A 275,233-nucleotide genomic window follows, 5' to 3' on the forward strand; every position below is an offset into this window, starting at 1 on the left:
CACCCGAGTCCTAGGCCTCCATCTACAGTCTAACGGCCGCGCTACGCACACAGTTCACCTCCTCAAAACCCAAATCATGCAAATCACGCATATGATCCATCTCATCTCCAACACACGCGCCGGCCTCAAAGAAGCAGACACCCTCCGCATAGTTCAGTCCCTACTCATCAGCCACCTTGCCTACCACGTCCCCTTCCACAATTTGCTGCGCTCCGAACTCCAGCGCCTCAACAATGCCTTACGGACAAGAATCAAAGCTGCCCTGGGACTTCCCCCCTACACTTCTACACAACGTCTCCTTCAATTGGGTGTCCACAACACGAAACACACAAAACACAAGTTACCCTGAATGGAAGTTTTTTTGGCTGGAATACGTCTTTTAAACTCCTTACGGCAGGCGGCCTGCTCCCACGTGTGGTAGTGTGATGGTGGAAAAACTGCCAGTTTACACCGGGGGCACAAGCCGCCGTAAATAGGCGCATTTACCACGATTGTACCTCTTCACAAAACGCAGTTTCTAGCTGTGAATAGTGCGTTTGTCCTAATGGGAGTATTAAAAACTCCCACGCCTCCACCATCTCCTTCTCATCCTCCTTCACCCCTTCCTCCTCTACGCCTCCTTACAAAATGGCTGCCAGTTGGTGTCATGTGTCGTGTGAGCTCCAGCGTCCCCGAAAATTTATTGTCGATGTGAACTTGCGGCTGCACGAACGGACGTGAAGTGCTTCCCGACAATCGAAGCTCGTTGCGAACATTGTGGAACCAGCCTACTCTGACGTGCGACACACTGCAACGTCGCCTCCGTGTCACCGACCTTCGAGCCGACGGAATACGCCAGCGAGCCGACGCGAGGCCTAAATGCAGTGGCTCGTTAAAAACAACGCGGTTCTGCCTCTGCGAGGTGGTTGAAGGTAAGATTCTCACGTTTTTTATTGTACCCAACATTTTGGGAGACTTGGGCACCTTCTAGTGTCAAATAAACTCAGCGTGTTTCCCGCGTCACTGCACGGGCGATTCTCCGCCACTGGAGGTGAGCGTTGTGCGTGAAAGACGGCGCCATGCCCGGAACGTCGTTGCGGAGGCCGAACAGTGTGAAAGCAATTCGTATTTGCGCGGGTCTAGAGCAGACCACTCACTCATTCATACTCCCGAAAAGAATGAAAACTGTCCGAACTGTGAACGCCTGTTAGGTGTTTTTGTTAGGCTGTGTGTGCGGCTTATTGGCAGGCAGAGGTGAAGTTGGCCGGTCAAACGTCGCAGGGCGGCCGCTTTTCTTGAGAAGCACGTGTGGTGCCACCCGCGCCTGCTACGAGGAGGGTTACTCCCGCGTGCCGCCGGCGAGTAATTGCTTTCACTGGAAAGGGAGACTTCAACGCTCCACACAAAGACTGGGGTTACCCTGAAACAACCGTCAAAGGCCGTAACTTTCTGGAGGACGCAACTGAGGCCGGGCTGCAGCTGCTCACGGACCCAGCGTACCCCACGCGTATCGGTACATCAGTCACCCGTGATACTACCACGGATCTCACCTTCATTAAGACAGAAGCTCCCACCCCGGAGGCGCGGTGGTAGAACACGGGCGAGGAACTCGGGAGCGACCACTACGTTCACGAAGTGCGCGTTCCCCTCCTGAACCCCAAGAGTGCTCAGAGCACCCGCACACACGAGCTCACGGACTGGAATAAGTTCAGACGATGTCTACCTGAGGAAAGTGCGAAATCGAAGACATAGAGGCGTGGACGGCAGCCGTCATGCAAGCCACGGCCGAGGCGACCCAAACGGTCGAGACTGACGAAAGCATTGGCCGAACGGACAGCCGCCTCGCCCACTTGCTCGAGGCCACGGTGTAAGATATATTATTAGGTGAGGACACAGCTTACAAAACGAACGTGTGCTCTTTGCTTTGATAAAGTCGCCAAACTGGCGCCGCTGAGACCGTTGATTGCAGCGCCCTCCAGCGGCAGAGAAAAGAAGCTGCCCGAGCGCCGCCTCCTAGGAGGTGTTCGGATCCCTTCGGCTCCTTGTCGGGCCTTCTCGGCAGCTTCCGTAACCGGTCGTCTGATCGATTTCTGCTCGCCGTAACTTGGCTGGTTCCGCCGGGGGGGGGGGGGGGGGGGGGTGCAGACGATAATTTGAAGAAAGCCGTGCGAAAGCCTTTGCGCTCACCCCAGTGTTTCAACGTGTTCTAAGCATGTGTTTTGAGACGGTAACCATCAAAAGAAGGTATAAAACACCAAACCGAAGGGAATGTGTGCCGCGGTAGCCGTTGAGAGCTCACACAAATGAGATTTTATGCTGAGCTGTTTATGCTTGCGCAAAGAAAAAATGGGGTGCAAATGTTTTATTGAATACGTACTGCAACGGATGGCAAGAAAACGTGACAGTGAATAACGTTACCTGTGATCCTAAATGAATGAATGCGTGCTCTGCAGCCATCTCCAGCAGAAAATGATGCTACTTGCGGTCAGCATTTTTCTGAGAGTGCGGTTGCGCCAAAGGGTTCTTTTTGGTGCTTGAGGGGATGTACTACGGAATGTAGAAGAGATGCGCACTCGCAAACGATGCAGTGCCGTCGACTTTACCGTTGGCTACAGCCCCCCAAGCTACTCCGTACAAGCAGCGGCAAAAGAAAGCGTCCGCTGCCGGAACAACGCCTCGACATATAAGGAAAGTAGGCAGTTTGTGAAATGGATTAAACTGGCGGCGAGTACGCTGGTAATTCTTCTTCGTAAATGACATTGCACGACTGGGATAAGTCCATGCACGAAGCAGCGGAGACGAATCGATGTTGTCAAACTCGCTGCCTGTGTCCAATGTTCTGAGGAGCTGCGCGCGCGTCTTAATGAACTTAGGACACCCGAAATCTCGCAGCTGTTTAGATAATGCAATAAATTACGCGTTGAGATCGCGTTGTGTGAGCTCACACGGTGAGCTCAAATAGTGTTGTTTTACACGCATGCCGCTGGTGCCTGCGAACCACCTGGCTTCGGATAGTCGTTGTTCAAGTCATTTGAAGCCTCAGTCGCTTCGAAGCTTAGTTAAGAGTTCTGCCACCAGATGTCCTTTCAATCGAAGGTCCACGCGCGGCGCTACGGCGCCACCAACTCTATTTGACAGATTTTTGGGCTGCTGTGTCCACACCTAAAAGTATATCTTACACCGTGCTCGAGGCCAAGCGCTCCATACAAACGCACTGGAGGAAGCAACACACTAACAGGCGCCTCTGCAAGAAAGTTGCCATCCTCAACCAACAGATCCAAGAGCACTGCAAAGTGCACAGCGCTCAACAATGGCACGAGGTATGCAACGAGGCCGATGGCCAACTCCACAAGGGCAGGACATGGCGGCTGCTCCGGCACCTGCTCGATGAGTACAAGACGAACGGCTATCAGCAGAACACCCTCGCTCGTATCCTTCACAAAGCCATCACGGAGCGGGGCGAACCTGAGGTGTGCAGGTGCCTCCAGGACAGCTATCTCCCCGATTCCCCCACTGACCAGCACACGGAATACTGAGGCGCGGCCAATGACGCCCTCGATCGGGATATCGAACTCTGGGAAGTGCGGGCAGCCCTGCAAGCACTCAACTGCAAATCGGCGGCGGGTCCTGACCGGGTGACAAACAAGGCCCTTAAGAACCTCGACGAACAGGCTGTTCCCGCATTAACGCGCTACTACAACAAGTGCCGACCCCGGGGGCCTATAAACAGTGTGAAACTGCTTAGACTTAACGCTATTCAAAATACGTAAGGCTTATTATTAGCTGCCATGCCGCCCCTCTCAACGAATTTCGCGGATGAGAGCGGAAAGCGTTCAGGTCGACTTCACTCCGCAACTTGTAATAGTTTCATTGACACCCAGACGAGGACGTTGCGTGTGCGTTTTGCCAGAAAACCAAGAACGCCACTCTACCACATCGTCGGAGTTGTTCCCGGATATAAGCTGTGCTGGGCCGTCAACTAAAAATTATTTGAAATCCAGAACATAGCGTTTCCATAATGCTCCCAGGCTGGGGGGGGGGGCTTCACTGCACAATTTATTATCGCAGGCTAGCTAGCTTCCCCAGTTTATCAAAGGTCGTCCTCAACCTGCAGTAAAGCTAGTTATGCAACGAGCCATACCTAGCAAATTACAGAAAATGCGCAAATTAATCAGCAAGCTAGAAGCTACTATTCGTGGCGATATTACAAAAACGCATGAAGATATAAAAAATAAGGAATACAAGCATCGCAAGGCCGAGACTCGCTTTTTTGGTTTCAGACGAGGCTTGTAGTCAGCTGAGATTTGTGCTTATTTACGACCACACAGATGGAAGTTGCCTAGTTTGCGACGCCCGCTGCTGAAAATGCGCGTGGGGGTCGCGTATCGCCAGGCTGGTCGAGCCTTGAAAACATTCCACAGCTCGCAGTGACACCTCTTGCCAGCAATCTTCACGGCTGCAGAATTCCGGTGCGCGTCGTAGAAAAAGACCGCGACTCGTTCTTGCTTCCCTGCATCAACCGTTCTGTTTGTGCGTAAAAGAAATGTGAACTTTTTTTTCCAGTGGCGCAGTATTTATTTTTGCCGTTCACAGCGGCCACTGGCAACGTCGACTCTCCTTGGGTGGCGGCAGCTTGTAAGTAGTAGACGACGCGCTGACGCCTGATGATGCTAGGCGCGCGACGAGATCTGTACTCGAGCTCCTTTTCCACGCAATGCGCATGCGCGCTGATTGCTCCAAGCGTGGTTAGGATGCTCTAGTAGCAGCTCGCGCCACGCGCTCCTGTGTTCCCACCAGAGGTCGGCGAACTCACTCATGAGTCCACTCACTCCGACTCATTTGGACTCAAACTCACGCGTGAGTTTGAGTTTGAGTGAGTGCGAGGCTAGTGTGGCATGGCGAGTTTTAGCTTGAATGAGTTTGAGCTGAGTGATCCCGGCTGTGTTTGAGTCCGATTGTGTTTGAATACGCCTGAGACCTAGTGAATTTTGAGTCCATTTTGAGTTCTAAGTACATTTTGAGTTTTAGTCCATTTTGAGTTCTGAGTACACTTTGAGTTTGAGTTCATTTTGAGTTTCAGTCCATTTTGAGTTCTGAGTACAATTTGAGTTTGAGTCCATTTTGAGTTCTGAGTACATTTTGAGTTTGAGTAAATTTTGAGTTCTGAGTACATTTTGAGTTTGAGTACATTTTGAGTTTGAGTACATATTGAGTGTTGAGTACATTTTGAGTTCTGAGTACATATGAGTTTTGAGTCCATTTTGAGTTTGAGTACATATGAGTAGCCTAGCAGGCAGGTATGGCTGGCTGGCAAGTTTCATGCGTCACTGTGGGCTCGGAATTCAGGTTACCTGCGGGTACGGCACCAATCGCGATCTGCATGATCGGTTGGGAGGGAGGGGGGGTCTGATTTGTTTTAGTTTCTTGTTGAATTTTCATGGCCATAAGCACTTGCTGTATACCTAATTTTCGCGGCTGGGCACGTGAGTGATAATTGACTGGTGAGGCCATAAAAAAGGGTTGTCTTAACTTTTCCTCCTGAAGGATCCACTAAGAGCGTGGGAAACGGTGGTGGGAAAGCACACGGCGGCGCTGGCGTGCTGGTTGTTCGCCTGTACTGTTAACGGCTTGATATACTAGGGGTCACAAAGGAAGAGGTTCGAGCCGGGGGGAAATGGGGGCGGGGGCTGTCCTTTCTGCTGTTTCAAATAAATTTGCTGAATTGACTGAGTAGCGCCCCTTAAGACAGAATAATGACCACATTAGATTGGGTGAAAAGTTTAACTGATGAGGCTAAGGCGTGTAAGGTATCAAATGAAAGGTCCGGATTAACGGAATCACGCGGGGTAAATAAAAAAATGCTTCCTGATTGTAGTCATCAGGCAGTGGTAATGAGTTATAAATTGGGTTAAAATTCAAAATTACGCTGCAAGGGCATGTGGGGAATCAAATTCAAGGTCTCGATGTGGGGAATCATTTAGGACGAAAATGAGCTATGGATATATCATGACGTAGTTATGGTAAGTCAAAGATTCGGTTAAAATTCAAGTTCATGACGCTAGGGCGTGTGGCGTATCAAATTAAAGGTCTCGATAAGGGTAATCACGTGTTTCCTGATTATTATCATGACATAGTCAAAATGGGTCATAAATTAGGTTAAAATTCAGAATGACGCCACTGGGTGTCCGGGGCATCAAATTGAACGTTCCGATAAGGGAAATCACGTGGGACAAAAATGTGGTTGCTATATTATGAGATAGTCATGGTTAGTGATTGATTGGTTTAACATTCAAATAGATTCCGCTAGGATGTGATGGGTATCGAACTAATGGTCTTGATGAGCGGAATCACGTGGGAGAAATACAAAAATGCTTACTGTTTATACCATAAGATTGTCATGCCGAGTCTTATATTGGGGTAAAATTCGAATTGACCCCGCTAGGGCGTGTAGGGTATCAAATTTACGGTCTTGACGAGGGGAATCACGTGATACAAATAAAAAAGGCTTCGTAGTTCGATCATGAGATAGTCATTATTAGTCATAGATTGGGTTAAATTCAAGGTGAGGCCGCTGAAGCATGTAGGGCGTGAAATTGAAGGTTCCAGTTAGGGGAATCACGTCGGACATTAAACAATGCGTCCTGGTTGCAGTCGTGAGAGTCATGGCTAGTTTGACTGGTATGAATTACATATGACCCTGCTAGGGTGTGTGGGGTATCAAATTAAAGGTCTCGTCGAGGGGGATCAGGTGGGACAAATATAAAAATGCTTTCTGGTTATAATTATGAGGATATAGCAAAAGGTATATAGCAAAAGGTAGACACTCACACCCACACTCACACGCTCACCCACTCACTCACTCACACTCACTCACACTCACACTCTCACTCACACTCACACTCAAATCACACTCTCACTCTCACTCACACTCTCACTCTCACTCTCACTCTCACTCCCACTCACACTCTCACTCACACTCATACTCACACTCTCACTGTCACTCACACTCACACTCTCACTCACGCTCACACTCACATCCTCATTCTCACTCTCAATATCACTCTCATTCATACTCTGACTCTCACTCTCACTCTCACTCACACTCACTCTCACTCTCACTCACAATCACGCTCACACTCACACTCACACTGTCACTCACACTGTCGCTCTCAGTCACACTCTCAGTCACACTCACACTCTCACTCTCACTCTCACTCACACTCACACTCACACACTCACACTCTCACTCACACTCACACTCACACTCTGACTCTCACTCTCACTCTCGCTCTCACTCACACTCACACTCACACTCACACGCTCACCCACTCACTCACTCACACTCACTCACACTCACACTCTCACTCACACACACTCAAATCACACTCTCACTCTCACTCACACTCACTCACACTCTCACTCTCACTCTCACTCCCACTCACACTCTCACTCACACTCACACTCACACTGTCACTCACACTGACGCTCTCAGTCACACTCTCAGTCACACTCACACTCTCACTCTCACTCACACTCACACTCACACACTCACACTCTCACTCTCACTGACACTCACACTCACACTCTGACTCTCACTCTCACTCTCGCTCTCACTCACACTCACACTCACACTCACACTGAAATCACACTCTCACTCTCACTCACACTCACACTCTCAATCTCACTCTCACTCACACTCTCAATCTCACTCTCACTCACACTCTCACTCTCACTCACACTCTCACTCACACTCACACTCACACTCTCACTCACACTGTCACTCTCAGTCACACTCTCAGTCACACTCTCACTCTCAATATCACTCTCACTCATACTCTGACTCTCACTGTCACTCACACTCACTCTCACTCTCACTCACAATCACGCTCACACTCTCACTCACACTCACACTCACACTCACACTCACACTCTCACTCTCACTCACTCTCACTCACACCCACACTCCCATTCTCACTCTCACACTCTCACTCTCACAATCTCACTCTCACACTCTCACTGTCTCAATCTCTCACTCTCACTATTTCACTCTCTCAATTTCACGCTCACTATCTCAATCTCGCACTCTAACACTCTCTCACTTTCTCACACTCTCACACTCTCACACTCACACTCAATTCTCACACTCTCGCTCTCACACTCTCACTCTCACACTCTCTATCATGCTCCATCTCACTCTCACTCTATCACTCACTCTCACTCTCTCACTCTCTCACTCTATCTCACACTCACTCTCTCACTCTCACTCTCTCACTCTCAATCTCTCTCACACTCTCTCTCTCTCACCCTCTCTCTTACTCCCACTCTCTCATTCTCTCACTCTCACACTCACTCTCACACTATCTCACTCTCTCACTCTCATACTCTCTCTCACACTCTCTCACTCTCACACTCTCTCACTCTCACACTCTCTTACTCTTACTCTCTCTCTCACTCACTCTCACTCTCTCTCACTCACTCACTCACTCTCTCTCTCTCTCTCTCTCTCTCACACACACACACACACGCGTGCATGCTGGAAGTTAACAGCTGGGTACAGTGGCGGTCATTGCTTACAGCGACAGCGTGATGTTTTTCCGAGCTACGAGAGCTCATCCCACCTAGCAAATGCTAATAAAAACTAATACAAGTGCCTCAGCAAACAAGGCACTATTTTGTTTGTCCCACGTGATTTCCCTCCTCGAGACCCTCAATTTGATACCCCACATTCTTTAGCGCTACACCTCTCTGCGTTTTCACCCAATCTGAGACGATATATGACTCCCGTGTTACACGGTTCGCCATTTTCGATATTTTTCTTATTTCTTTTTTAGATTTTTAACATTTAGTTTTATCAATTCTCTACATTGGAGCTTTTATAATGACTACAGGCTGAACTTCCGTGATATCTGCATTTTTGTGTATATGCAGGGCGTTACAAGATCATGGCGGGGATAGGGGGAGGGGTGTACTCGGCAAAGAATGCTACGCAACAAAACAGCAAAGGTATTTCCATGAACACCTCGCGCTTCAGAGATTCGCGGGGACAGTTCGCTTTGACACAAGGCGTTTTTTCAGGATGCAGAGAAAGAATGCGCGGAACCGTAACCCTGAACAGCTTCGACATAAATTAACGGAGCTGTGAGTGCACGCCCCCTCACCCAATCTTGCTTGTTTCGACCTGGGGACCCAGCACACCATCGAGCCTGGACCGCCTCTGTCATGAACACGAACACGGAGCCTACATCAAGAGTTTGGTATCCAATATATACGTACAATTGCTTCCAACCAACGCTACTCTTCATGGGCAGCAGGTACAGCTGTATTAAATCTGCAACGAAAATTGTTTCCGACCTCACAGGAGCTACGGTGTCATGTCGTGGCGAATGCAAGGGTTTGAGCTCACGAATTTGCACCCCTAATATTTTTACCACTCGTGAATTTGAAAACAGTGACTGCTGATGAAATCAGAGTCCATCTGACCCCGAGTAAATTCCTAGCATTAGAGAGTTTTGAGGCCATTTGAGTTCTGAATTAATTTTGAGTTCTCAGCCCATTTTGAGTTTTGAGTACATTTTGAGTTTTGAGTACATTTTGAGTTTGAGTACATTTTGAGTTTGAGTACATTTTGAGTTTGGAGTACATTTTGAGTTTTGAGTTCACTTTGAGTTTGAGTACATTTTGAGTTTTGAGTACATTTTGAGTTTTGAGTCCATTTTGAGTTCGAGTACATTTTGAGTTCTGAGTCCGTTTTGAGTGTCAGTACACTTTGAGTTTGAGTACATTTTGAGTTTTGAGTACATTTTGAGTTTGAGTACATTTTGAGTTTTGATTACATTTTGAGTTTGAGTACATTTTGAGTTCTTAGTACATTTTGAGTTTTGAGTTCGAGTGAGTTCTGAGTTTTGCACTCAATGTGAGTTTGAGTTTGAGTGAGCGCAGATGTGCTGCTCAGCATTGATAGTCTGAGTTTGAGTGACTGGTGATTCGAAAAAAAAATTGTGAGTGAGTTTGAGTGAGCCGCGCCAACTTTGCCGACGTATGGTTCCCACTAAGTGTGACCGCCATGGTACACTAAAATAAATGTTTCATTGCCATTTCTGAGCCTCACCCCGTTACGCAAATGCTTACAACTGCGAGAAACAGGCAAGCTGCTTCCCATAACCACGTTTGAAGGAGACATAAAAGAATTCAGAAGAAGAGAAAGAAAACGAAACGGATCGAGGTCACGGTCGACCGGACACGCAATAACTACGATTTGACTGTGAACATTGACAACAAACGCAGAGATGCGGCTCTGAAACGCGCTCAACTTGGCCCGCCTATATCCCAACAATCAGTCGTGCACACACACAGCCTCGCGTCTCACCTTTCGTCGTAGCAGGTTCTCAGCTGGATAGTTCCTACTGATGACATCCTCCATGCCAGAAACATCACCGTCCAGTGGACAGACGCACTCCGAAGTTGTAGCACAGTTGTGGCAGCAGGGTTTGCATAAGATGTGCCCACATAGAAGGGAAAACGTCAGCCTCGGAACGCTGCCACACGCATTGCCGACTAAGGCCGGAGGAATAGCATCCACAAATTTCAGGGTCCTCCTGTCCAGATATTCTGAATATCCAACTAGCACGATCTGGTGGCTACCATGGGCCATGTTGGGAGGTGTGCAGAGACGGAGGGCGTATACGGTACATGTAACGTACTCGTCATGATATCTGTGCACGCCAGTAATGTGTCTTGTTCCGAAGTCTGCAGCTGGCCAGAATTTGCGTTCAGAGATAAGCATCGCGATACGCTCCGATGGGTGCATCATGCGCCAGAAAGGCCTTATGGATAAGATGCCTTTGCAAAATGTTTGGACAATCGTTTTAAGCGCGTGGTTTTCCTTCATTTAGAAGGCGGGGAGTGTTACAACCGCAAAAGTTGAACAATCCAGCTAATTCCGTTATCCGACAACAGCGGCAGAAGAAGTGACAACTGGGCTAGTTGGTAATGCATATGGGACATCTTGAAGGTAGCGCACTTAAACGCGGACACTAGGGAAGAAATGACAAACCACAGCAGAACCCCAATTTGTAGCCAACGTATGTAGGAAGTGTGCACACCCCGACTAAATTTACGTCAATATGTAATGAAAAATTATAATTTGTCCGCTAACCGGTTCATCGTGAAATACCACGTGTAAACCAAATACCAGGGAAGATGAAATGGGCGATAGAACAGGAGAGTATAAAATACATTTTTAGCAGGGATTATAAATCTATATAATCTCTTAATTAACAACTAGGTTACTTTGCTGTGTTTGAAATCGTTATCTGTCAACGTTTTACATTTCGGCAAGAAGTCACCACAGGGTGCGTGCATTTTAGTTTACTCACTGGCAACACGTATCGATTTCCTTGCGCCCGCATTGGAAGTGATGAGTCTGAATAAAGTTAGTTCAAATGTGGCGACAACAGCAATAAACAAGGAAATTAGGCATGCGCGCACAATATATCTATATTGATTGATGTCCCCTCTGTAAGTATCTTATTGCATTATTTGTTAAGGACTTACCTCGATCACTTTCGCTTTATTTTATGTTTTAAAGGCCCGGTTGCACATGAGACGTAATTTCAGGAGCCCAACGGGTTGCCCGGGGTGGATAATTTTAAATACTTTTTTGTGCTTCCCACTCTCTCACACCAGGATGAAATGTATATTTTGCTGCTTCCGCTGTACAGAGGACAAAAAACAGCTGGGCCGGCAATTCATGACTTGTGGTCTAAGCGGTGAAGCTGGTTCGGTTTCATTTAGGTTACACAGAATGACGAACAAACGAAGACTGAGTGGGGTGCATTCCAAATGAGGGCATGACCGAAATTCTCGCGTTATGTAGCTCAGAAAGTCTACGTTCTGCTCCAACATTAATGACGACGCGAGTTGACTTACTCCTAAATTTATTTTTTTTTCTATCACAGCTTCACTGTCCGCCACACTCTTCGACCGCTTAGGCGTCTCCGTACACACTTTGGAAAGAGCCTTCGATATCCTGTCATGACCTAAAGATATTTCGAAGGAAGGAGGCAAACCTTATTAAGAAAAGAGGGCCTCAAGCCGCAGAGTAAAGATTTCTATAATTGAAGTTTTATGTTTAACGCACCGAAGCTAACCTGGGCTCTGAGGTGCGCCGTAGTGGAGGGCTCCGAAATAATCACGACCGTTTCGAAATCTCTGACGTGAGCCGCAATCTTGACACACAGGCGTTTTCGCTGTTCCCCCAATCTGAAATTTGCGTCTGTAAAATTTGCGTCCGTGATTGAAATGTTGCCCATTAAATCCCGTACCTCTTTTCCTCCTGCTTGTAATGCTTTCTTTCCTTGTCACATTACAACACCTCCGGGTCAACTATCGCGTTTACTTGATTTTGGAATTGGAGAAGTTTAACTTGATTTTCGCGGTCACTTCAGATGCACCGAAAAATTTAATCAGCGCTCCACAAAACTGTGTAAACGCAGATTTTGTGGGGTTTAACTCTGCAATATAAGTATTGGCTGCGGGTACCGATTTGCCGTAAAACACATTCCAAGCTAACCTCTTCTTGGCTGACGTGCGCCGTTGTGGGGGTGTACTCCCCAAACCCATGCGGCAAAGTCAACTTTAAGAGTGTTCAAATGACTAAGATGACGATGATGACGATGCCCTGGAAGTGTGTGGCGCGTACCCGCTAGGGGAGATATGCCAGGGTAAAATATTGACTGTACGACATTTGCAGCTTATAAATTGAACTTTTGACCGAAAATCTTACGGGACTGCCCTTTTCGGACGCCGCTCTCGCTCGCTGCTGGAGCGGGTGCTCACCCGCAAGAGTCGCGCTGTACCATGCCAGGATGGGTGCGAACCAGCGCCATCGTTCGGGTAAGCCACATTGCTCGCGTTATGGCAGGCTCTCCTAGGGAAATTCACCTTCTAGCGCGGCATGGGTAGGCCACGCGTGGCTCGCTCCGCGGAAGAGCGGGCACCCCTTCAAGAAAGAAACCGTTCTCGATAATCTCAGGAGAATCATCTACTGTGAGGTATACGAAACACTTGCGTTCGGGTAAAGCTCAGTTAAAATAAATGCTTTTGTCTTGGTAGATCGATAATTTTACGTCTTCATTTCAACCGTTGCGGCTTGATTTTGGCACAAGTCTTTTTCCTTTATATTTTGCGGTCATTGCGCTGGAATTTTAGTATTTTCGTCCTCACTGAAGTGACGCTTCACCTGGTCCCATTTTCGGAGAGAAGGGATTATAAATATTTTTATCTGGAAAAGAGTTAACTACAACGCTCTGCTTTTTGTAGCGCAACACTATACTTACTGTCAATATATGTAAGCGTCCATAAATTAGCTGACAAAAGCTTCTTTTTCTCTGCGAAAATGTGCAGCCACTTTTCTCTTCTATAAATCGTGGTTCTCTTTTATGTGAAAAGTTGGAAAGAACAAAGCAGTCCTATGCAGAAATAAAACTCAGCTTAGGGTTTCCATTTATTCTTTGACATTTTTTCGCGCCAGAACACCACTAGGCCCTTACACTGGTACACGTGTTGTAACAGCAGAAATTTTACTACTTGCACCATTACGGAGATTGCCTCCAAGAACATGTGCTGTCACGCCTCCAAGAACATGTGATGTGATGCCACGCGCAACGAGATCGAACACGACCGAGTGCCTGGGCGGCCGCATGTCCGCACCGCTCCCATTCCTGGTCGTGCCTACGCTCCCCAATAAAATGTAGGAGGCCACCGCACCCTACCGAGTCTGCTCTCCTCCAAGTCGCCATATATGGACTGACCACGCCCTATATGGCCCTATTTTCCGCCATATATGGCAACTGATAGCCATATATGAACACATATATAACTATAGATGGCCACATATAATTTATATGTTAACCATATATGGCGTTTTCGTAAGGATGAGGACGCCGGCGAATAAAAGATAAACGAGCATGTACGTCAGGAGCCCAAGACAGGTACTTTTTATATCGTGATAAAAAGCAGTGAAAGGCGTGGAGAATCTAGTCTTTAAAAATGGCATTGAACAAAATCTCGGTGCTGTAAGAGCGATTTGCCACCTAGGTGAGGCCGAATGAAGCATGGTGGCGTGCGTGTAAAGCATTTGAAAACATGCAAATAATGCTGTAAAATAATTCAGTTACATCGAGAGGGCCTTTCATGATTTTATAGATTTCTGTGGGTCTATGCTACATAACACTGCCATTGTATTAGTACCATTAGAAAGCATTCACCCCTCCGTCTAAAGACGACTATGGCTGAACGGCTAGCTCTCTTGTGAGCGATTCCTTGGATGTCGTCTAAGTCTGGACTTTGACTCGCAGACGGTTTAGAGACTGTCACTCGTTCTGCTGTGGCTGCGACTCGCACGTAGTTTGAACTGTAGATCAGAGTGGTTTTGATTTTAACACTATGCCATGTGATTTCGCAAGAAGAACGACTAGCGTTCACCCGTCGCTGTCCTTCGAACAGAGGGGTAAGTGATTTCTTTTTTATAATTTTGCACGTGTATGCATCCTTCTATGTAGAAGGGTGCATACACGTGCAAAAGTTGTACAAATACAAACAGTTTCCATGGTGTCGTAGTGGTGCAAGAGGATAGACGTCTTCATCGTAACGCGAGGTAGTCAAGTTCAATTCCGGCCAAGGTAAAGCATTTTTTCCTTAACTTCACCCACGGCTACGATGATCATCGTCAAATAAAGTTTCATTTCCTGCCATGCGTTTCCGACACTATATATCCAATCAGGGAGACATACCAAGATGTTCTATATTACAAAGTAGAAACCTAAATTACGGGGTAAAGGTATACCTTCACACCGGGCTATGTAGCCGTACTGGTCCGTGCAGACCTCGTTAGCCGAAAAGTCAATATGCCGGGCCTGAAGTCTACTCAGCATGAAGTCATGGACGCTTATGCTCGACTACCAAGTGCAAAAACCATAGTGGTTGCCTAAGCCTACTAAGGGCCAATTGCAGGATCCCTCCGTAATGTTAGTTTTAATTGGAAAAGTCAACCTACGTCTCAATTTCCCTTCACAAATATGATTACAGCATGCGAAATTAATGCAAAGAGCCACACATGTGCCTATAGCAATACAGACAAGAGAAGGGCGGCTCTTGAGAAAACTGCTGAACAATGCAATCTGCACCTCGTTAACAACCTCGCCTGCGCAACAAGGGTGGGGCTTTATTCATATCAACGAGACACCATCCCTGACGTAACTTGGACCACTGCAGGCCTCATCCGCATTTGGTCCACGTGCAGCACAACGTGGGGTAGTGACCACTATCCTATATCTATTACATTACGCGGCAAGCGACTACCCATGACGAACAGGATCACTTGAACAGACTGGTGTGCTTTTCGACAATATGTCGATGTACATGAGGACCAAGATCTCTCGGCATTAATTGCTGGCGTCCAACATGCCTTGCACACAGCTTCTGAACAAGTCACCTGTTATGAACACACCCCTACTATTGAAGGGCATTTTCCAATTTGGGGAAGCGAGTCAAGGAGCTCACCCACCGCAACCGCTATAGTGGTCATCATCATTTGGACCTGATGCAGATCTGGCATCAGTACAAACTGAATAATTCGTATCAGAAGCAATAATGAATGACCATTGAAATTCCTTGTGGTCCGTACTTAGCAAGAAATGTCGTCTCTCCAAGCTGTGGCGAATATACAGGGCCTCGCCGGGAAATCGAAGGTAGTGCAAGATACGGTTGAGTAGAACACTGTGTACGGGAAGGAGGCGGTCCTGTTCCGTGATGCCGTGGTGTTTGCGGGCGATCCGTTTATTGAGATGCGTGGTTCGGGTAACGTATTTCTTTACGTGCTGCAGGGTGAGGGCGGGTGACCTGTTGTGTGTTAGGGTGAGGCCTAAGACTCTAAGTTGCTGTGTGTGGGGTATTGGGTCAGAGTGTATAAAAAGTTGGATGGGGGGTTTGGATGAAGCTTGCTGCGAGGGGGCGTGAAAGTTAGGAGAGCAGATTCTTGTGGAGAGCTCTGGAGCGTTAAAGGTTCGATGTGGCCTAAGACTTGGTTGAGGCCGTGTTGTAGTGTTGTTTCAGTTGGTTTCAATGTGGAGACGAGTATCATTACACCTACGCTGGTTCCATACACGCCGCGTCTGTCCCCGCTACCTCCTTCCTTGAAGTTACTTCGATATAAATGCAACATCGCTGCCACCTCTCAAGGAGAATTAACCGACATACCTCCACTGCCACGAGCCGGTGAGGTATTTCTCAATAAGCTCCTAGCAAATGCCGCCTACTCCCCGCCATTATCCGAGAACTGCTCTCACCCAACCTTCTTCTCAAATTTACGTTCTACAATACACTCAGATATGCCTACGTCAAACCTCTCCTTTGGGATTACTCCTTCTGCTCACACCATCGCTCAGACATCATCCGTTTGTCCCAGGCGCCTGCAAGCACTCCAGCAGCACATTATACTATGGAGAAACCTCTACGGCACAAGATAGGGCTGTTTTACATCAAAAGTAGCCTAGCACGGACAGTGTAGCTGGGGTTGACCCTGGTCCTTGCAAACCTGCCCCGTACCTGTCAAAGACGATGCAATCCCCTCCATTCTCCACTTCCTCTCCCCCAAAGCGAACTTTGGCCCTCCTTATAAATACAAGTGCTAGTACTAGTACGATCATGAAAATGGTGCCAATTATTACCTAATTTACTGAAATGAATATCCATCTGTTGAGAAGCACAGGCTCCTTGGTGTACTCTGTGGCGACTGGGACTGGCCGCAGTGCCTGTAATCAGAAGAAGGTGCTTGCGTAGTTATGAGCAAAGAGGTATTTTCGAACAAAGGACAATGCGAGCAATGACACCATGACTGAGGGCTATTACACACGCGAGCCAATTACAAGTCAGAGTTCCACGAAACGAACCTAGAGCCAATACATACCAACTTTAAGGAAAACACAAAGAAAACGTTCACCGCGATGAGGCGGAGTGGTCAGGGCGTCGTGTGTTATTCGTGTGACGTCGAGGCGAAGTGCAACGGGGCAACGATGACGGCGTCTCGCGTATCAAAATGTCAGTGAGGTGCACACCGTTACCCTCGGAGGACATGCCTGTTGTACACCCGGTCACTACCGGGGGACAGGCTAATGCGGGCAGCACGCAACTGGCAACTGCCGGTAGACGACGGGCAGCAGAAAGCGGGTCGTACAGTGGCGGGGCACTCCAATGTTGGGCCGTCGGTACGGGTCAGGAGTGCGGCTGACCGGACCGAAGCCACAGGATGCCAAGTCACACTGTGTACCCCTCACTAGTTCGTGCCCCAAAAGACAGATGAGTTTCGGCGACGCACACAAGCCATGATAATGCTCTGCAAATTTGAAGTGTGAATAAATATTATTATTATTTTTGTACTGAAGTTCCGTCACAACAGCTTGAGTAGCTTTGTCCCTAAAAATTGAAAATAAAGGCACGTTTCCGCGTTCATTTTCCGCTGAATTGAAACGAGTTTGGGGAGGAACAATCGAGCCCACAAGCAAGCTAAGAAAACCGGGGAAAGAAAGGTGCCAGAATGAGTTTCGCCAACTCGGATGTTTTTGTAAAGACCTGGTTAAGCGCGATAGATCCAGTTACAATGCCGCGGATGAGGCTGACGCAGCACGCAATGCCAAAGCTTTCTGGGGTCCGTTCACAGATATCTAAAAATTCACCTGGAAACATAAACACCTCGATGAACAAGGAAGAAGCATATCGGGCGTTTAGAAATGCCTTTGCGCAACAGTTTCCTTTCGCATACGGCAAAAAACTGCAGCTGGCCACCTCAACTCTGTCTAGGTTGGGATAAATGTTCCGAAGTGCTGGGTTCCAGAAGTGTCATTTTGGAAGCTCTAAAACAATTAAAATCGTCATTTTTTTCGGCAATGACAGCATTCCCTCTGTAGTACTGAAATCGTTTGAAGATTTCCTTGTCACAGTGTCGACGCGCATATTTTAAACTTCTCTCATGACTTGCACGATTATCTCTTGTTGGAAAACTGCCAAATTTGTTCCGGTATTGAGGAAAGGGTCGAAATTGGAACCCTCAAAATACCGACCGATATCTATTCTATGTGCTGCTTCTAAACTGTTTGAATCCACACTACATAAACTACTCATGTTCAGTATAACAAAATTACACCACCTTCCCTTGGGGAACCCTGATAAGGATGCGAAGCATCATGGGTGCTCCGTGTGGTTCCATTTTGTTGCCGTTATGTTGAGTGATCTGGTGTTTAGTAGCGCCAGAGGGAATTCCGCGTCCGGGTCCACACCGGTGGCAAAGGCACGCAAGTACTGTTGTGTTACGGTGAGAAGGCGGTGGTTCTCGAGATGCCGAAACACGTCCATCATGTTCTTGTCGATGTTGTCGTCTCTGTGGTAGAATCGGTAGTCTCCGTCAGCGTTGGTGAGGTGAAAGTTGTTGACGTTGGTGCACCGGCTGAGAGCAACGTACACGCCCTCATCTTCGCAGCTTTGTCTTCTTCTCCTTCTTCTTCTTCAGCGGTTCCCCTGCGGGAACATGACGACGGTGGTTGAACGCGAAGCTATCTCGTGATGGATTCTTTGGTTGGCCAATCTCTAGGGGCATCCTGCCGCAATCATCATCAGAGGCGCTGCGGACGGGGCGAGAGCAACGTGCACGCACTCCTCCTCGCAGCTTTGTTTTCTTGTCCTTCTTCTTCTTCAGCGGTTCCCCTACGGGAAGATGACGACGGTGGTTGAACGCGAAGCTATCTCGTGATGGATTCTTTGGTTGGCCAATCCCTCGGGGCATCGTGCCACAATCATCATCAGAGGCGCTGCTGACGGGGCACCGAAAGCGGGACATCCCCCCGAAGCAAGAGGTGCTTTGCATCTAAAACCATATTAGTATCTTAACAGCATGGCTTTTTCGCGGGGCGATCCTCAACGCGATCCCCCTCGAACGGTTTAATCTCCGTTGTCCAACACGCCAAGACGCCAAGGATACATTTATACACTGCATGATTCGCCCTTCCCCATGTTTCACATAAGTGGAGATGGCCCGAACGTTTTTTCGAACCATCGCTTTGCCGACAGTAACAAATTTAACCGTGGACCACCTCCTCCATTGACGCTATTATGCGTAATCTTCAGGCGGAATAGGGCTCACCTTCTCTTCCTCTTTAAAAGTATTCACGGCACAGGGACTTGTGGTGAGCTGCTACAACATGTTCCTCTCCACGGGCCGCAAAACATGACCAGGAAACATGATACCTTTTGCAATCGCAATGGTGGCGCGACTTGTGCCATATGTTTCGATTACAATGCACGTATAATAAGTAATCTGATCACCTTGATATATTTAATGATTGCCCTACTGTGTTTCGTAAGCATGTCTAAGTTTGTCTTGGTGCAACTGTCTGGACTGGACTAGAAAGCACTTTATTGAAACAAACCCTGCAGTAGGCAGGAGCCGGGTTACGGCTCCGCCTCGACGTGGCCTGGCGTCGCGTCTTCTTCTGCGACCCTACTCGTCACAAGCCCGTTTTACGGAGCCCGTGCCTTTCGAGCGCAGCGAAGACCTGCTGGATGGACTGCTCTGTCTTGCTTGTAGATTCGATGGCTCTCTGGAGTTCCTCCGGATACTCTTCGAAGTGCGCGCCGTCTGGTCGGCGGCACAGTCCCACATGATGTGCCACCGGTTGGCCGGTCCTCTCTTACACACACTGCACTGATCACTCGGGTACTCGTCCGGGTACATTTGGTGTAAGGAGGCCGGCGACGTTGTCGACGCTGTTTGGAGTCTTCTTAGATGTATCGCCTCCTCGCGGCCCAGTTCCCGGTGGGGCGGCGGGTACGCTCGTCTGTCCAGACGTAGGGTCTTCAGTGTTTCTCCGTAGCCCCTGGCTCTGTCTTTGGTTTCCGTCCACCATTCCCACTCGGGACGAGTGCCCACGTTGGGAGCGCGGTGAGTGATAGCGCGCGCTTCCCTGTGGGCCGTCTCGTTGTGGTTCGGCGCGTACGGTGAGCAGTTTCCTGCGTGCGCAGGGATCCATCTGACCTCCACTCGTCTTCCGTCTCGAACTCCCGATCTTTCTATAATTCTAGCCGCCTTGCCGCTCACTCGACCTCTTTCCAGGTTGCGGACGGCCTCTTGCGAGTCGCTCAGGATTGTGTCGCAACCTCCCTGAATGCACGCACAGGACGGGTTTCCAAATCGGCGAGCGCGAATTGCGAGAACGCCACCGAGGCCGAGGAGATCGCCATAGCCCTGGCGCAACTGTCAAAGTTACTGTACTTCAATTGCGCAAAAAACTAACGAAGACAGGAGAGAGACGACACGAGACAGAGCGCACTACTTTCAACAAACTTTACTTGCGCAATTGAAGTACAGCATGGATTACCAACTAGCCCAATCCTACAGCCTACTACTATCCAAGTTACTTATTCTTTATTTGATTTTTACCCCTGTCTTCTTGATATTGACTTGCATTCTGTGGCTTCAGCATAAAACCCAAAACCATTTTGTTTCTTTTCTTTATTCACTTTTTTTTGTCTCGTCTTACTTGAGTCAGATATGCCTCACTGCTAGGTATTAAGTTTGCCTGTGTATGAGTGGGTGCTTCTAAGTGTGTGTGTTCGTGTGGGTTTATGTCAAAATGTGTAGTTTTCTTCGTGTGTAACCATTACTGTTATCCTTATATATTTTTTTGTGAGATATGCACATGTCTGGTGTGTCCTTCCGTGCGCCAGCACAAAAATCGCCCGGCTGTTCCTGGCATCAACGCGCAAATAAATAAATGATTGATTGATTGATTGATTGATTGATTGATTGATTGATTGATTGATTGATTGATTGATTGATTGATTGATTGATTGATTGATTGATTGATTGATTGATTGATTGATTGATTGATTGATTGATTGATTGATTGATTGATTGATTGATTGATTGATTGATTGATTGATTGATTGATTGATCGACCTGGCGCTAGCGTCTGTGCGGCTCACATCAAGGCTGTCTGCGTCGTCATGGACCGCCATTACATCATGCGCTCGCCTCAGTTTCATCATTGTTAGTGACCGCAAATTTAAACAAAGGAGCACAAAAACTGCCACTAAAATAGAACAGGCTGTTTTAAAACTAAGGAAAAAGAAAGTAAAGCGCATTTTTTTCGAAACGGTTGTGACTGCTATGCTGCAGGCGAAGGTGGTCGTTACAAAGATTGTTAATATTTGGGGGGGGGGAGCTAATTCGAGACTCTTATTTTAAAAATGTTACCATTATTTGAAATAATAAGTTGTTTCAAGAGTTTGCAAATTTTTTTGAGTGTGCCTATGAAAACGTCACCTTCGTGGTAAACCGGTGTACCGACCGTCTGGTACAGTTTAACAAGAAAAAGAAAACGTGGCGTTAAACAGTCGTGGGCGATGACAAGATAGGACGGATATAGGCGCCCGTATCTGTCGTATCTTGTCGTCGTCGATGTACGTTTTGTTTCTTTTTTTGTGGGCTACAAATTTTCGCCGCGGAATATTACCCGCTGAGTCATACGTCCGACTGCGGCATGACCAACGTCAGGTGCGATCACGCACTTCCTGCGGTTTCACCGAACACGCCTACCACAGAACAGGGAGGATTTTATTTATTGAAGGGTTTGACGCGCCGACGCAACGCAGGCGATGAGGCGCGCCATAGTGGAGGGCTCCGGATTAATTTTGTCCACCCGGGGATGTTTAACGTGGCCGAAACCTCGTAGACACGGGCGTTTTTGCTTTTCGCCTCCATCAGAAAAGCGGCCGCCGCTGCCGGGAATCGAACCCGCGAACAGGGAGGATTTCGGCTTCTTCGTAGCTCGTAGACGTGTTAATGCATATTGAAGACCGCAAATCCGCAAAACCACTTAAGAATCCAATTACATGCCAAGCCAAAGCCAAAAGGGGGGGGTTCTCCCCATAAACCCCCACGACGACATCGGTTACCAGGCGCAGTTTCCTCTCTACTATACTTGCTGAGAAACTCCATGGTTGCGGCGGCCGGCGCACGGCGGCCCGGCACGGCTGCCGCGGAAAGATGACGTCAGCAGCGCCCGCGACGTCACCAACCCCTTTCTCCCTCGCCACTCGTTGCCATGACCATTATTGCAGCGTTTTTCAGACACCACATGCCACCAGGGGAGGATTTGGCTCTGTTGGGGCGAATAACAAGGGACTATGGTCGATGCTAGAGTCCACCAAGTGATAGCGTGGCGGGGGGGACGGCCGGGAAGGTGATCACGCAAGATTGAAGCAAAGGGCTTAACTATGCGACAAAAAGCGATTGAGAGAAGTAAATAGATCGGGCAAAAAAGATTGCCTGATGTTCTTTAGCTTAACAGCCGCCTTTCGCTTGCTTTGGAATCAACGTTTTTTGATCGCCTTGTGTGTTGACGCCAAATGTGTTTCTCTTGCCAGCCTCAGATGCCGTCCAGATTTTTATAATACACGTCAAACTTTTTCGTATGTTTTATGAGCAATACTTAATACTTCATAGCTTGGTTGTGATCTTTATAAGCTAAGCGTCAAATTACACTGCATGTCGTCATAGCTATACGTGTATCACGTCACTAATTGTGTGCGTTTCGCTGACTTAAAAAATGCGAATTAAACGTAAACCTATAGAGTCAATAACAGGGCCCAATTAAGGACGCCGCATTGGCGGCCGTTCCACAGAGCTCAGATCAGCCGCCTGCATACGTGGCCGGTTCCCGTATAAAACTTTTGGCTCGACATCGCGGCAGATATTTGATCGCCGCTTGCTCTAGCGAATGACGATCCATAGCGCAATTTTTCTCCCCATTATGATCATCTGTCTCGCATGTGTGTCCTTGTTTTCACCATGAGTTTCATTTTTGGAGCCGCGGTAAACTGTATAGGGGCACCTGCCCGCGGCAATGCGGTTATGATACCCGTGCAGCGCCGTGACTAAATGCGTGCGCCGTGACGGGCAGTATGGGCAGGTGTGGGGGTGGCGGCCGCGTCTGGACAGCCAGTGTGCGCACGGATTTTCTTCTGCGTGCTGAAAACCCTTTGTTTTTGACTGCATCAATTTCTCCTCCTCAACGCGCGTTACCTGCAAGATCAGATAAGCGGATGTCACCGGCTGCAATGATAGTCAGAAAAGGAAGCAGTTCAGGATGTCGGAAGTTATTTTAGGTACAGCTTACCTTTCACATCCGAAATGCAGCAAGAAGACGCACTTTCAGCACCAGTTTTCCTCTTGGAACGCTTTAAAGAGGCGGAAGTTTTGGAAGGCAAAAATTATACGCGTATCTTTTTTAAAGGAGTACTGACACTAAATTCCTGGCTTTCGGTTCTTATGCTGTAAAGAATACCTTGTGGTCGAGCAATCACAAAAGTCGAACCAAAAGCGCTCATCCGCCAGCGCAGAATTAATTATAACGCATTTATTTCAATCAGTTTCAAATTCGGTCGCCGCGCGCCAAACGGCCGTTCAAATGGAGGTAGGAGAATGTGATGTCACGGGTTCCGTGACGTCAGAGACTTTTGCCGCATCGTCTGCTATGATTGCACATGGTCCGCACCCGCCCGCGCAGTCGACATGTCGTCTGAATCATCAGACTCGGATGAGTCGCTGCCACCCGACAGACAGACAGACAGAACAACTTTATTTGGCCAGGCGATTACGCCGACGACATCTTCGCCGTCGTCCGTTTTTTAATATCGCTGCGGCTCGAACCGGCACAGACCATGATAGCAACAGCTTTTCGCCAATCTTACAATCAATCTGACTGCGGAAAAGGAGTTCCACATGCGAAAAAGTAGATGCTAGTGTGGTGAAAAATTGTGCTTACGGTTGTTATCGCCGCTGAATTTAAAAGCGGCGATCAGATATTTGCCGCGATGGTACACTGACCGGCATCGGAGGTTCGGTGCTCCGACCCAGCACTGCCGGTACCGCGGTGCGGCCAGCGGCTGAAAGATGGCGCCACCTGTGCGGTAGAATCAAAACAGGCCACGGCAGATGTCTTGGTCACCGATCGCTCAAACGGCAATTATTGCGAAAATGAAGTTCAACATGCGAAAAAGGGGATGATAGTGTGGTGAAAAGTTGTGGAAGGGATGGTCATTCGCAGTTGTATAGACAGCGGTGATCAAATATTAGCCACGATGCGAAGCCTAAAGTTCCCAACACCAAAGCTGACCCGAGCAACACCGAGCCCGCTGGCTTGAGCGACAGTTCTTGCGGCCGTCGCATGAGCACAAACTCAGTCCACGTGTCGCGCTGCATGTCGTCGCGTGAAAAATAATGCATCTTGGCGTCGTCGTCGATTTGCTCGGACAGGCTTCCACTGAGCAGTACTAATATGAGCAATATGAAAGGGAACACAGGAACCCGTAAAAAACACACTCAGACCCAGCCATCAGTCATATGCAGCGGCCGCCGTCGGAAACAAAGTGGAAAGGGGTACGCTGTCCTACAAGCTGTTTCCCATTCCGCCGTGGGTCTTATCGGCTGTCGGACGATACCATATTATCGGCGAAATGACGTAAGCTGCTGCTTTTTAGAAATGCCAGCGGGGTGGGAGTGCCAACCGTTAGTGGAAGAGTGCCCTCCTTTCCCCCGTTGTTTTTCACAGCGCCATCCACGTATCGCCCCGAGTCTGTTTCGAGGCTGTTTGCCACGCGTTCCTGTGTTGCATTTCATATTGCTCATAATATTGTTTCGCATTCCGCGAGCTTGCCATAGCCCAACTTTGGCGAGCTCGCGACGCGCACAGGTCGCTCAGATACGACACCGCGCAGTTTTCGGCACCACTGCAAGGGTACTCTGCGCCGGCCACGAACCGAAGAGCAAAGACGTCGAATACGCAAAGTGCGCGAAGTTTGCAAGCATTGCTCACAGAGGTACACCTACGCCTCCTGCCGAAACGAAGACCACCGACAACAGCAGCGCAGGCTATAGTTTCCTGTTCTGAAAACGACTATACGACGTCACACTGAACCGGCCAGACACGCCGGACAATGTGTCGTCACGCCGATAGTAATTTCGCTAGTGCTGCCTGCCGATTTGTGGTAGCTGGTTCCCGGGAAAATAAAATCGATTTTCGGTGTGATTCCGGCCTCGGATCGCTGCACAAATTTCTGTGATGCATCTGTACAAAGTACTGAAGCCAATTATATCTTTTTGACGCGTCACGATTGGTGTCAATACTCCTTTAAACATTTTCTAGGCCAAGCCCAAAATTTCTGGCCACATAAACCTCAAAGGACAAGCGTTTAACTCTGACCAAATTAATTTATTAGAGTCAGGAAGAAATGTGCCTTCTCTTCATTCTTGGGGATAAATTATTTCGGCCCCACTGAAAGGGTAACCTTGCACTTTGATGCTTTTTGCTTCTTTGATGCTTTTGGCACGACGTAGAAAAATTTGACAAAGACTGCACATTAGGTTTGCAAATACAAAGTAAGTTAACACTTACTTCGAGATTTGCTTGCGATATTGATTTATTAATTGATTGTAGTATCCCCTTTGGGGCGGGGTAATGGCAATGTCATCTCACCAAAGAGTCCATCCATGTTTTACTACTTTTCAAAAATTATAGCCTTGCAGTTAAGGACAGGCTTAGAATAAATTTTATTTTTCACAGCTGGTGGTTGTCCTACGCGCTATTCCCCTCTCTGCACTTCTACTGTCGTAACAGTTTCCTTGTTAGTCACCTCTACAGCTTTGACGTTTAACGCCATAACGCCAGTAATCTCTCCGCTTTGTTACCGACATTCACAGATATGATTATGGGGAACCTTACAGGAGCAAAAGCTTAGGGCGTGTGTTTGCATATGCCGGCCATTTAGCAGCGTCCAGCGGGCAAACTTTCTCTTGAAGCTGTACCGTTGACCCGTCCCCGTTGGAGCAATGACAGGGGTTAATGCAAAGAATCCAACTAGACTGAGCGTGATTTTTACACTTTGTTTCCTACATAAGGAAGTCAGTAGCAACGATAAAGCTTCGCTTATTACATACGAAATTGCGGCCGTTTCGTAACCTGTCTTCACAATCAGAAATGCCATGTCGGAATCGTAATGTATGCAAGCATAAATGTGGGACTGTTGGTGCCGGCCCACGATACCTTCGTCTTTGTCTTAGGCTCCCGCGCTGCCAGACGCCCACCTGGTTACGAAATCAAAAATAATAATTGGTCTGCAAAAAGTGACATCATACTGAAAAAAAGTTTTGGATGACATCAACGTTTAGCTCCTAAAAGAACCATGAAGAGAAAACACAATTTTGGTTCATTCGAAAGATTGCCTCGTTGGAACACTACTGACACCACTTTTAACGCAAACTTCGCTTAGATAAGCTACGTAATTAGGAAAACAGGGAATGACCATGCGACCCACTGGCTGATTTCCCGTAACAGAACCTATGATGTCATACTAGAATGGTCTGCGATTCGCGGAGGCTGGCTAAAGCAAACGCAAGTTAGGCAGGGCTTACCAGTTTGCATAGTGAGCTATATGTCCATGAAACATGCTGCACATTTATTTTATGACCCTAAAAACGGTGGAGTAAACGGTCGAAGTTCCGAACGAACACGCAAACATGTACGCCAACGCGTACGAAACTACCGCCGGCCGAGCTACAGGGCACAGGTGACGAAGGGGGTGGCCGTCTGATGTACGGCTTTCGCCGAGCAGAGCGGCAAAATGAGTCAGAGCCTTGAACGAAAACAGCAAAAAGACTTATATTTAGACAGGAAAAACACTGCACAAGCACGATGTAAAGTAACGTTAATGAGAGTCGAATACAAATGCAAGAAACAATGCAAAATTAGACAAAATGATACAATCAGGAGCGTTAACAAATAGATATTTCGAAGTAGAGCAGTTAACTAAAAAAAATTCACAGCATATCCACGGGGTGAATGATGATGAGTGGGCGAAGCTCCTGAGGGGAAATCATCGGTAAAACCGTGACTCTTCAGTGAAAGTTCGCCCACTACATCTGTGTCCGAACGTAACGTCTAGAAAGTCTCGCTTAAACCGCGCGTCGGCACCTTGGGGCTGAGCTCGCCTGATGCGTTTTGCAGACGCCTCACGAGCTCTCACTGCATCGGGGTCTGCCTGCCGATACGCGCGCTTTCTCGCCGCTTCCCGTTCACTGACGTTTTGGCGATCCTCTTCGCGCCGCAGCCGTGCCGCTTCACGTACGGCAGGGTCCTCGCGCCGTTGCCGTGACGCTTGGGCCTCTCGTTCTCGAACGCTGGGATCTTGGCGGCGTCGTCGCGCAGCCAGACGACACGCTTCGGCCTCCCGCTCTCGTACGGCAGGATCTTGGCGGCGGCGTCGCGCAGCTTCACGGAGCGCTTCTGCCTCGCGGGCTCGCACATCTGCAGCCTTATCCATCGGGCGACTCCGAGCGCGCGCCAACAGCGAACGGATTTTATTACAACGCTCCCCGCCATCTAGTAAACAATCCAAGAACTAAACTAGAGGTAGCCACGCCATCTAGTAAACAATCCAAGCGCATCTTTTCATCATATACAACTACCGCCATCTAGTAAACAATCCAAGAACTAAACTTGAGGTGGCTACATACATACGTCGAGGATGGACAGACCCATGCCCTAAGGAGCTTCGCCCCCAAAAATAAAACGAACAGTTCGATGCATATGAGAAACAGAGTCCCACAATATTCACCAACCGGGCCGGACAATACACCGCTGTCGGAGGCGATTCGGCTACCTGGGAAGCGTGGCTTCGTTGTAGGCCAGGCCGTCCGAGACGATCACGGTGATTCGAGGCCCGGGAGTACGTTGGAGTCCTCCAGGGCACGGGTCACCGATGGTGTGGTGCACAAACTGGAAGAAGCCGTGTTTACATCACGACGTCCAAACGTAGCTGGTGTGCGTAGGCGCGGCTTCTCTTTTTATAACTGCCGGCGCGGAGAGAGAGGGCACAACACACAACGCGCCCGCCACCATCGACCGAACAGCTTCCCTCTTTCTCCCTTCTGGAATCATCGGCGAGCTTTAGCACTGGCAAGGCCACGTGCGCCCCCTCGAAAGAACTCGAAGCTTCAGTGAAAGCTGAGCGGTGGATCTTTTATTTTGGTATTTTCTTGCTGGCGAGTCGGCGAGAAATCGCGTTACACCCTCTTTGTTCGAGAGAGTTTCAGCATTTTCCGGGGCGAATAGAACCGAACTGAATGAATCGAACGACTTTAATACGAATTAGGTGCTCTACAATAAAATGAAAGAATTTTACGGTACTTTTAGGCGTCGTACCCTCGAGTTTGTGACATCTTTAATATGAACGATGAGTCATTTTGAATATTCGTCAATGCTTCTTCTTCTGTAAGATGTTTTGCTGGGCGAGTTGGTTCATGTTACAGAAATAAGACTTAGCGCAGCTAAAGACACGGACGGTGAAAATGACGGGACGGTCGGTAGCGCCCGTCCCGTCCTTTTTACTGTCCGTGTCTTTCGCTGCGCTAAGTCTTATTTCTTCTTCTTCTCTACTACACGAAGGTGTACTGCTGGAACAATGTCAACGGCTGCTGTGTCGTCCTTGCAATTTCCAAGGTCTCCGAGCACGTTCGCCATGGTTAGCAACATCACGTGACCAGCTGCCCCACGGGCTTTTCGGTGGTGCTGCAGCGTGACGTGTGCGCTCAACTGAAATCTCGATGTAGAGCACCTGTACTGTATGCTGCACCTAAAGCACAACAGGGACAGATAACCACGATAACGAAACAAACAGCTTGTAGCGGTCGAAAGACAGGTAAAGGAGCGAGTACGCCAACTAGATGCTAGGCTTCTTCGACTGCCCTTGGAGAGTGGCTTTAAGAACGACAAACTTATTGGGCTGTGCCACAACGTTAACAACGTTAACTTGAACGAAGCCCCAACACAACAATTTGAAGCACTAACAAGACAGTTCCAACGATCCTCAGTCCGAAGTATTGATCGTTTGAATCCGAAAGAGGCTGAGATGAAAGCCGTGGTGGCGCACGCATAAAGATAGTTCAGTTAGTAGGGGACCTAGATGCTTGGCTCGCTCAATTGTCCTAAAAGAGTGTCTCTCTGAGTGCCAAACTTACTGAAATTTGCCACAATACTCATTTGAAGGAAGCACTAACAGAACAGTTCGGGCCAGCCTTAGATCACAACCAATGTGAGATAAAATCCCTTTAGGATGAAAGAATTGACTCGTTGACGACCACCGTAACCTCACCATTGGCATCGGTCCCAACTGAACCCAAAACGCTTCAGCAGGTTATAACAGGATATGCGACACTTAAGAAACAGGCATTCAAAGATGGTTGGTCTTGGAGCTTGAGCGACAAAGTATATCTACGGCGCTACCATATGTCTTGGGGAAGTTACGTTCTCAAAGATTATGAAAGCGTGCATCGTAAGTTGTACCTTCAACTGCACGAGGCAAGAGAGGACGACTTCGTTGGCTGACCATTTACGAAAAAAATTCAAACTCAGCATCATTCACCCCGAGACGCGACAGGAACGGAATCTTGTCGTGAAACCAATGCCATCTGACGCTAATAATAAGCACTTTTCTAGACAAATACACAACAGTAATGTAGCCGCAAGGTTTGATAAAAGTAGGGTTGAATCAAGTGACATTGAAACATAGAACAATGCGGTTACGTTAAGGAAGATCCGCTGCTGCTAAGATTTGACACTCTGCTGTGATGTTTTCAAATATGTTTCCTTATCAGCTCATGATGAGCTATAACATTTGGTGCATACATAATAATTTTAGAAACAAAAAAGGTGCAGATGACATGCACGTTTAGGTGTTAATATGTACGATGCAATATCGTTACGTAGACGTCAACGAGGCGTTTTGAAACGGAGTTGCTGCCTTTACAACGTGTGCTACGAGAAGAGAGCGAAATTAGCGGCAACGAGTTTTATTTGCCGTTATCCCAGAAGGACAGCACACCAGCGCTTGTGTAGCCGAAGAAGCTGGCGTGAGAAGTTGCGTGTGGAGGTATACTTGTCCGAGAAGGCGATAGTGCCAGTGTTCGAAAGTTTTATTCTCTAGCGTCGTGAACAGCCTGAACTTTTTGGCATTTCTTCGTAAGCGGAAGGGAGGCACAGAGAAGTCTTTTCTTATGTATGATGTGGTTGGAGTTTCGGAAAAGGAGGTAAAGAGATGGTAAGGAGCTCACGGGTTGAGCCCGCATTGCAAGGCCCCAGACGCAACAGCTCTTTTCCTGGCTCTCTCTGAGTAAGCCCTTGCTGATATGGTCACGAGTTGGTCAGGGATGCTTCCCATGTTTCGATGGAAGGGGAACATGTGATGTTTCACTTGTTATTCGGTGTGCATATATTTAAATACCACGTTGTTGCGTGGAAGAAATTTCAAGTCTTCCCGTACACAGGAGTTTTATAGTACTGTCGGGCATTTCTTACAAAACATATCCGTGTATCTAGATTCCTCGATATATGTGTTGATTTATATCCTGCGCTCAGCTTGTGGTTCTTCGCCGATGACATCTTATTTGCCACCGGGAAGTATGATGTGTGTTCGCGTGTTTTTTTGTTGTTGTTTTTTTCAGCCGTGGCGTAACTTTCCAAACTGTCGTGTCCGGGTGTGATCTGAACTGTCAACCTTGTAGGCGGAAGAATGCTTTTCAAGCGTATGGGAATGCTGCCTGCAGAAACAAGTCTGAAGACCTTTTGAGAGTGCGCAGTGATGCTTAATCTGCCACGTGGTAGTTCTCATAGGTGGTTCGCAGACCTATTTGGTGATCGCGTGAAGTGGGAGTTTGAGAGTTGCCTTATATGGTGCCCCTATGATGGTGTTAATTTAGTTTCATTCAGTGCATGTAAATGTTTGCAACGGCAGGCATGATGAGTGTCTGCAAAGGTGTTGTCATTTCTTTTTTCTGTTTTTCTAGATCCTCTCTTGGTTACGTGCATTACAATGTGGTCGAAATGGGTATATATTTTTAATTTCTTCTTGATTGTGAGATCACCTCTGACGCTTTTCTGTAGTGCCATGCCGATTATTTTTACTTACCGGTCCTCTCGGACGGTATCCTGACCAATTTCTGGGGTGTTTTAGGTGCGGCGCACCTTAGGACCACACAATGTCCGTCCGCGTCTGTGGGCATAGCATTTAGAATCGAAAAAAAGCACACCGGCGCCGCCAGGATTCCAGCCTGCGTCTGGTAGACCAGACAGACTTGGTTTCAGTCGTCTTACCCACTGGGCTACGACAGTGAGTTAGTACCCGAGAGTCAAACGGCTTACTCCTTGGCCTGTAATGATACGGAGTACCTTAGGGCCTCCCAATGTCCGCGCGCGTCCATCCGTGCGCACACCACCATCAAGCAAAAATCAAGCGAAATTAGATTTGAACCGTGAGTTGCAGTTTTATTTAGAGAATAATTAAGGTGCAACTCACGGTTCAAATCGAATGACGGTCGGGGTGCAAATCGGATGTCACTCGGGGCGCAACTTGGATGTCATTTCGAGTTCCTGTACTCCGCACTCCTGCCATCATCCACGGAGTGGAGATGCTGCCGTTTTTACATTTCCCGCCTGGTGCCCTGCATTGTTTTCCGCACAGAGCTTGCACCAGTGACACGGCCGCAAGAAATTTCCAAATTAATCTAAAAATTACCCTATTATACGCCCTGTTCCCGGTTTCATTTCTCGTTACCAGATATTTTATTTAGTTTGTGGTCTTAAAATCGGCCTTCCTTGCTTTTTCAGAGGTTGGCGTTAATCTTCCTCCAAGATTCAAGATTGGCATTAATATTTTGCCACTCGTTCGCCAAGATTTCGCCATTTCATAGTCAGGTGACGCAATCTTGGCGCCGCGCAAGTTCCCTAGGCAAGGGAGCTTTGCGGTGATGAAGTAAGTTGCAACAGCGGCTGGGCACCGTATCTGCCGAGGATGCGACTACCGATACGGCGTATAACACTCCTTACTGCGCAGGCACGGCCCCCCCCCGCTGAAATTCGTATCGTTTCTTTCGTCCCCACTGTAGTAGTATCGTCCTGCTTTCCACATTCCAGTTGCCGATCTACCGTATTCAAGGTTCCGTTGAGAGCTCGTATCTTGCTGCACCAGTAGTAGTTTCCGATTGGCAGCGGGGATGTACAGCCTCCCAAATTTTTAATAATATAGCGGGAGCGACGACCGATCGGCATATCAGCGCCATATCACGGTGTTCAGCAGCAAAATAGACGAGAGTACGCGCACGCGCATAGGGCTATCGGCTGTATGAGTGTCATCGGCCGCGCTGTTTTCTTGAAAGTGGTACACCCCCCGCCACTGCATGTGAATAACTTTGCTCAGCACAAACCGTGGTTATTTGACGCGCATGCGCATATCAAGTGTGCGTGTGATTTTTTTTCGGGTCACTTGCCCCCTCCTAGAGTGAGGAATGTCACGGAAAAGATAAAACTACAACAGGACCGGTTTAATGGTCGGAATGGCCTTAGGCCGCTGTGAGATATAATGGGATGAATAACAAATCTGATAACAATAAAAACTTGTGCCCCACGGTGCTTAGTAACTTTTGCGGTAGCGAAATGAGCTTGCAAGATAAAAAAAAACAGGGGGTGTATTGTACCGAGGAGAAAAGCGGAGCAGACGACACTCCCACAACAGATAGTTTTATGCGCATGCGCGTACACTAACCTGTTTGGCCGGTGAACACCGTGATAAGGCACTGGCATGCCGATCGGTCGTCGCTTCTGCTATATTATTATAAATTCGGGAAGCTGTACTTCTGTGGGCGGTTGATGAGCATGGCTGATAATGGACGGCTAGCAGACACGGGGAAATTGAACAATGAGCCTAGTAACGCTGTTGCCTTATTAACACGTGTAAAAAGACCATGTTGCAAGCATACGTTCGTACGCAGACACCGAGCTGCGTAAATGGTGCACTGTGAGAATACAACGCATGCTCTCATGCAGAATAGAACTACTACGGACCAACGTGTTCAAAATTAAATTCGTAATAATATTCTGGTCTTGCTGGTATGCTTTCTTCTTTCACAAGGAAGCGGGAAACTCAGCAATGCGAAGAACAAATAAATACACAAATTAAGGCAGTTCGGGTTTTGTGTATCTGCAGAATGGCCTGAAATTTCAACGACTTGTATTGGCCTTGAAATCAGGGGCGTTTATAGTCGCCGGAACGAAGCTTTCGAGATTTTTAGGTGATGGTAATCCATTAACTTTTGGTAAGCGAAGAAATTCCGGTATATCTGTGCGTCTATTTATAACAGCAATCCTCCCTCCCTCCCTGACGATATGCGTGCGCGCTTATTTATTTTTGAGCAATTTGTGTATAGGAGGAAAACACTGGTTCACTAGAGAGTATTAGTGCATGTATTCGCGCACGTATACGTGAGTTTGTGTTGTTTTTCTTTGTCCAACGCAAGAGAGGTTTTCAGACTGTGCAGCTCTGTGTTCAAGGCATTGGAGGGTAGAGACTCTCATAGGCTAGCCTATAAAACTCTATTAGAAGCCGAAACTTGCTCCGCTATGTTCGCTGTTCTGACATTTGTAGACATAAGCGGAAGTTCAGCGGTCAGTGTTGACCTCGGCGGACCGTGATTGCAGGCAGCAACATAGCTGAACGGTTCTTAGTCTTATTACAGTAGTGAGCTGCAATATTGCCGTGGACCACTTGTATACGTATACGCCTCCAGCGCGGCTCCTGGCTCTTTTCAGAACAAATCGACTTGTGCGACTAAACGTTACTGAAAGCGCTGCACGGATGCCTATGAGAACTAAACCGTGTACTGTGCAGCGGTTATTTACAAGCGTAAAATAGCGCTGTGGCGCTGAGATTAACTGTGCTGAACTGAGAGGCAATGCTACGTAATCTGACGCAGTCGCCGTAATAGAGTGCGAATGGGCTGTGGGGCATTACGTAAATTTCCCCCTTTAGTGCGCTTGTTTTTGCCCGGAGGTACACTTCTTTCAACTGACGCCCAGCGGGCCACCCGAAGGAAGCAAGCAAGCAGGCAATACGTTATTTTGTCCTACGGGATTATGCATTGGGTGGAGGCCCGGGGGTGTGCCGTGACCGGCAAGGCCCGGAAGGTGGTCAGGACTTGGCCCGACTCTCCCGGATCGCGCAACATATGCTCCCAGATGTGAGGGGAGGGAACAAGTGGGGTATGGGTGTGCGGAGCATTCGCAGAGGGAATGGCAGTGAGTGTTGAGTGCCCCATTGATTGTACAGGTAGGGGCAGTAAGTAGGTGTGGGTGAGCGTAAAATCAAGTGTGTTCGGTGAGGGAGAGTGTGTGTTTGTGGGATGCGCAGCATGTGACCTGCCTCCGGTGAAGGGTGTAGGTGCGGGGGGGGGGGGGGGGTGTAATTCTGCGTCCGGATGAAGCGGTAGTTCAGGGCAATATGGCTGTATTGCAGGTGGGAGGTTTGCCTACCTGCAGGGGCATCGCGTGTAGGCGTAGTTAAAATGGCGACCCGGTCAATGAGTTCGCGAGCACGCAAATGCACCACTTAATTAGCCCCTACGACTGTGTAGGCTAGTGTCGACAGGCTCACTACATCGGATAGAGGATGTTTGGAGCGAATGTGCAAGGCCATGGGAGAGATGTTACCGCGAATAAAATTGCGGATGGCCTGCTAAAAGTCAGATATGCCAAATTCTGGGGTGGGGCGCTGGGTGGGTGCGAGGGCAATGACTGCCTCCTCCGCCGTGGTTGCGTTGGTAGTTAGGAATGTAGCCGCAGTGTCGATTGGTGATGTTGACTAACAACAGCTACACACTGTGCAGGTTTGTGAGGGCTGGGCGTGACATCAGTGTATAGTGTGATTGGTGGTGGTGATATAGTTTGGCGTGGGCGTTGACTGAGGCTAGTCGCCGGGCTGGATGGAAAGTTCTGTGCATGTGGCGAGGAATGCGGGGATTCTGCTGCTGTTGCGGATGCGGGTGGGAATGGGGGGGAGTGCAGGGATTGGGATGGGTTTTGGTAATCTGTATAAAGAGTTGAGAATGCAACGCCATGTAGGGGAGGACGCGAGGCGCGTGAGCCGAGAGATTTGGTGGGCGTCTAGGTGTTGGCGTACGGTGTTCCGTATGCCGAGGTCGAGTAAGCGATGCATTGGTGCGTACGTGGGAAGCCGGTGTGCATACCTCCCTTGATGCCGTCTTCCAGAGGAGGGCATCAAGGGAGTCGATTTGGGTGGATGTAAGGTTAAGGCAGGGTAGGTGGTACAAGATACGGGTGAGTAGAACACTGTGTACGAGACGGAAGCGGTCCTGTTCCGTGATGCCGTGGTGTTTGGTGGCGATCCGTCTACTGAGATGCGTGGTTTGGGTAACGAACAGTAATACCTCGTTAACTCGAAGTAGTAAAAACCGGGAAATATTTTTTGATAAGCGGATTTTTGAGATAAGCAAAGTTTCTCAAATTGGAATGAAATAGCGAGTTCTTCGCTAGAAAGGCGCTACTACTTACCAGCTCTTCAACAACGGCTTCCAATGTTGCTTTTCATAAAGGTTTGAAAGAGAAAAAAAACATGCAAGAGACGTTCATAAGCAGGGTTTTGTGACACTATAATTTCACTTAGCAGAAAAGAACAGCGTAATGCTGGTCTGCTTATCGGTCGCACTCTGGACTAGAAAGAAGTCCTGTAGCGGCTTAACGCATTTCCTGAGCCGATCTTCTTAGCCGCTGCACTCCACCGTATTTCGCCTGCGCGCCATACGATGGTTTTTGTCGCAAAAGGGACCCGCGCTCTCCATTTGGTCTCTGCCTTCACATGACGTGCCACAGCGTTGCGCGACAAAGTTGATATGCGTCTAGGCTCATACTTTACGTTCGGGGCCAACATCGACTTTATGGCAGGCGTGGCTAAACTAGAAAAAAATAGAGCGGCTTAGGAACGGCAGCATCGCGAAATTCTTGTGAAACAGTCTGCGGAGGCCAAATTGTCGTTCCACTCTCAGTCAAGATTTCAAGATATCCGCAGTTCGGCCCAAACATGCGTCAGAACAGAGGGCAGCAAATGTATGGGACGTATAAGAAATGGTTCGGCGCCGCAGAAAATCTCGATTTAGCCGGTTTTTCCAGATATGCGAGTTCGAGTTAACGAGGTGTTGCTGTATTTCATTACGTGCTGGAGGGTGGGTGCCGCTGATGTGTTGTGTGTGAAATTAAAAAAAAAGGTTGCAACTGATTAAGCGCGCACGTACGCTCTTTTTTTCTGGCTGGCTATAGATCTCTTAACTTCAGCGGAGTAACACGATCATCGAAGTTACTTCTTGATAATTGTGATCAGCGCCGATATGCAAATAACTTCAAAATTACGATGCTACGCATCTCCGCTGCTCCGATGTTTTTTTCTGCAATACGATTAGCTGACTATGGGCACCCTGCAATGCACAGAGGCCGCTGTGACCCCAGTACTTTTCCCAATAAAACCGTCTGTAGTGCCCGCTTAGCATCGATAAACAAGAGTCGATTTCTCAACCACTTATCGCATAGTTCTCCCATTGTGGCGTGCCAGCGGTCAACAGGAGAAACACTGTAGCAAGGCGTAAAAAAAGACGGCTTTGATGAATGTATTGGTTCCTGCTTGGGTTTTTGTATTATCCGCAGCCTCTCTGTTCGGCTACATCTGCGCCTCTTAACAATTGACATCTGCCTCACTTAGGCCCGCAACACTTCTTTCAGCTTTTTTGGAAATCTTAAATGCTTGCAGAACGTGGTCAACCAATGTATCCAGCGCTTGCTTTGGGGAGTAGCAAAGCACCTCAGCCAAACCATACTGCTCTACGCCCATCAGGTAACTTCGGCCTGCTGAAAAGATTTTTTCGCTCTTTCACGCTCTTCGCCTCCTTCTAGTCCTGTATTTACGTCATTACAGCGGCGCAGCGGCTGTTGACCGCCTTGCTTTCAGTTGCAGCATAGAATGAACGCATTAGATTCCCGCTTCAAAAAAAGCCGCAATAGCAAAGCAGAAACGCAAGGCGTATCTGCTGCGACGAGCACGTCATGCAGTGCCTCTTCGTGCTGGCGATGACAAATGCTTTCGCAGTGCTTTCTGACAGAAAGGAAAGAGTGGAAGTGCTTATCAGAAGGGTAGCATAGTCCCTTTCACCTGATAGTTTGTCTCAGATTTTGTTATGACGTTGCCAAATACGTCTTATTCAACGGTTCATTTGATTGATTGGATGTGGGGTTTAACGTGCCGACGCTTCACACGCGATGAGGCGCGCCGTAGTGGAGGGCACCGGATTAATTTGCACAATCTGGGTATCTTTAACGTGCGCCGAAACCTCCTACACAGGGGTGTTTTTGCTTTTTGCCTCCATCAGAAAAGCGGCTGCCCCGGCCGGGAATCGAATCCGCGTCCTCGTGCTCAGCAGCACCACATCTTAGCCAATCAGCCACCGCTGCATGTGCCTTATTCAACGGGTTAATCATGGCTGTCCGTGCTGTCAGGGCGCCGCAGCTTACGTAAATTGAATGCAACTAACGGAAGGCGGGATGAAGTTGCCATCTTTCGCAGTAGAAACAGGGCCCGAAATTACAGTGATATGACAAAATGCACTGCCGCTTTGGCGGAAAACATCGGAGCAACATGCATATAGAATTGCACATAGTTGTAAGGACGTTGTGAAACTATACCCATTTTCAATTGGAACGAAAGCAGTGTGCTGTATACGATTGTTCAGGTACTTTCCAGGGGCCTTCATTCTATCTAGCAGCGTTGGCCGTGCCCGGTGCAGCCATCTAGGCGTATCTACGTGCTTATCTCGGAAGGCAAACAGATCACGTAAGCAGGATACCTCGAAAAGCGACCGATTGTAGTGCTGATCAGACGCCCTTCAAAGCGTGCGGTGGCAGCATACGCCCTCTGACCCTGTCCGCCGTTGAACATGGCTCACGGCAGACAGCAGTTAGCACTCATTGGGTATTCGGAATACCTTGAAAGGAGGCCTCTGAAGTTCGTAGATCCAATTCCTGCGTCAAGAATCTGTGGGGCCTGTGGGACCATTCCGAGAGTGACCTACACCCTTATGTGTGGCCACACCTTCTGCGACCCGTGCTACGATAGCTGCGCGACCTCTTCGGAGCGCGTCTGTCCACTGGACGGGGATGTTTGTGACCGAGACGACGTCACCATGAAGGAGTACAAGGCCGAGCAGCTGCTGAGGCGAAAGGTGAGGCGGACGGTGCGGATCTGTAGCAGTGATTGTTATGGGGATAAGCATGGCCCTTTACAAAGGTGTGCAAGTTTTCGTAACTCTAATCTGGGCGTTCCTTTTGTGGCGTCAATAGCGAACGTATGAAGTATTTTGTGTGTCCTAGAACACGCTCATTCTGGTTGGTTTTCCTCAAACGTTGGTGCTTCTTTCGGAAGTTTTGAAGCGTGATTTGGGCTGGCATACGACACTTTTTAGAATTTCGGTAAATTCGGGAGCTATTTGCACAAACATTCCCATCCCCGTGTTATTCTTGCGAAAGGAGACGACTGGCATCCATTTTTCTTTTCAGTAAATAAGCTTCAAACTTTCCTTCGGTCATAAGCAAACGATAATTTCGCTCTGAATATCCTTCATTGATTTCTCAGCCGTTGGCATTTGCCGGGAGATGCGCTGCTGGAAATAAAGAACATCGGGAAGGCAAACGAATTTGATGCTTGAAGTCGTTCACGCGTACATGTGGATACAAAGATAAACGAACACAGGAGGCGCAGCGTGGAAACAAATAGGCGTGATCTGGCCTGAAAGTTCCAAAGATTTTCGTACGTGCTGCCGTTGTGGGGCCACGGCCATTCACGGGTTAGAAATTACGCCCTCATTTTAGACCATAGGACTGCTCAGTTCAGCGCTGCTGTATCCTTTTTCCATTGAGCATTTCAGCACCGCTGCTCAGCTTAGCAAGAAGCAAGCTGCGGGCCAACTAATCGTAACAGGGTAGTTTAACTTTGCTTTCGGAGTTCAATAGGAATGTTTTGAAGGACTGGGTCATCGTTGTACAAGATAACCGTGTACTCTTCTGAAGTAGTTTAGTTTAAAGGGATAGCGTTGTTTGGCGCGAGGCGTGGGTTGTTTTTTTTTCCTCTCTGGAATGCACATGACATTTGCGGGAACACGCAGAACAGCTTTGAAGTAACGCATGGTGTGGACTGAAATTAACTTCAGGGTTCAGCGGTGATAAATGCGCGGCTCAATAAATATGTGTCGTCATTCCGTTGTGCAGGTATTAAATTTAGCAACACACAGCATTCGTTCAACCTCCTCCTCCATATTCCTGACGTGGGCGGAAGTATTACAGGTGCGGACAATTGCTGTTTTTGTCTCAACGAAACAAACCCCTATCGAGGTCTGAGTAGCTGGTCATAATTCCAGAAATCCCGTCAACTTACCTTTCCGTCACACGCAAAGAACGTATGTGGACCCTAGGAGGAACAAGTGTCTGCACGTATTTATTGGCTTTAGCTGCAACTTTTAGCCTGGAAGCTTTCACTGGACATTTCCACAGTTATTCAGCGTGTTTTCAGCTTTCATAGGTGTTAATAAAAAAATAAAAAACGGACTAGATGCAGCATTTTATTGCCGCTACAAAATCCAACTTATCACTTAATTTTTTCACACCCGTTCCGCAATTCATGTTCAGGGAAAGAAATGCCATGACCACACCTCTGTTCACTTCGGTAGTCCTCTACGGAGATAACTTGTTACTCTCGGTCAAGAAGGCCAAAACACAGCCTACGCACGACCCTTGTAACTGAATCAGATGACCGCAATATGACCGCCCCGTCGGCGGGGAAGTTTGTGCCGCGCGCATTTGACCATTGGCGCCGAATCACGTAATATTCACCTTAACCTTGCAGTACATTGCTGCCAATAGCCTACCCGACAACGAACGAAAGGCCGCAAAAGTGACATGTGCAAAAAGAAATGTCCACATAGCTGCTCGCTTTCTGCAAATGTAGTCGAAAGTCGATAGCCTTTTTGCCGCGCGCATTTGACCCTTGGCGCCGAATCACGTAATATTCACCTTAACCTTGCAGTACATTGCTGCCAATAGCCTACCCGACAACGAACGAAAGGCCGCAAAAGTGACATGTGCAAAAAGAAATGTCCACATAGCTGCTCGCTTTCTGCAAATGTAGTCGAAAGTCGATAGCCTTTTTGCCGCGCGCATTTGACCCTTGGCGCCGAATCACGTAATATTCACCTTAACCTTGCAGTACATTGCTGCCAATAGCCTACCCGACAACGAACGAAAGGCCGCAAAAGTGACATGTGCAAAAAGAAATGTCCACATAGCTGCTCGCTTTCTGCAAATGTAGTCGAAAGTCGATAGCCTTTTTGCCGCGCGCATTTGACCCTTGGCGCCGAATCACGTAATATTCACCTTAACCTTGCAGTACATTGCTGCCAATAGCCTACCCGACAACGAACGAAAGGCCGCAAAAGTGACATGTGCAAAAAGAAATGTCCACATAGCTGCTCGCTTTCTGCAAATGTAGTCGAAAGTCGATAGCCTTTTTGCTGCCCTCGTCTATAGTGGCCTCTCGTCTCTCCTCCGGCCACCTCTCACGCTTCTCCCCTCCCGTGTCTCTTTCCTCCAATATTGAACGCAATGAATGTTTTCTTATTTCAATTTAATTTTCCCGCGTTGCACTGCTCGCGCGCAATGGGTTGGGACCTTCTCTCGCTGAAATCTGCACCATGTCATTTGCTTCTTTTCTCACTGTTTCCTTTTTATGTTTCACGTAGGTGCATTGCTGGAACGAAGTCAACGGCTGCCCTGTCGTTCTTCCAGCGTCGCAGATCATCGAACACCTTCACCGCGATTGCGGGCACCACGTGACCCGCTGCCCCAACTGCTCGGCTGCGGTGCTTAGCCGCGACATGTGCGCACACCTGAAATCCCGATGTACAGAGCATGTATTGCATACTGCACCAGAAGCGCCACAGGGGTGCGATATCAGTGAAAACGCACAGTTTGTAGCGTTTGAAAGGAAGGTGGAGCAGCGAGTAGGCGAACTAGACGCTAAGCTTGCTCAATTGTCGCTGGAGAGCGTCTCGCAGAGCGACAAACTCACTGAAGTTTGCCACAACATAAATCAGTTAACGGAAGCACTAACAGATCGCTTTGGGGCAGCCTCGATTCAAAGCCTCAATCGTTTCGATCGTACCGAAGCGGAGATGAAAGCCCTGGTAGCGCACGAAAAAACTATCGAACAACGAGTTGGCGACCTTGATGCGAAGCTTGGTCAACTCTCATTGAGGATTGAATCTCACAGCGCCAAATTAATTGAATTTTGCGACAAAAAATTCAATGGACTTACAGAGCAGTTTGGAACAGCTTCAGATCGCAACGCAGCTGAGATAAAATCCCTTTTCAGTGAAAAGTGCGAATCCTTGAGGACCAACGTAACCTCAGTGTTGAAATCGGCTCCAAGTGACCAAAAGATGCATCAGTGGGTGTTCAACGGGTATGCGGCACTCAAAGAGAACGCACTGAAAAATGGCGTGTCTTACAGCCTGAGCGACAAAGTCTATTTACGGCGTTACCTGATCTCTTGGGGAATTCTCTTCCTGAATGAGGGAAACATAGTGTACGTTGCTTTGTCCTTTGAACTGCATGAGGGTAGAGAGGACGACTTTCTGGACTGGCCATTTAAAAAAGAATTGAAGCTCAGCATCATTCACCCGGAGACGCGAAAAGAACTGCACCTTGGTGGGAAGCCATGTACCACCGCGGAGACTAGTAATAAATGTTATAGTAGACCAATTGGGGGCCGCAACAACCGCGGCTATTTTTCGAAACCGATAGTTGATTCAAGCGACATAGAACGCGATGGTTATGTTAAGGGGGATCAGCTTCTGCTAAGGTTCGAGGTGCTCGACTGATGGTATGTAAACACGCACATTGTCTTGTGAAATCATCGTCATACCGAAGAGCTCGCGGTTGGAGGATATTTATAGCAATAATCGCAAGTTTAATACGGCCATGCTTAAGCACACGTTTGCATAGGAAGTAAGGTACAAACATGTATTTGTGAAAATAATGTACATTAAACACACGAACCATGCTCTCCTTCAAAATAAACGCCCTTCAGACCGACTGGCTAAAAATAAACTTTGTGTTATTGAGCTTCTCTCGCTTATGTGATTTCTTGCTTCGCAAGGAAACGGAAACGTTAGCAATCCAGAAAGCAGAAAAATGGCAGGATGTCCACTACGTGGAAGATGGCGAGGGTGGGGAGTACGGGGTCTCAAAATGACATCCAAGTTGTTCCCCGACAGTGATTTGATTTGAGCCGTGAGTTGCACCTTGATTATTCCCTGAATAAAACCGAAACTCCAGGCTCAAATTGAATTTATCTTCATTTTCGCTTGATGGTGGGGTCCGCAAAGGTTAGCGCGGACGGACATTGGGAGGACCTAAGGTACTCCGCAACGTTACGGCCGAGGGAGTAAGCTATTTTATGGTCGGGTACTAACTCACGGTCGTAGCCCAATTGATCGAACATGTGTTTTTAGAGGGTTGGGATAAGGTATTTTTCCGGGACGTGCTTCAGCGCACATTATAGAAAGATTTCCCGCTAGACGCACATGAAATCCTGTTTTAAGTGCGAATGCACTTTATAAGCGACCCCAAACCATCCACCGCCGGCGGCGGCGGCGGCGGCGGCGTCCGCAGTGCTCCTCTATATTTAAAAAAGAAACAGCATCCGGCGCCAGGTTTCGATCCGAGGACTTTGCGGCCGCAGCGCGACGCTCTACCGACCAAGCCACGGACGCGCACTGATATCAGTGTTAGTGACGCGCCTTATATCTTTAATGCATTCAAACTACGTCGTCAGCGGTGTGCGTTGGCGACTCAGCGGCGTTATAGCGGCTTGATAACTGCGTGGTGTACACGTGATACTACAAACCCGATGGAAGAGATGGAAGAGAAGGCGGCGAGGCGGTGGGCTGCGGGGGCCGAGCGCAAGCGCCGCAAGCGGGCCGACAACCGTGCATTCGCACTTTCACATTCTCCCCCACGGGGAAATGCGGGGGAATTTTTTTCCTCATCGAAAGTGAGGACGGTGTACCGTACGACCTCGTCATGTTTCAGGCCCTGCAGGGCGTTCGGAAGTCGCGTATGGCTATACGCCATCGTGATTTTGATGCCAAAGGCTCTAAGGAATATTCGTCTGAGTCCATTCGGTTCGTTATTGAAGTATGCAGGGCTCAGCCTGAGCCTCCAGAATGGTTGCCTGTGACTGAAACATTAACAAGCATGAAACAATTTCAGCTGGCTTTCTGCTACCCAAGCGTCGGTTAGCAGTTTTATCAATGCAGTGTTTTGTTGTGGTTGTTTGCATTGTCAAAGTAAGGCAATAAAAAAACCGATCCTAGCCCAGTGGGTAAGTTGACTGACACTGACTCTGTCTGGTCTAACCACACACAGGCTCGAATCCTGCCGGTGCCTGTGTGTCTTTTTTGCGATTGTAAATGCTATGCACACGGACGCGGACGGACATTGTGCGGTGCTAAGGTGCTCCGCACCTAAAATGCACAAATTAGGCGCTCTCTGGTGGTGCGGATGCGTAGAAAAAACTGAAATTTCAAGGGCTTGTAACGGCATTGAGAGTAGGGAGGATTTTATACGGCGAAAGGAGGCTCCTATATTGGCTACGTTCGAAACACAATGCTGTTTCATGGGCTAGGTAAAATTTCGCTCTACCTCTGCGTCTATTTTTTACCGATATCCACTCATAGAATTTCATCATGAATCCTTTTTAGTAATTGCCAAATACAAAGTTGTGCCAATAAAAAGAATTGCTGCAAGTAATGCGTGGACATGTTCTTGTACGTGTGTGAATTGCGTTTCTACGCAAGCAACAGCTGTTAAACGTATTCGGGGAACTATGGTGTATTCTACCGATGGGAGGGCAGAAAGCCGCATAAGCAGCTCTATAAAGCGTTATTAGCAGATCAAAAATGTTCCCCCAAAAAGGGAAGTTTCTTTATTATGTTCTATTTGCCCGGAAATATTGAATGTGTTGAATAGTGTTAACATCGAGGCAGCATGTGGCGATGTCAACATACTGGTTAACATCGATGTTAACATGTTGGTTGCTAGCCTGACTGTAAAAATGCGTAGTGCAGTGGGCTGCGGTAGTGCCATAGATCATTCCACAGGGACGTCACCCTAACGATTCGTCCCAGTTTTCACAGTGAACGGATTAGTTCAACTAAATAAGCGACCGAAATCGTTTTACGGGTGGTTTCCGATTGCCTTTGAGAACTAAACCATACGGCATGCCTAAATTAATAGGAAGACTAGGGCATATCTATTGAGCGATGAAGGTGTCACACCGAGTGGGGTTATTACACGCTTTTTGTAATATTTCGCACACGAGTCACCAGGATAACAAAGTAACCACCCTTACACTCCGATCCGTTCGAAACAAAAGCGGCAAAAACAATAATGACGGAATTTGTCAGAGCAGCTCCCGGGCGTGCGTGTTTAGACGGCGCTATTGGATTTTTTACTTTGCATTTTTGTCAGGAAACCCGCTATGTTCGTTCTAATCATTTTACACTCCTCTTTTATAGTATTTCAGAGCACCTTTTTACCAAATTAGAACCTCGTAGCAGCAATATATTTACAGTTACAAACGTTTTCTTGTTGTCGGCGCGAGGGCGGCCGCGCGCGTCGAGTCACATGCAAGTAAAGTCAACCTAGCTAACTTCCATGACAGGCTGACACAATAAAGGACATACTCCCGTTTTCGCGTTGGTGTTCCGGTAGTTTCAGAAGTTAAGCCAGCTCGCTAGTCACATTTTTGTTAACGCTAAAGCTGAAAGCCGAAATGTAAACAAACAGTTCCCGTAGCCCTGTTTGGCGAAGCAGCCTTATAAAATTGCAACCTAAGCACCTAATTCACCCGGCGGAGCCTTTCAGCGAACTTACTTTGGTGCTTACTTTGGTGCTTACTTTCGTGCAGCCAACGAACTGTAAGTTCGTTGGCTGCACGGAGGGAGTGGTTTACTTGCCTCCGCTTCCCTGCAAAAAAGTATATATCGGCCAAACTGGTAGATGTAATAACGATAGGCTCAGTGAGCAGAAAAATATTGTTAGTTACGCGATAAGCGGGCATCTTCGCATTCATTGCGGTGGCTGTAAGTTTGGTTCATTTTTTGAAAAAAAAAAAAAAAAAGGTGCTCGCTAGAAGCCCTGACTCGCTCACGCGGGAAATAATAGAGGCGTGCGCGGGGGATGTTTGCATTAGTGTTGCTTTAATATCGTTATTTGGCAAAGAAATCGCGTTTCTTGATGGTGTCTAATCTGGTTGAGCCGGCATGTGCCATGGTGAAGGTGTGTGTTTTAAATTTTTATTTTGCATTTTTGTGTGTTAGTTTAGTTCTGTATTTTAAACTGCACTTGGTTCCACGTGTCAACTGATAGTAGTATATATGCGCGTCGAAATGAAATCAGTTTGTTAGTCGGCGCTCTGTGGTGTCTTCTTCTGTTTTCCTGTCCTTATAGAGCAATTTTATTTCCGTCATGTCAGACCAACTAGGCCGTCAGAATGCGTTGGTGGGCCTAATGTTTACAGGGTTTAGAGCACACGGTTGCCTACCTTTTGCCTAACGCCTAACGCAAGCGAACCGACCCGACCCGCCAGCAGGTCGCCGCTCGCCAAGCACATTCAAAAGACTGCTGCCGACCCGCAAATCATGCTCCTGTCTCTTTAGCGGACCGTGACTTCACCAAACGATTCTCAGACAACCCATTCGGTTTCGTTCGCACGGTTTGCGAGCGCGTGTGTTTTCAATCGGATTTGCGCAATGCTCCGGCGCATGTAATCCAGCGTGTAATTTTGATGCGTCTAACGGTGCCATACCGACGAAATATAAGTAGCGATGTTCAAGTTCATATCGATGCACAATAGACATTCAACTAGTTCTGTGAAAGCACAATTCACTTTTGTGTTTTACCGATTCCTACGAAAGGAGGATCAACCACATTTTGTACGTAGCTGTACACTTGAGCATGGCTGTGGCTTATCCTTGCAATGGCCAGACGTCAGTGAATCTCTTAAGTAAGCCAGCACGACAGCTTATCCGTGCAGAATAGCGAGAATAAATAGAAAAATTGACAAACGCCGGCTCAATATCACTACTGGCGTGCGGGGCAATGTCGTCTGCGGAAAACCTCTCTCGCTCTCTTTCGTCTTGTTCTCTATGCCCAACCCATGGATATATAGAGTGCTGAATGTCCTGGAAGTAACCATCATCCCGGGTGCCTAAGAGGCTACTCTAGAAACATTTATTCACGCTAGGAAGGCTCATAGGACACAAAAAGCCCTCCCTCACCTGAGAAAGATCTGCCCACCCTCGGGAAGTAGTTGGCCCCACCTCCCATGACTAACCAACTCAATTCTCGGCCCTAAGTCCTCAGCAGCAGAATAGCACCGGTGCAGGGCGGCGCTCATAACAGTGATACAGCAGAGGGTGCTAGGAATATCTGGGTGCGGACAGGCCGCGTTGTTATATTCACCCCGACAAAGTTCAACGCACGGACCTTGTCTTGTGATGAAAGCTTAGCTGTGCTACTAGGGGAGCTCTCTGACAATAAATGGGATATTATAGGGTTACGTGAAGATAGGACAGCGCAAGGCTCATGGAGCTTAGTATGGTAAGCTACATGAAGAATATTCTATGCTACAGTGGACCCCAAGAGAAGAAAGAATACGGGGTGGGATTTTCAATCTGCCTAGCAATAGCAGGAAACGTGGAGGGGCTTTTCAGCATTAACAAGAGAGTCGCGGCTGATGTGATCATGCTAAATAAACAAGCGGTACAGAATAAAGATAGTACAGGCCTATGCGCCAGCAACCAGCTATGATGATGAAGCTGTAGATAGCCTCTACGAGCAATTCGAGTCGGCAATGAAGAAGGCAAAAACGCAGTTCACGATTGCAATGGGCGACTTTAACGCAAAGGATAGTGAGAAGCACATGAGAGAAAGGTAGGTGGGAAACTTCGGTAGAGACAATCTCAGCAATAGAGCAGATACAGTCGTAGGATTTGCGGAGAGAAACAACGTGATGATGAACATATTTTTATAGAAACGAAATAATAGAAAATAAACATGCAAAAGTCCGGATGCTACAACGAAAAACGCGATTGACTTCATTCAAAGTGACAACCGGGGTATCGTGCAAGACGTAGGGGTGCTACGTGAGATTTCGAGCAGCGATCGCAGTATGGTCAGATCCAAGCTAAGGGTGAAACTCAGAAGAGAAAGAAGTAAATTCGGGAAAACTAAGAAACCCGCTTGGAGGCAAAGCAAGATCGCAGGAGTCTAATATTCCTCTTCCAAACAAAACCTCGCTTCTGAACAAGAAGAGTGACGTAAGCGTAGACAGGCTCAATGACAACCTAACATCAGCACTCAGTGACTTATTAGCTGCTGTGGGAGAGGCAACATATAGGGAATGAACTGGAAAAGTAATTAAGAAAGCGAAAGAATGAATTACCAAGCGTAAGAACAAGACAGTGTCAAGTACGGCGGATCGGATTGAATTAGACGAGCTATCGGAACTGATTAACAGAATTAAAAAAACGGCATTCGTCCATATAACATGGCAGTGATCGAGGAAACGCTGCAAATAGGGGGAAGCTCGAAAGCAACTAAGCGAAAGTTAGTCATCGGCAATATCAGGACGTACGCGCTGAGCGATGAGCACGGCAACATTACGCACAACATGGACGACATAATAAAGGTATCAGAACTATTCTACACCCGGCTGTATCCCAGTGACGTTAGACCTAGGGAAAGTACTGAGAGTTGGCAAGCTTAACTTGCGATGCACCACTAGTAACTAAAGCGCCGGTAGAAAAGATTGTGGAAGGCAGGAAAACAGGAATAGCTGCAGGTGACGACGGCATATGCGGAGATTGTTTGAAGGTTGGAGCAGATATTGTACTGGAAAAGCTTGCTGTACTATTTTCAGAATGCTTCAAGACCCAAAAAGTGCCTATAGCCGGGAAGAACGCCAACATTATTCTGATTTAGAAGACGCGAGATTCCAAGGAGCTCAAGAATTGCAGACCCGTCAGCCTATTCCCCGTTGTTTACAAGCTGTTTAAAAAACATACAGTTAGCCGCATAGGTGACATCCTGGATTCACGACAACCCAGAGAGCCGGCTTGGGTTAGGAAGGGCTGTTCAACCATGAATCACATCGATATCGTCAATCAAGGAATCTTAAAATCCGCAGAGTACACTAAACCCCTTTAAGAGGCATTTATACATTACGAAACAGTGTTTGATTCCGTACTTACCGCAGCCGTTGTAGAAGCACTAAAAGACCACGGATGAATGGAAGCTTGCGTAAGACTTCTAGGAGACATATATAATGAATACATGGGGATAATAACCATTCCCAGATGAAGGGATAAATTTCCGATACAAAAGACAGTAATAGAGGGAGATACCATTCCTCCAAAACTATTAGCAGCATGTCTTGAAAGGGCAATAAAAAAGCTGGACCGGCAAAACATAGTATTAAGGATGAACGGGGAATAATTGAGCCATTTGAGGTTTGTGGACGACATAGTCTTGCTGAGTAAGACTGCAGAACACATCCAAACAATACGTGAGAAACTACAATCTCAAATCATGGCCGTGGAGGTAAAAAATAAATATGAATAAATATAAAGTAATCAGGAATGAGCATGACGAAAACGTTCCCTTTAGCTTATGGAAGAAAATGCTAGAGAAAGTAAGAGACTATAACTACCTCGCATGGATGGATAGTTCTGACCCCAAACACGAGACAGAAATCCGGTGTAGAATAGGTATGGGCTGGGAAGCACTCGGCAAGCACTCCCAAATAATGAAATGTAAGCTACTCCTGTCACTCAAACGAAAGGTCTAGAACCAGTGCGTACTACCGGTGATTACATACGGAGCTGAAACTTGGCGCCTTACTAAGCAACCAGGAACCAAACTTAGGTCGGCTCAACGGGACATGGAACGAAGGGTCTTAGAAGTAACACTCAGGAATAAAAAACAAGCTACCTGGATCAAAGAACAGACTAGAGTAGAAGATATCATAGTTGAAATAAAGAAAAAGAGATGGACTTGGGCTGGCCATGTAGGGAGACCAACCGACATCCGGTGGACAATTAGGGTAACAGAGTCGATGCCAAGAGATGAGTATAGAAGAAGGTTAATGCCAGTAACACGATGGATGCATGAAATATGGAACTTCGGGGGTACTGTGGACTCAAGCAGTACAAGACAGGACCGATCGGAGGTCAATGGGAGAGGCCTTTGTCCTGCAGGGGACCTAAGTAGGGCTATGATGATGATGATGATGATAGTAAGAAGAGTAATAATCAATCAATCAATCATGTTTATTTACGTGCCCAGGAACAGCCAGAGGGCTGAGTGCTGGCGCACGGATAGTTACATAGAAACAAAATACAAGAAACATATAGCAAGAAACAAACAAGCGACAAGACACACACTAATTGAAGTATTGAAAATGACAGAAATACAGCACAGGCGGAGCCTGGGTACAGGTAAAAAATAAAAAAAGAAGATGCGTATGTTGCTCTGCCTGTCGTAAAGACCACACGACAGGCAGAGTAACAAAGGTTGACAGTAATACAACAAAAACAACGGCAAGAGTGTAGAGACAAATGATAAGACGAACAAATGACAGTAAACAGTTTCAAAAATAGGGAACTATGAGTTGGATAGACACAACCGCAGAGAAACCAAATTCCAGAAGAAAAAAAGAACGACAGACACATCATAGATGTTTAACATACTGTATTCAACAGCGCTGTACGGTAAATTGTAAAGGATTTCTGAAAGATGTCAAGGCGTTCAAAGAAGCGGTTGTAACAATTCTCTATTCTGCGCACAGGAGAATGATTGGAGTTGCGCGCAGCGGTCAAGAACGGGCGATGCGATCTGGTGGGCCTTTGTGGTACACTAAACTCTAAACACTAGTTAAGCAGGTCTGCGCAAGAAAGGTCATCATGAACAATTTTGTGAAGAAATGTAAGGTCTGCACGCATACGTCTGCAGTTCAAGGAAGGGATGGAAGGGACTATGGGTAAGTCAGAATCAGGATGAAAACTGTGATTGTGATGACGGTGCTTAAATATGATAAAAACTTCTTCTGCACACGTTCTATTAATTCACTACTAGATTTGGAGATGCCGTTCCAGGCAACAGAAGCATATTCTAACTGTGGCATACATATTGCATTGTTTAGCATTAGAAATGGATCTAGAGAAGAGAATTCCTTTGTAATCCGACACACACTTCCAAGACTTCGGAGCGCTCGCCGGGTGATGAGCCTAATATGAGGAGAAAAAGAGAGGGTACTGTCGAAAAGCACCCCTAGGTCCCTAATCTCCTCAACCCTTTGCAGAGGAGCTCCCTCAATACTGTAGGAAAACAGCAGACGGTGGGTTTTCCGGCTGTAGGTGACAACCTTTGTTTTAGCGGGGTTTAAAATTAGGCCGTTTTTCCTGCACCAGACCGATAATTCCGACACATCCCTCTGCAAGGCACAGCAGTCCTGAACACCGCTATTGTGCCTAAATAGTTTGATATGATCAGCATAGAAGAAGAGAAGAGTTAACACTGTTGACACATCATTGATAAATATAGAAAACAATAATGGACCCAGCACGGAACCCTGATGTACACCACTTGTTGCAGGGTAAACACTAGACTTTTCATAGTTAACATCTACATAAAAGGACCGATCAAGGAGATAGTTGGACAACAAGGCAACAAGGCTTGCGTCTACAACGGACTTAGCAAGCTTGTTAATTAATAACTGATGGTTCACCAAATCAAACGCCTTACTGAGGTCAAAATAAATAACGTCCAACTGGCCGTTTTCACAAACTGCAGCCGAAGCCTGTGTCATAAAGCTTGCAAGATTTGTGACCGTCGATCGACCAGAGAAAAAGCCGTGCTGATTTGGTATCACAACGTTCTTGACGCAGGCAGCAAGAACTTTGTGCAGAGCTGACTCAAAGAGTTTTGATGCGACACAAAGGAGTGAGATCGGGCGATAGTTAGAAACGGCTTACTTATCACCATACTTAAATATTGGAAAAATTCGAGCGATCTTCCGTGCACGAGGAAATTTACCTAAAAGTAAGCAGTTATTATAAATGGAAGTTAAGACAGGCACAAAAATGTTGCCGTAAGCCTTTATGAGGGCTGCTGGAATTCCATCTGCACCACAGGAAAATGATGGTTTCATCCGTTGAAGGCTATCATTGACAATTTTTTCATCGAACATAAGTGTGTTAAAATTAGAGTTATTAAACGATAGGCGTTCGTCGTTGCCATCTCGCAGGTGAAACACAGAATGAAAGTACTGAGCAAAACTGGTGGCAACATCCTCAACCTCTTCACCATCGGAATTAAGCAGGCTAACGTGTTCTTTAGACGCCTTAGAACGGCCGCGTACATACCTCCAGAATTCAGCCGTTCCTCAGACGCAGCAGCCTCTAACGATTCTATATAGAGCTGGTGGTCACGCCGGTAGAGGATTTTACAAAGTGAGCGATACCGACTAAACTCCGCTTTCCACTTGTCAAGCCCAGAACGCTTGGCCTTTTTGTGGGCGCTACCCTTAAGTTTAAGCGAACTTCGAAGTTCTTTAGAAAACCATTGGGGAAATTTGGAAGGAACAGGCTTATAACAGGGAATATACTTTTCCATGCCACTTCTGACTATTTCGGTAAAACGTCGAACCTGTTCGTCAACATCATTGACATCCAAAACACTAGACCATTCAGCAGATGAATAAAAGTGATACAGCCCAGCATAATCTCCACGCTTGAAAGCATATCGCGGGACTGAACAATTGTCAACACCGCCAGAGCGATGCTGGGTCGCGACCGAGACAGAGACAATAAGAGGGGGGTGAAACTTGTCAGGGTGCACAAGGGATATTTCGGAGGAACACACTTGTACGTTTTTTAAGTTTGAGAAGCACACATCTAGAACATTACCACAAGAGTTTTCTATGCGGCAAAACTGCTGCATGGAGGTGAACGACTGAAAATCTAATAGCATGCTGCATTTCTGCGCTGCATAATGGTTTTTGGCTCAAAGGAAAGACTGTTCCAGCGAATACCTGGGGTGTTGAAGTCTCCAAGTATGATGAGCTTATGGTTGGAGTGTGCATTTGAGACATTTTCTATGGATGTGAGTGTTCGATTAAATTCAGAAGGTAATACATCCGGGGATATATAGAATGCACCGATGAGTAGCTTCTCGCCCTTCGTGAGGCCTACCTCAAGCCAGACTGATTCGTCTAGGGTCTCGAGGTCAGCACGCCGCATGCACTGCACTGAATGATCAACGGCAACGAGAACCCCGCCACCTTTTTGTTTAGGTCCAGTTAATTTTCTGTCGCTTCTAAAGATCTGATAGTTAGAAGGGAAATAGTCGGAAGACGAGATATCATCGGAAAGCCAGGTTTCAGTAATGACAACAGCAGAAAATTTAGAGCATACAATATTTCTAATAAATTCCGAGGACTTAGTTCGTAGACCTCGAGTGTTTTGATAGTATATGTCGAAACTCTCGTACTTACTGATCATTTTCAGTTATTTCAGAGCTGTGCAGCATACCAGGGTGGACCTTGCCTTGAAACGGCTTGAAAAGGCAGCCTTTTGGCCACATAGACGGGTCGCTCAGGCGCCTAAAACACTCCTCGTTAACAGTTACGCAAAAAGAAGAATAGGAGTCGTACTTAGTCCTAAGGCGTTTGCACGACAATGGCGTAACTTGCACAGTTGACAAGTGGGCCAACAGTTGAGCAGATGTGGTGTTAGCGGACAGTTTTGAAACAAAGATGGCCCTGGAGCTGGGTGGTCGGTGTGCCACAACCAACTGAGAAGCTTCCGACGCACCCACGCGAGGAGGGCTCCTTTTCTTCTGCAAGTTCGTCGGCGGGCCATTAAACGCAGTGTCGGACCTAGGAGGCGGGGGCAGAGGGTGGACCGAAGGGGAAACCAAAGTGCTCAAGGCCGTAGCAGGTTGACTGCTGGGGCGGTCAACGAACGGCGAAGCGGTGGTAGAGGACAGGAAGGGGGCACATTCACCAGCTGCACCGGCGGCGGCTTCGGCGAACGACGACCTCGTAGGGATACCAGACTGCGGTGACGTCACCGGCGGCATGAAAGGATTAGCAGGCTTCGGGGAAGCAGGCGGAGAAGGCGGGGGACGCGCGAGCTCCCCTCGCAGGCAGCGAACCTCCTCGCGCAGGGAAGCGACGATTGCAGCCTGCTGGGCAAGCCCAGCCACATTATCCCGTCGAAGAAGCCGGTTTTCCTCGCGCAGCTCGGTGACAACATCCCCGAGAAAAGAGAGGCTGGCGCAGGCTTCGAACAGGAGATTCTTCAACGCAGCTACCTCTGCGCGTAGGTCCGCCGAAGGGTTGAAGCTTGCTCCGACAGGGGACGCCACTCGTTTGGCCGGGATGTTCGCTGGCTCACCGTATTCGCTGGCTTGGTCACCGGGGTCGCTAGGCCTAGCGGGTGACGCCGCAGCCACACACAGATTGCAGACGAACGGCTGCTCACCGGAGATCAAACGCTGCAGTTCCTCGTCCGGAAGAACAATGCACTTTCCGTGCGCACGGCGTTTACACGCAGAACATCGAAAAAACTCCTGCCTGCCGAAGAAAGCGAGGCAGCAGAGGAGGCACTTGTCCTTACTGGGCGCCATCATGTGGCCATGCGGGCGCCATCATGCGGCCAATAATAATAATAATAATAATAATAATAATAATAATAATAATAATAATAATAATAATAATAATAATAATAAAATTAATAATAATAATTAAAATAATAATAATAATAATCAATCAATCATTTATTTGCGTGCCCAGGAACAGCCGGGGGGACCTTTGTGCTGGCGCACGGAAACAGAAACACACGAAACATAATGTACACATCTCTCAAATACAAAATAAAATACGAAAAAAAACGAAAGGATAGCTTATGTTGAAGTTACGGAATGAAAGTCATTTAAGTGCATGAACTCAAGGATAAAAGACAAATGCCGAATAAGAAAAGTTGGCAGTTACGCCAATACAAACTCACAGACATGTTTGCGAAACAGAGTAGGACAATCATTAAATATATCAAGGTAATCCGAGTACCGATTGTACGTGCATTGCAGTCGGCACACAGGGCACAAGACACGCAGACAATTGGAGTTGCAAAAGGTATCATGTTTCCTGGTCCAGTTTTGCGGCACATAAAGACGAACATGTTGTAGCAGCTCACCACAAGACACTATGCCGTGCATAATTTTAAAGAGGAAGAGAATATCAGCCTTGTTCCGCCTGGAAGTTAAGCATGATAGCGTCAATGAAGAGGGCGATCCAGGGTTATAATTACTACTATCGCCAAAGCGATGGTTGAAGATAGATATGAACTTATTTTGGACTCTTTCTACGAGCTTACGGTTTGTTTTACTCGTGCTGTTCCAGACAACAGATGCATATTCAAGCTGAGGACGACATATAGTTGTGTAGAGCTTGAGAAGAGAAATCGGCTCTTTGAACTCCTTGGACACGCGACAGACAACGCCAAGCGATCGAAGAGCTCTACGAGTAATTACCTGAATATGTGGAGAGAAGCTCAGTTTACTGTCGAAAGTGACGCCTAGGTCATTAACCTCTACCACACGTGGGAGTAATTCACCGTTGATGTTATAGGGAAAAAAGATGTTGTCAGTCTTTCTTGTGTATGTCATTACCTTAGTTTTAGATGTATTAATGAGGAGTTTGTTGCATGAGCACCAATGCGAGAAGGACGAGATTGCTCTCTGGAGAGCGGAACAGCTGGCAGAGTTGGAAACAGATTTAAATATTTTTACATCATCGGCATATAAAAGAAAATTACAATCATTAAATATTGTCGCGACATCATTTATAAAGATTGAGAAGAGAAGTGGCCCGAGAACTGAGCCCTGAGGGACACCACTGGTGACCTCATAGGAAAGAGAAGACTGTCCATTTACATGCACGAAACATGACCTATCACATAGATAATTGCATATAAGAGATATCAGGGATGGTTGTATATCAAGCTCAGATAGTTGTTTGGCTAAGAGCTCTTGGCAGACGACATCAAAAGCCTTGCTTAAATCAAAGTAGACTACATCAAGTTGACCTCTCCCTTGCACAGCTTCCGAAGCATGCAGCATGAAGTTGACCAGATTAGTGGTGGTCGATCTCCCAGCGAGAAAGCCGTGTTGCTGAGGTAATAATATAGTTTTTACGCTGAAAGAGAGTACTGTATGTAGTACAGTCTCAAAGAGTTTTGAAGCAGCGCAGAGAATAGAAATCGGGCGGTAGTTTGTGGGGTCTAACTTTGACCCTGACTTAAATATAGGAACAACCCGCGCAGTCTTCCAACGAGTAGGGAACTTGCCGGTATTGAGTGACGTTCGAAATAATCGCGCCAAGACCGGAACAAGAAGATCCCCAAACGCCTTCAGTACCACCGAAGGAATGCCATCAGGGCCGCACGAAAATGAGGGCTTAACTCGCTTTAGAGCTCTTGATACAAGACTTTCCGAAATAAAACATTCTGAGCTTTTATCATACCCCGGAAACACTTGAAGGGGGCAGGCTGCACTTTTCTTGCCGAATACTGAACTGAATTGTTGAGCAAAAGCATTAGGAACGTCAGGAATGCTGTCACCCCTCTTGTCAATGAGGTTAATATCTCCAGGGTTGTTTTTGGAAGTTTGTGCACGGACATGACCCCAGAAAGCTTTAGCATTGCGCGGAGCATCGACTTCAACCGCGGCTATATAACTGGACCTATCGCGCTTAAGCAGATTTTTACAATGCGACCTGAGTTGACGAAATCGCTCTGCCACCTCTCTTGGCCAGTTTTTTTTTGCTTGTTTGTGAGCTGGATTCTTTGGGCCTTTCTTAGTTCAGATGAAAACCAGTACGGATAATTGCTACTTTTTTTAGTTTTTTTTGGGTACAAATCTGCTTAAGCCATCGTGAAGTACTTCGGTGAAAAAATCAGTCATTTCGTCTACGTCATTGAGAGTGTCCAATGGTGAACAATCCATCTCAGCAAGGAAGTGAAACAAGCCAATATAGTCCCCACGAGCGAAGTTGTAACCACGGACGCCTGGTGGGTTGACGGGAGGACTGTGGTGGGCAAGGGATACGTTAGAAATTGAAATGAGTAATGGGGGGTGAAACCTGTCTGGTTTTACGAGGTTAATATAACTACGCGACACCTGAACGTGTTCCATGTTAGTAAAAGACAAGTCCAAAACGTTTCCACACCGATTCCTAATGAAGTTGCATTGCTGTAACGAAGTGAAAGAAATGAAATCTAGCAAAATTTCACACTTCTGTGATATCGGATGGGACGCCCGATCAACCAACTGAGTTTCCCATGTAATGCCGGGTGCGTTAAAGTCACCAGTTATTTGAAAATCGTGATCACTGTGAGAGGTTACAACATTCTCTATTGAATTTAGGACATGTTTGAAGTCAGTGGCATTTGTCTCGGGTGGTATGTAGTAAGTACATAGTAAGAGGCGTTTGCCCCGACAGCAAAGCACCTCTAACCAGATAGACTCAGTTTCCAATTCAAGGTCCAGGCGCCGTTTACATTTAATCGAATCGTGTAGGGCAACCAAAACGCCACCTCCCCGTTGTTTGCCGCACGAAGGGTCGCGGTCATGCCGAAAGACTTGGTAGTTTGGGGGAAAGAAGGAATTAGAGCTAATTTCCGGGCACAGCCAGGTTTCTGTAAGAATTATTACTGGAAAGCAAGAAGAAACTACATTAGAAAAAAATTCGGCAGATTTAGTACGTAGCCCACGGCCATTTTGGTAGAAAAAATCAAAACTGCAGTTACTCGCCATCGAAACGGTGTTCCTCGACATAGATCATTTGTTCACACAACTCACCGCGGAAGGGTTTAAACAGGCAGTGCCGCGGCCTAAGCGCAGGGTCTCTCAGTTTCTCGAAACGCACGTCGTCCACGGCGACGTAGAAGGAAGCGTACGAGTCATGCCTCGTTTTCAGTCGCTTGCACATGATCGGCACAGCACCCACAGAGCACAAGTGCTTGGCTACTTGCGCCGATGTTGTAGAAGGACGCAGCTTGGTTAGAAACATAGCTTTAGGGGGCCTGGGACGACCGACCGCTGCAAGTACAGTCCCGTCAGAAACGCCAACTGTCAGCGGACGCGGATTGTGCCTTGCACGGCGTTGCTGCTGCTGCGTCGGTGGCGATACGTTCTGGAGAGGCGGAGAAGCCGAATTCACCGGCGTCGGGCTTGGAGGGGCAGAGGCAGGCAGCACGGGATTCTGCGAAGAGTCGGGCGTCCGCGGGGCAGGGGGTTTTGTTTCCGCGACCGTCCTGGTTGGCAGCGGCGGGAAATCGGCCAGCCGGAGCGCACCCCTCAGCCGGGCCAAATCGCTGCGCAGGGAATGTACCTCTTGGCGCAGCGATCTCACGGCATCGGCGTGAGCCTCTGCCTTTGTTGCGCCCTCACGGTGGAGCTGCTCGTTGTCCTCCCCCAGCTTAACAACCTGGTCGGAGAGAAAAGAGATTCTCTCCAGGGCGTCCACGAGAAGGGCACGGAGGGAAACCAGCTCGGCGGCGAGGTCAACGGGGTGCGTGGTGGCGGCTGCGAGGGAAGGGCTGGATGAAAGAGCCGGCAACGCTGCCGCTTGCGAAGAAATGCCGGGGTCGATGTTAGGACTAACCGGCGGCGAAGCAGTCTTGCACGGATTGCAGACGAAGCGCCTTGCACCTGACTTGAGTAACTGGAGGTCGTCGTCCGGCAACGTGATACATTTCGCGTGAGCGCGTTTGTTGCACTCGCCGCAACGCAGAAATTTCTGTTTTCCGAAGAAAACACAGGAAGAGTAGGCAAGCGTCCTTGCTTGGCGCCATCTTGGAAGGAAAAAAACAGTAATAATAATAATAATAATAATAAAAATATGATGATGATGATGATGATGATGATTCCCAAGAGCTGCTAGCATGTGGAAGGCGCGTAGAGCCTTTGCCCGCTGCCGAGGGAATTCGCGTTATGCCGGAGCGCACAAATCTGGATAAGATGTTAGGCATATTAAAGGCCATTTGAAGCGAAGCATTCAATGCTTGGGACGCATGTTTTGTGCTGGCCCGGAGCAACTATATATTCTGGGCAGAGATAAACTACGGAGGTGACTGGGGACATGCGGGGGTGGTTGCACGCCTGAAAGTTTGGACAGGGAGGCTAAAGAAACGTTTGACGGGAAATATTAGTCCACGCAAGTCTCCGCCCAAAAAAATGCTGTTTCTGGACCTTCATGCATTGTTTGGCCGACTGTCTTCTATGAATGACACGCCATTCACCAGAGTCGAATAGTAAGCGACTGTCATCTCTTACGGCACTTGGAACAACTTACCCATGCAGCTAGTCGATGCGATATATGCGTGCATTATGCGTTGCTCCATGATGCAGAAAACGTAGATTTGCAAGGTATGGTGCGCTATTGTGTGTGATTTTTGAGCGATGTGTGAGGTGCGGCACTAAATTTTACCTTTCAGTGGAAACGACAATGCCAATGTTTCAACGCGTTATGTAAGCTTTGTTGCCATATTTTATCGATATCCGAGGATAAGTACACCCACCCTACTTTGTATGTGGACTGAATAGAGAGTGGAATTCGGCGCTGATGTGTGGTGAAGTTTCAGCTTTGTAGATAATCTTTTCAGTTTCAAGTTGCCGGTTCACTCGTGTAGGAGATATTAGATGTATTACGATTACTTTTTTTGTGCGGCCAGTGATGAACTCGGTTTGTCTCGGTTCGGGGAAAAGAGCAGAGCCAAAGGGAACGAAGAAGTATGTTACTCTAACGTGTTTAACTCCGGAGAATCGCCATTTGAAGGTTGTTGTGATCGTTAAACTCAAAAGCAATCCCCTGTATTTAACTAACGGTGTCCCTCAGGATTCCATTCCGGCTCCATTCATTTCAATACTTATGTTGATGATTTGTGCAATTTATCCTCTTACTGTCGCGTATGTCTATACGCAGACAATACGTTGTAACTGGCTCGACTACTTCATTTTAAAACGGCAGTCGCAATGCTTGCAGCATGACAGTGAGCAATTATGGTCAGTTCACCGTCTGTGTCTCTAATGAGCCCCGAGACCGTGTCTCTTGACAGAACTCTAGAACCATTGGGGGGGAGTTTTAGGGCCCTTGGACTACCACCACCCTTGCCTTCTTTATTTTGTTTGTTTAAGCGATCGTGCATGCCTAGTGTGAAGTTCCTTGCTCACCGTGTTGCGCTCTGTCTTTTGGCCATGTTTTGGGGTTTTTTGGTTGTTTCGCTTAGTTCTGTGCCCTGAGTCATCGCACATGCATAGAACGCAAATAATTTCATAACGTATTTCTTTACTCAAATAAAACAGGGGCCGTATTCTCGACTGCACGAATTCACGGGAAGTTCGCCATGGATTTTGCGTATGCACAACGTAAGCAAACAGTGACGTGCTGCACCTATAGCTATGACGACATGCAGTGTAATCTGACGCTTCACTCATAAAGATCACACCCAAGGTATCAAATATTGCGCATAAAAGATATAAAAACACTTGAAATCTACTATAAAAATTAAGACGGTAGCTGAGGCTTGCAAGAGAAACACATTTGTGTAGGTCAAAATTGGCGTCAACACCACAATGCGATCGAGTAACGTTGATCCAAAAGCGAGCAAAAGGCGGGTGTCGAGCTGAAGAACAACACAAAATTTTTTACCGTATCTATTTATTTCTCTCAATTACTTTTAGTAACATAGCTGGGCTCTCTGCTCCAATGCAAGCTTTGTTGCGTGATCACCTTCCCTGCCGCCACCGCCGCCACGCCATCGTCTGCTGCTATGTTACAAGTTTATGGCGTGATCACAGAAAAAGACGGCCACGGCCACGACCATCGCTTGTATGACACAAAAGAGCAGCGAAGCGCTCCACCTGATAACCGCGGAGCGCACCGATGTCGCCGATTCACTCATTCGTCAATCTCGACTTCAATCAGCTCTGTAATGAACCAATGAATCACTTTTCTTCGTTATTTTTCCCTTGAGTTCGATCATGTGATCCAGCAGCTTACTAGAACGAGTGTGGACAAATACCATGCATTGGGTTGTCTTTGTCATCGAGAGGCTTCTGTGCTCTTATGGTGCGGTTACACCAAAAAAACAATTTTTATTTTATTGCCAAACATAAAAGCAAAATGCTGCAGGTTATTTGTATGCTCCGTGATCACTGACTTGGAAGCAGTTGAGACTATAATTTGGTTCGGTATGAAACATGCATGCGAAACTGCGCCTGCTTACGAAACATGCATACGAAACAGCGTGCATGCGAAACTGCGCCTGCTGCGAATTCGTGGTCATTTTGCGGCGCCGAAAGCCGGACAAACTTTTTCCCCAATTTTGCGACAAAATCAGCGGTCATTTTGAAGCTGTTACGTAACATTACGTCAATTTTACGCAGGCCTAAGTTGCCAAAACTTGACGTGTCAGTCCCGCCAACTGTTTAAATTACGTCACACCTTCTCAGCCAATCACAGAAAGGACGTGTATTACGAGCAATATTGTTGTTGAATAGCAAAGACAGGCTTAAGTTGTCATGTCCGGTGTAGTTAGTGTAGTTTTTTATTGCAGGCCAAGAATTGTGCACTTCACTTAGGGAGAAATAAGGCAAACTGTAAAACTGTTGACAGTAAACGTCATGAAACGTCAAAACGATGACAGCACTCGCAACTGCTTTGTCATTCGGAAGCACGTAACCAAAATTGAAAGCCAAGCAGAAAAGTCTTCTGGAAAATTCCCAGCTATCTGGGAAATTTGTCCAGTCGTGAATATGGCCCCATGAAAATTTTTTGCATTTTTTGCGACAAAAGCAGCCTCCATTTTCAAGCTGTTACGTAACATAACGTCACTTTTACGCAGGCTGAAGTTTCCCATACATGACGTGATCGTCCCCGCATACTGTTTAAATTACGTCATGCCTTCTCAGTAAATCATACACAGGGCGTGTGTTACAGGCATTATTGTTGTTGAATAGCAAAGAGTGCTTTTATTCTGGTTTTTCGTTTGCGGCCATGAATTATGCGCTTTCAGTACAGAGAAACAAGGTAAACATTAGAACGGGTGCCCGTAAACGTCATAAAACGTCAAAATGACGACAGCACACACAACCGCTTTGTCAACCGGAAGCACGTGACCAAAATGGAAAGACAGTCTGGAAAGACTTCCGGCAAATTGCCACATTTCGCCGGAATTTGTGCAGTCGAGAATAGGGCAGTAGTTGCTATTCTGCGCCCTGTTTGTCTAGTCGTCTTCTCTTGTGTCCTCGTTTTGCGCGCAGTTTTCCATTTTCAAAATTACGGATTCGTTCAGTAACAATGCAATCACGGTCATTGTCACAAGGAAACAGTGGATTTATTTTCACAATCCACCTAAACTGTTACAACATGATTACACTTTTTTGCTTGGCTCGAACGTCGAAGACTCTGCCTACTCCCCCGTGGTACCTGCATCAACTGTGACTACTTAGGCGTACTTCTTTACTGCGATCTATTTTCGAACAGGCACGCTGCATTTGATTTGGCGCAGTTTCGAAAAGTATCCTGTTTGTTATACTACTTGAAATCCCCTGTGAGTACAGCCCGGCGGCGACGCTTAAGTAAATTCAAAATTAGGCCGGGTTCGCACTGTTGTCGCAACTGTCGTGATATCTTTTAATAATGACGCCATTTGACGTCTCAGTCAACCGAACTGCGTGAACTGCCGTATTTTTACGCACATAACGCGCGATATGGCTGTTACGTCGGTAGTCTGAAGAAGGCATTACGAGAGGTCGCGATGAGCACGGTTTCTGTCACGATGGCGCTGCTGCTCGAGTGGAAAACATAATTGCAACATGCGTATACACCTTTTCATGGTCATGGTGATGTTTTAGTGAGTGGCACCGTTTCCTTACTAAGGTGCGCTGCTAGAAGGTGAGCGGAGTCGACTCAAGCGATTAAACAACCCCACCGAATCTACAGGGCACAGGTGACGAAGGGGGTGGCCGTCTGATGCGCGGCTTTCGCCGACCAGAGCTGGTAAGAATGAGTCAGGGACTTGAACGAACAACAAAAGAAAGACATATTTGGACAGGCAAAACACTATACAAGCACGAGAATATATAACGTAACCGAGAGGTAACTTAGAAGGAATACAACTGCGAGAAACAGTTCAACATTAGGCAAAATTATACAATCACGAGCGTTAACAAATAGATGTTATAAATAGAGCAGTTAACTAAAAAGAAAACGAACAGATCGATGCATATGAGATCAGAGACCCACAATATTCACCGACCGGGCCGGACAATGCACCGCTGTTGGAGGCGATACGGCTACCTGTGAAGCGTGGCTTCGTCGTAGGCCAGGCCATCCGAGACGATCACGGGGATTCGAGGACCGGGAGTACGTTGGAGTCTTTCAGGGTGCGGGTCACTGATGGTGTGGTGCACACACTGGCAGATGCCGTTGTCATATCACGACGTCCAAATGTACCTGATTATCTTATGCGCCGAATCTCGTTTTATAACTGCGCCGGCGCGGAGAGAGAGGGCACAACACACAACGCGTCCGCCGCTGTCGAGCGCACAACTTCCCTCTTTCCCCCTTCTGGAATCATCGGTGCGCCTTAGCACTGGTAAAGCTACACTCGCCCCCTCGAAAGAACTCGAAGCTTCGGTGAAAGCTGAGCGGCGCAGCTTTTATTTTGGTATTTTCTTGCCGGCGAGCGGGCGAGTGGTCGCGTTTCCACCGCTTCGTTCGAGAGAGTTCTAGTGTTTTCTCGGGGCGAATACAATCGAAGTGAATAAATCGGACGACTATAACAAGAATTTGGCGCTGTACAAAAAACTGAAAAATTTAAACGGTACTTTTAGGCGTCGTACGCTCGAGTTTGTGACACAGCCCCCAGTTTCAGAATATTATACAGTAATATTCCCAAAACTCTAAGTCGTGCGTACGCGTCGTTCACACTTAGCCAACAAAGTTGCTGTCGTACAAACAGAAAATCTAGTACAGTACAATATCTTAAATAACGATAATGACACGTATATATCTCGCGTACAGTCCAAGGGGTTGCCACAGATTTCTCAACAAATACACATCCTAGAGACAACTGATCAGTTTAAGAACTATACAGTTCTGAGTACGCGAATAAGCTAGTACTAATAATAAATGTCTGGACAGTAGCCATTACCAGTGCGAAACTCAAGAAAATACAGGGTGCGCTCCAGTGCGAAAGTCTCGTAGGCTCAAATACAATGAGTGTGCGTCAGCACCCAGAAATACCTACAATGGACTGGTACAATTAATCTTATAAGAACCATAACTAGTATGCTGTTCACAAACGATAACATGAAACCGCAAAGTTCACGAATGCCACCAGTAGTAATGACAATAATACATAGCAAGTGTATTGTACAATAGGTAATACGCATAATTACAAACCTCACGTTCGGTACAATACAGAAGCAGCGAACGTAAAGGTCAGGCACCACCTACTGAAGATACAATCTACAGATTCTACTCGCGGTACACAATTACAGGTATACCTGGGTTTGAAACATTTTCCCCGTAACATTATGTTCGACTGTGAACTGCTATCCTTGTAAAAGCAGACTCCAGCTGAGCACTGTACTGTTCAGCTGTTTTGCTTGCTGAATGTAACGGAGTGGCTAGTGGTCAGTTTGCACGAGAAACGGCCGACCGTACAAGTACGCGTTGAACTTTTGGACTCCCCAAACCAGGGCGAGACATTGTTTTTCAATGGTGCTATAAGAGACCTCTCGGGGCACATGTTTGCTGCTTGCGTATGCTATAGGGTCAAGCGTGCCCTCGTAGCGTTGCATGAGCACGGCGCCGAGGCTGGTTTGAGAGGCGCTAGTGCGGAGCACGAATGTCTTAGTGAAATCTGGGAGTCTAAGTATAGGAGGGCTAGAGATGCGCCGTTTGACGCCTTTGAAGGCTCCTTCTTGAGTGGTAGTCCACTGGAGGATGTTGTTTTCCCCTTTTTTGGTGAGTTTGGTTAGCGGTGCGCTGATCTCGGCATAGTTCGGAATAAATTCGCGATAATAGCGTGTTAGGCCGAGGAATGCACGAACTTGCCGTTTTGTTTTCGGTGCCGGCGCTGTCTGTATCTTTTCCAGGTTCTTTTCCAGCGGTACTTGTTCTCCTTGTCAAATTCGATGGCCGAGGAAGTCGATCTCTGTTGCCCCGAACTCACACTTGCTTGGGCGTACGGTCAGTCCAGCCGCTTCAATTCTGCTAAAAAGTTCTCGGAGTGATGCAACGTGCGCTTCCCACGTACTGCTGGCAGTTAACACGTCGTAGTAATGATTAACACCGAGGACACCGTTGACGATTCGTCGCATCAGCTTGGCGAAGACGACGGGAGCGGTCTTGATTTCGAACGGCATGTAACAGAACTGCTAAAGTACCGACGTTGTGGAAACAGCAGTCTTGGGTTTGTACTCCTCCTAAAGAGGACTTTGCTAGTACCCCTTATAAAGTCTAATTTGGAAAAGTTCTTTTTGCCGCCTGCGGCCGCAAATACGGCATGGGCTCGGGGCATTGGTTCTGAATCGGCGACTAGTATGTTGTTGAGTTTTCGGTAGTGTACAACAAACCGATTGGTGTGGCCAGGATTTTCCCCGATTCTTCTATGATTTCCAGGGCCTTCATGTCCTGTACTTTCTTCTCCATGTTCTGCATCGTAGTGAACGGCAGTGGGTATTGTTTTATGTGAACCGGGGTGTTCGTGGTGAGCTCCAGGTGACATTCCACCAGATTAGTTTTTTCCCGGAACGATCGTGAAAATCTTGGAATGTTGGTTCAGTTCTGCCTCAATTTCGGCCTTTTGCTTTGTTGTAAGATGTGGCGAAAGTTTGACGTCAGCGATGCCTTTCGTATTAACAAAGTCCGGAACCGGTATGCCACTCTCTTCACTCGGTTGAGATACGCCGCATATCGCGTTGCACACTGTCTTTTCGGGGTTGGGATTCCTTTCTTCGTACTTCTTTAACAGGTTAGGGTGAAAGATTCTGGGCTCACTGGGTGTCGCGATGACGTAGTCAGCTTCCCCGTTTCTTTCTTTCACCTCGAATCGTCCTTTTCAGTGGAGAATGAGCTTGTTGTTATTTGTCGTGAGCAGGACTAAGACCTTGTCTCCGGTCTCAAATCGTCGATTTCTCGTTTTATGGTTGTACAACTTCGCATAACGGGCTCCTGCCTTCTGGAGTTCTTCATGCGCTACGCGATAGGTTTCTTCCAGTCTGTTACAAAGGTCGTGAATATGTTGATACGTAGTTTTGGTCTCCTCATCAAGACTTTCATTACTCCATATCTCCTTAAGGATGGACAGGGGACCTCGGATGTGGCGGCCGTACACTAGCTCGAAGGGAGAGAATCCGAGGCTTGCTTGGGGCACTTCTCTGTACGGGAAGAACAGTGGATCTAGGTAGCGATCCCAGTCCCGGGGTTTCTCTGCACAAAGGCCCTTCAACACGAATTTTAAGGTTCCATTGAACTTTTCAACCATCCCGTTTGCCATCGGGTGGTATGGGCTAGTTTGGAGTTGGCGTACTGAGAGCAGCTGCGCCGCTTCCTTCATAAGTTCGGATGTGAAGTTGGTCCCCTGTCACTCAACACCTCTTTAGGCACTCACGCGAGAAAACATCTCGACCAGCGCTTCGGCGATGCGTTCCGTCTTGATGCTTGGCAATACAATGGCATCCGAGTAACGGGTTGCACAGTCCATCAGCGTGAGGATGAATCGGTTCCCAACCTTCGACGGTGGGTGGATCGGACCGATGATGTCAATCGCCACTCGGTGGAACGGCATTTCTATAACCTGCGTCCTTTCCAGACGTACTCGCGGCACTCTTCCCTTGGGGATCTTTCGTTTGCAAATGTCACACGAAGCGACGAACCACTTCACGTCTGCTGTGATACCAGGCCAGAAAAAGTCTTCCAGTATCCCGTTCTTCGTTTTCTCCACACCCAAGTGTCCAGCCATGATGCCGCAGTGGGCCGTTTTCAGGACGGTCTGATGGCGGCCTATGGGGAAGACTAGTTGCTGCACTTCCCAACCGGTCTTCTCGGTGAATCGCGTGTAAAGGAGGTTATCTTCCAGCTTGAACTCAATCTTATTCTTATTCTTCGAGTTTTTCGTCTCCTTGCCAATTTGTGCGAAGCAGGATTTCAAAGAGTGGTCCTTTTCTTGTTCTTCGGCATAACTGCACTCTTGAGGTGGTTCGGGCGTCGGCGCAGGAGTCTTTACCGGCTGAAAGCGTCGCGCTTTCTTTTTTGACTGTGCTCGTGTTACCACGGCCGCGACTTCCCATTCTGCCGAGACATCAAGGTGTGGCTTGTCCATAGCTTGCTGTTTGATCGTGTCAGGGGGTATTTCTTCCTGGGTCTGTGAAGCTATGGGGTCGTCTGGGGCTCTCACTCCTTTGATGTTGCCGAGAATGAGGTCGTACAGCGGCGTCTTCATGCCGAGGGCGTTTACCCTTCCCCTGTAGTATGTAGTCTCTACCTCGATCTGAGTCCCGGGCAACTTCCGGATGGTGCCGCAACTTTTTACACAGGTAACACTTGGGTGGGGGCTTCTGACTGGCCGTTTCCTTGTCCGGCTCAATGCGTCCAGAGTCTTCTCGTTTCTCCCTTTTTGCTCTTCCTAGATTGGTGCTTTTCTGCGCCTCAAGGTACTGGTCGGCCAGTTCCATCATTTCGGCAAGATACTTCCCTCTTCTTTCTTTCTGGTACAGAGAAAGACTTGGGTGACACCCATTCAGAAATTGCTCCTTTATGAGCAGCTCCTGTAGTGATGCATACTCCTTTTCTATTTCGGCTAGCTCTGTCCAGCGGTCAAAATAGTGGCTCAGGCGAGCAGCAAATTGTGTGGCGGTTTCGCCATCTGCGGGCGTTTCAATTCTGAACTTCTCTCGGAAGCCATCCACTGTGAAGCGAAAGCTTCTCAACAGCGCGGCCGTGATCTTGCTGTAATCAGCGACGTCCTCTGGGGTCAATCTCCCAAACACGCTGAGTGCTTCGCCGCTTAAGCGGGTGCTTAGAGCAGTAGATCATTGGTCTTCCGGCCAAATTTGGCTTCGGGCTATTCCTTCGAACCGACGAATGCAAGCGTCGAGAGCATCCTTTTTTTCGTCAAATGCCACAAGGAGCTTACTTGGGGTTAGGCGCACGCCGAATTATTTTCTTCTCTTATGCTCCGATCGCCTAACGTAGAGTCTCTCTCCAAACGCAGTGCCTCAATTTCTATTTTTAATTTCTCAATCTCATCATTGCGTGCTTTCTCCTCTCGCTCCTCTTTCGCTAGCTCCCTTTCGGCCTCTGCATGGCGGGCTTTCTCTCCTCGCTCTGCATTCTCTCGCTCCCTTTCGGCCTCTGCCTGGAGGGCTTTCTCTTATCGCTCCGCTTTGTCTCGCTCCAACTGAAGTTGTCTCTGAAATTCTGTCTCTCTTTCTTTTCGGCCCTCTCAGCCTCTTCTCGTGCTGCCTGTCTTGCTGTCTCAGCTTTCTCGTTTTCTTCTTTTTCTTTCTGCGTGACCCACTTTAGTAGTTCGGCCCCTGACAGGCCCAGCTGGCAGCCCAATGCTACGATGTTCTCTAAATCCATGATTGCAAATGTATCGCAATCTAGTCACAATACTCTAGCCTCTGGTTAGGTATATCTACACAGAGAAATTTAACAACAAGAGCACTAACTCATAAAGACAGCAGCAATCTATGCCGCGAAATTTCCAGGCTCTTCTCTTCCTCAACGCTCACATCAGACGTCCTGTCGCGGACGCCAGAAGTTTTCACTGTTTCCTTACTCGGGTGCGCTGATAGAAGGTGTGGGGAGTCGACGCAAGCGATCAAACAACCCCACCGAATCTACAGGGCACAGGTGACGAAGGGGGTGGTCGTCTGATGTGCGGCTTTCGCCGACCAGAGCGGTAAGAATGAGTCAGAGCCTTGAACGAACAACAAAAAAAAAACTTATATTTGGACAGGCAAAACACTATACAAGCACGAGGACATAGAACGTAACCGAGCGGTAGCTTAGAAGGAATACAAATGTGAGAAGCAGTTCAAAAAATAGTCAATATTATGCAATCAGGAGCGTTAACAAATATATATTACGAAATAGAGCAGTTCACTAAAAAGAAAACGCACAGTTCGATGCATCTGAGAGACAGAGTCCCACTATATTAACCGACCGGGCCGGAGGATGCACCGCTGTCGGTGGCGATACGCGGCTACGTGTGAAGCGTAGCTTCGTTGTAGGCCTTCCGTCCGAGATGATCACGGTGACTCGAGGACCGGGAGTACGTTGGAGTCCTCCAGGGCGCGGGTCGCCCATGGTGTGGTGCACAAACTGGCAGAAGCCGTTGTCACATCACGACGTCGAAACGTAGCTGATTATCTTCGGCGCGAATTCTCTTTTTATAACTGCGCCAGCGCGGAGAGAGAGGGCACAACACACAACGCGCCCGCCGCTGTCGAGCGCACAACTTCCCTATTTCTCCCTTTTGGAATCATTGGCGCGCCTTAGCACTGATAAAGCTACACTTGCCCCCTCGAAAGAACTAAGTTTCGGGGAAAGCTGAGCGGCGGAGCTTTTATTTTGGTATTTTCTTGCCGGCGAGCTGGCGAGTGGTCGCATTACCGCTGCTTCGTTCGAGAGTTCCAGTGTTTTCGCGGGGCGAATAGAACCGAACTGAATTAATCGGACTACTATAACAAGAATTAGGCGCTGTGCAAAAAATGAAAAATTTATGCGGTACTTTTAGGCGTCGTACGCTCGAGTTTGCGACAGTGATCAACACCGCCATTTCCTAGCGCGTGAGCGAAAAATTGCAGAACAGCCACTCTTGTGTCGCTCTCTCCTACCCTTTCCCGCTCCGTAGTCTTCCTGCGTGCTTTCCTGTCCGCCGGCTAGCGCCGCTTCTTGGAAACTATGCACAATAGTTGACAGTTTGTATAGCGTTCCCCAGGCGGCGCTCCTACACCTTCTTCTTTTTCACCATGCCTATCTGTCTTGGTCTGTTGCTGATAAGACTGCCTCTGCCTCGTAGCAAAATCACTTCTGCTGCCGCGGGCTGATGCCAGCTTTGCGCGCTTATCTGCTTGGATCACGTGCGGGCCCCGACATTTTCTGAGGGGGGCATTCCCTTAGTGTTTCTTAGTACGTATAATATAGATGAAACTGCGCCTTGTAATCCATGTCATCAGGGGGGTTTTATGATAACGCCCGCCTTTTTGGTTTAGTCATGATATGACAATTGGATTCTTAAGCAGTTTTGTGGATTTTCTCTCTTCACTATGCATTACCACGTATACGAGCTACGAGGACGCCGAAATCCTGCCTCGTCTACGGCAGCCGTGTTCGGTGAAACGGCAGGCAGTGCGTGTTAGCACCTGACGATTGTCATGCTGCAGTCGAAGGACGTATGACTGAGCGGGTAATATGCCGGCGCGAAATTTGTTGTCGACGAAAAAAATTATCAAAAGGTACTTCGAGGAAGATCAGATACCTCAGATACGGGCTCCTGAATCCGTCATATCTTGTCATAGTCCACGATTGTTTAACGCCACGTTTTCTTTTTTCTTCTTAAACTGCAGCTGATGGTCGGTGTACCGGTTCACCACGAAGGTGACGTTTTCATAGGCAGGCTGCCAGACCTTTCCAAATCTTCAAACGACTTGTTATTTGAAATAATGGTAAAATAATTAAATAGGAGTCTGTAATAAGTTTTCTTCCCAAACACTAACATTGTTCGTAACTACCACCTTGGCCTGCAAAAAATCAACACCAAACGTTCCCGCCAAAATACACTTTATCTCCTTTTTCTTAGTTTTAAAACAGCCTGTTATATTTTTCGCTTACATAATTGCACACTATTTTTCGCCTTTTTTTGGAAGTTTGTTTAAATTTGCGGTCACTAAAATGTTTCAATCCAGGCCAATGAAGAAACTAAGGCAAGCGCATGATATATGGCGGTCCATGACGACACAGACGGCCTTGATGTGAGCCGCATAGACGCTAGCGCCAGATTCCTCTCTAGTGTATATTGTTAGAAACTCTATGGGGCATCCCCACTCTGTCCCCTCTGCATTTAGGTCTTGTTTTGTCCCCGCTGTTCGCACTCCGCATCCAAACGCACTTTTTATAATGAGGACTGTACTGTAGAAGCGCCCGGACCGCGTGGCGGGACCCTCAGCTGCTTATCCTGTTTTCTATAACTTTCTGAAATTTACAACCACATGACATTTTTGCAAAGTAAAGGTAAAACCAAGCGCCTGAACAAAAAATGTGTACGCAATTTTTTCTTCCCTAAATACTCCAGAGAGAAAAACGTCAGTAAAATAATGGCAGCACCATCCAAAAATATAGTTTTGTTTGTTCGTATTCGTCGACCCAGCAAGTAATATGTTGTTACAGTATTATTTCAGTTCCACCTCAGTCAGTTATCTTGAAAAAAATGCAGCAAGTATGAAGAGAGCAACACGTTGATCGAGATTCCTAGTGCGCCCCAGAGCTATCGCCCCGTTGCGGCTAATATGTGAGCCAAACGGCTCTTGAAACCCAACATCCGAGCTAACAGACACACGTCGTAGAAGCAGTAGAAGTGGGTGCAGCGTTCGCAACTCGCGAGCAGTGACGTAAGGCGAGATGCCCGCCTGCTCCAGCCACATAGCAGATGAGTGCCTGAACTAAGCGTCCCAACTTCTTCCATTTAAAAGCGCGCGACGCGTTAGGCAATGTTTATGAGGCCGCGTTGGTGTGAGCCAAACCAGCATAAATTATTAGATTGTTCAAGCGCTTTGCTGAGGCCTTCATGTTATCTTGCAGGCGTTGGCCGTCCACGGCGCAGCTATCGGAGTTTATCAACGCGCTTATCGCGAAAGCCAGACAGCTCGCTTCCGCTGCAGAGCTCGAAAGGAAACTGATTGCAGTCGTGCTTTGCAGACGCCCTTGCAACGAGTAGGGTGATAGAATACGCCCTCCGTCTTTGTTCGCACTTGAACATGGCTCACGGCAGACAGACGTTCGCACTGGTTGGGTATTCGGAAGACCTAGAAAAGAGGCCACTGAAGTTTGCGGATCCGATTCCTCCGTCCAGGATCTGCAGTGCATGCGGCAACATTCCGAGAATGACCAATACTCTTATGTGTGGCCACACCTTCTGCGATTCGTGCTACGAAAGCTGCACCACCGCTTCAGAGTGCGTCTGTCCCCTGGATGGAGATGTTTGCGACAGAGACGGCGTCGTCAGGATCGAGTACCCGGCTGAACAGCTACTCAGACGAAAGGTGAGGCGGAGTGGGTGTGTTTGTACTACTGATTGTTATGGTGTTACGCATGGCTCTCTGACAAAAGAGACCAAATTTTGGTGGTATAAATAGCGAAAGTATTGGCTGTTTTGTTTGTCAGTAAAACACGCTCATTCTCGTTTATCGACCTTATAAATCAATGCGTCTTTCGGATGTGTCGAAGGGGGCACCAGCCGCGCATCCGGAAAATTCCAAGAATTTGGGGAAGTTATCGAGTAGTTTGCACAAAACTCGGTGTTAGTGTTGCACAATTAATCGACTGTCATAAATATATATTTCTTATAAATGAGGTGTAAACTGCCCTTCGGTCATCAGGAAACCCGATTTTGTTGTCGAAGACTTTGTTTTGCTTACTAGCGGTTGCTATTTGCCGAAAGATGCGCTGCTTACACGACACAAGGAGAGCGAATAAATTCGATGCTGCAAGGATTTCATAAATTAGGTGGGAAGACACGAAAAACAGACAACTGAGGACCAAGCATCCAAAAAATAGGCGTCATCTACCTCGAAGGTTTCATAGGTTTGCGTATGTGTTGGCCTTTCCACTGTCACGGCCACTCGCCGGTTAGAGCCTACGGCCTGATCTTAGACCGTCGGACTGCTCAGTGCGACCTACGCTTTAATTTTTTAATCGCGCACTTTATCTCAACTGCGCAGCTTAGCGAGAACCCAGCTCCGGGCCAAACCATTCGTACACAAGGCCCATTCAGATAACGGTGCTAGATGGACTGGCTTGACGTTTCAATAAGGTCTGTGCACTCTGGGGTTGCTGTATATTGAAGCGCGCGCATTGTGATGCTAAGCGTGAGGCTTGATGTGGTTCTTTTTTTTTCTGCATAAAATACACACGACATTTGCTGCAATACAAAGGGTAGGTTTAAGTACTTCATCCTGTGGACCGAAAATAACTTGCGGCCAAAGCGGTGATAAAATGAGCAGCAAAATAAGCATGCAGGGTTATTGCGTTGAATAGGTATTAGATTTAGCACTAGGTCGTATTCCCAAGAAGCCTGAGACACATGAGCATGCGGGGACCTCGTGAATCCATCAACCTGACAGTGCACCATGCGTAGAAAGCTCTGGGCAGCGTTTTTGTAATAGGTGCGGAGTACCTTAGGACCACACAATGTCCATCCGTGCGCACACCACCATCAAGCGAAATTTGATTTGAGCAGTGAGTTGCAGTTTCAGTTAGGGAATAATCAAGGTGAAACTTACGGCTCAAATCCAATGACGGTCGGGGCGCAAAGCGGATGTCAATCGGGGCGCAACTTTGATGTCATTTCGAGACCCCGTACTTCGCACCCTCGCCATCATACATGGAGTGGAGATGCTGCCATTTTTTTTCATGTATCCCTTTGTACAGGCGACTAGTTCTGCAGCAGTACCCGACCCGCCGCGGTGGCTCAGTGGCTAAGGCTTTACGCTGCTGAGCTCGATGTCGCGGAGGCCGTTTTTCTGATGGAGACGAAAAGCAGGAACGCCCATGTGCACGAGATTCCGGCTCACGTTAAAGACCCTCAGGTGTTCAATTAATCCGGAGCCCTCCACTGCGGCGCGCCGCATCGTTTGCGCTGCGTCGGCGCGTTAAATCCTTACAATCAATTAATCAATGCAGCTGTACCCGAGCTAAACAGAAAAGCGTACCGCTCAATCTTCTGCAGTGCTTCAAAATAAATAAATGGCATCACTGAATGAATGAAGGAATGAATGAATGCAGCAATCATTTAGGGAGTTACCCCAATGAATGAAGGAATGAATGAATGCAGCAATCATTTAGGGAGTTACCCCACTGACCTGTTGGACCAATGGGGTAACACCCATTACATCTGGCTCTGGGTTCATGGGCAGTAGAAAACTGATCAAGGTAGGACTGGTAAATCTGGTGGGCTTCGAACTCTCGTAATCATGGACCGCTGTATGATGTAAAAGGGTGTGGTAGTTTGATCGAGAGGAGCTTCACAATCTGACCAATTAGTTGGACAGGAAAGTTGACGGTGGATTCTGTACCTCGTGAAAAGTTGCGTGTACATATTTGATTTTTATATAGTCTTGGTTTTATGAGGAGCCACAAAATCAAAGCACCGCGCAATATTATGCTATCTATTCTTGCTCGGAACGTTAATGTCGCGGACGTATCCTGTTCTGTGCTTGGAAGTCTTTACAGTAAGCCAAAGAAAAGTGCGGATGTGTGTCGCGGCGTCTTTTTTAAGATTATGTCTGGTTTCAGAGCAGGAATGGCCGTATGAGGGGTCTGCTTTTAAATCGTAAAGTCTGAAAAGGCGGTAACCGCACAGTATGTATACGTGATTGTCCCCGTTTTTAAAACTCTCGACACCAACGACAAGAGAACTTTCACTAGTTAGACAGTTTCATATAAATTTGCGCCAAAGGTCTAGGATTCTGGACTGTCTTACCGCCAGAAAAATCTCGGCAAGGGGGTAAAAGAAAGTGACATTAAGCAGTGTTGCGTGTATGACATATGAAAGACAATAAGAAGACCGTTTTTTTAACATCGTTTAACCAGGCGAATTCGCGTTTAATTAAGGGGGACCGCAGATGAGTTGCCGTTATCGCGTTAAGATTCTACTCGGTACTATATTTACAATAGGCTCGGCGAGCGACAAAAAAGGGATACCGGGGTACCTATTTGCATGAGCGCTGTGTGTTATATCTAGGGTTCTGGGTTTTCGGAGTTTATTTTTGAGCAAATTCGGAGAGCCTTTTTCGGAGTTTATTTATTTTTGCGAATTCGGAGTTTTTCGGAGCGTCCTTTCAGAGTACAGAGAATTAGGAGTTTTTTGGAATATTAGGATCCTAGAGTATTCATCTTTAACAAATGTTATGCACAATAAAAAAAATTCGCGCCAATCCACCACGTGAACGTGGTTGGGAAGCAAAGCTGTAAACGGCACACGCAACGATTACGCATGCGACGTCACTTAAATTCCCTGACTTCGCTCTAGAAAAAAATTCCCGCGCCTTCCTGCGAGGGGAACACGAGTAAATGCAGAGCATTAGGGGTCGTTAACGCCGCGTAAAGTCGCGTTAGGGTGGGTAGTTTGGTCGTAGTTGCGTTGGTGTTGGTTTGGGGTAGAGAGAGGAGACTAAAGTCGCGTTAGGGTGGAGCGAGCGTCAACCAAGGAAGAAAGGAGCAACGCAGTGACGGAAGCACGAGCGACCGCTAGCCGCTTCATATTTGCAGCGCGCGCAGTAGAGGGAGAGCAGTACGGGGGCGAGAGCACGCATGCGCAAGCAGCGCGCGCCCTTCTACGCCCCACCGCGCTGCTATCACATTCCTGTTACGCCGAGACTGCGACGGAGCGAACGGGCTGACTACGACGCATGCGCGCGCCAGCTGCTGTTAAGAGAGAGGAGGGAAGGAGAGGCGCACCTGCTGCGGACGCGGAGCTGGGGACGCCGTCCGGCGCAGGAAGAGGCGAGGCTAAGAAATGCTCTGCATTTAAAATAGTGAAACCAGAGCGAAGTGAAATGCGCTTAACCACACCCTTTATTACTTCGGAGAAATATTCTTGGTAAGCTTAAATCAGTGCATGGTGCATGGACGATGGATGGTTCAGCTGTATCGGTGTTGCACATGAGTGGAAACTCTTTTTTATAAACCTAAAGGAAGCTCAAATCCGGTCTTCGGTGATCTCATTTCACCGTCTCTGCCGCCACGGACGGAGGTGACGAGATCGACGAGATCGGCCCATACAATCCGGCTCCTCCCAACACCCGACGCGTCTTCACCTAATGCACCCGAAACGCTACGAAGCCGAATGTAAATTTGGCTCACAAGTAGGAACACTCCGCCACATAATCGGGGTGTGCAACTTTAGCCCTGAGCACCCTCCGCTCTTTCAGTCAACTACCCAACAAGAGCAATGGGAGATGCTGCTGTACAGCCCCTCTCTGTCTACCCAGCTTCAGCAGGTCGACAGAGCACAGGCGGCGCAGACTGCGTATCGGCTCCAGGGAGGAATGAACCACTTGCCTGGGTCTCACTTTGGGCCGTTCAGAAAAGTAGGGAATATTTCTATTAAAATTTCTGAACGGCCGAGAGTGAGACTCACGGGAGTGGTTCATTCTTCCCTAGAGCCGATACGCTGTCCGCGCCGCCTGTGCTCTGTCGACCTGCTGAAGCTGGGTAGACAGAGAGGGGCTGTAGAGCAGCATCTCCCATTGCTCTTGTTGGGTAGTTTTTCCAATCAAATTTTTCCAATCAAATTAACGATGTAGTTCTTAAATCAGTTGGCGAATATAAATACTTAGGTGTAATAATTTCGTCTAATCTTAGCTGGAATGCACATGTGAAGCACGTTACATCTAAAGCCTACAACAAGCTTTTCTTTTTGAAGCGTACTTAGAAAGAAGCCACGTACAAACCAAAGCTTCTCGCGTATACTACTTTCATACGCCGAATTCTGGAGTACGCTAGTGCTGCCTGGTTCCCGGCTTCAAAGGCGAGCATTGCTTTATTGGAAAGCGTTCAACGTAAGGCGGTGCGCTTTATCTTTAAACGGTACAGGCATAGTGACTCTCCAACTGAAATGTTACAGCATGCGGGCCTTAGTGAACTGGAAAAGCGCGCCAAAGTGAACCGCTTGAAGCTTTTGTATTTACTCTTTCACAATTCGTTAAAGACAAACTCCGATACCTAAATTCTAACCAATAAAACCCGTCCTACGCGATACAAACATTCACACACACTCGAAGAATATGATTGTAAAAACGACACGTTCTACTTTTCTTTCTTTCCCCGCGCCGTCAGAGAGTGGAATTTATTAGATCGCTCCATCACTCAACAAACAACAGTAGACAAATTCACTTCTCTTTCTGAAATTGCTGTCCTTTCTCGATAACGGGTTTTCCATGTTACGCTATTTATGTGCGCCGATATGTGTGCTTTCGTAACCTTTTTGAGCAAGCGCTTACTTTTCTTCGCCGTTTACCTTTCTTGCCTTCATTGTATTGTATAACTTCTGTGTTGATTTCGATACCTTTTGAGAAAGCGCTATGTTTTCTTCGCCGTTTATCTTTCTTGCCTCTATTGTATTGTATAATTTCTCTGCTACTGCAAGCTCTGTACTTCGTGTCAACCTTCGTTATACTTCTTCGTTAACAAATGTAAAAAACAATCTGTTCGACATGTGTTCTTTGACAATGCCTGCTCCTGTAAAAATCCCAGAAGGGACTGGCAGTATCAATAAATAAAGAAATAAATGCGTTAGCACAACTTCCATAACACTGACAAAGAACTGAAATTCTTATCCAATCACTAATTTTTCCCTCCCTAAAGTGCCTTTTTTAACGCGGGTGTTTGAACTGTAGTCCTCCCCTTTTTAGTTTCTATTTTTTATTGTATTTGCTCGTGCTCCTCTCCTTTCCCTCTTTTCCTTCGTTCGCAGTGTACCGTGCCGTATAAAATTGGGTGCCACAGTGAAAATAAACGACTTGAGAGTAGTGCCCTGTCCCGTCCAGGTCGTTCGTCCTTGTTCCTTTGCAATTACTGAAACGTTCAATTTAGCGAAATGAGGTTAGAAGGGCGAATGAAATTCTAGTAAAAGAGCATATTCGGGAAAAAGGCTCGCAGTGGAGTGGCAGGGAAGGTGAGAAGTGTTTGACATCGGTTCGACTATTGTTGTGGGGAGAGGTCGTTTTTCATGGTAAGGGTCAAAAGCGACTCCCGTTGTGAAGCTTGGGAACGCAAGTGGAACGAAAAAAAAGTGGAAACATGAAAATAGAATAGGAAAAGATGTTCGAGGATGCCAGGGAAAGCATAAATTATAGTCTGGTTTTCACAGGCGGCGATCCGTGAATTCGGAGTTTTTCGGATAAATTCGAATTATCAAATTTTTACAGGCGAGTGTTTTTCGGATTTTATCGACTTTATCCGAAAACGCAGAACCTTAGTTACATCTAGGGCTGGGGGTTTTTGGAGTTTATTTGTTATGAAACTCGGCGGGTGTTTTTCGTAAACTATTTTTAGCTATATTTCGGCGTTTCTCGGAGTCTATATCTGCTACATATCGAATTATCCGAAATTCCGACTTTGTTGTAGTCTCATTTAGCTACTAATCATAGGTGAAACTATATCTGAAAACGGGAACTTCAGAGATTCGCCGCGGTGGATCACTGGCTAAGACCCTTTGCTGCTGAGCTCGTGGGGGCAGGTTAAATTCCCAGATGCCGTGACCGCTTTTCTAATACAGATGAAAATCGAAAACGCCCATCTGTTCGAGAGAGTTCGGTGGGCATTAAAGATCCCAAGGTGGTCAGAGTTATTCTGAAGCCTTCTACTACGAGGCGCCTCATCGTCTGCGTAGCGTCGGTGTATTAAACCTCATAATCAGTAACACCTAAGAACGTTCGGAGCAAATTTTTCTCTCAATGGTTTCAATGGCAGACACGCATATACGAACACGAGCACGAATAGTTGGACAAAGCATGTACGTTTCTGTTTTTACAACCACGAAGCTTGTTGCAATATACACACAAGAATATTTTACGAGATTTTTGTCGCTGATGGAAGTTTGTTTTTCGTTGTACCTTCTTTACTTTTCCAAATTCATTTCATGTTCTTTAGTTGGTAGAAGAGTGTGGTCGCCAACCTCAGGTTGTTTCTCTCAGCAAATCCCACCTCGATCGTGGCGATTGTCTATTTTGAATATCCCACTGACCTTACTCCCATTTGCTTCTCACCGACCTTTGCGTTAAGGTCGCCCATCACAATGGCGAACTGTGTTGTTGAGTTCTTCATTGCTGATCTGATAGCTCGTAGGAGCGGTCTACGACTTCATGATCATAGCTGGTTGTTGGCGCATAGGCCTGTACTATCTTTAACATGTATAGCTTGTCCAGCTTGATCACACCAGCTGCGACTCTCTCGCTAATGCTGAAAAACTCCTCCACGTTTACCGCTATTTCTCTGTGGATTTAAAACCCCAACCCTATTCTTTATTCCCTTGTGGTCCACAGTAGCACAGAATATGCCCGCTTGAGAGCTCCGTGAAGCCTTCTCCTGCCCCTCTCACTTCGCTTAACCCTGAAGTATTCCACTTTATGCCCGAGAGCTCTTCAAATTATACAGCTAAGCTCCCTCGCTAGACAGAGTGCGCACGTTGAAGGTTCCCAGGGTAGAGTACCAAAGGCGGCTTGTCCGGACCAAGCGGTTCTTAGCACCTTATGCCGTAACGCTGTTCTTACCGCCACCGTGGACCCGCTATGGTGTCTGAGGGGTTAAGGCGTTGCGCTGCTGAGCACGAGGTCGCCGGTTCGATTCCCGGCCGCGGCGGCCGCTTTTCTGATGGAGGCGAAAAGCAAAAACTCACGTGTGTACGAGATTTTAAATACGACGAAGCTGAAGAGGAACCAAAAAGAAACTAGCTGTTGGCAAAGACAGGATGTACGCACTCGGATACGAGCTGGTTAGCATTACGTAGAACATGGGCGATATAATAAAAGTACCAGAACCACTCTACACCAGGCTACACGTCAGTGACGTAAGACCAGGAGTGGAGGATAAACATCTTTCTTGTTAGCAAACTAAACGTGGACTCTTCAGTAGGTGAAGTCCTCAGTCCATGACCCCACATGCCTTGCCAGCCGCTACAGCCCGCTCCAACAGCCGAAGCTCGTCACACAAGCATGGTGAGCTGGACAAGGCGCACCTCCATAGATCAGGAGAGTTAAATGGATTTGTTTGGGGAGAGGGTGGGAGGGGCAACCAGCAACCATGCGGAAAGGGTGCAGTCTGCTCCACCTAAGGGGCAGCTAGGGGACGGAATTTATTCGGAGTAGTGGCAGACTCGTTTTGGGTGAGTAAAAGTGTTTGTTTGCAAGGCACGGTAGTGGCGTCTCCGCTCGATAGATAGGTGTCGGCGGGGGGGTGGAAGGGTACGTCTGGCCAGACGTAGATGTTGGGTAATTCCCGTGTATGTCAGGAGGGGAGCAAATGTCTCCGAGGTGGCGTTTTCTTCTCTCCTCGTGCGCCGTGTTATTTCTCGCACGCAGTGGTGCGCCATCTCGTCCCCTTTCACTCCCAGATGGGCTGGAGTCCATATGATCTGGATCTGTCGCTGCGGGGGCTGGCGGAGTAGCATTGCGCGTGCCGCAGCGGGAACAATTCCGGCCTGGAAGTTCTGGAAGGCCTTTCGGCGGGCTGTTCGTCACTACAGTAGCAGCCTGGGTAGAGGGGATGACAAGTGCGGTTACCACCTCTTGAGCTTCAGCCAGTGAGAGTGTTTTGACAGAGGCAGTGATAGCCTATCCTCCTTGGGCGGGGCTCATTGCCAAGGTGAACACTGTATAGGAGGGGTATGCGGCGGCGTCTGTGAAGACCGCGTCAGCATCGTGACTGTACTGTCGTGAGATGGCCTCCGACGAGCCTTACGCTGCCCACTGTGGTGTTCAGGTTGGTTGTTATGCGGCAAGGGTTGTACTCTAATGAGTTCTTGGGTGGGTTGATGGGGAGGCGTTGCAGCCTTGTGTATTTATTCCTAGTGCTGGGAGAACCTGGCGGCCCGCACTGGTAGCAGAAAGACCAGAAGAAACTACTGGGCATACAATCCTAGCTTATGGTGTCCCACTAATATCTAAGGAGCATTAAGAAGGGCTTACAAGATCATGAGAAGAGGACAAGCTACAGGTGTCGACGGTATAACATTGTATATTTTAAAACAGGGAAAAGAGATTGGGCTTGAAAAGCTTCCTGAACTTTATAGAATGCTTAAGGGCTTCACAAATTCCCATAGCCTGCAAACGCGTAAAAATTATTTTCATCAAAAAGTAGGGCAATTTTAAGGACAGTAAGGATTAACGACCAATTAACCTCCTCTGTTGTATAGGAGCGGAGGACCAAAGTAATACTTACTCGCGTGACTGAGAGCCCACATTCCCAACAACCCAGAGAGCAGGCTCTATTTAAGAAAATATACTCAACGCTGCGCGTAGCGATGGCGTAGAGGTAGAACACCCGCCTCGCGTGCAGAGGGACCGTGGCTCCAATCCCGGTGCCGGACAATTCTCACCGGATTAGAAAAAAAAAACAAGAAAGAAATCCGCGTATTGATGGAATTGCACAAAGGGGCTTGGGGTGCGGCCTGACCCCGGCGACCATTGCCGGCAATGCACTCCCTCACCAGAGCAGGATTGGCCACCCTGGTGTAGTAACGCCCACAACCTCCCATGAATATGCCAATTACCCTCGGCCCTCAGTCCCCAGCGGCTGCGAAGCAACTGACCACGGCGGCGGTCAGACCTGTGACGCAGCAGAGGGTGCTAAGAATCCCTCGATCCGGACAGGCCACCAATGGAATCTGAACCTGGCAACGTTTAACGCGCGAACCTTATCCAGCGAAGCAAGTCTCGAGGTGTTGTTCGAGGAATTAGAGGGCATTAAATGGGATGTAATAGGGCTTATCGAGGTTAGGAGGGCAGGCGAAGCCCTTACGGTGCTGAAAAATGGACACGTCCTATTTTACCGTGGTCTAGAGGACAGAAGAGTACTGGGAGTGGGATGTCTAGTCAATAAAAGCATAGCTGGCAACATAGACGAATACTATAGCATTAACGAAAGGGCAGCAGGTCTTGTAATTAGGCTCAATAAGAGGTACAGGCTCAAGGTGGTGCAGGGCTACGCGCCCACATCCACCCACGACGACCAAGTAGTGGAACGCTTCTATGAAGATGTGGAATCGGCATTGGCTAAAGTAAAAACACAGTATACCGTAGTGATGGGAGACCTCAATGCTAAAGTAGTTAAGAATCAGGCTGGAGACAAGACAGTTGGGAACTATGGTCTGGACTGTAGAGATAGCAGGGGGGACCTACTAGTTGAGTTTGCAGAACGGAGTAGCCTACGCATAATGAATACCTTCTTCTGTAAACGGGAGAGTCGGAAGTGGGCCTGGAGGAGCCCGAATGGGGAGCACAAAAATGAAATAGACTTCATATTATGCGATAACCCTGGCGTCGTACAGGATTTTGGAAGTGCTCGGAAGGGTAAGGTGTAGTGACTACAGTATGGTAAGATCTCGAATTAGGATAGATATGAGGAGGGACCGGAACAAGCTAGTACGAAAGAAGCCGATAAATGAGCTAACAGTAAGACGTAAAGTAGAAGAATTCAGGATCGCGCTGCAGAACCGATATTCCGCCCTTAACGAGGAAGCCGAGCCTACGACACAGGAAGCCAGCGACAACCTTACATGCATTATCACGGAGTGTGCAGTAGAAGTCGATGGCACTATGACTAGACAGGATACTAGTAAACTTACACAGGAGACAAAAGATCTAATCAGGGAACGGAAAACCATGAGAATCTCTACCGCAGCTGACAGAATAGAACTAGCCGAGTTCTCTAAGTTAATCAATAAGCGTAAGACAGCTGACATACGGAAGTATAATATGGAGAGGAACGAATACGCTGTAACGAACGGAGGTAGCCTGAAAGCAGTGAAGAGACGTCTTGGCGTGGGGAAAAATCAAATGTATGCACTTAAGGATAAGCAAGGCAATGTCATCACAAATAGGGATAAAATAGTCACAGTGGACTACGAGTTCCATTCGGATCTGTACAGTAGCCGGGACATACAGGATAATGGCGAACGAGACAGTAGTTCAGAGGAGAAAGACATCCCACCAGCAACGACCGAAGAAGTAAGGAAGGCTTTGAAAGAAATGAAAGGTGGCAAAGCACCTGGTGATGATCAGATAACCGCAGACCTCTTGAAGGATGGCGGAGAAAGTGTACTTGAAAAACTGGCAAACGTGTATACCCAATACCTCATGACCGCAATGGTACCGGAATCTTGGAAGAACGCGAACATTATCCTAATCCATAAGAAAGGTGACATGAAGGACTTGAAAAATTACAGGCCGATCAGCTTACTGTCAGTCGTCTACAAGGTATTTACCGAGGTAATCGCTAACCGAATCTGTACAACCTTACATTTCAGTCAACCTAAAGAACAAGCAGGGTTCCGTAAAGCTTATTCAACAATGGACCATATTCACACGATCAATCAGGTGATAGAGAAGTGCGCTGTGTATACGGAACCCCTATATATTGCCTTCATAGATTATGAGAAAGCATTTGACTCGGTCAAAAGCCAAGCAGTCATTCAGGCATTACAGAACCAGGGGGTAGATGAGCATTATGTAAGAATACTAGAGGATATCTACAATAGGTCTACAGCTACCATCATCCTCCATAGGGAGAGCAGTAAAATACCTATAAGGAAGGGTGTCAGTCAAGGAGACACAATCTCTCCAATGTTATTCACAGCATGCCTGCAAGAAGTATTCAGAACGTTGGGTTGGGAACAGGTGGGAGTAAGGGTTAATGAAGAACACCTCAGTAACCTCAGATTCGCTGATGACGTTGCCTTACTAAGTAACTCGGGGGACGAATTGCAAAGCATGCTTTCCGCACTTGGCGAACAGAGTAGAACCGTGGGCCTGAAAATTAATCTGCAGAAAACTTAAGTAATTATCAATAACCTCGGGACAACGCAGCAGTTTGAGATAGTTGGCGAGGCAGTGAAAGTTGTAAGCGAATATATATACTTAGGCCAAGTTGTGAACCCAGATCCCAACCATGAGGCAGAGATAATTAGAAGGATCAGAATGGGGTGGGGTGTATATGGCAGACATTTTCAGATAATGAATAGCAGCCTACCATTGTCGCTGAAGAAGAAAGTGTATGACAGCTGCATTTTACCGGTACTCACCTACGGGACACAAACTTGGAGGCTCACTAAGAGGGTTCAACTTAAATTGAGAACGACTCAGCGGGCAATGGAGCGGAAAATGATAGGTGTAACATTAAGGGACAAGAAGAGAGCGGAGTGGGTGAGGGAGGAAACTGGTGTTAAAGACATATTAGTAGAAATTAAGAAGAAGAAATGGACGTGGGCAGGGCATGTAATGCGAAGGCAAGATAACCGCTGGTCATTAAGGGTAACAGAGTGGATCCCTAGAGAAGGCAAGCGTTGCAGGGGGCGGCAGAAAGTTAGATGGGCAGATGAGATCAAGAAGTTTGCGGGTATAAATTGGTCACAGTTGGCACAGGACCGAGGTAATTGGAGAATAATGGGAGAGGCGTTTGCCCTGCAGTGGGCGTAGATAGGCTGGTGATGATGATGATGATGACTCAACGCTGCACCCCAACCACGCCGTCCAGCAAGTAATAGAACAAAAAAAATCGATTCCCGGCCGCGGCGACCGCTTTTCTGATGGAGGCGAAAAGCAAAAACGCCCGTGTTTACGAGCTTTCCGCGCACGTTAAACATCTCCAGGTGGTCACAATTAATCCGGAGCCTTCCACTACGGCGCGCCTAATCATCCGGGTTGCGTCGGCGCGTTAAACCGTACAATCAAACAATAAATAGAAAAAATCGCAGTGTACACTAAACCCATTTACATTGCGTTTATGGGCTATTCCAAAACGTTTGCCTCTGTACACACCGTATCAGTGCTGGAAACATTAAAGAACCATGGAATAGAGGAGATCTACATAGACGATATATATATATATAAGGAATGTGTGGACAGGATGAGCCTTCAAGAGCGAAGCGATGAATTCCTGATCTGAAAGGGTGTACAGCAAGGAGACTATCTCGCCAAACCGGTTTACACTGTTTGCGAGGGGTATTCAAGATGATTGACTGGGGAAACCAGGATTACGGATAAAAGGAGAATACTCGAGTATGTGAGGTTCCCAGACTGAAGGAGACTGCAGAACACCTGCAAACAACACTTGAGGAGCTACAATCAGAGAGCAGGGCCGCAGAACAAAATCTAGATATGAATAAATCTAATGTAATGATAATTAAGCATACCGAAAGCGCCCTCTTCAGCATGGGAAACGAAACTCTAAAACAAGTTGAAAAATAGAACCACATCGGACGGGTGGTCAGTGCTAAACCCAACAACCAGAGCGAAATCCAGCGCAGGATTGCATGGGCTGGGGCGCTTTCGGCAGGCACTCCCAAATATTAAAAAAGTAACCTACCTATATCAATAAAAAGGAGAATACGCAACCAATGCATTCTGCCGGGGATGACATATGTAGCGGAATCCTGGCGGCTTAGTAACAACTGAAAAGCGAACTTAGGTCGGCTCAACGGCCGATGAAACTTACAATGATAGGATTACACGTAGTGACAGGAAACCACCTTCCTTGACCAGGGAACAAACCGGGTGAATGATGTAATAGTTGAAATAAAAAAAATGGCCTCGGGCGGGCCATGTAGTGAGGCGTGAGGACAACTGACGGACCACCTGGGTAACAAAATGAATGCCTAGAGATGGGTCTAGAAGAAGGGAAAGTCTATTAACTCTATGGAGCTACTCAAAAGGGAAATTGGGAGGATATGAATGGACTCGAGCAGCGCCATAAAAGAGTAGTTAGCTGGAGGTCAATAGGCGAGGCATTCTTCTTGTAGTGAACCTTATTAGGCTGTTGATGAGGGTGATTGGTTTTGCAAAGCCTTCGAATGAAGGTAAGGCGTATGGAGCTCCTGAACGTGCGCTCAAAGTTTGCACACACAGGCAGTATTTTCTGCTTCGATGAAGGAATATCGTGCGAGCGTACTTGTGATAGCAGGCCATGAAGCCAACTGTACAGCCAGCTTACCTCAGCAGTATAAACAAAATGCGGCTTTTTTTACAGGAACGTACTTCTGGGGAGTGTGCGCATGCATTTTCGTGGCATTGAGAAGCTTTGAACCAGCAAGCTTTCAATTGAAACGTTACGTTTGATCCGTCCCACTTCCAGCATTCATAATGGTTAACGCAAAAAAGCAAACTACATTTAACATATTTGCGCAGTGTTTCTCAGTACGGAAACCAGTTACAACAATCAAATATGAAGGCAGTAAAGTGCAGCACACAAGTGTTCCAATATTTCTAGGCCAGTGGCGTGAAGGCAACATGCCACTCGCAGCGGAAGTTATTGAATTATGACACACCAAGGACCACGAGTGTGAAAAGAGGTATTCGCGGCACGTGCTCTTTTCCGCACAAGTTTGTGGCATCAAAAATATTGAATGCACGGTGAAATAGCTTTAGCGGAGCTTGTCGACGTGTTTTTGGAAAAAATAACACTGGTGTAGGGGTATGTAAGGGCACAATAAGTGCATTCTGAAGCTCTTCGCAGAATGGGGTCCAGCCACCACGACGCCGAGGCCAGAAACATAATTTGCTGCCAATTTCTCGTGTGTAACGTAATCCTTCCATCATGAGGCAGCACACCATTTTAAGCCTCTCGGGTAGAAGTATACAGAAAGAGAGCTTGATGACACTTTTTCTTGACCCGCCATAACCTGTTGGCATCAAAAAAATTTTTTGATCGGCGGCAAATTTTTGGTCTTACCATAGCTCCGATGAGAACAGACCTTCAAATAGATGACTGCGGTCGAGCTAGTCAGGCATCGGCTCGCTCTGTGCCCTTTTCGACGTATTTGTGGTAAAGTAAGAAGAAAATAAAAAAGAAACGTTGGAGAAAAAATGCAAAATCCAAACTCTATTTTTTTTATTTCTCCGCAACCGAGGTTCTGCTGGCGCCATTTAGAAACGGTGACAAAGGTGCGAAACGCGTAATGTTACATTTGAGATAAAAAGATTATGCGTCCTCGTGGGTATCTTTCACTCGGTTTTCGCACTCTACCTCTCCTCTAGTACATCCTCGCAAAAGATGCCATAACCACTAGAGTATAAAATTCGGTGTGCGGTATGCCGATCACTTGTCACACTCAGCAAAAGAAATAAACAACGTACGGTGCCCGCGTAGCGCTTGTATATTCACCGCCGGACCAAAAAATACCCGCCACCCGAGCACAGAAACCTAACGCAGGCAAAACATCGCCACTCTCGCCGCCTATTCGCGTGAGCTGTTCGGGTTTGTTATGCTTCCCTTTGCTGCCAATACTGGTTATATAGTGAACACGAGCGATGTCATCATCATCATCACCTGCCTACTACGCCCACTGCAGGGCAAAGGCCTCTCCCATTAATCTCCAATTACCCCGGTACTGCACTAACTGCGACCAATTTATCCCCGCAAACTTCTGGATCTCATCTGGCCATCTAACTTTCTGCCGCCCCCTGCCACGCTGGCCTTTTCTAGGGATCCACTAGAGAACAGTCAGGGTTTCATAAAGGCTACTCAACAATGGACCATATTTACGCGATCAATGAAGTGATGGAGAAGTGCGCAGAGTGTACTGAACCCCTATTTATAGCCTTCATAGAATGTGAGAAAGCATTTGGCTCAGTCGAAACGTCGGCAGTCACTCAGGCATTACGGAACCACGGCGTAGATGAGAATTATCGATCAATACTAGAGGATATCTACAATGTATTCACCATCATCCTCCATAAGAACAGCAGTAAAATGCCTATAAGGAAGGGCGTCACACAAGGAGACACAATCTCTCCAATGTTATTCAAAGCATGTCTACAAGAAGTATTCAGAACGTTGGATTGGGAACAGGTGGGAGTAAGGGTTAATGGAGAATACCTGAGTAAACTCAGATTTGCTGATGACGTTGCCTTGTTAAGTAACTCGGGGGACGAATTTCAAGGCATGCCTTCCGCACTAGACGAACAGAGTAGAACCCTGTGCCTGAAATTATATGCAGAAAACTAAAGTAATGATCAATAACCTCTTGACAGCACAGCGGTTTGAGATAGGTGGCGTGGCAGTGGAAGTGGTAAGCGAATATATCTACTTAGGCCAAGTTGTGACCCTAGATCCCAACCATGAGGCAGAGATAATTAGAAGGATCAGAATGGGGTGTGGTGCATATGGCAGACATTCTCAGATAATGAATAGCAGACTACCATTGTCGCAGAAGAAGAAAGTGTATGACAGCTGCATCTGACCGGTACTCACATACGGGGCAGAAACTTGGAGGCTCACTTAGAGGGTTCAACTTAAATTGAGGACGGCTCAGCGAGAAATGGAACTGAAGATGATAACTTTAACAGTAAGGACAAGAAGAGGGGGGAGTGCGTCAGGGGAAAAACGCGGGTTAAGGACATGTGTATTAGTAGAAATTAAGAAGAAGAAATGGACTTGGGCAGCGCGTGTAATGCGAAGGCAAGATAACCATTGGTCATTAACGGTAATAGAGTGGAGCCGAGTGATGTAATAAAGACAAAAAATAGGCGTAGCGTCCACAAACAGTGCAAGGCTGGAGAAAAGCAGGGCTCGTTCTTCGTGGGAGACCAGGCTGTTGCATCTTACATGAATTTTCGAACTTTCCCCTGAAATGTGTTCATGACTGGCAGGGCGGGATCGTGTTGTCCGAAGCTTTCACATCTCTCACAGAGTGGACCCCGTTAGCATGCGCTGTAACCCGCTTTGGCTTCGCCAACTTGGCGTGAACTAGCGAAGAGAAAAGCACGTGTGATATCATGCAACGAACGCTAGGCAGAAGGCGTTCGAAGGTGGAGTTTGACGATTCCGGGCGCTCGTCACGAGGCGGACTCATCTATATATATATATATATATATATATATATATATATATATATATATATATATATATATATATATATGTATATATATATATATATATATATATGTATATATATGTATGTATACAGGGTGTCCCAGCTATCATGCACCAAGATTTAAAAAAAGAGTAAAGGCGTAACTCGAAGAAAACCTAGTGCATAATGTTTGCAGTACTGTGAAGAAGCGGAGAGTAATTTTTTCGTTAATGAGACTTAATTAACTAATTGTAATTAATTATCTAACTCGGGAAATACTGTCCTAATCACTAAAGTGTCAATGAGGCACTTGTAGGTAACCACGAGGGGCATCTAACTGCGCTATTTTCAGCGATGAACTAATTGCGTACACATTTATTCTGACTGATAAAGGAAACCCGCGAAATATGAAAAATACCACGTGACGGCGCCTCCGCGCGCACCGTAAAGTAACGCCCTCAAACAGGCTGCCTCTGAGTTAGCCAGAATGAAATAGACGAAAGAAAGAAAGAAGAAATCGCGACCGAGTTTGTTCCTTATCTGCACACGCGTCCCGCGAATCTTGCTGCTGCTGCTCCTTCCATGCATGCTATTATCAAGGTGATGCGCTGTCTCTTCGGGCGGGTAACACGCGAAGCAGTTGCTTTCAATCAGCTTTGTTTGGGGACGCTGCTTTACAATGCGCGCGTAAGCGTCGTCACGTGGTATTTTTCATATTTCGCGGGTTTCCTTTATCAGTCAGAATTAATGAGTACGCAATTAGTTCGTCGCTGAAAATAGCGCAGTTAGATGCCCCTCGTGGTTACCTACAAGTGCCTCATTGACACTTTAGTGATTAGGGCAGTATTTCTCGAGTTAGATAATTAATTACAATTAGTTAATTAAGTCTCATTAACGAAAAAATTACTCTCCGCTTCTTCACAGTACTGCAAACATTATGCACTAGGTTTTCTTCGAGTTACGCCTTTACTTTTTTTTAAAATCTTGGTGCATGATAGGTGGGACACCCTGTATATATATGTATATATATATGTATATATATATGTATATATATATGTATATATATATATGTATATATATGTGTATATATATGTGTATATATATGTGTATATATGTATATGTATATATATATATGTATATGTATATGTATATATGTATATATATATGTATATGTATATATGTATATATGTATATATATATGTATATATGTATATATATATATATGTATATGTATATATATATATATATATAATATTTGTTTTGGCAGCCTCTAACGTGGCGGAAGCACGGACGTGCCATGTGCTTCTCACGAGACGCACGCTTACATATTCTCGTGAGCTTTGTTCACTGACAAAGCAGCCCAAAGGTTAAACACCCCTGCTCCTATTATCGGCAACGCATCGGCTCACAGCATTTAAAATGGACCAAAGGAAGATACTCTTCTGCCGGCCGTGTAATGCAAATGCCTCTCTTCCGTTTGCCGCCCAGCTCTTGTACACTTCTCCTCGCTTGTCGCTCTCCCCATAATAAACACGGTGGAGCGTTGCTCCCGTCCGTGCAACTTTTCTCTCTTCCACTACTCGCGCACAGTATAATAGAACCTTCCGTCTCTGCTGGGATCCTTATATTTCGGGCGCGAGCTGTTTTCGCCCTTTTGAGACAGAACAATGTTTTCATTGCGTATTTTTAATGCTGTCGCATTACTAACGCAGCCAACTGTTCGAATTCAAATATAGCGAATGTTTTTTTTTTGTGTTGAATAATGTTGACAAGGATGGGGTGTGTTTTAGAATTAGGTCCAATATAAACTTCTCATTACAAAATTCATTTAATCTTTTGGCCGGGCCCTTGAGTCGACGAACCGACAGACCGATACATACATACATACATACATACATACATACATACATACATACATATATACATACATACGCGCATACATACATACATACATACATATATACATACACACATACATAAATACATACATACAGAAAGGAAAAGTAATATACACACACATACATGCACACATACCTACATACATGCTTACTACATGCATGGATACATACATACATAAATGAATACTACATGCATGCATATATACATACATGCATACATCTATACGTGCATACATGCATACATACATGCATACATGCCTACACACATGCATACAGACAGACAGACAAAGGCGGATCAAAATTTTCGTGTTCAGGCAGCATAAGCAGTACTATCATCTATAAATCAATCCCGCAACGTTGTTTGTTATCTCAGTGCTGCCTTCTCTCTCCTTCACGCAGGCACACTGTTGGAACGAGGTCAACGGCTGCGGTGTCGTGCTTCCAGCTTCACAGATCGCCGACCATGTTGGCGCCGATTGCGAGCACCACGTGACCCACTGCCCCATGTGCTCGGCGGTGGTGCTGTGCCGCGACGTGTGCGCACACCTGAAATCCCGATGTGCAGCGCTAGCATTGCGTGTGGCGCCTGAACCACAACAGGGAACAGATGGCAATGAAATCCCATATTTGTTGGCGTTTGAAAGACGCGTAGAGCAGCGAGTAGGCGAAATGGACGCTAAGCTTGCGCAACTGTCCCTGGAGAGTGGCTTGCAGAGTGACAAACTTGCTGAAATTTGCCACAACATTAATCACTTGAACGAAACACTACAACAGCAATCATCACCAGCCGTGGTTCAAACTCTACATCAGTTGGTTCAGAACGAAGCTAAGATGAAAGCCCTGATAGCAAACGACGAAACGATACAACAAAAAGTAGGCGACCTAGATGCAAAGATTGCCCAGCTGTCCTTGAACTGTGCCTCTATGAGCGACAAACTCGTTCAAGTTTGCAGCAGCAATATCCATTTGAAGGAAGCACTAACAGAACAGTTTGGGGCTGCCTTAGATCGCAAAGCAGCGGATCTAAAAGCCCTTTGCGATGAAAAAATTGAATATCTGAGGACCACCTTCAACTCACAATTGGCAATGGTTCGAAGGGAGTCGACGACGGATCAGCGGGTTATGACGGGATATGCGGCAATCAAAGAAAAGGCAGCGAAAGATGGATACTCTTATAGTCAGACCGACAGAGTATACCTACGTCGCTACCTAATGTCTTGGGGATTTCAATTCATAAAGGAGGGTGAAAGCGTTTTCATTGCTTTGGAGATTCAACTGCACGAGGGCATAGAGGACGAATTTTGTGAATGGCCGTTTAGGAAGGAACTGAAGCTCAGCATCATTCACCCTGAGACACGACAAGAACGGCTGCTCCACGGGAAGCCAAGTACGCACGAGTCTAAGATGAGGTATTATCGCAGACCAATAGAAGTCAGCAATCCAGCCGTGTTTTTTCCTAACACCAAGGTTAACACAATTGATATTGAACGTGATGGGTACGTTAAGCAAGATCAGCTGCTGCTAAGGTTTGAAGTGCTCTAGTGAAGGTATTTAAAACTATTACACTTGCTTATCAAGCCCTTGTGACACAAAAAAAAAAAAAACACGTGCAGACAAGATAATATGAAAAACAAGGCCACGTTTAAAATGAGTGTTGTAATCACACGTTTTCTTCATATGTGTCGTACAAACATCAAGCTGTGCAAATAAAATACCCCAAAGAAAAATTGTGTACTTAATGCGACTAGATGTACTTCAAACGGGATTGCTCAAAAAATTGTAATAATTATTTGTTCTCTCTCGTGTGATTTCTTCCGCAAGCAATCAGAAAACTTGGCTATCAAAATACGGAAGAAATACAAAATATAAGCGTTACCTGGCATACCGCCTGGTTTAGCGGGCACGATTCTTTGCGAGAACTCCACTTGCCTCCCCCCCTCCTCCCTGCACGGTACTGTGTAACTCCATAAAATTTGAGAACTGGCGGAAGTAATGTAATAAATCGTTATGATAGCGCGAAACAACAAGAAGAAAAGATTATTCAGACAAGCTGACAAAAGTAAATTAGCTGTTTCCTGGCAACGGTATAAGGAATGTGATAGAGAATATCAAAAATTGCTCAAAACCACGCGCTTAGTTTTTTCAACGTGATTTATCATCCATGCTAACAAATAATCCTCGGCGTTTCTGGCGTGTCATCAATCCCAAGCATAATCCAGACATCGTCTTTACTGATCAGAACGGCGTAATAATAACTGGCAGTGACTGTTCGGAACTACTGAACAAAACATTTTCCTTGGTATTTACAGTCGAATCTTCCCTCCCACAGGCAACCATACGCAGTAGCACTAATGCATTTATGCCTGAAATAACCATAACCGATGCTGGCATATTTTCTCTTCTGACTAATCTCAAGACTTCTTCTTCGACTGACAACACTGGTTTAAATAAAACTATTCTAAAAAATATAGCACAAAGCATATTCCCAATATTATCCGCTCTATTCCAACAGTCTCTAACCACCGGCGTTATACCCCATGACTGGAAGGTGGCGAAGGTTGTTCCGTTTTTCAAATCTGGTGATCGTACCACACCCCTAAACTATCGCCCTATTTCACTAACCAGTATCATATGCAAACTCATGGAGCATATTATTCACTCCCAGATCATTAACTACCTCGAAAAACATAACCTTATTTTTCGGCATCAGCACGGTTTCCGTAAAGGCTATTCATGTGACACCCAACTAGCTGGCTTCATTCACGAAATACATTCATCCGTAGACGCTGGAATTATAGTCGACGCAATTTTCCTAGACTTTTCAAAAGCATTTGATCGTGTTCCTCACCATCGACTTTTTCACAAGCTTAGGCTACTGAACATCGACTCTGCTGTTATAACATGGATAAAAGACTTTCTTTCTAACAGGATGCAATTTACATCAGTTAACAATCACAACTACTCTCTAGTCCCCGTAACATCTGGTGTTCCTCAGGGAAGTGTACTCGGGCCCTTGCTTTTTCTAGTTTATATTAATGATCTACCAGACTGCGTTAAATCTAACATAAGGTTATTTGCGGATGACTGCGTATTATACCGTAAAATTCAATCTAACCATGACCACGATATTCTACAATCTGACCTTAATGCTATAAACACGTGGTGCTCAACCTGGCTAATGCCTCTAAACCTTGCTAAAACAAAACTAGTGTCCTTTACTAATAACGCCTCCCAAAATTCAGCATCCTACATATTAAACGACAGCCTTGTGGACAGAACTTCCAGCTATAAATACCTTGGTGTACATCTAACCAGTAACTTGACATGGAATAATCACATTAACCATATCCTCGCGTCTGCTAACCGTTCGCTTGGTTTCCTTAAACGTAACCTCAGACATGCACCCGCGCGTTTACGAAAGTTAGCATATATTACACTAATACGCCCTAAACTAGAATACGCGTCAGCCATTTGGGACCCTCATCAGGCATATCTAATAAATGACTTAGAAGCTTTACAAAACCGTGCTGTCCGCTTCATCTTTTCTGATTACTCACCCTATACCAGCGTAACCGAATTAAAAAATCGTGCTGAACTTGTAACCTTATCGCATCGTCGCAACATATCTCGCTTAACTTTATTTCATAAACTGTACTACCATGCATGCCTTCATAATGAATTTATGTGTGAACCCGCCGCCATTTTTCCGCGTCGAGATCACTCATGCAAAATCAAACGCATCACATGTCATACCGTTGCTTTTGCCGAATCATTTGCTCCTCGTACCACAATAGACTGGAATAATCTACCATCAAACATTGTTACTGAACCTAATACCACGAAATTTACTAATGCTTTGAGCAAAAATATCAATGTATGATATGTATCATTTCATGCGTCATTTCATTCAGTTCTTGCCTTGTCAGATGACATGTTGTAATATACCATGTGGTTATAATCGGTGTAGTTTGTTCTAGTTCCTGTACCAATAGCTGTTCTTATTATTCTACCTAATTTTTGTATTTGTTTTCACTCTAGCAATGTTAATGATTTGTACCATTTTTTAGTTCTTGTGTTTATTTTTGTTCTTGTTCTAGTTTATGTGACACTTTGTAACCCCCCTACCCTATGTAATGCCCTCCCCAGAGGGCCTTTAGGGTTTTTTTGAAATAAAAAAATAAATAGAATGCTGATAATTCGCTGCACATAATTTTGAAACCCAGAAAAATAGAAAAAATAGAAAAAAATACACTAGCTAAAAAAAAACGAAGACACGAATAAAAACCCTTAAAAGAATCGTGAAAACGCTAATAAAAACATCGTAAAAACAGACCAACTTTTCACTATGCCATGCATCTGCAGAAATAAAAATTGGCTCCAATCCACGCTGTGAAGTTGGTTGGAAAGCAAAGCTTTAAGCGGCACCCATGGCAAATACTCATGCGACGTCTAATTCACTTACGTGGCTCAAGAAAGAGTGAAACCAGACATTCTGCAAGCCGTTACCTCTAATTCGTTGGGGCGGTATCCCCAACGCAGCAGCAGCGCTGGCCACAGCCATGCTAGAGCGGCGGGCGGTGCCGCTGTAGCACCCCCCCTCCTCCCTCGCCCACGTGAGTCGGAAAAATGAAAATGGCGAGGAGGTCTTTCGAAGGGTGAGACAGAGGAACCTAGCCATTCTAACGTGTTATCTTAGGCCTACACCACCACGCGACACAATCGCAGACACCAAAACAATTCGGCATGAGGGCTCAAGGATTCCCATTTATATTGAGTTGAACTAGTTGAGTAAGTTTAAGAATGGCGAGAATGCTTAGGGAACTTTTATGATCGGTATATATCAGAACCAGTCGCTACTGTCGCCTTTTGTAATACCTCTTAAAACACAACCGAAATGGTATTCCCCAATTTAGAAAACGGAGTCCCATTCCTGGCAAGCAGTGCTCAAAAGGTAGCGTTTCTCTTGCGGCCCGGTGTCTATGTGGTTTGTACATTTTGTTTTCCCGGCCTCCAAACCAATCCGTAACGTACGTTTGCTGTACGGCCACTTAATTCCGTCAGGTGCAGGTTACCGTGGAGGTGCTGTCAAAAAGTTAAATAAGCCATGTGAAGGCAGCGCGCAATGAACACGAAGCGGCGCCAAAACAGACTAAAAAACAACCGTCGCTAAAGCAGACGACACACCCGTACCGTCGACGCCGCCACCGTATAGCAGACACTTGCGCGCGGGGAACGCTGGGTACATTCGCCGCGCCATCTCCAATGTGCTCCGTGAGTGAACGACCCTCCCCCCCTCCCCCCTCCCCGCCCCTCATCGCCGCCTCCGCCGCGTTGGGAGTTTGTTGTCCCGTACGCCACGAAAGAACCGTTGGCTAGTAGAGGTACAAGGATTAGCTTTAAAAATATTGGCGCAGCTTCCACAAGTGGTTCAAAGCTGGAGAATCAGTAGTGGTGGAGGCCCGTCTTCCTTCGTCGGAGACGCAGTTGTTCCATTTCTCACGGATTTACGAACTTGGTGCTGATTGACTAGCTCACCAGGATAGATTTGTCCACAGCCTTTCATATCTCCTACCATGTTCACGCGTTAGCACGCGCTAGAACCCGGGGCAACTGGCTTCGCGAGCTCGGCGTCTCCGCTCTCTACTTCAAGCGGGACCGCGCGTGAAATGGCAAGGAGAACAGCAGGGGAGAAATGACGGCAAACACGCTGGACAGAGTGTGCTCGAAGGTGGAGCTGGCGGATGGCGGGTTCTCCTTTGGAGGCGTGGGCATATGTGTGGTCAGTATTTTTTTCTTTGTATTTTTTTTTCCTGAGCCCCTCTTATCGCGCAAGCACACATGGAAGTCTGGCCGACGCAGTCCGCTCCTCACGGGGCGCTCACTCGCGTGCAGGCTGTTTTCTTCCCATTTTTTCGGCTAACGCTTAACGGCGGAAGTCAAAGCTTAAGCAGCTCTGCTACTAAAACATTGGCCGCGTAACTGCTCCTTTCTCCGGAAATATCGACAGAAGACGATAGTGGTTGTCGACATTTTCCAAGTAAATGCCTCCGTTCGCTTTCCCGCTCACCCCTTGTGTTGTCCCTTTTGCGTCGCCCTCCACCGTAGGTTCGCTAAATGTTGTCTCATGTCAGTTTAAATTTACGGCTCTCCACTGCTCTAGGCCGGGTGCCTCAATGCCAACGCAGCATGACGGCGGAGGCGCGCGTGAATCGAGCTGCCCTATTTCAACGTGTGTAGAACCTGGTTGCCCTAGTCCACGAGCGTTCAGAGCAGAATGTGGAACCTATCTAGTGGAACCTTTCGAAACTGTTGCCGCTTGAATTCTTAAAATTCCGCCAGAAGCTATAGGGGCGCGGGCGACATCAGGCGACACTGTGATCTTTTTTTTCTGCAGTAGATGTAGTATTCCATTTGGCAAAAATCAAGGGTCTATAATGTTTTTATAAAAAAACACTGTAAACACCACTTGTGTATTATTTTCTGCCTTATATTTGCGTAATGTCTTGTTCTTGTACAGAAATCTTGACAGGTATAAACATATAAACCGGACTTAGACGTTTATATTTCGCTTTGAGTATATAAGACTATTGCGCAGACTTTGTTTCACTTTCGCCGGCTGGCGGATTAGAGTCACAGACAGACAGACCAAAATTTCTTGGTTCAAGTGGCCTAAGAAAGACTATCGTCTTTAAAATAAGAACAGGTCTAAGGGGGTCAGTAGTTTGATACAACGGAATACATTCCTCCTAAAAATGGCTTCCCAGCAATGTATTTCTGTTCAGATGTGGTGCCGACTTTGTTCCTTGTAAGCTGGCTTTCCGACATTCTTTGTTCAGCAGCGAAGCATGACCATTTACAAACTCCGTTTGGTTGCAGCCCGACTTTATCCTTCTGTGCACCGCCACCGCCGCTCTCTCGAGTTTGCAGGAAGGCACGTCAGGAAAAGAGAAACAAGGCTCTCATGCTAAGAATCAAGGTTACCACCCATTAATTCTGCATATAAACGGAACAACGACTTCACTCAGATGGACCAGGTAGAGGCGATGACAGCAGCCACCATAAGCACAAAACAGATTCCCCAGTTCCCATTTGACTGCGACGTCAATCTACCCACCTAAAGTTGACGCATAACAACCAAAAGAGATGGGGAATGATGTGAGTGGTCGTGAGAAGCTCACGGCTAGTTCACAACTTCCAGTTTGCCAGCGACATGACCGTTCAACTTTTGATTTTGCCTTAACTCAAGGAGAGTAGCCACTGATGACGGAAGCTGCCGTATGGGTCACACGGCCGATTCCCACATTCCGAGCGGCAGGTACGTCAGCATACCTATTCATACAATGCTTTCCTTTAAAATTTTAAAAAGTTGAACGAAAATAAAATTTGAAAGGCACACAAATCTCGAAGGTTAACGTCATATCGTCTGACGAAATTAAAATATTAGAGCCTATTATTAATTAAAATATTTATAAAATATGTAATAATACATATTAAGGAAGATATTAAAATAATAAAATTAAACTTAACAAACGTAGAATACCAGACGCTTAGATTATGAGTACGGCGCTTAAAAAGCGGGTCCTTCGGCGCGGGGCAATTTGCACGGGGCAATTTGCACGGGGAAAATGAGATGGGGCAGAAGAGACGGGGAAAATGTGTCCGGGGCTTATGAGTACGGGCTTTCGAAAACGGGGCAGAAGCCCCGGGGCTTCCGGCGTAGGGCAAATGAGACAGGGCTTTTGAAATCGTGGGCTTTCGTGCACCGCCCCTCTATTTTAGGGGCCACAATCCCTGTTGGCTGTTTTGCCATTCTTATGCAGATTCAATGCATAAAGACGCAAATGGCTCCAATATAATAGCCCAGTGGGTGTACGTTTACCATACGAGAAACTAACACGGTCGGAGGAGGTTGTAGCTAATAATATTCATGCTAACACAGCACTAACCCCTCATTTAGCACACAAATAGACCTACGGAGCCAGCTCGCACAAGAAACACTGCTCGTATTGTGACTATACTTGCATTCCTAGTCTATATCATTTGATATGAGGCTGGGCCTATTTAACAGCTGTTGGATGGCCACTAGTGAAACTCGGTTCCTCACCTGCAGATAAAGGAGAGCATTTGCAATGCGTTCTAGCAGACTTCCAACGCCAGACAAAACAATTGACTTTTCACTAACCAGTGGTCTCTACTATCTGGTGTGATAACCTAGGCTGACTCCTGTCACAAACATTATTGAAAACGTGCATCTTCAAGACATCTACGGAATATATCTTCACAGAACCCTAAATTTCAGAGTGATCTTCACCAATCCAAGTGATTGAACCTTGTACTGTGATATCTTTTGGATCACGTTCTCCCTCCATGCCCCTCTCCTTCCCCACCAGGGCATTCCTGCCCCCTCATACAATAAAGCTATTCGTTCCCTCCTTCAGATGCCCATTTTGGTGGGTACTATGGCGTAGTGCTTAATAGCTTGGCTAAATGCTTAATAGCTTGGAACTTTAGGGTTGAGGGAAATGTTAAATTATTTGTTTAGATTTTGTTCTTCTTAATGCAGCACACTTAACCCAGTTGAGGCAGCAGACATTACAAGCCGACGACAATTTATTCGTTAAAAGGAAGTTTGCGTTGGCTTTTTTAGGAGTGAGGTTGTCGTTGTTTGTTGGCCTGGTAGGGCGCCTAGCCGATCAATCCATCCGCTGAGTACTAATCACGAAAGCGTCAAGAGAACAATGTGATACAAATGAGTCCTTAGAAATGAAAGAGTGTCGAACGTATGCTTGTAAAAAATCCTTGACGTGTTGGTGCTTATAATCTCGCCTATAAGGCACGCGACCTGTGCACAGGCAGTATAAACTAGCATTGTTAGTGAGGGTTAAGTTGTATGGGAATGTCCTTGGAGATAAATTCCAATTGAACATGGCGTAATTGCTGTGATAATTCATGTGAACAGGGGCTCTAACGGAAGGAGAAACATCGATAATGTTACGCACACATTATCGAACCGTTATCTCTTCATAGATGCAAACATGGGCGTTTAGTCTTGGAGTTCCTTTCACAAGAACGCTCAAATTTTGATGATACAAAACGCCGATGTTAAAACTTTGTTTTGAGACGTCCCACACTGGAGTGGTATGGGCCAACTAAGTCCGCTTGGGTATGATTCCCATGCGCCAAAGTTCTACGCACTGGCGTTATCTGTTTCCGCCTAACTAGAAAAACCTCTGCCGCAGCCAGATTCACGAAGACGCCAGTAGGTTACGCAGCACAACGCTTAGCCACTGAGCTAGCACAATCGGGCACCTCATAACAACCACTCTCGTCGCATTCCTAAAACATTGGAAAACATCACATGCTGCTTATACAGTGGTCAATTACCACCGTAAGCACACTTACATACTGAATTTCTTTTCCGCAGCAGACTAACCACGCTTAGACATTTCCCTTGCTCGTGTCAACCAGGTTTCGTAGTTAGTAGCCGTGCGTCATTCTAGAAAATTCTTAGCGAGAATTTAAGGGGGTGCACCCAAATGCGTCATGCGGTCCTACAAAAAAGGTGCATTAAGACGGTATCTGACGGAGATGAGCACGACTAAAATGCTCGATTTGTATGGCTTTGCTGACCCAAGATTTTTGCATGTCAGAAAGGCTATGCAAATACCTGCTCGAACAAACTTGGCCAAGGCGTTTATGGCCATGTTTTCCACCAAGTCTTTAGAATCGGCATGCAAAACGGTTCGGAGAGATTTGGCACATTGCCATTGCTTGTGACCTTTGAAAATACGTGTAACTATATCTTGGTCTGCACGGCCTGGAAGACTTTATTTGCAGGCGTTTGTCAGCTCCTCTTCGCCTGGTGACATGAACGGTGCAGGCTTGTCACTGCTCTTTGCCACAATACTGTCCGATCACCACCACAATCGGTTGTCTTTCATCATCGGAACCCGCTGTGGCTGTTTCCGTTCCCAAACAATCAATACAAAGAATATGTGCCTCGATGGCTGTACCGTGCGATTCCAACATTTACTGATAATGCGAATCCTTCAAGGAAGCATTTTAACAATCGTGTAACTAATGCGCTGTTCGCTCATTTTGAAGGTCGGGAATAGGAACAGTCACTATGGCAACGTGTATTTAGATAATTCCGTAACCTCACAAAAGCAGCGCAACGGCCAAGCGGAAGCGGTCTTATGCAGGTTCTTTGCAGAAGAATGACGTACAGTGAATTAAAGCAAACATTTTTGCTCGGATAAACCTCAGTAAAATGAAATGGTTTTTTTAGATCGATCGATGATTTTGCGTTTTAACTTGGGCCACTGTGTTTTGATTTTGGCAGAATTGTTGTTGTTTTCGTGTTGCGGTTATTGTGTTTCAAATTTGGCCGTTTTCATTTCCACGGAGGTCACGCTCCTCCTGCATCTCTTTTTTCATATGGGATTGTTTGAGTAATTTTTGTGTATATATTTTATTATTCTCCATTATTGCCTATTTGCCGCGCAATTAAAAACTTACGGAGGCACTTAACTTTTTTTTTCTTCTGTTGGGAAAATGTGCAAGTATCTCGTCTCGTCGAAGTGTAAAAGCTCTTATGGGTAAGTATGCGGACGACACTGCCGATGAGAGTGTGGCAATCCTGTGTAAGACAACGGCGGCTGCTCTCCTCGTCACAGGCCGATTACCTTGAGTTGTGGGAATAAATGGGGTGGGTAATTTGACATCGAAGCCGAAGTGGAAGTTCTGAATTTACCGCGACCTGTTCACCGGAGCGCTCATGATTTGCCTATCTCGTTTATTGGGAATGTGTTTACTGGAGCAGCGTAGTTAACGCCGCAATCAAGCGGAAACAGTTGAATAGGTTCTGTCCTAATGACTAGGGACCGCAAAGGTAGGCCCTTTTTTCATTCAGCCCGTATCAAATCTGTTTATCATACAAGAATTAACTAAGGTAGAAGAAACATGGTAAGCAAATATTTACTTTGCCTTTAGAGCCTATCTTGAGGTTTCAGCTTTTATAGGCTTTTTTAGCGTATAAAAATGCCTTTTTATGTTACATATATCTTTGTATGTTTTTGGGCCTGTGTTCTGCTAGGAGTTATCTCCCTTCAGAAACCTGCAACTCGCAGTTCGTCGCCCGCTCTTTGGAAGTACAACTCGCGGCGCGTGCCAAACGCGCTGAGGGTCTGAAACCGTGAAGAAGCCTCCGAGAACTTGACGCAACGTTGTCCTACCAGGCAACCAAAGGCCTGTACGCAGGGACGCCGCAAGCGACCTCGGTGCCGGTTGGGATTCAAGTCACCGCTGCCCGCGCCAGCTCTTTTGTTCTATGTCCTTCTGTTGGGCTGTGTCCGGGCATAAACCGCTAAAACTTTTGCCGGCATGCCTTGTTCATTGATAACGCAATAAATACAAGCAAAGAAAAAAAATTGACGTGACTACACGGCGCATGTGCAGCTCTAGGTCAAAGACGCGTCCCGGTACATAATTAATTGAACAGCTCACACACGAAAGTTTCATGGTGACGTCACGAATACGTGCACAGCAAGTCGTCAGTCACAGGTATACCGCCTTTCGGCAAGATTGAGTACGAGTAGCACATATAATGAGTGAGGAACAGAGGTTCTAGAATGAGCACCTCGGTACTTTTCGAATAATCTGGTTGTGACCGCCGTCAGCTGGCCTGCGTTTGCAAAATACCTTTACAGATTCGCTGATTGTATACTTTAATCTGTATGTAGTGCATACCGCTGAATGAGGGTATCCTCGGCAGCCTCGCGGGTCATGCACTTCCAGACAGGATGAATCAGTAATTTATTCCAAATTACTATAATCCACTGTACAACCAATGGGATTCCGCGGTGCTGTGAAGAGCTCAGGGCGCCGTTCCTGTCTGTCAACAAATAAATAGCTGCATTCCAGGTAGCCTATTTCAACGCGTGTACGTTCCTTCAAGGATCAGTTACCGATTGTGCCTTTCTAGCAGAGCCCGTTCCTACGCCTTATGGGAACTCGGGTAAGAACGAAAAACTGCTACGACAAACACTTCCGTGTTATCAACAGTTTTGCAGTCAACAAAAACGCCGCAGCCAGAACTATTCTCCAGGGCGCTACACTTAACGTAACTGGGCACATTCTTGTGCTTATTTTACATTCTTAACAGCAATTATTCAGCAGCTAAGAGCTTATGCGCCACAGTGTGACTCAGAATGCTGAGCTCAATTTTATGTCCAGGAGAAGTTCGCCGCCGCCATCTCAGCCAGGAGCGGTTGCTTATAGCACCATTTTAAAACTGAAATCTGTCTCTCACGTAAACTTCTTTGACTTCCTTTGCTAAAAAAAGTAATAAAGGTCCTGAGCGCCAAACGTTCAGACACTCCAAAATGGAATTACACCCCTAAGATTTTCGAAGTACAAGCACGCTCCGCAAACGTCTGCAGGCGCTGGGCGTTCTGTTCTGGCACAAGTATCGACTGACATGAAGTGCAACTTCAAGCCGTAAAACTTGAGAGTAATTGGTTTATGGTGGTATCACAACTTTGTTAGAGTGCCGAATAACCCTTAATTTTACGTAAATATGTAGGAAGAACGACCCTTCTGTGGCCTATAATCTCTGGGAGAAAAAAATAAAATTCCAACAGTGCATGGTTTGTCCGCTATTTTCTTGCAAAGTCAAGCATTTGCCCTAAAACACGCTGTTAAAGTAAATGCGAATTAATCCTATACAGGCCTAAGGTAGCGTTTCACGCCAATATATGCCTGAATGACTCATTTCAGTTCTTATTACAGGCGCCTAAAACGTCGAGTTTTTGTGCCTAAAGTTCTGGTCTGTACTTATGACGGCTGCTGTCATCGCCACTTGCCGATCGACCTGGAGGAATATCTTCATTGATAAATGCAGCGTGACTTGGGCCATGACAAAAAAAGAACGACGGGACAAGTGCTTGTCCCGTCGTCGTTCTTTTTTGTGTCGTTGTCCAAGTCGCGCTCTAATCTTCAATCACAATGCACCAACTTCCCCAACAGCTGCATTCAGTGAACATCTTGTTACCCTTGTGCAGCCCTAATGTGCGGTGACCGTAATGTTGAACACAAGAGGCTTCATGGTTTATTCCTCACATGCCATGCAACGAGCTCATTAAAGAGGCGGTGACCCAGCAAGTAGGCAGCGTGGGTTGATTGGAAGGTAAAGCGGTGCTGTAACCACATTCCGCCGTAGACGGTCATGCTTCACAGTGCAAAACGAAATGTAGAAAAGCGCGCTTACCAAAGGCGAAAATTAAACTAATCTGCATAAAGACGGCTTTACCTATATGCACAAATGCGTTGCTGGAGTTTCATTTTTTCAATGGCCTTATCAGACTTAGCGAAATATGGGCGACCTTTTGTTATCTCTTTGCATTAATTGCACGCTGAAAATTCTTGCTCGAAGCTGGGCGTGACGCTTGGCAAAATACGCTATCTTAACTACCCGCTTCCTATCTTGTTAGCAAAAGCGCACTATGGGTACCCCACAAACCTACAAAACAGAATCTTGGCGCCGAATCCCTTTCAACATCGTTCTTGGTTTATTTATTGATTTACGGATTGATTGATTGATTGATTGATTGATTGATTGATTGATTGATTGATTGATTGATTGATTGATTGATTGATTGATTGATTGATTGATTGATTGATTGATTGATTGATTGATTGATTGATTGTAGTGTTTAACGCGCTGACACATCAAAGGCGATGAGGGGCGCCGTAGTGGAGGGCTCCGGATTAATTTTGACCGCCGGGTGATCTTTAAGGTGAGCCTATATCTCGTACACAATGGCGTTTTTGATTTCGTCTCCATCAGAAAAGCGGCCGCCGCGGCCAGCAATCGAACCCGTGACATCGTGCTCAACATCGCCCTTACAAAATATAGATTACAAAATTACACAGAATTTTGAAAATATGAAATTGAACAATTGTGCCACACATCTTTGATTCCAACATAAACGTGCTGAAACTTGGCCTGTGTGGGGAAGGAACAAAGGAAGAAAGAAAGAAAGGCTTGCGGTGTGTTTATTTTGTTTTCTTGTGTGGCTTCCGTTTCGTTTTTTTGTGTTGTCTGGACATTGCGCGCTCTTGTTTTCATTCTTACTACGCCTTACATATTCGCCCCACTCTCTCACAATGCAACGTGAAACTCGCCAATAATTACTCCACGGGCCCATAGATAGGGGGAACAAACTTTATTCTGGATACGTTGAGTCAACGACGAGGGGTGACCAGCGCTTGGAAGGCGCCGGTGACCTGGGCTTTTCGTTCAGCGAGTCTTTGCTGGACCCGCGGATCCCAGATAGCCACCCAACGCCGCCTCCGAGTGTTCCGCAGAAGAGATGAGAGGGAATGATTTGTGAGGAAATTGCCAAGTGATATGAGAGACTGTTTCATAGACTCCACAGTCGGGGCATTGGGGAGGGGGAAATATGGATGGATAATTTGCGGGAAGCCTGGCGCGACAAGGGAGGGTATTGGTTTGGAGAAGGCACCAGCATCGTTGCTCCATGATAGAGAGTGACCAATGGGTTGGAGGGTAGCGCCGGCGATAGAGGCGGTAATGACAAGTTATTTCGTGGTAAGTCAAAAGGCTGTCGAAGGTTGATTGGTCTACATGGGAAGGGGTGCGTCCTGGCCCGGCTCGGTCGGTTAGCCCTCAATATGCAAGGTTAGCCGCTTCGTTTCCTTCCAGCCCCGCATGGGCAGCAGTCCAAATAAGCTCCGCGTGGGATATGGTTGGATATTGAAGGAAGATTTTGAGAGCCTCCGGGGAAAAAATCCCCCTGGCAAAATTTCGAATGGCCGTTTTCGAATCAGAGATAATATTCGTTGGGGTAGGCCGATGATTGAGAGCTATCGCAATAGCCGCCTCTTCCGCACTGGCAGGGGAGCGCGTTCGGATAGTCAGTGAGCGGTAAGGGGTTGCTTAAACAGCGGTGACTGCGTTGGCGTTGTGACAGCTATAACTAGCGGCATCCACACAGGCGGTGGTCTCTCTCATGGGGTACTTTCGGGCTTGAACGCGCCCGCGATGTTCACGGTGTTTATTATTGTGCTCCGTGTGCATGTTACGGGGAATCGCCCGCACGACCAGGAAATTGTGCAAGTCAGGAGGAATGTATACTCTGGGGTCAGTAACAATCCGTGCATGCAGCCGGAGTGATTCTAGGATGTATCTGCCAGTATATGGAGCAGAAAGGCGAGAACGTTGCCTGACAGAATCGGCTTCCATATGCTCTTCAGCCGTGCTGTAAATGCCTAGGAGTTCCAGTTTGGCAGTGGAAGTCCTTTTCGGGATTAAAAGCGCCATTTTGTTTTTTTTCTTATGAGATAGTTGAATTTATATAGCCCCGTTTTCGTTGGGTTAAGGTACGGGAGGGCGAATGTCAGGCGACTGAGCACGAATGCTTGAACCAGCCGGAGACGCTCGAATTCCGCCATTCCCTCGTTTCGGGCTGTTATGTGACGCATGAGGCCAATAGTTTGGTTGACATGTGAGGTGAATTCAGAGATATATCTCATACTGGCTGTGTGGCGCTGCATGATCAAAGCTAAGACTTTAAGCATAGCGACACATGGTACGGAATTATTCTGTATCCGTATTGCTACTTCTGGAGTGGAGCGTGACCGGCTTTTAAAAGAGACGTAACGTTTTTCTTCTTCTCGCCGCAGGCTGTGGTACACCCGCATTTAAATTGTTGCCGTACTTTTCCCACGCATAAAATGGCCACCATACCATGGAAATTTAAATTTCGTGGCTTATCGAACACTCCATAAAAATGTAGTGAAACGCTTTCAAAACGTTCAATTACTTTCTACGGCGGCTGTAATTAACCCAGACACTTAAAACTTTCTTAGCAAATAAAAACAACTGCGACTCACCCCCTCTGCATATTTGATTTCTGAATTGCGTTTGGTCCTTACATCACAATGACAAGCATTAACGTGCTTGGTACAGAAAGGTAACTTGAAGTGAAGATGAACACTGGCTAATATCACCCGCCACAAACTAAACTAGCGTTCAAAACTGCAAGTAAGGCTATGTAAAAAGTCCCACATGTTCACAATTGGCTCTGAAGTTTTACTCTGCACAGGTTGCTTGGTTGTTCTAGGACCGCAGAAAAAAACGCAAAAACGCGCTCGAAGTTGGGCTGCCGCACCATCAGTAGTATGCCCTGCATTTCGTGGAAATTAGTATACTCTTTGCGAAAATGTATTTTTACAAGACTGCGCTCAAGTCGTTCACGCTCTTGTTTTGCTGTCTGCAGCTACGCCCTAAGTTCCTTTCAATCCATTCCTCAACAAAAACTAATTACTCACGTGCGCGGCACCTTTGCCGCCATAATCAATAATAATGTAAACTTGCTTTAGGGTTCAGTTCGCAAACGCCACTCGAAAACATCCGTGTAGCGATTTACACCACTTCTTATCTCCCAAACAGATACTTTCTGAAAGAGGAAAAAGCCGCGCACGTATATTGGCCCATGGCACCGTACTCCAGATTACTAAGCAGTGGGAAGATTCAACCAATGTTAATCTCAACTGCAGTGCGCTGAAGTTAACGAGTGATCAAGACGTTAAGTGTTTGCGGGCCTATATAGCAGGAGGACGATAATGGCGCAGTATTGTTTCGCGGCATTTTCTTTCGCTGCTAGTAATGTTACGTAGGCCAACCGGTCTGGTTTTCTGACCTTCCAATGCTGGAATACATCACACTTCGCCCCAAAAAGTTATAGCAGCGTTTATTTGCGCGAACAGTTACTTAACACGCAAACGCCCATGCCGACGTACAACTCGCTGTGATTCTTTCCAGCGAAACAACGTATTGACCAAGAGACAAAAACTAAAAAAAAAAATTACTGTGTAGAACCGAAAAAACACCGGTTCGGCGACGGTTCGGGTTCGAGAGAAATAATTTCGTTCCGGTTCATTTCCGGTTCGGAAACATTACACACCAAAAAGGTTCTTGAACCAGTTCTGAAGGCGGAGCCGTTTCACGAACCAAGTCCGGAAAGATTAATTATAACTACTTAATTGCGAAAGAAATTTTAGTTTGTAGTTCAAAAACATTGTGACCAAAAAATACAGGTTTGGTTCATTCAAAAGATGCCTTTGTTCCAATGGCAATGATGTCGACCTTAAAAGCCACTTTAAACCATAAGGCTAGATCAAATTATATGCATAATAAATCTGTTTTCCCACTCTACGTCACCGCTGACGTTGGGTATGGTCAAACGTGAAGGTTTAAATGCCTATTTTTGTTTTTGGTTAATACAATAACCTGTGGCACCGGAATAGCGAAGAGTGAGTAACCAAAGGCTATTACATACAAATAAAATAAGATAGAGGTTTATTTTGCTCTCATGGTTGCTTTGAACTCTTATGCTTAGCATGTAAGTAGATGAAGCAGGGCATCGGGCCGACCACGAACCTACGCCACTTCGACATGGAGCTGCCTTTGACGCCAAGAAAAAGAAAATTCGGCCTGCATTTTTACACCACTAATAATCTACAAAAAAATCGCGCCAATCCACCCCGTGAATGTGGTTGGAAAGCAAAGCTGTAAACGGAAGCCATAACGATTACCCATGCGACGTCACCTAAATTCACTCACATCGCTCTACAAATAGAAAAACCAGAGAGAAGTGAAATGCACTTAACCACACCATTCATTGCTTCAAAGAGATATTCTAGTTCAGGTTAAATCAATGCACGAAGCATGAACGGTGTTTGGGTAAGTTGTATTGGTGTAGCACAAGAGTGGAAACTTTTTTTATAAAATTAAAGTAGGCTCCAACCCGGTGTCAGACAATCTGTCTTCTCTGTCTGTGCGCCGCGGGCGGAGGCGACGAGATTTGCGGCAGAAAAGGAGGAGGACGAAAAAATACTTCTGTTCAGATTTCTGAACGGCCCAGAGTGCAGCCCTGGGGAGTGATTCCGTCTTCTATGGGGCCCATATGCAGTGTGCGCGGCCTGTGTTCTGTCCACCCGCTGAAACTGGGTAGGTAAAGAGGGCCTGGACAGCAGCATCTCGCATTGCTCTTGTTGGGTAGTTGACGGAAAGAGAGGAGGGTGGTCAGGGTTAGTCGCACACCCCGATTATGGTGCAGATTGTTCCTACTTCTGACCAAAATTTACATTCAGCGTCGTAGCGATACGGATACATTAAGTGAAGACCCGTAGGCTGTGGGAAGGAGCCCGGATTGTATGAGCCGTAGGGACGTTTGTTGTTCTCTGGATAGGTCAGGGTAAAGCGAAGGTACGGGCTGTCTCAGAAGGCGATAATCCTGGGTTATCTCCCCGAACGTGACAAGCGGGTGACTGTCCTCTTGCAGCTCCATAGCACGGGAGGTAAAAGGGCAGGCTTGTTGGGTAGGCGTATTTGTTGCCCTCTATTAAAGCGTGAGGGGGTGTCCAGATGAGCAGAATGGAACCTTTTGGGGAGTGGTTTTTTAGCACGTGCAGTGCAGGTCAGGACACCCAACCATACTGGTAATTCCAGTAGGCTTGCTGGGAGTCGATGTCTACCCTCCGAACCCTTGGTTGAGCGAGAGCCAAGGTGATGGCTGCCTCTTCTGCTGCCGTCATTTCTTGGGTCCTAAGTGAGGTACACGCAAGAATGTTGCTTCCGGAGGTGGTCACGATGATGGCGTATTACTGCCCTCGATGATTGGAGGCGTCTGTGTAGATAACTGCATGATCCCCACCGAGGGTGGTGTTTAGCGCTCGAGCCCGTGCTTTTCGGTGACCCTCGTCATGTGAGTGGTTCATATTTGTAAGCAAGGGAGTATCTTTAGTTTTAGTCGCCAAGAGTGTGGGAGTACATCAAGCGGAGTGACATTCTGGGCTGCCCAGCCAATCTGGTGAAGCATGCGGTTACCCATCGCAGTTATGAGAAGGATCTTCTGGTTAGAAAGATGGCCTTCTATCAGCTCTTCCACCGTGTTGTGGAGCCCCGTGCTAAGCAGCCTCTGTGTGGACGCACTCATGAGAAGACCAATGGTCTGCTTGACCGCCTGTCTAACCATTATATAAGCATCTGTATGTCTACCTTGTTGTGAAGAAGACGGTGTTGATGTAAGTGACTCTCGAGAGGACAAAAGCTTCAATTAATCGAAAGGTACTGGATTCCTTTAGGCCTCGCTTCTTGGTGGCAACTCGCCTTATCATGTGTATGATTGATTAATGCTGTTTTTGAGGCGCTGCAAGGAGACGTCACTCTTGGTGTTAGCCTCGAGATATAGGCCCAGGATCTTGATGCTGGGGCTTGGAATGATGGGCTGGCCATCAAGGAGTATTTGAATGTATTCCTTGGTTTGGCGTGAGGGCGGACGACAAGGAGCTGTGATTGTTGATGTGAACACTGGAGGCCACAAACTGTAGCACGTTGACGTACTAGAAGTGAGATGCCATGCATTGGTGTGAGCTTGTTTTAGTTTTTGTAACTCTTAGCACATAAGCAAGGTGCGCACAGGGCCGCTAGACGGGCGTGAGTGGTCGCGTGGCACTTTCACGTGACATTCAGCGAGAACGCAGGCGGTAAACCCGTAGATGTGCTTGTTGAGTACACCACCTGTCTTCCTAGTATTCGCGTGGGCTCGTAGCTAAGTCAGTAAGACAACGGGATCTCGCTTTGTTAGTCGATTAGTTCCAGGTTCGATTCCCGGCGGTGCCAGTTAATTATTTTATTGTTCGCTGGAGTTTTCTGGTGACACCAACGGGCGCGAAAGAACCCTTGGGGGGTAGAGGTAAAAAGCTTTGCTTTAAAAATGGTACAAAAATTCTCGCAGACTTCCACTGCGCAAACGTCCTTCCCAGCCCCTTTTTTATGCGACGAGCCTCTGCAGAGCCGGCTTCACCTCTATACAGAAGGAAACTGGTGGGACGACGTATAACCAGGAGTAATATTGCCGCAATCATTACTATTAATTGACACGGCGGATGGTCAATCCCCCACTATCATCATCGACGGACGGCCAGAGGAAGACGACGTTGTTGGCGCTCGGCAAGCGCGCTGTCGCTGTTCTTAGGAACCAACGAGTTCGTGGCAATAAAGCCAATTCCTTCAATCCTAAACCACCAAGGTCCATCGTCCTATCGGTGACATTCTGGTGGAGGAGCTGGGTACGTTCACCCGATGTCCAGCGGCTCTCGGCGACCCCGCGAGGCGAGTCCAATTCTAAGCCCAGGCTGGCGCGCCTTCTTGGAGAACGAGGCTCGCACGAGCAGGCGGCTGCAAGGCCGTACTCCGGAGTTCGGACTGCTACCCGACAGCCCAAGGACCACTGTATCTTCCAGGATGACGTCACAGGCACAGCAAACCGATGCACCTTTCTTCCCCCTTGTGCACTAGCCCATTATCCCAAGAAAACCTGCCCCAATCCACGGCGATGCCTTTGAGGACGTCGATGACTGGATAGACAAGTACGAACGGGTGGCTCGTCACAACGGATGGACCTCAGATCATTGCCGGCAAAGCTTCTATTTCTCATTGGAAAATACTGCCCGGATATGGTACGAAAACAATGAACGATCGCTAACCTCGTGGGAAGTTTGCAAGGAGAGACTGAGGCGAGCCTTCGGCAACCAATACCGACAGCAAAAGGCTAAAGACCTCCTTCAACGCCGAATCCAGGGCCCTAACGAAAGTCTGATCAGCTTTGTCGAAGACATCCTCCGGCTGAGTACCCGCGCCGACCCACAAGCTACTGAAGAAAAGAAGTTACGCGCATTGATGAGGGGCGTGAGAAGTGACATCTTTGGTGGCCTTGTTCGCAATCCACCAACAACAGTCGAGGGATTTGTGACGGAGGCAACGAACATTGAGAAAGCTTTGACAGCCAGGAACGATCACTACCACCGATTGACAAATGCCCCGACGATTTCAGCTTTTGCATCGGCCCACTTCTCGAACCATGCATCCGAGGGATACATCCGGGAGCTCATCCGGGACGTTGTTTGAGAAGAGCTCCAAAAGCTGCTGCCGGTTTCGAAGTCGCCAGCTTCTATTTCTCGCGTTCAGGCTGTCCAGGAGGAGGTGCAACGAGCTCTTGTTCCTGGTGGCCCAGTTGATGTACCCCCCCAGCGCTCGGCCGCAACCTACGCTGCCGTTACCAGCCAACCGCAGTTGCTTACTGCTCGGCCCGACATGAGCACGCCGCGACGAGAGAGATTTGCCCAAACAGGCTACCAGCAACCTAGGCAGCAGCAGCGTGGACCCCGAAAGACGGATTTGTGGAGGACGGCCGACAACCGCCCACTCTGCTTCCACTGTGGTGAAGCCGATCACGTGTACTGCCGGTGCCCCTACCGTGAGCTTGGGCTTCGAGGGTACCGTCCCAACGACCCACGCCCGAAGTATGGCCAGCAGCCTCGAGAAATCGAAGACTACCTTCGACGCTCGTCCCCGCCGCGCGAGGACTCCTTTCGTCGTCTGCCCTCGCCGCTACCCCCTACTGTTCGAGGAGCTCGCTCGCCGTCCCCTCATCGCCCCGCCTCACCTCTTCGACGATCTCGCCGTGAGAGTCAGTCTCCCGTCCCTCACCGGGAAAACTTACCCCGGCAACCCCTGGAGGTGGTGTTGCCGATGTCGCAAATGGCGAAGAGCCTCCACGAACGTCGCGACGCCAGGACAATAACGCCGACAATGCGCACGCCGTGTCAAATAAACTTGACATCATTATCGACGGACGCGACGTGACGGCGCTCGTGGACACAGGGGCAGACTATTCCGTCTTGAGTGGGAAGTTGTGTCGTAACCTGAAAAAAGTAACAACGCAGTGGGACGGTCCCGACATGCGCACCGCCGGAGGTCATACTGTTGCGCCGATAGGACGTTGCACCGCCCGCGTCGAAATCAATAGTGAAGTGCGCCCGGTGAAGTTCCTCGTACTGGAGAACTGCTCCAGGGACGTTATCCTTGGGATAGACTTTTTGACCGAATATGGCGCCGTCATCGACCTAGGAACGAACAGGCTTACGCTTCGGACACCTGCACCTACTCAAGAGATCCCTTCGTTGACGGCAGCACCGGTACGTGTCGTAGCCGATCACGTGAAGCTGCCCCCGCGCTCCAGCGTATTCTTGTCTGTACAGACAGATATGGCCACTAGCGGAGAGGCTCTGATCGAGGGCAGTCTCCAACTTCTTCTATAAAAGGGGATCGGCATTTCTCGAGGCATAGCACACCTTCATCAAGGACACGCGAATGTCCTTGTTACGAACTTCCGGAACGAGCCACAGCATTTGACGAGAGCAATGGCCGTAGCTTACCTGGAAGGAATGGCCGACTCCATTGACGATCCTTTGCTGTCCGAACTGACTACACGATCTGCAGCCCGGAAACCAGGCATGAATGCGTCCATCGATTTAGACATGAATCCGAAGCTTTCACTCTCAGAGCGGCACGAGCTATCCCAACTGCTCGACGACTTTCGGAACTGTTTCGCTGTAGAAACCGGTGTTGGCCAGACAAGTGTAGCCAAGCACAGAATTATTACTGACGACGTAACACATCCTGTCCGTCAACCACCCTATCGCGTTTCTCTAAAAGAAAGGGAAGTTATCCAGGAGCAGGTTCGAAACATGCTCGAGGACGACGTTATTCAACGGTCGACAAGCCCCTGGGCCGCGCCGGTTGTGCTTGTAAAAAAGAAAGACGGAACATTGCGGTTTTGTGTGGATTATCGGCGATTGAACAAAGTGACTAAGAAGGACGTATACCCCCTTCCACGCATTGATGACACGCTTGATCGGCTCCGTCATGCTCGTAACTTCTCGTCTATCGACTTAAAAAGTGGCTATTGGCAAATCGAGGTTGATGAGCGGGACAGGGAGAAGACTGCATTTATTACACCAGACGGCCTGTACGAATTTAAAGTTATGCCGTTTGGGCTATGTACAGCACCGGCAACATTTCAGCGCGTCAAGGACACGGTCCTCGCAGGCCTGAAATGGCAGACCTGTCTTGTTTACCTTGATGACGTCGTCATTTTTGCTTGCACTTTCAAGGAGCACTTACGTCGGCTGAGAGCCGTGCTTGAAGCTCTGAAACCGCCGGCTTGACACTAAATCCCAAAAAATGCCGATTTGCTTACTACCAGCTCAAATTTCTTGGCCATGTCGTCAGCAATGAAGCAGTACGCGCTGACCCAGAGAAGACTGCTGCAGGGAGCACTTTCCCGAGACCATCAGACAAAAAGGCGATCAGAAGGTTCCTGGGCCTTTGCGCCTACTACCGACGTTTCATTCGGACCTTTTCCCACATTGCCGCCCCACTGACCCACCTCACGAAAGATGTTCCGTTTGAATGGAAGCGTGAGCAACAACAGGCTTTGGAAGGACTCAAAGAAGCGCTACAAAGAACACCTGTTTTGGGGCACTTTGACCGGGAGGCGACGACAGAAATTCACACTGAGGCTGGCAACAAGGGGCCTGGTGCGGTACTTATTCAAAACCAGGATGGCGCTGACCGAGTCATTGCATATGCGAGCCGCATGCTCTCTAGGGCGGAGAGCAATTACTCCACTACTGAGAAGGAGTGCCTCGCCGTCATTTGGGCTGTCACTAAGTTCCGCCGTTATCTTTATGGGCACCCGTTCCGCGTGGTCACTGACCGCCACTCCCTATGCTGGCTGGCTAACCTCAAGGACCCGTCTGGCCGTCTAGCACGGTGGAGCCTGAGGCTACAAGAATTCGACGTCACTATAGCGTACAAGTCTGGGCGCAGGCACAGTGACGCCGACTGCCTCTCTCGGGCTCCCATGGGGTGTGGGCAGGCTGTTACCGACGACGATGACGACGCCTTCTTGGGAGCAGTCAGTAGTGCGGACATGGTGACACGCCAACGGAGCGACCCTGAGCTCAGGCAGGTGATCGCCTACTTGGACGACCAATTGAGTACTGTCCCTAGAGCCTTCAAACGTGTTGTGCACGCGCTCACTCTTCGGGACAATGTCCTTTACAAGAAGAACTTTGCGGCTGGCGGTCGCTCGTGGCTCCTGGTCGTGCTGGACAATCTACGCACGGAGATTATTGAAAGTTGTCACGATGATCCGACTTCGGGACACCTTGGTTACACCCGTACGCTAGCGTGACTAAGGGAAAAGTATTATTGGCCTCATCTTCCCAAAGCTGTGCGTCATTACACCACAACATGCCGAGAATGCCAGCGGCGAAAGAGGCCCCCAACACGCCCTGCCGGACTTCTTCAACCGATTGATCCGCCGACGACCCCGTTCCAGCAAGTTGGAATGGATCTGCTAGGTCCTTTTCCTTTGTCGATCGCACGCAACCGCTGGATAGTTGTGGCAACGGATTATCTGACCCGATACGCCGAAACCAAAGCCCTTCCATTCGCAACCACATCGGAAGTAGCTGCTTTCTTTATCCGGCACATTGTTCTACGACATGGTGCACCAGAGGTTCTCATCACCGACCGCGGTTCCGCGTTTACAGCTCAACTAACGCAAGACATTCTGCGCCTAAGTCACACCAGTCATCGCAGAACTACTGCATACCACCCTCAAACCAATGGACTGACAGAGCGCCTCAACAAGACTATTACAGACATGATGGCGATGTACGTCGACGTGGAGCATCGAACATGGGACGAGATTTTACCTTTTCTTACCTTCGCGAACAATACTGCCGTCCAGGAGACAACAGGGTTTTAAGTGCGAATGCACTTCTTAAGCGACCCTGAACCTGCGTCCACCGGCGATGTCCGCGCTCGTGCGAATGCATGGCACATACCCACGTGAAGGATTGGCCAGGAATCTCCTCGTCTTCCTTGGCAACGGGGGGAGATGGGCGCGCGCTGCCTGGCCGCTGACATGGCACATACCCACGTGGGGGATTGGCCAAGAATCGGGCGTGAGAAGGGCTAATGCACCTGCTTAAAGGAGTACTGAATGTGTAGGCGGCCGATGAGGCGATGCGGCCGAGCCTACGTTTATTGTGGTCGAGTTGGCTGTGCCATGGTCGGACGAGGCGCGTAGAGCCAGGGTGCCATACCTCATGTGTACCGGGTGCCGAGTGTGTTCCGTGCCAGCTGGCTAGACTCCGATGATGATGGTGGCGCTGAAGACGATGATGATATTGGCGCTACAGGGCTCCCCCCCTAGCGCGTAGCGCGTTATGAGAAATGTGTGAAAACTATGTACAGTTATGTACAACACCGGTGATCAGTAATATTTGTCCGCGGTCAAATTTACACTGTCCTAGTCGGTCCAGGGAGGGCGTTCAGTGTGTGCATGTCTCTCGGGGGGCCTTGCCTGGGAATGGCGCAAAGGTCGCCGGCAGCAACGGGCGTCCGGCGGTGCGTAAATTGCCAGGGGCGGCCAGAGGTACAAGAGATGTCCCATGCATCTTGAGTGCGCTGTCTTCTCCATGAAGCAAGCCAAGGAGCCGGGAGAACACTGCGTACAAGCGTAGGATGGCTCCATCGCGTAGGCAGCTTTGTCGTTGCACGGAGCACGATAACGTGTGCGGCGGAAGCGGCGCACTTCACGTCGCTGTCCGGCACGTGCAGGGTGGTGCAGAGACTGCGTTCGCGACCCATGTCGATGGCACCAGTCTCGCGCGAGTCGCTTGTGGGTCCGACGGTGGCTGGGAATCGGAAGGGTAGTCAAACGTGCGCGCTGAGCATACTGGCTAGGTCGGCGTGTACGTATCCTTGTTGGGCGTCGTCCGAGTGCCGACGAGGAAAGGCGTTTGCGCGGTGATTGTTTTTGGCGTCGCCTACGACGTCGCCTGCGGTGGCGAAGCTGGACTGCAGGAATGAGTGCTAAATCCAAGCTCGAGCCGGCGAAAAGGGCGTCTTGGGCACATGTGCTGAGGTGCCGCCCTTGCGATAGTGTGCCGACGTCCGTACGTGGCGCTGTTGGGAACGCCCTTGTCTCAAGGTCACTTGAGGTAGTGGTGCCTGTGCCGGCAAGCGAATGTGCCGCTGGAGGTGAAACCCCGTTGCAGTCTACACCGGCTGTAGATGGCGGTTGTGTAGGCGACTGAGGCGGAACGGAGGTCGCCGCCACGGTAGTGGGTGACTCACCGGTGCCTGCGCGTAGGGTGGTAGCAGCGGGCGTGGCGGGCGGTGGTCGGGGGGCGCCTGTGAGGTCGTTGGCCACCAGTCGTCTCGTGGAAGGTGAGGCTGGGAGTTCGAGATACGCGCCCATGATCGCAGACCCGTCACCTAGTGAGGGTTCTGGTACATGGGCTGAGGGCGGTGTCGAAGGAGGATTGATGGTGTTAGCGGCACCAGGTTCTGCCGCGATTGTCGTCGGCCGGGTTTTCATTCCGTAGTGGCTGAGCACAGTGCCTTTTAAGTTGTCATACGCACTGGGTCCTGGGGTCGGCAGCTGAATCTGCTCAAGGAGGTCGGCAGGTAGCTTCTGTAGTGCCACGAGGTAACTTATTTCTGAGGACCAGATGTCATTTACATAGAAATGGCTCTCTAGGATGACGAACCATGCGGCGTGGTTTGAGATGGAGTCAAACGGAATAAGCCCGGGTAGCTCTGGAAGGGCGATGGACGTTCGTCGCGTGCCGTTGTCCGCATTGTAGCTGGGGAAGCAGCGGTGCGATTCCATGGCGAAGCCGCTAGTCCGGGTCACCAAATTGTAGGCGGCCGATGAGGCGATGCGGCCGAGCCTACGTTTATTGTGGTCGAGTTGGCTGTGCCATGGTAGGACGAGGCGCGTAGAGCCAGGGTGCCATACCTCATGTGTGCCGGGTGCCGAGTGTGTTCCGTGCCAGCTGGCTAGACTCCGATGATGATGGTGGCGCTGAAGACGATGATGATAGTGGCGCTACAAATGCACTTCTTAAGCGACCCTGAACCTGCGTCCACCGGCGATGTCCGCGCTCGTGCGAATGCATGGCACATACCCACGTGGGGGATTGGCCAGGAATCTCCTCGTCTTCCTTTGCAACCGGGGGGAGATGGGCGCGCGCTGCCTAGCCGCTGACATGGCACATACCCACGTGGGGGATTGGCCAGGAATCGGGCGTGAGAAGGGCTAATGCACCCGCTTAAAGGAGTACTGACACTAAATTTCAAAGCTGAGATCCGCTCTAGCAATCAAGTACAACGACAACACAAATAGGTGTCTGTGAATAAATGCATCTTTCTTTCTTTGTAGTTGTGTGTGTGTGTGTGATCTCTCTTTCGCGAACGTTACCGAACCGCGCAAATTCAACTCGTGCATTCGCACTTTCACATTCTTCCCCTCGGGGAAATGCGGGGAATTTTCTCCGTTTCACCTGGTTCACGGCCGGCAAGCAACCACAATGCTGGATGCTATGTTGCCCCTCCTGCCCGATGATGATGCCCACGAGGACGCTCGACTAGTCTCTCAGCGCGCAGAGGAGGCCCGGCAATTAGCCAGAATCCGAATTTCCACTCAACAGTCAGTCGACGCTGCTCGCTACAATCTTCGTAGACGTGACGTACACTTTAGTCCTGGAGATAAGGTGTGGGTTTGGACACCCGTTCGACGCCGTGGTCTTAGCGAAAAGCTCCTTAAGCGTTATTTCGGGCCGTATACAATACTGCGCCGTATCAGCGACGTTAACTACGAGGAACTACCGGACGCAGTGCGTTCTTCATCCCGACAACGTTTACATCCGGACGTTGTACATGTTGTGCGCCTCAAACCCTACTTTGTTCGCTAGCATTCCAGCCGTCACTTCCAGAGTAGCGCATTGCAGTTTACGTATCCACTCGCATCGAGACGATGCGTTCTTGAAGAGGGGGGGAATGCCGCAATCATTACTATTAATTGACACGGCGGATGGTCAATCCCCCACTATCATCATCGACGGACGGCCAGAGGAAGACGACGTCGTTGGCGCTCGGCAAGCGCGCTGTCGCTGTTCTTAGGAACCAACGAGTTCGTGGCAATAAAGCCAATTCCTTCAACCCTAAACCACCAAGGTCCATCGTCCTATCGGTGGCAATATAACCAGTTTTATACTCCAGTATAAAAGCACCATGAAGCCCTCTGCATCCCCTTGAATTTTAACATGCGACACGTAGGTACTCTTAGGGTGTGGTTGACTATTTCTCGGTGCAGCTATCTGGTGAACTGCCTGTCACTGCACATTCTTCTATTACACGGGCTTTTTTGTTAGCCGGGCTGTGGACCACTCGTGCCCCTGATCGGTCAGACAACGAGTGAAAACGTACCACGACATAGTTATGCACTACTGGCTGGGCATGCATAAATATCCTCCACCTCATAATTTTCTCAACAATATTCAGTAAAGCACCTAAAGCCAGCTCCAAACTAATAAATTCCATGCCTCCAGTAAATGATCTTTCACTTATCCAGGAGCTTTCCGACCTTAGTGCTCCCTATGTAAAACCAATAAGGAGATTTATTTCATATTTTGTATGGCTGTCCTGTGCCCCCCACCCTACCTGCGGTCTGTAATTACTTAATTAACTCAGAGCAGTGAGCAGGCGCCATGCAGGGAACCGACCAGTCGACGCAATTTTGGGCCGTGACAAGAGCTCTGGAGGTTGCTGGAAGGCATGGTCTTGTCTCCATCCCCTATAACCAATCACCCCCATACATTTCCCCTTTCTTGACTAAACTTTTTTTATTTTTCCTTCCATTAAGCGGGCCAATACACAGGACACCATTGACCTGCCAACGAAGTACAGGAGGTTAGGAAAAATCAAATGTTTAAATTTTTATTTGGTGAAATGTGGAATTTTTACGCAAAGTAATTATCAAAAACTTATTCTTTCATTATTTTAGGGTTTATTTTGTAAGTCGCAGCGAGTCCTGTGCCTGAAAGGGCAGAGCAAAGGGCGCCTCCACGTGCGCAGTTATGGCATATTGTGCGCGCAGCCAACAGAAACATACACTTTCAATTTTTGGTGGGCATTTCTTTGCTACGAATTGGGAGGGCATTGGTAATGTTGTGATTGACCTACGGGGTAAAAGTCGGTAGATAATCACTAAGCTGTTGGTACATAAAAAATAACACCATCTCACCGAAGGGAGCTATGTGGTTATGCAAAGCATGGGGGTTCCGTGTAGCTTCCACACCGTAGCAGAACCAGCGCAGGCGGTGTTTCGGAGCAGACTGAACGCCGCGCAGCGCGCGCACCTGCTCTTATACAGCTGGAGGAGAGAAGAATGGAGGAGAGACGCGCATGCGCAAGGGGGGTGTGGACGGCGCAACAACAAGGGAGGGACATAGCCCCGACCATGAGATGGCTCCTGGAGCGACAGTGTCGCCGGTGTCTTCCTGGGCCGGCGCGAGACGAGCACGCTTCCCCTTTAAGGGCTCCTGGAGCGACAGTGTTGCCGGTGTCTTCCTGAGCCGGCACGAGACGAGAGGAGCGGGAGGAGGAGCGGCAAGGAGGAGAGCGGCGTTATCACAGCTGGTTAGGGCTCCTGGAGCGATAGTGCTGCCGGTGTCTCCCTGAGCCGGCACGAGACGAAGCGAGCGGCGAAGAGGAGAGCGGCGTTATCACAGCTGGCGTGGAGAGGGGGACGAAGAGGAGAGGTGCGGACGCCGGACGCCGAGCGACGACATAGGGTCGACAAATAGATGCTTTGTATCTAAAAGAAAAATCGTTGAGTTACACTAACAGCGCTATATAACACCGCATGGTCGAACCGTTTTGTCATGAACCGGTAACCGTCATTTATTTTTGCGGTTCAGTTCCGCTTTGGGTTTAGCGGGCTAAAAAATAGCGGTTTGGGTTCGGCTTTTGTTCCGGAGAAATATCGGTTCGGTTCGAGTTTGCGGTTGGGTTCGGTTTTGTTTTGATACCGTGAAAAAAACTGAGTACGCGTTTCTTTGTTTGAGACAATTCTTATGAAAAATATAGGCATAGATAGGCCGAAAGTTTACTCTTACCTTAAGTCGTGACACAGCACTGTATTCAAGCGTGGCCAAACATGAGCCTAGTTTCGGCGTCTCCAATTACCCTTGCCTTTAAGGCCGAACTAATCCGTGATCAACGGCTTAGTTTGGGTATTTCGTGTTCGCATTCCCAAGTTTCCCGCCTGTTTCTGAAAGAAAAATTCACACCTTGTAGAAGACACCAATATTGCGAGATTTATGTTGATCAAGTCGGTTCGAAATGTATTTATTCTGTTTTTAGTGTACATAGTTTACCCAGATTGGTGTATTTACACTACTTCCCATGAATACGTAATCTTAACACATAGGCTTAATGATTGTACCATTATTTGCAAAACGATTCTTCTACATTCGCAAGGGGTTCCGTTTCAGCAGGATTTTTACGCTACAGTTACTGTTGAAATTTCATCACAAGGCCACCTCGAGCCTTACAAGCAGCTGATCATTCTCAACATAACCATCACGTTCGATGTCGATCGAGTCTAACCGGGTTACCCCAAAACATAACCATTCATTGCTTCCTCCTATTGGTCTTCGAAAACGCCCTCTATTTTCACCAGACACGTCCGGTGTCACGCAGAGCAGCCTTTCCTCTCGTGTCGCAGGGTGGATGACGCTGAGCTTCAGTTTTTTCGTAAACGGCCAGTCAAGAAAGTCGTCATCTTTTCCCTCGTGCAATTGAATGCACAAATAAAGGCACACGCTGTCATCCTCTTGTTCGAATTGTATACTCCAAGATAATAAATACCGGCGGAGATATACTTTGTCGCTTATGCTTTCGGACCAACTATCTCGCACTGCCTCTTCTTTGAGTGCGGCATATCCCGATATGGTTCGTTGATGCGTTTTGCGGTTACGTCGAACCGGTGGCAACGCTGAGGTTATGGCGCTCATCAAGCATTCGGTTTTTTCACAGTAAAGGGATTTCATTTCCGCTGCGTTCCGATCCAAGAGATATGAAGTTTGAACCGAGGCTGTCCCAAACTGTTGCTTCAGCGTTTGAGTCAGACCAACATGGTTATGGCAAAGTTCATCCAGTTTGTCTTTCTGTGAGGCACTCTCCAAGGACAATTGAGAAAGCTTAGCATCGAGTTCGAGTACTCGCTGCCCAACCTGTTTTTCGAACGATTTTTCATGGTTATCCGTCCCAAGTTCTGCTTCAGGCGCAGCGTGCATTACAAGCGCTGTACATCGGGACTTGAGGTGAGCACACACGTTGAGGCTCAGCACCGCCGCCGTGCACTTGGGGCAGCAGGTCACGTGGTTCTGGCAATCGTTGCGAACGTGCTCGGCTACCTGGGAAGCCGGGAGGACGACGCGGCAGCCATTGACTTCATTCCAGCAGTGCACCTGTGTGATGAAAGAAAATGGAATCACTGAGAAAACAACAAAACGACATGGCGTCAGCTTTTTAATGTACAGCACTTAAGGGCGCACTCCTGTGGTTCCCCGGGGCCGTGGTCCCTGGTTGTCCTCGAGCGAAGTAAAGGGTAACCGAAAGCAGAGTAGATAGACCGCGCAGGACAGCGAAGGAGAGAAGTATGGCGAAGCTGTGAGGGGAGGGCCGTTTAACGACATGGCGCCAGGCATGTCCTCAGGCGGCGACAATATAGGATATAACCGAGAGAACGAAGAGACCACCGAAGATAGAGCGAGCAGGAAAACGGAGGATAAATGTATGGCGAAGTCCCCCGCGGCAACGCGTTAGCCCTCATTCACACAGCCGTTTATCACCCCGCCACGTCACCGTTATCGTGCTTCGTCATGGGCGACGGTTTCTCGGGTAATTTCTTGCCCAAAAAGGTGCGACGGTGACGGGAAGCCGTGCTCTACGGTTCCGTTCCGTCAACGCGACGGGGACCATGCCCTGTGGTAAACCAGCCAATCAGAAAAATTTTTTTTACAGCAATAATTAGCGAAAAGTGAGCACACGTAGAAACATAAGCCATTTTCTTTACTTTTAAGATTAAGCACTCTCAATTCTAGGCTAAACTGATCACTAGGCAGATGACCCTGTACTCTCACGGAGAGCTCCAGTACTAACGCTACTCCGCTACTTTTCAGTCACGGTTTTTTGACGTGACGGTGCCGTTACGGAGAAGGTGACGGCCGTGTGACTGAGGGCTCACGAGACAACGCGCTCGTCACTTCGTGGGACGCAGCAGGTATGCGCAGTCACTTTAATGACTGCATTTCGCCTGGCGCACAAATTTTGCATTACGAAATATCGTAATCGTCACCAATTTTGTTATTTGTTCGAACCTATCCAGTACTATACGGACCACATCTGTGGACTGCTCGCAATCCATTAGTGGCCACTAAATCTACGAAGACGAAGGGCCTCTCAAACACTCAACTGTTTTATCGCCAGTGCTGTTGATGCTGACTGTGAAATCGGTTTTTCGGAAATGTAGGTTCTACTGCGGTACTTAGGATGCGGGTAATAAAAGGTAGTGAGCTGATGTCATGGAATTGTTTTTGTGGTGCCAAATTTTATCACGCGGCCTGTTGTGGTTTACTCCCGCCTAATTGCTATGTCGGCCGAGTTACGCCAGCGTTTGTTTTTTTCCCGATATTTCCTTCCGCTCATTTGTAGCCGGAAGCGGCATTGGCACCGCAGAGCCGGATAGAAAAAATAAGCATACATGACTCTGCGAAAACAATAACAAGTTCTTACCCACAGAAATGTTGGTTCCGAGGTGGCCATAAAAACCCGGTCCTGCGATAAAGTAACCGTGTTCTTCGGGCACCATACCTTGTGTTGTTTGGCTGTGTGCGACAAGTACTCACCGTAAAGGTAGACTGAATGTTATAAAGGGGATCATCGAGTTCCGGCGGACGTGGACGTACAGAGTGAGTTATGTTTGAAAGAAACAATTGAGGCTGAGACGACCATGCGCCGCGTAGCTTTCCCGGTTTTTTCTGCCACTAAAAATGCTGTCTTTTGTTTGCGGGTAAATTAATATTTTTTATTTATAATTTTTGTCTGGAATTGTCTGCCTGTTTTTTTGCGACACTGATGCGCGTTTTACAAAGCCACCAGAGCGAGTCGGGGCCCGACTTTACTGGATCATTGCCGTCTTCTCGAAAGCCTGTTTTACTTTCGTTTGAAACCAAGCAGAAATTGAATTTCTAAAGCCATCTTTTTTTTGTCGCCGTTTGAACTTTTTTGCTGTTCCGGTTTTTTGCATTGCGAAATTAGGCTGAATGAAAACGCCGACCTTCGTGTGCCTGTTTGCACAAACATTTAAAGCAAAGAGTTATATGACTATGGGAAAGAAAAATCTCGCGCTCCCTGCGAAAAAAAAGTACCAGGTTGGAAAGCAGTTACAAATACAGTGAAGGGAGCAGTAAAAATAATATTTCTTGCAGCAGAGCGCGCGCGCAGCGAGCCTCTGCATGAAGCGCAGCTTAGGAGCCTACAGCGGGCGGGAGCGATGGCGATGCGGGTGGAACAGCGTCAATGCGGCCATGGCAACACCGTCCGAAAGTTTCTTAAAAATGGGTAGGCCACGTATCACGCGCAAAGCACCAGCCTCACTTTCCAGCTAAGCTGGTTCTTTATCTTTAAACGGAGTGCTAGGGCGCATTCTAACGCTAATTATCTTCCTCAACCGATCAGGCCATGTCGACGGCACGGTGTATGTAGAATTTCCAGAAGCTCTTCCCTTTATAAGCTTGCGCTAACGCAGTACTCTTGTTTTACAGTGAAGGTTTTACGCAAGCCACCAAAGAAAAAAACTTACTCTCTCTTCTTAATGAAACATGAGACAAGCGGGAAGGCTCTCTCACGTGAAAACTGCGTCAAAATCTGCGCTATAAGTGCTTAAAACCGCCGCTGAAATTGCGTCAAATCGACCGTCAAACATTCCGAAACCCAAATCGCAAACGAACAACAAACCCATGCGAGGGTATTTCGTGCCCTAACTGAATGCATCTACGAACGATTTAAATGTGTACACATTCGTGGTTTATGTAATAAAGGTATACGTTTGTAACCCTTCTTCATTATCGATGCCTGGATTGCCGTATATAGAAGCGTTCCTTTTCGTGACTTTCAAGTACACGTTTGGAAACAATGGAAGCCTGATTTCACGCACGCGCCCTGGGCCCATAGATCTCTTCACAGCTTCTCGGTTGACCCACCGGTCTATGGAGCAATGTACGCTTTCTTGCAGAACATCTAAGTCCCAATAAGAAAGCTCTCGCATTAAAAAAGTTTTTTTGCCCGCCAAACAAAAGATAACCGGGATAAATTATTAATTAATCTTGCAAAGACTAATTTTCTACGTGTAATGGGCCAATTCTACCACAGTAGCGGGCAAGTCCCAACTCATTACAGGATCAGCGCCTGATGGCGACGGAGTCGCGAAACGGTTGAGGATAGCCACGTATCCACATTCCGGTCGGCAGCACTATTATTTTCTGCGCAGTTGTGTTTCTAGGCGATACATCCATCGGGCACCAATGATGTGTCAACACGCGGGCCTGACTGTTTAGCCGATTACTGATATGAAATAGGCAGGCTATATTGTCGACCAGCATAATAAAGCGAAAGGTGAAGATCGTGCATATTTGTGATTTTAACGACGATCCTGCGAGCTGTGCTTTGGCACATATCCCATGTAAGTGTAGACGGCATGCCCACCGGTGCGCCCAAAGGTTATGTGCCATGCATAGTGAGCCTCGAGAGGCGTTACTAAATGAAAACCTTCACGGCCCGTTGGTCGCGTTTTACTGCCATCGAGCTTCACTTATTGGACGTCCTACAACAAACACATAGTATTATATACGATGTTTCGGGTTCATTTGTGAACAGCCCCATTACCCACATTCCGACAACTGCCCGAAAGCTACAGGCTGCTTCCCTTAAGCTCAATCGAAGGTAGCGCCAATGTAGAAGGAGAGAAGAGAACAAGGGGCTTCAGGGCTCGGCTGAGCAAACACTAAATAACTAAGGGTTGAACGCAAGGAACGAACGCTTAGATGCGCCTCAAAAACCTTTCTACTTTGTAAGTGAGGCACGCTTATCTCTAACAACCACTCGTACAACCGTCCACCGTGAAGTCGCGTTTCACCTTTCGTCGCAGCATGTTCTCGACTGGATACTTCTTACTGCTGACGTCCTCTATGGCAGAATCATCACCGTCCAGTGGGCAGATGCACTTTGATGTGGTAGCGCAGCTCAGGCAGCATGGTTCGCAAAAGACATGCCCACATAGAAGAGAAAACGTCAGCCTTGGAACGTTGCCGCACGCACTGCAAATTAAGGTCGCCGGAATTGGATCCACAAACTTCAGGGGCCTCCTTTCGAGGCATTCCGAATATCCGACTAGTACGAACTCTTGGCTGCATTGGGCCATCTTTGAAGGCGTGCAGGAATGGGGGCGTATACTGCCACCCTACTCGTTGTGAATGCTTGTGACGAGCACAACAATAATCGGATGCCTTTTTAAGTCTCCAGCTGACCTGAGCTATTTGCATCGCGATATAAGTTATCCGATATGCTCCGATTGCACTGCCGTGTGCGTTCAAGGCCTGCTATATCGGACAAATCTATCCGCAGGGTGTCAGACAAGTCGTATGAACAGTGCGGTTTTCCGTGCCCACGTCCGCAGGGAGTTTCACTGCAGCAATGTTGAGCTTTCGGGCTATGTATATATCAGTGTGTGAGAAAAAGTAACCGAACGGCAACGCGGCGGCCATCGTAAGTAGGGCATTTGTACACACGATGGGAATTTACGTCAATCCATGGCGAAAAATTCTAATGTTTCCGTGAATCGGTTGATCGTGAAATACGGCTTGTAAAACAAGAAATCTTGAAAGAAGGAATAGGGGACACAAGTACGGACGATTAACGTCATTTTATTAAATAAATTAAAATACATATGCCATGTTATACAAAGTTGCTGAGTTTGTGGTTCTCGAAGAGTAGTCAGTTAACGTTGTACGATACAGCAAGCAGTCTCAACAGAGAACGCGCGTTCGAGGTAACGCAGTGCCAACGGTTGTCGATACCTTTGCAGCCGGATTCATTGAGATGAGTTTGCCGAAAGAAAGCTCAGAGTGTAGACAAAAGCAATACCAGACGAATTCTGGCATTCGCATTCAGGTTGTTCTTATTTTTTATGTTAGGTTGTAAGGGACTCATTGTATTGCTTGCTTGTCTGCGAAGTACTTACAAAACCTTTGCTTCACTTGCTGTTAGAAAAAACGGGTGGTCATGGAGCCTTCTTTTCGGGAGCCAAATCTTCTCACATCACTTGCGCTGTACTACAAAGAAATAAAAGCAAAACAGGAAGGCGGTGCTATTAGTGATGTTGCGGGTGAACTGGAGAAGTTGTGCTTTTATTGGACTGCACACAGTCACGAAAAAAAACACGTTTCACCGGCGTGCAGTCAAGAAATGCCTTACGAAAAGTGCAGCCCAAGAAAGACCGTCCTCTTTAAGAAAAAATGAACAGCAGTTGCTTCAGGCTCCGCCTCAAGACTAATCACACGCGGGTGGACGTACCTCTGACAACTTTATCCTCTGTCAAACACATCCTCAACAACGGCTGTGCTCATCGGGCGCCTCGGTGTCCGCGCAAGCGCCACGCATTCAGAGTTCTCCTGATCCACTCGTGACTGAATTCCAACTTAAAAATAGCTTAAAAGCTACACTGGGGCTATGAAGTGAGCCACAGCGAAGGGCTTAGGAATAGTTTTGACCACCTGGAAATATTTAGGCCATCCGACATCTCCGAAGACAAGTTTTCGGTTTTAGCCTCCTTCTAAAAAGGAGCCAAGCCGCGCCAGTGCCCTTATCCGCGTCTGTGACGTAATTTCATTCCACTAAACGTCGGTCCTCATTCTTTCCAGTTAGTAATGCTTTTCTGCTCATTCCCGACCCCACCTTCCAACATTGTAAGGCTTGCCTGGCCAGCTCAGACCCGGATGCCCAGCTAAACCTGCAGACTCAAAGACGGACAGCCAGTCGAAGTCAAGAAATCCCGGGCTAGGGATGCCTTTCACGGGGCGAGGCCCATACATCAGTCCCTGCTCACCGAATAAAAATCTCTCCGTCTCTCTCTCTCCATATCCCTTCTCTCTCTCTCTCTCTCTCTCTCTCTCTCTCTCTCTCTCTCTCTCTCTCTCTCTTTGTGTGTGTGTGTATATCTCTCTGTATCTCTCTCGTTCGTGTCGTCACATGTCTGGTAGAACTATTGCGTTACAACATATTTCGGAATTGCCGAAGTGTAAGGTGATTCCAGTGGTCTACAAGTTCTTCTGCATTCTCGTTTGCTTGAGCTAAACTGCGTATGAATGTCAATGTGAACAATTTTCTTGGTTGATACATGGCTATTCATGGCTATTCTTGTTTGATACATGGTTTATACATGGCTATTTGTGAGCGCTCGACAGTGAAATTTAAATATCTGGATATGCCGGTGGGCGCCCGCTCTCTCGTCCAAAATTTTAGTTCTAGCCGCGTAGTCTCCAAACGAAGGGTCTGTTTTACTCCAACGAGACAAATGTTAACAAGCACTTAAACACAGAAGAGCAAAAATCATGATAAAGCAGTTCTTCTCGTCTGTAGATGGGCAGGTTAATAAGTGAACCCTATTACTCCAGGTTTAAACCCAGGAAACGCCTGTTGACGTCCATGTTCCCTTGAAGCTCAGATGAAGTCAAGGGGGCGCCTAATGCGGATTAGCGTCACCGACGCAAGCGCCACCAGTGAAGCAAAAATGAAGACAGCCCATGAAGCTGTCGTGTATGCTGGCTAAGTATGCGACGCCATCAGCGACGAACCTTCTGGTAAGCCCTACTACCTTAAAAGCAAATAAGAACGTCACGGGACCTTTTGAGAGGAACTAGAATTTCTTTTTGTCAAAGGTTGAAGATTCTGCGTCAAGCACTTTGGGAGAGGTGCATTCGAAACGTTATGCAGTCGAAGCCCCGTTTGGGGTCTATTTCCACCAATGTACGGGGTTCATTATTGTTTCTGATTATCCCAATTGAGTTATTCACCGCATTTTCGGTTGATCACCGTAAAGCATAACGAATGAACAAGAACGTAAAAACACATACAACGAGCTTTTTGTGCATGTCGGCTATGGGACCAATTGTAGAACAATCAAAGTGGTTAACATTATTAATCGATCAATGGCTGAAAAGCAAACTCCCCCAACACATTGTTACGGGAATGGTCGAGAAATCAATCAAAGTTACCGGTAGCGATCAGATGGCTATATCCTGAAAAGTTACTTTTACACTACGTCCCTTAACTGTAGCTTCGTGCTGGCAGCTGCCCCAGTAATAAATCCGGCGGCAACATTCGGGTTGTACCCAGAGAACGCCAAGCTAACTCAAAGCTAAAAAACGTTTCTCCAGTGCACGTTTACACGAAGATGCTCGGTGCGACTCCAAAATAAGCGAAAATCTCGGAATGTACATTAGTATTAGTCGGCTCCTCGACATGTCGAAAAATCACGAGCACTTGATAGAATTTGGCTTCTTTTTTGGCATCGGCATCCGGTTCACTGTCAGCCTCTTCCGTCTCCTCCTATTCTGGGTTCTCATTCGAACTACGGTGTGGACGGTGTTGGACAAAGGCGAGCATTGGAAGCAGTAAACAGTTCAGGCCTCCTCTGGCGGTACGTGCCTCTCTCGACCGCAGACTCACCTAACAATTTCCCGTCGTTTCTGCACACGTGGATTCCCAAATCGGCTCGTGCAAATATCAGTGCGTCGATGTCCGCACTAAACAGCAGAGAACCATAACGGTGGAGTGCCGTGGAGCTTGACGGGCGAAAAATTAATGAAAGGATCGGTTGAACTTGAGGTGCAGAACTGCACAGTTGTCGTGAAGGAGGGTGCGTAAATTTTCAAAGCCTGCAAACAAAAAAAAATGTTACTTTAATAGTTGTAGACAAGCATGTATATATGATTAGCAAAAAGGTAGAACACTTGTCAGAAGCAATAATGTGTCCTAGGGTTTCATCAAGTTTCATCAACTAGACAGGCCTGCGTCAGAGTAAGATGCAATATAATAGTCGGAACTCGATCAAACAAAATACAATCTTAGGAATTTCCCGATCTAAAAACAAACTCACATTCTCCCACAAGTGTATATACGGCTCAATGCTTTTATGAGTCAGAAAAAACGAAACAGATTCAGCGCCACTCCCGATTTAACGAAGGACTTCGAGAAACAAGTACATTTAAAAAAGAACAATTTCTAAAGTGTTTCCTCAGAGCGAAACGGAAGTTATTTGGCCATGCCAGGAAACAAAAACAAGACATCTAGTTTGCTTTTCAAGGGGCTCTACAAGATAAAATCAGCAGTCCCCTGGCTGCAGATTACGGCAACCCGGCCAGCTCGCTTTCCCTACTTTTGAAGTGAAACCACGTCACCGTCCATCCCCTACTTTCTCTAGACTTACGTTGACGAAAAAGAACTTCAAAGCCACTCCGCACGAGATGTTGGAGGAAACCCTGATTACGCGGATCAAAAATATGAGAACCAAAAACGTTCCACTCAGCGCGGAAGAGGCACAAGAATTCTTGCTCCGTGGTCAAAACAAAGCGCACTACATTTCGCGCGTCTGTTGGGGTGTGATGGCTGCAGAGAAAGCCCCGGCTGGCTTATTATTTTTTAAAGACGATAGTCTTTCTTGGGCTACTTAAACCCAGAAATTTTGGTCTGTCTGTATGTCTGTGTGTCTGTATGTCTGTCCGTCTGTCTGTCTGCGACTCGATTCAGCCACCCGGCCAAAGCAAAACAATGCCTGCGCAGTAGTCTTATATAGTCACAGCTAAATCTACCCGTCTTGGTCCGGTGTAATGTTCAGACTTGTCGGCATTGTTGAAGAAGAACAAGACATTACGCAAATATGAGACAACAAATCAATACAGAAGTGATATTTGCAGTGTTCTTTTATAAAAATTCAAACATGCTTGACTTTTGCGAAATTAAATACTTCATCAACTGCAGAAAAAGAATTCACTCCAGCGTCGCCTGCTGTCGCCAGCGCCACTATAGCTTCTGGCGCCATTTGAAGAAATCAACCGGCAACAGTAACGCAAGGTTCCACTAGATAGTTTCCACGTTCTGCTTGCAACGCACGGGGAGTAAGGAAACGCGGTTCTATAAACGTTGAAGTAGGGTGCCCCGATTAACGCGCGTCTTCGCCGTACGGCAGCGTTCGCCTCGAGACACCCGGTTTGGAGCAGTGGAACGCGGGAAATTTAAAATAATTTAAGCAAACATTTGGCGTCTTTCCCTTGGGAGGAGCGCGACGCAAGAGGAACAACATGAGAGGTGAGCGGTAAAGCGAAGGGAGGAATTTACTTGGCAAAAGTCGATAAAGACTATCGTCTTTTGACGACATTTGCAACGAAAGAAGCAGATACGCGGCCAATTTTTTTCACCGCGGACGTTTAGCGCATTGCTAAATTATTCGCGGGTGAGCGCCGCGGCCGCCGCAATAACGATGTCGTGGTAGCTGCTGGGATTCGCCTCTCTAGAGGCATCAAATTTATGAAATGAACTGCCTCTAAAATGACAGTCCACATTTTACGATTCTATGTCCCGAAATATTTTGCGGTATTCGGTGACATCATTAGATCGGGTTTTAACTATATCGGATATATAAAGCTACAGAGAGGGAGAGCACGAGAGCGGTGATTTAATTTTACATAAAAAAAAGAAAAAGAAACTTCGCCACCTATATCCTACATTGGCTGCAATGGTATTGGCCGTATTTTGAGCAGTGGTATTGTTTTTGTCCCCTGCCAGAGAAAAGGACTTGTGAATTACTGACAGATGGTTGCCCATCTGGACAACAGGCCCAGCGTAAAGGATGAGACGGCAGGACTAGCACCAAGCTACGAGGGGGCCTGATTCTTGGCAGAAAAGCAACCTTAAAACAGCGAGGTAACGTAGCCAGGTCTCGCGAAAAGATGGTGCGGCCTCTTACTGTCCTTTTTAGTGTTGGCAATGCGGCTGCCGCTGATTGCTGTCTTCTCGCAGGGGTAGTAGAGTATGTAACACGTGTGTGGCCTAGAAAAATTCAGGGTGTATGCCTACGCATGGATGGGTACGTCTCGATGGTCTATAGTAGACACGACAATGACGCAGCCGAGGGAATTCTTTAAAAATACCGCGTTATGCGGCGACAAAAACCGATCTACCGCTGTTGCGCTGCTAGTAGTTCTAGTATGTCTGTAGGAGAAGAATAAATTTATGTTTCTTCCATAATATGTGGTAACAATACTACGTTACATTACAATCAAACCTTCGTTTACCAGCGTAATTACCAGAGGATGCGAATCTCCGTGCCTAAGATGATTGCCTTTCTGTATCACGATCCAAATCATGTGCTCTTGGAAGGCGCATGCTTGCCTCGCAAGAATTGGAGTGCATACAATCGAGTCGAAGAAGACGTGTTGAATTGTTTCTGCGAATTTTCAGAGCATGGATAATCCTCATTTTAAGGTGCACTGCCTTCACAGTGACCTCCTCTAGCTTCAAAAATCAAAGGGCTGCTCTTGAAGATATGCCAGCAATTCTATTTCCTGTTACCACACTTGGCCGCCCTGTACTTATGTCACTACATTTTCGATTTATATTCTCTCTCATTTGGATAGCTTCATTCTGCTCTGCCAAATTTTATGTTATTTTTGCTCAATATATTTTTACCCTTGCCTTGACATGCTGCATTGCTCGCTATCTAATGTTTTTAGACCAGTGCGATCTCATATCGGCCGTGAGTCATGTTCAACGGCGTGCAGGGACGAGGGGCGTATGCTGTCACCCTACTAGTTGAAAGGGCGTTTGATGCGCGCGTCAACAATCGGCCGTATTTTGAGGCCCGCAGCTGAAAATAGTCGTTTGTGTTTCGAGGTGAGTGACCGGACATGGTAAGATATCTCTGCCCACGTGCCGTCAACTCCTGATAGTGTAAATTTCCCCGCACAGTTTCTTAATCATCGTCTAAACGAGGGGCTTTTAGCTCATTTCCAAGTGAGGGAATGTAAAAAACAGGTGCCACTCTACTCCGCGAAGGTGCATCACCAGGAAAGCTGCATACAATTGAGATCTCGCCTGGTTTGAAAACGCACATGTATTTATGTTTGCTGTCGGTTGGTAAGGTTACTGACTACTGTTTTGCGATTGCGTAATTAAATTTCGAAGGAATAGAGTTTTAACCTGGCCAACAAACATCGGGATTACCATTTCCCTCCCGTTGAAGCCCACAGGAATATCGAATCCGTGACACTTCACTGTAAATTTCCCGATCAAGTATAGTAAATTAAACGTGCTTCAATGAAGGAACAAGAGAAACCGCTGTTTTTTGTAAACTTACTCGTGTCTCAGATGCCGAGGGATTAGCAGCAGACCATAATTCTGTAACGTTTGTCTTTGTATTTGAACTTGTCTTCGAAGTAAATAAATGACAGGAAGGAATGATAAAGTCGTCCTAGCGGCCAACTATCATATGATTGTTTACGAAAGGTGTGATACAACCACACCGACGGCCGTTCTCTGTAACCAAACTTTTCGCGGAGATGTTTACGTATTGACAGCAGGCGATACATTTCTGCAACTTCCATTTAAACAAATTAAATATGTCAGATAAACTAACGTAGCAGGAATGACAGTCGCCTGACCGGCAATTGGTCATGCCATTTTTGGGAGATATAGTTGAGGTAAAATCAGTGTTTCCACCACTTTCTGCTAAGCATTCTCAATACTTGGCTTTACCGCAAGGCCCCATTTTCTTTTTTGTTGGACAGAGTGCCCTGTGGTGTTGTCTATCACCGATGTTTAGTGACGGCATCTGGCTCTGGGAAAGCAGAGAAAGGAAAGGCACCCGTAACAACCGCGTGTTATGGGGGGGTGAGAAGGGGTCACTGCTGGGTACAAGGCCTCCCCAAGTGCGAGCCTTCACAGCAAGAACTACCATAGGGAGCGTGCCCACTCGGGTGGTTAGCTCATCGCGGTGGAAGTACAGCGCGTGTGGAGTGGTGGAGGTTATCGTTTTCCACCACCAGATTTTTAGGGTGGGCACCTGTAGATGGGGATGGAGCCAGTGGAGGACCCCATGGTAACAGGCACTATCTGCCGTATTGTGGGCAGAAAGCCAGTCCCGGCAAGTCCGCTATGTATGAAATTTTCACCGACATGGCCTTGTGTCCACTATCGCTACAAGATATTCAGAGACACTTGTGCTTGGCGCGACGATACATAAATCACATACCGCCATCCTCGCCTCGGTATAGATGTTAACCTTCCACCAAGTATTCACTGTAGATTCAGGCGCATGGAGGTCATTACGGATGGCATGAGGTTCCAGCAACACCCCCGGTTCAGGACGGAGAGCCTCGTAGGATCAGCACTGCTTTAGTTTCGAGTGACGGGGACATATCAACGCCGTAGCAAGGTATCAGTCAAATGCCCAACCGTCCACAAAATTGCGCATAACTCGTGGTGCGTAGTATGCATTCGATCATGGACCTGAAAAAGGGCTGCGTTCATGTGCTGTTGTAGCCAGAACTTTGCACATGTAGCTTTTCCAGAGGCTTGTTGGCTGTCACCTCATGGTAGAATTGGAGTGGCTGAAAAGCACAAAAGACTCACATTGTTTACGGCTGGTTACCCACGTACGAGGCGACTGCTCCGGCTGAGGAACAAGTCCATGCGTAAGTACACAAGCGAAACGACGCTGGGGAATGATTTGGCCAGGCTTGTGTGGCATTGGTTCAGTTTGTAGCGTTGGAAATGACATTATGAGGTGAGGTCACTAATGTTGGGCACAGCGGCGTTGTTGATCACCCAAAGCGGAGCCCAGTTGGCTTCCGCCCTGTGCTGGAGTTGTGTCTGGTGCAAACAATTTGTGTACGGGTACGAAAACTCCAGGAAACTCTAGCCGTAAGCAGCTTCGCTGTAAGAATGTTCAAGTGGAACACCTGTATGAAATTATCCCATTGTCCACAAGCGATATAGATGCCTTTGTTACGGGTTAAAATCACTAGCCTAGCTACGAGTCATATTCAAGCCCACCTGCTATTACATATATTCTTTTCAAAAACCATTACTTGTTGAAACTCAATGTATCGAGGCGACTAATCTGCTCTGAGTATTTTAGTTAATAAATAAAGTGGTTTAAAAATGGTACCAAATAAACCTTTGTTTAGCAGCTAATGATAATATAATGGTTAATATTGCGAACGTTCACTTAGGCGTCTTAAAGGAAAAAAGGGCTGCCCTCGTCTTGCGGACGTCAGATACTATAAAACAGTTAGCAATTCAACAAATAAAAGCAGGCTAAAACAAATCGCAAATATAAAATATTTGTAGCAATCACATACATTTATTATGGGTACAGTCCAACAACTCGCTATAGCACTATCCTTTCAAACTGCATGGGCCATGGCCCTTCGGAAATAAGAGACCGCCGCAAGCATATGCCCTCTCCAAATTACGAACAAAAGAAAGAACCAAGAACATTTAAAGATCAGCCTAGTGCCATCACAGCTGCTCTTGCAATTGTACACACAAAACTGTCATTTGCAGCGGCTTACGAAACATCAAAAACATCCCCCTCGCGAGGGGCACGATCAAATGCAGAGCATTTCCGCGGGGGGCGCGCCTGCAAGTCGTATGGATTACGTATTGGTTGTTGTTGTGATTGTTGTCTTCCAGCGTAGACATTGTCGATGAAGTCGATGGTGAAACGTGAAACGTGCCGTGAACCCTCTGCCGCGGCTATCACGCAACGTGGAGCGGCTATGACGCAACGTGGCGCGGCTATGACGCAACACAATCCAACACAATCCACTTTAATCCAATCCGATCCAAATCCAAACCAATCAAATCCAAGCCAAGACAAGACAAGCCAAGCCAAGCCAAGCCAATCCAATCCAATCGAATCCAATCCAATGCCCCTCGCGAGAGTGTTATAGCGCCGAAATCGCGCCACCACACGAACGCGTGATGTTGACGTCACGATCACGCCACAGATGTTAGCGACCGGAGCGCGCGCGAACGACATATGTGGTTTAAGCGCGAACCGACCGCGGCGAGAGAGCGCGATGCGAGCGCCCCCACCTGTTCTTGCGCGCGAACCGACTTCCTCAGCGCGAACCCAATGCGGCTAGAGGGTGTTGCGCACGTCCCCACCTGTTGTGCGCCCGAACCGAACGCGGCGAGAGAGGGTGTTGCCAGCGGAGAGAAGGCGAGGAGGACGCGGGGGAGGACGCACCTGTGGCCGACGGTTGAATGAGTCAAGGATATAAGGCGCGTTCGTAACGTTCCGTTCTGTGTCGGCTTTGTGGCGCAGTGGGTACAGCACCATGTACCTTGCGTTCCGCCCGCAGGGTCGTGGGATCGAAACCTGGCGCCGGTAAGTATTATTTTTTTATATAGTGTAGGGGCAGCGATGGGGACTACGGACGTCAACGCGGGTGACATCTTGAGTTACTGAAATGCTCTGCATTTAAACGTAGAATTAGCATTAATGGTGTAATTGACCCTCTAACTCTTACTTCTTCATGTTGAACATTACCTTCTGGTAGTTTACTCCAGTGAGTCCTAATTGGTCTTAATCATTCATAGTTAAACTTACGTGGCTGTGATTGTAAATTATCCGTGGGTAGTCACCGTAAAAGGTTGCATTGCAACTCTAATCATTAGTAATCCTAGGGTGCTATAAAAGACATCGTGGACCTACTTACTATTTATGACTGTTAATTAAGAGATGGTGTGCTCAAAATACTGTATCATAGGTGCCAGTAGTCATTCACAGTAGTCAGGAATTCCCTCATTACTAACTACATAAAGCCCCACGCATCCCTTCGGAGCACTTTGCGTTATATTGCAGATTGGGTTACGATTTTTCTCCGAAGCCTGGCATACAATTCCTACGCATAAAAACGTCTTTACGGCAATATAGAGATAGCTACCTAAGTCTACTATCGGGGAACAATAGCACTGTGGAGATACGAAAGCGCTCCTATTATCTGAAGTGTAGCACATCCTGGCTGGAAATACGCGGCGAAAAGATACTGCAGTATTGCTGTTCGTCCATCATCGCTACCCGATTCGGCAGCCAGTCAAATCAAGGAACTTGCCTAGAGAATGACTCATTGTTGTGTTGTCTCCTACGATCTGTTGGTGGCTTTCTTGTGAGATCAACGGAAGATCGATCAACAGTGCCACTACCACAGTACAAAGAAAATCTATTGTGCACGTCTTGACAGCTTATCCTCGTTGCTTCATTGTAGCGGTGTAATTAGGTTTCGTTGCATTATCTGTTTGCGTATCCCTTAAGCTCACTGCGTTTTCCCGATTTATGCTTTAATACACAGGATTCATATCAGGGTGTCAATTCCAACGCCGACGCAGCTACTTGAGATAAGTGAGTTACCGTAGCCCCAAGAGTTTTCGCTATATCTAAGGCAGAGATGAAAGTTGGTCAATTCAGCCCTGCAGTACAAAACGTGCACTGCTCCGGCATAGATCATATTTCGGTACACTCACCAATTTAGAGTGAGCTCTGGGGATCACGTGCAGTTATAATGGAAAGTGGTCAAGCAATCAATAATGGCATTTCATTCCCAGGAATGCGTGTGGGACTAAAAAATAATGTTATATCTTCGTATTAGCTGTCAGGAGGAGCTCTAAGGCTTCTCAAAGAAATATTGGATTCTAAAGTTCCACAAGTGTACCTAGTGCTACACATGCCTTAAAAACAAAATTTGATGCAGCGGCCACACCATAAAATGTTTTTCCTGATTTTGTTGCAACCGCATTGGTCACAAGTTTCTGGTCGTGGCAGTTATTTTACGAACTACATTGGCAACTACACGACGTCAGGAATGTGGCGGACGGGGTGGAAAACTGAAGGGCAAACAAACAGGACGTGTGGAAAGTGATGAGGACTGGTATATAGGCTTAAATACAAGCGCAGAGGTGCATGTGCATTGAAAACAGTATAACGTACACGTGTTTATGGATATTTCAAGCAATACGACGGCTACACATGAACAGAAATTACAAAACCTTCAAAATGCTTCCTTCATGTTTTAAAGATCTCCAGCGAGCGCCAGAGAAAGATATAAGGCGCGTTCGTAGGCCTACTTGTACTTGAATTCGTAGCGCAGTGAGCCGAGCGCTCTGAACCTCCCGTTGCAGCGAGAGAGTTCGTGGCTCATATCCGGGCGCTGCCGCGTCCATGCAACTTTTTCTGGCGACGTGACAGAAATGACGCTGATGAGATCTTAGTGCATCCGGGCATAAAAAAACTTTCGTGTTAAAGAGGCCGATTACATATGGTACTCCCTACGTCAACCTCAAACCAAAGGAACATGCTAAATTAGACGCCCTTATTAGGAAATCATACAAAATCGCCCTCGGCCTCCCTGCCTTCACGCCTACTGTCCGCCTTCTGCAATTAGGTATCCACAATTCCCTTTCTGAGCTCCTCGAAGCACAGCGGGTCCAGCTACTCACTCGCCTTGCCCTCACCCCTACGGGTCGCACGGTACTGCATAAACTAGGCTACCCCACTCCTCTTCCTTTAGACACCCCCCAGCGTATCCCTCCGTCACTCCGCGCTCATATCTTCGTGTCTCCCATCCCCAAACATATGCATCCTTCCTTCAATCAAGGCAGAAGACAGGCCCGCGTCACCCGCCTCCGGGCCGAATACCACAACAAACCGGACACCCGATACACGGACGTCGCTCAGTATACATCCCGCCCTGCTCACGCACTGGTTGTCGTCGACTCCAAATCTGTCAATGTTACCTCCCTCAGCATTCTCCACGCAAGCACCACGACGGCTGAAGAGACAGCCATCGCTCTAGCAGCGACCACGGCTTCCTCTAACTACGTGGCAATCCTCACAGATTCGCAACAGGCTTGCCGCAACTACTGTACAGGCCGCATCTCTCCCTCAGCGCTGAAGATACTATCATCAATCAAGGATCCACCCCACATCCAGATTGTATGGACACCAGGCCATTCTTCCCTCGAGGGAAACGAGGCGGCACACGCCGCTGCCCGCGCTCTTACATTCCGGGCGTTTTCGTCGACGAAAGAGGACCTTTCCGAACCCTCCATCTATCCCCCGGTCCCTCCCCGATACACTGAAATCCTATATCATTATCGCCAACTGCGGCTTCAATACCCTCCTCCTCACCCATCCCTCAGCACACAGGCGGCTCGCATCTGGCGTCGACTGCAGACCAACACATTCTACAACACCACGATACTCCACCACATATCTCCCTCCACTTACCCCTACAACTGCCCTTCTTGCTCCGTCCCAAACACTACCTACCACCTAGTCTGGGAATGCCCCTACGCGCCAAACCCCCCCCCCCCCCCTTCCCCATCCCCTGAGCAGTGGGAGCGCGAGCTGGCCAGCTCACGGTGCGAGGACCAAGAACGCCTCATCACTCGCGCCCAAGCAGCTGCGCTAGCTCGCGGCTATCTGGACTGAGAAAGCCACCCACTTTTATGCTCATTAAATGTTTTCCAATCCAATCCAATCCAATGTTAAAGAGGCTGTTAAGTTCGGGCTCCGCATGTAATCAATGTAGGCCGCCGGTGGCTCATGTATTGGCGTCGCCTCCGCTGGTAGCTACGATCCTGTGTCCCTTTCATGTAGCCGCATGGACGCCAAGTTCGGAGACGCGGAGAGCGTGTGTTGTGCCCGTCCTTTTGTGTGTCAAAGGACGGGGGTGATTAGCCTGAGTATCTCTGTCGCGTCGGAGGTGGCTGGGTCATTCGGCATAACAAGCTGACGGGAAGCCAGATTATCGTATCTCTTAGTGTCGAAAGCGCGCGCGGGGTAAGTTTGGAAAATCTTCGACTCCGGCGGCGGCGTTGGTCGTTGACGGGTCAATCGCCTCGGAGACCACCGAGTGGGCCTGAAGCGCGTCTTCCGGTGGGACTGGCGGCAGGCGGCGGCGCCCTTCGTCTGGGAGGGAATTAGCAACCCTCATTGTCCCGCCGCGCACGCAGACGCACGGCGTCGCGGGAGGCGCCGCGCGGAGGGAGGTCAGCCGCGCGAGGACCGCTCCGGGCCCTCGGCTTGGCTTTTGTGCAGATGACGCCCGCTGAACGTAATGTGTGTCCACTTACCCCACAGATGTCCTGTATTTGCTTGTCGGGTGCTATGGCGTTCGTGGGAAACGCACTATGAGTGTGTAAGAGAGAGTGCTAGGTCACGTGACCGCAGGTGAGGACATGTGTGTGATTGGCTGGTTCCTGTGGCCAATCAATGGTTTCTAATAATTGTTTTGAAAGGTTTTTCTCTCTTTCTTGAACGCCCCCTTTTTTGTAGGCGAGGTTTTTGCTATCAAAACCGGAGTGTTGGGTTTTGTCGAGGGTCGGTCGAGAGGGGATCTAGTTCAGTATAGATCTCGGCCGAACAGGCTGCTGCTGTCAGAGTGACAATGTAACCGTCACTCTGACCTGATGTAAACTTGGAGTAATGTAAATAGTGTAAATAAACCTAATATCCAGCAAGGAAGGCAGTCCTCATCCCTCACCCGCTCCAAGCATCGGTCGTCGGTCATCAGAGCGAGTCGAGATCGTCCTCTCGGCTTGCGCATCAAAAGAACATCACTATTTCGTCTCCATCAGTTCGCCAAGAAGATGGAGAGGCGAAATTTAACTGGCGCAGTCGACAGGATGACCACGACCATCGGCTGGAGCTCGTGGGGCATTGCGGAGAGACTCCTTCAACGCAAGGTTCGGCTCCGACCAACAACGAGCCCAACTCCAAGCATCGACGGGGCGGCATCTCAGCGGGAGGCCTCGTGAGTTCCGGCTCAGTGCGGCAGCAGCCGCGATTCAACGGGAACGGGGCGATACCTCAGCGGGAGGCCTCGTGGGCTCTGGCCCAGGGCGGCGTAAGCCGCGGTTGAACGAGGCGACACCTCAGCGGGAGGCCTCGTGGGCTCGAGCCCAGGGCGGCGGAAGCCGCGGTTCAACGGGGCGACACCTCAGCGGGAGGCCACGTGGGCTCCGGCCCAGTGCGGCGAAAGCCACGGTTCAACGGGGCGACACCTCAGCGGGAGGCCTCGTGGGCTCTGGCGCAGGGCGGCGAAAGCCGTGGTTCAACGGGGCGACACCTCAGCGGGAGGCCTCGTAAGCTCCGGCCCAGGCCGGCGAAAGCCACGGTTCGACGGGGCGACACCTCAGCGGGAGGCCTCGTGGGCTCCGGCCCAGGGAGCATGGCCCCATCCCAGCGGCGAGAGCGGCGCATCGGGTCCACGAGCTGCTGCATCAGTGACACTGCGACCCGGCCGAACCCGGAGCGAGCACAGGTGGGCCTTGACTTGTTTTCTCCGGGTTCACCATGGCCACTATGCTAACGGGATGTCGCGGCACCGACCGAAAGGTTAGTGCCATTGTGCTCGAAATTGAGGAGTTGATAGCTGGATTAGCTCTCAAAAATGCCCAGCACGCTTTGGAAAAAGCAAGGCTAGCGGGTAGCAGGGGCGCGGGTAGCCCGTCCGTGTGGACGGCTGTGGAGCTCAGTGCTCAATTAGCCCAAGGAAGAGCGGAGATCGCTTACGAAAAAGCGAAGCTCCGTAGGATTGGTAAACTCGAAGAGGACACCAATGTTTTCACGGTGTTTGTTCCCTCGTGGGCGCTTCGAGCGCCACGGGATAAGGAGAGTGGGAATGCAGTTGAGGCGGCCGAAGCCACCCCCGTTGTTGAGCAACACCGTAGCGTTCCCACTGCTACAGGTGAGATCGTGGAATCTCGCGAGGCAGATGTCTTAGCTGCCGAACTTCTTTCTGTGGAGGTGGACAATGAGCAGCCGTCTGTCGCCGAGGCAGCACAAGGGGCATGCAAGGGCAGCGGATCGGCGCGCCTAATCGTTGAGCTTCCGTGCGCAAAGCAGGAAAGTGCAGGCGGCCCGCGGCGTCTTGCGCGTAGAGCGATTCCGACGGGCCCAAGAGCGCGGAAGGCGGAGGCAGGTGTTGCGACGCAGGTGCGACATCGTCGTACGCGTTACCGCCGGGTAGGGTGTTCCTTCTCTCCCGGGAGCACAGGACACCGCGAGCCGAACCAGGGTTCGTGTAGAATCAGCTGGTTGCGCATGAAACGGAATCAGCTTCCGTGCGACGGTCGGTGTGTGCCGCCGTGGAAAGGGGTGTTAGCGCTGAATAGTGAGCAGTGCTAGACAGGAACGGGTCAGTGTTGTTTGGCGCACACTTAGTTGTTTTTTTGTCTGTGTTTTACTTAGTGTGTGTAGGGATCGCTCAGATGAGGATTATTGTTAGTTTTACCGCTACTGCCGTTCTTCCCCTTTTTGTTATTTGTTTCTGTGTGCAAGGGTTGGGTGCGTTCAGCTGTCGTAAGTCGTGTGATTTGCGAGTAGCCCAGCTTGGCAGATTTAACGGTCTTCTTGAGGACTAGAGCCGCTGTTACAGCACGGTAGGGAGTTTACCTCTGGGTACAATGGCGAGTGCCTTTCTTTATTTGCGCTCGTTGGCATGTGGTCATGGTGGGCCATGGAATGTACAAGTAGGGCCCCCTTGTGGCGCTTGTGTGCGAACTAGTGTCTGAAGTACTGGAAAATGAACTTTCAGTACATCGAATGTGGACAGCAAGTGAACCGCAACAGGGACGAACAATCTGTGTCGCATCCCGAAAGAACCGGCGTCCGCGAGTGCGTGAAGAGAACTTTCTTTTAACGTTTTGTTATTGGTACAAGAGTAGCCTCATTTGGTACGTTTGGGTTTGTTCGGGTGTTTTTTTTTCTTTCCTTAGAGTGAAAGAATGTTCCTGCATGTGCTTAACGTTTAAGAGTGGATGATGTCATTCATTCAGTGGTCAAGTTTGAACATTTACACCCTTCGTGGGGTTGGTTGCCTTTAATGGTAGAGGGTTTCACGAGTTTGTTCTCACGGGCCCGGTAGTTGAGCGCTTTTGTTTATTGTTTGAGGTTGCGGAAGGCACGGCCAGGCCAGGGCAGTAAGCATGCCGTGTTGTATCCGCTTCTGGTGCAGTTGGCCGGCGCGTTGTGCTGGTTAGGTTGGTGTGTACCGGGTTAATTTTGTATTGTTGTACTGTATTGTACTTTGTATTGTACTCGCGTAACGGGTTGAGTGTTTTTTTTTTAGTTCTGGCTCTGCAGTAAGACATAACGTGCAGGAGAGTTAATGTTGTACGTACAGCTAGTGTACGGACAACATTCTTAGTGCGGAGGTGTTAAGTTCGGGCTCCGCATGTAATCAATGTAGGCCGCCGGTGGCTCATGTATTGACGTCGCCTCCGCTGGTAGCTACGATCCTGTGTCCCTTTCATGTAGCCGCATGGACGCCAAGTTCGGAGACGCGGAGAGCGTGTGTTGTGCCCGTCCTTTTGTGTGTCAAAGGACGGGGGTGATTAGCCTGAGTATCTCTGTCGCGTCGGAGGTGGCTGGGTCATTCGGCATAACAAGCTGACGGGAAGCCAGATTATCGTATCTCTTAGTGTTGAAAGCGCGCGCGGGGTAAGTTTGGAAAATCTTCGACTCCGGCGGCGGCGTTGGTCGTTGACGGGTCAATCGCCTCGGAGACCACCGAGTGGGCCTGAAGCGCGTCTTCCGGTGGGACTGGCGGCAGGCGGCGGCGCCCTTCGTCTGGGAGGGAATTAGCAACCCTCATTGTCCCGCCGCGCACGCAGACGCACGGCGTCGCGGGAGGCGCCGCGCGGAGGGAGGTCAGCCGCGCGAGGACCGCTCCGGGCCCTCGGCTTGGCTTTTGTGCAGATGACGCCCGCTGAACGTAATGTGTGTCCACTTAGGCCACAGATGTCCTGTATTTGCTTGTCGGCTGCTATGGCGTTCGTGGGAAACGCACTATGAGTGTGTAAGAGAGAGTGTTAGGTCACGTGACCGCAGGTGGGGACATGTGTGTGATTGGCTGGTTCCTGTGGCCAATCAATGGTTTGTAATAATTGTTTTGAAAGGTTTTTCTCTCTTTCTTGAACGCCCCCTTTTTTGGAGGCGAGGTTTTTGCTATCAAAACAGGAGTGTTGGGTTTTGTCGAGGATCGGTCGAGAGGGGATCTAGTTCAGTATAGATCTCGGTCGAACAGGCTGCTGCTGTCAGAGTGACAATGTAACCGTCACTCTGACCTGATGTAAACTTGGAGTAATGTAAATAAAAGTCGAACACGGATATATCGAACTCCAAGGGGATCGCGAATTAGTTCGATATATGAAAAATTCGATATAAAAAATATGGGCTCTGAGACCTTGCCTATGGCGGACGATCACTTACCGATCGTCGCATTCAAGAATGACAACTAATTCCGCACGCACGACGCAACAGGACACTTTATTTCTGTGAAAAAAAATCGCTCATCTTGGCCTGCTTCTTCGTCCTGGAAATGAAATTAAAGACGCTGGTCTCGATCATCTCGAGGCTGCACAACTAGAAAATTCCAGCAGCACGCTGCGCCTTCGCACACCATGCACAACACGCACGCAAAAGAAGAACAGCGCACACGTACCACAAGAACTTTTAAGGTAACAATTCCAAGGCTCTCTGAACGGACTCCAACAAAGCGCTCGCGATGGTCATCTCCGAGAGAAACAGTGATCTCCGAAAGGTGCGGGACAACTCGCCAAACAGCAGCAACAGCAGGAAAATGCAAAAGAAGGAGGAGGCCGCCAGCGCTTTCGTTCCCTCTTCCCTTTCCCGAGACGACATCGGGGGAAGACAGACCCAGAGAGAGAGAAAGAAAAACTCTTTTTTGGCAAGCCGGGGAATGTACGCAGCCGAAAAAAAAGGACGTGCGCAGTCGGGGCAGATGCCTACCTCGCACTGTCATAGTTTCCGAGCGTTCGGGCTTGTGTGCCTATAGAGATTTAGCATACCGGGCTCCGTCCGCTAACGCTACGGCGGCCGGTAGCGGGGCCCGACTGGGCAAGTGCAAATTCGTTCCAGTAGGGGGGATTAGTGACGCGAGCCAGTCTTCGCCATGCCCGCGCATTCCTTCACATCCTCCTGAACCTCAATCGGGAGTGCAGCGACCGCCGAAGAGCACCTTCCAACTCGCGCGGCGTTCGATATACCCAATGTCGGGAAAAATACGGTTCGATATAAACGTACGAATTCCTATACTTTTACACAGAATTTTCAAGGGGATAATTTATGAGTTCGATATAGACAATAATTCGATATACCCGTGTTCGATATATCCGTGTTCGACTGTAGTGTAAATAAACCTAATATCCAGCAAGGAAGGCAGTCCTCATCCCTCACCCGCTCCAAGCATCGGTCGTCGGTCATCGGAGCGAGTCGAGATCGTCCTCTCGGCTCGCGCATCAAAAGAACATCACTATTTCGTGTCCATCAGTTCGCCAAGAAGATGGAGAGGCGAAATTTAACTGAGGCTTCTTGGGGTAAAAAATCTGAAATCAAGGAACAGCTGAATTGGTGCAGATGACAAGACGTAAGTCCCTGATATTACCTGCAGCGCCGGCTCAGGGGCTATGGCGCTGTGCTGCTGAGCACAAGGACGCAGGTTGGATTTCCGGCCGCGGTGGCCGCTTTTCTGATGGAGGCGGGAAGCAACGACCCCCGTGTGTACAAGATTTTTGCGCACGCTAAAGATCCGCAGGTGGTAAAAATTAATTCGGAGCCCTCATCTACGGCGCGCCTCATCGCCTGAGTAGCGGAGGCGCTTTAAACCCTACAATCAATCAACCAACCAACCAATCAATCAATCAATCAATCAATCAATCAATCAATCAATCAATCAATCAATCAATCAATCAATCAATCAATCAATCAATCAATCAATCAATCAATCAATCAATCAATCAATCAATAATCAATCAAGTCACTGATATCGTAGCTGACTTGGCTTGTTCTAGGTAAAAAGCAAAGCAAAACGGATGCATTCATAACTGCTGGTTTTCTTTACGCTTTGTCACTGCGCGGAAAAGGTAATAAAACTGGTAGAAACCACACTTTATTGATTCCTTAGCGTGCGCTAGAGGCAGCTTCAACAGGAAAAGTGCGGCACACGCCGCCGCTTGTGTCCAGTCCAGGGCGCTTATAGCTGGCTAATTCTGGTGCCGAAAATCAGCGACCAAGCGGAGACACGGAGGGCTTCTCACCTATGAGCTATTTACATATCCAGACTTATCGTTTATTTATTTATTTATTTATTTGTTTATTTATTTATTTATTTATTTACAGTACCGTTAGGGCCATAAGGCACTGAAAAGGGAATGGTTACGTACAGAAATGGTAAAAGCAGTAAAATAAAAAAGGTTACAAAAATGGCTTTTAAGCATACCATCATAGCTGACACACAGTACGACAAGTATAAAGATAACGAGTCGCCTTCTTATTATTTATTCGGATAGTTATTAACATGGTCCTGTTAGTCTTCCAACGTTACAACCAGGGCAGCCCGTCATTATAGAGAGCGCACTTTAGAAAGAAACGCAACTCTTTTTTTTCAGGAGGACCGCTTGTGGCCACTTTAGGCAGGATAAATCTGGGCAGCAGTAACAACTGTACAAAAATGAGCAGTGGCTTAGCTCGGCTATGCCAGGATATGCGTAGCGTGAGTTAAGGTTCACCTGTATTTATTAGCTTTGCTGGTTGTCCAGGATTGGCTTGATTATCATGCTTACTGCTGCTTCAATGACACACACACGGTATACGCATTATGTGGCACATGTTTATTTATCAAGCAGCTCCGGCGCAGCGTCACCAATCGCCCCAGAGCTAAGCTGGTTACATGGGTGCACGCCGGTGTTGGTGCGACGCACGAGCCATCGGTTTCACACCCTTCCGCCCCCTCGCATGATCATCAAGTGAACCGGGCCGCCACGTACGGAACGGAGGTCGGCGAAGACGCTGGGCGCGTGGAGTGTGTGAGAGACGCCGGGCAGGAAGCAACGTTCTGTGCGCGTGTGACGTCACTGCTCCTCGCGCATGCGCTGCACGGCTCTCAAGGAGCCACGCGAAACTGCTCATCCTCGGCCAGTGTAGCTCACGCTACAAAAGGAAATTTAATGTGCGCGCACTGCTTATCTGAATCGATTCACGACTTCTGTTTCTCAAGTTCGTAGTATTGGTTTTAGAAACATCACAATAAGCCTATCACATATACCTATTTTACACTTGAAAAGAACCTCTGCATATGGAACATCCATATCAGGTGCCCTTTCAGCCGCCCGAAGTGCTGGGATTTTATTCGGCATTAGTTGTTTTATTCGGCCTTACAATCAAACAGGACTTGCAAGCATGCTGTGTGCTTCTTCTTTCTCGTCCTTGCCTCCTTTTTCCCCAGTTAAATGCTGTCAGCAAATAGGCAAGTCCGCCAATTTTCACTCTTAACAAAAACACCAGTCCCGTTATCTTGATTTCATTTTATACCTTGTATAATTTTCCATCTACCGTAAGGCTGTAGTGCACTTAGAAAGATATATACTGCGTCAATCTGCGTATTGAGACTGTGGCGAGAACCACTTTAATGACATCTTATTACCCAGTTGCCGGTGCAGAACAAGGACAAATGTATAGGTAACTAGGTCACTTTCCTTCATTAGCTGCCTTGCCCACTGATGAGGCCTAACAGTGGAATGCTCAGGCGTAACGTCCGCCCTTGCTTGAGAAGCGAAACGCGGTACGCTCTTAGCTACACCACAAAATACGTCTTCTTGTTTCCTTGCTGCTTAAGCACATGGGTACAGCGCCTACAAAAAGGCGGCCGAATGCGCTATTGAACGCTGTAGCCAGATATCGCTTCTCATCTGCGATTCTCTCCGAGGAATACTAAGAACGACCATAAAATGGAACACTATAAACTGCGCAGTCGATCCCACTTGATGCAGAAGTGAAATAAGCGAAACAAGGCGAGTCAAACTTGTGCTAATTTATGTCCTCAACACTAAGTTAAGTCTTCATTACGAATACTGAGCCCGAAAAAACAGTGTCGGCTGTTCTTAGCGTCAACATCAGTGATCACCTGCCCATTATCCTAACACGAGAAAGCAATACGACGACCAAGCCTTAAAGTGCAGCCCCAACAGAACTTTTCGAAATGTAAACCCATTTCTGCAGCGGCAATTTTGTCAAAACCTTTCAGAGTTATACTGTGATGATGTGCATCGGCATGTGCACGCATCGTTCCTATTCACAAGTTACAAAAAGGTTATCGTTCCATCGCCCTTATGGAATAAAAAATCCCAGAAACCATTGATTTCACAGCATTCACTTCAATTAATAAAACAAAAGGAAGCCCTTTATCTCCGCTTTCTATGGACAAGGTGCCCTGCTGACCTGAGCATGTTTACCTTTTTGTATTAAAGTCACAAGTTACTTAGGCCAGCCAAACAAGTTCACTTAGTACCTGCAACCATATAGCTTCTTACAATATACACTAAAGAGGAATCTGGCGCTAGCGTCTATGCGGCTCATGTCAAGGCCGTCACGCCCGATAATCGGCCCATATGTTTCGCGTGTAACGTTTCCGGACATGTCGCACGTTTCTGGCGGCGTCTGCCCCCTCCTACGAGTGACGCTCTTCGGGGGTCCGCATTGGCGCCTCAGTTGCACTCCGCTTCCGTTCCTTCCCGATCAACGCCATACTCGTATTCCCCAGATGGCTTTCCCTTTTCTGGACGCCGTTCCCCTTCACCACGCCGCCGTTCTATTTCTCCGATGAGCCCCCGTGGAAACCCTGCAGCCGAGGGAAACTAGCAGCCGCAGTTCCTGAGGCACGAGCTGCGCAACCGTCGAACGTTCTAAGTCCTCATATTTCGCCTTCAAATGAGATTGATGTGATTGTGGATGGCACCCCTGCACTCGCGCTTATTGACACTGGAGCCGCCGTATCCGTGATGCAAAAGACTTTTCGCCACAAAATTCGTAAAGTGATGACGCCGCTTTCGGGATTTACTCTTCGCACTGCCAACGCACAGCCCGTTCAACCGCTAGCCATGTGCACCGCTCGCATTATCATTCACGCCGTCCCTCACATAGTTGAACTGGTCATCATTCGTGAATGTTCTCACGGCGTTATCCTCGGGTGGGATTTTTGTCACATAACCACGCTATCATCGATTGCTTCCGCGCAGAAGTTGAACTGTTTTCACCCAGTACTAGTACCGTGGAGACTAGCAGCGTGAAATTGGTTGCTGCTGAAGATGCCACCATTCCCCCATTCTCTTCTGTCATTGTACCTGTGCTGTCACCCGATGCCTCAGACGCCATCGTTGTCTTCACCCCCTCCCGTCTATTCTCGTGGCGCACCAATCTTCTCCTGCCGTTCGCTGTCCTGGAAATGAGATGTGGTTCGAGCATGATGTCGATTCCTAACCCGTCACCTTGCCCGTACCGAGTGCTTCGTGGCGAATGTCTTGGATGCGTCGAAGTTGTTCCGCCACATCTTGTCGACATCCCGAACGAGTCCGCTCCGGCCCATCTCGACGCCCTGAGCCCCGGCGTCGCTTTTATCCGGCAGCTTTTCTGCCCTCCATCGACACCGACCTCACCCAGGAGCAAAAAAGACCAGCTCCTGGCTCTTCTACAACGATTCCGTACATCATTCGACTCCCAGCAAACATCCCTGAGGCGCACGTCAACTGTCTGTCATCCTATTGACACCAGCAACCATGCACCACTGCGCCAGCGACCGTACCGTGTATCACCCAAAGAACGCCGCGTTATCGAGGAGCATGTAGCCGATATGCTGAACCGGGACGTTATTCGCCCCTCCACGAGTCCCTGGGCTTCTCCAGTCGTGCTAGTCACCAAGAAGGATGGGTCTATTAAGTTTTGCGTCGACTATCGCCGCCTCAGTAAGAGAACACTAAAGGACGTTTATCCACTACCTCGAATAGATGACGCGCTAGACTGCTTGCAAGGTGCCGAGTTCTTTTCTTCATTACATTTGCGCTAGGGTTACTGGCAAGTACCTATGGCTGAGGCTGACAGACAGAAAACGGCGTTTGTGACACCGGATGGGCTCTATGAATTCAACGTCATGCCCTTGGACAGTGTAATGCGCCAACGACATTCCAACGAATGATGGACAATGTCCTGCGTGGACTGAAGTGGCGTATCTGTTTATGCTACTTGGACGACATTGTCGTGTTTTCACCGTACTTTAGATACCACATGACCTAATATAGTAAGTCTGCGGGCAGCAAAACGGCATTTCTTGAGGTTCATTTGCAGGCCAGCCGAAGTAAGGCACGTAAGGACTTGGTCAAGTTGCTGGAGGTGGGTCGTATTAACGTCCAAAAGAGACAGAGAGTTGGGGAGAGAGAGAGGCTCTTTATTACTGAAGTAATTTCAGAGAGGACTGCCGGCATGTGTTCGCCTACATGATACTCTGCACGAAGGGTAATGGTGAAAGCACACTATAATACCTAGTAAAAGAGCAGTAAAAAATGCACTGACGGTTACTATACTCTCTAATGCGAAATCTGGGCACAGCACGCGCTGCTGTCTTCTCAGTCATGGCGCATATCTGCTGCGTCTCATGAAGAGATTTCAGACAAACACATTACCCACTGAACATCTCACACATCGCTTTCGAAATTTACCCGGCACCCCTACTTGCTCGTTCTGCGGAGGTTACCCAAACATATTCCACACAATATGGGCCTGTGATCGACATCCAAAGTTGACCCCCATCCCGAATCCAACTCTAGCATCCTGGGAGGCAAGTCTGGCTGACCCCAGCGCTGCGACACAGCTCCTGCTGACGTACAGAGCGGAGGAAGCCATGGCCACGGCTTCCCAAGACGGCGCCCTGGACTAAGGGTGCTCAGGCAAATAAAGTTTACTTCCTTCCTTCCTTCATGAAGAGATCGTGCGATCAGCGAACTCACGGTAGGGGACGCTACTCTGCTGCTATCTCGCAGCGCGTCGCCGCCGCCACCGGCCTGCGTGTTGTTGAAAATTGTTGTTAACCTCCCGCAAAATTTAACGTGGTTTGGATTATACACGCATGGGGGAACAGCGAGCCTGTTCTTTCAAATGGTATTTGAACGTCTGCGCAAATGTCACGTGGTTTGGGTTAGCAGCGAGCGGAGCAGCGTCTACGGAAGGTTTCACGGAGAGGGCGCTCCATGGTGGCAAGGGATGAAACAAGAGTAGGGGTATGCAGTGATAAACATGACGCCATAGCCGCGCCTGCCGCACTCCTGCTCACCCTTGCCGACGCTCCTCTCCGTTTTCTTTCTTTCGTAACTGCTGCGTTCTAACTTGGTTACAAGAACATAAACGACGCCGACGCAGCGAAACACAGGTTACAGCTGCCAGAGGGCCGCGCCCTACATTGATAAGAAGGCTGTGTCCCGTTTACAGCACGACCGGCTTTATAGATAGCGACCTGTCCATGCTCGCCGATTCCGCGTGCCGACGTTTTTATTGCTTGTGTGGCTTTTGTAGCGTAAGTACATTGGCCGAGGTTGAGCAGTCGGGACATCTTGAAGGTAGCGCACTTAGACACGGACACTAGGAAAAGAGACGACAAACCACAGCGCTGACTCACAATTAATTTTTATTACCGCACTCGAACGTAAATATATAACACGCGCCTTCATACACACAGTTTGTTCCCTGCCACGTTTTAGAAGTACCCGCTGAGTGTGACGTATGTATGATGCGTGGTCACATCGGTGTAGGTTCAAGTATTTTAATGTGTGTCTGTTCTAATAAAAATCAGTTGTGATTCAGCGCCGTGATTTGTCGTCTCTTTTCATAGTGTCCATTGTCTATGTGCGATACCTTCAAGATGTCCCGAATGCATTACCAACTAGCCCAGTTGTCATGTCTTCTAGAGGTTGAGCAGTTTCGCGTGGACCCTGAAAGGCCGTGCTGCATAAGCGCGAGGAGCATTGGATTGGATTCGGAATTTATTAAATTAAATTGGATTGCATTCTATTGGATTGGAAATACAATCTAATAGGAGTATGGGTGTGTAGATATTTGGGTCTGCACATTCGCGGGTCTGCGCATTCCAGAAGAGTGACGTCATGCCGCGGCAGACTCACTGGCGCCGGCGCGTTCCAAGCTGTGCGCCTCCGTTGCGCAGTAGCCAAGTCTTATGCTGTGCCGGAGCCACTTGATAGCTGTTTTGCGTGGCTCCTGAAGAGCCGTGCTGCGCATGCGCAAGGAGCAGTGACTGGACTGGATTGGACTGCTCTAGGCTGGACTCAACTGTGATGGATTGGACTAGATTGCTGAACCCTAGATCACGCTACGTATATACCGGCATAGCCGAGCTAAGCCACTGCTTATTTTTTTCAGTTCTTTCAGGCGCCACTGCGCCGACTGGCACGGCAATTGATCCCGGATTCCCCACTGTATACTCGTTTGCTCCGCCTGCTATCGCTGTTATTTTATCCTTTACTCGGTCCGTTGGGAGAAATTTTTTTCGATTCACACTGGGGAAGTACACACCCTCTGTGGACTGAAGGATGTGCTTAACCAGGCGTTTTATTAACGCGAAATTGCTACTTCGCTCGGCCTGCGAAAGCATGCACCCGCCCGGCGACCACCGACCGCGCACCCAGCCGGATATCATCCACTAAAAAGTGTCCACAGCTGCTAACCCTATGCTAACCGGTTCCATGGCGTTCCACACGTTGAATTGCACGCGTATATGCAGACCCCCCCCCCCCCCCCTAAAAAAAAAAGAAAAGAAAAATCCGTGCGTTTTTTTCTGTAGCAGAGAACAGAAAAAAATGCACTGGAAGAATCACTTAACGCGCAGTGTTTCATGTAGCGCATCAAAAGAAAAAAAAGAGGAATACACAATTATCGGTGGTCAATTCCGATTGGCATACGAAGCATAGCATGATTATACCAAAAGAAAAAAAAAACGTGCATGCGTCAGAAACTTCTTGCGCAATCTTGGTTGGCCTTAAGCATCAGTGAAGGCAGTGCAACAGCAGCATAAATAGTTTTCCTGTAAAATTTGCTGCACTGAATCTCATTCCGCTGTTGTAGGTTATAGTCGACTTAGCTTGTTTGTGGGGTTTTACGCGCTGACGCAACGCAGGCGATGAGGCGCGCCGTAGTGGAGGGCTCCGGATTAATTTTGACCACCTGGGGATCTTTATCGTGCGCCGAAATCTCGTACACACGGGCGTTTTTGCTTAATCGACTTAGTCGACTTAGCCAGAGGGCTCAGCGACAAACCGAGACAAGAGAAACACTTCCGCAAAAGAATTGCTGAAAGATCTTGCAACATTTTTGTATCACACTTTAGGTCAAAGTATCGTACGGGATGGTATTTGCTGCGTACGGCTAAGCTAACTTGACAGGCGCACATTAAAGCCAATTTGTTTCTATCAGGTTCTGATGGCTTTGGTACGGGGGAAGTAGCTCTCTGTCGTTCTCCAAGCAGACATTCATCACGGACGGCAGTCATAACCAAATTTGAATTTTTTTGCGCTTGTAATTCACCCCGACGGAGATCCTACAAGCGTGGCGCTGCGGTTCTGGTGAAACGCCGCAGCCGTGGAAAAGGTTGCCGTCGATTACTGCTCGCTTCGCTGCAAAAACATTCGGTTTTCTAGACTGAATGACGACGCTTCCACGCTTCCAGGCACAGAATGGCCTTGTTGGGCTGGATAGACAAATTCGAACCTTCCCTGTGAACTCATATGCACGTGCACAGATGGTGTTTGCGTAAAAACAAAGCTTTTCGACGTAAAGCACAAGTCGACTAAGCTGCCGCTTGCTTAAAGGGACACTGAAGTGATATGTAAACATTGCGGGATTACTAGCGCAAATTGTAGTCCGGAGTCCCCAGGCCATGTTTCGACCACTCTAGGCGCGTTTACGCGATTTTATTTAGTAGAAAAACTGATTCGAAAATGCGGTCCTCCTCTCTTTACGCTCGCCCATTTTCTGTGGCGTTTTCGTGTGACGTCAGGAGGGGATGAGCTGGCAATTGGCTGCGCCACGGCTGCGCTACTGCACGGCTCCCCGGCCGACAGGGTCAGTCGGCCCAGCGTTTCGTCCGCCGGCCGCCGGCGGGTCGTCGCAATCAAGGAGGTTAAAAAAAAATTGCTTGGTCGCAATTCGTTCGTTTAGTTGAAACGAAGCCAGGACACGTTTGTGAATGGAAGAATGTGCCTTTCTTTACTTGGTTTGTTTGTACATTGTATCTAGCTCCAAGTCAAGGTCGCCTCACACAAGCGCTGCACAAGCGCACATGCGATGCTTCGCTGACTGGTACGCCAGTAGGAAAATATAAGGCCTCTTGAAGGCGGGAGAAGAGTCAGCGAAGTCAATATAGGTACTAAGGAAATAAAATCAACTGATATTTTTACCGTACAGCGTAAAAATAGGGCGCGGGAAGCACTTTTTTTGCGCTGGGCGAACAAGCACAGCGGTCAGCAGCACGACTACGCATCTGCGAACGCTTTTCCGTCTACGAAATGCAATTGCTAGACGTGAGCTACTGTGGAAACTCGGGCGACGCTTACTGCACGATCGCAGTACAACAAATAGTCACCTAAGCTGCTTGAAATGCCAAAACTAAATAAAAGTTTAAACTGGTTGTACAATATATACCCTATATTAACTAAGCCCCCGCGTCCCTGCTCCGTGGCTCAGTTATATGGGGCGCTAGGTATGTCACCGCAAATGTTTTGCAAGTCACGAGTTCGAATCCCCGTGGGTACGTTCTTTTTTTTTTTGTAAGTTAACTTTTTTGTTTTCCGCCGATGTTTTCTATATTGAGTTCACCTTTTTTTGGGCCGCAACGTTCATGGCTACAAGAACTAGTTCACAAAACGCGCGCAGGCTGGCACTGGCGCGCTAGCGAGTTCTCGTTGGCGTGCTGTTGCCATAAGCACTGACTGCTTGCAGGCAGTGGGCACAGGCCAGAATGAACAGACCCTTGGGCTGGTGCGAACACGCTTTTTACGATACAGGCATGAGGGAGGCAAGCTCCAAATATGGGGGAAAAGCGCATGACATTTGGGCGTCTGCCGGTACGCGGAGGGCGTTCATGCACTGCGTAGGTCTCGGCTAGTGAATGCTACGACTACAAGCCGTCCTGGGAGGCTTATCTTGTGCATTTTACAGCCGACAACATGGCAGAAGCGCGGTACGATGATTACTGAGATATTGAGAATGCCCATCCAACAACGCCATTGGTTATGTTTTACAGAACCGAAACCGAAACCGAAACTTGTGTGATTGCTAACCTTGCGCATCGTCCAATCACGGCGCCCCTCCTCCCAACGTCACTGCCTTAGTTGGTGCTGCCGCCGCAAACCGCGAATGGTAGTTTTTCTTCTTTCGCGCTTTGTAAAATAATTACCGATTTGTCAACCGGATAAACGATGAAAAGTGTGCTAATTTGAGCCAGTCTACGCAGTGCAAGCAAAAACGGGAGCTTGACAAATTCACTTCAGTGTCCCTTTAAATGAACGAAAATGCTCGAAAATAGAGGATGCCAGTTCAGCAGGCCGATACGGTAGTCGTGTCGTCTACTTGTGTACGTTGCCGTTTGCATCTATAGCTAAGAAACGGGTGTACCATTAACCGTTAATTCTTGGGGCTAGACGGTATTATAGGCGGTGATTGGTACAATCGGCATTGATTGATACGATCGCTATTTTTTATGCGAACAGTCGCAGGTCGCACTGTGAGCGAAGCGAATATGGCAAGTTTGGGGATTAAACCTAGCCCCACCTGACGTAGCGCGCCGTCCCTACAGTGCAATAATGGGCACGCTGCTCGCCATTAGCGAGTTTTAGGTGACCCTTATTTACGGTCCGCTCCGCACCGATAGCGAGCGGGAGCGCCACAGCGCATGCGTGGCGCTCTGGGCCGCGAACAGTATTGGCTCCGGTTGTGCCGAGCGGGCCGCCGATACCGGAGAGGACCGTCAAAAACGGTCAGCGAAAACGGTCAGCGAAAACTCTATTGCCGCCGGCAGCGATGGTAAGGTGGTTAGCGATAGGCAGGTCGCTATCTATAAAGCCAGTCGTGCTCCTATCTAGCATGCGTTGGCTGCGCACCGTACCATCATCAAAGCGTGTCAGGTCTCTTATTTCGGAAGGCAAACGACCCGAGTCCGCTGCAGAACTTGAAGAAAAAGGATTGTCGTCGTACTCGCTCAGGCTTTCAAGGAGCAAGGTGGCAGCTTAGCCCCACAAATCTGCGCTTGTTTCAACATGGCTCACGGCAGACAGAATTTCGTGCTAGTAGGATATTCTGAAGACCTTGAACGGAGGCCCCTGAAGTTCGTGGATGCGATTCCTCCGGCCAGATTCTGCAGTGCGTGTAGAAATGTTCCGAGGCAGACCCATTCCCTTCCATGTGGACACACCTTATGTGAACCATGCTACAAGTGCTGCTCGACTCCGTCTGAGTGTATCTGTCCACTGGACGTGGTCGTTTTTGGCGCGGCCCATGTCAGCCGTAAGGAGTATCCAGCCGAAAACCTGCTGAGACAAAAGGTAAGCCTGCGCGGAGGCGGATTTTGGAGCGATTGTTGAAAGACAGGCGGAAGTGTTCTTTTGTCGCATGTGCGCTTTTGCGTGGTGGCGTTAATTGGGAAAGGCTAGCCGACACAAGTCGCGGTCTCTCTTTCCCTAACGAATTGATGCTTATTTCCAACGTGCTTAGGGGGGGGGGGGGGTTGCATCATGCAGGAATAGGGCGGTTCTGAGAATTCAAGTGAATGGTCTGGCGTTGGGCACCATGTGGAAAACGTTCAGGGAGGCAAGGGAGGACGCCGTCGTAGATAGAAAGCAAATATATTTACACTCTAGTGCTCATGGCGGTTTCCGAATGAATGTGTCGATGCGAGCTAGTTGGTACTTTATCATGGGAGCAGGTTAAGCGCCAGGCACAACTGGAGGAAGGAAAACAGACAGGAAAGGGGTCTGTTTTCCATCCTCCAGTTGTGCCTGGCGCTTAACCTGTTCCCATGATGCGGTTTCCGAGTCGACGCATACCCTTGCGGGGATAATTACCGTTCATAGTGTATGTGGCACTATCCCTCCAAATTTTTAATAATACAGCGGCAGCGACGAGCGATCGGCATGTCATCGCCTTGTAACGGTGTTCACCGGCAAAATAGGCCAGGGCATGCGCATAGAACTATCTGTTGTGGGAGCGCCGTATGCTCCGCTGTTCTTCTCAGGGTAACACACCGCCTGTTTTTCTTATCTTGCAAGGCCGTTTCGCTACCGCCAAAGGTAGCTAAGCCGCGTGGGGCACAAACTCATTCAGATGCAGTGGCAGGGGGTGTACCACTCTCAAGGAAACAGCGTAGCAGACGACACTCATAGAGCAGACATCCCTAAGCGCGTGCGCGTCCTCTCGCCTATTTTGCTGCTGAACACCGCGTTAAGGCGCTGCCAGGCCGGTCGGTCGTCGCTCCCGCTATATTATTAAAAATTTCGGAGGCTGTACAGTCGGAGACACAAAATTCCGGACCACGCGAATGTGTGTGAGAAACTGCCGCTGCACACTCGGGAGCACGGCGCCTGCTTTCGAGGCCGGCGAGGCGCGCATGCGAGCGAGCCTTTTCGCCTTCGGCAGTCGCGGCAGTCGCTATTCGATTGGCGGTGAGCGCGACCACGGGCGGCGCTGCGACGCGCGGCTTCGTGACGTCGGCTTAGGGATTTTCGCATTTGTCGTCTGCTTCACTCGGGCTCGCCCTCCCTGCTGTTTTTTTTTTTTTTTTTTTTTGCTCTCGGTTGACGTCTGAGGCTTGTCCGCACCGGATTGTGGGTGTGCGTTACTTTTTATCATTATAACAGACCTAAAACCACACATACTAGCTCAAGGCGTGAGTTGAAGTATAGTTTTGGATACCGCTACGGAAAAAACATTCCCGGCGTCGCTCCATTCCTTGCGAAGCCACTCCTGTACGAAGCGCGAAGAGTCGGAGCTAGGCGTCAGCTTCTGTATTAAGCAAACTTTCGAACAAAGGGAACAGATACCAGCTAGTAACCGACAACAGCGAAAATACAAGACTAAAACAAATTCCAGGCCTTCGGGGCTGTCGGCTTTGGCAGAAGGCATTACGATTCCCGGTAATCGCATGTAAGGTAAATTAGTTTTGAACGCTCTTAAGTATTGTTTCACATCACTTTACGATTTCATGGCACGAAAGTGTGCCGAAATGCACTATGGGCCACAAAAACTGTAGGCTCAGTTCCAAATAACCCACTGTGTGTGTAGGCGCGTGCTGGTTTTATACAGACTTCTAACCAGTATGGAGGTTCATTGAGCAATACGAGCCACGTCTACGGTACAAAATACAGTAACACTGTGTTTGTTCAGAGCTGGAGGGATATTGCGTTACATTTCCCACAGCCATATCTTTCCAATATTCAGATATGCGTTACAGAAAAGCTGCACTCAAGGGGAGAAGGAGTAGGAGGAGGAGGAAACATTACTTAACCGTAAAATCGAGATCATTAGTGGGTCGGACCCTAATTCCAGGACAAGCGAGTAAGATTTTTTTGTTCTTTACGCCTGGAAATAAAAGTTGGAAAATAATAAAGAGCTGCTTGGAAATATTCATCGATTTCGTTTCTCGTTCCGTATACTATTTATTGCGTTCGTTAGCGACTATATCGAACCTTCAACTCCGTGATCACGTCGTGACTGCTCAGGTTGAGAGTCAGTTTGGTTATGATAACGATGGTTACGATAGAAATTCGGAGCACACAAGCCGCCTTCGAGTAGATCTGGACAACGTTACCTGAGGCGCGATCGCGGTGGCGTGGCACAAACCCTCTCTTTGTATTTGGATGCGAATAAACAACTCACGCTAAAATTATACACCTTCTTACACGCAGCAATAAGCAAATGAATTTGTGAAGAAGGGAAAAAACCTCAAACCTACTAATAGCTTCTAAGACGTGCGTGACAAAGCAGAAAAATTGATGGTGGTCAGCGCGAACGGAAACAACACACAGAGAAGAGAAGAGACGACACAGGCGCTGTTCTATTCTCTTCTCTGTGTGTTGTTTCCGTTCGCGCTGACCACCATGAATGCTATCCAACTCGCCCAATTTGGTACCTTGTTATAGAAAAATTGATGCGTTGGGTACGGAAAAAAAACATTCACCTGATACAAGTCAACTAAAGAAATAGAAGACAGCCGCTTTATTTGCTACTGTGCGATGTGCGAATGCCCGTTGCCTCTGCGATGCCCGCTGCTTGGTGCGTAGCATTCAGACTCTTGAGTCCCCATAACAGCATCTCAAAACTACTGCAGGGAAGCGTACGCATTTTGAATACTTATCGAGGAGCTCTGAGCGTTAAACCTCGCGAATAAGATAGAAAGGACGAGTTACACCCGATCTTCTGACCGATACTCCAAAAAAAAAAAGTTCTCTCTCTTCGCGTATTGCAAACTTCTGGTGGATACAGCTTGAAATTTTTCAGATGTGTCAGAAGCCAGCAGAAATTACTGAATTACTAGAAACACGCTTTTCAATGCACTCAAGCATCAAAGCGGAGGATTTCTAGAGCAGGCACTGCTGCCTCCCACAAGCTGAGTGTAGCAGACGACAGCGGCGCGAGTCCCTAAGCCGACGTCAGAGCCAGGGGGCGCCACTAAAACATCTCACCGCCAATTGCAAGTAAGGCGCCGCAGGGCGATGCCTTTGTGCGAAATGTTGCCCTGCGCCTGCATATCTGCGGCCTTGCATACAGTCAAAAGCTTTGACAGGTGAACACGCGGGGACATGCCGCTCAGTACAGTTATGAGCACGCTTAGGTTGAACGCGGGAGCGCGTGGCCGCCGGTACTATCAGAGCAGCCTACTGCGGGCTGCGCGAAGCAGCACGCATGCGCTGTGTGTGTCGAGCCAGAATCTGGTTTTCGCGAGCGAATCGCGTCATCGGAGCTTCTGCTCGTCTTCTGCTATGTTGCGCGCCGTCTACAAACAGTATCTGGCTTTGAACCTCGAATCCTCGATCCTTGCCTAATAATGCCGAATTCTTGCCTAATCCATGAACATTCCTGATAAAAATCACAATGTTGCTTTCCCACGGTACATTGAATCGAGGTTTTAGTGTCCGAGCTCACTTCAAGCTCTCAATTTATTTCTGATAAACATAGTGCGCACGAGTTCCGTCGGTTTCAGTGGCAACCACTTACAAAAAATATAAAGTGCTTTTAAAATAAGTGTGATCTTCTTATCGAGCCTGCTTGAAGCAAGCTAGCCAGTTGCGATGTGACGGACCCATTGCATTGCATTCAAGCTAGTTAACGAATAACCGCTGACTCAGAAACATTTTTCTTGCGGATTCCGGCTTTTAGTTTAATGCGCGAAGCAGCACAGCCCATGCGTGCTGCTTCGCGCATTACAAGGTAGGCTGCTGTGATAGTACCAGCGGCCACGCGCTCCCGTGTTCATCCTAAGCGAGCTCACTACTGTACATACACGCAGGGCGCTCTGGTGACCGGAGCTCTCTGTTTGTGTGCTTAGCGGCCGCACTTCCTGGAAACTCTATATCGCACGCTTGGCTGCCGCAGTAGTTACGCCCTGACGTCTAGAAATATGACGGCGTTAGGATAAAAAAGTTTTGAAGAGTATAGTCTTTCATCGGCTACTAAAACGAAGAAAGTTTGGTCTGTGTGTGTGTGTTTGTATGCGACTCCATTCAACCACCCGGCAAAAGTGAAATAAAATCTGCGCAATAGTCTTATATACTCACAGCCAAATCTAAACGTCTAAGTCTGTTGTCAATGTTCATATTTTTCAACATTGTTGAACAAGAACAACAAATCACGCAAATATAAGGCAGAAAATCAATACACAAGTGATATTTGCGGTGTTAAGAATTAATGGCTGCTTGGTTTTTTGCAATAGCAACTAAAATACTATATAAACGGCAGAAAACCGTCGCCTGCCGTTGCCAGCGCTACCCTATCTCCTGGCGGCGTTTAAAAAATAAGGCGCAATAGCAACGAAAGGTTCCACTAGACGGGATCCACGTTGCCCATGGAACGCTCGTGCCGTAGGGAATGATGGTTCTCAGGGCATCATGGTGCCTCAATTCACGCTCGTCTCCGCCGTACGGCAGCGCTGGCATCGAGACACCCGACTTGCAGTAAAACGCGGTAAATTTAAATTGACTTGAGCAAACCTCTAGCGTGTTATCTTGGGAGGAACGAGACGGGGAAAGAACAGCATTAGAGGTGAGCGGGATGGAGACGGCAGGCCTTTAGTTGGCATGGGGCGCCAGTCGACTATCATCTTTCGGCGACATTCGCAACGAAAGGAGAAGATACGCGGCCATTTTTCTCAACTTTATCGAAACAAAAAGAAAAACCTTTACGAAATGGGATTAGTTATGACATGAATAACACATGCGCAAACGCCGGTGAACTGGCCTGTCTGGCTGTTCACTGGTTGTCGCGGGAAACGGATGATAAGGAGTTGGCCAGCGGTATCTTATTGACAATCGTAGCGCGGAGGCCAAAAGCGGGTAAAACTTGCGTGCATGAGAGTAAGCAAGGACCCGCATGCGCACCGCGTTGGCCTCGACAGCAGGTGCCATGCGTCCAGAGGGCGCGGGCGAATTTCTCGACACGAACTCTCGTGGTCTGGGATATTGTCCTCGACTGTACACATTGCAAAAAAACGTCTACGCGTGCACGGCTTCCCGGCAAATAACTTCAAGTGACACGACTGTCGTGTTTCAGAAGCGACGCCCCTTAGGGGCTCTGGCTTTTGGCGTCTCATGTCGTCGTCGTCGTAACCGTCTTCTCATGTAGTCGCGGTAATAAAACACCGGGACACTCGTTACTTTTCGTGCTAGAACGCTTCGTAACACGTAATAAAAACTCCAGGACACCCTTTACGCCTCGCGCTAGAACGCTTCGTGCTTCAAAAACAAGAGCCTTTTACAGCAAAGCTGTATTCCTCTACCTCTCAATGGTTTCATCTCCGTTGGCAAAAACGCCAAAGCGCCCAGAATACGCTTACACACTGCGTGCTTCGCCCCTCCCCAGGTTTCACGTTAGTGGAGATGGCCCGGAATTTTTTTCACACCCGATATTAAACTTGCGTTCCGTCAACCGTGAGTTGGGAATTTCCACATGAAAGCTTTTAGTGGTGTTTTGGTGGCTGAAATTCGAAGGCAGATCGCCTGCTCGAACTATCTAGGAAAAGGAATAAACTCAAGGCATTGAAGACCTTCACGCCTACAGGCAGTCAATTAGTCAGCACTCAAAGCCTAAAAAGGCAGGCCACGGTACGTTCATGCCTTGCGGCAAAAAGTTGTGAAGTCTGTTAATGTCATGTAATTCGTTAATTAATGTAATAATACGTAAAGAAGCCACATTGCGCCGAAAAGGCACTTCGCCGACGCCGAAAGTTCTAACGTGCAGAGTGATGAAGGTTCAAAGCCAGGGTTGGGTTTAGACACTCTTGGGCATTCCGCCAGTCCTAGCGAGCCGACATGCTGGCCGATAGGCGACTTCGCGCTACTGCGAATGAATGCGACGTCATGACGAGATAAGATACTTATTTCAACGTTAAATAGGTTCATATTCTTCTAATATTGACGGAGCCAAACTGTTTCTGCTGCTCGGAGGAGTCAGAAACCTCTGTACCCGAAAAAAGATCTTATTTCTAGGTTAATTACGATCGTATGCTCGCTTAATTGCTAGGCCAAATGTTTTTGGGCTGGCGTGACATTCAGAAGCCTGTCACAGAAAACTCCATACATTTGCCTTTGTACGTTCGTTAAACACCTCTTTCGGAACCCCAGCGTGAACTGTAGTGTGAAGCCAATGCTTTTCAAGCAGCCCCAAAAGAGGATGGAAGTGGGAGGATGGTCACGAAGTGGTAATACTATGAACAATGAAAGCAGCGACAGGCGATCAGAGCCGCTGCTGAAGCGAGCGAACCTCACTGAGGCGTGTAGAACGCAAAGCTTGGTTAGCACGGTGCCAGTAGATAAGCTACAGAGCACCGTCACTGAGGCACGCAAGTGAGCAACGGCGGTCATTTTGTTGCGCATCAGCGTTGCCAGACTGCCGCTTCAGCAGCCTCACTGCTCACGTTGACGAGGTCAGTTGTAAACAGCCCTGCCGAATACGCAGAAACGCGGCATCTTCACACACTCCTACAGTTGAAATGCTGTGAAGCGCGTTATCTTTGATTCACGTTCAGAATGACGCCAATCGCGCGCAGCCGCAGAGCAGGGAGTACAAGCTGAGAATACGACCGTTGACCGACAGAAAACACATAAGCAACAATCCAATGTCTCCCCGAGGTTCAATTACCACGGTACTAAAGGTCGCAAATAAATGGAGGGAAGACGGACTGGCTTCACCTTTTTGCCGATGCCGGTCCAATTGCATATGGAGCATTTGCCTTCCTCACCCTGGGGGATAAAAACGGTACAAGTTCGACAATTTTGGTCACCAAACAACGGTGGGCCCCAGGCAAAGAAATTACACTGGCGAGACTGTAATTGATGGCATTCCTGCTTGCTGGTCGATTGTGTGGCTATATTTTGGAAACCATCAAGCAACAGCCGTCAAACATCTGCGTATGGACGGATTCAACAACGGCACTCTAATGAATTCATGAAAAAATTGTCCACTGGAAGCAGTTCGTGCACAACTGAGTCACTGAAATTCAACACTTAGCGGACAAGTTCGTATGTAGAGTTTATACGGGAAAAGAAAATCCAGCCGGCAGGATCCGAACCACGTGGCTAGCCAAAAACGTACTGTAGTGGAACAGAGCACTGTGGATTTGTCCCGCATACATGGATTGGGTTCGACTGGTTCCGAAAGCGACATACGGTGAAATCGAACTGCGAGTAAGGTGGAAGACAAGGTCATTGCATGCGGCGACCTTGCCAACTGCTCAGTCACTCGTGATATATCTAGAACACTGCAGCAAAATCTCAAAGCTAATCAGATTCACAGCTCGGTTTTTTCGGTCCATCGTTGAACCAAACAACAAGACAGCGAATGGGGGCCCCTCATATGCAACGATCTTAATCAAGCTGAACAATACTGGATACGTTGGGAGCAAAAATAGGGATTCTCAAAAGAAGTCACGTGTGTCGCCCACGGAACACAAATTACCCCCGACTCAGCTTTAAAAGGACACTGCAACTCTTTCTCAACTTCTTTTGAAATCCTAAATGCTTGCAGTACGTAGCCAGCCGACACACCCAGTACTTAGATTAAGGGGTCGCTAAGTACCTCAGCAAAAAATTACTGCTCTATGCCCATTAGATGACTTGCGAACTTGCTCAAAAGATTTATCTCTTTCTCGGTCGTGACGTCCTTGGACGGCTCGAATTAAGTCACTACGACCATGTAGCGGCTGTTGGCCAGTTTTCCTTCAGTTGTAGCAATGAATGCTTTTCGATAGCATCTTTTAAAAAAATCCACGATGACAAAGCAGGAATGGATCCTGGTGCGAAGAGCAAATCGCGCAGTGCCGCTCCGTGCTGGCGATAACCATTTCTTTCGCAGTGGTTACAGACGCGAAGGAAAGAGGGGAAGCGCTTATTAAAATTGTTGCAGGGTCCCTTTAAAAATGTTCACTGATGATTGACAGTGCTGCCATTTTATGAGTTCAGGGAAGGCCACAACATAGCCAACTTTGGTGTACCTCAAAGAAAACAATAGCAAAAGTGTCAATGTCCATTTAAAAAGGTTTGCGATAGAAACCATTTCGGGAGCATAGTGTGCAAACACTACATACAAACATCTGTCATGACAGCATGATTACGTTAACAGTAACCATGTGCTTCATAAGTGAAGCAACTTTTTCGAATAATGGTGCATGGGATCTTTACCTAGTGTCTATACGCGGCATGCGTAAACGACCAACGGCTGCAAGTGAAATGACCACGAAAACTAAAGTTTGCCCCAAACGGAAACAGCATCTCGCATGCAGCACACATCGTATAACCAAGGCAGTACAGAACCAGAGAAAAACATCCTGGACCCACATTATATTTGCTGCTGAAACAAAGCACAGTGGCCATCCCATAACGCGGCCACTAGAATAGGCGAACTAGCAGAGCACTAACTTTTAATGTTCTGGAACGCTGCAGTCCACCAGCGGCACCAAAACATTAGGCACACCCCGCACATTTGAAAACGCAGAAAAACCGCCACACATCACTCCCAACTGTGCAGGTATACACAGATAAAATGATGTAAAACGTGCATCTTCAGGATGTGCAGTTTCTTTTGCTGTATAGGAGACTGCGGCGCCAGCAGCTTCGCACAAACAATCAACTTCGGGAGAACTGCGACGTGCCACACACATCAATTGCATTTTGATGGGTTTCGGCGCACACGGCTGTTGGCGCGACCCAAACTTCGATATATCAAACGTAGATAACAGCACGTCGTATACACTTAATATGAAAACTTGCACTGTAAACAAGCGCTGTTTGGAACTTCGCGTTGCTTCCACTCACAGTTACCGTATTTTGAACGTTGTTGATGATTCAAGTGCGGAGACAGATTTTGACAGCTCGGAGCCCATTTCGGAGCGTGCGAGAGCCGGGCCGCCATTAACTGGACTGAGCAGTCATCTCGCGCTAGCGCCGTGTCGTGTTATATCACATAATATGTATATATCATATTTGGGGATGAGCATGACGAGCGTATATGTACACACTTGATCGAAAACGAAAACACGGCGCAACGCACTACAGACGCTGGTGGCACTGGTGCATTTCCTTCCTCGGCACCGCACAAAGCACGAACATTTGAAACAGACCAACGATAAATGAGTATCGCAGTATCGACTCACGACCGGCATGGTCTGTCGTAACGTCTGCAAGTGCTTGATGATGATATTAACTTTATTTTGCCCAAAACTGGGTGAAAGGAGGAAGGGGAAGTGGGAGCCTTCCTGAATTCCTCCCCCACAGATGGCGGCCTGCAGCCCTTGGACGCGAGCGGCATCTTCGGCCAGTTGGACGACCTTAACCTGTATTTCGGGGTCAGAGCTAAGCAAACAGGTCTCCCACTGCTCCGCACTGGTGATTCGTAAGCATGCTCGCATAGTTCGCGGCTGAGCATCACAAGCCCAAATCATGTGAGTGAGTGTGGCTCGCTGGGTGCACTACTTGGATTGGTCTTTATAAAGGGCGGGATAAATGTGAATCAATACTGCAGGATTGGGGAAGGCATTATCCTGCAGCCGACACCAGGTTACAGATTGACGTCTGCTGAGGGTGGGATGCGCTGCGGGATATTTTGAGCGACTCTAAAACAGCTCTCCGGAATTACGAAATTGGCAGGATCTCTAATACCGCCCTACGCATCTTAGGCTCCGTCCAAGGCACTCGTATGCGCAACGTGCAAATAATCTGGACACCGGACCATGCATCTCTTCCAGGCAACGAGCTAGCACACGAGGCGGCCCGAGGTTTCAGCTCCCGGGATTGCGCTGACGACGCTGCTGGCTCGGAATAGGGGGCTAGGGACAGGCTGGTGACCTACCGGGACATCGCACTGCAAGTGCTTGTGGTTTTGATATCCCAATCAAGTTGTGTGACGCCCACCGGTCCCGCAGCTCGCCGCCGCCATGTTACCGAAGGCCGATGGGCAGAACCAACTAGTGTTGGATCTCCGAGTCGGACGATCGCCGAGCGAATTCGGCCTTGGTGTCCAACATGGCCCGACACGGTCCACACGACAGGGCCCGACAAGCCGTGTCGAACCATGTCGTTCTCAGTCGGACTAACAAGAAAACACCTTTTACGGCACCGTCCTTCCAGTAATCAACCCAGTCGGAAGCGCAAGAAGATAAAACATCTGCAAAAGAAGTGGCTAGTGCGAAACATTAAGGTGTCGTTTTCTGTGTTGTTCACCGCTTCCTTTTTGTCCTTCACGCAGGTACACTGCTGGAACGAAGCCAACGGCTGCGGTGTCGTCCTTCCAGCTTCGCAGATCTGCCAACACATTCGCTACGATTGCCAGCACCACGTGACCCACTGCTCAAAGTGTTTCGCTGTGGTTCTGTGCCGCGACGCTTGTGCACACCTGCTGTCGCGATGTATGGAACTTGTATTGCAACCTGCGCCTGAAGCACAACAGGGAGTAGGTGGCGAAAATACACATTGGAAAAAAATGTTGAAACGTGGTTACGAGAATTAGATGTTAAGCTTGCTGAATTATTCTTTGAGTATGGCCTGCAGAACAACAAACTCGGACGTGCGTTTTGCCCCAACAGTAACAAATTGAACGAAGCAGTAATAGAACAGTATGGAACAGCCTTGGCTCAAATGCTCGATCGCTTTCTTTGGACTGAAGCTGAGGTTAGGACTTTGGTAGCACACGAAAAAAGGATAGAACAACGCGTAGGCGACCGAGATGCAAAGCTTGCTCAACTGTCGTTCAAGAGTGGCTGTCGGAGTAACAAACCTGCTGAAATTTGCCACCACAATGTTCATTTGAAGGAAACACGAAGGGACCAGTGTACGACGTAGTCATATGAAGATTTAGGTCAATTGTACCCTCGATTTTACGAAATCGCTCAGCGCTGAAAAGAGCAAATTCGTTCTGACCACCCCAACATCAGTATTCACACCAGTTCCAAATGTCCTCGGAACGCCTCAGCGGGTATACACTGGATATGCAGCACTCAAAGAAGAGGCACTGAAAAAGGGTTGATGCCATAGCTGGAGCGACAAAGTATACCTACTGCACTGCGAAATGTCTTGGGGGAATTTACTTCCGAAAAGAGGATGACAACGTCAATTTTATTCTGTGCATTCAACTGCACCAGGGTAGAGAGGACGGTTTTCTCGACTGGTCATTTACGAAGGAATTGAAGCTCAGCGTCATCCCCCTGGAGACACGACAGGAAGGGTACCTCAAGAGAACGGGTAGATCGTCTGAGGCCGAAAAGTATTATTCTAGACCAATAGACGGTGGTAATACACGGGTGAGTTCTCATAAAACCATGATTGAGTGAAGCGACAGGGAACGGAGTGGTTACGTTGAGAGAGATAAACTAATGCCAAGGTTCTGGCTGTTCGGTGATGGCAATTAAAGAGGTAGTTTCGTATCAAATTCGCCTAGGCAAAACATTTCATGCATGCAAGCTAATTTTGGACATAATTATGCATTCTTTATGGCAGTGTGTTAAGCACACGTTTGCGCATTCACCATGGTACAAACGGCAAGCTGCGTACATTGACACTCAAAACGCAAAGCATACTCTTACGACGACGTCCCAAGCAAGGCGTTTTTTTTTCCTCAGCACGTGCAGTCGTTTACTGTCGCACCCTGAAAATCAACGAGAGCGAATGTTGCGGGGGCAAAACAACCACCCATGATTGCCGCCACCGCTCTGCCAGTGTGGTGCCAGCCACGAGCGGAAAACAACCGGGAACCCCAGTTTTGGTTCACTGTGTAGTATTGTTAGGACTTGTCCCTCCTCTTCTCTCCTTGGCTGTCGCGGCTGTGCATTTCATAATAGACCTACACTCTGGACAAACTCGCTCTGAAAATAAAGTTCGTAGTAGCAATCTGTTTTCTTCGGTGTGATTTTTCTTTCGCAAGCAAGGAGGAAACTCCGAAATCAGTATGTACACCAATTAAGCTGTTTTTTGCTTTGTGCATCTGCAGAATAAACTCAAATTTCAAGGGCGTGTACGGACCTTGAAGGCAGTAAGACTCTCCATGTCGAAACTATTGCATCTTGTTGTGGGCATGCTGGAAATACGATGGTGTTTCAGGGGGTCATCAAACGATGAAATGCCGATCTCTGCGCCTCTCTCAATGAGAAACAAATTCGTTCTGAGTTCATTTGGCTAGACCGCATTACTGCGAGTACTGCGTCTGTCGGTCTGTTGAATTTATTGTGTCACACATAGGAAAGTAACCGAGATGAAGAACCCGTGAAGCGAGGACGCAAGGGAAGAAAAATGAGAAAGACGAGGATCAGCGGACGCCATTGTACTTGCTAGTGTTACAAATTCAATCTAATGCCAAATATAGCTAATCATTCCTTTCCACTGTGCCGGACTGGTTTCTCGGACAGCGTCCATGTGCGTGCGTGCGTTCCTTGCTCACGCAACAGTTGCTACATGGTATTCGGGTGCACTATGGTTATTCAACCGATCCAAGGGGAGACACCCACAGAGACAGGTTTTTCAAACTTGATTAGAAACAAAATACTGCTGCCGAAAAGAATTTGCTGGATTCTTCATGTCGACACAGGCCTGGAGCCACGGAATCTGTTCATCAGTGTCAACTTCGGTGGATGTAGGTTGACATTGAGATTGGTTAGCACGTTTTCCGCTCCGTAGCGTAGTGAGGGGTGTTAGTGCCATGTACGACTTCAGAGGAACGACAACTGCACTGCTCATTCCTCTTACAACAAATTTGTTCCTGCAACTAGAAGTGCTGGATAGCGTTCTATGGATGATTTCTCATGGCCTGTGAGAACTTAGCCTGCCAGGTTTGAATTTAAAGGGAGTACGGCGAAACTAAATGGTCAAGTATGGTAAGGGTTTCACACGTAATAGGTTGATTGCGTGCATTGAAAGAAGTTAGTGAATGCACGATTTCCGTCTCTCTAGAGGAATTATACGAAGCGCGTAGAGGACGTCCCCGATTTGTTGCGAAACTGCCCTAGACGTAAAGTTAAAATGTCTAGGGAATGTGGACATACCATCAGTGACGTATAAGGGTAGTTTCAAGGGCTAAGTCAGCATGTTTTCTGTGGTTCTCGTAGGAATGAATGCCGCAAATGTTTTAACGTCGCAGTAAATACTCGCCACGGGACGGTGATTGCATCGCTGAAGTTTTAGACTAGGACCCTAATGTTACCTTTGTGAGAAAGATTAGTCAACGCCTGTTTCGTCCTAATTATGGTGTTATACCGATCACGTTCTGTCTTTGCATACTAACCTGAACGAAGTAAAGGTTCTTCACGAAACACATAAGCACGTAATGTCGTTGGAGTCATTGATGTGCGTCTTTGACAGTTCCGTGGTTCAATTACAGCCTTGTGAAAAAATGGCCGTGTATCTGCTCCTTTTGTTGCAAATGTCGCCGAAAGACGACAGTCGACTGGCGCCCCTGCCAAGTAAAGGCCTCCCTTCTCTTTCCCGCTCACCTCTCATGCTGTTCTTTTCCCGTCTCGTTCCTCCCAAGATAACACGCTAGAGGTTAGCTCAAGTCACATTAAATTTACCGCCTTCCGCTGCTCCAAGTCGGGTGTCCCGATGGTAGCGCTGCGGTACGGCGAAGACGCGCGTGAATTGAGGCACCCTACTGCAACGTTTATTTGACCACGCTGCCCTACTCCACGAGCATTCCAAGCGGGAAGCGGATCCTGTCTAGTGGAACCTTTCGTTGCTATTGCCGTTTGATTTCTTAAATACCGCCAGGAGGTAGGCGCTGGCAACAGCAAGCGAGGTTTTCTGCCGCTGATGTATTTCATTCACTATCGCAAAAACCAAGCATCCGTGAATTTTTAATAAAGGAACACGGCAAACATCACTTAAGTATTGATTTTTCGTCTTATATTTGCATAATGTCTTGTTTTTGTTCAACAATGTTGACAATTATGAACACTGACACCGGGCGTAGACGGTTAGATTGGGCTATGAGTATAGAAAACTATTGGGCAGTTTTCGTGTCGCTTTAGCCGGGTGGCTGACTCGCGTCACAGACGTAGACTTAGACATACAGAACAAAATTTCTGCGTTTAACTAGCCCAAGAAAACCATTGTCTTTAAAAATATTCAAAGTACCGTATTTACTCGCGTAATGAACTCACTTTTTTCCCGTAAAACAGAAGCGAAGTTGAAGGTGCACTTATTATGCGCGGTAATTTTCCGGAAACTTCTTTTGGAGTAACAAAAGAAGGCCGCAACGTAACAAAATAGTTCACTAAAAAAAGCTTACGCTCGCAGTAAACATACGCGCACACAATTGGGAAGCACGCAGCGTTTTTATTGAATTATGCTAGTCGTTGTTTGTCAAGGCTTCACTTCGCCCATTCCGGAATATCTTCCCGCAGCACGGTTTCAATACTCAACTGCGTACGCAACAACCTTTAACCCAAAACTGGCCGTGTAACTGAAATTTCGTCCCATCGCCCACTGAAAATTGGAAGACTAACAGAAAAGCAAGCAAGTAACAAAGCTATCACGAAAAAAAAGTAGGGCTGAGACGCTCAGTGGACTGAATCGACTGAGCGTCGTTGTGATTGGCTGTCCAATGACGCCACGCCGGCGTGTTTGCTGGTTTTTACTCCGAGACATAGCTCTAGGTTGCATGCGCGATCATCATGAGCGAGACCGAGTAAAGTGGGAAAGCCACAGTATGGCCATTCTGGGACTGCTGGGGCGGACAGTTGGGAGTGCGTTTATTAGGCGGGGTAAAAAAGAAACCTAATTTTTACCGCTGAAGTTTGGGATGCGTTCATTACGCGAGAAAATACGGTAGTAGCCTAAAGCTTTGCACGGGTGATTGATAGAGTGCTGTATGAGGCACCAGCTCTCAACTGACAGTATTGCCGCCAGGTTGTGTGTGACGTACTGGCACAGTCAGTTTTTAAAGACTATAGTCATTCTTTTTTTACTTAAACCCGGAAATTTTGGTCTGTCTGTATGTCTGTTTGCCTGTCCACAGCGGCTGGATAGGAACTAGGTCTAGTTACTATCGAGCGGCCGTGGTCTGTCTGTCTCTCTGTCTGTGACTCCATTCAGCCACCCAGCCAAAGTGAAGCGGAGTCTGCGCAATAGTCTTTTATACTCACAGACAAAACTAACCGTCTGAGTCCAGTTTATATGTACATATTGTCAACATTGTTAAACCAAAACAAGACATTACGCAAATATAAAACCGAAACTTAAAAACGCCCGTGTGTTCGAGATTTCGGCGCACGTTAAAGATCCCCAGGTGGTCAAAATTAATCCGGAGCCCTCCACTACGGCGCGCCTCGTCGCCTGCGTTGCGTTGGCGCGTTAAACCCTACAATCAGAAAACCGAAACTTGATACACAAGGGATATTTACAGAGTTTCTTTATAAAAAAACCCATAGATGCTTGATTTTTGCGAAATTGCATAATACATTCACTGAAGAAAAAAATTCACATAGTTGCCGCTGTCACCCGCGCCACTATAGCTTCTGGCGGAATCAAGCCACAGCAGTTACGAAAGGTTCTACTAGATAGTGTCCATGTTCTTCTTGGAACGCACGTGGACCAGGGCAACGCGGTTTTATAAACGCTGTAGTAGGGTGCCTCAATTCACGCACGTCCCCGCCGTACGGCAGCGCTGGCATCGAGGAACCCGGTCTGAAGCAGTGGAACGCGGTAAACTTAAATCGACTTGAGCGAACCTTTTGCGCGTTTACCTAGGGATGAACGCGATGGTACAGGAAGAGCATGAGAGGTGAGCGGGAAAGCAAAGGGGGGCATTTCCTTGGCAAATTTTGACACGGCTGTCGTCTTTTCTCGAGATTCGCAACGAAAGGAGAAGATACGCGGCCAATTTTTATTTCCAGGCGTCGGCGCTAATTTGCACGCAGGGATTTCAAGGCGGCATGCGACCTTTGTAAGCATATTTTATCGGTGTCCTGACGTAAATAAATGTGGCCATTACTACGTACTCTCTGGCAATAGGGTAGATGTGGTCGGGATCATGTATGACAAAGTTTGACTTACGTCGGTAAAATTCTCGCTTCAATTCTCCAGTTGCAATTTCGTAGGACAGACGTTAGGGAGTTATGGCTAAGCATAGTTTCAACTTTGTAGGTTTGTGCGGTAGTCGGGGCTGTTTCGGGGGGTGGTAAGAAGTTCTCCGAGTAACATCAAAGCCGAAAATAATTTTGCGAATACAGAATTTGACCAGGTGGTCTGGGATTTTAGGACACCATTTTCTGTTTTCTTCTTTGTTTTTATTTTTACTAATTCTTCACATTTAAATTCTTATAGAGAATAAATGCTTTTTCTTCTTCAGATATGCCTATTTTTGCAGGTAAAACGTGTTACACGGTTGTTGGTTTCGCACGGTTTCTTTCCTGTGTGGCGGCGCCCCAGCACGTCCAATCGCCTGCTGCTACTCCTAGAGTGAAAGCGCAAGGGCTGCGCCCCAGCCTTTGAGTGCTGTCCACGCGCCGGGAGTGCGGCGCCAGCCGCGAGCGTGGAATGAACGGGGACCCAGGATTAGGTGCACGGCTCGAAAGCGTTCGGGCGTGTCCCGCCCTATGTCTGGTTTGGAATCGCGATACTGGTGACCCGGACATAGTAGCAGATACTAGGAGCCAGAATGAACCGTCTCCTCGATTGACGCTGTAATTCTCCGCCTTCCGCTGCTGAACATGGCATATCTACCTTCTCGCTTGCCGCTTTGCAGCACCGTGACGTGTGGTTCTTCCTAGCCGAGGCAAGTTTCCAAGTCAGCCACATCACATCTCAAGCGACCCCCTTCAAACATTTACAAGTCATTGCCAGTTAAGGTATTCATTGAGGTTCGGGATAATCTCGTTAACCCGCCTTCGGAGAACCTTTACAATGCCTTGAATGGAGCTCTGTTAGGCTGCGCGGGGCTTCCGGAACACCAGCGTTTCCAGCGGCTCCATTCGGCTGATTAGCTGGGTGCCGGTCGACCATCGCAGCTCCCTGGCAAACTGCTAAGCCTGCTAAGCGACAGAGCTTCTGCGACGGTCACCAGCTTACTTAATTAACTCTTTCTGCAACGGCTTTCCTCGTCTGTGCAGATCATCCTCGCGACGCTTTCCGACCTCCCCTTACCGTCGTTGACCGCCTGTGCTGACAAGGTAATGGAAGCCGCCACTATACATCCCCCACGTGCACAGTGGCTTCGATCGATTTTCAGATACTAACGCGCTGGTGCCTTCTGCAACCTTGTCCTCGCCCGGTACCCGATGACGTCACCGCCCTACCAAGACGCATGGAAAACTTGAAGGAGCTCGTCGCATCTGCTTCATATCGCCTGTCGCCATCTTAGAACCCTCAAGCTCGTCGGTTTCGCCTTGCCGCATCTCCACACGTATTAAGTGCGATGCACTTATTAAGCGACCCTGAACCTGCGTCCACCGGCGATGTCCGCGCACGTGGAGATGGGCGCGCGCAGCCTGGCCGCTGACATGGCACATACCCACGTGGGGGATTTGTCAGGAATCTCCTCGTCTTCCTTGGCAACGGGGGGAGATGGGCGCGCGCTGCCTGGCCGCTGACATGGCACATACCCACGTGGGGGATTGGCCAAGAATCGGGCGTGAGAAGGGCTAATGCACCCGCTTAAAGGAGTACTGACACGAAATTTCAAAGCTGAGATCCGCTCTAGCAATCAAGTACAACGACAACACAAATAGGTGTCTGTGAATAAATGCATCTTTCTTTCTTTGTAGTTGTGTGTGTGTGTGTGTGATCTCTCTTTCGCGAACATTACCGAACCGCGCAAATTCAACTCGTGCATTCGCACTTTCACATTCTTCCCCTCGGGGAAATGCGGGGAATTTTTATCGCCAGGAAGGCAGATCACCCGAGCAACCGCAGCACACCCCGTTCCATGGCCACTTCCACAGGGCGGGAAAACGTTGCACTCGCTCTTGGGCGCGAAAGGAGGCACGGGATCGTTACCGGCGAGGACCGTGTCCACAGCCGGCCGCAGTCCCCTATTCCCCTGCCAGCAAAAGTCGCCACGCTTTGTAGTTGACAGGTGGGTTAAGGTGAGCGTGCTCCCCGCAAATTATGGTGCCCGCACTCAAACGCCACTGTATTACCCCCTGGCTGTCAACAACTCCAGCACTCCCTGTACAGGAGAAAATCTCTGGCGATAAACCACGGACTCCACTGCACATTCCGCTTGATTTTTCTCGTCGCCACGGTGAGTCACGCTATACTAGGAGCCAATTTCATTGAACCTAGCTGAAGTTGTCCGAAAAAAATCGTGAACGCCAAAACCATCATTTCTTTCCACTGCCAATCATCTATCTACCGTATAACCATTCGCCTTTACGGTTCTTTGCGATCTACCTTCGTCGTACCGGTAATTGCTGAACTAGCTCCGCCCCCCGACCGCACCTCGCCACTGGACAAATCCAGTGAAGCCTGACGACGTTCATCAGATCATCACCACCGACCCACCTACTCACGCGGTGGCGCGTCGACAGTTAAATTCCAACGATACGACGGAGAACTCAGAACTCTGCATTCTTACAGTTCATCCCAGTAGCTCTAAGATATCCTCTCTATTAACCTTCTCTCTTACCCTGCAGTTCGTCTCTCACAGCGTTTAGTGGTCGATAAATACGTCTGGCCTTGCTTGAATACCGATCCACGCACATGGACCCGTTCCTGCACCGCCTGCCAGCAATGCTAGTGATGCTAGGTCTCTCGACATACCACATCGTCCTTAGCCACTTTCAACGGGTAGCATTATTTGTCGAGTACCCCTGAAGCCAGGAAAGTGTAGCGCCCTGCATTTCTTCAAAAATGTAGAGATTGCGGAAGTTCCGACAGTAATCGCTATAACAGCGTAAATGGACATAACTGCTCGCACAAAATTTTGTAAAAATAAAAAAATAAAAATAAAATAATGACGGAAAATGGCAAACTGTGTAACGCCCTGCATTTCCACAATATTTCAGATTTCGCGAAAGTTCTAAACGTAATCGTTACATTACTTAATGCACCTCGTTTGGGAAGACAGTGACTGATCCAAATTATTTGAACGCAAGCAAACGGTAAGTCTCAGTGGTGAACACACGCCAAAAGCGGCGGCGACAGTGTGGAACGGGCCAGTGGGAAACGCGGCTGCTTTCAGAACAGGCCGCTTGGAGGATTCCCGTTGTGCCCCTACAGGCAGCGCCCGAGGCCTATTGGCGGTGAGATGTTTGTGTGGCGCCGCCTGGATTCTCACGTCAGCTTTGGCACTCGCGCCGCTTTCGTCTGCTACACTCCGCTTGTGAGGAACAGCCGTGGCCGTGCTATAAAATCGCCCCTTTTGGCGATTTATTGCACGGGTCAACAACCTGCGGCCCACAGCACGTCGTCAGAACCCCCAACACTCCCCCTGTCACTTCCTATCTGGAGGCCGACACGGCAGCTTTGACCTAGGATTGATCGCTTCAATTTGGCATGGTCCCCCATCTTCACACTTAGCCTGTTCCTGACGTCAGCTGTAGTACTCACTCCGCTGTCGTCTGCTACACTCCCCTTATAAGAGGCAGCAGTGTCTGCGCTAGAAATCGCCCGTTTTGAGGCGCTCGACCTTTGAAAATCGTATTTCCAGTAATAAGGTTATTTTATCAGCTTCTAACAGCTGTGAAAAATCTCAAACTGTATCCCGCACAAGTTTGCAACACACGATGCGAGAGAGAACAACCTTCTTCAGAACATCGGTCAGACGATCGTGTGTAACTCGTTCTTTCTAGCTTATTTGTGATGCTGAGTGCTCAGAGATCCTCGATAAGTAGTCAAAATTTGGAGGCTTCCCTAAAGTATTTTGCAGGTGATCTTATAAAGTCTCAACAGTCTCTAATTCTATGCACCAAGAGGCGGGCCCATACACGCATATCACAAAGCCGGAAATAAAACGGCTGCCCTGTATTTCTGTCGCTGCTGTTTACTTGTATCAGATTAAACTTTTTTTGTTCCTAAGGCTTTAATTTCTCTGCACAGTCACAAACATCTTACTAGGCCGTTTGGGGATATTTGATACATCGACTTTGGTCAGACAAGTCGATGTATCAATGTCAGGTTGCTGGAACACAGAAGGTCTTTAGGAGGAGACACCTCCTCGCACGTGGCTCAACACATATCTAAGTGCAAGTGTGAGCCTGCGTTCGAGGAAACGGTTATTTTATCTGTGCACAGGGATAAGTTAACACGCGAAATTATTGAGGCATATAATATAAGAAAAAAGGGGGTGTGGTGCTTTAGTGTGCCGTCGATTCATTTACATGCGGGTGAAGTTGAATTTTCTAATCGCTCTGTAACCTAAATATAACATGCGCCTTCATCCACACAATCTGTTTCATGCCTGTCATGTTTTAGAAATGATACGCTGGATTGTGACGTATGCATGATGTCTGGTCACATGGGTTTAGGTTGTAGTATTTAAGTGTGCGTCTGTTCTAATAAAAATCAGTTGTGAGTCAGCGCTGTGGTTTGTCGTTTCTTCGCTAGTGTCCGTGTTTTAAGTGCGTTACCTTCAAGATGTCCCAGTTTGGAATCCTCTTTTGGTTTCAACTGAACATACGGTGTTCCATATGCTATGTGGCTGGTCAGCTGTGCTTGGGCGATACAGCATGTCTTGTTCCTTTGGGCCATGGCGCTGGGTGCAGATGCGTCGAATCAGATTAGTCCGTGGCGTAGTCGTTTAGCGTAATTGTGGTAACATTGTCGCCTCCATACATCGGTGTGAAAAGGGCAATTCACATTTTTGCGCGGCATGGTTAGGCCGCGCGTTGTTTGCTTAGAGGAAGACAGGGCACCCGTTCAGAAACTTAAACGTTCACAATTATCCCACAATAATGACCTACAATAGTGCATGCCAAACATTTTCGTTCGGATGCAGCTCAGCGAAACAAATGGGTTTTCTATTGGTCCTCGAATGGTTTTGCGTTTTTATTTCGGCATTGCGTTTTCATTTTGGCTTTCAATTTTTGTCTTTTTTGTTTTAGGTGAGGGCAGGCTTATCCTGCGACTCTCTCTCCGAAGGGAAGGAGTTCGTTATTTTTTTGTGTATCTTATTTCATACCCTTAATAATTACCGATGTGTCGTTCAGGTAAAAACGCTTACGGCCTTTTCTTGTTATGTTTACATGATCAAGCATCTCTTCTCGTTGAATTGTAAAAGCAATGTATGTGCAGCTATGATGACGTCACGTCCGGAGGGATCTGTGAACGGACTGTGTGATTGTCACAGTGCTGCCTTCGTCACTGCCGAATTTCCTTTAGTTAAGTGATAATTGGGAGTTGGTATGCGGACGTCCCAGCCAGACTGGAAGTTGGGAATTGCCCGTGAACTTTTCACGGCTGCTGTCATCATTTGGAAACCTCCTTTAATGAGTATGTACTAACTGTGGGTCGGTAGTTTGATGTCGTGGGGTATGGTGTGTATATTCACGTCAAAAAAATGGTTGTATGGCCACGATGACTGCTGGCATGACCACTGGTCAATCCAGCTAAGGAATTATGTGGTTTGGCTTATATGCAGCCCTAATGTGCGTTAACCTTATAATTGAGCATAAGAGCGTCGTTTATCTCTTCCCCACGTGAAGACCACGAGACCTGGGAAAGTGATGGCGGCGGTAGAGAGGAGTGTCAAATGGAGCGGTGACTATACTCCTTATGTAGGCAGGCATGCGTCACTGTGCAACACAAAATGCGGAAATGTCATCTTACAAGGACTAAGGTTACACTAATTCATGTGAAATCGGATTCACCTCTAAACACAAATAGATTGCTGCGAAGAAATTATTTCATGTGCAATACCAGACGTCAAAATATGTAGGCCATTCGACCCTTTAAAAATTTTGTATGTTTTTATGGCAATAAAGATTGGTCTACGCTCGGCCTGTCGCCTGGAAAAGACGCTATTAGCACTAATCTTTCTCATAGGGGTAGAAAAGCGCGCCGAATACCCCAAAAACCTGTAACATCCAAACTTTGCTCACGCGTAGCCCATCAACATTGTTTGTGCAAAACATAAACTCCAAAACGGAGGTAAAATCCGTACCGTCGAAATTGAACTATTTGGCCACATACCAATAAAATGAATACAAACCAGTTATAACTAGTGCTGTTTGGGGAGGGTACAAATCGCGGAAGACAGAAACCCTCGCGCTGTGTTTCTATGTCTTCTGTGCCAGCCGACAGTCCGTTGTTTTTATTTTACGGCGCCTAACAGCCTTGCCCCATTCTCTGAGCATAAAACCAAGAATCACGAGTAATTACTCCGCGGCACCATTGAAACGTGCATCGTTGGCATTACTCATTGTCGCCGCAATCGGTGATTTACCCACACACAATAGACTCTGCCCGGACTTCACCCACATACACGGTCACCCTACCATTGAAATTCGCCATTAAGGCCTGGTTGAGCCCACCAAGCTTTCAACACGTTGTATAGATATTTTTCACGAAGGCCACAATTAGACCAGACACTTCACACTTCCCTGAAAATAATTGCTAAGGCGGTTCGTATGCTCGGCATATTAGATTTCTGAACCGCAGTTTCTTCTTGCATCAAAATAGGCCAACCTTACACGCGCTTGGTGAACAACCTAGTTAGGGCGAAGAAGGACTCTGCCTAATCTAAAACCCCACAAGTTATATTAACGTCCGCAACTGAAAAATTGATTGCTTGATTGATTGCTTGATTGATTGATTGATTGATTGATTGTAGGGCTTAACGCGCCGACGCAACGCAGGCGAAGAGGCACGAGGGCTCTGTGTTAATTTTGAGCACCGTGGAGATCTTTAACGTGCGCCAAAATCTTGTACACACGGGCATTCGTGGTTTTCGCCTCCATCAGAAAGGCGGCCGCAATTGAAACCCTACCATTTAATAACTTTCACATCTCGCCACTTAGCAGCAAAGTTTAACTCGGTGCAGAATGTATAGTATTCCCCAGAACAGCTGAAAACATGCATGCGATGCATTTTAAGCTTTGCTACCACACCATCAATATTGCGCCCCGTATTCAGGGCCGGATCCAGGTGCGTAATTTCGAGGGGTGGGGGGAGGGGGTTTGCGGTTACATAATGCTAATGGGAGGTTGAGCAGGAGGGCTCAGCAAACCAAAATGTCATTATTTGTTCTCAGTTGCACGTAAATGGCTTGTTTCATCAACATGTTGCTGATAACCGCGTGACCAGTTTAAAAAAGGCCCCCTCCTCGCGGCAGCACTGATATTCTTTGAAGGGGAAAAATTGGCTGCGGGGAAAAAGCAATTAGCACGCTCCCACTAAGGCGGAGGTTGCGTTAGCCAATACCACGCCTAACAAAAAGTTAAAAGTGAGGGGTGATTTGCTCGCCCAGGACAGCGGTGCTCCGCGCCGTGGTCTGAACAATTACAAGTACCGAAAATTCTGTGTGGATGGGTAGCCAAAGGGGAGAGGGGGAATTAGTGGCTGTAGGGGAGGTAGCGAACGCCAACTCCCCCTCACCCCTTCGCATCCGTCCCTGCCCATACTCTGCTGACATTTGAACTTTTCGCAACGATGGATTTTTCCGCAATTGCGGGCCAATGCGGACTTTTTATGCCTCCTTAAGAGGGACCTAAACCTGCGCTCAGTACTATCTCACAAAAAACGAATTAAGTCATCTTCTCCGAACATCACTGCTTTCACGCACCGCAGTGTGTATCATTGTAACCTTGCTTTATGCTTTCCGTCACTTCTAGTCGCTCTAAGAGGTTTGCAGTGAAAGTGTGCGCGAAGAGTGGCTATACTGAAGTGATACATTGCACTACAGCAGCTTACTAGGCTACGGAGCGGGTAACTGTTGCTGTAAACAACGCTCCGGCGAAGTGAACTATTCATCATCTTATTGCGTGATTCCTGGCTTGTGCCGGCAGGACGAATATAGCCCAATTTTTGCGGCGCCTTATTTGGCTATTACTTACGTTTCACAGGCCTGCCGAGCGGGCCATCTCGCCTCCCTTCACTCGAATTCAACATAGTGCGCCCGAATGCGTTACAGCGGCTGTTGCTTGCGTAATAAACCGCATGCGGACGCACTACTCGTCCCAATGCTCTCTAGCCAAAATGTGCTTCGCGATTATACGGAATTACTCGAAAAGCACTGAGCTTTTCCTTTTGTTTGGAAGGATAGCTCTCATAAATATGCTCACAGAGAGACCAGAATATTATCGCTAAACCAAGACATGGATCCGTATTGTCTTTCAAGCCTAGCCACACCGACAAGCTTGTTTGGGCGTCGAGAACCGACCCTGCCTTCATAACCAATACAATGCATCGAAATTTCAGTTACACAAAATGCACAAAACAAGCAAGGATTGTTATGCATTTCTTGTTCGCTCTGCCAAGCTTCCTCAATGCACTTGAAAAAAAGAAATCAAACCTGAAAGAAAACACCATTACGACAGACTTTATTTTGATCAAGTCAGCTCAAAGTACGTTTATTCTCAAGGACAGATTGATTTCTACTTAGAGGGTACATATTTACGCAGATCGGTGTGAGTGCCCTACTACCTATGATAACTTATGATAAACACAGCCGTGTTATATGTGCGAGTATTTTCAAAAATTATCTTGTAAATGTGTTCAGCATAAGGGGGATTTGATAAGCAGCTGCTAAGGTTTAAATATCAGCACAAGGTCAACTCAAGCCTTACAAGCAGCTGATCGTTCTCAACATAACCATCACCTTCGATGTCACACGAGTGAACTTTGGTTTTACCAAAACTGATAGGTTTATTGCTGCCTCCTATTGGCCTACAATAGAACTTCCTGAATGTCCCAGAAACATCTGGCGTCTCGCAGAGCAGCCGTTCTTGTCGTGTCTCCGGGTGAATGATGCTGAGCTTCAATTCGTGTATAAATGGCCAGTCAAGAAAGTCGTCCTCGCTACCCTCGTGCAACTGAAGGCACAAATAAAGCCACACACTGTCGCCATTTTTTGTCAAATCAATTCCCCAAGATAATAAATACCGCTGTAGATATTCTTTGTCGCTCCAGCTGCAAACCACACCATTTCTCAGAGCCTTCCGTTTGAGTGCTGCATACTCCGTTATAACCCGTTGGCGGGCTTTCGGGTTACTTGGAGACGATGGTAACGCTGATGTTATGGCGGTCATTAAGGATTCACGGTGTTCCGAGTAAAAAGCTTTTATGTCTGCTACGTTGCGACCTGAGGTTGTCCCAAAATCTTTTGTTAGGGCTTCCTTCAAATGGTCAATTTTGCGGCTAGTTTCAACGAGTGCGTCACAAAGAGTGTCACTTCCCATGGGCAGTTGACCGAGCTTAGCATCTAGTTCTCCAACTCGTTGTTCTAACCTTTGTTGGTACGTTACCTGGGCTTTCATCTCAGCTTCATTCTTAGCCAAACGATCTAGAGTTTGAACTGAGGCTGTCCGAAGCTGCTCTGTAAATGCTTCCTTGAAATCATTATTGCTGTGGCAAAGCTCAACAAGTTTGTCGCTTAGCGAGGTTGTCTCCAGTGATAGTTGAGCAAGCTTAGCATCTAGACCACGTACTCGCTGCTCCAGTTTTTCTTGAAACACTAGCAAATGTGTGTTATTGTTGCCATCCGGCCCCACGTGCGCTTCAGGCGCAGAATGCAGTACAAGTGCTGTACATTGGGATTTCAGGTGTGCGCACACGTCGCGGCTCAGCACCACCACCGAGCACGTGGGGCAGTGGGTCACGTGGTGCTGGCAATCGTTGCGAACGTGCTCGGCGACCTGCGAAGCTGGAAGGACGACACTGCATCCGTTCACCTCGTTCCAGCAGTGCACCTACGTTGAGGGGAGAGAAGGAAGCAGTCAGAAAACAAGCATATCAGAGGGTGTCAGTTGTTTGTAAATACTTTATCGCTTCACGTTCAATTGCAGCGGCCCTAATAGCAAGTCAAAAGCGAAGCATACATGACTCGGCGGCAAAGCTACCAATCCTATGCTCACAATATGCTGCACGGATAAATTTAGCTGCTGAAATGCCCGCCACAGAGCGGTCCGGCGATCAAGTTAAAGTTTTTTGCGTCAACCCTAACTAAACCCATAAATATTTTGTAACTGCCTAAAACAATTTGAATATCTGTGACAAAGCCTAAACACAATAGGATGTTCTATAATCGTTAAGATAATTTTATGGTTAAGGGTATTTATCGCCGGAAGCATAAAAACTTTAATAGCTGGCTATAAGCGATTTTATGGGTGAGCACCGGGACACATGGGCGGCGACAGCTCACCATATATGTTTTCATGGACGCCTATAAGCTATTTTTGTGTGAGAGAAGCCCAGTCGAATCAGACGAATCTTACAGAACGCCACAAAACATTGAGGCGCGTAAGCACTGCTTATACCGTTAAAAACAAAGTCGCTCAAGGGGTTTCGAGCACCTCTGGCCTATTTCGAATCTCGGAGTACTTCACAATAACAGAAAATTGCTCGTTGTTACCACGGTCGCGTGTTTCTTCTCATATGAGCGAGATCTTTTTCCTTGTATGTGCTGGATAATTGAAGTCATCATTGCTGCTTGCAGTGACTCTCTACCCTGTATTGGTGTGGCAGGCATTTTCCGGGTCTGACTGCAGGCGATCCCGCGGCGGAGGGCCATATTGCTTTAAGACATTAATAGTCCCAAAAAACAAGCCTTGCTCTGCACTTTTTCGCACCGTGACCTCTGAATGGCATGCCCCCCAGAAAAATTACGACGCCACTTTGGGGCTTTAGCTCCTCCCGATTTTGTTCCCGTTTTTATTACACCTGAAACGCTCGTCATTCGAAGCCTTCATCTAGCATTGCAGCACGAGATGTGTTTTCCGTGGAGCAATTCCAGGATGAGATACTGTTCTCATATCCCTCATTCATTCAATGCTGATTGAACTTCGCTAACGCTTTCCTCCTGTTTAAAACTGAGTGGAGACAAATGATGGGTCCGGTTTCCCCTTTGATATACCAATCCTGGATGGAAATACACGGCAAGAGAAGAAAGTGCAGCATCGTTCACTGAACTGTACTTAAACAAGCGAAACGTTTCAAGCCAGTGTACACAAACTCAGCACTTTCGATTATTTAATTTTGTTTGTGCATAGCTGCTCAGATGAAACTAGAAAGGTCCGGGTACTTGCCTGGTTAATCGGCTTTGCTAGGGCTGGGTCATCAATCGTGCTCGCATGGTTCTGGTGACGTTACGTAACTGAACTTGTTTTCATATTTATAAATATCAACGAACATTTTGCGCCCTTCCCTAGCAGTAGGCGGGGGGGGGGGGGAGGGGGGGTTCATGACTCCCTTTGTTCCCTCGCGTGCACGTCTATGGCTGTATCATAATGTATAGGGGGAAAATGTCTTGCTAATATACTCCCGCGTGGTCTGTCTGGGCCGAAGAATTTGCGAGTTATGACTCGCCTTGTTTCGCTGGTTTTACTTCTGCATAAAGTTGGATCGACTACATACGTTATGATGTTTCATTTCATGGATGTACTTAGTATTCCTCGGAGAGCATCGAAGATGAGAAGCGATCTCGGCCTACAGCGTTCAATTGCGCATTTGGCCGCCATGTTGCAGACGCTCTACCCATGTACCTGCAAGGAAAGAAGGAGACGTATTTTGTGGTGTAGCTGAGAGCGTACTGTGTTTTGTTTCTCACGCAAAGGCGGGCTTTACGCCAGAGATTTCCACTGTTAGGCCCCATCAGTGGGCAAGGCAGCTAATGAAGGGAAGTGACCTACCGACCTTGTGCACCCGCAACTATGTAATAAGATGTCATTAAAGTGGTTCTTGTCATAGTCTCAATGCGCAGCTTGACGCTGTAGATACATTTTTAAGTGCACTAAAGCTTTGCGGTAGATGGGTAATTATACAAGCTATAAAAAGATATCATAATAAGAGGACTGGTGTTTTTGTTAAGACAGAAAATTGGCGCACTTGCCTATTTGCTGGCAGCATTTAACTAGGGAAAAAAGGGGGCAAGGACGAAAACGAAGAAGCACATAGCACGCTCGCAAGTCCTGTTTGATTATAAGGCCGAATAAAACAACTAATGCCGAATAACACTCTAGCATTTGGGGCGGCTGAAAGGGCATCTGATATAGATGTTTCATATATAAAGGTTCTTTTCAAGCGTGGAGTAGGTATGTGTCATAGACTTATTGCGATGTGCCTAGAGTCAATCCTACGAACGCTGGAGCAGAAGTCGTGAATCGATGCAGATAAGCAGTGCGCGCACATTAAACTTCCTTTTGTAGCGTCAGCTACACTGGCCGAGGTTGAGAAGGTCCGCGTGGCTCCTGGAGAGCCGTGCTGCGCATGCTCAGGGAGTAGTGACGTCATACGGCGCACATATTGCTGGCTGCCCGGCGTCTCTCCAACAACCCACGCGCCCAGCGTCTTCGCCGACCTTCGTTCCGTACGTGGCGGCCTGGTCCACTTGATGATCATGCGTGGGTGGCCGCGTGTGCAACCGATGGCTCGTGCGTCGCAGCAACACCGGCGTGCGCTCGTAGAACCAACTTAGCTCTGGGGTGATTGTAACGCTTCGCCAGAGCCGCTTGATAAATATACATATGTCACATAATGTGTATACCGTCATTGAAGTAGCAGTAAGCATGATAATCAAGCTAATCCTACACATTAAACTTTTTTGCACCCTTTTAGCCAAAAAGGGTGCAGTTTAAGTGGAAAAAAGGTGTTGGGGAGCCTTTACACTCTTTTTGTTGAATCTCAAAACGCTTTTCCTAGCTCAACTGCCTTTTTGTGTGAAAAAAAGGGTGATCAACTTCAACACCCGTGGTTTTTCTTAGGGTGTTGAAAGGGTGTGGGAAAGGTGTTCAGCTGATCATAGAATAAAGCCATCTTTGTTTGCAGAATACGACTGTAAAGAAGAAGACATCCCCTCATATACTCCTCTACCTGCAAGAACTTTTCAAACACAAAAAAACTAATTGCTCGCAGGCAATGATCGCTCATTTCCACTTGCGGTGCACCTCATGCCCCAAGTTTAGCTTTGGCACGTGAAACACCAATTTGAACCTCCAAAATTTAAGAGTATAGTCGTGTGGCGAAAAGGGTGTTTACCGACTGCAACACGCATGGTTTTCTGTAGATTGTTGAAACAGTATGAAATGGGCGTTCGGTTGCAAAAAAAAAAAAAAAATCGCGGAGCTAGGGGTAGACCTAATCCTAATGTCTTGCGGTGTTGCTACGTTTTGTGATGTTTGCTAAGCTTTGCAATGTTGTTGTTAAGCTAGGATGACCGCTGAGGGGTGAGGCCAAGTTTAACCGGACTTTACAAGGCTGTTCCAGTGCGTCCCCCCCCCTCCCCACTGCCAGGGGATCAAAGGGGGAAACAAGCTAGGTCGGCCCCCAGCTATGCTGTTTTTCCAGCCTTGCACCACTACTTCAAGCTGTGCCAATTTGTTTGCCTTTTAGAATCCAAAAAAGATGGGTACGTTTGAAATGGTACGGTAAGAGGTGGGCATACGCATACGCCCATTGTGCTCACACTCTAACAAGCTCGAAAGCCAACTTCACTGTTATAATACCCTATCTGCGGTGGTGCACCCTTTGCAGGTGCCGCAGTTCTTTTTCTTTGTATTTTTCTTGCTAATGCCACCGAAACTAGCTCAAGCTTAAAAAGCTTCACTGGTAATAAATTATGCCAATTGATATTGCTTTAAACATCATGAGGTAAAAAACCACCCCCTCGTGTAGAAAATGTTCCGTCCACCCGTGTAAATAGGAACAAAATGCCTCCAAAGTTGGAGGTCCTTTACCTTTTTTCTTAGTTGGTGGTCTCTTCTTACACCCTTATTCTCACTCCCTTTTTTCTTTACACCCTTTTTCTTAGTTTCTAACACCCTAATTTGTAGCTTTACAACCTTCAGGGAAAAAGGGTGTTGGAATAATGAAAATCCTTTTTGAACGGTGCTGAGTTGGCGGGAATTATTTTGTTTTGAATTTAATAAAATGCTATAAGGTATGGAACGCAAGAACTAGTACATCGTAATTAAAGGAGCCATGAAGAGAAAACACAAGTTTGGTTCATTCAAAAGATTGTCTCGTTAGAATCATATTGACACCACTTTTAAGGTAAACTTCGCTCAAATAAGCTACATAATTAGGAAAAACGGGAATGGTCATGCGACACACCAGCTCATTTCCCGCAACAGAACTTATGATGTCACATGAGCTAAGCTCTGCGATTGGCGGAGGCTGGCAGAAGCATACGCAAATTAGGTAGAGCTTACAAACTAGACGAACGAGCGATTTGCGCTTAAATTTAGGGTACATTCTTTACAAAGCAATAAGAATGATGGGACAAACAGTGGAAGTTACGAAAGCACATGTAAACATAGAAGTACTGATGCGTTCTGCTGTTCGTACTGCGCACAGCATGCTTGGTTTAGCTGCACAGCACTACGGGGCTGGGGTTGTCTCAGACGACACTGGCCGATTGACGCAAGCAACGGTGTCTTACGTGACTCCATTTGTCGAGCGAGCACTGTTTCAGGGAACGAATATTTTCTCCCAGAGCAAAAACAAGCCAGGTTTAAATGCGGGCAAAAACAAACCAAACGCTTGCCACGGTATGGTGGCGCCATCTAGGCTACGGAACGTAAAGAAACGCGGGAACAAACCAACACCACTGTGCAGGGTGGAGACAACCTTTGAACGGTCCCGTGCCGCCGCAATTGGGCCAACGGGATCAACGCGTTATTCTTTTCGTTTCCCACGAGACCTAGCAACGCGAAACAGACAATATGATACAAACTTCTTCAGTAAGCCGCGTTGCGGCGATAATTTTAGCGTGGTTTTGACACAATGACTTGCTTCGGCGGCGAGCGAGCAACCGAAAATGGCGGCGCCAGCGTATACGTGTCTCTACCCTGTACGGCGGATGCGTGAATGAAGGTATTCTAGGCTGCAGAGCGGTCGGTTCCTGTGATGTCATTTGGGACCACGAAAACGCACGATTGAGCGGGAAAATCAAAATTTTAACCTAAATTGTTTAATTTCTCAGTGAATAAAGCACCGTTTGTATCCGGACAAACGCTGGGGGCACTATAAAACACGAAATCTTTCGAATAAAACCAACTTGCATTTTCTCTTCATGGCTCCTTTAAAAAGGTTTTGCCAATCCGGGTGTTGATACGTATACGCTCGTAGTAAAATCCATACTCCCGAAATTAGCGCTAAAATATCTGTTTTTTGCGACAAACCCACCGACTCGATCGGGTGGGCTTTCCTGTGCTGGATATAAAAGCAAGAACCGCACATCTATTACTTAGTAAGTACGCACTCCATGTACCGCTTGCATTCCTTTGGTTCACTTGCTCAGTTCATTTGTGTTTTAACTGTAACTTCTGCGTATTGACTGCTAGTGTTGAAAGCTGCGCGCTCCGCCGATTGACATTGCCACTGCGCCTGCCATCATCTTAAAAAAAGGGTGTGAGGCTCAACACCCTTTTTTTAAGGTGTTGAGCATCCTCAACACTCCTTTTTCATCTGTACACCCTTTTTTTGCCAAAGCACCTCTTAAGGGTGTTAGCCGGGGGACAAGATTTTTACACCCTTTTCGGTCAAAAAGGGTGTAGAAACGTTTAGTGAGTAGAAAACCAGTAAAGCTAAGAATAACCAGCTGAAACTTAGCTCACGCTACGTATATCCTGGCATAGCCGAGCTAAGCCACTGCTAATGTTACTACAGTTGTTACTGCTGCCCAGATTTATCCTGCCTAAACTGGCCACAAGCGGTCCTCCTGAAAAAAAAAGAGTTGCGTTTCTTGCTAAAGTGCGCTCTCTATAATGACGAGCTGCCGTGATTGTAACGTTAGAAGACTAACAGGAACGTGGGAATAACTATCCGAATAACTAACAAAAGAGCTGAGGTGTTTCTACTTGCCTGACTATGCGTCAACTATGATTGTATGTTTAAAAGCCAATTTTGTAACCTTTTTTTGTACTGCTTTTACTATTTCTGTACGTAACCACTCCCCCTTTGAATGCCTTTTGGTCCCAGGGGCACTGTAGGCAGGCAGGGCAGGCAGGGCAGGGCAGGGCAGGGCAGGGCAGGCAGCAGGCAGGCAGGTCGGTCGGTCGGTCGGTCGGTCGGTCAGTCGGTCGGTCGGTCGGTCGGTCGGTCGGTAGGTCGGTCGGTAGGTAGGTAGGTGGGTAGGTAGGTAGGTAGGTAGGTAGGTAGGTAGGTAGGTAGGTAGGTGGGTGGGTGGGCGGGCGGGCGTGCAAGCGAGCGAGCGAGTGAGTGAGCGAGCGAGTACGTAAGTAAGTAAGTAAAGTAAGTAAAGTAAAGTAAAGTAAGCAAGCGAGCAAGCAAGCAAGCAAGAAAGTGAGTAACTAAGTGAGTAAATGAGTAAATGAGTAAGTAAGTAAGCAAGTAAGCAAGCAAGCAAGCAAGTAAGTTAAAAAGTAAAGTAAGTAAGTAAGTAAGTGAGTAAGTGAGTAAGTGAGTCAGTGAGTGAGTGAGTGAGTAAGTAAGTAAGTACGTAAAGTAAAGTAAAGTAAAGTAAAGTAAGCAAGCGAGCAAGCGAGCAAACAAGGAAGCAAGCAAGTAAGTAAAGTAAAGTAAGAAAGCGAGCAAGCGAGCAAGCGAGCAAGCAAGCAAGCAAGCAAGCAAGTAAGTGAGTAAGTGAGCACGTAAGTAAGTAAGTGAGTGAGTGAGTGAGTGAGTGAGTGAGTGAGTGAGTGAGTGAGTGAGTGAGTGAGTGAGTGAGTGAGTGAGTGAGTGAATAAGTAAGTAAATAAATAAAAAAATGTACGATAAGCCCAGATATATAAATAGCCCATAGGTGAGCAGCCTCCCTCGTGTCCACTTGGCCGCTGATTTTGCGCAACAGAAATAGCGAGCTAATGCGCCCTGGACTGGACACAGCCGGCGGCGAGCGCCGCACTTTTCCTGTTGTAGCTGCCTCTAGGGAACGCTAAGCAATCAATAAAGTGGGGTTTCTCCACCAGTTATATTACCTTTCTCGCGCATAGACACTCCACTCCAACGTTCATACACAGTTTTCCATGGTGGCGGTGATGCAACGCAGTATATGTCTCACCCCCCCCCCCCCCCCCCCCCTTAACCCAGTTTTCATTCCGGTGAAGCAGATTTAATCGGGCCCGCTCTGAAGTTTGTACGCGCCCCCACCGACCCCTCTTTTACAAGTTATCACAACAAATATTCCCCTCACCCCCATGATGCTTCTTTCACAAGTTCCGCGGTCCGCTGACCGCTGCCGCAGGGCCGTTAGCAGAAGATGGTTGCGGAGGATCATCACCAGCGCGAATGGGTGTAAAGACGGCCGAAAGCCGCCGCCACCGCTGTCACTGAGAACGTAGCTGCGGCCATTGGCCAATCAATTTCTACCTCACCCAATAGCTGCGCACCCCAGCCGGTTGAAGGCAGCTTGCCCCGTTGGAACGCTGGCGTGAGCGCATTATTCTTCTTTCGCTTGAAAGCCATTCCCAGCTACATTGCAGAGCGTTTCTGACGGTCTGCTCCGGTGTCGGCCGCCCGCTGAGCGCGACCGGAGTGTCAGCAGCAGAAGCCGCTTTAGCTAAGCAATAACCGCATCTCTCTCGGCGGGGAATCATTCGCGTCACTGCTCGTGGCCTGTGCGCGCGTAAACCCGAACGTCAAAGGTAATATAACTATTAGCATTTTAAGCACCGAAATAAAGCAAAGTACCGTGTTTATTGCCTTATTTCACCTTCTTTATACCATTTAGTCGCTGAAACGTTATAATGGTCTTAAATAATAATAAAACAAGCCGCCCAACTTTCGAATAGCCAAGGAAAGGCTGTCTCTTTCCGAGGAGCATAAAAGTAGGCCCGTGCTTCGGTCGACGATTTTCGCTTGCGTTATAAGCGTCGTTCAGATGTGTGGCACCTTTGCCCATTCGCAGCGCTTTCGCGATTTCGTTGCTTGTGTTTCAACTGAAGAAACGGAGTTCGCCGTTGCGCGCAAGCCTCGCAGGGGGGAGCCATCGTAATATTCCGTGCGGTAGCGTAGCTGCCGCAACGGTCCGCTAAAAGGCCCCGGCTAGCGGAGCGGGGCCCCGCTTAGGTATCACCGGTAGCGCCCTAGCGAGCAACGCATGCGCAATGGCACTCGCACTTGCTATAAGAGCGGAGAGGAGCGTGAGAAACGGTCCACTAAAACTCTTTATTGTCGCGTCGGCGGCACTCGTTGTCCAACTAGTCATAGTTCTTCTGGCGGAAGAATAAAGATAGAGCTTCGCCCGGTGACATATAAAGTCTTTCTCTCTCCGTTCGCCAGTGTATTTCACGCCTAATTAGGCGCCTATCCCAGTTGCCGGTTTAGGCGTGCACGGATTGTTGGTGAAGGGAGGGGAGGTGCAAGCACAGCAGGGATTAATGCCGATGCCACTACCGATGACATACTTGTGGTGGTGGGAGATTTAAACGTGGCCGTCTCGCGGCTCAGTGCGCCCAGTCATCTTTCCTCCGAAATCGAGCTGTTTGGATCTGGGGTTGGTTTGTTGCGGAGACAATAAGATGCGTAGGACTCCGCAGCAAAACGGACACCTACGTGTGTGTCCACTGGTATTGAGGTCGAAGCCCTCGAGGTGTTACCTCGCAGTGGGAAGGACGCATGTCGCTCGCTGGCTTGGAGGAAGAAGGGCGGAAACTTACGAATCGTCAGGCCGAACAGAAACGTGAATGGGCGCGAAAAGTATGGAAAGCCACTGCCGCCACCGTTGCCATCTTAAGTTCCACCTGGCCGTGTAGCTGCGAATCCCTCCCGCATAAACAGCAACTGGCCCGCTTGGAACGCCGACATGGGCCAATGTCACTCGGTCAGCTTAGAGGGATTTGAAAGCGACATGTTCGACAGTATCGTTCACTCCTAAGCACCCGCTCATGACCGGTTGCAGGTTTATGCGCGCACGGGTTGGGAGGAGAAGATTGTGGGGGGGGGGGGAGGGGGGCGAGCACGCGCAGATATAGGTGAGAAGGTCAGAATCGCAGAAGGTGCGGCCACACATTAGAGTATAGGTCATTCTCAGAAGGGTGACACACGCACTGCACAGATACTGGAGGCTGGAATGGGACCCGCAAACATCAGTGGCCTCTTTTCTGGGTATTGAGAATACCCAGCCAGTGCGAAATTCTGTCTGCCGTAAGCCATGTTCAATTGCGAACATAGACGCAGGGCGTATTCGATCACCCTACTCGTTTTAAAGGCGTCTGATACCTGTGCTAAACGGTCGTTTCAAAGGCCTTCGGAAGGCCATTGAACCGATTGTCCATCGAGTGCCCCATTGTAAATACATAGGGAGCAGTTGTGCTGGACAGTCCAATTGTCAAGTGAAAGCTACCGTGAGCACAGGTATGAGGAGCACTACTACAATCGGCTTTCTTTCGAGGTCTGCAGCGGACGTGAGCTGTCTGGCATCCCCGAAAGGCGCGTCGACACGCTCTGATAGCTTCCCCGTAGACGGAAAATGCCTGCTAGATGAGATAGAGGCCTCTAGAAAGTGCCTGAACCATTGTGAAGCTCCTATGCTTTGGCTCACACTAAATACCGGGAACATCAACTTTAGTGCCTTTCTACTCTGTCAAGAATGAAGACCTGTGAGGCTGGACGCGCTCCACGGAGTTCCCGAAAGAAAACACGTACGTTGTTGTGTAATTTGCGATTCAGCATACTTCCCGGCCAACTAGCTGAATGAAACTTGGAAAGGACTGGAGCTTTACTTTACCGCCCAAACATAGGGCTTTCTCCATCACGCGTCGTAGGCATCTTACTGTCTCTTTAACACACAAAACCAATGCGTTCGACCAAGAAGGATACCGGAGAGCCTGCAATGGGTTGTTTGACGTCCAAGTTTGAACCTCGCACCACTACAACAGTCATGTCATCAGTGAAGACGTAAAGCATACAGCTGCGCGTGCACGCCTCCCGCGTCCCCTGTCCACTACCCACCCGTGCACGCATCGACCGGCAACCAGCGATTTGCGCATGCCTAAAGTGGTAGGCAATGGCGTAAGTGTCGCTGTGAAAGCTACGTCAACAAGAAATATTTGCTTACGTCAGCAACCCAAGTGGGCAAGTTCCTGTTCATGAATCTGCAGCTACTCGGCGAGCTGGAGCTTGCGGAGGCGACGGGTGCGGCTGGGGGTTTTCGTTGTAGCCTGCATTCGCGCTTCTGTGCGGTGCGAGGCTCTTCCAATTCCCGCTGTTCTTCCTCCGAGCAAATGGCATGCGTCCGTCCCGTAGCAAGTTAAAACCTGGATGGACTCAAGCTTTATTCCTTCGGCCACACATATCCGCCTCCTTCCCGACTCCAAGCCATCTTACTGGCACTCCAACACACCGGTGCAAACCCAAAATGCTCGTCCGCGGAGGATAGTTGCCAGGTCGCATTTAGTCGCATTTAGCGGGCAATGGAGCGGAAAATGATAGGTGTAACATTAAGGGACAAGAAGAGAGCGGAGTGGGTCAGGGAGCAAACTGGTGTTAAAGACATATTAGTAGAAATTAAGAAGAAGAAATGGACGTGGGCAGGGCATGCAATGCGAAGGCAAGATAACCGCTGGTCATTAAGGGTAACAGAGTGGATCCCTAGAGAAGGCAAGCGTTGCAGGGGGCGGCAGAAAGTTAGATGGGCAGATGAGATAAAGAAGTTTGCGGGGATAAATTGGTCACAGTTGGCACAGGACCGAGATAATTGGAGAATAATGGGAGAGGCCTTTGCCCTGCAGTGGGCGTAGATAGGCTGGTGATGATGATGATGATTTAGTCGTGAGTCCTGCGCGTTTAAATCTCCCGCCAGCACGAAGGGCGTGTCATCGGTACGGGCATGAAGCCTAGCTTTGTGTGCCTTCTCCCTCCTTCCACCTTCAAACCATGAACGTATAAACCGGCAACCACTGGTTAGATCTTTGGGCGCGAAATGCACCGGTGAAAATGTCGCTCCAGAAGCCTTTCCATCCGAAGAACACATACGGGCTCATGTCGGAGTTCCAAGCGGGAAAACTGCGCTACATCCGGACGGTTTTCGCAGCTGCTACACGAGGTAGAATTTTATACAGCAGCGGTAGCAGCTAAACCTTAAGCGGCAGTGATTACGTCATTTCGACGTCCATTCGTGCTTGTGTTGATTGTCCGATAATCATATGGTACCGTCGTTATGACCCGTACGCCCAACTTATGAAAGAGGCAACGGTGGTGGCAAAGTATATAACAGTTGTGAAAACGGTTCGGCGGTGGCTAGGAGGATCATAAAAGCGAGGCCGAGTAAATCGGTTACACCGGAATGAAAACTGGGGGTCTGAGACACATACGGCTTCGCAGTAAACATTTAGTGCCCTTCCACTCTGTGAACAAGGATGACCTGCAAAGCAGAACGCCCCCCACCGAGTGCGTGAAACAAAACACATTTGTTAGTAATTTACGGCTGAGCATACTTGGAACAGACCCGAGCTTTATCCGATGGGACAAACATAGAGCTGTCTGTTTACCCCGCGTCGTAGGCATCTTACCGTTTCTGTAACACGCCAACCAACTCTACTCTACCACAGATGACTCCGGACCGGTCGAATTGGGCTGTTTAACGGCCACATTGAACCTTACTCCAACAGAACGCACATGTCATACCCTTACTGGTGACATGGGCGTTGTGTTGGGGTAAATGTGTTTTTAGATGCAGAGCATCTGATTCACTCGCCTTGTCCCTCCGGCGTCGTCGTCGTCGGCGTTGTCCGCCCCTCCCCCATTCTCCTCGCCGCGCCAGCTGCGCTCTCCGCCGCTCACCCCCTTTCCTCTCCGATAGCGAACACTCTCTCGCAAGGGGCATTGGATTAGCTTGGATTGTATTAGATTGGCCTGGCTTGGTTTGGCTTGGCTTGGATTGGATTTGGATTGGATTGGATTAAAGTGGATTGTGTTGGATTGTGTTGCGTCATAGACGCGGCACGTTGCGTCATAGCCGCGGCAGACCCGCTGGGGCCCGGCGCATGTGCAGTACTTTCTCTTCCGCGGTTACCTCTCCTTCGGGCGCGCTGCGCATATAACCGGTGTGCCGTTCTCCGGCGAAGCAACATCCACGCTTGGCTCAAACACCTAGAGTCCACGCCGCTTTACAAGTACGCCAACGTCGTCATCGAATGGGACCGGCTTACGCAGTCCCCTCAACGTTATGCGCGCTATAAAACGCAGTTCCTTCGCCGCTCCGCCTATGCGTCGCATCTACACAGGGGTTCCCGCGAGGGGAGGTGGGAGTTTTTTTTTCGGTAACTCCGTGGACTGCGTCCAGCATCGAAGGTCTTCCTTCTTGACAGTGTAGAAAGGTACTAAATTTTTCATATTCCCGTATTTAGTGTGAGCCGAAGCAGAGGAGTTGCACAATCGTTCTGGCCTTTTCCAGAGGACCCGCCGCGGTGGCGCAGTGGCTAAGGCGTTGCGCTGCTGAGCACGAGGTCGCGGGTTCGATTCCCGGCCGCGGCGGCCGCTTTTCTGATGGAGGCGAAAAGCAAAAACGCCCGTGTGTACGAGATTTCGGCGCACGTTAAAGATCCCCAGGTGGTCAAAATTAATCCGGAGCCCTCCACTACGGCGCGCCTCATCGTCTGCGTTGCGTCGGCGCGTTAAACCCTGCAATCAACCTTTTCCAGAGGCCTTCATCTTATCTAGTAGGCGTTGGCCGTCCACGGTGCAGCTCTCAGAGCATACAGACGCGCACATCACGGAAGCCAAACAGCTCACTTCCGTTGCAGAGCTCGAAAGGAAACCGATTGCATTAGTGCTCCTCAGACGCCCTTGCAACGCGTAGGGTGATCGAATACGCCCTCCGTCTATGTTCGCAATTGAACATGGCCTACAGCAGACAAAAGTTCGCACTGGATGGGTATTCGGAAGATCTGGAAAAGAGGCCACTGAAGTTTGCGGATCCCATTCCTCCGTCCAGGATCTGCAGTGCGTGCGGCAACATTCCGAGAATGACCTATACTCTTATGTGTGGCCACACCTTCTGCGATTCCTGCTGCGAAAGCTGCACGACCGCTTCGGAGTGTATGTGTCCACTGGACGGGGATGTTTGTGGCAGAGACGACGTCGCCAGAATCGAGTACCCGGCTGAACAGCTACTCAGGCGAAAGGTGAGTGGTGGGGGGTTAGATCTATACTACTGATTGTCATGGGGATAGGGATGGCTCTCTTACAAACGAGAACACGTTTTTCAAGTCGCATCTGTGCTTGTATTTGGTAGAATAAATAGCGAAAGTATTGACTGTTTTGTGTGTAAGTAGAACATGCTCATTCTCGTTGACCCTCCTTATAAATAGAGGTTTCCTTCGGAAGCTTTGAGGGGGGCTGCTGGCGCGAATGCGGCAATTCCTAGATTTTTGGGAAATTATGTAGTCGTTTCCACGAAAATCCGCATCCCGCCGTTTCAAAATGAGGCGACTACCCGCCGCGGTGGCTCAGTGGCTAAGGCGTTGCGCTGCTGAGCACGAGGTCGGGGGTTCGATTCCCGGCTGCGGCGGTCGCTTTTCTGATGGAGGCGAAAAGCAAAAACGCCCGTGTGTACGAGATTTCGGCGCACGATAAAGATCCCCAGGTGGTCAAAATTAATCCGGAGCCCTCCACTACGGCGCGCCTCATCACCTGCGTTGCGTCGGCGCGTTAAACCCTACAATTAATCAATCAAAATGAGGCGACTGTCATAAAAACTTGCGTTCCGCACATGCCCTCCAAACTTTACTTCGTACAACCTCCAAATTTTAATAATATAGCGAGAGCGACCACAGACTGGCATGTCAGCGCCTTATCACTGTGTTCACTGGAAAAACAGGCCAAAGTGCGCGCATGCGCATAAAACTACCTGTTGTTGGAGTGTCGTCTGCTCCGCTGTTCTCTTCGGGGCAACGCACCGCCTGTTTTTCTTCTTTGCAAGGTGATTTCGTTACCGCCAAAGGTAGCTAAGCACCGGTGGGCACAAGTTTTAATTTTTATCCGATTTATTATTCACCGCAATATATCGCGCTGCGGCCTAGGGCCAGTTCGGCCAAGAAACCCGTCATGTTCTATTTTTATTTATCTTTTCCGTAACATTCCTCACGCTGGGCGGAGAAAGTGACCCGAACTAAAAATCAAACCTGCATTTGATACTCGCATGCGGGTCAAATAACCACGGTTTCTCGTGAACAAAGTTATTCAGATGCAGTGGCAGGTGGTCTACCACACTCAATAAATACAGCGTAGCAGACGACACGGATACAGCTGAAAGCCCTATGCGCGTGCGCGTACTCTCGCCTTTTTCGCGGCTTGACAACGTGATAAGGCGCTGACATGCCGATCGGTCGTCACTCTCGCAATAATATTACAAATTTGGGAGGCGTTTGATAAGGAAACAACAATTTTGTTGTGGAAATCGTTTTTTTTTTTGCTTACTTGCGTTTGGAACTTGGCAAAAGAGGCGCTTCTGGAACTGAAGGACAGAAGGTGAGCGAATAAATTTGATGCTGGAAGGTGAGACAAAGGAATCGCAGAGGCCGTGGCGACATTGCGACGAACACATATTTAATTCTAGAAAAGCATGATGATGACACGAACTGGAACGGGCATGTGGTGACTTCTTCTTCGCTTCTTCTTCTTGTTTTTCTACATCTTTCCGCCCGCGAGATTCAATTGTAGCATCTCTCCATGGAGTACAAAAGATGTACCGGTCTCCTGATCAACTGCCGGTCAGGTGTCTTCAGCAAACATGCCCTGACTAGGCCGTCTCTGCTTGGAAATATCTTCTCCACTTTGCACAGCTTCCAATGGGATCGGTGTGGCTTGTCCCCTAGTAAAACCATGTCCCCTTCCTTAATCGTTGTGAGCACGAGGTCGCGGGTTCGATTCCCGGCCGCGGCGGCCGCTTTTCTGATGGAGGCGAAAAGCAAAAACGCCCGTGTGTACGAGATTTCGGCGCACGTTAAAGATCCCCAGGTGGTCAAAATTAATCCGGAGCCCTCCACTACGGCGCGCCTCATCGCCTGCGTTGCGTCGGCGCGTTAAACCCTACAATCTATCAAATCAATCCTTAATCGTTGTGTTGGTTGACGACTTCAAGCTTGCGCTTCTTAATTCTGCTAGGTTTTCCTGCTGCCATCTTTCCCACCACGCTGCTGTTCTTTCCCGCGAGTTCTTCCATAAAGCTCCTCGGCATGTTTCGGCGGCTGTGGGGTCTTGATGAAGTCTCTGTCTACCGCCTATGACGTCGGCCGGGGTAATTGGCAGTGGTTCGTTTGGGTCGTCGTATACATACGTGAGCGGTCTGTTGTTGAGTACCCTTTCAGCTTCCAGAATGATTGTCCGGAGTTGCTCTTCTGTCATAAGCCGTCTTCCAATGGTCTTTCTGATGGCTGACTTAAAACTTCTTATCAGTCTTTCATAAAACCCGCCGCACCAGGTTGCTAACTCGGCTATGTACTTCCACTTGATCTAAAGATTCGTTGTGAATAGACGCACTTTATCGTCATCCATCCTGAGTATTTTATTGATTTCTTTTTCCGACCTTTTGAATGATCTGGCATTATCGCTGTAGATGGTCTTGCGGATGCCCCTTCTAGCCACGAATCTCCTAAAAGCGTGTATAAAGCACTAAGAGGATGTGCTCTTCGTCAGCTCAAGATGTACCGCTCGCGTCACCGCACACGTGAAAATGACAATGTACATCTTTTGCTCAGTGTGTCCTTTTTCCTCTCTAGCGTACAGTGGTCCAGTGAAATGGACTCCAATGACTTCAAAAGGACTTAATTTGGTGATTCTGTCAGCTGGCAATGGCGCCATTTCCTGAGTCATTGGTCGAGCATTGAATCCTTACCTCAATAAAGCCATTCTCTCTCTGTCGTACCAAAAGCTCCGAAAGCTTACTGTTTTTCGGAAGTACGATTGGGTGTTTCTCATCGAAACTCATGTCGCTTCGCTCCAGTCGTCCTTTCACTCTGATTAAACCTTCACTGTCCGTGAAAATTCCGATGCCATGTAATTGGGATGCGCCTTTCCTTTCCGTCGCGCCGTTCCTGACCGGCTCGCCTGGACGCATGAGTTCTTTTTGCTCTTGCCTGACAAGAAATAATTCCGCTTTGTTGAGTTCTTCCGCTGTTATAGGACCTGATGTTTTATTCTCTTGTAGCTTCTCAGCATAAAGTAGCACCCATGCGGCGATCTTTAGTGCCTTAGTATCCGATCTGAACCTGCTCACGTCAATAAATTTTTCTTGATTATCGCACGACGTAAGCATACAATGCTCCATGTTCGCGACATGTTTTTCTTCCACATTCTTTACCTGTGCTTCATATACAGGTCCCTCACCAGATCTTATAAGCCAAACTGGACCTTTCCACCAGGCTTGTGACGCAAGCAGTTGTTTCATTTTTATCCCTCTCGTCATCAGATCGGCAGGGTTTTCCTCACTTTTTACGTAGCCCCATTGGTTTGCACTTGATTTCCTCTTGGTTTCATTTACTCGATTTTGAACAAAAATGTCCTTGATTTTGTTTGATTTGACCCAGCAAAGCACTATTTGTGAGTCTGTCCAGAACTTGACGTCTTTGATTTTTTACACAAGGTTGTCCACGATGTATTTGGCTAACCGTGCTGCGACCGTTGCTGCCCGAAGTTGTACTCATACGAGTGTTAAGTCCTTAAGCGGTGCAGCGCTTCCTTTACTCATTAGAAGAGGGGGGTTCTTGCTTCCATCAGTGTATGTGGTCACAAGATATGCCGCTGCTCCGCATGCTCTTGGGCTTGCATCAGAAAATACGTGCAGAGTCGATATATCTTTTGCTTTTCCACGGGAGTGTGAGCATCTTGGTAACGAAATAACGTCCAGCACTTCCAGTTCTGAAATACGCTCTATACAAGCTGTTCGATATTCATCGGGTAAAGGATCATCCCAGATGAATGACTCTTCGAAACATTCTGTAATTGAAGCTTTGCTCGTATGGAAAAGGGTGTCAATAGTCCTAGGGGATCGCACAATCTGGCAGTGGCTTGTAAAAGCTGAGGCTTTGTTATCTCTGCGACATCCATCTCCGAACGCCAGGCCGTGCTAGGAAAGGTAATTTGGTCCTCTATGAAATTCCACTTCATTCCCAGCACTTTAGTTCTTCCTTCTTGCCTCAGTCGCCGGTCTAGGTCTTCCCCTTCCTTGTCAAAGACACTTCGTAGGGTTGGATCAGTAGATGTCCGCTTCCTTAAATTCATTCCGGCTGCAGGAAAGATACTTCGTGCCTCGTTGTGCATGGTTCCTGCTGTTGACATATCTTCAGCCCCTAGCAACACATCATCGACGTAAATTCCTTTCTTAATTCACCCACTGTGTTTGGGAACTTTTGTCTTACTGTATCTAGATGCTGATGAATCGTTGCAGCTAACAGAAAACTACTGGGCTTCGTGCCGAATGTAACTCTCTTCATCCTCCAAGTCTCAACTGTCGGGAGCTCTGAGTCTTTGTTCGGTAATTCCTTCCCCCACAAGAAACGAAGTGCGTCCCGATCGTCTTCGTGGATGGCTATTTGAAGAAAAGCTCTCTCCACGTCGGCAGCCATCACTATTTTGTGTTGCCTGAAATTCCTCAATAGGGATGCAATGTCAGGGTTAAGGTTTGGTCCAGTCTCTCAGTTGTCATTCATGGACCGACCTGCCGTGTGACTCGCAGATGCATCAAACACGATTCGAATCCCGGTTGTCGCTCTGTCCTCTTTTATCACAGCCTGATAGGCATGTAGTAAACGTAGTTTTTCATTTTTTTTTGTCTTCTTCCGTGCTCACTTTCTTAGCTATACCTGATTCTACACTCTAAGCCAAAAAGGACTAACGGGGCATCGGCGTTAGTCCTTTTGGGGACTAAATGCGTTGTCACTAGAATTAGTCCTTTTTGGGACTAACGGCAAGGGTACCAACTGTTAGTCCCTCTACACTTAGTCCCTTGATGGTTCAACTGTTGGTCCGCCATAAAGACTAACTGTTATTCGCTTGCAGACCAACTGTTAGTCTCCTCTGTCAATTCACTGGAGACCAACCGTTGGTCTTCTGAGTACCAAGCGTTAATCTTTCCCATTACTCCCCCTAGACCAATTGATGCTTTCAAGACTAAATGTTCATCCGTGAAAATGCTCCCCTATGGATTAACCGTACATACTAAAAGACGGAGTGCTGGATCGTGCAAATAATCCATGAGTGACTGTCGTTCCATTAGACCGGCAATTCAGAAGGCACGAGTAAACACAGGAGACCAGAAACAGTATTTCTTGGCCACTTGAAATATTCACGACAAAGAAAATGTCACTTTCAAGCTTTTATTGCAACACCGTGTAAGCAACATACACAACACAAGTAAACCGTACTCTACTCTTAATGCTGGACTCTCTATTTCGAAGGCCTGTTTGGCACACCTTTTCAAGGCGATGCGTCCAGTATTGGGCTATTCCGGGTGTTCATGGCTGCTGTCCTTGGCGCAAGCGCGCTCCACTTGCACGAAGTACGTGTCCGTTGAGAGGAGACAACCATCCTCCGTGAAGCTGTCGGCAATGGGCGAATGTCGTCACGCTCCTGCAGGAAAGAAATAGGGCAACAAAACAAGTGTTATTCCTGGTAGGATAACATTCGTGATAGGACGCAAAACTCAGAAAGACACAGTTTTCAGCAGCCCTAACAAGTATCTGTAAAAATACCCCAAAAAGCAAAAAGACAAAAGCAAAATCAACGCTTTATGTAGTGCAGCCAAACGTGGCCCGTGAAGTGCACTGAGTACAAGACTACGGATTAATTAAGACCATGGCCACGGTCTTTAACATGCGAAACTCAGACAGTGTTGTTTTTTTCCGACTCCAGCAGAAAAGACGCCGCTCAAACCAGCAATAGAACCTGGGGACTCATGCCCCTAACTCAACGCGTTGAACCATTGAATCAGGGCAACAGAAAATATAAAGATTGCTTATTATTCGCATGCAGGTTCGCTATCATGCTCAGAGGCTTACGTAGCGTGCTACGAAACAAGGGCCTCTTCCCTCCCTTTCACGAGGCATGTAAGAAAACAGACGCTTCCTGTCAGCACCAGCTCTAAATCAAAATGGTTTGACTGCAATCAAAAATAAAAAAACAAAAAAAAATCAATTATTGGAGAAAACCTGCTTTTCTGCGCTGATAATGCGGGTTTGTAGAACAAGGTCATTATTGATTTCTGGCTGTGGTGTCGCACAATGCGTTTTTATTTCAAAAATGTAACAAGAGCCAAATTTTCTCAATATTTAACAAATTTAACAATGTGTAACTAATAGCCTCAGGTGAAACAAACAAAAGGGCGTCCCCTCAGCTTGCTGCATGGGGAGTGGCTATGGCTGCACGTTTTTATTTCCTCTCTGCGGACAGTTCACAGTGAGTTCGGATGTGCACATAAAAAAGGCTTTCAAAGGAAAGGGGCAAAAATGTTTGAGGCTGACCACGCTGCGAGCGCTAGGCTGCCGGCCACTGTAGATTAGTCACGCGAGCGTGCGCCTGCTACTGTGAGATTCATGTGAAAGGTGCGGGTGACGGGTGGGTGCGGGAAGGACTGCAGGACGAGAATGTTTCGTGCACGAGTTCCCCAAAAGCCAGCAATTCTTTTTTTTTTTTTGGGGGGGGGGGGGGGGATGCGCCTTACTACAAGTTTAAGTTCGCCGTGGCGGCCACAAGAAGGGCCGGTACTGTAAAAGGAGCCATCAGAAAACACTATTCTGGAAAAAAAAAAAACTCACCGTGAGGTACAGAAAGATACTACGGTTCTGTTAGAGGGCTTTTATTACGGCGGTCAGACTGCGCCTTCGAGGAAAACTTCATATTGACGGTCTGCCGTGGTCCGGAAGATTACAAGTTTGGGTTCCGCAAAATATGGAGAAAAATGCCGTATTCAGCTAATTTATTCTGGACGTAGTTGCGGTTACGAGTGTGCAACTATTTTTGCCCTACTCAGCCTCAGAGTGTATCGCGTCCCTTGCAGATCCGGCGTTTTGCCAGACGTTTTGCAATTTTTCTGCTTAAAATATCACGTTTTCATTTAAAATTTAATATTTCAGAGAGTAATTCTTGTATCCTAACAGCACCATATTGTTATTTTAGTGTTCGTATGTTCGCTTGAAAAGTTAGAGCCCTTCAAGAGTCTCGACCACGTGTTAACCACGTTTTGACATTTCTGGCTACAAATTTATTAAACTGCAATTTCAAAAGAAAAAAAGTTAGCAGTTAGGTTCCTTTTTGTACGCTCCTTCTTCTGAGGTGGTTATTTATGCGGTTGGGCGGCTCGTTTGAAGAAAAAATGCGGGTTTAATATTTTAGGGTAAAGTAAAAATTAGGTAAATATTGACCGAAACAAATAAAAATTAGGTCGTCGTCGGCAGTAACGCCAAGCGAATCGACTGGCGTTGGTTTTAACAAATAACTGACACTCTGACGCTAACATGCAAGCTCATGAACTTCAAAAAAAGGGCGAATGGGGAAAAGCCGCCGCCGCCGCAGCTCACCTTTCGCACGTCCGTCACCGCTGGCCGCCGAACAAGTAGAAACAAGTCGGAGGGCCCCCGCCAGGGGGAGCAACAGCAACGTTGCGGGAGCAAAGGGTGCTGTTAGTCTTTCCGTTGGTCCCATTCGCGTCGGGGGCCCAACGTTTGGTCCCTTCATTTTGCACACGGCCCTAATCTTGGCGCGTTTGGTCTTTAGGGGACTAAATCTCCTTCGCGAGGCGTAAATGCTGCAGTTCGTCTCATTTTCTCCCATTTGGGCTAAGAGTGTATATACTCTCGTATTGCCTTATCATATGCTTGAAGATTTTTGGGGTCCTTAAGTGGTTTTTTGGTTACCTGTAAAGCTCTCTTTTCGGCGACCGACTTGTTTTCGTCCAATGTGACGTGTTCCTTCCAAGGAAGCTTGACTTCGTAACGTCCGTCCTGGAAAGCCATGGTGTTTTGATGTACGTATGTACTCGGTCGTTGTCTGTTGTCTTGGTGTGAGCTATGTTGTCGCTGATGCCTATTGATTATAGCTCCAAAAACCTTTTGACTTCTTTGTTTATGTCTTCATTCATAGTGATTACCTTCAGTACCATCACTGTTGACGAATTCATTGGTTGGGCTCGAAATTGTGTTGGCCTATGTAACGTCCACCCTAAAATCGTTTCCCCGGACATTACTTCCTCTTCAAGCCGTTGGGTTCGTCCCGTAACGATCGCCCATTACTAACCCGCTCCGAGCAGCAACGATGTTGTTAATGGTGCCCTTGTCTTGTGATGCTGCGTCAGGTCATCTGCCAATGTCAGTCCTAGAGCTTTCACTTCCTGCACTACTATCTTCGGTGGTGATGGCAACGTGTCTTTAGAGATCATGTCTATTTCCACTGCATCAGTTAGAATCTCTTCTTCGGGCGGATGCCTCTTAATTTTCACCTCCACAACCCTCATTTCCATTTCTTTCTCGCCGCCACCGAGCGACCCAACGGTTAGCCTCTCCATCCTTTTGTTCTTGCATCCTAGTTTTTGCGACAAGCTTTGAAGAATAAAGGATCGTTGGCTCCCGGTGTCAAGTATTATGCTTGCATAGCTGTCAGATTTCTGCCCTTCTTTCCAAGAGAGACCAGTTTGTAGCAAGATGCACGAAGAGATGTTTGTCTGTTGAGTGTGCATATTGAACAACCGGCTGGATGCAGCTTGGCTTGTCTCTTCCTGGCACTTAGGCATCGTTTCTGCATCGCTCCTATTGTGGTCTCGTTTTCTGGGACAGCAGATTGAAGTGGCGTGTCTTCCTTTGCAGGTCTTGCAGCGAAAGTTGGCTCGGCAAATTCGCGCCGTATAGTTTGGTCTGGTGCATCGGAAGCATCGGTTTTCCCATTGAAGCACAGCCTTCTTTTCGTTCAGCGCAATGGTCCGTCGGCAGTATTCTGCATAATGCCCTTGTTTTTCACAGAATACGCACTTTTTGCTTGCGATGCTCTGGAAACTTGACATCCTGCACGTAGGTCTGACGTTCGTCCTGGGTGCGTGATGGTCTTCCACTTGGTTGTTGCTTCGGTCGTCAAATACTCCGCCTCTGCTGCTGATGTGAATTCGCAGAAAATCTAACAGTCTTTGCATTGTTTGAACACTGGCGTCCGATACAGATAGCGATGATCACGCAATGTTGTTTGTTTCTTTTGTGGATTCCTTCATCTTGAAGTCCACCATCACATCGGAAAGCAAAGCTTTCTTGATAAATGTCAGTAGCATCGGCGCGTGGCTTTCCAGTTTTATTCCCAATGATTAGAGTCCTCGTTTGTTGAGCTGTACCTTGTTATAAAGCCGCTTGGAACCCGTTAAGTCTTTCTCGCTCTAGACAGCTTCTAGTCTTGTAAGCTCCTTCATATAAACCTCTCGCAGATTTTCCTCTTTGCCGAAGGCTTCCCGCAGCAGTTCTACGGCGTGGTCATAGTTTTCCTCTGAGTTTCCTTCTGACAGAATAAGCTTCAGATTCATAGCCTAAACACTGGTCATGGTGGTGACTCATCATCATCTTGACCCTTTTCAGAACCACTGCAGAACGAAGGCGTTTCCCATTGACCTCCAACTGCTCCTGTCCTGCGCGGTTCAAGTCCATAGGTTACCCCCCAGTTTCCTTATTTCGTCCCTTCATCGGATTACTGGCCTTACCTTCTACTATACCCATCTATTGGCGTCCACTCTGTTACCCTAATTGTGCGCTGGTTGTCGGTTCGTCTCACTACATGGCCATCCCAAGTACATTGATTTCTTTTTCTTCATTTGAGCTATGACATCTTCTACTCTAGTTTGTTCTCTGGTCCAGGTAGTTCGTTACTGTCCCTGAGTGTTCCTGCTAACATTATTCATTCCATTGCCCGTTCAGCCGACCTAAGTTTGCTTTCTAGCTGCTTAGTAAGGCGCGAAGTTTCAGCTCTGTATATTATCACCGGCAGTATGCACTGATTGTAGATTTTTCCTTTCAATAACAGAGGTTGCTTGCTTTTCATAATTTTGGAGTAGTTTCCGAGTGCTCCCCAACAAACACCTATACTGCGCTGGATTTCTGTCTCGTATTTAGGGTCAGCGCTAACCATCTGTCTGATGTAGTTGTAATATGTTACTTCTGGCGTTCCGTTTCTTTTGCTGTCGAGGACTTTTTTGACAGACTTATTCCTCATTACTTTAAATTATGCATATTCATTTTCAGACCCACGCCGTGCTTTCTAATTGTAATTCCTGAAGCGTTGTTTGCCGGAGTTCTTTGGTATCCCTCAATAATACCATGTAATCCGCAAAACTAAAATGGCTCGAGTATTTCCCGTTCATCCTTAATGCTATGTTTTCCCAGCCAAGCTTTCTAAATACCCCCTTCCGACATGCTGTGCGTAGTTTTTGCGATATGGTACCTCCGTGTCTTACTCCCTTTCAGGATGGAACTTTACCGCTTTGCTTGTGGAGGGTTATCCTCCCCGTGCATTTCTTATATATGGGTTCTAGAAGTCGTCTGTAGGTCACCTCTTTTCCCTGGTCTTTCATTGCTTCTAGCATGGCTGCAGGGATTATGGAATCAAACACTTTCTCATAACCAATGAAGGCCACGTAAGGGAGTCTACTGCCTTTTGCCGATTTTTCTATTACTGTATTGACAACATGGATGTGAACTATGTATGGGCACGCTTTCTGAAACCCTGCCTGCTCTCTGGGTTTTCGGAAATCCAGGCTGTCACCTATAAGGCTAACTATAACTTTGGTAAAAAGGCTGTACACAACCGGGAGTAGCCTGATGGGTCTGTAATCCTTTAGGTCCATGGGAACTCCATGCTTATGAATCAGAATAATGTGGGCGTTCTTCCAGGCTTCATGCACTTTTACAGTCTTCAAGCATTCCGAAAATAGTAAGACAAGCTTTTCAAGTACAATATCTCCTTCCTTCGGCAAAAGACCCACGGCTATGCCGTCGTCCCTTGCAGCCTTTACTTTTTTCCTGCCTTTGAGAGCCTTTCCTACGTCATTATTAGATATTCGTGGGACCTCGCAAGTTGAGCTTGTACTCTAAGTAGTTTCCCCTGGTCTAACGTCGCTGGCATACAGCCTGGTGTAGAATCGTTCTTCTACCTTGAATATCTCGTCCAAGTTGTGTGTTATGTGGCCCTGCTCATCTCTGAGTACGTGCATCATGTCTTTACCGATGGCCAACTTTCATCTAGTTGGTTTCAAGCTTCCCCGTATTTGCAGCGTTTCCTCGATCAGTGCCGTATATATGATGAATGTCGTTTCTTTTACTTGTGTAATCAGTGGCGACAGCTGGGCTAATTCAATCTGATCTGCCACACTTGACAGTTTCGTGTTCTAAAATTTGTTATTAGTTCCTTCGTTTTTCAGTCATTTTTTCTTTTTGTTCTCTACATCTTGCTTCTCCCACAGCTGCTGCTGATTAACTGACTAGCGATATTAGGCCTTCATTAGGTCTGTCTGCACTGACCCCGTTCTGGTGGTTTAGAAGGGCGGATTTGTTTTTTCGGAGATCAATGTAAAACGCCTAGGGTCTGGCTCTGACCTGTTATTATGGTGACCGCGAAAGTAGAGCTGCAGTGTGCTGGCGGCGACTATGTTTATGCCCGATCGCATATTTTCAATACAACTCTGCCCTAGCTAGCTATTGGCGAAGAGAGCATGTCTGTACTCAGAGACCAGATGGGTAGCATTACGCAGAACACGGTGATCTAATGAAAGTTGCAGAACGACTCTACGCCAGGCTATACGTCAGCGACGTAAGACCAGGAGAAACTATTGGGCGTACGTGCCTATCTAATGATGTCCCATTAATAACTAAAGAAGAATTGGTAAGGGCTTACAAGAGCATGGGAAGAGGGAAAGCTGCAGGTGGCGACAGCATAACCTTGGATTTTTAAAAGCGGGAAGAGAGATTGTGCTTGAAAAGGTTGCTGGAATTTTTAGGACGTCAAAGGACTTAAAAGTGCACATAGCCTGGAAAAACACTAAAGTAATTCTGATCCACAAGAAGGGCGATTCTAAGGATGGTAAGAATTTAAGACCACTTAGCCTATTCTTTTGTATACAAGCTGATTAACAAAGTAATGGTTAACCACATCAATGACAGCCTAGATTTGCAACAACTTAGAGATGACTCTCGATTTAAGAAAAGATACTCAACGCTGCATCACGACCATGCCATCAACAAAGTAATAGAAAAATCCGCAGAGTACAATAACCCCATTTACATTGCAGTTATAGGCTATTAAAAATAGTTTAACTCACTACACGCCGTAGCAATGCTGGAAACATTAAAGAACCAGAGTGTAGATGAGGGCTGCATAGACAATATATTTAAGAATGCGTGGGCAGGATATGCCTTCAAAAGCAAAGCGACTAATTCCCGATCCGAAAGGGCTTGCAACAATGAGACCATCCCGGTAAAACTGTTGGCAGTATGTCTTCAATGGGTATTCAAAGAGCTTGACTGGGAAGACAAGGATTAGGGATAAACGGAGAATTCTTGAGTCATGTGAGGTTCTCAGACGACCGAGTATTACTGAGACTGCAGAACACCTGCAAACAACGCTTGAGTAGCAACAATCAGACAGCAGGGTCGTAGAAAAAAACTTGAATATGAAGAAATTTAAAGTAATGATAAATAGGCTTGCCGAAAGCGCCCTCTTCAGCATTTGTAACCAAATGCTAAAGAAGTAGAAATATATAACCAGATAGGACGGATTGTCAGCACTGACCCCTACCACGAGAGCGACATCCGGCGCAAGATTTCATGGGCTGGGGCGCACTCGGCAGGTACTCCCAAATAATAAAACGTAAGCTACCTACATCTCTGAAAAGGAGAATATACAAGCAAGCAGGCGTAAGGACAACCGATGGACCACCACGGTAAGAAAGTGGTTGCCAAGAGATGGCTCCAGTAGAAGGGAAAGTCCATTAACTCGATGGAGAGACTGAATAAAGAAATTGGGAGGCAAATAATGGACTCGAGCAGCGCCGGAAAAGTGTAGTTAGTTGGAGGTCAATAGGCGATCTCTTCTTCCTCCAGCGACACTAAGTAGGCTGTTGATGACTATGATTGGTTTTTCAAAGCCTTCGAATGAATGTAAGGCGCATGGAGGTGCTTAACATGCGCCTTAATTTGCACACATAGCAATATTTTCTGCTCGATGAAGAAATATCGTGTGAGCGTACTTGTGATAGCAGGCACTAAAGCCAACTGCACAACCAGCTTACCTCAGCAGCATCCAAAAAAATGCGGCTTTTTTACAGGGAAGTACTCTGGGGCGTGCGCAGTGTGTGTGTGCGTGAGTTTGCCTGGAATTGAGAAGCTTTGAGCCACCAAGCTCTCCCTTGAAACGTTACGTTTGATCCGTCCCCCTTCCAGCATTCATAAATGTTAACGCAAAGAAGCGAAGATTAAGCATCTTTGCGCAGTGTTTCTACACACGGAAACCAGTTACAACAATCAAGTGTGAAGGCACTTAAGTGCAGCACACAACTTGTCCGATATTGGTAGGCTAGGGGGTGAATGCAATATGCCACTCGCAGCAAAAGCCGTTGCTTAGTAACACAGAAAGGACCAAAAGCGTTAAAAGAGGTAATCGCGGCCCATGCTCTTTTCCGCACAAAAAATTGTGGCATCAAAAATCTCAAATGGCGGTGTAAAGTGTTTTTGTAAAAACTAACACTGGTTTAAGAGCATGTAAGAGCACAATAAGTGTATTCGGAAGCCCCTCGCAGCACGTGCTCCAGCCACCGCGACGCCGGGGTCGGAAATTTCATTTGTTGGCAATTTTTCTTGTGTAATTTACTCTTTACCTCATTAGGCAACAAGTGCCTCGAGCGGAGGTGTACAGGAACGGAGCTTGACGAACGACTTTTTCTTGACCCCACCGTAACAAGATGCAATTAAAAGTCCCTTTCTAATTGGCTGCCCATTTTTGTGACCGACTCCGATGACAGATAAAGGTGGTCGAGCAAGTCGGGCCCCAGCTCGCTATGCACCCTTTGTGACCTCTGCTTAAGGTAAAACGAAAATGAAAAGAAAACGTTGGAGACAAATAGCAAACTCCAATATTTACTTCTCAACAAACGAGGTACTGTCGACCATTTAGAAACGCCGACAATCGTACAAAACGCGTAATGTTACATTTAAGATAAAAAGGTTACGCGTCTTCTTGGGTATCTTTCAGTCAGCTTTCAAACTGTACGTATCCTTTAGACCTAAAATCTACGTCCTGGCAAGAGATGCCATGACCATTAGGGCATAAAATTCGGCGTACTGTATGTGGATCAGTTGTGACACCCAGCAGAAAAACGTACTGTGCCCTCGCAGTGCCTGTATATTTACCGCTGGACCGAAACATAACCGCCACCGGAGCACAGAAACTTAATGCAGGAAAAAGATCGTCACTCTCGTCTCCGATTTACGTGAGCTATTCGCTTTCGTTATGTTCCCGGTGCTGCCAACACCGGTTATAGAGGGGAATCCGAGCGATGCAATAAAGACAAAAAAAGTAATAGCGTCCACGAAGTGTTGCAAGGCTGGAGAAACAGCAAAGCTCGTGCCCTCCTCTTTTCGTCGGAGACCCGGCTGTTGCACCTGAGATGAATTTTCGATCTTGCCCCTGAAATGTCTCCATGACTGACAGCCTTGGATCGTGTTGTTCGAATCTTTCACATCTCTCACAAAATGGGCCGCGGTAGCACGCGCTTTAACCCGCGTCAACTGGATTCGCTAACTTGGTGTGAACTAGTGAAATCACGCAACGAGCGCTAGGGAGAGGGCTTTCGAAGGTCTAGGGGGCTGCTGCGTTCGCTCGACATCTCTGGAAAAGCTCCGCATCCGTTCCGTCGTTTTTCGGTAATTGCGCCGGTTAATTCAACCGCAGCTTTATGAAAGTGCATCGACCGGATGTGTGAAGTTGCATGGACCACCGGGAACCCGAATTACGAGGTATGGGACCATTTTTTAAGTGTGAATACACTTTATAAGCGACCCCAAACCATCCACCGCTGGCGGCGGCGTCGGCGTCCGCAGTGCTCCTCTATAAAGAAACAGCATCCGGCGCCAGGTTTCGATCCGCAGACTTTGCGGCCGCAGCGCGACGCTCTACCGATCAAGCCACGGACGCGACGGTGATATCAGTGTTGACGCGCCTTATATCTTTAACGCATTCAAACTACGTCGTCAGCGGCGTGCGTTGGCGACTCAGCGGCGTTATAGCGGCTTGATAACTGCGTGGTGTACACGTGATACTACAAACCCGATGGAAGAGATGGAAGAGAAGGCGGCGAGGCTGTGGGCTGCGGGGGCCGAGCGCAAGCGCCGCAAGCGGGCCGACAACCGTGCATTCGCACTTTCACATTCTCCCCCTCGGGGAAATGCGGGGGAATGTTTTTGGAAATTAGAGGATATTTTTGTGCCCGCGAGCTGCGAAATCTAACGACGACTTCGGCACCGGACGAGGGAAGCGGTAGGGCTAGCCCGAGTCCCGGTGACGCCGCAAGCCGAACATCGATTCATGGGTTGCTACGCAAGCGTGCAACGATCCAAGATGTCTACCGCTATGCGAGTAGAAGTGGAAGGCGTAGAAATTTCGCCTTTTCAGACGACAAAAGCGCAGGGGTGGAAAACCGTTGGCGAAAAAGTGAAGCAAGGCGGCGTAGGTTTGCTAAGCCTAACGCCCGTACTACAAGCGAGCCAACATGGCACAAAGGCCACGAATGACATCAACGGCCGGGGCAACGACCTCGGTGGCACCACCGGCAACGATCTACGTCAGCACAGGACGAAGGAACGAATAAACAAGGGCAAGCTGCTGAAGGGCGCGCGCATGCCAGACCTGCCGCACGGAGATGTGAAGATGGCCATGCGGCCACGAGGCGGGCGTCGCGTAAGCGACGTGGCCCGCGTGGACATAAGCCGAGCTATAACGGCGGCGGCGCAATTCGATGCAATTGCTTCAAGAGAAGATGTGATATGGCTAAACCACCAACAGAACATCATAGTCGTCAGTACCTCCAAGAGGGAGCACGCCGACAGATGCGCCATGGTGGAGCGAATCGACATTCGGGAAACGTCCCACAAAGTCAGCGCGTACGAGTCGGCCCCTTACGGAACCATGAAAGGAGTAATACTGGGCATCCCACTGGAGGACACCGCCCAAAACATACAAGATTTTGTCGTGCACAAGCACAATCCCACAGCGTTGCAGGCGAACCGCATCGGGAAGACCCGGTCGGTGGTGATCGCCTTCGAGGGACACAAAGTGCCGAAATACGTCCTATACGGGAATCTCCTAATCGAGCGCACCCTGCATAGGAAGCATGTTGACGAGTGCTCCGCATGCGGCCGAGTGGGGCACACGATGGACGTGTTCCCGAGCCCTCAAGGCAAGATTTGCCGGGGCTGCGGCGCCGTTAACCCCGGAGAAGACCACAAGTGCGTACCCAAGGGTGGCCTGTGCGGGGGGAAACATCTCACCGCCGACACGGTCTGCAAGACGAGATTCGAAACGCTTTACGTCGTCCGTCAACGGCCCTGGGAATGGCGCCGGGCGGAAGAAGCCAATGAGGGCAGCAAGCAAGGCAAAAAAGGTCCTACAGGGCGACCCCAACGTAGCGCCTCTTCGCAACGGGGCTGGCCCCAGACGCCGGTCCGCAGCAGCAACAGCGGCGGCCGCCAGAGCCGCTCTCGATCGAAGTCACGATCCCGTTGCGGCGGCGCCGCCGCCGCTGCGAAATGACGCGTCGAGGTTCGAGCGGAAGATCAAGGTCCCGCACCAAGTCCCGTTCGAGATCCAGGGCCGGTTCGATACCTCGGGCCGGATCATCGAGACCGCGGGTCGAATCGAGATCCAGGGCCGAGTATACCTGACGACGAGGGACAACTGCCGAGAGCAAGATGGGCGGGCAGGCAGGTCTTCTGTAGCTCGGGTTAGCGCAACCGAATTCCCGCTCCTCTCCCCCTCCCAACCCTTTAACCCAAGAGCTAGCCCGCAACTGGATAGTAACGAAGTGACATCGCTCCATGAAATCATCGAGTGACAGAACGCTCGGATACAAGAGCAGAACGACAAATCAGGGCCTTAATGAGCAAAATAGATGCGCTAGCTAGTGGAAGCTCAGCAAACGCGAGACCCCAAGGCGAGAACAACACGGTGGAGAACGCCGGAGGACTGCGCAAGGTGTCGCGGAGGGACCCCCCGTCGCCCGGCTTAGGGCGGGCAGCGGGGGCGGCAGGGCGCAAGCAACAGGAGCCGAGCCACTAAGAAGACATGGACGCCGAAGAAAGCACCGTCAACCGCGGAATGGTGACAGCGGTGGCACAGATTCCAAAGGGAGGAGAGTGTACAGTGATCCTAACGGCCATTACCCAAATCAACGAGAAATTGAGCGGGATAGATGCCAGATTCGAGGTTCTCGAAGGCCAAGTGCGTACGCTGTCAATCAAACACGAACGGCTAGCGACCAAAGTAGCAACCATTACCGTGAGGAGCCGCTTCGCGTCACTGAAGAAAGAACAGGCTGAGAAAAATCAAGGAATCGATCACGTACAGGCGCGGCCGCATAGAAACATTCGAAGAAGATGAAGACCAAATTAGAAAAGGAAGACCAGCGGAGGGGACGTTACAGTCATTTATCAATTGAAGTGTCGGGGGATCCGCATCAAGGAGGTGGAACTGTTACTCCACATTGACGGGCTCGAACACAAGCATGATGTAATAGCATTATAAGAAACGAACAGCAAGCCCAGACTGCCTGGATACGTTACGTACACGCACCCGACGGAGGAAGGGACGGCGGTGCTCGTCCGCAGCAACGTGGCGGCTACTCAAAACGTCGCCGCGCTGGGCGGACTCGAGCACAGGCTCGTCAAGATTCAGGCAAGAACAATTGGCAACACGGGAAATCTAGACGTCATGAGCGCGTACTGCCGCCCGTCGCAGAGGCAGTACGAATGTCATCGAGTGAGGTGCCAGACGAAAAGGTCCTCGGGAAACAGGGCGCTCCTGATCCTCGGCGATTTCAACGCCCCTCACACAACGTGGGGATACAAGTACCAATCGAAGAGCGGCGAACCTCTAGGCAAGTCCACGGAGGGCCATGAGATGGCCCCGTTAAACGAGCTGGACGTGGCCAGCAGAATAGGCAGCCGTGCCAATAGGGACACGACGCCGGACCTGTAGTGGCTGTCGGGGGCACTGGACGTGGCCTGGGGAAACGAAGGCGTGGACCTGGGCTCCGATCACATCGGGGTCGACATTACAATCAAGGGACCCCAATACCACACCGTGTTGGAGACGGCACGCGTAACGGACTGGGACAAAATGCGGCAATACACGCAAGAAATAGAAGAGGCTTCGGAGAAGGGTGAGGAAGCCGATAGAAAACAAACGTTCGCCGAATGGGTGAGGGATCAGAAAAGAGCCCTCGAGAAGTTCACGCGAGAAATAACGACGACAGCGCAGACACCTTTCGTGGACGCCAGGCTGGCTCACATGTGGGCGGCCCGGCACTCGCTCACGTGGAGGTGGAAGCGCCAACGTCACAAGAAGAAGCTGGTGAAGTGATCGCGGTCCTCAACAAACAGATCGCCCCTGACGCGGCCACGCTATACCGAGAGAACTGGCTGAGCACTTCCGATGGCTTGCAGGGAAAGCTATCGGCACGGAAGACTTGGTGCCTATTTAGGGCACCTAATCGACCCGCTGAGCAGCGAAACCGCAACCAACCGCAACCTCACCAAGGTCCCTGTCACGCGTCTCACGCGGCCGAGAAATGAGGCTCAAGTTGATTCATTTGATGGCAACACAATATATTTACATAACAAAACCACTCAAACGAACGAAATCATAGTGACTGAACATACATATATCACACTAAACATCAAAAACAAGCACGACCTCACACTACCAACACTCTACTCCTAAAGTTACTATAATACATTAACTGTCTCTGTCAGATTCAAGCAAATCCTACCGCCGGTACCCCGGTGCGATGCAGATGACGTGGCCCAGTGGGTTGGTTGGCTTCCGCGTCGCCGAACGTCTCCGAACGTCGCGATGGCCCGTGCTGGTGCGTCGTGGTCCGGAGCTGCCCGCTGTGCGATGACTCGGCTTCGCTGAGCAGCGCGGCTCAGCAGGGGGCCAGCAGAGCGAAGCTGCTGGTAATCGGTGGTCTTGAGCTGCCCGCTGCCAGACGGTGCGGTGCCGCTGGTGCGTCGTGGGGCACTGCTCGACGGGTCGCCGGCGGTGCGATGCCGCCGGTCAGCAGGAGGCCAGCAGAGCGCAGCTGCTGGTAATCGGTGGTTCCGGGCAGCCCGCTGCCAAACGGTGCGATGCCGCTGGTGCGTTGTGCAGGCACGGCCCGAACTTCCCACAGTTCCTCCAAAGAACCCGTTCCACCCTATCCACTCCAACCTTGTTCTCTTCCTCTTCACCTCGCATTAATCGTGTGCAGTTCCCATTCGCTGAACAAGCTACCTCCTCCTCCTCTTCGATTACCCTGTGTTTCTTCTCCATTGGTCACTTCAACATCCTTCTCACCATCCCGTATGCTGCTGCTTCTTTCTCTTCATCTTGTCTGACAACATCTTCTGGGGCCAATCCCCCTTCGGGTATGGGTTCTTTTGACCACATGACATTACCCCCCGAAATTGAAGAGTTTTTTTTTTCTTAAAAAAAACTGCTACACACCACGCCTGTTCGTGGAAACAAAGTCCGCAGTCCGTACGTCACAACAACCTCAGTCCTATTAACCTACTACATCAGTCCTACTCAACTACTAATATTCATCACACACCGAGTTCACTCTTTACCAAAACTAACTTCAAATTCTACACTCAATCACAACACGTAACACTGAGAGACAACACTTCCTCATCCTCTTACACTAATGTACTCATGAAAAGTGCTCTAAGATAACCAAAATCAAACACATCAACAAATCCGAAGATTGCAAACACTCTTAATCACACTACACTTCTCCACTACCTCGTTTCCATGTACACTTCATACTCCTACAACATCTTGTAGTCTGCACCATACCACAACATTTACGCTTTATCTTATTATCTAACCTATTCGTAACCTTTATGAGTCCTCTTTCTGTCCAGGTCATCTCCGTGTATTCCATCAGGTTAGGTGACACTTGCCTTCATCTTCACCTTCTTGCGCTTCTTCCATTCAGCACCTTTAACTACACTGCCATCTCTCTTTGAACCACCATCAAAGTTCACTTGTCTCACTACCCAATGACCCGTGCCCGATCTCCAGTCCCTCGCTAGTGCAAGCTTTCTCTCTATTAAGCGCGACTCGCACGATTTCTTCATTTGTGTCTTCTTTGCAGGTCTGCGCTTTCGCTCTCCTCTGGCGCTGGTAGTTGGGTTACTCCCGGAGGAAAACTCACTGCATATCTTTCTGCGGATGCCACCTTGGCCTCGGGGCTGATTACGGAGCCATCCGTTCGCCTTACATGCCTTGGCTCGTCGTGTGCGCGCCATCTTCGTAGCGTGCGCTAACTCTGCGAACTTCCCAGCTACCCTGTCAATTTTCGCACAGCTCCGTTCATGCACTCGAACCTTCCTAAGAACCAAACTCTTTTTCCTCCTCTGCTTCCCACGCTTACGAAAACGCGGGCACTTTCTCTCGCCCCCTTGCTTCTCAGCCCCCTTACCGGATGCTGGCAACTGCCTTTTACCTGGGACCAGCCCCTCTCCAGTCCCTAACCTGAATTCCTCGAGTCGGGACTCTTCGTCGACCACAAGGAGCTGGGTCTGAGGGAGCTGTCCTAGCTGCTCTGAAATACGCTGCCTTGGCTGCGCACTGGTGACCTCGTTTACCATCTTAGACGCGGAGCTGTCTGCTGAGCCGTCTAAAGAATTTGCACTGTCCTTTTGTGGGACAAGTGTACTCTCAATAGACGTAGGCATTTCTACGCGACCAGTAGTGCTTTCTGACCGGTTGTTATTACTGCCAGTGCACGGAGCGGCCTGTATCTCCGTCTCAATTATTACTCCTTCAGAGACCGTCAAATCGATTGAGTCTTCAGAAGTACTAGGCAGCCGAAAGTTGTCCTTGCCTGGCGTGTTCCGACTGTGATCTCCAAGCGCCTGGTCTGCGGTTCTACCATACACGGCCGGTTCACCTCCTAGCGCATCGAACGCGCTTTCCTCCTCAGCGGTCGTTTGCGAAAGCCCTTTTGCTTTTATTTTTTCATTGCTATCATCGCGCTGTGCGAACCGCGTTCTCTCAACAGCACGTGCTTCTTCGTTGCCGGCTATCTGCGTACTTTCTTTATCACGTGCATCAAGGGGGTCGGCGACCCGCATGTTTTCAGGCTCACGTGCGGCGCGTTCACGGTTCTTTATGCGTTCCCTTTCCTCGAGGCGCCGCGTTAACTCTGCCTTTTCTCGATCCAACTCTTCTAGCTCGGCAGACCGCCTCTCGCGCTCTTTGCGCCGCTCTTCATTTAACAATGCAAAAAACTGCTCTTTGCTTAAACCTGATGAACTAGCCAAGGTTAAAACCTTCACGAGATCCATCTCTCCGCCAGGTGAGACGTGTGGTTGGGCCAAGGATAGATCCTGGCAGGCTCGCCAAATGTTTTGTCACGCGTCTCACGCGGCCGAGAAATGAGGCTCAAGTTGATTCATTTGATGGCAACACAATATATTTACATAACAAAACCACTCAAACGAACGAAATCATAGTGACTGAACATACATATATCACACTAAACATCAAAAACAAGCACGACCTCACACTACCAACACTCTACTCCTAAAGTTACTATAATACATTAACTGTCTCTGTCAGATTCAAGCAAATCCTACCGCCGGTACTCCGGTGCGATGCAGATGACGTGGCCCAGTGGGTTGGTTGGCTTCCGCGTCGCCGAACGTCTCCGAACGTCGCGATGGCCCGTGCTGGTGCGTCGTGGTCCGGAGCTGCCCGCTGTGCGATGACTCGGCTTCGCTGAGCAGCGCGGCTCAGCAGGGGGCCAGCAGAGCGAAGCTGCTGGTAATCGGTGGTCTTGAGCTGCCCGCTGCCAGACGGTGTGGTGCCGCTGGTGCGTCGTGGGGCACTGCTCGACGGGTCGCCGGCGGTGCGATGCCGCCGGTCAGCAGGAGGCCAGCAGAGCGCAGCTGCTGGTAATCGGTGGTTCCGGGCAGCCCGCTGCCAAACGGTGCGATGCCGCTGGTGCGTTGTGCAGGCACGGCCCGAACTTCCCACCGTTCCTCCAAAGAACCCGTTCCACCCTATCCACTCCAACCTTGTTCTCTTCCTCTTCACCTCGCATTAATCGTGTGCAGTTCCCATTCGCTGAACAAGCTACCTCCTCCTCCTCTTCGATTACCCTGTGTTTCTTCTCCATTGGTCACTTCAACATCCTTCTCACCATCCCGTATGCTGCTGCTTCTTTCTCTTCATCTTGTCTGACAACATCTTCTGGGGCCAATCCCCCTTCGGGTATGGGTTCTTTTGACCACATGACAGTCCCCAACACGTACAAGGCGGACGGCCGCAGTCTACTGGAAGACCTGAAGGCAGAATACCTCAGGACCGAGCGGGGCCAGTTCCCCACTCCCGAGAGGGAGGGAGGCCCCGAAAACGAAGAGCTGGACAGATCGTTCACCATGACGGAACTCTGGTCGGCCCTTGACGAAAGCAACAGAAAGACCACCCCCGGCAGGGACGCGATCAGGTACAAGTTGCTCGGAAACATGAGCGAAGTGGCGGCCCGCGGCCTCCTGGGACACATCAACGAAATCTGGCATAGCTCGCGGCTGCCGAAAGAATGGAAAGGGGCCGATGTTCGATTGATCCCGAAATCCGGCAAGGTTCTGACGATCGGAAACATGCGGCCCATCTCCCTCACGTCGTGCGTGGGGAAGGTGATGGAACGTATGGTCCTTCGCAGACTTAAAAAAAAAACTTGGAAGAACCAAACCAAATGCCCTAGACCATGTATGGGTTCAGTCAACACCTGGGCACCCAGGACGTTCTGATCCAACTGCAAGAACTTGCCGTCAAGAAGGCAACGGAGAACGCTCTATGGAGGATACTCGCCGTAGACCTAAAAGGGGCCTTCGGCAACGTGTCTCAAGCGAGCGTGCTCCAAAATCTAAACAAGACGGGATGCGGTCGGAAGGCCTTCGGCTACATCAAGGACGTATTAACGAGAAAAATAGCGACCATCAGGAAAGGGGAAGAGAAGTCGAAACCTGTCGAGCTCGGCGCCCTATGCACCCCTCAGGGGTCGGTCTTGTAGCCCTGCTCTTCAATCCGGCCGTCGTGCCCCTGACCCAACTACTCAAGTAAATGGAAGGGATGGACCACGCGCTCTACGCCGACGATACTACGGTGTGGACGAACCGAACCGGGTCCGATCCCTGGGTGGCGGAATGCTTGCAGAGGGCGGCAACGATCTTACACGAATATACAAAGACCTGCGGGCTGAGCTGCGCTCCCCAGAAATCGGAGCTGTTCATGGTTCAGCCGTGAAGACTCAAGGAAGGAACTACTGCTGAACGTGACCATCACCAGCGACGGCACGGCCATCAAACCGAAGCAACAGATCAGAATCGTGGGTCTGCTTTTGCAAAGCGACGGACGAGCATACGCGGCCGTCACGAAGATTAAGAACACCACGGAGCAGATATTAAGCATGATCCGAAGGGTCTCTAACCGTAAAAGAGGCCTAAAGGAAGACGACGCAATGCCCCGAGTGCGGTCGTTCGTCGTGTCGAGGGTGACCTACTCTGCCCCGTACCTCCAGCTAACGAAAGCAAACAGGACACCCTGAACACGATGCTGTGTAAAGCAACCAAACAGGCAATGGGCATGTCGATCTACTCGTCCACGAAGAAACTGCTGGACATGGACGCCCACAACACGGTGGAAGAGCTGATCGAGGCTCACCTGTCCAAACAAAGGGTACGGCTAAGCCAAACGGAGCATGGCATGGTCGTCCTACGGAAAATAGGATGGCAGATAGAACCACTGCCAACCAACTTGGCCCTTCCCGAGCAATGGAAACAGGCCATTTAAACTAAGCCACTCCCCCAGGAACGTGCAACCGGGGAAGGACGAAGGGAGGCGGACCGCGCGAGCCAAGGCCCTGGCCCCACAGCTGGAGGAGAACCGTAGGGTACTCTACGCGGACGCCTCGCTCAGAAACCACGATCACCAAGCAACGGCGGTAGCCACGTCCATCGACAAGCTGATCGTTCGCGTCACTAAGGACAACAGACCCAGCCGTTACGGAAGAGCAGCCGTGGCCCTCGCACTTGTGCAACCGAGCGTGGACACCGTGGTCACAGATTCGAAGTAAGCCTACGGAAGCTTCCGAAGGGTAGTGATCTCTCCCGCGGCGCGAGCCATTCTCTCCAAGCACAAGCCCCCGGGACGAGTCATCCAGCTCGTGTGGGTCCCGGCTCCCTTCAAGGTGGAAGGCAATGCCCTTGCGGACGACCACGCCCGAGAATTGTCCATCCCGCCCGAGGACGCTCCGGCTGAGCTACCGTATCCCGTGACGAGCTTTAAATACATTACTCAGATGAACAGAAACGTGAGGTGCAAACTTCCCGAACTGCACCCGCAGCTAACCAGGCAACAGCAAACGATCCTGCGGCGCACGCAGTCGGGATCGCTAGCGCATCTCGTTCTGTTACACCGAATGTACCCGGCAAAGCACGACACACTCTGCAATTTCTGCAAAACGGAGAGAGGCACTCTGGCACACATCAAAGTCGAGTTCAAAGACGTCAAGAACCCCCAACTTGCACTTCCCCCTAACGCCCTAAATTACCCTACTACCCAAGCGATGGGAGACCTTGTTGGACACCCCCGCCCTGCCAACTCAGCTCGCACTGACGGCCATGGGTCAGGAGTTGCTGGATACATATATGGGTCCAGTCAATAGGGAGCAACCCTGTAAAGTTGATTCTCTCTCTCTCTCGAAGGTGTAGTTCGACGATGCCGGGCGCTCGTAACGAGGCTGACGTTCGTGTGCGCTCGGTATATATTTTTCTTTTTCCCAGCCTCTCACCCGGCGCAAGCCAGGACGATGCCTGGTGCTTCTCCCGACACGCACGCTCACGCGCTCTCGTGAGCTCGTGAGCTGTGTTCATGGACAAAGCAATCAAAAGCTTAAACAGCCATGCTGTTAATACCGTCAACGTATCGGCTGACAGCATTGAAAATGGACCGAAAGAAAATATTCTGCTGCCACCCGTTGATACAAATGCCTCTCTTCCGTTTCCCGCTCAACTCTCGTACACTTCTCCTCCCGTTGTCACTCGTCCCTTGATAAACGCAGTGGAGCTTTGCTCCCGTCAGTGCACATTTCCCGTCTTCCACTATTCACACCCAATATGCTGGAACTTTCCGTTACTGCTGGCATGCGTATAATGCCACCACCACGCCTAGGTTCGGGCGCGAGCCCTTTTCATACTTTTGAGTCAAAACAATGTTTTGAATGCGTATTTTTAATACTATCGGATTCATAAAGCAGCCAAGTCTTCCCAATTGAATGAACACACTAAAAACCACTCGCGTATTGGTTTTGCCTCAAATCTACCGAATATTTTTTTTGTTGAATAATCTTGAAAAGAATGAGATGCGTTTCAGGAATTAGTAGTTTGTAAAAGTTTTCCCATATAAACTTCTCATTGCAGAATTCATTTAATCTTGTGACCAGGTGCTTGACTAGAGGAACAGACAGGCCGACATACATACATACATACATACATACTAACATACATACATACATACATACATACATACATACATACATACTTACATACATACGTTGCATACATCGTACCTTACATCATACATACCTTACATACATACGTACATACCTACATACATACATACCATGCGTGCATCGCACCAGACGCGTATTCTGGAGGTTGTGGGTTCGGATCCCAGCCGGCGGGCATTATTTCTCCACATTCTTTGTGACTTTCCAAATTCTTTATCTGTTTCAGTGACCTACCAAATTCTACCCTTTGCTTTCTGAGGTTTTCTTGACTGCCAACCCTTATTTCTGTCTACATACATACATACATACATACATACATACATACATACATACATACATACATACATACATACATACATACATACATACATACATACGTACGTACGTACGTACGTACGAACGGACGGACGGACGGACGGACGGACCGACACACAGAGGCGGATCGGAATTTCATGTTCAGGCAGCCTAAGCATCGGCCCCGTGTCGTCATTTGTTTTCTCAGTGCTGCCTTCTCTCTCCTTCACGCAGGCACACTGTTGGAACGAGGTCAACGGCTGCGGTGTCGTGCTGCCAGCTTCTCAGATCGCCGACCATGTTCGCCACGACTGCCAGCACCACGTGACTCACTGCCCCACGTGCTCGGCGACGGTGCTTTGCAGCGACGTGTGTGCACACCTGAAATCCCAATGTGCAGCGCTTGTTTTGCATGCTGCACCGGAGGCACCTCAGGGGACAAATTACAATGAAATCCCACATTTGGTAGCGTTTGAAAGAAAGGTAGAGCAGCGAGTAGGCGAAATGGACGCTAAGCTTGCGCAACTGTCCCTGGAGAGTGGCTTGCAGAGTGACAAAGTTTCTGAACTTTGCCACAACATTAATCACTTGAACGAAACATTAAAAGAACAATTATCACCAGCCGCGGTTCAAACTCTAGATCGTATGGATCGGAATGAAGCTAAGATGAATGCTGTTCTAGCAAACGGCAGAACTATACAAGAAAGAGTAGGCGAACTGGATACTAAGCTTGACCAGCTGTCCTTGAAGTGTTGCTCCATGAGCGACAAACTAATTGAAGTTTGCCGCAACAATACTCATTTGAAGGAAGCACTAACGGAACAGTTTGGGCCTGCCTTACATAGCAAAGTAGCGGAGATAAAAGCCCTTTACAATGAAAAAATTGAATGTCTTAGAACCACCTCAAACTCAGAATTGGCATTGCTTCCAAGTGCGTCAATAACGCATCAGCGGGTCGTGACGGGATATGCGGCCCTCAAAGAACAGGCAGCGATAGATGGTTTGTCTTGTGATATGAGCGACAGAGTATACGTACAGCGTTACCTGATGTCTTGGGGAATTGAATTCATAAAGGAGGGCGAATGCGTTTCCATTGCCTTGGGAATTCAACTGCACGAGGGCACAGAGGACGAATTTCGTGAATGGCCTTTTAGAAAGGAACTGAAACTCAGCATCATTCACCCGGAGACACGACAAGAACGGGTGCTCCATGGGAATCCCAGTACGACGGAGTCTAAAAGGAACTTTTATTGCAGACCAATAGAGGGAAGCAACCCTCCGGTGCGTTTTTGGAAAACCAGGGTTGATACAATCGATATCGAACGTGATGGCTACGTTAAGCGGGATGAGCTGCTGCTAAGGTTAGAGGTGCTCTAGTGATGGTATTTAAGACTATTACAGTTGCTGATCAAGCCCTGCTGACACAGAAAAAGACGTTCAGACAAGGTTATATTAGAAACAATGCCACGTTTCTAATGACAGTGTTGTAAGCATATGCTTTCTACATATGTACGGTAAAAACACCGAGCTGCCAAATAAAAGGCCCAAAACGAAAAGTGTGTTCATATTAGGTGTAGATGTACTACAAAGTGGATTGCTCAAAAATAAAATTTTTAATAGTATTTCTTCTCTCTCGTGTGATTTCTTTCGTTAACAAGCAGTAAACGGGGCTGTAGAAACACGAAAAAAGGGCAAAATATAATCGTTTCCTGGAATAGCGCCCGGTTTAGCGTATGGAATTTCTTGGCGAGAACCCAGCCCCCCCCCCAAACTGAACTCTGTAACTTTATAACAATTGAGAACTGGCGAAAGTAGTATATTTAATCGTCATGATGTCGCAAATTCTAATAGTTCGGTAAACATAATTTTTAAATGAAGACAAAAAATATAACAAATGTACAAACTAAAAATACGAAGAAAAAAATAAAAAGCCCTTAAAAGAACCTTGGAAACCATAATAAAATATTCGCAAAATTGGACCAACCTCTGACTATGCCTTTCATCTGCCGAAAAAAAGAAGATTGGCGCAGCTTGCAATAGCTCTGCAAGGCTGGAGAAACAGCAGTGCTGGCGGCCCTTTTCTCGTCGAAGACGGAGCTGTTCCATTCCTCATGTATTTCCGAACTTGTTGCTGAAAGTTCCGCAGCCTGAAAGTTCCGCAGCCTTTCATATCTCATAATCTTGACCTCGTTAGCACGCGCTAGAAACCGCGATAACTGGCTTCGCGAACTCGGCTCTGTGCTCCCTCCTTCAGGCGGGAACGCACGTGAAATGGCAAGTAGAACAGCACGCGAGAGATGACGCCACAAACGCTGGGCCGAGTGTTCTCTAATGTAGAGCTGGCCGACGCCGGGTGCTCCTCCGGGGGCGCAGGCTCGTGTTCGGCCGGTATACTTTCTTGGTATTTATTCTGAGCAGCCTCGTTGCGTAAGCCCACACGGAAGCATGACCGATGCCGTCCGCTCCTCATGGGGCGCTCGCTCGCGTTCGCGCTGTTTTCTTTGCATTTTTTTCTGCTAACTCTGAACGGCGCAACGAAACGCTGAAGCACTCTGCTGCTAAATATAACAGGTCCTAGGGCCACCATACTTTGATACGACAGAATACATTGCCCCGTAAAAATGGCTTCCCAGAAATCTACTTCTATTGAGAACTGATAGCTACTTTGAACGTGGTAAGCTAGTTTTCCCACATTGTATGTCCAGCGGTTAAGCATGGCCTTCAACAAAGGCCGTAAAGCTACCGCCACACTTTATCCTTCTGTGCACCTCCGCCGCCCTTTCCAGAGTTCATTGAAAGGCACGTTAAAAAGAAAGAAACAAGACTCATGCTAAGCGTCAAGGTTAGCACCCATTGAGGCTGCATATAAGCGGAGCAATGCCTTCACTCAGGTGGATCAGCTAGTGGCGATGACAGCGGCCGCCAGTAGTGCACCATTGATTCCACAATTTTCGTTTGACTGTGACATCAATCTACCCACCTAAAGTTGACACCTAACCACCAAAAGAGATTTACGAATGATGTCAGCGGTCGTGAAAAGCTCACGGCCAGTTCACAACTTCCAGTTTGGCAGCGACATGACCATACAACCCTTGATATTGCCATAACTCAAGGAGAGTGGCCACTGACGACGGCAGCGGCCGTACGAGTCCCACGGCCGATGGCCACATTCCGAATGGCAGGTACGTCAGCATACCTATTCATACATTGCTGTCGTTCCACAACTAAAGGAGAAGTGATGCTGGTGGATTTTAATATTAAAAAAGATGGGCAGGTGGCCTGGGTACTTTTTAAATTCATAAGAGCTGTGTCTTGGGTGAGTTCGTCATTCATCGTGTAAATAAGCGCGAAAGGAACAAGGACGAACGAAGTGGACGGGACAGGGCGTTACTATCAACTCGTTTATTTTCACCTACGATCGTCGGACCCCCCTTCAGGACCATCGAACATACCGACTACGCCGGAACCACCGCTACGCCTGCATTACAGGCCTAGTACGAGCGGCAGACTCCCTGAGGACTCGCCACCAGGTGGCCGAGCTGTTCGAACGCCCTTCGTGTCAGCTCCGAACAAAAGCCATGTTTCTTCAATTAGTGAGCCTCTACACCGGCCAACTGAACCGCCTCGACGAACATTAACCTTTCGGGAACCTAAACAGTGAGTTTCTGGACTCTCCGGTGTTTTTTACGCCCGACGCGGAGCTAAGCCTGCCCTTCAGCGCCAGCTCGGTTCCACCAGTTCCTCGCCGCACCGGCCTCACCACGTGCGCCTGGCCTTGCACGGGCGCGTGCTACTAGCAGGCGCACCTCCGGCTCCAGCGCCCACCCCCTCCTCGTCGGCCTTCATGGCAGACGGTTCAAATTCTTTCGCTCCTGCCGATGCAAGCGACTCGTCGGCTTCGCCTTCCCACCGAATATAGTACGTGGTCGAGGGCGAGGACATTCACCCCCAGGTGCTCACGGAACCCGGATGGCTCAACATTCGCCGCAAGATCGCCGCAGCTGAAGCCACAGCAGCAACACGGACAACCCAAGCCCCCACCGCTGGCGACCAGCCACGCAAGCGCTGCCAGAAACGGCACAAACGCAAGCCCACACCACCTGAAGACCCTCTACCGGACAATGACATTAAGGTGATCCTTCGTCCACAAGGAGGCCTTGACCTTACCAGCGTCAACGCAGCGACTCTAGCTGATGTCCTGCAAGACCAAGCCAAGCTACCTCGACACGCGGCAGACCAAGTACACCTGCACTACAGATCTAACTTCATTGTCGTGAGCACCACTTCGGAAGCTCGGGCACAGTGCTACCTTGAACTCCCCTCCCTCCTGTGGAAGGAAGCCACTTACGCCCTAGCCAACCACATTCCTCCTCCCAGCGCCACTGTAGCAGGTGCCATCTTCACGGTACCGCCAGAAGATGATGCAAACACTATCCTTGAGAGCCTGTTGAATTACAACCAGTCGCTTCGAATCATCGACGCAAAGCGGCTGAACGGCTCTACAATTGTGCAAGTGCTCTTTCAAGGCAATGTAGTACCCTACTTGATCCGCTACAGGGCAGCCACTATGCTCTGCTACCCCTGCAAAAGAAAACAAGAGGCTTGCTTTGCCTGCTGGCGCCCCGGCCACCGCAAAGACGTATGCCCTCATCCACCCACCGAGAACCGCTGCACCACCTGCGGCACGCTAGCACCCCAGCCAAACCACCCCTGCGCGCCGTCGTGTATCCTATGTGGCGCGGCCCACCTCACTGGGTCGACTGGATGCACCAACCGCTTCAAACCACGGCGCAGGACCACTTCACAAGCCATGACTGGGCAACACCTCGCTTCCCTGAAGACAAGTAGCACGCCGCCTGCCACTTCAGCACTCACCCGAACCATCACCGATACCACCGGCCAACCTTCCTACAGCCAAGTCACACAAGGATTCCCTTCTCGCTCACCCGGAGGCCCCGCATCACAGGTGAGCCCCCAGAGCCCTCCCAAACTATCCCCTCCCTCCCTACCCAATTCCACACACCTTACGCGCAGTACACTAGACACTAAACACTTACTTCGCGAAATGCAAACAATGCGCGAAACAATCCTCCAACTTCGCCAAGAGAACGCGCGACTCGCGCAGGAAAATCATGCTCTCCGCCAACGTCTCAACTCCCCCACCCTTAACTACCCTGCTGCACCAACGCAGCCAGAAGCACAAGCTACCCTTGCATCGGACTCCCACCCTCCCCCTCTCAAACGAAAAGCATAAACCGATCAACCTTCCCAAACTGCGGCCTCTGCCCCCACCACGCTGGAACTACGTGCCGAATATCAAGAGCTTTTTCTATCATTTCAAAACTAAACGACTGAGCAAATAACTGCGCTACAACAATCAATGCATGACCTTCACACAGAGGTACTTGAATGGATGCGCACCATCACCCAACAGCCCCTGATCACAGCCCCTCCCTTACTAGCGCCCATCGATGCCCCCCTTCCTATTGATGCTGACGCCAACCAAGAACTCTAAATGCACTGTTTTCTGGCAATGGAACTGCCGTGGGTACCGAAACAAGCGGTACACTCTGCAGGCGCTCCTCACCACATTGCCCAAAACCCCTGATATTATAGCTTTACAAGAGACTGGACCCAATGTAAAACTACTTAATTACACACCCTACCTTAACCCTAACTTTCCTCAAGTGGCCACGCTAATTCAACGCAACTATAGCGTAGAGCAGCACACTCTGTGTTCGGACATCCCCCACATATTCACCGTTATACTGCCGAAGAAACTCGGACAGACCAGGGTCCACGTTCTCAATATATACAGTTCTCCGAAGCAAACAAAACATGCCTTCCGCGACCTCTTCCACTCTGCTCTCACAATCGCCAACCGTCATCCACTCGTCATCCTAGGTGATTTTAACGCCCCTCACATCGCCTGGGGTTATCACCGCACCACCAAGAAGGGTCGCCTCCTCTGGGACACTATTCAAGCCCTCCACATTACAGCACACAATGAGCCCGATCTAGCCACCCGAATTGGTACCAGCGTCCAACGCGACACGGCACCCGACCTTACACTCTCCCACTGCCTCGGTCCGGCCGCTTGGCAACCTACTCCACATACACTGGGAAGTGATCATTATATTACCGAGCTAAGCACCTCGCTACACCTATCCCCCCATGAACATCCCACCCACACTACTATCACAGATTGGGACGCCTTCCGATTAGAAAGCCAACACATACCACCCCCACAAGGGAGCACAGAGGAGGACTTAGAGGAGTGGGTCTCTAACTTTCTGCGTACAAAGCAAGAGCACGATCGCCCAATCGACCCGGACATTCCTGCGGAGTATGTAGACTCCAAAATGCTTCACCTTTGGGAAGCATATTCCAGTCTCGAGCGACGGTGGAAGCGTCACAAACACCGCCATCGCCTCCGCCGAAAGTTAAATTTACTTCGGCAGGAAATCACGAAACATGCAACCTATCTGGCCAGAACCAGCTGGATCCAACTATGCGACGATATGAGGGGCAAGCTTTCCATGCGTCGCACATGGGCATTACTCCGTCATCTCCTCGATCCCACAAAATCCCGAACGCATCAACACACGCGTGTAACCCAGCTTCTCCATGGTTTAAACCTGTCCCAAGAGGCCATCCTTCGACAGCTCCACACTACATACATCCCGAAGCCATTTTCTTCTGACTCCACCCCCCTTTTCTACACCGGCACCGCTAATTCGGAGCTAGATGCTGAAATTACGCGAGAGGAGGTAGAGGCAGCATTACGCGCCCTTCGACGGCAAACGGCTCCCGGCCCGGACAAAATCTCGAATAAAATTCTTCGCCATTTGGATGACACATCTATAGACCACCTCACCCAATTCTTCAATGCACACTGGAACGCTGGTACACTACCTCGTAGTTGGAAACACTCCGATATCACTTTGATTCCCAAGCCAGCCAAACCTCTCGCACTGCCCAATCTACGACCCATCTCGCTCACCTCCTGCCTCGGAAAACTTTTCGAACACGTCATTTATAATCGGCTATCCGCACACCTTGAAGAACATTCCCTCTTTCCCCCCAACCTCATAGGCTTCCGCCCCGGACTGTCCACACAGGACGCCCTTCTGCAAATCCACCATGATATTCTACAACACCCCCCCACCAGAGACTATGCGGCGATCCTCGCCTTAGATCTCCATAAGGCATTTGATCAGGTAGGGCACTCCGCCATTCTTAGCTCCATCAACACACTGCACCTAGGCGATCGAACATACACCTACATACGCAATTTCCTCACCGATCGCACCGCCACTCTCCGACTGGGCACCGTCAAATCACACATTTTCGACATGCCCAACAGAGGCACCCCCCACGGGGCCGTTCTTTCGCCTCTACTATTCAACCTCTCCATGCTCCCTCTCGCGAATGCTCTAGAAAATATACCGTCCCTCCACTCGACAATATACGCGGACGACATTACACTTTGGGTCACGCAGGGCAGCGACGCCCACATAGAGGCCACACTCTCAGCAGGGGCTGCCACAGTCTCCCGTCTTGCTGCACAAGCAGGCTTGACTTGCTCGGCGTCTAAATCAGCACTCCTACTCCTTCCTCCACCTAGAATTAGACCCACTCCCCTGACCACCATTCAGGTAATGCTGGACGGACAACCAATCCCCCGGGTCTCCCAGCTTCGCCTTCTCGGCATGCACCTCCAAGCCAACAGGAGCAGCACAGACACCATACATCTTTTGCGCACTCACACCACCCAGACTATTGGTCTCATTAAACGTATCACGTCTAGGAAACATGGGCTAACGGAATTAGAACGGCTGCGAATTGTGCAGTGCTTCCTGGTGAGCCGTTTTTGCTATCACCTCCCGTACGCACAGCTCACCCCCTCTCAACGTACCTCCCTCGATGCCTTACTTCGGAGAGCCTATCGCTCCGTGCTGCTACTGCCCCCCCACGCACCCACCCAACGACTCCTCGCGCTTGGTATACATAATACCATAGACGAACTAATCGAAGCCCATCGCCTGGCCCAGCTTACGCGCCTTTCCCAGACCCCGGCTGGTCGGCAGATCCTCGACCGAATTCATGCCAACCCCCCGCTTATACTAGATCCTCCAGCGCACATCCCCCGGCTTCTCCGCGGGCGTCTCCAAATTAAGCCGATCCCGCGAAATATGCATCCAGCTTACCACCGCGGACGCCGTCTAGCCCGAGCCCAAGCACACCTCTCCCGCTACCCTTCCTCTGAGCATACTCTCTACGTAGACGCAGCGGCCTACCCCACCCATCCTGCCTTCGCACTCGCTGTAGTAGGCGCTTCTCCAACAATCCCTCAGGCTTCAGCTACAGTCGCCACCACCTCCTCGGTAACTGCGGAAGAGGCAGCCATTGCCCTTGCCCTTACTCAATTACCTACCCCCCAGATCATTTTATCTGACTCCCAAACTGCCATACGAAATTACACAAAGGGCGTCATTTCCACAGCTGCCCTAAAAATTCTTCTTCAGAATCGCCCTGCCCACCCCGTGATGCTGCTGTGGACTACGGCCCACACCGGCGTAGGTTGTAATGAGACGGCACACCAACACGCCCGAGCTTTGATATCCCGGGCTCCCGTTTCTTTTACGCCTACACACGGCATCCCCGAAATGTCCCACTCGTACCTACTTACGTACAGGGACATAACTCAACATTACCGCCTCCTCCGCAGGAACCTACCTCCCCCGCACCCATCACTTACTCCGCTGGCAGCGCACATGTGGCGGCTCTTACAAACCCACACTTTCCCACACCGCAGTCTCCTTGTGCACACTCACCCACACCAATTCACCTCCCCTCACTGCCCCTCATGTGGCGCGCTGGACACTCTCTTCCACTCGCTCTGTGAGTATCCGCGCGACACCTTCCCCCCATTCCCCTCCCCTTCTCACTGGGAGCAGGCTCTGGGGAGCTCTGACCTCGCAACGCAAGAAGCCGTCACGGACAGAGCCCTGGACGTCGCGGGGGCTTTTTGGGCCTCCGCCACCCCCCTACCCTGAACCCAGTGTAAAATAAAGTGGCACTACTACTACTACTACTCCCTGAGCTGCCGCAGCCGCACGCGCACGTCATCTGCCATCTACCATGCCCCCTTCGCCATACCGCAGCTGCACTACGGCGCATGACAGCACATCGGCACCGACGCCAGACCTTATCAACGAAAACAGCGCAGACGGCCACATGGATTTCGACGTCTCGAAATGAAGAACCACTCCGACACCTAACCCATGGCGTCAAATCATAAACTCCCGCAGGAACAAGACTGTTGCTGAAAACATGGTACGCCCCACAAACGCTACAACGCCTGCCGTCCCTGCACGAAAATGCCGCCTCCTCGCTTTCCGCCAAACCACTTTATCACTGTAATCCCACCTCATGACAGCCTTCGCGTCGGAAACTGGCCTGGTCGTGACCTGGTATGCAGCCTTGTCGCGGCAAGTGAGATGCCGGGCCCCCTCTCCCATGCGACTGTCATACTGCAAGTACAGCCAGCCCAAAATCTCCTCGTAGCTGCTACCTCTGACCCAGATATTACTGAACGACTCTCCAAACTCACCGCATTATCCCTCCGAAGCACTACCTATGCAGTATCTGCCTATATGAAGCCCCCTCCGGGCACTGCTCGTGGAGTGATTCACGGCATTCCCGAGGGCATCACACAGGACCAACTTATTGAGCTCACCACCGCTAAACGACCGTACTTGATCCATGCCCGCCTCATGGGTCGCACGAGATCAGCTGTACTGACCTTCAACGGACTCCGCATCCCGTACTATATTAAACTAGACTGTGAAATGGTGCGCTGCCGTCCATACCGCCACGCCACCCAGACTGGCCAATGTTGTGGTGAGATAGGGCACCGTCAAGACGTGTGCCTGCACCCCGACAAACCAAGCTGCCCGGCCTGTGGTATCGCCAACCCGTCCCCAGACCACTCCTGTGCCCCTCGTTTAAACTGTGATGGACCCCATGCCACTGCCAACAAAGAATGCCCCAAACGCTTTCTACCGGTTCACCAAACACGGACGTTCAGCCATCCTGCCCAGCCCCCATACCAACCAATCGACAACACCCCGCTGGCCTACCAAGACCAGGACTTTCCAGCCCTACAAGCCCAATCCTCGACTGCCCACCCTGAACACCGGAACACCATCCAACCGCAGGTAAACTGGTCAGATGCTCTCCGCTCTACTCCCACTGCTCTAACTTCATCCTCCCTCCCTACTCCCCCCCAAAACCCAAACCACCATTCCACCCTTCCTACTCCGCTGCTATTGCTGAACTTAAACAGCAGCAGCAACGTTTCCAAGCACAACTCGCCTCTCTAACTGCCAAAATTGACACCCTATTAGCCTCCCCACTCCCAGCCCCGCCGCCCCCACAAGCCCCCCTTCCTGAACCGATTTATGCAGTGATTGACACGAAAAGTGTGGAAGCCATAAAAGAACTAATAGCATCACAAACCGAGAATCTGGCCCCCTTATGTAGTGGCATCCAGGCAATAACTGAACGGCAAACAAATTAGAGCAGACCATCCAAGTCATACAAAACTCCCTGCTTTGACTCACCAACCCAAGAAACTCAAACATCACCCTTACCATGACTAATCTCCCAGATACCAACCTCGTCGTACTCCAGTGGAACTGCCATTCCCTCAACAACACGTGACACCAGCTAGACATGTTTACCAAACAAGATCTTCCGGATGTCATTGCCCTGCACAAGACCAACACTCCTACCCCCTGCCTACCGCATTATGCCGCCTTCACGCAAGACCCCCAGCCTCGCACCACCACTTTCGTACATAACTCCCATCCAGCCCAGTCAAATTTTCTTAATCAAACCGTACCTCATACCTTTGTAGAGCTCACCTCCACAAGGCCGACTGGTTTGAGCATCTTCATCTTGAATAGCTACAGTCCCCCATCTGATAACCTCCACAACATTGAGGCACTGATTTACGAAGCTGCATCCCTATCCAAGGAAGCCCATTTACTTCTCCTCGGAGATTTCAACGCCCCACATCCTGCATGGGGGTACCATTTTGCCTCCAAGAAAGGCAGGGCCCTCCTACGCGCCACCCATAACCACCAGTTGATCCTCCAAAACGACCTCACCTTTCCAACCCGCACCGGCAACAGGGTCACCAGAAACAGCACACCTGATTTATCATTTACTAAAAACATCTCCAGGATCCAATGGTCCCGACTCCAAGAAACACTCGGTAGTGAACATCATCTCATCTGTCTTCGCTTTCCAAGCAAAAAGAAAACGACCCGGACGGGCACCGCACGCCTGACTAACTGGTCCGCCTTCCGTTATGATCCAACCCCTCTCCCTGCCATAAGCCAAAATTTAAGTGACTGGACCCAGGCCCTCGAACACCGGGTTAAAAAGCACACCCGAGAAATCGCAGTTACTGACAGCACTCCGGCAGTAGACTCCTACCTTATGCACTCCCACCTTATGCACTAAACGCTGGAAACGGCAGAAGCATAACAGTAAACCTAAAACGCGCATAGCCCTCCTAACCTAGCAGGCGCAAGCATATGCCGCCGATCTCCAGAGACAAAATTGGCAGTCTTTCTGCAATCAGCTCCAAGGCACTCTCCACACAAAGAAAACGTGGCATCTCCTCCGTTTCCTTCTCGACAACGCCAATACTAAGAGATACACAAACCATAGAATACATCAACTAATCCGCAACAGCGCTCTCCCCTCTCAAGAACTACTCAAGTCGATCCCTGACCATCTTTTTGGCGATCCTACTACCTACCCACCCATTCCCGACACATGCTATACGGGCCTATCTAACAAAGCACTAGACGCCCCCTTTAACTTCACTGAACTTCAAGCTGTCCTGGCCCGCCTCAGCCGCAACACCACCCAAGGAAAGGACCATATTACCTACCGCACTCTCCGCAGTCTCGACAAGGGCACACTCCAAGACCTCCTCGAACTTTACAATTATCACTGGCGGAGTTCCGGAACTCTACCGGAGCAATGGCTACACTCGGACATCATACTGATCCCAAAACCCAACACCCACTGACGCCGACTACTCTTCGACCAATCACCCTGACCTCATGCATCGGTAAACTCTTTGAACACTTAGTACATCAGCGCCTCACCGCATACCTGCAGGACCACAACCTCTACCCTTTTACAATGTTTGGTTTTCGGCAGCACCTATCTACTGAAGACGTCCTCTTGCAGCTCAAGGAACAGGTGGTCGACCACCTAAGCCGCACCTCCCCAAAAACAATCTTAACGCTCGACGTCAAGGGTGCATTTGACAACGTCACCCACGAAGCCATACTGAAAAACCTCAGTACCACGAACTGCGGCGTAAATACCTTTCGCTTTGTAAATGCCTTCCTTGAGAAAAGAACAGCTTCACTCCTACTCGGCCCTCTACTCTTGCCTACTTTCCACACCCCGGCAAAGGGCACACCACAAGGATCGGTTATTTCGCCTCTTATCTTAATTATAGCTCTGCTTCACCTCCCTGACAAACTGCTCGTCATTCCCGGCCTATGCCACGCATTCCACGCTGATGATCTGACTCTCTGGACCACCCAAGGCTCTAGCGGTGAACAACAGGACAACATTCAGCAAGCAGTCGACAACACTACTGCTTACCTTCAGCCCAAGGGATTGACCTGCGAGCCACCTAAGTCGGCCCTACTGGTCCTCCGCGCCTTTACAAGAGGCCGCCCGGCTGCGCCCACTCCTGACCCACAGGTCACCATAAGTGCCTCTTTTATCCCCCAAGTTAAGGATATTAGGCATTCCCTTCCACTGGCATGGTTCAGGATCTACCCTAGTCCCCCAACTGCACCGAACAGTCTACCAGCTCATCCACCTTATACGCTGAATCCGGGGATCGGCATACGGTCAAAAGAGCCAGACACTTGGCGTTTGTCCAATTCCTTATGATCATCCGTCTCACCTACGGAACCCCGTTTGTGAATCTCAGACCCCAAGAAACCAGCAAGCTGGACGCCCAATCCGCAAAACTTACAAAGCTGTCTTGGGCCTCCCTACACTCACCTCTAATGGCCGTCTACTCCAACGTGGGCTGCATAATACCCTCAGCGAAATTCTGAAAGCCCAACGTACATCACAGCTACAACGGTTGGCCTTTACTCTCACTGCCAGGAACGTGCTTCGCACCATTGGCCGGTCCACCCCATCTGCAACTCACGAACTTCAACGCATCCCTCTTCACATTCGCCAGCGGCTTAGGGTCGCCCCAATCCCAAAACGTATGCATCCAACGTTCAATAGGCGAAGGCGAGAAGCTCGTGTCAGAACGCTCACAAGGCGATATGAAACCGACGCCAAAACGCGCTACACGGATATCGCCCATACAACGCTTAACACACCACCCTCGTCCCCCTGGACTCTACTAGCCATCTCGCCACTGCAGCCACCTACAAGCAGCTACCAGTTCCCACCGTAGAGGCACTCGCCGTCGCTCACGCGACCACCACCAACCAAAAACAGCCCTACCTGACCATCATCACCGACTCTCACCAAGCATGCCGGTGGTATCAAGCTTGTCTGGCACCCCATCAAGCTCTTCCCATTTTTAACTGTCTCCCCAAAGAAATAGCGATAACAATAGTTTGGACCCCTGGCCACTCTGGTCTTGCTAGGAATGAAGCGGCCCATGTCGCAGCCCGCGCTCTCCACAACCGGGCACTCCCCTCTGCAAGGATAGATACCACAGGACGTCCACATTCCGGAAGCACCACTTTAACACCCCTGGTCTCAACCTATAGCTCCATCCTTTCGCACTACACAAACAACAGAAGAAGGTACCCTCCTTCCCACCCATCCCTTACTCCACATGAAGCCTATGTCTATCGCCGCCTTCAGACAGAAACTTTCTATAATCACACGATTCTCTCACACATCTCCCCATCCCTCTTTCCCCATAACTGCCAAGCGTGTGACCTTCCTCTTACCACATTCCACTTAGTCTTTTCCTGCCCGCAGCACCCAACCCCCTTCACTCCCACACCCTTGAGCAGTGCGAGTCCGCTCTGACCATCTCGGCAACGGAGCAGCAAATCGCCCTGGTGAAACGAGCTCTGGAATCGGTGCAAGCTCGCGGCCTCCTGGACATGGGAGGCTGACCACTTCCCCATCCCTCTCCCCTAAACTCAAATACATGTTTTTACCACCACCACCACTGTGATGTCCGATTTTATACCGTAAGATACACAGCGAATGAAATAAAGAAGGAAAGGGGGAGGAGCACAAGCAAATACGAAAAACAAAAAAAAGTGGAGGATGACAGTTCAAACGCCCGGGTCATAAAGACACTTTTGCAAGGTAAAATCTAATGATTGGATAAGAATTGCAGGAAGAGATAGAAAATTGTGGGAGGTATACAAAGAAATGTAAAGCAAAGCCGACCTTTTATACACGAAAACCATAACTGGGACGAGCATTTTTATCTCTGCATCCGAGACTACGTAACGTCTCATACGCATCGACACCGGGTCGGTCAGTGGATTCTCTTCGCTGAAACCACAAGATTGCTGAACAGCTTGTTTCTTGTTTGTTCTTGTTTGTCTTCTTCCTGCTGTAACCCTAATGTCTAATATTCATCACTCATCAACGTAGTCATCCACCATCTGGTGTAGCAAGCCTTGTCCCTAGCAGGGCTGACCTCACCAGTTTACATTAAAGAACCTTCTCTCTCTCTCTCTGAACAGCGGTGTGGGCGAGTGCTGTTCCATGACACAATGCAATGAAGTCTAGCCAGTGCTAATAGCGTGAGCATGAATGAAACGTTTGCTATGGTATTGCTGCTGTCACCTCTGTTTTTTGCAGCGCTCACAGCAAAACTACGTCCGCTTGCCTCCCGGGTCATGCCGAAGGCACGCTGTTTTGCTATGCCTTGCTTCCGATACGTATGACCTTGACCGATATTTGGCAACGATTCGATAACTTTCCCTATATATTTGCGCTAATTGATGTAGGGGGGGGGGGTAACAACAGAGATGAGACAACTCCAGGCTGGTCGTTTTGGTGCTGCTTCCAGTAAAGATGCTAACTTGTTCTGCATTGCCGTAATGACGGTTCTTATTCTCTGCCGAAACGCTGCTGATCAAAACGGTCTGCTGCTTTTCCATTTGCTGCCGCAAACCGGTTAGTTGTTCGGCATGTCAAGCTTCGTTGAAACGGCCACACAGAAAGTGCCGCCATAAAAGACGATACTTCCGCGAATAAATTCCGGAGCCCTGGGGAACCTGGCAGAGCACGGACATCCTTCAAGGTTGGCTGAGTGTGCGAGAATCAGATGCTTTTTTCCTTATCTCCGAATGAGTTCAATGGCGGAGTCGCCTGCAGCAGTGGCGATACTTTTGGCACAAGAAAAATCCTAAAAGCGTCATATACTTATTCCTGTCACTGCTTGCACGCCATGTGATGTAAGAGAAAGGGAACTCTAATTATATTAATTGTTACTATCGGTAACGTCCGCGAAGTTTGACAATGCTTAACTGCGTTGTTTATTAGAATATCTGCGTTAACAACAAAATTAAGGAAGCTCACGATAACGCGTAACACTTGAAGGTATATAACCAAGCTGTACGCAGTCTTCACGACAATTGCGAAGGTTGAAGTCAAAATCACAGCCGATTTGCTGCTTGTTCACAGCCGCAACGACCTTTGCTTCATTAATATTGCTATAAGTTGGAGCTGTCAGCTTCATTCATTTTTTGGAAGTGATAATAATTGGACATCAGCTTGGATGGGCGTACACTACGACGTGTCTTTCTCGTTCTAAGCAAGTCTTGCCATGCGTACGGCGAACGTTGGAGTTTTTTTTTTCTTTTGCCAGTCTTCGCCTATCTTCCTAAGTGGGTATGCTTGGCTTGACAGAGACATGCGCCGAGAACGGTGGGCGGTCGCCGCGAGGCACGCACACACGAGCGTTCGGCATTTTCTTGGCTTTTTTTAACGGCCGGGAAGTCGCAGCGATCTTGGCCACTATCTCTAAGTGGGTATCCTTGTCTTGACGAACGTGCGCAGGGGACACTGGGTGGTCGTCGGGAGGCATGAGCACACGAGGGTTGGGCAATTTCTTGGTTTTGTCGCTGGTCGCCGCGAGGCCCGCGCTCAAATGCGCGCGCTAGTCAATTTGTAGGTATTTCTTACAGCGGCCGCGAAAAATTGCGATTTGCAAGACAGCTTCGCTGTTAAAAAAGCTTGAAAAGAATTGCAGGAGTGGTCAATATCTTTTTATTGTCCCGTTGTGGTGATATGCAGTGAAGCTCCTCTGGATAAAGTTCTTATTCAATCCCGTTTGGTCGCCGCAAAAACGGTGCGCGAATGTGAGTGTGTGGAGTATTTTTGTCTGATACAACCCTACTTATCTACGACTAATTTTTTGGCAACGCCTGACTGTAAATTTTGGATATCTTCAAACCTCAGTGGATTCTAGCACTGCCAAACACAATAGCAGTTCTACCGGCATAGTTTCCTCCGCGGTTCCCACCCCAAGGTTCTGCTTTACCATTACAGGGATAAACAGTATTAACACCTAAATATTGCACAGTATGGAACATGCTAACCAACTGCTTGTCTTTTGTAATTCGGAAGGTAATAGCAAACCCTATTACACGAGGTTCAAAACCAGGAAACGCCTGGTAGCGTCCCTATGACCTTCAAGCCGAGGTGAACTCAAGCGAGGGCCTCATGTGTGTCCGCGTCACCTACGGAAGCCCAACCGAACTTGCAGAAATGAAGGCAGTGGATGAAGCTGATGTCCAGACTGCGTCCTGGCAACTTATGCCATGCTTTGGAGAACAACAGCAACAGCGGGGTGAGCACTACTCACTCAAGCCAAAATAAGAACGTCACGTGACCTTGCGAGTGCAGCGCTTCTTGTTTTTATATTCACGGAAATCCTTCGTCAAACAGTTTGTGTGCGATGTATACGGAACTGCATGAAATCAAAGCCTCACTTCACTTCTATTTGTACCTGTGCTAGGGAAACAACATTTTTTTTTATTGCCTCGGTTGAGTTATTCATCACATTTCTTGCCTTCGTGTTTATCAGTTTAAAGCAGAAATTATAAGCAGGAACTACCAAACATAAGCGCTAGCTTCTTTGCACGTGCAGTATGTGACGTTGAGAGGAACAATAACATGTCTCTAACATTCCTAACAAATGGGGGACTAGAAACAAAGTCTCCCAACCACTTCTCGCAGGAATGGTTGAGAAAGTAAACCGAGTACCCACTTCAGGCAAAAATACAATATCCGAAAACTTTCTCGCACACTGTGTAACTCACCTGCAATGTCCTTCGAGTGGCTCCCTCAGCAATAGATACGGTGGTTACTGATATCGCCCCCCAAAAATTCTAGGGTAACTGCTATAAACTCCACGAAGCCTGTTACAGCGTTGTTCCAGTGCATGCCTACACGGAGGCGCACACAACAAAGAAAGCGGATTCCAAATAAGCGGACTGCCACATGAGCGTAAATCTCGGCGTCTACGTCAACATTTCTCGGATCCTCGACGTAACCACCAGTCACGAGCACTTAATAGAAATTGCCGCATCTTCGGCATCGTTTTCAGCTTCACTCCAAGTCTCTCCTATCTCCTAATCTTCTGGATTCACGTCCGACTAACGGAGCGATGATGTTCTGTTGGACATACGTGAGCGATGACGTCAGTGATCCATTGCCTATTTGTTGGTCGAACTTGCGTGGCTTGAATTTTCCCTCACCTGGCTATTCGCGGCCTTTTCTGGACCCCCAGAAATAGAAAAGTCGTCCGTAACAAGATTGAGCATCGAATGTCCGCTGGGAACAGCGGAGAACCCGAAATTGTGACGTTCTCCGCGGCCTGAAACACGCAAAATTTATGAAACGCTAGACCCAACGTAAACTGGAGTACTACGCAGTCGCCTATCGGGAGAACACGCAACTTTTTAGGGCCTACAAACAAAACAAAAAGTGTTTCTCGTTTGGTGAACATATATATACAGGGTGTCTCAGCTATCATGCACCAAGATTTAAAAAAAGACTAATGGCGTAACTCGAAGAAAAACTAGTGCGTAATGTCTGCAGTACTGTGGAGAAGCTGGCAGCAATTTTTTCGTTAATGATACCTAACTAATTAATTGTAATTAATTATCTAACTCGCGAAGTACTGTTCTAATCACTAAAGTGTCAATAGGCACTTGTAGGCGCCCACGAGGGGCATCTAACTGCGGTATTTTCAGCAACGAACTAATTGCGTACTCATTTATTCTGACTGATAAAGAAAACCCGCGAAATAGAAACATACCACGTGACGGCACCTCCGCGTGCATTAGCGCACACCGTGAAGCAATGCCCTCGAACAGGCTTCCTCTGAGTTAGCCAGAATGAAATAAAGAATAAATCACGACCGAGTTTGTGCCTTATCTGCACACCCGCCCCGCGGAATTTGCAGCTGTTGCTTCTTCCATGCATGCCATTATCAAGGTGATGCGCTGTCTCTTCAGGCGGGTGACAGGCGAAGCAGTTGCTTTCGATCAGCTTATTTGGGGACGCTACTTTACAATGCGCGCGGTAGCCCCGTCACGTGATATTTTCCATATTTCGCGGGTTTTCTTTATCAAACAGAATAAATGAATACGTAATTAGTTCGTCGCTGAAAATACCCCAGTTAGATACTCCTCGTGGGTACCTACAAGTGCCTCAGTGACACTTCAGTGATTAGGAGAGTACTTCTCGAGTTAGATAATTAATTACACTTAATTATTTAAGTATTATTAACGAAAAAATTACTATCCGCTTCTCCACAGTACTGCAAACATGAGGCACTAGGATTTCTTCGCGTAACGCCATTGCTCTTTTTTTTTAATCTTGGTGCATGATAGCTGGGACACCCTATATAGGGTTGGCAAGAAGTCAGACACGTGAAATGCTATGATGTGTACTTGACTTTTAGCATCTGAACTACGTGCCATGATACAGTATATATAGTTAAAAGCAAAAATAGAACATGGAATCCACGCTGCTCCTTCGAACGAATTTCCCCGCTGTGTCGTCGCACTGGAATTGTGTGCGGCATTTTCGGTTGTGCCGCCAGACTGCAACAGCTGCGCAACTGCCCTGGACGCACCAGGACCTACGTCATGAACGGGGGAGGCGTTTTCCTCGTTGCTGTATTATCCCCTACACGGCAGTGGGCTTAGAGGCGCCGGAATGTCGGAACAAGCCCGCCGGAACAAACCCGGTCCTCTTTTTCGTTCAGGTTGGTCGAAAAGATTGTTTTGCATCTACTAGAGAAGATTGTCCAGGTCTCTTAGTTTTACCGATCCTACATGCCTTCGGTGTCCTTGCTGGTGATTGGTTTGATGTTATAACGCAGATACTGTACTGTGGTGATATTGAAACTAATCCAGAAAATGACACTGATATAAAACTTGGCTTGATCCTTGCTGAGATTACAGGAATTACGGCGGACATAACGGAGACTAAAAAAATGGTCGCAACTGAAGCAACAGTGTCCATAATTTCTGAGTTCTCTAAGCGTGTCGACCATTCTTAATAGAAAATAACGAGCACGCGAACCGGTATTGACGGCCTGTTAAAGAAGATTGACAATTTGGGAAACCAAAGTCGCAGCCACCAGTTCATTGTAAAGGCGTTACAGAAAACGTAGCTGAAACGGAAGATGTATTGAGAGCGGAAATATTAGGCAAAATATTGCTTGGAAGCTTGACTTAGCAGTCACTAGCGTCGAAAGAATGAACCGACGTAGCAGGCTTCTCCTGACAAAGAGTTTCTTGACGTCGACGTACTGAACACGGCTTCCAGTGCTAAGTGCTTGGCGAAGGCTTCCGGTTGGTGCATGCCTCTCCGGGGTTCGCTAGTGATTTGCTTTTGTTGCTGTTGATCATAGCGGATGCACAGGGGCAAAACTAAAACTGCTTCATGGGGTTGACCAACAGGTGTGTGTGTGTGTGATGGTCACTAGCCTCTTACGGCGGAGCTTTCCGCCAGAAGTGCACGGCGGAAAAGGGTACCGTACAAGGTGACACTTTCTGTGCCCTTCATGTTTTGGTTACTGTCTGATGAATTTTATCATTACTGATATTGCATGACACTTCATAATATTCCAACTATCCATCGTAATCTAGGCGAAGAACATTGAATGAATGGCCGTTTAGGTCCCCCACCTACGATAGAGTGCAGCTTCTTTTTCGATTTTTTTCGTTTATTTTTGCGGTGTAACCATAACCGGATCGAGCTTTGAAAGAGTCAACATTGATTAAACACGACGCATGCAACGTCACTAAAAGGCTACTTACTGGCTCCTGCGTGTGCTTTATCAGGACTCCAACAAACAAAGTGTAAGTAAAAGGCACGCACGCAACCTGTCACCATCACTGGTGCGTGTACGGTTCTGTCATACCGCGGCTTATTCCTGGTTCTGCGGGGCGCTCCTCTGGTTTCTTGAACCTACCCTTATTTCGTTTTTCTAAGCCATGAGAATGAGATGAATACATTTTTACTTTCTCGTATGCGAACAGGTAGCGTGCGCACTGTCATGCAACCCAATGTCATTCTGGAGATTTAATTTGAAGTATAAGATATAATGATGTTCTTCAAAGGGTTGCTAGATAGTTATCGAACACAGTGTTATCGAACACATCCCCGGTCTATCGAACGCCGTTTTATCGAATGGCGTTTTATCGAACCGCCTACGCCCGTTTTATCGAAAACGTGGTGTTGCGGCTTTCATTATAAGTTTCGGGGTTTATTTTGTTCAACTGGCCAGCGCACTAACTTAATTTGCAGATAGCTTAAGTCTACATTGCCTATGCCGTACATTACATCTAAAACCTGCCTGTATATGTTGACGCGTCTTTCCCGTAATTTCGATCACATTTGTTTCATTAGATTTTTTTTTATTTTTTGCGCCTTCATTGATTGCAGTCAAGCTTGTATGTCCCCATTGTTTATATTACAGAATTTGGCACTATAGTAGCAACCCTAACCCCATGCGCAGTATTCCTTAGATGTGCATCGGTGTATTTAGTTTGGTGTTGCCAAATATATACCTTGCGCCATGGTTCATCATTATGTGATCCAAACCCTTGCGCTCCCCAATTTCTGTAGTCACGTGGTTTTCATGCGACTCCTACACGGACAATGTGATCACATTGTTTGCATCTGGAGAAATAATAGGCCAAGAACTTCGGAAAGATTAGTGCTATGTAAAGGGAACCGGAGGTGTTCCGACAGTCAATGTGAGGCCCTGAACAGAGGTGGTGGAGTCTAGGAGAACTCGTCACAAGGGAACCCGTCACAGCCAACTCCTCATAGGTGAACTCGTCAAGTACGACAAGTCGTCATGGGTCATCTCTCACTATAACCTCGTAACCTAAGACAAATGGACAATTGCATCCCGTCACAATTTATGTTTTCGTTAATCATGATCAAATAAAAAAAAATACAGGATTTCGTATAATTGTCTGCTTATGCGACAACACTTTTGCGCCCCTCTTTCAATTCACCAAACCCTACATTTCCTTGGTGGCCTTGGAGGGAGACGCCTGACCACACAGCGCAATTTGTTTGTTTTTTTGTGTGCTTTGTTCAGCTAATCACAGGGGCCATATTAAATTTTCCGTGCTCATTCTCAATTTTTATCAATTTTATATTTTTATTTTTTTTATTTACAGATAATTGGGTGACGACGCTGAATTGAGTAGACCTTCACTATTTCTTTATTTTTGGTGTTTGATGCTTTCACCTTACAGTTTTTTCATGCCTTATGATAAAAGGTAAAAGATTATAGGCTGAAAACCCCAGACTTGTCGGGGCACAACGGGGGGGGGGGGGGGGGGGGGAGAATGAAAGCGAACTAGCCTGTAGTATGGTGACAAATTTTGTAACTAACTTTTTGCTTGTTAATTCTAAGCAAGGCATCGAGAACAGTATAGGACAAGGCTTGGTAACTTCTTGTCAACTGAACTCAGTGCCCATTAAAAATTACAAAAGCAGAAATCGGGAGAGACTTTTGGTAGCGTTCCACTTAGGTTTTTGACATTGGACCCACAAGTGCCAAAAGGTTCGTTACTGATGTAGAACATACGCGATGAAATAATTAGATTGTGCGTCGACACAAAATTGGTTTCTACAAAAAAGTACGAAGCGATTCAGGCATTATAATCTACATACGCCACTATGCCGTGATATGCTTCGGATCAGAGCGGGGACTTATTAGTAAGGAGATTAGTTATGGCAATACCACCTGCGCAATCAACAGAATAAAAAAATCTAGAGACAATTTTCGCGCATGACGAAACCAAAAGCCCGCACTAAATAAAAAGACAACTAGTGCACAGACTACAAATTCTGTTAAATACGCTCCCTGTGGAGACATGATTGACAAATTACATAGTGAGGAGGGAACTAAAAAACGTACTACAAATTTTGTTGCATGAAAAGGCCGGGAAGAACATTTTAGATAAAACGGGTTCGATAAAATATCCGTCGATAAACGGCGTTCGATAAAACGGCGTTCGATAAACTGCCCGGACCCCCTTCAAGGGTTTGACACGTACCCATTCTCGGGGATTGGCAAAAACTTAGGTGTTGACTGTGCATCTAGATGTTGTAGGATTAATCCACGTTTAATATAGTTCTAGGAGAAGAAATTAAAGCGTAAATTAAATTACCTGTAATGATGGTCATGTTTACGATGACGCCATGCAAGTGTTTGGATGTACTCACTGTGGGGAATTTGCAGGGGATGAAGTGTTGACTATGCCACTGTTGGAGTTTATGGATTTAATTTACGCGCCTTTCGCGCGCAGCTACCGGTCGCCATTTATAGCTGGCGTGTGAGTGGCCGCACAAATGTCGCGCTATATCGCGCCACAGTGCATTTGTGGTCGCTTGCTCTGGCTGGGCAATTCACTTTCGAACGTTGCCATGATTAGGCCACTCGTGATGGCTTCAAGGAATAGGGAGGGGGGGGGGGGGAGAGGGGGCATTCAAGAACGGAAGCATTCACAAAAATCGCTGCAGAATGATCTACAATAGCGTAAGCCAAATATTTTCGTTCACGTAAAGTTCAGTGAAACGGAAGGGGTTTCGTTTGGTCTGTCGATGTGCTTGCATTTTCATTTCAGCCATTGCGTTTTGATTTTAGCAGAAATGTTTTCGTTTTCATTGTGCGCTGATTGCTTTTCCTAGCCGGTTTCATTTTCACTGACGTCAGGCTTCTCGTACGCATCTCTTTTCGGAAGGAAGTTGTGAATTATTTATGTATATTTTATTTCATAACCTTACGAATGTGAAAGAAATATGTGTGTACTTATGTTGACGTCTCTGTTGTTGGGGATATGGAAATCGGTTGTAAGACTTTGCCAGGTGCTGCCCTCGTTACTGGTCAGTTTCTTTGCGATATGCGAAAATTAAGGGTTGCATTGATGACGCCACAGCCACATAAGTAGTGGCCATGACCCATTTTCACGGCAGCTGTCATCATTTGCAAATCTCCTTTGATGAGGTTGTGCTGACTACCGGTGAGTATGTTGACGTGGCAGGGAAATTGAAACAGGTGAATCGATGGTGCAGTAATGACGGCTGCACTTATTGCCACTGGCCTATCCCACCGAGTGAATGTGTCCTTAGGCTTATGCAGCCCTAAGGTGTGGCAACCTTAGTGTTGAGGATAAGGGCATTGTTTCTCTATTTCTGTCGCGCCAAGCAATATGACTCTGTAAAAAGGAGGCGCCCGTGGAGAGGAGTAAAAGCGGGGATGCATCCCCGCTCCCTCCGTAGAAAGCCATGCTTCGCTGTTCGACCCTGCCAGCGGGAGATCGGCGTCTTTCCTTTCATGAACTTACGTCTCATTACCGCCTCTCCCGCCGGCTTCTCTTTCTGCACACCCGGCGATGTCTCACGCCGAAGAACGCCTACGGCGCTTAGAGGGGACGTACACCCTTTCTTGCCCCTCCTGCCTGCACCGGATGTACCCCGCTCTGCAATCCTCACCGCAGCGGCACGATTGTGGGGCGATCAAAACCATGGATCACCTCCTCTGGCAATGCCCCCGCAACCTATTCCCCCAATATCGGGACGGTGAGCACTAACGAGGGCGTTGGGCAGCATGGAGTCAGTGGTGCAAGCAGCCATCGCCGCTCGGACAGAAAAAGTCACAGGGGACCTTTCTCCACTGGTCATCGCCTCGTCCCTCAATTAGCCGTTGGGGAAATAAAACGTCTCACCGTCTGTCTGTCTGTCTGTCTGTCTGTCTGTCTGTCTGTCTGTCTGTCTGTCTGTCTGTCTCGCTGTCTCGCTGTGTAAGAGAAATTGTAGGGAAGCCTGCTTACAAAGCTCAAGCTAACAGTTATCCGCCTGAAGTCGGCTTTACCTACAAACACAAATGCATTTCTGGGAAGATACAATACCACATATATAAAAATATGGAGGCCCTGGCATCTTTTCTGGGGTTGTTTTTTCTAATCCAAAAATGTTGACCTACATTCGGCCTGTTACCGGGGGAAAGGCTTTAAGGTTACTATACCGTTCCCATCGGCAAGAAAAAGCGCCCAAATGCTCCACAAACTTCTCGAAAAGAATTGCTCAGGCATATCACCCTGACCATTGTTTACGTAGTTTTTTTTTACGTAAACTACAAGATTTACATAAATCCTAACCGCCCTAACTGAACTATTAGGCCACACACCCCCTAGATGGACAGAAACCAGTCTAAACAGGGGCTGGGTGATGACGGGGCAAAGAACAGGAGAGACAAACGCTTGCACTCTGTGTGTTTCTTTTAAGTGCGAATGCACTTCTTAAGCGACCCTGAATCACGCGTCCACCGCCGTCCGTCCATCCGCACCACATACCCACTTAGGGCGATTGGCCAAGAAGAGTTTTTAAGTGCAAAAGCGACCCCACCACACACCCACTTAGGGCGATTGGCCAAGAAGAGTTCCTTCGCTACCCATTCGGCATATCTTCGTGATACTAACCACTTCCTACGGGAAATTAACAACATAAAAATCCCTGATGGCGCCTTCCTTGTAACTATAGATGTAACTTCTCTGTACACAAATATACCTCACCGAGATGGGATTGAAGCCCTGGTTGAATCCTATAGCATACATCGGGATCACGAGGCGCCAAGCCCACAAGTCATTGAAACTTTGACCAGGCTAGTGTGGAATTAAATAGCTTTTAATTCCACAATCAGTATTATCTTAAGCGACCCTGAATCACGCGTCCACCGCCGTCCGTCCGCCCGCACCACATACCCACTTAGGGCGATTGGCCAAGAAGAGTTTTTAGGTGCGAAAGCGACCCCACCACATACCCACTTAGGGCGATTGGCCAAGAAGAGTTCCTTCGCATCACCCGTGCATTCGCACTTCCCCATGCTCCCCTTCGGGGAAATGCGGGTGAATTTTTGGTTGTATACCGGCCGTCGCACTCTTGGGTTGATTCTTACGACGCCTAAAACCCCTTTCCCATTCTGTAGAAAAGCAAAGGGTCGCCAGATATTACTCCACGGCTTCTTCGAAACACGCCTTAAAAGGCTGCATGACGCCTTGAAGCGCTGCATTGCTCGGTTTCACCAGAAACTATGATCTTCCGACACTGCCCGTGCTTCACTTAAAACAATCAGCCACCGTACAACGAAAATTGGTACTTTACGCATCATCGAGACCTTCATAAACCCTCTGTGTAGGTCTTTCAACCCGCTGTGCTTTTTGTTTTCCCCGAAGACCGCAATTTCTCTGAAGGAACTTCAAACCTGCCCTAAAATAAAAGATATGGCGTTCCGTAAGCTCTGCACATTGACATTCTCAACCGCGTTTGGTTGTTACATCAAAATACGATAACATTTTCCAGCGCCTGCTACATAACACCTAGTTAGGGCGAAGACAGACACTGCCTAATCTGAAACCCTATAAGTTCGGATAACGTCCAGAAGTAAAATTTCAGCCATGAACAACTCTCACATGTCCCCAAATAGAAGCAAAGTTTAAATTTCTGCAGGTTGTCTAGCGATCCCCAGTACAGCAGAAAACATGCATGCCATGCAATCGAAGCTGCGCTCCCACACCACCAGTATTACGCCTCAAATTCCGCGGAAATTTGAACTCTTTGCGAGAATGGATTCTTACACGGTAGCGGGCCAATACGGACTTTTTATACCGCTTCTAGAGAGGCCTGAATGTGCTCCTAACGATACAGAGCAACAGAAACAAGGATTTAAGCTTAACCACATAAGACGAGCGCTGTCCTGTGTTCCGCAGCTTAAGTCCGGGTTTCTATTGCGCTGTATTGTTAAGATAGATTCCCAACTTGCCCAATACTGCATTGTGCCTAAATGCGTGCTTAGTACTCTCTCACAAAAAATGAATTTTTTTTTAATCAATCAATCAATTATCCCAGATGCGCGACAAACTTCTCTGAACATCACGACTGGTACTGGCTAAGGGGAGCATCGTTGTAACCTTGCTTTAGGCTTTATTTCCTAAATCTGTTGAAAGACGTAGGTATCGATTTTTCGTCTCTTCTAGCTCTAAGTGCTTCACTGCGAAAAAATTGGCCGCGTATCTGCTCCTTTCGTTGCAAATCTCGACAAAAGACGATTGTCTTTGTGGACATTCGCCTAGTAAATGCCACCCTTCGCTTTCCCGCTCCCCTCTCATGCTGTTCCTCTTCCGTCTCGTTCCTCCGAAGATAACACATAAGAGGTTTGCTCAAGCCAATTTAAATTTACCGCGTTCCACTGCTACACGCCGGGTGCCTAAATGCCAGCGCTGCCGTACGGCGGAGACGCGCATGAATTGAGGCGCCCTACTTCACGGTTGCCCCGGGGTACCCAAATGTGTATCACAACCATAAAGGCAATAGCTTTCCCTCATTCGAAATTAGCGCGTCAAAAGTTGTTTCCCCGCAAAAAGCAGGCCTTGCTTTCACTAAGCCCCTTTATGTGGCGTGATGTGTCCAGGCATCTACAGCAAGTGAAGCCCAGATGCTACGTAAGATTCAAACGAACACCTTCATACATAAATCTCGCTGGGCGAAGATTTTCCAACAACGGCACCTTGACTACACAGAAGACGGCAGGCTATGCGGAGAGACTGCTACACTCTTCCATGCCACGTGGGCCTGCCCAAACCTCTGGGCAAGGGCCGAACACCAAAAGAACCCGCCAATGACTTCCCGTGAATCATGGGAGGCCGCCCTCGCCAGCCCCTAATCAGCCGGGCGAAGACGGGAGCAGAAGCCACTGGAGCCCTGGACAAAGGGTTCCACCTATGATTCTTTCATCCTTTTCTCCCCTTCCCCTTTACTCCATCTTTAATTTTATAAAGTTTATTCAGTCAGTCCCTGAAGACCGAGGCGGCAAAAATGGCTTTCACCGGCGCGAGCGCTGTAATGCGTCCACAGGGTAAGACGACCCAGAGTACCCAAAAAGGTACTATCAAATTTCATAACATTCGTTTGCTTTCTCGCTATTGTAATTTTTTGTGAACTTATTTCTATGAATAATGAACCAAATAAAAGTGTGTTGTACAATTTTTGTAGCAGTTTTGAAGCATTGCGTAATTTTGAAAATATTGGTCCTTGCATTCCACACGCACTGAAACCCAGAGTACCCAAATGGGTACCATCAAATTATATTACTTCCGTTGGCTTTTTTGCTATTGTAATTTTTTTTCGTTTGTTTCTATGGATATTGAATCGAATAAAAGTGTATTACAAAAATTTCTCTATTTCCGCATTCTTGGGACTGAAGAGGTTATAGAACCATGTGGCCTTACTCCATGCGCGTTCCAAGCAGAACGTGAAACAGTGGCTAGACTTCTTATTTTTCGGGGGGGGGGGGGCAGACCTGGAGTGCGCCTCGCAGCGGCGAAGGGAGCGGGGGGGGGGGGAAGCGGTGGGGGGGTCCCTATGAGCTGACACGTCATCACCCCGCTACAAAGAGGCTACCACTAATCATCATCATCATCATCATCATCATCATCATAAGGGGCACCTGCAGCAGTGAGGGCCTTTTACATTGTGTCGGCTAACTACGAGGTGTCCCCAAATAAGACGTCCCGCAAATCTACGAACCGTGAACTTCAGCGGTTTGACGCATCCAGTAGAAATTTCTTTGAATACGTGTTTTACTGGTCACATTTATTCAAAAATATTGCATGACTGAACCATCAGCACAAAAAAACGAGTCGATTTGTTTTTTTTTTAATGGGCAGTTCGGGGGTAAAAAGAAAGGGAAACGAGAAAGGGACACGACAGGGGCGCTACGTGCTGCTATGTTCATTTCCGTTAAGAGCCCCCGGAACGGGTTTGACTTTGACCACTCATTTTTGTATCCGTGTGTGTGTTGTGCCAAAGCGCCCGACACAAGTTCGCTGCACCTGGCGAAGTGCCGATGGCGGGGTTGATTCGCGCCTAGGTCAAACCGCCCGCGTCAGACGTGCCGCGACTTAGAGGGAAAGACGCCGCCGAGTCTGCTCTCCCTTTCCCATCGCGATCGCTGGATAAATTATGCCTGGAATGAACTAATCCCCGCAGACACGCAGCAAGTAGCGCCTGGAGACGCCGCCGCAGAGTCGCCTTCCCTTTCCCGGTCGTGGCGGCTCGGCTGATGCAATCGCTTCGCCTCGATTCACCAGATTCATAATGCGGCCAGTGATAGCTCCGACTGGAGGCATTGGAACTGCACGCAGCTGCAACGGAACCCTGGGGGTATAAAACCAGCCCGGAAGCAGCGGTCGTGTGGCGGCATCTCATCAAAAGCCCTGAATTGAGAAGTGCTATCGCGCTTGTCTTAGCCATGTAACGCTCTTGCTACCTTTGTATATATTGTATATAAATGCTGCTTCAAATAACCGTCAGCTCGGCCACTTCGTCGCTATGGTCTGCGCCGCGTCGATAGCGGACTGGGCAGGGCAACGTCGCAACAGTAGTGACTGAGCTGGGATGGCCCAGTCCCAACAGTGTGTGTGTTTTGGAGGCTTTGAGCGGGTATCGCTCGCAGTCGACGGCCGCAGTGCACCCAGTTGCTGCCGGTGCTTGGCAGCCGTTACAGCACTGCCCAACTGCTCTGGCGTGCTTTGTGACCTCGAAAACAAAGTTTGCAGACAGGCTTTTCGGAGGCGTGATAGCTTGCACTGACGTCACTGTATTCCCGAGTTGGTGCGTTGGTTGCACAGTGGAAATCTACAGCTCTTGGTTCGAGAAGCGCAGATGAAGCTGAGAGCTATCGATAAAAAAATTCGGTGGTATCGTTTTGGGCAAGCAACATGTTTTACGAGACGTTCCAAGACGCGAGCTAAAGGTAAAAACCCAACGTCTGGCGTTGGCGTTCATCATATAAAACGGCCCTTTCACGAGGCCTTACACAGTGCGAGCTTAAACTCGGCAAATGTTGCTAGCGAGGAGTGGTCGCCCCGCCAGTAAACAGCAGATGAAAGTAGGGGAAGAACAACCACCGAAATTCACCGTCGTCGTCAGCTTCATCGTTACACGGTGGCATAAATGAGAAGCAGTGCATCGGGTTGCCATTCGAAAGCAAAACGCTCCTCCAGCAGCAAGATGCCAGCGCTGTTCGACAAAATATGCGAGGCGAAACAAGGCGTCACACGCGTTCGACTGGATATTATGATGTCTGATTAACAACCCACAACCTGCACGGTGGGGCTATGCTCACTTGTAAATGGACAGCACGAGGACATAGTCCTACCAAACCTGAGCAAACAGTTTCAAAACGGGAGCCTAATAAACCATGTGGTTGACGCAAACCATGCAGTCAATTTGACGCGAATCACGTAAACTAACTGCGACTGTTTAAATGAGCGGTTCCGCTCACGAAACGACTCCAGAGCATGACATGCATCTATGGAAACTGCTTAAGACTGGAAAAGAGCGACTTCGGTGCGCGTAATGCGTGCATTGTGAGCAGCCCCCACCGGAATACCCCTAAAACAATTTGAATGAAGCAAGCGGAACGAAGCAGCTACGCGTTCCCAGGCCGCGCATTTGTAAACAAAAATAACTGCTCCAATCAACAGGTGCCGTAGAAACAGAGCAACTGTGGCCGCGCTTCCCACCGGGACCTAACCCCCTCGTTTTTCTCTTTTCACCGCGACCCCTTAGCGAGCGACCGCCGAAAAACGCCAAACAAGGACAGGCAAAGGAGGGAGGTGCAGTTTTCGTTGCCTGATTTTACCATCCTTGAGAGTTATTCAGCACAGCGCCACCGCTAAATGTCTGAAACTCGTACACGTGCGTCCAGACTTGAGTTTGTGATAGAACTTGTTTGCACTGCTGTACTCACGAGTGCAAGAATGAGCTCTGTACTCACGAGTGGTGGACTTACCCCTGTACTCAATCGTCATCATACTCACTTTTTTAATCTGGGTGTGTACTCACTCATCATCGTACTCACTCGTGAGTTTGAGTACAAATGAGTGCAAATGAGTGTACTCACGAGTGAGTGCGCCGACCTATGCTCCCGACAAAATGTCGCTTTGCTGGCGTGCTGCTGAAGCCAAGCTATGGTGGCTAGAAGGGCCACCCTTCTAGCCACCACATCCAAGCGCAGCGCTACATTGTTGTCAACAATCCGCACACTGACCACGTGTAACTTACCGTGAAGAAAAGCGACACGGCCCTGCGTTTCCCCCTGCCCATCGGGAGGACGGAACTGTCTTTCAAGATCCCAACCCCTATTGTAAACAATAGTTGGCATACAGGACGGACAACTGTCCGATGTCGACGGGCGCAGAGCCGAGCCAAGCCCTTAAAAAAATCCTCAGCCGGGGCCGGAGGGGGCTCTGCCCCCCGTAAAGCCGTCCTGGGGGGGGGGGGGGCACGAGCCCCACTGCCCCCCCCCGTAGTTGGCGCTTCTGACGTGAAACCTATCTAGTGAAACCTTTCGTAACAGTTGCGGCTTCATGTTTTTTAAAATGCTGCCAGAAGCTATAGTGCCGCGTGCGACAGCAGGCGACGGAGTGAATTTTTTTCTGCAGTGGATGTATTTTATTTCGCAGAAATCAAGAATCTATGAATTTTTTTATATAGTAACACGGTAAATATCACTTATTTATAAGCTTTCTGTCCTATATATGCGTAATGTCTTGTTCTTGTTCAACAATGGTGACAAGTATGAAAATAAAACGGGAATTACACTTTTAAGTGCGAATGCACTTCTTAAGCGACCCTGAACCTGCGTCCACCGGCGATGTCCGCATAGCATACCCACGTGGGGGATTGGCCAGGAATCTCCTCGTCTTCCTTGGCAACGGGGGGAGATGGGCGCGCGCTGCCTGGCCGCTGACATGGCACATACCCACGTGGGGGATTGGCCAGGAATTGGGCGTGAGAAGGGCTAATGCACCCGCTTAAAGGAGTACTGACACGAAATTTCAAGGCTGAGATCCGCTCTAGCAATCAAGTACAACGACAACACAAATAGGTGTCTGTGAATAAATGCATCTTTCTTTCTTTGTAGTTCTGTGTGTGTGTGTGTGATCTCTCTTTCGCGAAAATTACCGAACCGCGCAAATTCAACCAAGATGGCAAGCTGGGCGAGTTGGTATTGGTTCATGGTGATGGAAAATAGCCAGCGCAAGGAAGACGAGGACGAGGAAGGTAACAACAGACACAGCGCGGCACTCACAACTGAATTTTTATTGGAAAAAGAAAAACATATATACACCAAAAACCGCGCATGTCAAAACAGTTCACTTCAGGAATGAGTCACTGCGCAAGCCTGCAACTCGTCAAGTCACACGTTCTGCAAGATAGCAGATGTCGCTTTTGTGCAAGGACACAGAAGGTTGGCTAACACAAGTTCCGCAATTTTTTGATATAAAAAAAAAAGCCTCAGATACTTCCCTAGTATGTTGATTAGGGTGTTTGAACAACACGGTTGTGTTAGATAAAACCGGTGCACACTTTTGTACACGTGTACACATGCGGCAATGAGAAGCCAAGTTAGCAAGCGAAGAGTTCTGGATGGACAGAAAATGCTCGCGCAGTCGCTTATTGACGCAACGACCGTTGTCTTGTGGGTTTTGCCGTTGTCTTGTGGGTTTTGCTATATAGGTCAAACTGGTCGTTGCGTCAATAAGCGACTGCGCGAGCATTTTCTGTCCATCCAGAACTCTTCGCTTGCTAACTTGGCTTCTCATTGCCGCACGTGTACACGTGTACAAAAGTGTGCACCGGTTTTATCTAACACAACCGTGTTGTTCAAACACCCTAATCAACATACTAGGGAAGTATCTGAAGCTTTTTTTATATCAAAAAATTGCGGAACTTGTGTTAGCCAACCTTCTGTGTCCTTGCACACAAGCGAAATCTGCTATCTTGCAGAACGTGTGACTTGACGAGTTGCAGGCTTGCGCAGTGACTCATTCCTGAAGTGAACTGTTTTGACATGCGCGGTTTTTGGTGTATATATGTTTTTCTTTTTCCAATAAAAATTCAGTTGTGAGTGCCGCGCTGTGTCTGTTGTTACCTTCCTCGTCCTCGTCTTCCTTGCGCTGGCTATTTTCTATCACCATGCGCAAATTCAACTCGTGCATTCGCAGTTTCACATTCTTCCCCTCGGGGAAATGCGGGGAATTTTAGATTGGGTTGCGAGTATATAAGACTATTGCGCAGATTTTGTTTCACTTTGGCCGGGTGGCTGAATCGAGTCACAGACAGACAGACAGACAGACATACAGACACAGACAGACAGACAGACAGACAGACCAAAATTTCTCGGATTAGGTTGCCCAAGAAAGACTATCGTCTTTAAAATGGAGGAGCGGCGCAGTTGAGTGACCCATGGTATTACACAGAATACTAGGCTACGTAGCGGAAGAACTGTATATGAAAACAACGCTCACCGCAGTTAACTATTGATCACCTTACGGGCTTCTGGGCTTCTTGCGGCAAGACGAATATACCCAGTTTTTTCCCGGGACTTTCTTTGGCTACTAATTACGTTTCACAGGCCTGCCGAGTGGGTCCTTATGGCCTCCGTTCGTGCGTCCGAATACGTTATAACGGCGGTTTCTCCTGTAATAAACATCACTCACACGCACAAGCGCACGCGGACGCAATACTAGCTCCAATCCTCTCCAGCCAAACGATTCTTTGCAGGTATACATAATGCTCGAAATGCATTGCGTTTTTTTTAAAACAATTGCTTTGAGAAATGGACGCACGAACAGGCCAGAATATTATCGCTTACCGAGACAAAAAAACTGTGTGGTGTTACACGCGCGAGCCAAGTTTGCGAGTGGAGAATTTACCCTCCAGTAAAGTTACGTTCGTAGAAGGAGGTGGTTGGTGTCGCCGTGGATGGGTGAAAGTAGCCGATGACGCTGACGCAGGAGGTAGATGATGAAGAAAAAGTCTATTTACACTTATTTACAGGAGACGACGAAACATAGCACAAGACAAACGAAAACTGAATAACAATTAAAAGGAGGCCAAAAAGGGTGCCGAACCGCCGCACGGTTGGCGAGAAATTCGTGGGGCTCTGGCGCCCAGGAACCGCCACGGGAGCAAGTCTTGGTGCGACCACTGTGGGCCGCAGCTCCGAACAAACTCGTTGAACTGAGATTTAATTAGGCTCCAACCAATACAATGCAAAAAGGCAAAAAACCCGACGTTTCGAAGCCGGCTCGGCATCTTCTTCAGGGGTGACAGTGGCCACGCTGCAGCTCCATCTTTGCTGGCCTCGCACAAAGGCCTTCCCAACCAGACAGAAGTCTGTGGAAATGTTCACTTTCAAACTCGTTGAAGCATGCGCGAGCAGGGCGCAAGCAATGCCGCCTCCCCACAGCAGCGCACATGCCAATAGGGGTTTTGTCCTCCGCTCCCCGCCTGTCCGTCCCCGAAGGTCAGGAGGATAGGAAAGCCTTCACCGACGCCGCGTAAAAAGCCGTCGGAGAGACCCAACAAAGGGTTGCGACTCGCTGGCGTCGGCGGAGGCCGCCCCGACATTCCGCCACCGGATGGGGGGGGGGGGGGGGGGAGGGGGGCGGACGAAAATAAGCCACAAGAAGGGAGGAGGGTCACCGCCCTGTCGAGGTGCATCGGCGTTGGCATCATTACACCTCTCTTCATAGCCAGTAGAAGCCCTTGAAATTTCAGTTTATTCTCGAAACACACGCAGATAGCAACGACGTTTTTGTATTCGTTGTTCGCACTGCCAAGCTTCCTCTAGGCACGCTAAACACGAATTCAAATCTGGGAGGACACACCATTACTACAACCCTTTATTTTGATCAAGTCGGTTCGAAGTACGTTTATTCTGAGCGAGATATTCTCTTGTGATTAGAGCGTACGTACTTTACGCAGATCGGTGTTCGTAGCGCAGTACCCATGAAAACGCATGCTTAACACACAGCCGTAATATATGCAAGAGTATTTACAAAAATATCTTGTACATATGCGAGAGGTGTTCGGTATCAGCGGGATTTAATTAAGAAACTGTTCCTATTTATATGTCACTAGCACACCTCGAGCCTTACAAGCAACTGATCATTCTCATTAAAACCATCCATTTCTATGACTCTGGAGTCAAGGCTGTCTTTGCAAAAACGGACAGCTTTATTGCTGCCTCCTATTGGTCGCTCAAAGGACTTCCAGTCTTCCACATACGAACCTGGAACCCCAAAGAGCGCCCGTGTATGTCGTGTGTCCGGGTGAATGAATGTGTGCCACAAATCTTTCTTAAATGGCCACTCAAGAAAGTCATCCTCTTTGCCCTCGTGCAACTGAATGCACAAATAAAGCCAGACGCTGTCACCCTCTTTTCTAAATTCAATTCCCCAAGATAATAAATACCGCAGTAGATATACTTTTTCGCTCCAGCTAACAGACGAACCATCTTCCAGTGCCTTCCGTTTGAGTGCCGAGTACTCCGTTATAACCCGTTGACGCGCTTTCGGGTTGCTTGGAGGCGATGTCGATAGCGAGGTTAGGGCGGTCATAAAGGATTCGCGCTGTTCTAAGTAAAAAGCATTCAAGTCAGCCACGTTGCGATCTGTGCTTGTCCCAAACTTTGTTAGCTCTTCCTCCAAATGATCAATCTTGCGGCTAACTTCAACGAGTGTGTCACCATGAGTGCTACTGCCCGTGGACAGTTGACCGAGCTTAGCATCTAGTTCCACAACTCGTTGTTCTAACCTTTGTTGGTACGTTACCAGTGCTTTAATCTCGGCTTCATTCTTAGCCAAACGATCGAGCGTTTGACCTGAGACTATCCGAAACTGCTCTGCTAGTGCTTCCTTCAAATTACTGTCGTTGTGGCAAAGCTCAACGAGTCTGTCGCTCTGCGAGGTTGTCTCCAATGACAGTTGGGCAAGCTTAGCATCTAGACCACGTATTCGCTGCTCCAGTTTTTCTTCAAACACTAGCAAGTGTGTCCTGTCGTTGCTATCCGCTCTCACTCTTCCTTCAGGCGCAGCATGCAGTACAAGTTCTGCACATTGGGATTTCAGGTGCGTGCACACGTCGCGGCTCAGGACCACCGCCGAACACTTCGGGCAGCGGGTCACGTGATACTGGCAATCGTTTCGAACGTGCTCGGTGACCTGCGACGCTGGAAGAACGACACTGCATCCGTTGACCTCGTTCCAGCAGTGAACCTACGTGAAGAAGGGAGAAGGTAGCAGTAAGAAAACAAGCATATAAGATGGTGTCAGTTGTTTGTAAATACGTTATCGGTTCACGTTCAATGGCAACTGCGCTGTTGGCAGGGCAGGACTGCAAGTCAAAAGCGAAGGCCTCGTCACTCATCGGCAAAGCTGACAAGTTGTTGCACCGATAAACTGGAGCCGAGGTCGCCGTTACAGTTCGGTCTGGCGATCAAGGTGCATGTTTCGTGAATGAGACCTAGCTTGGCTAATCTGGGTTGGTGTGACGGCTTTTTTTTATTTATTGCGAATACTGCAGGCGAGAGGGGGAGAGGCTGACCAAATTTATTTCGTGGTGTGCTCATGGTACTTCTGGGTTAATTATCAATAATTGAATAACGTGTACTGCGCGAGGGATAAATAAAGCGGATAGTAAATGCCTCAAAACGTCTCATTTCGCATGAAAAATCACGCGCTTCTCAGCTATCTCGGTTTCTGTTGGACTCCAAGCGATATGTGATCTGCCGATAAAGACATTAGGCTGCTATTGCTCACCATCGTTTCATTTCTATTGCCTGACGTTGAAGCGCAAGTCACAAAGAGGCCAAAGCGTATATTAAAGGTTATCTTACGCTGATAATCTGTGCAGTCTTATTTTCGCCTTTGGAATGGTTCAGTAATAAAAAAAAAGGCATCAACTATTCAGTTTTCCTCTTCCCCTGCACATCCTCCGTTGAATGGCCATGCCCGGCCCACATTCAACCTTTTTTTTTTGTATCGAAACCATGCCAAAGGCGTAAACGAGACTGCGCTGGTTTTTAGCGTAACATAAGATATAGGCTTTGGCGGCGGTCGTGATGAGGCACTTTCGGCGTCGAACCTTGCCCCCAAAACACGGAAGCATCAGCAATAGCTTTCACATGCCTACCTTCTGCCGCATCGTACCCAAACCTCGCTGGTCACGCCGCGGGCTAGCAGCAGCCTGCGCTGCACTTATCGAAAGCCGCGCCTTCGCACGTTGTTGTTAATAGTTGCGACTTCTGTACGCACAAAGATGTTCGCCACGATTGCCTGCCATCGTTACGCGATAACGAGGTAACGCAACCGGCTGTATTTTCAGCCACTTACGTATGTCAAATCGGGAAGCTGCACAGTCGGCCGGTTGTGATAAGGGAGCAGAGTTTGTCCGTGTAACGGCCTTATGCGCTCTACTTCGGCACAAACTTCGTGGCCACGAAGACGCATATCCGCACACACACCCACAGAATTTGTGCCGTAGCGGGCGTTACTAAAACTAAAATATTCACAGCCTGTCGCTAGTTTTTTACTGCCGACTAGGTGCGCTTTTTGAAGGCCCTACAAATACCAGGGAATAGTATAAGATGCACAATGCCATTTGTGAAGCCTCGCCTGCTCCAGATTTTACAACTGTCCAAAAATGACCAGCACCTTTTAATGAACATGTTCAAAGCCAGCATCAATAAAAAGCGGGAGGATAAAGAGAACGGAGGACTGACAGGACACGGCCCGCGTACCAACAATAATCAAGAGTTGACCGTAACAGCAACAAACGCACAGATGCGGCTCTTTGTTGCTACAACGGGGTAAATGACGCACCCCAACCTGGCAAAATCATTTGTGCAGGCGCCGATCCCGAAGTCTCACCTTTCGCCTGAGCAGGATCTCTGATGGATAGTTCCTACTGATGACATCCTCTGTGCCAGAAACTTCGCCGTCCAGTGGACAGACGCACTCCGAAGTTGTAGCGGACCTGTGGTAGCACGGTTCACATAAGACATGCCCACACAGAAGAGAAAACGTCAGCCTTGGAACGATGCCACACGCATTGCAGATTAAGGCCGGAGGAATAGGGTCCACGAACAACAGGGCCCTCCTGTCGAGGTGTTCGGAATATCCGAATAGCACGAACTCGTGGCTGCCATGCGCCATGTTCGAAGGCGGGCAAAAACGGAGGGCGTATAAGCTACATGTATCGCGCTCGTTTTGAGGCTGCTATCTGGGCTCGGCAACAATCCCCCCTTTCGTGGTGTGCACACTGGTCGGCGACTTTGGCTAGTTTCGGTTTCCGAAATTGTGGTGATCCTAGCGGCACGGTGCTGCGGCGTGGCCCTTCCCTTTCCCTCAGTGTTTCTTTCTTTCCACACCGTCAACGCTTCCGCGCCTCCTCACGCATGCGCAACAGCTCACCGGCGCCAATATTTTTTTTTCTTTCTCTCGGCGCGCACGGTGGGCCAGTTCGGTACGTGCGTGAGCGAGCCGGCGTGCGAAGGGTTGCGCGGGTTGCCTAAACGCTTCCACGGGCGGAAAGTTTCGCTGCATTATAAAATACATTCGAATGTATTCTAAATATGGGGCAGCGGAGGAAGGAGTGTTACCACTCCTGCGCAGCTCTGTGGTGCAGCAACACAGGGCGGTACAGTTCGACCAAGTTTCTCGCCGTCTCCAAAGACGACAGGTAAGCAAATTAGCTTTGTACAAGTTATAGTGAATTCCTTAAAAGCCGACTGATTGCACTCTTCTGTTTTCAAAATAATTCGCGCATGTAACGTGAAGTTAATGAAACATGTCACTCGTCTTGGAGTGGAAACTAATGTGCAAATATATCCCAGCTGTGCAGGTACGCAAAGTTTTAGTAGAAGTAAACGCGTCTTTGGCACGCACACACTTGCTCGCAAGATCAATTTGTGGTGGCATTGCCGCTTTTTGATGATTGCCTTAGTAACTGCTGGAACGTCGATTCAGTATACTTATCAAGGTATTTTTTGTTGTTTCGTGCTGCAGGTATGAGTCTAGGTTTGGGCCCCAAGTCGAGGATGGTTTGCGACTTCATTGGACGTTTCCTCCGGTGACTCTCCTCAATCTATCCAATGTCATCACGACGCACCTGCTCACAAAGAAGGCAAGCTCAACTGTACGCGCTTCTTGCCTTTCATGGCGTACATACTACCACATCGATTGATGGCGTGGACGTGCTGCGCCCTAAGCATTTTGTCCTCCCCCGTCTTGCTCCAAAACGTATATTTGCGGCGAAACTACTGCCAAGCGTTGCTTCAGAGCTCCGAAAAATCTGACGTAACTCCGCGGTGTTCAATGCAAGTCGATTTTCACATGAAGCAGTGGAAGGCCAAACCGAAATGTATGCGTTGTCTGCAGCCGCCATTGCAAGCGTTTCGCTCATTAAAAAATAAATAAAACCAAGTAGCATTGCCGGCTTTGCTGTTCAATCTAAACTGCGCGCCCGCGCCTTGTCATCTTATCGCGAATGGGTTTGGTGTTCCATAGTTCTGAAGTTAGAATGGTCATGCCGTATCGGACAGGATGAGATAAGAGGCGCTGCCCAGACGCGAGTTAGAGGGCAGCTTGTAACAACCTGGCCGATATCTGCGGCAAGCTTTTTTTTTTCTGGGTGTCTTCTCCCCCCCGCCTTCCCTCCCACCCCCGGTAAGCAGACTGTTAATTCACGCGTCATTAAAAGAAAAGACGGGTGCGTTCGATTTGTGTTCTGTGTTCTACGACGTGCACATGGTTGGGCATTGTTTTTGTACGTAGATATAATCCAGCAAAGAGTGTCTACAGTGCGGTCATTGTGTTGCAACAGTTTTTTATGGCTGCATTTTGTTGGTGTGAACATGATTTCTCGGAAGTGTATGCAGGTTAATGGGCGGGTCAACGCTTTCTTTCAGAGTTTGCGTTAACTCGCCCGAAAGGCAGGGTTTGAAGCATACGTGTGCGTGTTTTCTTTTAACATATAGATTCCCAATTATTGTGTCTCTGAACTGAGGAGGAGGAATAAACATTTAATTGAGCAGTCAATGTTGTTGGGTTGACCGCCAGGTGGGGGACCTCCTTAGTCCAGGAAGCCCTGGGTCTTGGCGGCCTGTCTCGCCCGGTCTACCAGAAGTTGTTGGTGATCCGGGTTGGAGCTGGTCAACCGACCCTCCCACTGCTCAAGTGAGGGATTTGGGTTTGGGGCAAGGGATGGTGTGTGGCGGCACTCCCACAACATGTGGTAGAGAGTGCATGGCTCCACGCAGAATTTACAACGAATTTTTTTAATGTCTAAAGAACATTCCTGTCCCGAGGTGAGCCCAAGAAATAAATATACATTGAGTGGAACTTTCAAGTTCATTTCTTCTCCCGCCGCGGTGTGCGCGAAAAAAAAAATCTTTGTAGGGACTAGAACTTTCAAAGTTCTTCTTTCGTAATCAAGTATTGTGTACCTAAATGTGTATTCATGGCTGTAACTTTTGCGCAACTTTAGACGGAGACCGATACAAAAAGGGACTCGAAGACCTGTACCTGTCACCGTGTAAAGTTGCGCAAAAGTTACAGCCATGAATTCAGAATACCAACTAGCCCGCCTAACCGTGTTATTGTAAATGTGTATGTAGCACGTTTTTTCCCTATTGTACAATGTTGTATGCCTAAATTTGCATAAGTCATATTTTTGCTTAGTCCAATACTGTGTACATAAAATGTATGTGCAATATATTGGTGTAGTACATGTGTTTTCATGACTTCGAATCAAAGACGTCCTCATATGAATTTTGAATAAATGCATAGCAAAAATAATGTTTGTGTAACACTCCAATTATTATCGCCACAAAGACAACAATTTGACACCAGAAAACGTACTATTACCTACATGTTTTCTTCGTTAAATTATTAAACAACACGTTACTGCACACATAACAAATGACGGGCGCCGCTCGTCCAACTTTCGCGCTGGTGCCATTGCCGAGCGGCCCATGAGGCAGCGACCGGTCGCTGCCTCATGAGCCGCTCGGCAATGGCACCAGGCGCGAAAGTTGGACGACCGTCGGTATCAGGGGCCGGCGGCAGGCGCGAAAGTTGGACGAACGTCGGTTTCAGGGGCCGGCGCGCGGCGGCACGGCCTGGCTGCCGCGGGATAAATGACGTCAACAGCGTCCGCGACGTCAGCAAACGCCCTTTCCCCCCTCGCCACTCGTTGCCATGGCGATTAATGCAACGTTTCTCAGAGGCCACGTACTACTAGGGGAGGATTTGGCGCTGCTGGCGCGAATTACGTGGGACCACGGTGGATGCGAGAGAGGCCGCCCCGTGGTGTGCAGCTGAAGTGAGTTGTTTGCTTTCTAAGATAAGCACGTCGATAAGCTTCCATGGCTGTGCCGTGCACTCATCCAACGCCTGCTAGAGAATATGAGTGATTCGGCAAAGTTTTTGAATAATCCTAGGAACCATACGTTGTTCCTTCTTTTAGAAGGCGGAGAGTGGCAATGCAGAAATATTGAACTGAGGGCCTTATTTTCGACTGCAAAAATTCACAGTAAGGTCACCATGTTTTTTACGTAAGCAATCAGCGACGTGGTGCACGCATAGCTATGACGACATGAAGCGTAATTTGAAGCTTTACTCATAAAGATCCCAAGCAAGGTGTTGAATATTATACATAAAAGATAGAGAAATGCTTTGCATATATTATAAAAATTAGGACGGGAGCAGAGGCTGGCAAGGAAAATACATTTCTGCAGGCCAAAATTGGCGGGCACACCACAAGGCGGTCGTGTAACGTTGATACAACAGCAAGCGAAAGGCGGATGTTGCGCCGGGGCCCTATTCTCGAGGCATTAGATTCCCCGTGAACTGTGAATTTGCCGGAAGTCTTTTTTAATTGGGTTTAAATCTTGGTGGCGTGCTTCGGGTTGACAAAGTGGTTGTGGTTGTGGTTGCGGTCGTCATTTTGAGGTTTCATGACGTTTGCTGGTCCCAGTTCTAAATATTGCGTTATTTCTCTTCACTGAAAGCGCTTAATTGTTGGCCGACAATGAAAAACTAGAATAAATACAGCGGAAATGACAACGTAGGCCTGCCGTTGCTATTCAACAACAATACCGCTTGTAATACACACCCCCTGTGTGATTGGCTGAGCAGGCGGGACGTAATTTAAACAGTTGGGTGGAACGTTTACGTCACAAATTCGCAACTTCACCAGTGTGTGTTGTAAAACTCTTGAGCACGTTCTGTACACAGCCATAATCTATACCTATAAAAAGAAGTGCCCCACTGACTGACTTCAACACGCCGCAAGCAGAACCACGGACATACCCTAAAAGCTGTACATAACGTCATAGCAGCATAGGTAAAGTAAAAAAATATTACAACTGACCCCTGATAACGGAAGCACCTCTGTGAAAGCTGTGGTCACCAAAGATTCTAAGAAGGTCCATCCGCCATTAAAGATTCACCCACGTCCCGCGGTACCCGCCTCGGTTCTTTAACAAAATGGCGGACTTACTGACTGACTGACTGACTCATCAACGCCAAGCCAAAACTGTTCGGTCTAGAGACTTCAAATTTCGCGATTACTTTTGTGTTATAGGGTAGGGGCTAGATAAGGCGGGATTTTCGGAAATTGCATTCGTAACTGACGAAAATGCGCAATTGTGTTTTTGTAAATTCGTGATTACCTCGGTCACGCGTTTACATATCGAAGCGCTTTTAGCTGGTATCTCCAGGCTTTAGGAATATATCCAAAAAGTAGTTTTAGGATTTCGCCCCAACCAACACCATCGAGGTAATTTCGCAATTTCGGACGAAAATGGGCGTTCCTAAAAATACTCGAATAAATATTTCCCAGCAGCATTTATCCTATTCATTTTCGCCAACATATGTTACTCACACAGCTGCAGGAAATCAACTTTAAGGATTTTGCCCTGTGACCTCGGTAAAAGGCCCAGATTGTTCTTTGCGTATGACCCGCCTGACGAGCCGAAAAGGCCTAAAAGGTGACGTCCTCACCTAGCCAAACGGCTTGTTCACACGGCTTCAAATTTCATGAGTACATTGTGATAACGGTGTAACCGCTGAATATTGCGGAAAATCTTAAAAAATACACCAAGGAGAGATTGAAAAGCGGCGAAATTTTTTTTCAGATATTAATTTCTTTAGCGCTCACCATTTGAGATATCGAACTGGTTTTCGTTGATATAGGTAACCTAGTAACGTAGCTAAACACTGTTCTACAACATTTTTTTCAAGGAACCCACCTAATCGAGGTAATCAGGATTTCGGAAAAGCGGTGTGTCTTTACACATTCCTCAATAATCACAGAGCCTGTTGATATATGTAATTCTTTTTTTGACAAATGGTCCCGGAGGAAGAAGAAGAAGTCGGTTCGGCTTGCTGGTTGCTCTAGCTGCCCCGCAATTTCTTCACTTTTCGTGTCTTCCCGTCTTCAACACCTGTTCTCCTTCGGGCTGCCTCCTCCTCATCGCTCGGAGACGCCCCGGCGACGAAAACCCCGTGTAAAACGGCTTGCTGAGACCAGCGAGCGCACCCTGCTGCTCGGCAGGGTGCCGCCGTTGCCTGCTCTCTATGCTGCCGTGATGGACTCTCTAGGCCACATCATGGTCGCACCGTCCGGACCAAACGAGCCACCTTCAGTTGTGTCGTGCGACACACCTGCCTCGACATCAACCACAGAGAGCCCACCAGCCACTAAAAAGCGTGCGATCGACCGAACTCCAGGTGATGCTGACGCTCCTGATGCCAACGTGGAAGAAATGGATCAGACATACACTCTTGTATCGTACAAGAAAAAGCGAACCACGGGAATCCCTGTAGTGTTTCAACCGACAGAAGCAGGATGCAGCCTCTGGAGAGCCAACCCCAACGTCGTCGCAGCGGAGGTTGTGGCCGCGGCACAAGAAAAAGTTCTAACTCATCGCTTGAACAAGGATGGCAGCCTAGTTGTCAGCGTGCCTTCTCTCTCTGCGGCCAATCGTCTCCTCCATGTGTCAACCCTTGCTGGGATTGCGGTTGAAGCTCGGGTTCCACAATCCTACATGGCTACCTACGGAAGGATTCAAGCGGTCCCTCTCGAATACACGGATGAGGAACTTGGGAGCTACCTACGTGACCAAGGCGTCCTATCTGCCCGCAGGCAAGTCTCCTACTCGCGCAACGAGGACAGTGTCGTTGCTGAAACCCGCCGGCAATCAGTCATTCTTGAATTCAAGGCGGGCACACCACTTCCAGCGCGAGTATTTCTTGGCTTCTATAGCTTTCCCGTTACAGAATACATTGGTGCAGCCACGCAGTGCTACAAATGCCAGAGGCATGGCCATATCGCAAAAAATTGCAGAGGGCCAATACGATGTAAAGTTTGCTCTGGGCCTCACTCATACAGAGACTGCACCTCACGCGCCCAACCACGATGCGCAAACTGCAATGGCCCACATCCAGCGTCGTTTGGAGCTTGCCCGAAGAAAAAGGCCGCAACTCTTGCTCGCAATGTGGAGCAAATACAGGGCAAAGTTCCTAGTCGGTGCGAACCTTCGCATAACCCAGACCTCGTCTTTACAACTGCGTTGCAATCGTCGCATGAATCACCTGCTCAGAGTAGCGCGCCCCCGAACAAGTCTTATGCGGGAGTCGTCCTAGAACAATCGTCGACCAAAAATTCAAAAGTCCCTTCTGATGCTGGTTCTAAGGACGCATCTTCCCCCTCGAAACGGCGCTCCCATAAGGACCATGATGAATCAGCAAATCAGACCGGCCAGACAGACATTGTGAATATGCTTGTTCCGATGCTCTTTGCGGCGATCAAGGCATTGCTACGTGCCAACTCCTCCTCTCAGCGCTTCCCTGAAGTCGAGGCTGTTCTAGCCTTAGAACCCCTCATAGCATCTACTTTCAGGGTGCAACAGCGTGCCGGCCGATCGCAACAATGATGACTCAGCAATCATCGACATCTCCGAAAGTGTCTCTAAACGCCCACCTCAGAGGTTGTACCATCTTTCAATGGAACGCCCGTGGCCTGCGTTCGAAACTTGCAGACTTTCGTGAACTCGTACATTTATATCAGTTCCCATTCATAGTGATATCTGAATCACGTGTTGGGGATCTCTTTCGTCTAAAAAACTACCACATCTATCATTCGGAATGTTTAAATGGCGTAAGCCGGCTGTTTATAGGTTTCCGCAACGACGTGTCGGCTGCAGCCGTGGCCGTGCCACCTCATCACACTGAAGAATACGTCTGCGCCAAGACTGTTATCGGAAAACAATCATTTACACTCATTGGTGCTTACCTGGAGCCAGGGACTGCCTTTGATGCTTCAAGACTCGAAAAAATCATCGTCAGCACGCCCGCGCCTCACATTATCTGCGGTGATTTTAACGCACACAACGAACTTTGGGGGAGTGCTTCTACGAATTCTCGCGGAGCAAGACTCGCCGAGCTGATGGTAAAATATTCTATTGAACCGCTCAATGACGGCAGTGTGACGTTCTTAAAAAACCCAAAGGTCACCAGCTGCATTGATATTTCGTTCGTTTCAAGCCATTACAGCCAAAAATTTGCTTGGTGCACAGACTTCGAAACAAGAGGGAGTGATCACTACCCCATCCTTATATCCTCTCCCAGTGCAGCTATGTTTCGACGTGAACTGAGGGTCAAATGCACAGATTGGGAAGGCTACAGGGCGTCTGCAGACCTCAGAATCACAGCAGCAACTCCGGACGAAGACCTTATACCAATTTTAACCAACTGCCTTCAGGAATCCTCCCGAACCATGAAGAAACATTTACATGTAAAGACCGACCAAGACTACGAAAAATTACGAGCCGTTCGCAGGCGAGCAGAACGAAAGGCACGACGCACTAGGGCATTAGAAGATGTACGAGAGGCTCGAAGAACACAGAGGAAGGTGAGGCGTCACTTGGAAAAGTTGAGAACGCAGCGGTGGCGTGATTTCTGCTCAAAATTAGACTTCCACGAACCTCTATCACGCATCTGGCGCGTTGTTAAGGGAATGCGCAGCAATGTTCAGCAGCTATACCCATTCAGAGCGCTATCGTTGCACATTGGCATTTCCCCAAAAGAGGCGGCTGAAGAGTACTGTAGAATCCTGACCACAAAATCAGTACCTCCGACATGCCCCAGAAGTGGCTCCTCCGAAGTACCGCCAGCTGCTTGCCCCGCCATCGACCTCCCCTTTACCGTGCAAGAACTCAACGCAGCCATTTCCCGTGCCAACAAACGTTCTTCGCCTGGGCAAGACGAAATCACCTACGAGGCCATATCTCACCTGTCTCACCACTCTCGATTACGTCTCCTGGAATACTACAATTCACTCTGGCTCACTGGCACCGTACCTTCAGAATGGAAACTAGCAAAGCTCGTGGCTATCCTGAAGCCTGGAAAATCACCCACGAGGTATGATTCTTTCAGACCGATAGCTTTGCTAAGCTGTGTCGGTAAAATTATGGAAAAAATGATACACAGGAGAATGACCTGGTTCCTTGAAAGCAAAAAACTTTATCCACCTGAGATGAACGGTTTTCGCGAGAATAGAGCTGCCATCGACAACGTAATTTCCCTGGTTTCGTCTCTAGAAGACGAATTACATAACGGATACATCCCCATTGCAGTATTCTTGGACATAAAATCGGCATTCGATTCCGTTCTCCATGATGCAATCCTAACATCTCTTGCTGCTCTTGGCTTCGGGGGAAAACTTTATGCGTGGATAACAAACTACCTACAGGGGCGAGAACTCTTCATGTGCACTCCAGAAGGCCCAACGTCCTACTACGCTATACAAAAAGGAGTGCCTCAAGGGGCCGTTTTGAGCCCTCTCCTGTTCAACCTGACACTCATCCACCTAAAGCGAGTCCTCCCGCGTGGCGTACATATCACACTCTATGCGGACGACATCTGCATTTGGAGTGCGGCGCGGTCACGTCGCACCACACAACAAAGACTGCAGAAAGCTCTTGCGAAAATATCAGCATACCTTTCGCCAATAGGACTGCATTTATCCTCTGAGAAAAGTGTTTCCATGGCTTTTACTCGCAAGAACATGAAGCAATATCCATTAGTCCTCGGAGGCCGTACCCTGCAGTATGTACGTACTCAAAGATTCCTCGGAATCTTAATAGACCGCAGTATTTCGTGGGCTCCGGAGGTTAAAAGGCTCCGTACGAGAATATCTGCGATGTCAAAGATCGTCGGGTATCTTGCCGGTAGTCGATGGGGCAGTGACTGCCGCTCCATGATACTACTCTGTAAAGCCTATGTCGACGGCATACTGCGCTACAGTCTCCCTGTCCTCCAAAATCTGTCACCAACAAGCAGGAAACAGCTAGACGCGGCAAGAAACAATTGCCTCCGTATCTGCCTCGGACTTCCCAGAGGGTCGTCGTGCTTGGGTACTGTCGCTGAAGCTGGCTGTCTGCCCTTGGACGTGATTAGGCTCCAAAAAACCGTGCGGATACACCTGCGACATCGGATGCACGCCAAAACCCGTACAATAACCCGACTGATAGAAAATGGGAACTCAAGTTTCGGTCGAACATTGAAGTCGTTGCACCTTTCGATTCCCACCCAGGCACCAAATTCAATGCCGTCTCATTTCCCGCCCTGGACCCTATCGCCATTGCATATTAGATGCAACATCCCGGGAATCGACTCTAAAAAGAATATGAATCAAAGCGGCTTGTTACAGTTGACACTCTGCCACATTTGCCGACTATACTCAGGCACAAAACAAATTTTTACTGACGGGTCGTGTACGCCTGACCGCAGTTCCTCCGGGATATTCATCTCGTCCACTGGACAGACGTTCTCTTATCGTCTCGAGCGGGCAACGTCATCTATGTCAGCCGAGCTTCACGCCATCAAGGAAGCCATCCGGTACATTCTCCGCGAACCGCCGGGGCAATGGACCATCTTCACTGATTCCAAGGCAGCCCTCCAAAGTCTACTGCGCAACGACTGCTTCAGCATTCACGAACACGCCTCTCGTGAAATAACTTACTTGCACCACCAGGCCAAAGACACTGGGCACCAAGTGACATTTCAGTGGCTACCAGGCCACTGTGGTGTTCCAGGCAATGAAAAGGCAGATGAAGCAGCTCGCAGGGGCCTTCAAATGCATAATATGAGGAAGGTCTTCTTCACCAAACATGATGCCTCAGCTATGACGAAGGCACTTGTTTTAATGGAGCGGAACCGTCTCTGGTCTCTTCCAGAGCACCACTATCCGTTCTTGCAATACATAGACCCCGAGCTGAGGATTAAGCTGCCAGAGCGACTTCCGCGCCGACTAGAAACTTTGTATCACCGATTACGACTCAATGCAGCGGTTACAAAAACTTACCTGTTTCGACTTGGCGCCACCTCGAATCCTTACTGCGATAACTGCGGATCGCCAGAAACCGTGGAACACGTACAATTAGAGTGCCCCGCTTACATGCTCGCAAGGTGCCGTTTGGAGCAGAAGATCGAACACCTACGCCCAGGACCAATCAGCCTACAAGTGCTCCTTGGCCCCTGGCACACTCCTTCAGCACAACGCAAAGCACTAAAGGCGTTGTTTGAATACCTGGACGAGATCGGCGTCACTGAACTGATTTAAACTACTGAGAACATGACGTTCGTCGAACTGTTCACACAAACTACATGATGCCCGTTTCTTTTTTTTTTTTTTTACTTCTTCTCTTCTCTTTCTTCTGCCCTGTATCTATAGGGCCTTTTCTACCCTCCCCTACCCATTCCCCCGCCGAGTAGCATGTCGGTGGTACGATTCCGGCAAAACTCTCGGCTTTCTCCTCTAATAAAGAGCTTTCTCTCTCTCTACAAATGGTCCCAATACAGTTGCCGAAAAATCACTTTGATAATTTTGCTCTAAAATTCCGAATAAAAGGCCAGAAATATTTTTAAATTTACACCCCGTTGGGCGTAAAATTCACTTTTTTTTCCCGCGGTCGCATAGCGCTCGCCATCTGTTGACACTTTCTGCAACCACGGCCTCCGTAGGAGACCGTGTCATAGATCACAAAACTGTGACCGGTGAGCGTCGTTCATACCTGCGTAAATAACACTTTCCAGGGGTAACAATATTTCTCTCACACACTCATCCTCCATTTTTTGTTCCGAACGCTACCTCCTGCCGAATGCAAGTTCTGTTCACAGCCCGCCACTCCTCCTCATTTTATATTAGAGTGCAAGCAAAGCCACAATGTACCCTCTGTTCCATCCTCCCTTCCCACCCCTGAGATGTGAGAAAACCTGGTGACTAGCAGCGGTCTGGATGTCGAGACGCGTTTGGCCTACAGAGCGAAAGCTGCCTGCTTATGGCATGACTACCCGGATTAGAGAAACCCTCGCTTCGCCGGTTTATCAAAGGTTTTAGGGCGCAGCCTTTGGCGGCCGTCTCTGGGCTGAGGCACGTTGTAGGCGTAACCGAGCGAACGATGGCAAGTGGAACAAAAAGCGAACGATGAAAATGGGCCCATCTCCTCGCGAGGGGGACTCGAGTAAATGCGTCGCATATGGGGTGGGTGTATTGCGTTAACGTTTAGTGTTTGGGGGGTTGGTGCTATCATGTGTACACCACGCAGCTATCACGCCGCTTGCACGCCGCTGAGTCGCCAACGCACGCCGCTGACGACGTAGTTTGAATGAGTCAAGGATATAAGGCGCGTTCGTAGCCTTTGATTCTGTATCGGTTTTGTGGCGCACTGGGAAGAGCACCATGTACCTCGCGTTCCGCCCACAGGTAGTCAATGCGTTGTATCAGCAGCTTCTTGACGTAGTTTGAATGAGTCAAGGATATAAGGCGCGTTCGTAGCCTTTCATTCTGTGTCGGCTTTGTGGCGCAGTGGGTAGAGCACCATGTACCTTGCGTTCCGCCCGCAGGCTCGTGGGATCGAAACCAGGCGCCGGTAACTGTTATTTCTTTTTATAGTGTAGGGGGAGGCTGGCTGCTGCGGACGCCGACGCACGGGTGACATCGTGAGTTATACAAATGCTCTGCATTTAAAAAATCAATCGAGAATGTTGCGAAATTGGGAGGGGAGGGCACTTCGCCTCGGAGGAGCGAGCCAGCGTTCTCCGAAAGTGTGCGGTGGGGGAGCGGAGGGTGCAGTGTGCTGTGCCCCCACGAGGCGCTTGACGGCGCAACCCTTGACGAAAACTGGAGGGGTGCGTGCTTTAACTGTGATGTGCGTTCGCTTGAGGTGCAGTTTGCGGTCTCTACTAGATACTCACTTCGCGCCGCCGACGCAGAAGCTCATCATCGTTGCCGTCGAGGGAACCCGCGATTGAGAACCCAGTGCCTCAGCGCACTGCTGTTGCTCCCAAATATCGCATGAGGGAGTATCGTAGTCGCCAGCCAATTTGTTTTCCTCCCTCCCTCACTCACTCACTCACTCACTCACTCACTCACTCACTCGCTTGAGCGCACCATTTTGGTGCGATTTGTTTTGCAAGAATTGAAGCAAAGCACGAGCTCCGGACGTTTCCCATTACCACGCGATGACTCTGTTGCAGCCCACGTATTGACAGCAGGCAGGAGCTCTATATTGTGTAACACTTCATCATTAACTAGCCAATTATGACAACTAACAAATATCTGAACACGTGTCATGCCCATTAGAGTCATTAGCATAATGCCCCCCCGTGCATCGCCGGGTACTACCTCTAGCTGAACATATAAATGACCATCCCCAGTTGAACCCGCTTGAACGTGGATTCCGCCGAGGTTACTCACGCGTTACGCAGTTAACACTTTTCTCGTGGTCTTGCGAAGGCATTTGATAATCGAACAGATGTTGACTGTATTTTTGTCAGATTTTAAAAGAGCCTTCGATGTGGTCACTCATGATTTACTGGTACAAAAACTGTCTCGTTATAATATCAATGTTCAAACCATCAACTCGGTTTCCGAGTACGTAAGGTCAAGACAGCAGTATGTCCTAGCGAAGGGTAAAGAGTTTAGTTTCGTTGAAGTGTCATCGGGGTTTCCTGAGGGGTGCGTGTTGGGCCCGTTACTTTTTTTGCTTACATAACGACATCAGTGAAGGGGTTAGTTCGTGTATAAGAACTTTGTAGATGATTGTATAATTTTCAGAGGAATAACTGGTGAAAATTATGTCCTTCAAATTCAGAGCGATTTAGACAAAGTTCAAGCATGGTGCAAAACGCGGGAAATGAAGTTGAACCTGGAATAAATTTTGTGTATGACGTTTCCTAGAAAAAAATAACAAAATGTTCCTCTTGTACTATTAATGATACTACGTTTCCACCTGTTGCAGAGTAGAAGTTCTTGGGAGTGTACTTCCAACGTCTTTGTGTTGGCATCGGCAGGTAAACTACACTGTAGCTAAGGCTAGCCGAGCTATATGATTCCTGCGTAGAAATACGCGTGATTTTCCGCAGACTGTGAGCACCACTGTTGTATAAATCAAATGTGCGCTGTGTGTTGGAATCGCGACCGGCTTTATAAATAACGACGTACTCATGCGCGCCGATTCTGCGTGCCAAATTTGTTCCGGCTTGTTCGTTTTTTAATTCGAAAGTTTTTTATTCAAGGGTACACAGAGTTCGCCGACGTCATATCCGTCACGAAAATGACATCCACAGAAAAAGTTCCAGTGGCACGGCGGCGCTAAGTTTCGAGCCCACGATTACTGTGGGTGCAATGGGAGGTCAGAGACGCTCTACCGAATGAGCCACGAAGTCATGCCCAAGCAGCTGTACGGACACGCCTGATGTCCTTGTCTCAAACTTTTCCATTAAGATGGTGCTGCCACTTACGAGACGTGAAGGGAAGTATTGCGTCGTGACTCTAAGGAGCTCCGATAGTTGGCGCCTCGATAGGGCAGCGTGTAGCAGCCGACGCTTCTCTGTTTATCCGTCCGCCGCCTATGTGGAACGCCGGTCAGTTTGTGGAACCTGACCTCGTCGCAACGCAAACGTGTGACGTAGACGCCACGAAGAAGGGCCAATGTGGTCGCACATTTGCTTAAGCGACCCGCCATCAGGACGTCGCTCGCCAAGCACACCCACAAGACCGCTGCCGACCCGAAAATAATGCTCCTTTCGCTGTAGCGTACTGTGATTCACCAAACGATTCGCCGACAACCCGTTCAGTTTTTTTCGCATGGTTTGCAAGCGCCTGGGGCTTCAAACTAATTTGCACAATGCTCCGGCCCGTGTAGCAGTGTTTAATGATGCGCCTAATGGTGCCATGCATACCGATGAAATATGAATACAGATGTGCAAGTTAATATCGATGCAAAATAAACATAAAATGCTCCTGTGAAAGCAAATTTCACTTTCGTGTTCCACCAATTCCTCTGAAAGAAGGACCAACCACATTTTTTTAACACGAAAGTGCTTTATGCCGGGGTCCACCATGATCGGACTGACGTCACGTACCTCACGGAAATGACATAGCCAGAAAAACTTTGCGTCAATTCACCCTGTGAATTGGGTTGGAAAGCAACGCTGTAAACGGCACCCACAACGATTACCCATGCGACTTCCTTAAATTCACTCACGTGGCTCTACAAATAATGAATCCAGAGAGAAGTGAGATGCACTTAACCACACCCTTTATTACTTAAAGGAGATATTCTTGGTAAGGTTAAATCAACGATGATGCATGAACGGTGATTTGATTGATTGTGGGGTTTAACGCGCCGACGCAACGCAGGCGATGAGGCGCGCCGTAGTGGAGGGCTCCGGATTAATTTTGACCACCTGGGGGTCTTTATCGTGCGCCGAAATCTCGTACACACGGGCGTTTTTGCTTTTCGCCTCCATCAGAAAAACGGCCGCCGCGGCCGGGAATCTAACCCGCGACCTCGTGCTCAGCAGCGCAACGCCTTAGCCACTGAGCCACCGCGGCGGGTGATGCATGAACGGTGGTTGGTTGAGTTGTATTGGTGCGGAACATGAGTGGAAACTTTTTTTATATATATAAAAGAAAGGAAGCTTAAACCCGGTGTTAGACGATCTCACTTCTCCATCTCAGCCGCCGCGGACGGAGGCGACGAGATCGGCGGACGATACGGTGGAGAAGGAGGACGAAAAGTAGAAGGAGGCTTAGAAGAAACTAATTCTATACAGATTTCTGAACGGCGCAGAGTGCGGCCCAGGAGAGTGGCTCTTTCTTCACTGGAGCCCATATGCAGTCCGCGCCGCCTGTGGTATGTCCACTAACTGAAGCTGCGTAGGTAGACGGGGTGGACATCAGGATCTCCTACTTCTTTTGTTGGGTAGTTGGCGGAAAGAGCGGGGGATGCTCAGGGCTAAGTCACACACCCCTATTGTGTAGCGCAGTGTTCCTACTTCTGAGTAATATGTACATTCAGCGTCGTAGCGATTCGGGTGCATTTAGTGAAGACGCGTCGGGTGTGGGAAGGAGCCGGATTGTATGTGACGTAGAGTAGTTTGTTTTTCTCTGGAAACGTCAGGGTCAGACAAACCCTCTGGACAGACCCTACGCAAAGGTAGGGTCTGTCTCTGAAGACGATAATGCTGGGGTTATGTACGTGAACGAGACAAGCGGGTGACTGTCCTCGTGTAGCTCCATAGCACGGGGGGTAAAACCGCAGGCTTGTTGGTGGGCGTATTCGTTGCCCTCCATGGAAGCGTGAGAGGTGTCCGGATGAGTTGAATCGAACCGTTTGGGGAGTGGCTTTTTAGCACACGCAGTGCACGTCGGGATACCCAACCCGACTGGCAATTGCGGTAGGATTGTTGGGAATCGGTTAGTACCTTCCGAACCCCTGCATGAGTGAGAGCCAAGGCGATGCCTGCTTCTTCGGCGGCCATCATGTCTTAGATCTTCAGTGAGGCACACGCAAGAAGGTTGGTTCTGGCGGTAGCCACCATGATGGCGTACTAGTGCCTTTGATGTTGGGAGGCGCTAGTTTAGATAACTGCATGATCCCTACAGAGGGTGGTGTTGAGCGCTTGAGCCCGTGCTTGTCGGTGACCCTCGTCGTGGGAGGGGTTCGTATTTCTATGCAAAGGGAGCATCTTTAGTTCATGTCACCAAGAGTGTGGTAGTACATCAAGCGGAGTGACATTCTGTGCTGCCCAGCAAATCTGGAGAAGGATGCGGCGAAGGATGCGGATCTTCTGGTTAGAAAGATGGCCCTCTATAAGCTCTTCCACCATGTTGTGGAGCCCCGTGCTAAGCAGCCTCTCTGTGGACGCACTAAGGAGAAGAACAATGGCCTGCTAAATCACCTTTCTAATCATTGTATAAAGCATCTATATGTTCTTGCCGAGAAGAAGACAGGGGGTGGATGTAAGTGATTCTCAAGAGGACAAAAGCCTGAATTTATTGAAAGGTATCGGATTCCTTGAGGCCTCGCTTCTTGGTGGCAACTCGCCTGATCATGTATATAATTTGATTGATGCTGTGTTTGAGGCGCTGCCGCGATACGTCACTCTTGGTGTTGGCCTGGAGATGTACGCCCAGGATCTTTATACTGGGGCTTAGAGTGATGGCCTGGCCATCACGAAGTATTTGAACTTGTTCCTTGCATGTGTCGTTTGGCGTCAGGGCAGGCGACAAGGAGCTGGGATTTTGTACGTGAACACTGAAGGCCACAGGCTTGAGTACTTTGGCGTACTAGAAGTGAGATGCAATGCGTTGTTGCGAGCTTCCTTTAATTTTTGTAACTCCTACCACACGCGCAAGGCACGCACAGGGCCGCTAGACGTGCCGTTGATGCAGCGCACAGCGGTGCGTGAGGTCGCGTGACGCTATCCTGCGGCATTCTGCAAGAATGCAGGGGGTAAGCCCGTACATGTGCATGGTGAGTCCACCACCTGTCTTCCCCGTCTTCGCGTGGGCTCGTGGCTAAATCGGTAAGACAACGGGCTTTCGCTTTGTTAAGGTATTAGTTCCAGGTTCAATTTCTGCACGTGCCAGTAAATTCTTTGGTTTATTCGCGGGAATTTTCTGTAGACACCAACGGTCGCGAAAGAACCCTGTTGAAAATTCCATCAACCAACCATCAAGATTCATTGCTGGAAAGGTTGATTGCGTTTGATGGTCGCCTTGGAAAGCTTGATGTACGTAAGAAACTGTAATGGAAGCTGCTGGAAGGAGACGCTGGAAGGTGCTGGCAGGCATGATGGCATGCCTGC

At 48.4% G+C, this 275,233-nt stretch overlaps 4 long non-coding RNA genes across 6 annotated transcripts; 3 read left to right on the forward strand and 1 right to left on the reverse strand.

The window, feature by feature from the left end:
* Positions 1–37,861: 37,861 nt before the first annotated feature.
* LOC144139117 (uncharacterized) lies at positions 37,862–42,090 on the forward strand. The gene is made up of 2 exons (XR_013316057.1): positions 37,862–38,194; positions 40,763–42,090. It is a non-coding gene; the product is annotated as an uncharacterized LOC144139117 (long non-coding RNA).
* Positions 42,091–71,087: 28,997 nt separating this feature from the next.
* Positions 71,088–222,149, forward strand: LOC144137983 (uncharacterized). 3 transcript variants are annotated; one of them, XR_013315792.1, is made up of 2 exons: positions 71,088–71,489; positions 220,797–222,149. It is a non-coding gene; the product is annotated as an uncharacterized LOC144137983 (long non-coding RNA). The 3 variants fall into 3 exon arrangements; XR_013315791.1 differs by lacking the exon at positions 220,797–222,149 and adding an exon at positions 90,310–91,869 and having other exon boundaries at positions 71,096–71,489; XR_013315793.1 differs by lacking the exon at positions 71,088–71,489 and adding an exon at positions 194,207–194,607.
* LOC144139118 (uncharacterized) lies at positions 120,037–125,232 on the reverse strand. Its single transcript, XR_013316058.1, has 2 exons — positions 124,905–125,232; positions 120,037–121,176 (listed from the first exon to the last, which is right to left on the reverse strand). It is a non-coding gene; the product is annotated as an uncharacterized LOC144139118 (long non-coding RNA).
* LOC144137982 (uncharacterized) lies at positions 154,734–167,331 on the forward strand. The gene is made up of 2 exons (XR_013315790.1): positions 154,734–155,287; positions 165,693–167,331. It is a non-coding gene; the product is annotated as an uncharacterized LOC144137982 (long non-coding RNA).
* Positions 222,150–275,233: the final 53,084 nt, after the last annotated feature.

This window comes from Haemaphysalis longicornis, unplaced genomic scaffold, assembly GCF_048455015.1.
Source record: "Haemaphysalis longicornis isolate Haplotype H1 unplaced genomic scaffold, Haemaphysalis longicornis Haplotype H1 scaffold_5, whole genome shotgun sequence".
NCBI classification, from domain to species: domain Eukaryota; kingdom Metazoa; phylum Arthropoda; class Arachnida; order Ixodida; family Ixodidae; genus Haemaphysalis; species Haemaphysalis longicornis.